Below are 274,027 nucleotides of genomic sequence, written 5' to 3'. Positions count from 1 at the left end.
AAAGAGTTAACCAGTAATTGTCAGGTAACCAGTTCTCACCAATCCAGAGCTTTTCTACCCACCAAGACCGGAATTCCCGCCCAAGGTCAAGCGATATTTCCATTGTCGGCTCCGATTCTGTGGTGGGCGGGATGGTAGAGTTCCAGCAAATGACTACTAACTTCAGAGTTACTGACTACTAACTATAGAGTTACTAACTAGTAACAATCGAGTTACTGGGTGGGATTTTATGGCCTTGCTCGAGCGAGACCGGAAATTCCTGCCCAAGGTCAAGCGATATTTCCATTGTCTGCTCCGATTCCGTGGTTTGCGGGACGGTAGAATTCCAGCAAATGACTACTAACTTCAGAGTTACTGACTACTGACTATCGCCACCAACTAGACTAACCTCTAAATAGTCAAAAAGGAACTCTTACCTTTCAGCTGTAGTCAGATTCCCAGTCCTGTAGAACTAAGGGACTGCTTCCCAGACTGCTTCAGAGTGACGGTGACTGTAGAGTACACTCTTCCCCAATATCTACCCTTGTCCTTCTAGGGTAGAGGTCGTGCGTTTGGAAGGTGCTGCCTAAGGAGCCTTGGTGATTTCCTGACTTGTGCCTTGTAGATGGTGGACAGGCTTTAGGGAGTCAGGAGATGAGTTACTCGCCAGAGTATTCCTAGCCTCTAACCTGCTCTGGTAGACACAATATTTATATTATTAAGGCCCAGGCCAGAAACGCCAAGGTGTTTTGTGAAGTTGGCCTAGACCCTAAGTTTACATTTGTTTTGGCGTGGGTGGGCATAAGGTGTTTCACTCCAGGTATGATTCAAGTGACCCATTAGGAAGCTTTTATCAAAGTTTATTTAAGAACACAGTTAAAATATAACAAAAATAATTAACATAGCTTTTACCAATTACAGGACTTCAACATGACACAGTATAGCTCCTAACAGCTAGCTATCTCTGTTGTTCCAGGTTAAGCACCATCCCACAGACATAAACTCTTCTTCAGACTTAGCACAAAACAAGGATACTCACATGAGGCTGGATTTTCAGCTTTGTAACATCTATGGACATCTATGGACAGGGCGGCACGGTAGCACAGTGGTTAGCACTGCTGCTTCACAGCTCCAGGGACCTGGGTTCGATTTCCGGCTGTGTGGAGTTTGCACATTCTCCTCGTGTCTGCGTGGGTTTCCTCCAGTCCGGTTTCCTCCCACAGTCCAAAGATGTGCGGGTTAGGTTGATTGGCCATGCTAAAATTTCCCCTTAGTGTCCTGAGATGCATAGGTTAGAGGGATTAGTGGGTAAAATATGTAGGGATATGGGGGTAGGGTGGGATTGTGGTCGGTGCAGACTCGATGGGCTGAATGGCCTCTTTCTGCACTGTAGGGTTTCTATGATTTCTATGATGATTTCTATGAAATCCAGGCCAGCTGTTTACAGAGAAGGATATATCCTCAAAACAGCCAAACTTCAGCAAGGTAAATGTAATCTCTGGCGACTTCCAGTCTTCACACTCCAGAGAGTGAAAAAAAACTGCTGTTGCTTCTCTGCTTCAAGCTGCTTCTGAAAATGAAACTAAAGCCTGGAATGCTCTGTGAAAAATAAATGTCCCCGGGCATATCACCTGACCTGTCAATTACCCCCAAATCCAGCTCCATTCAGAAATTCCAGGGCACCATTAAAAACCACAGAACACTGCATTAGTTCAGATTAAAAGCAACTTGGTATCAATTATCCAGCTTCAGTAATAATAAAGGATACTGGCTACTGGCCGACTAAACATCCTGCAGAGAAACATATTAAAATACATTTCTTAAAGGCACGGTATCGTCACAGTATGACTAGTCCAGCTCAGCTTCTGGTCAATGATAACCCCCAGGATGTTGACAGTGGCAAATTCAGCCATGGTAATGCAATTGAATGTCAAGAGACAATGGTTAGATTTTGCTTGGCCCTTGTGTGGCACGACTGTTACTTGTCTCTGGCCAGCCCAAGTCTGGATATTGTCCAGATCTGGTGGCATTTGGACATGGACTACTGCAGTATCTGAGGAGTCGTGAATGGTGCTGAACATTGTGCAATCATCGGCGAACATCCCCACTCCTGACCTTATGATGGAGGGAAGGTCAATGATGAAGCCATTGACGGTTGGACCGAGGACACTCCCCTGAGGAACTCCTGCAAAGATGCCCTGTAGTGAGATCATTGACCTCAACTTTCCTTATATTGAGTGGGGACCAGATGGACAGGTGGATCTTTCCCCTTTGACACTGTGGAATGGGCAAACCTACAGACACGGACAGCTGCAGTTTGTGACTCTCTGTTTTATACATCATTCACTGCGTTATTCATAACAGCTCAGGAAAGGCCAGCAGCAGCTCCTATGGGTCTTCCAGAATGAAGGATGGTAACTCATTGAGTATGCGAGGTGCTGCGGGGTTGAGGGAGGCCATTTACATCTCGAGTACTGAAATGGGATTCCCTCCAGCAAGTACAACGCTGGGCAGATAGGGGACAGCTTCACATGTCTCTTCTGTTATTTGAGGCCAAATGTAATAAATCAAGGGCAACTTGATGTGGCTCAAAGTAACAAGGGATTTATTGCCAATGATAAATAAGCCTTTACAACACAAGGTCAGACTCAAGCTTCTATGCAATTCTACAATTCTCCTCCCAGACTCCAACTGTGGGATCTCCTCGACCCGGGAAATGCACCCTCGCTCCCGATTGGCTTAGCTTCCCTCCTTGAAAGCCCTTAAGGTCCGGTCCAAACGCACAGCCCTCAGGGAACGCCCCCTTAAAGGGGTCACACGACCACATTCTTCCCCCCGCCACACCCCAACTCCTGAACTCACCTATGGAGGAAACAAATAACATCATTTGCAAAGACAAACAAATTTTAAAGGCAACATGAGTAACCCAGGGAAAATTTCAGCATGAGTTTAGTTGTTCCGGTGACTTCCTGGTAGAATGCCTCAGTTCTGTGGCAGGCTCCTTAGGATTTGAAGAATCAGGCCGGGTGGCTGCAAAAGGCATCAATCCGAGGTCTAGTTCCTCCTCGATAGCGGCTGGTTCCTCAGTTACCAATACTGCTAGCTGCTCATACCCTTCATTTCCAACCAGGATTCCAGTAACCAATCCTGACATCTTCGAATATACAGCAGGGGTCGCCTGTGGACCCCTTGTGTCCGTCACTATTCTCCTCCTCAGATAGTCTACGTATTTCTTGAGACAACAAACTTGACATCGGAGATCAATCCTGTTCCAACCACGATCTTGCCAACCACTCATGCCGGTCCTGCTGCAAAGTATCTGACCACGACTGAATCCTCAACTTGGAAACTCTGTCATTTTTCCTAGAATCATGATTGCCCTTCTGAGAGGCTAGCGTAACCTCCACATTCCCTGCCAAATGTGGAAATACCTCCACCCATGTTCTTAAGCAGTGTCCCATCGGTAGCGCGGCTGGTGTGACCCCCCTCTTGGTGTGGTGTTATAAGACAGCAAAAAGCTGGCTGTAGGTAGAGGAAGAGGCCAATTGATGGGTTTCTTCATTGACGACTTGACTGCCTGTCCAGCACATTCTGCTTGCCAATTGGAGGCTGGGTGGTAAGGTGCTGACCTCAAATGGCCAATCCCATTTGATTCGACTCATTTTTGAAACTCCTTTGCGGTGAATGATGTGCCAATGTCCAACACGATAACTTCTGGAATTTTCCTTAATTTGTCAATGGTGGCCATGACTGTTGTGAACTCCATTAACTACACATCTAACAACTTAGATTGCGCATCGACTAATATAAGAAACATGATCCATGAACTGTCCAGCAAAGTCGATATGATTCTTACCCAGGGTCTACCTGGCCGCTCCCAAGGATGCATGCTCGCCGGTGGTGGCAAGGCCTGTTAAGCTTCACAATTGGGGCACTGACTGACCATTCTTTCAATTTCTTTCTCAATGCCCAGCCACCAAACGTGATTCACAGCTCGGGCCTTCATTCTGCTTTGCCCGGGATGGGAGTCATGCAATTCCTGTAATAAAAGTGGTCTCCCCCGGGATTATAACTCTAGCCCCCACACAATAACACCCCGTTTTCACAGGTTATCTCCGTCCTTCTGTGCTGGTAAGATTTCAGCAACTCTGACTTCTCACATCGCCACCCTTGCATTACCATCTTCTTAACTTTTGAGAATACAGTTTCTCTTTCTGTCCACATCTTTATTTGTTTAGCTGAGACTGGCAAGGTCGCTGCCAGATTCAGTGTCAATACAACCTCTTGAGGCACCGATGATGATGGGTGGCAAAGGCAACCAGTTGAGTGCAACTGCATTTGATATCCATGTCCAGGGTGATGCTGAAACGTATAACTGTGATGCACCATCAATCGAGCAAAGACTAGTTTGAACGGAAGAACAAATAGGCTTTTATTAGCAAAAGACTTGGAGCACACCCATGCCGATGAACTGGTCCAGACTGAGGCGGGGGGGGGGGGGGGGGGTGGGGAGCAGTCACCTTTATATCTGGACCGGGGGGGGAGGAGTCTCGGGCAGGGCCGGCAGGGGATGTGTCCAGGCATGTCACATATACAGGTAATAAGCTAACAGTGGTTTACCACAAACTGTACGCTGATAATGAAAGAGCCATCTCTGCACCCTTACAGAGGCGATTTGGCAGCATGGACTTATCTTTTCTCAATAGACCGAACAATGGCTTGTGGTCTGAAACTATTGTGAAGTGCCAACTGTAAATATATTGATGAATGGACGGATGAATGAACACCGCTCGACAATCACCAGGCAGGAGCGTTCTCTTCCTGTCGGGGAACACTTCAGCAGTCACGGGCATTCAGCCTCTGATCTTCGGGTAAGCGTTCTCCAAGGCGGCCTTCATGACACATGACAATGCAGAATCGCCGAGCAAAAACTGATAGCCAAGTTCCGTACACATGAGGACGGCCTCAACCGGGATATTGGGTTCATGTCACACTATCTGTAACCCCCATGACTTAGCTGGGCTTGCAAAATCTCACTAACTGTCCTGGCTTGAGACAATTTACACCTCTTTAACCTGTGCTTAACCCTCTCTCCACTCGCATTGTCTGTATCTTTAAAGACTTACATTCCAAACATTATCTTGTAAATTGAGTCTGTATCTATGTGTGCCCTGTCTGTGAACACAACTCTTCACACACCTGATGAAGGAGCAACGCTCCGAAAGCTTGTGCTACCAAATAAACCTGGTGGACTTTAATCTGGTGCTGTGAGACTTCTTACATTGCCAGCGATAGCCGCACCTCATGAATGAATAAACAGAGAATGGTCATACCTGAAGTGGATTACAATCCTCTGTCCTTTTTGGGACTATTGTGGATCAGGGATACTCCTCAGATGATCAGTCTCACTCATGATTGAGAAAGATGGGCCCCACAGATACTTCAGTGGGTCTGAAGAACTGATCCAACTCTCCCTGAAGGAAAGGAACCAGCAGAAAATAGCAGTGTTCTCCAGATAGCCTTTCTAACACAAACACAAATGAAGAATTCTGGAAAGACTCTGCAGCTTTGGCCCACAGGTAGTGCCAGACCAACTGGGTTTTACCAGAATTCTCTGGTTTTGTTTCAGACGCCAACCCCCTTTGACAAGGTACCGCATGGTAGGTTGTTGCATAAGGTTAGATCTCACGGGATCCAGGGTGAGGTAGCCAATTGGAAACAAAATTGGCTTGATGACAGGAGACAGAGGGTGGTTGTTTTTCAAACTGGGGGCCTGTGACCAGCGGTGTGCCTCAGGGATCGGTGCTGGGTCCACCGTTATTTGTCATTTATATTAATGATTTGGATGAGAATTTAGGAGGCATGGTTAGTAAGTTTGCAGATGGCACCAAGATTGGTGGTATAATGGACAGTGAAGAAAGTTATCGAGGATTGCAGCAGGATCTTGATCAATTGGGCCAGTGGGCCGACGAATGGCAGATGGTGCTTAATTTAGATAAATGCGAGGTGATGCATTTTGGTAGGTTGAACCAGGGCAGGACTTACTCAGTTAATGGTAGGGCGTTGCGGAGAGTTGCAGAACAAAGAGATTTAGGGGTACTGATGCGCTATCAATAAGGCGAAAGACTACCGATATGCCAATATAAGTGTAGGCTTTTATTCACAACAGAATCAGGAGCAGATCCCAACAAATAACCAACCTGGACTGAACAAGGGGGAGGAGACAGCCACCTTTATACTAGGTGCCGAGGGGAGGAACCAAACTGGAAGGGGATGTGTCCAGGTATGACAAACACACACAATGGTGGTCCATATAGGACAAAGGCACAACTGAGGTCCACCACATTCACCCCTTCCTTTTAAAAAAACAACACGGGGTGAAGCAGAAACAATATTACAAGTTCAGACGAACCGGTGGCTTGATCCGCCGTCGCGATCGTCGTAGTACAGGTCGCAGAGTCGTCGGAGCAGGGTGCGATGTCGGCCCAGGCTCTGTACAGTGAGCGCGAGAGAAGGCGCCAGGTGGTGTGAAGCGGACCGATCCGTCGTCCCGTCCAGTCGTCGGGTACTGCGTGGCGACGGCTCCGGCGACTCAAGCGAGCTGTACACAGGGGCGAGAGGAGTGAGCAGTGGCCCTGGTGGCGTATGGGGAACAGTGGAAACAGGAGCTGGGGGGTAGGGGGCCACAACAAGCTCTGGGCACACTACATTGGGAACAGGGACTGAGGGAGGAAGAGGCGTAGCAGTCTCCGAATGGACGACACCAGGGACCGTGGGGCGGAAGGACGTGGTGACCTCAGGGGCACCCGCGGGTGCCAAGTCACGGACAGAAACCGTGTCCTCCCGCCCATCAGGGTACGCTACGTAAGCATATTGAGGATTAGCGTGGAGCAGTTGGACCTCCTCGACCAAGGGATCTGCCTTATGGGTCCGGACATGCTTCCGAAGCAGGACGGGTCCCGGGGACATCAGCCAATCCGGGAGCGAAGTACCCGAGGAGGACTTCCTGGGAAACGAAAACATCCGCTCGTGAGGGGTCGTATTGGTCGCTGTGCACAAGAGTGACCTAATGGAATGTAGTGCGTCCGGAAGGACGTCTTGCCAACGGCTGACTGGAAGGCCCCTAGACCGTAACGCTAATAGAACGGCCTTCCAGATGGTTGCGTTCTCCCGCTCTACTTGACCATTGCCCCTGGGGTTATAGCTAGTGGTGCGGCTGGAGGCAACGCCTTTGGCAAGCAGGTACTGCCTCAGCTCGTCACTCATGAAAGAGGACCCACGATCGCTATGGACATAGGCTGGGAAGCCGAACAGGGTGAAGAGCTTGTTCAGGGTCCGAATCACTGTAGCCGTGGTCATGTCCGAGCAGGGGAAGGCAAAAGGGAAATGTGAGTATTCGTCAATGATATTCAGGAAATAAACATTGCGGTTAGAGGAGGGGAGGGGGCCTTTAAAATCAATGCTAAGGCGCTCGAACGCGCGAGTGGCCTTTACAAGGTGCGCCCTACCTGGCCGGTAGAACTGCGGTTTGCACTCAGCGCAGACCCTGCATTGCCTGGTAATCGTCCGGACTTCCTCAAGGGAGAAGGGCAGGTTACGGGACTTGACAAAATGGAAAAATCTGGTGACACCCGGGTGACAGAGGTCGTTATGGAGGGACTGTAGCTGGTCTAGTTGGGCGCTGGCACATGATCCACGGGACAGGGCATCTGGGGGCTCATTGAGCTTTCCGGGCCGGTACATGATGTCATATCTGTAGGTGGAGAGTTCAATCCTCCACTGCAAGATCTTGTCATTCTTAATCTTGCCCTTTTGCCTGGTGTTAAACAGGAAGGCAACTGACCGCTGGTCTGTAATTAAGGTGAATCGTTGGCCCGCGAGATAATGGCGCCAGTGCCGGACGGCTTCCACGATGGCCTGGGCCTCCTTCTCGACCGAGGAGTGTCGAATCTCAGGGCCTTGTAAGGTCCGGGAAAAGAAGGCCACCGGACGGCCCCTCTGGTTAAGGGTGGCAGCTAGGGCAAAGTCAGACGCATCACTTTCCACTTGGAATGGGATGGATTCGTCCACAGCGTGCATCGCGGCCTTCGCGATGTCCGCTTTGATGTCGTCGAAGGCCCGACGGGCCTCCTCCGCCAGGGGAAAAGAGGTTGATTTTAGGAGCGGACGGGCTTTATCTGCGTAACGGGGAACCCACTGGGCATAATAGGAGAAGAAGCCCAGGCATCTCCTCAGTGCTTTGAGGGTAGTAGGGAGGGGAAGCTGCATAAGGGGACGCATACGGGCTGGGTCGGGGCCAAGGACACCATTTTCGATCACGTACCCAAGTATGGCGAGGCGGCATGTCCGAAAAACACACTTCGCCTCATTATATGTGAGGTTCAGGAAAGTGGCCGTACGAAGGAATTTTTGTAGGTTGGCATCATGATCCTGCAGGTCATGGCCGCAGATGGTGACGTTATCCAGATATGGGAAAGTGGCCCGTAGCCCGTGCTGGTCTACCATTTGATCCATGGCCCGTTGGAAGACTGAGACCCCATTGGTGACACCAAAGGGGACTCGGAGGAACTGGTAGAGGCGGCCATCCGCCTCAAAGACAGTATATGGGCGATCCTCCGAGCGGATAGGGAGCTGGTGGTAAGCCAATTTCAAATCGATCGTCGGGAAAACCCTATAGTGCGCGATGCGGTTGACTATGTCCACGATACGGGGAAGAGGATACGCATCCAGTTGAGTATACCTATTTATGGTCTGGCTGTCGTCAATCACCATGCGGTGTTTCTCCCCCGATTTAACTACGACCACTTGCGCCCTCCAGGGGCTGGTGCTGGCCCGGATAATCCCTTCCCGGAGCAGCCGTTGTACCTCGGACCGAATGAAGGCCCGGTCATCCGCACTATAGCGCCTACTCTTGGTGGCTATAGGCCTACATCCGGGGTGAGGTTATCAAATAACGGGGGGGGGCGGTGATCTTGAGGATCGAGAGACTGCAGGTGGTGCGCGAGGGGCGCTGCCGTGACGGCGCCTGGCAGACGGAGAGCGGGGGATAAGGGCCATCATACTGCAGGGTGACGCTCCTATGATGGCTGAGGAAATCTAACCCCAGCAGTACAGCTGCGCAGAGTCGCGGCAGCACGAGGAGCCGAAAACGCTCGTAGACTGTGCCCTGTACCGTCAGCGTCACCAAACAGCACCCGAGGACCTCCACTGAGTGGGAATTCGAGGCCATGGAGATGGTCTGGCTCCAGGGTCACAAGGGAAGGGCATATTGACGCACTGTGCGAGGGTGTATAAAACTTTCTGTGCTCCCGCAGTCGAACAGGCAGATTGCTGCATGGTCATTTACCTTGATCTCCATTATGGACTTGGAGAGTTGATGAGGCTGCGACTGGTCCAGGCAAATCGATGCCACTGTTGAATTAAAGAAGAATCGATCTTCGTCGCCGTCTGATGACGTCACGGATGAAGCTTCCTGCTCAGATCGCCTTGATGCCAGTCGCAAAGATGGCGACTCCCGCACTTCCGGTGACCGCATCAAAGATGGCGATTCCCGCACTTCCGGTGACCGCATCAAAGATGGCGATTCGCGTGCAGCCGCCGCCTGCATCAAAGATGGCTGCACCCTCGGAGCACACATGGCTCCACGAGGCTTCGGAAGCGGCTTTGCTCGGCAGACTTTAACGAAGTGGCCTAGCTTACCGCATCCGGAGCAAATCGCGTCCTTTGCCGGGCAGCAACGCCGAGGGTGCTTAGGTAGGCCACAAAAGTAACATTTGGGCCCCGCCGGAACAGCCGTCGCGGTGGAGCCGTCGGTGGAACGGGATGCAAGGTAAGACCTGAGATTATGGGAGGCCGCTTCTAACGTTTCAGCCATTGTGGCTGTTCTTCGGAGATCTAGGTCATCTTGTTCCAGCAGACGCTGCTGGATGTATGTAGACTCAATGCCCGCAACGTAGGCGTCGCGGATCAGGTCCTCCATGTTCTGAGCTGCTGTAACAGCCTTACAGTCATAAGCTCGAGCTAGGACCCGCAGGGCGCGCAGAAATTGGGCGTACGATTCTCCTGGCTGCTGCTTGCGGGTAGTTAGGAGGTGTCTGGCGTAAACCACGTTAGGGTTCTTTCGGAACTGCCCTTTTAGGAGTTCGATAGCGTCCGCGTAAGTAGCAGCGTCCCGGAAGATTCCATAGACAGCTTCGCTTACCCGGGCGCGGAGCACGTGGAGTTTAGCGGCGTCGGTGTCGATGGCCGTAGTGGTGTCGACGAATGCTTCGAAGCAGTCCAACCAATGATCAAATTTATCAGAGGTTCCAACCTCTTGAGGGTCTAATGCTAACTTGTCGGGTTTTAGAAACTGCTCCATACTGGTAGCTGTTGTGAATAAAATTGATGCGCTATCAATAAGGCGAAAGACTACCGATATGCCAATATAAGTGTAGGCTTTTATTCACAACAGAATCAGGAGCAGATCCCAACAAATAACCAACCTGGACTGAACAAGGGGGAGGAGACAGCCACCTTTATACTAGGTGCCGAGGGGAGGAACCAAACTGGAAGGGGATGTGTCCAGGTATAACAAACACACACAACGGTGGTCCATATAGGACAAAGGCACAACTGAGGTCCACCACAGGTACAGGTTCATAGCTCCTTGAAAGTGGAGTCACAGGTGGACAGAGTGGTGAAGAAGATATTCGGCATGCTTGGTTTCATTGGTCAGAACATTGAATACTGGAGTTGGGACGTCTTGTTGAAGTTGTACAAGACATTGGTAAGGTCACACTTGGAATACTGTGTACAGTTCTGGTCACCCTATTATAGAAAGGATATTATTAAACTAGACAAAAAAGATTTACGAGGATGCTACCAGGACTTGATAGTTTGAGTTATAAGGAAAGGTTGGAGAGACTGGGACGTTTTTCCTGGAGCATAAGTGGCTTAGGGGTGATCTTATGGAGGTTTATAAAATAATGAGGGACATAGATAAGGTAGATAGTCAACATCTTTCCCAACAGTAGGGGAGTCTAAAACTACAGGGCATAGGTTTAAGGTGAGAGGGGAGAGATGCAAAAGGGTCCAGAGGGGCATTTTTTCCACACAGAGGGCGATGAGTGTCTGGAACAAGCTGCCAGAGGTAGTAGTAGAGGCGGGTACAATTTTGTCTTTTAAAAAGCATTTAGACAGTTCCATGGATAAGATGGGTATAGAGGGATACGGGCCAAAAGCTGGCAATTGGGACTAGCTTAATGGTAAAAGCTGGGCGGTATGGACAAGTTGGGCCAAAGGGCCTGTTTCCATGCTGTAAACCTCTATGACTCTATCTATCCCCAGCGTTTTGCTTTTATTTTAGCCTTTTTAACATGTTTTTGCCAGATTTTAACAAGCCGGATGTTATGAGGGTCCGGGCACCTTTCCTCAACAATGCTCCTCTCCACTGAAGAGTGTACAGAGATGGGTTCATGAGATTGGGTATAACAGGTTATATGAGGCAATATACTTTCTAAATTATATAAAAGTTTATTAAAGAATCTAACGTGTAATTCACTTTTGATGATAAGTATAACATTGATGGATCTCGGAAGAATAAATTTAATTTTATTCCTATTGGAGAATCTCGTCCTATCAACGTTACAGACAATAGTTAAGATATCTATCAATATTTAAAGTAATATTCATCCTAAATCCCCAAGTAGAAAGCTATCGAGTCAGGCAAAGTGCCTCTATTCCAATTAAGGGAATAACTACCATCGCCACACTACAGTAGTTATGCCTTTACCTTTTGAGACATTGAAATGAATGTAATAAGTCCTACTGTGTGGTTCTGATATTCCTACTATAAAAGAACAGAACCAGCATATTGGCCACATGTGCTGGAAAACAGTCTTTGCTTTTGTCAACATCTTTCGGTTTAGTCAACATCCTTGAAGCAAACGATACCGTGCAGATAGTGTTCAATACACGCAGTTTCGAGGATTCAATTGACAAGTTATTTAGGGTCATCCATTAGGTTATCCATTGGCAGATGAAGTTTAGTCTGGACAAATGTGAGGTAATGCATTTTGGAAGGTCTAATACAGATGGGAAATATACAGTGAATGGCAGAACCTTAAGAGTATTGGTAGACAGAGGGATCTGGGTGTACAGGTACACAAGTCACTGAAAGTGGCAACGCAGGTGGATAAGGTAGTCAAGAAGGCCTACTGCATACTTGCCTTCATCGGCTGGGGTATTGAGTTTAAAAATTGGCAAGTCATGTTGCTGCTGTACAGAACCTTAGTTAGGCCACACTTGGAATATAGTGTTCAATTCTGGTCACCGCACTAGCAGAAGGATGTAGAGGCTTTGGAGAAGGGACGGAAAAGATTTACCAGGATGTTGCCTGGTATGGAGGGCATTAGCTATGAGGAGAGGTTGGAGAAACTTGGTTTGTTCTCACTGGAACGATGGAGGTTGAGGGGGGTGACCTGATAGAAGTCTACAAGATTACGAGGGGCATGGGACAGAGTAAATAGTCAGAAGCTTTTTCCCAAGGTGGAAGAGTCAATTACGAGGGGGCATAGGTTTAAGGTGCGAGAGACAAGGTTTAAAGGAGATAGATGAGGCAAGTTTTTACACAGAGGGTGGTGGGTGCCTGGAACTCACTGCCAGGGGGAGGTAGTGGAAGCGGATACGGTAGTGACTTTTAAGGGGCGCCTTGACAAATACATGAATAGGATGGGAATAGAGGGATATGGTCCCCGGAAGGGGAGGGGGTTTTAGTTCAGTCGGGCAGCATGGTCGGTGCAGGCCTGGAGGGACGAAGGGCCTGTCCTTTTGCTGTAATTTTCTTTGTTCTTTGACTGCATAGACCACCTCCAAACTTCCCTTGCTTATCTGCGAATACTCGTTTTCTGCATCTGGCAGGGTTCTAGAAGCAAAGGCAAGGGGCCTCTCTGCCCTGTGGGATAAATCAGCTCCCACTCTGTATGGTGATGAGGCCTTGCATGGGATTGTTAGAGTCAAAGTATTGAAAAGAGTTAAAAAAATAATTTGCAAAGATGAGTCAGGAACATTTGACACGTTCAGCAATATTGATAATTGAAAGTGCGTTGTCACAAGATTTTACCTACGATGATGTAATTGATAATTATTTGAAGAAAGAGTGAAGAAAAGCTATCTAAATTGCCATGCCAACAAGGGATGAAGCAAGAAAATCTTAAAAATCAGTCCCGCTTCCATATTCTCCTGTTTAAATTCTGTTTTTCAAAGCGGGGAATATTGCTGCTCTGATACAGTGGCTGCAGCTGGTCACATGTTGATAGCTCTAACCATCATCACTCTCAAGACTTCCTCTTCAGAAAGTCTCTACAGGACAAGGAACGGAATCCTCCTGCAGACGGAGCCGCTGATATGGATTCACCAGACATTTCACTCACATGAATTTATGGCAATAACTTCTTTGATTTTGTAAGAGGAAGTGGGGAAGTTAACTTCTGAACCTGAATGATACTCTGGAATGTACGGAATGATGGCGTATTGGAGTATTTGCTCTGGATTGGCTCATGACCATCTGCACTGGCCTGTGCTGCAGTGATGTCATTGGTTGCAATTATACAGGGCCTCGGTGAGGCCACACCTAGAGTATTGTGCGCAGTTTTGGTCTCCTTTTCTGAGGAAGGATGTTCTTGCTCTCCAGGGAGTGCAGCAAAAGTTTACCAGGCTGATTCCGGGATAGCGGGACTGATGTGTGAGGAGAGATTGACTAGGTTAGGATTGTTTTCGCTGGAGTTCAGACGAATGAGGGGGGATCTCATAGAGACTTATAAAATTCTAACAGGACTCGACAGGGTAGATGCAGGGAGGATGTTCCCGATGGTGGGGGGAGTCCAGAACCAGGGGTCACAGTCTGAGGATTCTGGGTAGACCGTTTAGGACGGAGGTGAGGAGACATTTCCTCACCAAAAGAGTGGTGAGCCTGTGGAATTCATTACCACAGGAAGTAGTTGATCGCAAAACATTGAATGTATCCAAGAGGCGGCTGGATAGAGCACTTGGGGTGAATGGGATCAAAGGTTATGGGGAGAAAGCAGCATTGGGCTATTGAGTTGGATGATCAGCCATGATCGTGATGAATGGCAGAGCAGGTTCGAAGGGCCGAATGACCTCCTGACCTATTTCTAGATCTATGTTGATTTATCCATCTCGTTGCTCATCAGCAAGTTCCACATCTGCTCGTCTCAAAACTCACATTGCATTCTTGACCATCTTTACCGTCATCCTGACAAGACGGAAGCTTGGATTTCAGAGTCATAGGCTGGAATTCTCCAGACCTTCACGCCGGCGGGATTCTCCGGTCCTGCTGACAGCGCATCCCCTGCCCGTGGGATTGCCGCCGGTCTGGGGTGACGTCGATGGGAATTCCCATTGACAGCGGCAGGACCACGGAATCCCGCTGCTCGCAAGCAACACGCCACCTCCTGCAGGCGGGAAGCATGCGGCTGGGAGGCCAAACAATCCTGCCCATAGAGCCAAACAGCACAGAAAAGGCCCTTCCGTCCATCGAGTCTGCACTGACAATTACTACCACTAAAGTTGCGCGAATCGCATTTTCCAGCATGTGTCCCATATCCTTGAATGTTCTGATATTTCAAGTGCTCATCCAAATATTTTTTAAAGGTTGTAAGGTTTCCGGTCTCCACTACCTTCCCAGGCAGCGCATCCCAGATTCCCATCACCCTCTGAGTGAGAAAAAGTTTTCGCAAATCCCCTCTGAATCTTCTGCACCTCACCCTAAAACTGTGCCCCCTTGTGACTGACCCCTCAACCAAGGGGAACATCTGCTCCCTATTCACCCTGTCCACACCCCTCATAATCGTAGACACCTCAATCATGTCCCCCCTCAGCCTTCTCTGCTCCAGAGAAAACAATCCAAGCCTATCCAGTCTCTCCTTATCGCTCAAACGCTCTGTCCCAGGCAGCATCCTGGTGAATCTCCTCTGTACCCCCTCGAGTGCTATCACATCCTTCCTATAGTGAGGTGACCAGAACTGCACACAGTGCTCCAGCTGTGGCCTCACCAACGCTCTGTACAGCTCCAACATCACCTCCTCGCTCTTATACTCTATACCACGATTGATAAAAGCAAAAGTACCATATTCAGCAATTATTCACACACACATGTTTTCACAAGTGAAAAAGCAGTGATCGATGTGTGTATTTATGTGGCTTCCTTTCAGTTCTGTGGGGCGAGGGAGGGTCGGGAGGGACACGAAGTTGTGCCCTGACTGTAAGTGCGGTGGAGACAGGTTCAACTGAGGCATTCGGGGGGGCATTGAACAAACAAAGAACAAAGAACAATACAGCACAGGAACAGGCCCTTCGGCCCTCCAAGCCCACGCCGCTCCCTGGTCCAAACTAGACCATTCTTTTGTATCCCTCCATTCCCACTCCATTCATGTGGCTACCTAGATAAGTCTTAAACATTCCCAGTGTGCCCGCCTCCACCACCTTGCCTGGCAGCGCATTCCAGGCCCCCACCACCCTCTGTGTAAAATATGTCCTTCTGATATCCATGTTAAACCTCCCCCCCCTCACCTTGAACCTATGACCCCTCGTGAACGTCACCACTGACCTGGGAAAAAGCTTCCCACCGTTCACCCTATCTATGCCTTTCATAATTTTATACACCTCTATTAGGTCTCCACTCATCCTCCGTCTTTCCAGTGAGAACAACCCCAGTTTACCCAATCTCTCCTCATAACTAAGCCCCTCCATACCAGGCAACATCCTGGTAAACCTCTTCTGCACTCTCTCTAAAGCCTCCACGTCTTTCTGGTAGTGTGGCGACTAGAACTGGATGCAGTATTCCAAATGCAGCCGAACCAACGTTCTATACATCAGACCCCAACTTTTATACTCTATGCCCCGTCCTATAAAGGCAAGCATGCCATATGCCTTCTTCACCACTTTCTCCACCTGTGACGTCACCCTCAAGGATCTGTGGACTTGCAAACCCAGGTCCCTCTGCGTATCTACACCCTTTATGGTTCTGCCATTTATCGTATAGCTCCCCCCTACATTAGCTCTACCAAAATGCATCACTTCGCCTTTATCTGGATTGAATTCCATCTGCCATTTTTTGCCCAAATTTCCAGCCTATCTATATCCATCTGTAGCCTCTGACAATGTTCCTCACTATCTGCAAGACCAGCCAATTTTGTGTCGTCCGCAAACTTGCTGATCACCCCAGTTACACCTTCTTCCAGATCGTTTATATAAATCACAAACAGCAGAGGTCCCAATACAGAGCCCTGCGGAACACCACTAGTCACAGGCCTCCAGCTGGAAAAAGACCCTTCCACTACCACCCTCTGTCTTCTGTGACCAAGCCAGTTCTCCACCCATCTAGCCACCTCCCCCTTTATCCCATGAAATCCAACCTTTTGCACAAACCTCCAACCTTTTGCACCAACCATGGATGATTATTTGAATAGAAACATTGTGTAAGGGTACGGGGAAAAGCCAGGGAAATGGCACAAAGTCATGAAGCAGACATGGTGGGCCAAATGGTCTCCTTCTGTGCTGTGATTGTGAACGTCACTCCGACTTCCCGCTCCCATCAATGGACTTTTGTCCAGAGTGGAAAATTCTGCTCAGATGTGGGCGTAACCGTACCCACACAGTGAATGGCCAATCAGGTGAGGTAGCTAGCTGCTGATCGGGGAGATATTTAGTACCACATGCGAGAGCCTTGAGGAGAGGAAGAGAGAAAAACGGGCTGGAGGGGAGGTGCTTCACTGCAACATATCACCATGGATGAAGCCTTCATGCTCCGCTTCAATGGAGCTGTTAACAGAGTCTTGGAGCAAAGTCAAACGACACTTTGAATCATCATTAATCAACTGGAGGTCTCTCTATTCTCCTTTATGGTCTATTAATCACTGCAGAAAATTACACAAATGCACTTTGATCCTTCCTTCCCTTTCTGCTTCTGGATCTCAATGTTTTACAATCGCTTCATCAAAGGCCATGCTGTTTCAAAGAAACCTGGGCGTTCTCAGTGGCCCGTTCTCTCAGACTCCTGTTCCCAGTGTTCACCCTGCGGGCCTGTTCGATGAGGTTTGACCCCCATTAACCCCGACAGGAATGAAGATTGTGGGAGGGTAATCACCGCCTGCCCCCGCACTAACTCACCCGCAATACCACTCTTCCTTAAGGAGCAGGGCTACTTATCTCCTGGAGGACCCAATTCCCTTCCTATCCACCATCCTCAGGGAAACACGGGCTGGCGATGTGGGGGGTGGGGAGAGGCAATGGGGGGAGGGGACGGTGGGGGGAGGGGGGACAGGGCTGGACCCAGACAGATTTTCCTTCTCTCAGTCAGGAACAGTAGTCTTGTTAGAATCATAGAATCCTACAGTGCAGAAGGAGCCATTCAGCCCATCGAATCTGCACCGACCACAATCCTAACGACGCCCTATCCCCATAACCCCCATTTATTTACCCAGCTAATCCACCTGACACTAGGGGGAAATTTAGCATGGCCAATCCACCGAACCCGCACATCTTTGGACTGTGGGAGGAAACCGGAGCACCCGGAGGAAACCCACGCAGACACGGGGAGAACGTGCAAACTCCACACAGGCAGTGACCCAAGCCGGGAATCGAACCCGGGTCCCTGGCGCTGTGTAGCAGCAGTGTTAACCACTGTGTCACCGTGCCACCTGCTGCTGATGTTGGCTGACTCCTGCAGAGCTGAAGGATTGGGCCTGGATCCCCTGGACTGTGTCAGCCGTGTCTCAGAGACTAAAACAATCGTCACAGGGCTGTGGAGAGAGAATAGAGCCAATGATTCGAGTCAGGAGAGGGTCATCCAGACACGAAACATTGGCTCTATCCTCTCTCCACAGATGCTGTCAGACCTGTTGAGATCTTCCAGCATTTTCTGTTTTTGTTTCAGATTCCAGCATCCGCAGTATATTGCGTTTGCCACAGGGCTCTGGTGGTCTAATCCAAGAAGAGAGTCTTGGTGCTGCCTTTTGGATGAAACATTAAACCGAGGCCCCGTTCGCCCTCAGATAATCGCTAAAGATCCCTTTTCAAGGAGGAACAGTCGAGCTGTCCTCATGTCTGGTTAATAGTTATCCCTCAATAAACATCTCTAAAACAGATGAACAAGTCACTGATGGTGGGAGCTTGCTGTGTACAAATTGGCTGCTGTGATTCCTACTTCACAACTCTTCGAAAGAGAATTGGATAATTATCTGAAGAGAAATAATTTTGCAGGACTACAGGGTCAAGGGGGAGGGGAAGGGGAGTAGAGAGTTTGCTCTTGCATATTTGACACCTCGACAATGATTGAGAGCTTCAAGTTTTTAGGTGTCCAGATCACCAACAACCTGTCCTGGTCCCTTCACACCGACGCTATAGTTAAGAAAGCCCACCAACGCCTCTACTTTCTCAGAAGACTAGGGAAATTTGGCATGTCCACTATTCATCAACTTCTATAGATGCACCATAGAAAGCACTCTTTCTGGTTGTATCACAGCTTGGTATGGCTCCTACTCTGTCCAAGACCGCAAGAAACTACAAATGGTCGTGAATGAAGCCCAGTCCATCACTCAAACCAGCCTCTCATCCACTGACTCTGTCTACACTTCTGGCTGCCTCGGAAATGCAGCCAGCATAATCAAGGACCCCACACACCCAGGACATTCTCTCTTCCACCTTCTTCCATCGGGAAAAAGATACAAACCAACTCAAGAACAGCTTCTTCCCTGCTGCCATCAGACTTTTGAATGGACCTACCTTATATTAAGTTAATCTTTCTCTACACCCCAGCTATGACTGTAACACTACATTCTGCACTCTCTCCTTTCCTTCTCTATGTACGGTATGCTTTGTCTGTATAGCACGAAGTGTAGACTGAGTCAGCAGGAAGTGTAGACAGAGTCAGCAGGAAGTGTAGACAGAGTCAATGGATGGGAGGCTGGTTTGCGTGATGGACTGGGCTACGTTCATGACCTTTTGGAGTTTCTTGTGGTCTTGGGCAGAGCAGGAGCCATACCAAGTTGTGATACAACCAGAAAGAATGCTTTCTATGGTGTATCTGTAAAAGTTGGTGAGAGTCGTAATCAAGCGGCACTTACTCAGCAGGAACCTGCTCAGTGACGCCCAGTTTGGGTTCCACTCAGTTCCTGACCTTATTACAGCCTTGGTTCAAACATGGACAAAAGAGCTGAATTCCAGAGGGTGAGGTGAGAGTTATTGCCCTTGGCATCAAGGGTGCACTTGACTGAGTGTGGCATCAAGGAGCCCCCGCAAAACTGGAATCAATGGGAATCAGGAGGGAATTCTACGTTGGTTAGAGTCATAGCTGGCACAAAGGAAAATGGTGGTGGTGATTGAAGAGCAATCATTTCAATCCAGGGACATCTCTGCAGGAGTCCCTCAAGGTAGTGTCCTCGGCCCAACAATCTTCAGCTGCTTCATCAATGACCTTCCCTCCATCATAAGGTCAGAAGTGGGGATGTTCGCCGATGATTGCACAATGTTCAGCACCATTCACAACTCCTCAGATACTGAAGCAGTCCATGTTCAAATGCAGCAAGATCTGGACAATATCCAGGCTTGGACTGACAAGTGGCAAGTAATATTCATAGAATCATAGAATCCCTACAGTGCAGAAGGAGGCATTTCGGCCCATCGAATCTGCACCGACTCTTACCCATGCCCTATCCCCTCAATCCTATCCTGGTAATCACACGTATTTTACCCCGTTAATCCCCCTAACCTATCTTTGGATGCTAAGAAGCAATTTAGCAAGACCAGTCCACCTAACTGGCATATCGTTGGACTGTGGGTTGAAACCGGAGCACCCAGAGGAAACCCACGCAGACACAGGGAGAACGTGCAAACTCCACACAGACAATGACCTAAGGCCAGAATTGAACCCGGGTCCCTGGCGCTTTGAGGCAGCAGTGCTAACCACTGTGCCACCGCGTTGCCCAAGAGCCAGACAATGACCATCTCCAACAAGAGAGGATCTAACCATCGCCACTTGACAGGTCCAAGACTAAGCCAGTTTCTGATCCATCTCACCAAGTTTCCCTGAATTCCATGTGCTTCAACCTTCTCAATCAGTCTCTCATGTGGGACCTTGTCAAAGGCTTTGCTAAAATCCATATAAACTACATCAACTGCACTTCCCTCATCCACACACTCGATCACATTTTTAAATAATTCTATCAAAGGTGGGAGGCTCTTTGCCAGAAACTGGCTGAAGGAGAGAGTGGTAAACAGGACAGGCCACCACTGATGTTGTTGAGGTTGGATTCAGATGAAGAGCTTCAAAATTTATTCTATGGAGGCAACGTGTTCCAGTCACTCAGGGGATGAAATTCTCCCAACAGCCTCCACCACCCCCCCCCCCCCCCCCCGCCCCCCCCGCCACAGGAATCGTAGCGGGCGGGACATGGACCATGCAAAGATCTATTGACCTCGGGCAGGGTTTTCCAGCCTTGGGGAGAGCACGGCCAGAAAATCCCACTCAGGGAGTGCAAGTCACTGCACTTTTACATACATTTTGTCAGCGAGATCTATGGTAGAAGCTGCAAAGTTCTAACATGAGGGAAAGGTGGGCTGTCTAATGAGGTTAGGCTGGTATCTGCCGGAGTTTAAAAGAATAAAAGGTGACTTGATCAGAACATTTATGATCCTGAGGGGTATTGACAGGGTGGATGTGGAGAGGATGTTTCCTCTTCTGGGAGAATCTAGAATGAGGGGTCACTGTTTAAAAATAAGGGGTCGCTCATTTAAGACAGAGATGAAGTGAATTATTCTCTTCTCAGGGAGTGCTCTCTTCTTCAAAAGGCAGTGGAAGCAGAGTCTTTCAATGTTTTTAAGGCAGAGCTGGATAGATTCTTGATTAATAAGGGGGTGAAAGGTTATCGGGGGTCGGCAGGAATGTGAGTTTGAGGTTACAATCAGATCCGTCAGGGTCTTATTGAATGGTGGCGCAGGCTCGTGGCATCTTTTGTTATGATCCCAATTGGTGTTACTACTGAACAGGGAGATCCCAGAATGGAAGCCCAGCTCAATAGACCCTAACTCTTACTTTTGTTTTAGAATATGTAGTAATAACGAATCTCAGGACAACTTTGAAAATTTGATAATAATGCAATATTTCTTCACTCCCCTCTTATTTTCACAAATGTACTCAGATTTCAAGAATAGCACAGGTCACACAACATAACTCATACTACAATGCTCTCAATAACCACACAGTCCCTGTAACTCAAGAGGCTAACTGTGGTCAGACAACACCCCTCTCTGAATCCCAGTGGCAGATGCCACTCAATCGATCTTCCATCTATTTCGCCTCAAATTCCCCCTCCTCAGATGATTGTCACATGAATGATTCTGAATTCCACTCTCAAAACAAATGCTTTAAAATCTTCTTTCAACCAATTATTTCCATCAGGTGTTTTCATCAAGGATCCACCTCCAGGTTTTCCAATTATCCTTTCAAACAAGGCTTTCTCTCAGCTGTTTTAGCAAGGACCCACATCCAGGTTTTCCAACTCTCCTTTCAGTATTCCTTTGTTTTTAATTGCAACATGCATCCAAACCTCTACACAAAAACTCCCGGGTACTGAGTCCCCAACAGAATACTATTGTTTCAAAAGGCTGGAAGTAAGGCTACCAAGCTTATGATTGCTTCAGATGTCTGGCTTTTCCCTCACTGACTTCACACAGGTCTGCACTTCCAGCTTTTCAGGGGCCAGTATCTTGTTCCAATGGCATTCCTCTTTCATCCTTTCACTTCAGTCTTCCGGGAAACTTGGGAGTTTCCAGAATTAACCGCCCTTGAGCTTCTTGGGAGCTTGCTTTCATGCCTATTACTCCAATGTACAGCTTTCCAGTTTCTAGCAGAGCTGGGAGTTGTCCCCTCTCTAGCATCCTATCTCCAACTACCTGGATTCAGTGAATCATTAAGACGCAAAAGGTTTTCTCCCGAAAAGTGCCCCTTTAGCTGCTAAGCAACATCTCATTCTTTCCACCAGCTTGTGTTTACTTTCCTCATCGTAAACTCACTCAGCACAACGCAGAAAACAGTTTCCCCCACATATACAAACAGCTTTGTTTAACATGAATCTAACCTGGGTTGTGCCCTTTCCGGGACAAACACTAAATTAATCCGACCTAAATCTGTACCATGTTTCTAATATTTAACAAAAAATGTATAGATCACTTAAACTACCTCTGTTTCCTGACACTTCTCCTGTTTCTAATTGCTACGTGCCAAAAAAATGCCTAACCAGGTATCTCTCCCACTCTTACCGCCTGCCGCTGGCATGTTTGGAAGGATTTGCAGGTTGATGGTTAACCTGTTTGACCACGTTTAGAATGTGTCGTCCTTGGCCGTCAAGTCCTGGATTGGGATTACGAACCTGGACCTTCTGGCTCAGGGGCAGGGACACTAACCCACCGCGCCACAAGTAAACAGGGTTCGTTTAATATCTTCTCCACCCAAAATCAAAAGCATATTGGAATTCGAGTGAGACTCACCAAGGACTTCCTGGGGGAGAGTGAGTTTGGGGTGGGGGGGAGGGGGGGGTGTGATCAGAGTTTGAACAGTGTGGGTTTAGAGTGGGATAAGGCATCCTGAGCTGGAAAACGAGTTTCATTTTATTTGTGGCAATGTTAGGCCATTAATCATTCATCTGATCTCAGACATTTCAGTCCAGTAAAGAACAAGAGGTGGCAATGATAACCTTTTGAAAGAAAGCAAAGTTAAAATAAGGAGCCTCTCTGAACTAATACATCCGACCAAAATTATTCATCTATTCTTTTCTAAAACAAAGTCCTGGAACAAAGTTTGCTGATGAAATCAGCAGCAGTTTGAGAAGCTGGGAGGAATGACTGTACAACTCCGTCAGAGATTGTGAAGTAACAATCCTGTCACAAGAAATGTGATGTTTCATTAATTTGACTTCATTATGAGGACAGGCACAGTTAGATCTGCCGTGTTCATTATGCACTGGGTTTATTATTCACGTACAGTCTCCCACTCTCTGCCCAAAGCAATAATCCCACCAACGTGAGTGCTTATAGGTAATCCAACCATGAAAGGCATTACAACTGAGTGTTCGAGACAACGGCCACAGCTTCAAGGCACAACTAAATGCCTCCTTCTCAGCACAAAGTACTCTTCCGCGCAGGAAGTGAGGGATTTGCTGTGGTTTCGACAAGAAGCTGTCAGCTCAGAGTCACTCCAGCAGCACTGTCTTACTCTCTCTCAAAGCTGTCCCTGTCCCCAGTTTCGTTTCATCCTCCGCATCATTCGGTGTCTTAACAAAAAACTTTTCCTGTTTCTTGCCGATGTTAAGGAACACAGGCTTCAACAACTCATCAACACCACTGCCCATCCTCGGCTCTCCGCCAGTCCCAAATCCCTCAAACTCCATCTCTTCTAGCGCCAGCCCTTGCCGTGTGTTCACCATATCCTCCGACCCTCCCCTCTGAGGCTGAGCGTGCTGTTCTCAGCAAAGCACTCAGCTTTGTACCCTTACGTCCCCACCTCAATGAATTCCGGGCTCAACATGATGTGAACTCTTCTTCTGCCGCCTTCGACTCCGTGCCCACTTCTTTGGGCAAGAGTCCTCCCCCTGTTCCACAGATCCTTTCATGTGCCTCCAACATTCTGCCTCCAATTGGACACCCCCACCGAGACAATTACCTGCCCTCAATCTTTTCACTGGGAACAGTCAACAGGACATTGGTCATCTTAATTTTTCTGCCTCCCCCTCACCCATTCCAACCTCTCTCCTTCTGAACTTTCCGCTCTTCACTCCCTCAGGTCCAACCCCGACTTTGTCATCAAACCTGTCGACAAAGGGGCGCTGTTGCCGTCTGGTGTACTGACCGCTTCCTCGCAGAGGCTGTGTGCCAGCTCTCAGGTACTCTCAGATGTCACAAGTAGGCTTACATTAACACTGCAATGAAGTTAGTGTGAAAATCCCCTGGTCGCCACACTCCGGCGCCTGTTCGGGTACACTGAGGGAGAATTTAGCACGGGCAATGCACCTAACCAGCACGTTTTTTGGACTGTGGGAGGAAACTGGAACACCCGGAGGAAACCCACGCAGACACGGGGAGAACATGCAAACTCCACACAGACAGTGACCCAAGCTGGGAATCGAATCGAGGTCCCTGGCGCGGTGAGGCAATAGTGCTAACCACTGTGCCACCATGCCGCCTGTGGTGAACCATAGATGGTTACCACTATGGGTACTGAACCATAGATGGTTAGTACTATGGGTACTTGTACATATGTTACTGTTGTCACTGTTGGGGTTAGGGTTGGGGTGTTCTACCTGTTGGTATTGTTCTGTGGTACACTCCGGTTGGCTCCGCCTACCTGTAGGAGTATAAAGGTCACTGCACTGCCTGGTGACCCTTTAGTCTGGGATTGTATTGTTATATAGTATGCTCCATTCTTGTTACTAATAAAAGCCTTTATTTCCCGGGTACGATCCAGCCTCCCGAGTGATTTAATCGCACATCACCGCCCTAATCAGGACCACATCAACCATTCAACCCCTCCAATTCTCCAAGTTGCTGCACTTTCCCACGCGTGTTGTAGTCTGGAGCTATGGTCAGTGATGGTCGAGGCTCCAACATTCTTTCCATCACATGTCTGACCAGGAATCTTTCCCACTCTCACCGCCTGACATTGGCTTGTGTTTGGAAGGATTTTACAGGCTGATTCTCAACCTGTTTGGCCGCGTTATGAACTTCCTTGGGCATCAAGTCCTGGGGTGGGACTCGAACCCAGAGCTCCTGGCTCAGAGGCAGGGACAATAACCCACTGCGCCACAAGATCGCCAAATCACAGCGATCAATCTCTTATCAATTTGTCTCCAACAGCCTCAGACATGAGGTGAGGAAAACCCCCAGCGAGGGTAATCCTTGGGAACCAGAGATCGAAAAAACACCTGTTTCTTCCATACACTACACACACCAGACATCAAATCCAAAATTATTCATAGAGTATTCAAAAATATTATTTTCTGAAATCAATCCAATTTTGATTTGAATTAATTAATGCTCACCGCTCTCACCACCTCAAGAAGGTGGGGCGCTGCTCTATAAATCAACCAATCATCTCCTTGGAATATTGAGCTAAATTTGTGTCAAACTCCCTGGGCCAGGTTGGAAGGCAAGGTGCTGTTAAAATGGGGAGGGTAGTCAGGGGCTGGAGAATGGGGTGCTCGATTCTTTCTGACCATTTTACCAGCGGCAGAGAATGGAGTAGAAAGACCTCCTCCATCCAGAGGCTAATTAAACCACATACAGAGCCAATCAATCGTCTCTTCCCACATCTCACTGTGGGGGGCGGTGGGGGTCTGCCACCCTGTGGGGAGACCACTCAGTACCAATAGGCTCAGGCAGGTATGTAATCTCCTACCGAAAGAGGAAACGCTGGAAAATCTCAGCAGGTCCGGCAGCATCTGTAAGGAGAGAAAAGAGCTGATGTTTCGAGTCCAGACGACCCTTCGTCATGTGTGGTCTCCTATTTTGTCACTCTTTACTCAATGGGAGGGGGGCTCCCGGGAGCATTATCCAATTCCGTGACTAAAGATACAGCCTGCTGACACCATTCCCCCACCCCAGCCCAAGCATTGGAGCCTCTGTGACTGCCCCTGCCACCAATAGATTCCTCTCATCCACCTTCTGTGCCATCCTCTTCTTCCAGGTGCAGTCCCAGCAGTGGCCAGCACAGCCGATGAAGAAATCATAGAATCCCTACAGTGCAGAAGGAGGCCATTCGGCCCATCGTGTCTGCACCGACCACAATCCCACCGAGGCCCTATCTCCGTAACCCTACATATTTACCTTGCTAATCCCCCTTTAGCAAGGTAATTTAGCATGGCCAAGCGACCTAACCCGCACATCTTTGGAGTGTGGGAGAAAATTGGAGCATCTGGAGGAAACCCACGCAGACAAGGGGAGAATGTGCAGACTCCACACAGACAGTGACCCAAGCCGGGAATCGAACCCAAGTCTCTGTGAGGCAGAAGTGCTAACCACTGTGTCACCGTGGCGCCCATACGAGAGTGTCTTGAATGATGATTTAGGCAAAATAAAAGGCCTGCAAGTGAAGGTCTACGTGGACCCAGAGGTGGACCCAGGGTCTGACTCGTACCATGTGCTTTACAAGAGAATGTAGATACTGAATTGCAGTGATTGGAAGGACTGAGCATTATCCAGCCAGTTCAGTTCACGGAATGAGCAACACCTACAGTCTCCGTATTGAAACCGGAGAAGACTTTCCACACTTATGGTGATTACAAGTTAACAGCTCATTGTGCTGCCAAGTTGGATAAATATCCAATCCCAAAGATTGAAGACCTGTATGCAAAGCTGGCTGGAGGTCAGTCTTATACAAAGCTGGATATGAGTCATGGATATCAGCAACTCGAATTAGATGATGCTTCCCGAGGTTATGTCACGGTAAACACACACGTGTTCCAGTACACACGCCTGCCTTTTGGTGTGCCTTCAGCATGTGCGATTTTCCACAGGACAATGGAGAGTCTGCTGCAGGGGCTGTCACGAGTTGTGTGGACCTTGATGATGTTCTCATAACTGGATCGACAGAAGCCGAGCATTTAGCAAACTTAGAGGAGGCGCTAGAGAGATTTCAAGAGGCTGGAATCCACCTCAAGAAGGAGAAATGTACTTTTCAAGTCACTGAGGTCGCCTATCTGGGGTATTGTGTAGATGTCCAAGGATTACACCTCATGGAAGACAAGGTCAGAGCCACAAAGGAGGCACCTGCCCCCAGAAACACATCCGAGCTCGAGTCACTCTTAGGAATGGTGAATTACTGTGGGCATTTTTACTGAATTTGTTGACATTATTTTGCCCCCTTATATATTCCGCTGAAGAAACACCAGCGTTGGTTTTGGAAGATTCCCCAGGAAGAAGCTTTCAACAGAGTAAAGCAATTGCTGCATTCTTCAATCCGACTAGAGAGGGGGCTATACTGGACCTAGTTCTGGGAAATGAGCCCGGTCAGGTCGTCAAAGTTTCGGTAGGGGAACATGTGGCAAATAGTGACCACAACTCTGTTAGCTTTAGGATAGTAATGGACAAGGATGAGTGCTGTCCTACGGGCAGGGAGCTAAATTGGGGGAAGGCTAACTATAACCGGATTAGGCAGGAATTGGTGGATGTTGATTGGGAGAGGATGTTCGAGGGTAAGTCCGCGTCTGGCATGTGGGAGTCTTTTAAGGAACTATTGATAAGGCTGCAGGATAGGCATGTGCCTGTAAAAAGGAAAGATAGGAAAGGTAGGATTCGAGAGCCGTGGATAACCAGGGAAATTGAGGATCTGATTAAAATGAAAAGGGAGGCGTACGTTAAGTCCAGGCAACTGAAAACAGATGGAGCTCTGGAGGAATACAGAGAGAGTAGGAAAGAACTCAAACGGGGAGTTAGAAGGGCAAAAAGAGGTCACGAGATGTTCTTGGCAGGCAGGATTAAGGAGAATCCTAAGGCATTCTATTCATACGTTAGGAACAAAAGAGTTGTCAGGGAGAAAATCGGACCTCTCAGGGACAAAGGAGGGGAATTATGCTTAGAACCCAAGGGAATAGGGGAGATCCTAAATGAATACTTTGCATCAGTATTCACGAAGGAGAGGGGCGTGTTAACCGGGAGTGTCTCGGAGGGAGGTGTTGACCCGTTAGAGAAAATCTCCATTACAAGAGAGGAAGTGTTAGGTTTTTTAGGGAACATTAAAACTGACAAAGCCCCAGGGCCTGATGGCATCTATCCTCGACTGCTCAGGGAGACGAGAGATGAAATTTCTGGGCCTCTGATGGAAATCTTTGTCGCTTCTTTGGACACGGGTGAGGTCCCTGAGGATTGGAGGATAGCGAATGGGGTCCCGTTGTTTAAGAAGGGTCGCAGGGATAACCCAGGAAATTATAGGCCGGTGAGCTTGACGTCCGTGGTAGGGAAGTTGTTGGAGAGGATTCTTAGAGACAGGATGTATGTGCATTTAGAACGGAACAATCTCATTAGTGACAGACAGCATGGTTTTGTAAGAGGGAGGTCGTGCCTTACAAATTTGGTGGAGTGTTTTGAGGAAGTGACAAAAACGGTTGATGAAGGAAGGGCCGTGGATGTCATCTATATGGATTTCAGTAAGGCATTTGACAAAGTCCCACATGGCAGGTTGGTTCAGAAGGTTCAGGCTCATGGGATACAAGGAGAAGTGGCTAGATGGGTGGAGAATTGGCTTGGCCATAGGAGACAGAGGGTAGTGGTCGAAGGGTCTTTTTCCGGCTGGAGGTCTGTGACCAGTTGTGTTCCGCAGGGCTCTGTACTGGGACCTCTGCTATTTGTGATATATATAAATGATTTGGAAGAAGGTGTAACTGGTGTAATCAGCAAGTTTGCGGATGACACGAAGATGGCTGGACTTGCAGATAGCGAAGAGCATTGTCGGGCAATACAGCAGGATATAGATAGGCTGGAAAATTGGGCGGAGAGGTGGCAGATGGAGTTTAAATGCGAAGTGATGCATTTTGGAAGAAATAATGTAGGGAGGAGTTATACAATAAATGGCAGAGTCATCAGGAGTATAGAAACACAAAGGGACCTAGGTGTGCAAGTCCACAAATCCTTGAAGGTGGCAACACAGATGGAGAAGGTGGTGAAGAAGGCATATGGTATGCTTGCCTTTATAGGATGGGGTATAGAGTATAAAAGCTGGAGTCTGATGATGCAGCTGTATAGAACGCTGGTTAGGCCACATTTGGAGTACTGCGTCCAGTTTTGGTCGCCGCACTACCAGAAGGACGTGGAGGTGTTAGAGAGAGTGCAGAGAAGGTTTACCAGGATGTTGCCTGGTATGGAGGGTCTTAGCTATGAGGAGAGATTGAGTAAACTGGGGTTGTTCTCCCTGGAAAGACGGAGAATGAGGGGAGATTTAATAGAGGTGTACAAGATTATGAAGGGGATAGATAGGGTGAACGGTGGGAAGCTTTTTCCCAGATCAGAAGTGACGTTCACGAGGGGTCACGGGCCCAAGGTGAGAGGAGCGAAGTATAACTCAGATATTAGAGGGATGTTTTTTACACAGAGGGTGGTGGGGGCCTGGAATGCGCTGCCAAGTAGGGTGGTGGAGGCAGGCACACTGACATCGTTTAAGACTTACCTGGATAGTCACATGAGCAGCCTGGGAATGGAGGGATACAAACGATTGGTCTAGTTGGACCAAGGAGCGGCACAGGCTTGGAGGGCCGAAGGGCCTGTTTCCTGTGCTGTACTGTTCTTTGTTCTTTGATAAACTGCGGTGTTGAGTTAATAGTGCTTGCTTTGTTTAACTCTAAAATACAATAAAGTTTGTTTTTATTTGAAAAAGTTGAAATCTAGTGACGTAGTTCTGTCAGGTAATTATGGTCAGTTAATTCTCTATAAATGTTCCTAACAGGGTTGTAATAAATTACAGCGGCCACTACACTTCACTGACTGTAGTGTTTTACAATGTCCTGAGGAAAGGCGCTGAAGAAATGCAATTCTTTGTTTCTTTTGGCGACCAGCTGGTTCAGTTCTGAGAGAATTGAGCAGAGATTTCCGTGTCCGTGTGGCTCACTTGTATCCCACGCGGAGCATTTACTGACACAACATTTAATTTGCTCCCCTTGCCGCAGTACTCACTGAGCTTCCTCTTCTGTTGGCTCTTTGCACCTGGGTTATAGCCGGGGGGGATAAACCAGCTCCAGGAACTCCTCTGCCAGCTGTCCGATTCTCCTGTCCATAACATCATTCTTTGGCACTGTGTGGGGAAAAGACGATTTCCCCTATTACGCTCCTCTATCAAAGTCATTTATTTGCACCTCTCCAGCTTCCTCTCCCCCCCCTACCCCCAGCATCCCCCCCTCTCCCCCATTTCCCCTCCCGCGGCTTTCCCTCTCCAGCCCACCTTCTCCACCTCTCTACCTTTCCTCCTCCCCCACAGCACCCCATCGGCTCCCCATCTCCCCCCGGTTCCCTCTCTCTCCCCCAGCTCCCCCTCTCTGCCCCCCAGCTCCCCCTCTCTGCCCCCCAGCTCCCCCTCTCTGCCCCTCAGCACAGATTCACAGAATCCTACAATGCAGAAGAGGCCCATCGGCCCACCAAATCTGCACTGATGCATGAAAGGCCCTGACCTGCCCACCTAATCCCACTTGCCAGCACTTGGCCCATAGCCTTGAATGTTATGACGTGCCAAGTGCTCATCCAGGTACTTTTTAAAGGATGTGAGGCGTCCCGCCTCCACCACCCCCCCAGGCAGCGCATTCCAGACCCTCACCACCCTCTGGGTAAAAACCTTTTTCCTCAAATCCCTCTTAAACCTCCCACCCCTCACTTTTAACTTGTGTCCCCTCGTAACTGACCCTTCAACTAAGGGGAACAGCTGCTCCCTATCCACCCTGTCCATGTCCCTCATAATCTTGAACACCTCAATCAGGGCACCCCTCAGTCTTCTCCGCTCCAGAGAAAACAACGCAAGCTTATCCAACCTTTCTTCATAACTTAAATGTTCCGTCCCAGGCAGCATCCTGGTGAATCTCCTCTGCACCCCCTCCAGTGCAATCACGTCCTTCCTATAAGGTGGCGACCAGAACTGCACACAGTGCTCCAGCTGTGGCCTCACCAAAGTTCTATACAACTCCATCATGACCTCTCTGCTTTGTGATCTATACCCCGATTGATAAAGGCGAGTGTGCCATATGCCTTTTTCACCACCCTATTAACCTGCCTTTCCACCTTCAGAGATCTATGGACAAACACGCCAAGGTCCCTTTGTTCTTCGGAACTTCCCAGTGTCAGACCTTTCACAGTATACCTCCACCCTCTCCCCACCCCCACTCCCCATCTCCACCCCCACCTCTCCACCCCAATTCTCCCTCCCCCCAGCTCCCCCTCTCCAACCCTAGGTCACCCCCTCTCCCCCCCCTCCCCCCACCCCCAGCTCCCCCTCGCTCCCCCCCCCAGGTCCCCCTCTTCCCCCCCCAGCTCCCCCTCTTCCCCCCCCCAGCTCCCCCTCTTCCCCCCCCCAGCTCCCCCTCTCCCCCCCCAGCTCTCCCCGCCCCAGCTCCCCCTCTCCCCCCCGCCAAGCTCCCCCTCTACCCCCCCCAGCTCCCCCTCTCCTCTCCCCCCCAAGCTAACCCTCTCTTCCCCAGCACCCCCTCTCTCTTCCCCAGCACCCCCTCTCTCTTCCCCAGCACCCCCTCTCTCCTCCCCAGCACCCCCTCTCTCTCTTCCCCAGCACCCCCTCTCTCTTCCCCAGCACCCCCTCTCTCTTCCCCAGCACCCCCTCTCTCTCTTCCCCAGCACCCCCTCTCTCTTCCCCAGCACCCCCTCTCTCTTCCCCAGCACCCCCTCTCTCTTCCCCAGCACCCCCTCTCTCTTCCCCAGCACCCCCTCTCTCTTCCCCAGCACCCCCTCTCTCTTCCCCAGCACCCCCTCTCTCTTCCCCAGCACCCCCTCTCTCTTCCCCAGCACCCCCTCTCTCTTCCCCAGCACCCCCTCTCTCTTCCCCAGCACCCCCACTCTCTTCCCCAGCATCCCCTCTCTCTTCCCCAGCACCCCCTCTCTCTTCCCTAGCACCCCCTCTCTCTTCCCCAGCACCCCCTCTCTCTTCCCTAGCACCCCCTCTCTCTTCCCCAGCACCCCCTCTCTCTCGCCCCCAGCATCCCCTCTCTCTTCCCCAGCACCCCCTCTCTCTCGCCCCCACTCCCCTCAGCTGCCCTTCTCCAACACGGTAAGAAGTTTAACAACACCAGGTTAAAGTCCAACAAGTTGATTTGGTAGCAAATGCCACTCGCTTTCGGAGCGCTGCCCCTTCATCAGCTGGAGCTCAACACCCCCAGCTCCCCCTCCCCGCCAGCTCCCCCTTTCCCTGCCAGCTCCCCCTCTCCCCCCAGCTCCCCCTCTCTCCCCCCTGTCTGCTCCTCCCCCCAGCTCTGCCCCCACCTCCCCTGAGCTCTGCACCGCCCCCCCCCCCACCCCGAGCTCCCTCTTATTAACAGTGGAGGAATAATACAGCAGCTGGTCTTTTTCCTTCAGCAAGTTTATTCTACATACAGCTCAGTACAGATACAAGCTCCTCTGATTCCCCCACAGTATCTGTTCCTGCTGTGTCCATTTATACTCTTTCAGAGGTTGAGTCAATAACCATCGCCTGTCTTCAATAAGGCAATTACTGTAATTGCCACAATATGCATTTGCTGATACACTGACTCTCCTCTCCGCATCCCCCAGCTCCCCCACCCTAACCCCCCCCACTTTGCCATATTTCTCCCCTCTTCATGCCCCCAGCAACCCCTCTCTGCCCCCCAGGGAGCATTACAACTGGATTCAACAATTACCCAATATTCATACCTGCCCCGGGGCCCTGAATCCAATGGGAAATATTCCCGATATACTGCTCTGTTACAGACTACGTGTGAAAGCTGGGCTTTTTTCGTCTTTACAATCACTATCTTATCATAATCACTATCATTCCTTATCATCATCAAGGACCCCACGCACCTCGGACATTCTCTCTTCCACCTTCTTCTGTCGGGAAAAGGTCTGAGGTCACGTACCAACCGACTCAAGAACAGCTTCTTCCCTGCTGCTGTCAGACTTTTGAATGGACCGACCTCGCATTAAGTTGATCTTTCTCTCCACCCTAGCTATGACTGTAACACTACATTCTGCACTCTCTCCTTTCCTTCTCTATGAACGGTATGCTTTGTCTGTATAGTGCGCAAGAAACAATACTTTTCACTGTATGTTAATACATGTGACAATAATAAATCAAATCAAATTAATTCCTTTTGCTGCTGGGCAGTGGGTACGAGCTGTACAGCAGGATACTCACGTGTCAAATCTTCAACTTCTTCCGGTTCCTTCAAATCGAGGGCCAGTGCCTCCAGATTACGGAAATGCCGCTGAATAACCGGATTCTCAAAGCTCTCAGGCCTAATCCAGAGGGATAGAAATGGTCACCATTTTATTTTAAGGAGAATTTGCAGAAATTTCCTGTTCATCTGCACAGGGGAAATCATAGAAATCCTACAGTGCAGGAGGAGGCCATTCAGCCCATCGAGTCTGCACCGACAACAATCCCACCCCAGGTCCTATCCCCGTAACCCAATGTATTTACCCCGCTAGTCCCTCTAATCTACACATCTGGGTCACTGAGGGGCAATTTAGCACGGCCAATCCCGCACACCTTTCAGACTGTGGGAGGAACCCGGAGGAAACCCATGCAGACACGGGGAGAACGTGCAGACTCTCCGCACAGACAGTGATCCCCTAAAGGCGCAGAAAGTATCGCTGGAACCTCCGACTGACCTGTATTTAAACCGGAGCTTCTGCACCACTGATTTCATCTTCTTGATCTGATCCTCGCTGGCCACTCGCTTCTCCGTAAAGCCGATCTTCCTGACATCGTCGGCATAATGCAAAAAAATCAGGTGGAATCCTGATGGGAAAACAATACTTTTTGTTTTGTTTGTACCAGGAATCGGTGAGCATTTCACACGTCCACTCTGCCCGACTCAGGAGTTGCGTTTGATGGGATGACCTGGGATGAACATTCGCGTTTTTGCAGAAATCAGGTCAAAGCTACGACTAGTAAAGTTTTAAAGTTTAAAGTTTCAAAGTTTATTTTATTAGTGTCACAAGTAGGTTTACATTAACACTGCAATGAAGTTACTGTGAAAATCCCCTAGTCGCCACACTCCTGTTCGGGTACACTGAGGGAGAATTTAGCACGGCCAATCCACCCTAACCCGCACGTCTTTCAGACTGTGGGAGGAAACCGGAGCACCCGGAGGAAACCCACGCAGACACGGGGAGAACGTGCAAACTCCGCACAGAGAGTGACCCAAGCTGGGAATTGACCCAGGTCCCTGGGTGCGTGTGTGAGTGGGGATTGCAGCTCTGTGGGGTGTTTGGATTCTTTGCGTACTTCAATGCTTTTCAGACGTGACAGAAAACTGCGGTCCCCACATCCCTCGGAGGTGGATGTTAACGACCCTGTTTTGAAGAGCAGCAGGGGAGTTTTCCTTGGTGTCTCGGCCAGTATTCATCCCTCAATCAACATCGCTTAAAAAACTCTGCCTATCGTCAGGTTACTGTTCCCAGGGAGGAAACCACAAGTGAAGACCCACGTCTAAAATCACTGCACTGCCAATGTAATGCAGGACTACAGCGATGGTAAATGATTCATTGAATGACACTGCATAGAAGCCATTCAGCCCATCATGGCTATACTGGCTCTTTGAAAGAGCTTATCCAATGCGTCTCAAGAGCCTTCTCTTTCCCCCAGCCCTGCAATCTTTTCCCCTTTATAGATTGGATCAATTTCCTCTCAGCAGTTATTATGTAATCTTCAATTTTCATCCACCCACTGTAACATGTATCCGCTGTAACTCTGAACTATAGAAATCTGAAGTTAGTTCATCTGAGTCCAAGCCCAGGCTGTGGTGCTATCTTTCTCTTACGTTGATCTTTCTCTACACCCGAGCTGTGACTGTAACACTACATTCTGCACTCTCTCCTTTCCTTCTCTATGAACGGTATGTTTTGTCTGTATAGCACGCAAGAAACAATACTTTTTACTGTATACTAATAAATGTGACAATAATAAATCAAATCAAATATCTGGTTTCAGTTCCTCTCTGCATTGGAGCTGCACACAATCAGCCAGGCTCCACTGTGTGTATATATGTGTGTACGTGCGGTGTGCGCGTACGTGTGGTGCGCGCGTGTACGTGTGGTGCGCTTGCACGTGTGGTGTGCGCGCGCACGTGTGGTGTGCGCACACGTGTGGTGCGCGCGTACATGTGGTGTGCGCACATGTGTGGTGCCGCTTGTACGTGTGGTGTGCGCTTGTACGTGTGGTGCGCGCTTGTACGTGTGGTGCACGCTTGTACGTGTGGTGTGCGCGCGTACGTGTGGTGTGCGCACATACGTGTGGTGCGCGCGTACGTGTGGTGCGCGTGTATGTGTGGTGCGTGCGCGTACGTGTGGTCGTGCGTGTACGTGGGTGCGTGCATGTACGTGTGGTGCGTGCATGTACGTGTGGTGCGTGCATACGTATGGTGCGCGCATACGTGTGGTGTGTGCATATACGTGTGGTGCGTGTGTACGTGTGGTGTGTGCGTGTATGTGTGGTGCGCGTGTACATGTGCTGTGTGCGTGTACGTGTGGTGTGTGTGTGTACGTGTGGTGCACGCGTACGTGTGGTGTGTGCGTGTACGTGTGGTGTGTGCGTGTACGTGTGGTGTGTGTATACGTGTGGTGCACGCGTACGTGTGGTGTGCGCGTATGTGGTGCGCGCTTGTACGTGTGGTGTGTGCTTGTACGTGTGGTGTGCGCACGTATGTATGGTGCGCGCGCGTACGTGTGGTGTGCGCGTGTACGTGTGGTGCGTGTGTATACGTGTGGTGTGTGCGTGTACGTGTGGTGTGTCTGTGTACATGTGGTGCGTGTGTGTATCTGAGATGTGTGTAAATGTGTGCTGTGTGTGTACGTGTGGTGTGTGTACGTGTGGTGTGTGAACATGTGATGTGTGTACATGTGATGTGTGTACGTGTGGTGTCTGTACGTGTGGTGTGTGTACATGTGATGTGTGTACATGTGATGTGTGTACGTGTGGTGTGTACGTGTGGTGTGTGTACGTGTGGTGTGTGTACATGAGATGTGTGTACATGATGTGTGTACGTGTGGTGTGTGTACATGTGATGTGTGTACATGTGATGTGTGTACGTGTGATGTACGTACGTGTGGTGTGTATACGTGTGGTGTGTATACGTGTGGTGTGTATATGTGTGGTATGTGGTGTGTGTGTGCGGGTGTGTGTGTGTGTGTGGGGAAGGTGAGTGGGGGTAGGATAGGCAACAGCTACGATGCCCTCCATAGACAAATAGTGTGTGAATAATTATCATCTGTGGCCAGGCAGAAAAGGTGCCAGAGATTCTGTGGCACTGGTGTGACCATACCTCAGTCAGAAAGGAGAGACAAATCAAGTGTACTCACCCAGTCAGTGAGCGATCCGAGAGAGACAGTGTCACTGACCTGGAGGGATGGTCTGCACTTTCTGATCATCCAGCGCCTCCTCCTGTGGGACCAACGCCACAAATCGGGGTGGGGTGTTCCTCCGGGGAGTGTAGCGGCAAACAGCATACACGTCCTTCTCCAGGCACTTGGTGAGCAGTGCGCTGAATAAAGTGGTGCTTCCTGTTGGGAATGTGAAACATAAACACAGCTCAGAACAATAAGCACCTGGCACCAGGGCTGGCCCAAAGGCTGCTGGAAAGGACCAGGGGGGCTGACCTCTCTGAGCTGCTTAGCAAGTGGCGACGATAAAGTCAAATTGTTACTTCATCCCCTATAACACGATAGAATTCTTCATCAAGGTGGACAGTGAGGGAGTTGATTTTGAGACTAGGGTCCTGAATCTTAATAAAGGAAACTACGATGAATATGAGGCACAAGTTGGCTTTGATAGATTGGGAAATGTTATTTAAGGGGACGATGGTGGATCGGCAACGGCAAACATTCAAAGAATGATTATTTAATCCAGTCTGGCACAAAAATAAAACTGGAAAGGTGGCCAAACCAAGGCTTACAAGGGAAATTAGAGATAGTTAAAGGTCCAAGGGAGAGGCATACAAATGATCCAGAAAAACTATAGACCTGAGGATTGGGACAGTTTATAATTCAGCAAAGGGACTAATTAATAAGGGGAAAATGAAGTACGAGAGTAAGCTCGCGGGAAACATAAACATTGACCGTAAAAGTTTAGAAACATAGAATCCTACAGTACAGAAAGAGGCCATTCGGCCCATCGAGTCTGCACCGACCACAATCCCACCCAGGCCCTACCCCCATATCCCTACATATATACCCACTTATCCCTCTAACCGACACATCTCACGACACTAAGGGGCAATTTTTAGCATGGCCAATCAACCTAACCGGCACATCTTTGGACTGTGGGAGGAAACCGGAGCACCCGGAGGAAACCCACGCAGACACGAGGAGAATGTGCAGACTCCACACAGACAGTGACCCAAGCCGGGAATCGAATCCAGGCCCCTGGAGCTATGAAGCAGCAGTGTTAACCACTGTGCTACCGTGCCATCCAACTTCTATTCGGTGTGTGAGGTGAAAAAGATTGTTAACGACAAACTAGGTCCTTTACAGTCAGAAACAGGGGAATTTATAATGGGGAACAAAGAAATGGCTGACCAACTAAATACATACTCTGGTTCTGTCTTCACAAAGGAGGACACAAATAACGTACCAGAAAAGTTGGGGAACACAGGGTCTAGGGAGAGGGAGGAACTGAAGGAAATTAATATTAGTAGAGAAATGGTGTTGGGGAAATTGAGATTGAAGGTTGATAAATCCCCAGGGCCCGATAATCTACACCCCGGAGTACTTAAGGAAATGGTCTGAGAAAAAGTGGGTATATTGGTATTCATCTTCCAAGGTTCTATAGCCTTTGGGACAGTTCCTATGGATTGGAGGGTAGCTAATGTAACCCCACTATTTAAAAAGGGAGGCAGAGAGAGAACAGGGAATTATAGACCAGTCAGCCTGACGTCGGTAGTGGGGGAGGATTTAATAGCAGAGCACTTGGTAAACAGCGGCTGGACAGGACAGAGTCAGATGGATTTACACGAGGGGAATCATGCTTGACAAATCTACTGGAATTCTTCAAGGATGTAACTCGTAGAGTTGATGAGGGGCAGCCAGTGGATGTGGTTTATTTGGACTTTCAGATAAGGTCCCACATAAGAGATCAGTGTGTAAAATTAAAGTGCATGGGATTGGGTAGTGTATTGAGATGGATAGAAAACTGGTTGGCAGGCAGGAAACAAAGAGTAGGAAATAAACAGGTATTTTTCCAAATGGCAGGCAGTGATTAGTGGGGTACCGCTGGGATCAGTGCTGGGGCCCCAGCTATTCACTACATATAAATTAATGATTAAGACGCGGGAACTAAATGTAATATCTCCAAATCTGCAGATGACACAAAGCTGGGTGAGCTGTGAGGAAGATGGAGAGATGCTTCAGTGTGATGTGGACAAGTTGAGTGAGTGGGCAAATGAACAGCAGATGCAGTATAATTTGGAGAAATGTGAGATTATCCACTTTGGTAGCAAAAACAGAAGGCAGATTACTCTCTGAAAGGCCATAAATTAGGAGAAAGGAATGTGAAATGAGACCTGGGTGTCCTCATGCACCAGTCGCTGAAGTTAAGCATTCAGGTGCAGCAGGCGGTGAAAAAGGCAAATGGAATGTTGGCCTTCATAGCGAGAGGATTTGAGTACGGGGCAGGGGTGTCTGGTTGCATATATATGGGGCCTTGGTGGGACCACACCTGGAATATTGTGTGCAGCTTTTGTCTCCTTTTCTGAGGAAGGACGTTCTTGCTGTAGAGCGGAGGTTTACCAGGCTGATTCCTTGGATGGCGGGACTGACTCCCAAGGTGAGATTGAGTCGGTTAGGATTATATTCACCAGAGTTCAGAAGAATGAGGGGTGGGGGAGAATCTCATAGAAACCCGTGTCTACGTGGGTTTCCTCCGGGTGCTCCGGTTTCCTCCCATAATCTGAAAGACGTGCTGGGTCGGTGCATTGGCCATGCTAAATTCTCCCTCGGTGTACCCAAACAGGCGCCAGAGTGTGGCAACTCAGGGATTTTCACAGTAACTTCATTGCAGTGTTAATGTAATTGTGACACAAATAAATAAACTTGAATTTCTAACAAGACGAGACAATGTAAATGCAGGAAGGATGTTCCCCAATGGCGGGGGGTTGGGGCGGCGTACAGAACCAGGGATCACAATTTAAGAATACAGGCTAAACCATTTAGGACAGAGATGAGGAAAAATGTCTTCACCCAGAGGGTGGTGAATATGTGGAATTTGCTACCACAGAAAGTAATTGAGGCCAAAATATTGAATGTATTCAAGAAGCAGTTAGATATAGCACTTGGTTGGGGCGAAGAGGATCAAAAGATATGGGGGGGAAGATGGGAACAGAATATCGAGTTGGATGATCAGCCATGATCATAATGAATGATGGAGCAGACTCGAAGGGCTGAATGGCCTCCTCCTGCTCCTATTTTCTATGTTTCTAACCAGGGTAATAGGATTCAGCACCTGACTCCTCGATTCAAAGTGTGAGAAATCTTTGGCGTGATCTATGATCCAGAGCAGTGGAGAGAACACATTAACGCCATTCAGTATGTAACCGCATGCTGTAATGAGAGGAAGTGGACCAGGTACAATGAGCTCAAATTCATCTTCTCATCTCTTAAGATATAATAATGCTCAGGTAGCATCAAACAATCAGTGATACAGCTCCCAAGGATAGGGGATACTCTTCAGGGTATTCTAGGCTAGTTATATTCTATGCAGGGTTTTCTAGCGTAATTATATTCTATACAGGGTATTCTAGGGTAGGGGGATTCTAGAGGAGGGGTATTCTATCCGATAACATATTTGCATCTGCTCTGTATTACGGCTGCATTGTAAATATATAAAATGTCACTCTCTCTCTCTCCAGTAGGATTCCTTCATGCTGGAGCATTAGCTCCTAACGTTTTAACACTTCTCGCTGCCACTGCAGGGTTTCCCATCATTATCTGCATGAATCTGTCTTGTGAACCATCAGCTAACTGAGGAGAAGGGGGATGAAGTTTGGACCCTGTGCTCTATAAATACCCTGGGTAGAGCCATGCCCACTTGGCCAAAGGGCAGCAGTAACAGCGGCTGAGGGTTACCTGTGACCAGCGTCTCATCTGGGTAAATGAACTGTGGGGGTCTGATGTGGTGGTGCTTCTTTAAGAGTGACAATGGCTTGAAACCAATGAGAACCAAGCCTGGGCCATCAAATCTCTTCAATTCCTCGGTTTCCTCTTTCTCCAGAACAATCTGCCTCTGTCCATAAACCTGGGAACCAAAAAGAACAAGAACAGGCTTAAATTATATGAAAGAGCAACATCTTTCGAGGTACTCGCCCGCTGACCCTCCCAAAGCCTGTCCACCATCTACAAGGCACAAGTCAGGAGTGATGGAGTACTCTCCACTTGCAGCTCCAGCAACACTCATGAAGCTTGACACCATCCAGGACAAAACAGCCGCTTGACTGGCACTCCTTCTACAAGCATTCACTTCCTCCACCACGGACACATTGGCAGCCGTGTGTACCATCGATAAGATGCACTGCAGGAACTGACCAAGGTTCCTTCAATAGCTCCTTCCAAACCCACAACTACTTCCAACTAGAAGGGCCAGGGCAGCAGATACCTGGGAAGACCATCACCTACAAGTTCCCCTCCAAGCCACTCACTATCCTGACTTGGAAATATATTGGCTGTTCCTTCACGGTCGCTGGGTCAAAATCCCTGAACTCCCTCCCTAACAGCACAGTGGGTGTACCTACACCACATGCACTGTCGCGTTTCAAGAAGGAAGCTCACCACCACCTTCTCAAGGGCAACTCGGGATGGGCAATCATAGAATCCCTGCAGTGCAGGAGGAGGCCATTCAGCCCATTGAGTTTGTACCGACCACAATCCCACCCAGCCCCTATCCCTGTAGTCCCATGTATCTATCCTGATAGTGCCCCTGACACTAAGGAGCAATTTATCATGGCCAATCAACCTAACCCGCACATCTTTGGAGTGTGGGAGGAAACCGGAGCACCCGGAGGAAACCCACGCAGACACCGGGAGAACGTGCAGACTCCACACAGACAGCGACCCAAGCCGGGAATCGAACCCGGGTCCCTGGCGCTGTGAGGCACCAGTGCTAACCGCCGTGCCGCCCTAACGGTCCTCTTCTGGATTAGGTCACACTGTGTGATATGAGCAATCACCGTCATGAGTAACACAGCCTCTGTGTTATTTTGTTAAATAACACAGAGGCTCAAGCACGCTCTGTTCATTAGGCTGGACATATTTTGTGGAATAATCCATCAATATAGATGGTCATGTAACCACATCAAGCAGATAAACTCAATGAAGCCAAAGCAAAATACTATGGACGCTGGAAATCTGAAATAAAAACAGAGAATGCTGGAAAAGCTCAGCAGGTGCACGGAGAGAGAAGCAGAGTTAACATTTCGGGTCCGTATGCCTCTTCTTCAAAGAGCTAATCCAGTGAAGGTCTGACTGAAAAATGGAAAGTTAATCTCGGTATAAAAACAGCAAAGGGATGGAAGCCTCTTCCCACTGGATGTCTGGATTACGATGGTACAAAATATTCAGGACATTGGAAGAAGGGTGATGCGTATCCCAGAAACGGGGCGGCACGGTGGCACAGTGGTTAGCACTGCTGCTTCACAGCGCCAGGGACCCGAGTTCGATTCCCGGCTTGGGTCACTGTCTGTGTGGAGTCTGCACGTTCTCCCTGTGTCTGCGTGGGTTTCCTCCGGGTGCTCCAGTTTCCTTGCACAGTCCGAATGACGTGCTGGTTAGGGTGCATTGGCCGTGCTAAATTCTCCCTCAGTGTTACCCGAACAGGCGCCGGAGTGTGGCGACTAGGGGATTTTCACAGTAACTTCACTGCAGTGTTAATGTAAGCCTTACTTGTGACACTAATAAATAAACTTTTAACTTTAAACAGGTAACCAGTTAAAGACAGAGCACAAAATAAAAATGATACCTCGTACTGATCCTTATTTTAAAATAAAAAAGCAAGTTACAGGGAGGGAATCAGTTTGTGAAAGGGATGGAGAGAGTCAAATGTAAGTAGAAAGATTCCTACATTACAGCAGTGGCTAAACTTCGAAACCAATGCTGAACAAGGAGACAGGTTGTCGAAGTTTTTTGTCTTGCACTCATCAGGACAAACCCCAGAAGGTCAAATTTCAAACAATTGTGACAATTTATACCACAGGAGAAAAGGGTGTTGATTGGTTGACAAGTCGACTCTGATTGGCCGAGGTCTTGCCATGGAGAAAGCAATGGGGAGCTATAGGCTCCTCAAGCTGCCAGATAATTCAAAACAGGTGCAAGGCTTGGGCATATTCCTTTTGTCTGCAGAAAAGTTCAGAAGTACTTCATTGGCTGTGAAGTGCTTTGGGCCATCTTGAAGTTGTGGAAGGCGCTATTTTAATGAATACAAGTTCTTTTTCTCTTTATTTACTCATCTCATTACCATTCTATCTTTGCCTTGCACCATTGTCTCTTCTGTTATTTAATCTCTGCTGCCTCCCCTTTCACTCTTTCCAGCCCTCCGTGCATACCTTCCTTCTGTACCTGTTTGAACCCTGTGGCATGTCTAACGCGGGCTAGTTGTAAAGAAAAGTCATCGACCTAAAACATTAACTCTTGTTTCTCTCTGTACAGTACGCACAAGGGATACAATAACAGGGGAGTTCTGTTACTGGATGAGTAATTCAGAGGTTTTGACTAATGATAGAATCATTAGAATCCCTACAGTGCAGAAGGAGGCCGTTCAGCCCATCAAGTCTGCACCGACCACAATCCCACCCAGGCCCTGTCCTCATAAACCTATGCATCTACCCGAGCTAGTCCCCCTGATACTAAAGGGGCAATTTAGCATGGCCAATCCACCTAAACCGCACATCTTTGGACTGTGGGAGGAAACCGGAGCACCCGGAGGAAACCCACGCAGACACGGGGAGAACGTGCAAACTCCAGATAGACAGTGACCCAAACCAGGAATCGAACCCGGGTCCCTGGCGCTGTGAGTCAGCAGTGCTAACCTACTGTGCCACCGTGCCGTCGATCTAGAGGCACGAGTTCAAACCACACCACAGCAACTGGGGGAGAAAAAGAGAAGATGCTGGAAAATCTCAGCAGGTTTGGCAGCATCTGTGAATAGAGAAAAGAGCCAACGTTTCGAGTCTGGATGACCCTTCACCAGAGCTGTATAATAAAGGGGAAATTAGTCTGTGATCATGAAATTACCCGATTGTTGTAAAAACCCATCTGGTTCATTAATGCTCTTTAGAGAAGGAAATCTGCCGTCCTTACCCGGTCTGGCCCGTCTGAGGATCCAGAACCGCATGGCTGACTCTCAACTACCCTCTGATTGACTTAGAAAGCCACTCAGTTGTGTCAAAAGTCATGATGAAACTGCACTGTGGATGTGCCTTCACATCGCAGAGTGCAGCAGGTTTAGAAAACGCCCCATCATCGCCTTCTCGAGGGCAATTAGGGATGCACAATAACTCACATCTCGTTCATGAATTAAGAAAGAGCATTTTCTGTTTGTATTTCAGATTACCAGCATCCGCAGTGTTTTGCCTTTGGTCAGGCAGGAGTTGACGTTTTAATTCAGCACGGTATAGGTTCACCGTCCTTTACCTGGGCCTTCTTGGTGTCGCTGGGCAGGAGCAGACTGCCCGTCTCCCCGTTAAACCAGCGGGTTTTGGTTTTGACGGGCTCGTTGCTTTCTCGGTACAGGCGGACGGCACTGGGTTTCCTGGCACTCCGCACGAGATTGTAAACTCCGACTGAAAGTTCCACGCCTTCTCCCAGCTTCAGGTTCAGCCTGGCCAAAACAAAACACAAAAAAAACAGGACATCAAATACAAGCGGCACCGGAACAGAGAGTTTAACAGGGGCTGAAACTCAAAGACATTCTGATGCACATTAAGCGGTTGAAGAAGGCGGCAGTTTAGGGATGGGGGGCGGTGGGGTTTAAGCCAAGGTCCTGACGACTTGGTCAGTTGGATGTAAAAGATCCCACAGCACCACATGGAGGATGGCACGGTGGCACAGTGGTTAGCACTGCTGCTTCACAGCGCCAGGGACCCGGGTTCGATTCCCAGCTCGGGTCACTGTGTGGTGTTTACACATTCTCCCCGTGTCTGCGTGGGTTTCCTCCGGGTGCTCCAGTTTCCTCCCACATTCTGAAAGATGTGCTGGTTAGGGTGCATTGACCCGAACAGGCGCCGGACTGTGGCAAATAGGGGAATTTCACAGTAACTTCATTGCAGTGTTAATGTAAGCCTTACTTGTGACTAATAAATAAACTTTACTTTGGAGAGCAGGGAAGCTCTGTCCTGTCAAATTAACCTCCAAAAAACAGATCTGGTCATTATCTCACTGTTCAAGTGTGTGTGGAAAATAGTTGCTATGTTTACCAATGTTTGTGAGGAGGATTGTCAGAGGATGCAGCAGAATATCGATAGACTGGATAGACTTGGGCGGAGAAATGGCAGATGGAATTTAATCCAGACAAATGCGCCTCTGTTTTCTCAGAAGACTAAGGAAATTTGGCATGTCCACTATGACTCTCACCAACTTCTACAGATGCACCATAGAAAGCATTCTTTCTGGTTGTATCACAGCTTGGTATGGCTCCTGCTCTGCCCAAGACCGCAAGAAACTACAAAAGGTTGTGAATGTAGCCCAATCCATCACGTAAACCAGCCTCCCATCCATTGACTCTGTCTACACTTCCCGCTGCCTCAGCAAAGCAGCCAGCATAATTAAGGACCCCACACACCCCGGACATTCTCTCTTCCACCAAAAGATACGGTCACGTACCAACTGACTCGAGAACAGCTTCTTCCCTGCTGCCATCAGACTTTTGAATGGACCTACCTTGCATTAAGTTGATATTTCTCTACATCCTAGCTATGGCTGAAACATTTTTCACTCTCTCCTTTCCTTCTCTATGAATGGTATGCGTTGTCGGTATAGTGCGCAAGAAACAATACTTTTCACTGTATACCAATACATGTGACAATAATAAATCAAATCAAATCAAAGATGATGCATTTTGAAAGGTCCAATGCTGTAGGGAAATACACAGTAAATGGCAGGACCCTGAGAAGCATTAACATGCAGAGGGATCTGGGCGTACAGGTCCACAGTTCCCTGAAAGTGGCAACACAAGTGGATAAGGTGGTCAAGATGGCGTATGGCATGCTTGCCTTCATCGGTTGGGCCATAGGGTGCAAAATTTGGCAGGTCAAGTTGCAGCTGTATAGAGCTTTAGTTAGGGCATGTTTGGAATATTGCATACAGTTCTGGTCGCCACATTAAAAGTTTACCAGGATGTTACCTGGTTTGGAGGGTATCAGCTATGAGAAGAGATTGGACAAACTTGATTTGTTTTCATTTGAACGTCAGAGGCTGAGGGGCGACCTGATAGAAGTCTACAAGATTATGAGAGGCGTGGATAGAATGGATAGTCAGAGTCTTTTTCCCAGGGTAGAAATGCCAATTACTAGGGGACAGAGGTTTAAGGCAAAAAGGGGGAAAGTTTAAAGGAGATGTGAGAGGCAAGTTTTTTTACACAGAGGGTGGTAAGTGCCTGGGACGCGCTGCCCGAGGAGGTGGTAGAAGCAGATACAATAGCAACATTTAAGAGGCATCTGGATAGATACATGAAAAGGCTGGGAATGGAGGAATTTGCTATGTAGAGACGACAGGTCTTTAGTTTAGAAAGGCGTCCTGTGTCGACGCAGGCTTGGAGGGCTGAAGGGCCTGTTCCTGTGCTGTACTATATTCTTTGTATGGCCGATTCCTGTCAAAGTAACATGATGCACTTTATGATGTTTCAACACAAGAGACGCAGCAGAGAAACAGGCCATTCAGCCCAACAGCTGCATGCCAGTATTTCCGCTTCCCATGAACTTTCTCCCTCCCCTCTCCCTTTTAGCGTTATCAGCGTAACCGGCCAATGATTTTCTCTCTCATGCTCATCCAGCTTCTCCGTAAACGCAGCTACACCATTCATTACAACCCTGTGGTAGCCAAGTTCCACATTCCCATCACTCTCTGGGTAAAGAAATTTCTCCTGCATTCCTGGCCTGGTCACTACCTGGTGTTGACGGTTTGTGGTTTCGCTCTTCCCTGCGAGTGGAAACATGCCCTGAGTGCCTAATCTATGAAGATCGTCTGTACATTTGAGCAGATTGTGTGCATGAACACGGACGTTCTGTCTGCCAAGGTCCGCAGGGAGTACAATAGAAACTCTCCGAGGACCCAGGAGACACGGTGCTACTCTGAGTGACTGCTGACCTGGTGACGGTCCTCTTCTTGTAGTCCTTGGCCCACACTTTCCGAAGCAGATCGTCCAACCTGGCTGACCCCTCGCCTTGCACAGCTGCATCCCCATCCTCTGATACACTGACAATGTCGCAGTAAAAGAGAGACATGTCAAACCCACCAGGCTTCTTCAGATGCATCAGGTCAAGGATGATCCCTGTACACAGACAAGGGCAGAGACAAAGACACGACATTCACAGCATAGCAGCAAAAGGCAAAGCTTCTGTTATTATTGCTCGCGAGATGATGGGCGGGATTTTCCAGCCACGCTCACCCCCAAGGGTCCATGTCCCGCTCGCTACGATTCCCGTGGTGGGCGGGACGGGAAAATTCCGCCCAGTCTTTTGACAAAAATGATCAGCAATTTTCCCTGCAACGTTTCTCAGATTCCTTAAGTTGGAGCTGGACCCAGTTCTTGACGAGGGTAAAGATTGTGAAGTACAGAAAATCAGATTTGATCTGTGATCTCCTAGACTGGTTTTGGTTGCCTGACGGGTTTGACTTTGGGCCTGTTTATTTGCCTTGATTAGCAGACTATGTCGGTGACTGTGGGGGAAGGGGCGGGGGGGAGGGGGAGGGGGGTGGGGGGCGGGGGGGGTGGAGGGATAGAATGAGGAAAGAGAGGAAGAAGTGTTTAGTTCCGGTCTTCGTACCATCACGTCACAGGGCAAGCTGGCGTGGACTGCAGGTCTTACCCTTCCCTTTAGTTACCCTTTCCCTTTAGATGCTGGCTGGCAGGACACCAACCCATGTTGGAAACAGCCTTCTGGCCATCCCTACAGAACCACGCTTCAGGTGACAATCAGGACAGTGGAAGCAGTGAAGGGGTTGTTCGATGAAGCTCCAATGCACAGTACAACACTGGTCTGGCCACTACACTGTCTAACCCTGCTTCAACACGACTGAATAGTTTGAAAGGGAGAAGAGTGGGCCTAAGGCTAGTATTTTAAACTTAAATAAAGGCAACTATGTGGGCATGAAAGTTGTGCTAGCTAAGTGAACTGGGAGATTAGGCTAGGGGACAGATCAATAGACAAGCAGTGGCAGACATTTAAGGGGCTATTTCAGAATATTCTGAATAAGCAAATTTCTACTATTAAAAAGATTTGGAGGGGGAGGACCCACTTCTGTGGTTAACTAAAGAAGTTAAGGAAACTGTCAAACTTAAGCATATAACTGCAGGCCAGATGATTGGTTAGAATGTGAAGAACAGCAGAGAATGACCAAAGGTTAATCAGGAGAAAGAAATTAGAGTATGAGAGGAAGATGGCTAGAAATGTGAAAACTTATAGCATGTGTTTCTACAGGTGTTTAAACAGGAAAATAGCAAGTTACGTGGGCCCTCTAGAGAGTGAGAATGAACCATAGAATCCCTACAGTGCAGAAGGAGACCATTCAGCCCATTGAGTCTGCACCAGCTCTCCGAAAAAACATCTTACTCAGATCCACCCAATCGATTTATCCCTGTAACCCCATGCATTGACCATGGCTAATCCACCTAACCTACAGTATCAGGAGAATTAGCTGGGTAAATACATAAGGTTATGGGGATAGGGCCTGGGTGGGATTGTCAGTGAAGACTCAATGGGCCGAATGGTCTCCTCCTGCACTATAGGGATTCTATGATTCTACACATTTTTGCTCACTAAGGGGCAATTTAGCATGGCCAATCCATCTAACCTGCACATCTTTGGACTGTGGGAGGAAACCGGAGCACCCGAAGGAAACCCACGCAGACACGAGGAGAACGTGCAAACTCCACACAGGCTGTCACCCAAGCCGGGAATCAAACCGGGTCTCTGGTGCTGTGAGGCAGCAGTGCTAACCACTGTGCCACCACGTCCCCCAATGGGTAGACAATCGTAGATAATAGGAAGATGGCCAACAAAATGAACACATATTTGGATTTTGTCTTCACTGGAGAGGATACATAAACATTCCAGAAATATCTGTAAATCTGGAGGTGGAAAGGGGAGAGGAACTTGGTGAAATTACAATCATTAGAGAAGTGGTTTGAGCAAACTGATGGAGCTAAGGCTGGCAAGTCTCCGGGTCCTGATAGACTTCATCCTAGGGTCTTGAACAAATGAGGTGGTAGATACATTGGTGTTAATTTTGCAAAATTCTCTAGATTCTGGAAAGTTTCCATCAAATTGGAAAGTGGCAAATATAACCCCTCTATTCAAGAAGGGAGGGAGGCCAAAAACAGGAAATTATAGGCCAGTTAGCTTGACATCTGCCGTGGGAAAATTGTTAGAATTGATTGTTAAGTCCAAAGATGCGCGGGTTAGGTTGATTGGCCATGCTAAAATTGCCCTTAGTGTCCTGAGATGCGTAGGTTGGAGGGATTAGTGGGTAAATATGTAGGGATGTGGGGTAGGGCCTGGGTGGGATTGTGGTCGGTGCAGACTCGATGGGCCGAATGGCTTCTTTTTGTGTTGTAGGGTTTCTATGATTCTATGAAGGAGGCTATAGCTGGACACTTATAAAATCCCAAGGTAATTGGGAAAAGTCAGCATGATTTTGTGAAAGGGAAATTATGTTTAACCAACTTAATGGCATTCTTTGAAGGAGTACCATATACTGTGGATAAAGGGGAACCTGTAGATGTGCTGTACTTCAATTTCCAGAAAGCAAAGCAAGAAGAACAAAGAAAAGTACAGCACAGGAACAGGCTCTTCGGCCCTCCAAGCTTGCGCCGATCATGATGCCTGTCTAAACTAAAACCGTATGCACTTACGGAGCCCGTATCCTTCCATTCCCATCCTATTCATGTATTCGTCTAGTTGCCCCTTAAATGCCGCAATCGTACCCGCTCCCACCACCTCCCCGGGCAGCGCGTTCCAGACATTCATCACCTTCTGTGTAAAAAAATTGCCTCGGCACATCTCCTCTCAACCTTTCCCCCACGCACCTTAAACCTATGTCTCCTAGTACCTGACTTTCCTACCCTAGAAAAGAGCATCTGACTATCCACTCCGCCCATGCCTCTCATAAGCATTTGATAAGCATCAAAGATTATTGTGAAAAATAAAAGCTCACGATGTAGGGGGTAACATTTGAGCCTAGATAGAAGACTGGCTGGCTGGCAGAAAACAGAGAGTATGTATAAATGGGTCTTTGTCTGATTGGCAGGGCAGGAGGTGATGAGCAGAGTCCTGTCGAGGTCTGTGCTGGGGCCTCAACCTTTTACATCAATGGCTTAGATGAGGGAAGCAAAGGCATGGGAGATACATTTGCAGACAGTACAATGATAGATAGGAAAGTATGTTGTGAAGGGGACGTGAGTTTGCAGATGAATACAGATAGGTTGAGTGGGCAAAAATCTGGCAGATGGAGTATAATGTGGGAAAATGTGAAGTTGTTCACTTTAGCAGGAAGAATAAAAAAATCAGCATTACTTAAATGGAGAATAATTGCAGAATGCCGAGGTGCAGAGGGATCTAGGTGTTCCTGTGCTTGAATCACGAAAAGTTAGTATGCAGGTACAGCATGTAAATGAGAAGGCTAATAGAATGTTATTCCTTATTACAAAAGGAATTGAACATAAAAGTAAGGATGGTATGCTTCAGTTACACAGGGCATTGGTGAGACCGCATCTCAAATACTGTGTGCAGTTTTTGTCTTATTGAAGGTATGGTGGCACAGCGGTTAGCACTGCTACCTCACAGCGCCACGAACCCCCGGGTTCCATTCCAGCTTTGGGTCACTGTCTGTGGAGTTTGCACTTTCTCCCCGTGTCTGCGTGGGTTTCCTCCGGGTGCTCCGGTTTCCTCCCACACTCCAAAGACGTGCAGGTTAGGTTGATTGGCTATGCTAAATTGTCCCTAATGTCAGGCGCATTAGCAGGGTAAATATGTGGGGTTACAGGAATAGGGCCTGTGTGGGATTGTGGTTGGTGCAGACTCGATGGCCTCCTTCTGCACTGTAGGGATTCCATGGGATTCTAAGGAAGTGTGTAAATGAGTTGGAGACGTTTCAGAGGGGGTTTGCTGGATCGATAGCTGGAACGAGCGGTTTATCTTATGGGGAAAGGTTGGGCAGACTGGGCTTGTTTCCACTGAAGTTTAGAAGGGTGAGGGGTGACTTGATTGAAGTAACTAAGATCCTGAACGGTCTGGACAAGGTGGGCATGGAAAGGATGTTTCTTCTTGTGGGAGAGTTCAGACCGAGCGGGCACAGTTTTAAAATTAGTGGTCGCCCTTTTAGGACAGAGGTGGTGAGAATTTTTTTCTTTCAGAGGGTTGCATGACTTTGGAACTCTCTGGCCGGAATTTACTGGCACGTCCGCTCGAGGTTCGTACGATCCCGCCCGAGACTAACGGAGAATGCCGTTCTCCGAGCCTCACCCATCCCTGGAATCAGGGCAGGCGTGCCGGTAAAATTCCGGCCTCTGTCTCAGAAGGCAATGGGGGGGGGTCACTGAATATCTTTAAGGCAGAGGTAGAGAGATTCTTGTTCGGCGAGGGAATCAAAGATTATTGTGGGTAGATAGGAATGTGGAATTTGAAACACAAACGTACAAGGCATGATCTCATTGAACGGCACAGCAGGCGGGAGGGGCCGAATGGCCTACTTACGCTCCAATTTTGTGCGAAGCACTATTTTCAATCTTGTCAAATCCATCCATTGCCTCAGCCCTCCCCGTCTCTGCGACCTGCACCCCAGTCCGATAACCCTCTGAAATCTCTGCTCTCAGGTGACAAGCTGAGGAAGAGGGTCTGCAGTGACCCAGAGGGTCAAGGATCGGGGGGGGGGGGGGGCGGCAGCCATAAGCCAGAGGGCTGGTAGCAAGAGGAAAGGTGAGGGAGTGGAAGAGGCGGGGAGCTGGAGGGGCAACGACAGGGAGGGTCAGCGAGTGGAATGTGTGGCACGTGGGAGATTCGGCAAGCATGATGGGCAGAAAACCGGAGCAAAGTATATTTATATCTTTAAATTGATTTCATTTCAAAAGTTGTTCCATCGACCGCTATAGTAATTCAGCAACGTTAAATATTTTCACTCGCAGGTTATCATGTTGAGAAATGTCCTACAGACTCTAAAGACAGCTTTCACATTGGTTTTAATGGGAAAACCTGATTTGTTTAAAGTTGTTTCACATGAAGTTGCACTTCATGGCAATGCAACTGCAATCTTAAGTGAGGACTTTGTGATTCAACATCTTTGAACCAGTCGCTGACAAAGGCTTGATGGTAACAGTGGTTTGCCGACCTGTCTCTCGCAGGTCATTGGCCTTTGTTCTGGTCAGTCGTGCTTTGGAGCTGTCTTTAGCATGTGGGTTGTCATTGTTGGTGAACAGCATGATGCGCTTGTGGCTCAGTTTCAGCGTGACGTCACTGAAGAGATTGGAGCAGACCCAGAGAGCATCGCTCAACGAGTCATCGGTACTGTGGCCTATGTTCTTCTTGAAGGACTTGTTCCCCTTCTCCCCCTCATACTGGTCCAACTCCAGTACTCGCTTAGCACCTGAGCCCAGACAGAGAGAGTCAGATTCGAACATCAATCTATTAAACACACCAGGGGAGGCGATGGCCCAGTGGTATTATCGCTAGACTATTAACCCAGAAACTCAGCTAATGTTCCGGGGACCCGGGTTCGAATGGCGCCACAGCAGACGGTGGAATTTGAATTCAATTTTTAAAAAATCTGCAATTAAGAATCCACTGATGACCATGAACCATGGTCGATTGTCAGAAAAACCCATCTGGTTCACTAATGTCCTTTAGGGAAGGAAATTTGCCTTCCTTACCTGGTCTGGCCTACATGTGACTCCAGATCCACAGCAATGTGGTTGACTCTCAACTGCCCTCCAAGGGCAACTAGGGATGGGCAATAAATGCTGGCCAGCCAGCGACGCCCGTGTCCCACAAATGAATAAAAAACAGGAAATGGCCCATGTTCTTTTTACATCGATACAGGATGATGACCTATTAGGGACAGAGGCCTCAGAAACCTGCTCTTACACTTTCAAACTTAAGGATCCTGGGGTTAGAACTCTCCTCCTCTTGGCTTTTTAATTTTTCTTTTATAGGATGTGGGCGTTGCTGGCTAGACCATCTCTTATTGCCCTCGAGAAAGTAGGTGGTGAGCCGCCATCTTGAACCGCTGCAGTCCCTGTGGTGTAGGCACACCCACAGTGCTGTTAGGGAGGGACTTCCAGGATTTTGACCCAGTGACAGTGAAGGAACAGCTGATATATTTCCAAGTCAGGATGGTGAGTGGCTTGGAGAGGAACTTGCAGGTGGCGGAGTGCCAAGATATGTGCTGCCTTTTTCCTTCTAGATGGTAGAAGTCATGGGTTTGGAAGGTGCTGTTCATAAGTTGATAAGATATAGGAGCAGAATTAGGCCATTTGGCCCATCGGGTCTGCTCCGCCATTCAATCATGGCTGATATGCTCCTCATCCCCATTTTCCTGCCTTCTCCCCATAACCTTTCAACCCATTACCAATTAAAAAATCAGTCTAACTCCTCCTTAATTTTACTCACTGTTCCAGCATCCGCTGCACTTTGGGGCAGCGAATTCCAGAGTTTCACAAGCCTTTGGGAGAAGTAGTTTCTCCTCAACTCTGTTTTAAATTTGCTTCCCCTTATCCTAAGACTATGACCTCTCGTCCTCGAATGCCCCACCAGCAGAAGCATCCGCTCCACGTCTACTTTATCCTGTTGAAGGAGCCTTAGGTGAGTTGCTGCAGAGCATCTTACAGATGGTACACACGGCTGCCACTCGGTGGAGGAGAGTGAGAGTGTTGAAGGTGGTAGATGTGATGCCAATCAAGTGGACCGCTTTGTCCTGGATGGTGTCGAGTTTCTTGCGTGAAGTTGGAGCCGCACTCATCCGGGCAAGTGGGGAGTATTCCATTACACTCCTGACTTGTGCCCTGTAGATGGTGGACAGATATTGGGGGAGTCAGAAGGTGAGTTACTCCCCGCAGAGTTCCCAGCATCTGACCTGCATTTGTGATGCGCTATTCAGACACGAGGCTTGAAGCTCAGTAAATGAAAGGCTTTTATTTACTGTTAATGAAACTACCAGAACTTATATACACTATCCCAGACTGAAGGGGTCCCGGCCAGAGCAGGGACTCTTATACCTCTCCCAGGAGGCAGAGCCCGACTGGGATGTGCCACAACACTACAATACAAAGGTGTAACAACCCCACCCTAACCCAACAGCAACAATAGCACAATCCAACAGTAACATATGTACATCCTTGTAGTCCTGGCCAGCCCCTGGCTCAGCACTATCCAGTGGGAACCAACGATCGTTCACCACATTCACCCCTCCTTTGAAAACAAAGGCCGGCGGGGTACAAAAAACCCAGAATAAAATGTCAGCAGTCCATAAGTTCAGACGGTCAGGGGGACCGCACCGTTGTTGTGACCTCCTCAATACCGGCGGTGACACCGGAGTAGGCACTTGCGGTGGCGTTCTCCCCAAAACGGCGTCCAGCTGTTCTTCCACGGACTCACAGGCCGGTTGACCCTGAGGTGACGGTAGTCCAGGGGATCCTGACACGCCCTGCGGTGGCGACCAACCTCTGGGCACAGGCAAGCTGTACATGGGAGTAAAATGGTTAAGCAATGGTCCCGATGCTGCCCGCGCCGTGCCCGGGGAAGAAATAAGAGATAATGGGTTTGTTACTGGGGGTATGGGAGCGACAGGGGTTGCTACGTCCCCTGCTGGCGCCAGGTCTCGGATCGAGACCGTGTCCTCTCGCCCGTCAGGGTATGCCACATAGGCATACTGAGGGTTGGCGTGGAGGAGATGGACCTGTTCGACCAACGGGTCAGACTTGCGGGCCCTTACATGTCGCCGCAGGAGGACGGGTCCTGAGTACGTCAACCAAGACGGTAATGAGGTCCCCGAGGAAGACTTCCGAGGGAATGAGAACATCCTCTCGTGGGGAGTAGCATTGGTTGCCGTACACAGGAGGGAGCGAATAGAATGGAGCGCATCAGGGAGCACCTCTTGCCAACGGGAGACTGGAAGACCTTTGCACTTCAACGCCAGTAAGACAGCCTTCCAGACTGTAGCATTCTCACGTTCCACCTGTCCGTTACCCCTAGGGTTGTAACTCGTGGTCCTCCTAGAGGCAATCCCGTATGAGAGCAGGAATTGCCTCAAGTCATCGCTCATGAACGACGTGCCCCTGTCGCTATGGATGTAGCTGGGGTACCCGAACAGGGTAAAAAGATCACGGAATGCCTTGATCACCGTGGCAGCGGATGTATCCGAGCAGGGAACAACAAAAGGGAACCGAGAGTACTCATCGATGATATTGAGAAAGTACACGTTCCGATCTGTTGAGGGAAGGGGGCCCTTAAAATCAACACTCAGTCTCTCGAAGGGACGAGTGGCCTTGACTAAATGTGCCCGGTCAGGTCGGTAAAAGTGCGGTTTGCATTCCGCGCAAATCCGACAGCTCCTTGTTACCGACCTGACGTCCTCCACTGAGTAAGGCAGGTTGCGGGCTTTTACAAAGTGGTAGAGCCGAGTGACCCCAGGATGGCACAGATCATTATGGAGGGCGTGCAAACGGTCCTCCTGAATACTAGCACATGTTCCACGCGAGAGGGCATCCGAGAGCTCATTGAGTTTCCCTGGACGATACATGATATCGTAGTTATAGGTGGAGAGTTCAATTCTCCACCGCAAGATCTTTTCATTTTTGATCGTGCTCCTCTGCGTGTTGTTAAACATGAACGCCACGGACCGCTGGTCCGTGATCAGGGTGAACTGTTTTCCCGCCAAGTAATGGCGCCAGTGTCTGACGGCCTCCACAATGGCCTGGGCCTCCTTTTCCACCGCTGAATGCCGAATTTCGGGGCCTTGGAGGGTGCGGGAAAAAAATGCGACGGGCCTGCCCGCCTGGTTATGTGTGGCGGCCAGGGCGAAATCAGATGCATCGCTTTCCACCTGAAAGGGGATGGACTCGTCTACCGCGTGCATCGTAGCTTTCGCGATGTCGGCTTTCAATTTATCGAAGGCCAATCGGGCCTCTGGCGTTAGGGGAAAAGTCGTGGACTTAATGAGCAGACGGGCTTTGTCCGCGTAGTTGGGAACCCAATGCGCATAATAAGAGAAGAAGCCTAAGCATCTTCTCAGTGCTTTTGCACTAGTAGGTAAGGGAAGTTCAGCAAGGGGGCGCATACGGTCTGGATCAGGGCCAATGACCCCGTTTTCCACCACGTATCCTAGGATGGCTAAACGGCGCGTACGAAACACACACTTCTCCCCGTTGTAGGTCAAGTTCAGGCGAGATGCAGTGCGTAAGAAGTTCAGGAGGTTTGTGTCGTGGTCCTGCTGGTCATGGCCGCAGATGGTGACATTATCCAGGTACGGGAAGGTAGCCCGCAGCCTGTTCTGGTCCACCATTCGGTCCATAGCACGCTGGAAGACGGAGACCCCATTGGTGACACCAAAGGGAACCCTGAGAAAATGATACAAGCGACCATCCGCCTCAAAAGCCGTGTATTGTCGGTCCTCTGGGCGAATGGGGAGTTGGTGGTAGGCAGACTTGAGGTCTATGGTGGAGAACACCCGGTACTGCGCAATCTGATTGACCATATCAGATATGCGCGGAGGGGGATACGCATCCAGCTGCGAATATCGGTTAATGGTCTGACTGTAGTCAATGACCATCCGGGGTTTGTTCCCGCTCTTGACCACCACGACCTGTGCTCACCACGGACTAACACTGGGTTGTATGATCCTTTCTTTGAGGAGCCGCTGAACCTCAGATCTAATGAAGATCCGATCCTCAGTGCTGTCACGCCTACTTTTAGTCGCGATGGGCTTGCAGCCTGGCACAAGATTCTGAAACAAGGAGGGTGTGGTGATCTTCAGCGTCGAGAGGCTACAGGCGGGGCGCGTTGGGCAATTTGGAGGCTGCTGCTGTTTTCCCACTGCCAGTGAAGGGAGTGGCCCACCGTACTGTAGGATTACACTCCTCAAGTGGACCATGAAGTTTAGTCCGAGAAGTATTGGCGCGCAAAGATACGGCAACACAAGGAGCTTGAAGCGCTCGTAAACTGTGCCTTGTACTTTCAAGGTTACCACGCAACTCCCTAGCACGGCAACAGACCGGGACCTCGATGCCATAGAGATTGTCTGTTTGGCAGGTTGAATCTGGAGTCCACACCGCTTCACAGTGTCTGGGTGGATAAGGCTCTCAGTGCTCCTGCTGTCAAACAGACAATAAATCACATGATTATTTACCTGGATATTCATCATAGAACGGTCGAGTCTATGAGGCTTGGCCTGGTCCAGGATGATCGACGCCACCGTTGGTTCATGAACGCCACTGCAGGCAGCTGAAATCGATGCGGAGGACCCCTGCTGGTCGTTCGTGGTCAGTGTCGACCAACATGGCTGCTCCCATGAATCGCACGTGGGTGAGGGCGCCAAACTCAGCGACCCCTGGTGGTCATACTCCTCCGACTCCGTCGACCGTAATGGCGTCGTCCTGGTCTCGCACGTGGACGAACCCCGCGACAACTTCGACGATGATGACCCAAGCTCTGAAGAATCGCAGGCCGCACTGCCGTTCCTGGGTTTAGATTGGCACACTTTTGCATAATGCCCTTTTTTACCGCATGCGGTACACAATACAGCTTTAGCGGGACACTTTTGCCGGATATGCTTCGCTCCTCCACAGAAGTAGCACCGCGGGCCGCACGGGGCTGCAGCCGTCGTCTGGCCCGAATGGGAGCACGCCATTACACAGCATTTCGAACCCGAGGGACGAGGAGGGATTTGCGACTGCTCCTGCCACGTTGTCTCCACGTGGTCCTCCGGATATAAAACTAAGCTCTTTGAAGCCGACTCGAGCATCTCTGCTAACTCGATGGCCTGGGTAAGATTAAGGTTACCCTTCTCCAACAGTTTAAGTCGAATGTACGACGATCCGACCCCGGCCACAAACGCATCTCGGGTGAGGTCGTTCATGCTCTGCTCAGCCGACACAGCTTTGCAGTCACAGCCCCTGGCTAGCTGTAGGAGCTCATTGGCATAGTCCTCCATCGTTTCGCCAGACTGCCGTCGTCGAGTGGGTAGGAGGTAACGAGCGTGTATCTCGTTAGGTGGTTTGGTATCGCGCTTCTTTAGAAGCTCGAGGGCCTTAGGGTAATTAGTGGCCGCACGGATCGCGAGGTAGACAGTGTCGCTTACCCTCGCATGGAGGACCCGGAGTCTGTCATCATCTGTGGTGACCGCTGCGGAGGCTGCCAAGTAGTCTTCGAAACACTTCAGCCAGTGGTCGAAGGTGTTAGAAGCGCCCACCGCACGTGGATCTAGCGTAAGGCGTTCCGGCTTGAGAATTTGCTCCATACTCTCTCTCTTTTTTTTTCGACGAGAGTTTAACGACAGTAAATAAAATTGATGCGCTATTCAGACACGAGGCTTGAAGCTCAGTAAATGAAAGGCTTTTATTTACTGTTAATGAAGCTACCAGAACTTATATACACTATCCCAGACTGAAGGGGTCCCGGCCAGAGCAGGGACTCTTATACCTCTCCCAGGAGGCGGAGCCCAACTGGGATGTGCCACAACACTACAATACAAAGGTGTAACAACCCCACCCTAACCCAACAGCAACAATAGCACAATCCAACAGTAACATATGTACATCCTTGTAGTCCTGGCCAGCCCCGGCTCAGCAGTATCCAATGGGAACCAACGATGGTTCACCACAATTTGTAACCACAATATTTCTATTCCACCAGGACCTCAAAACAGTGCATCCAAGGACTTGTGCGTTTTGAACCTCAGTCTGAGCTGTCCTGCAAAATGGTGCCTCATGCCACAGATATCAGACGGACATATTTTACACAGAGGGTGGTGGGGGCCTGGAATGCGCTGCCAGGCAAGGTGGTGGAGGCGGACACACTGGGAACGTTTAAGACTTATCTAGACAGCCATATGAACGGAGTGGGAATGGAGGGATACAAAAGAATGGTCTAGTTTGGACCAGGGAGCGGCGCGGGCTTGGAGGGCCGAAGGGCCTGTTCCTGTGCTGTATTGTTCTTTGTTCTTTATGCCAGCCAGAGTTCCCCACACCTCCAGTGGAAGTGGGCTCGAGGAGACACATGTTCTGCTCCATGGAAACAGAATCTCATCTGGACTTGAGCTGTCCGCTTAGCGGCTCTGGACGGGCTGAGATTGCGGTAAATATAGCAATTAGGTCCAAGAATGGGCGTTAAATCTGGAGTTTCAAATAGACTATTCTTATTAGCAGAATGTTCATTCTGTTCCTGTGGTCCAGACAAGTCCTGGAGAATTGTGAGTTGTAAACATGTGAAATTTATTTTCAAGTTTTGTGGTTGAGGCAGAAAGGATGTTAACCCAACTGGACAGAGGGACAAAGGAAATGGGATCAAGGAAATATAGAATTTTACATACATGGTGGCACGGGTGGCACAGTGGTTAGCACTGCCGTCTCACTGCGCCAGGGGCCCGGGTTCAATTCCGACCTCAGGTCATTGTCTGCGTGGAGTCTGCACATTCTCCCCGTGGGTTTCTTCTGGGTGCTCTGGTTTCCTCCCACAGTCTGAAAGACGTACAGTTAGGTGGAATGGCCATGCTAAATTAACCCTTAGTGTCAGGGGATTAGCAGGGTAAAGACATGGGGTTGCGGGGATAGGGCCTGGGATTGTTGTCAGTACTGGCTCAAATGGCCTCTTTCTGCACTGTAGGATTCTATGATGAGGAGGCCATTCAGTCCATCATGCCTGTTGCCTGCTCTTCATATCAGTGATCCCATGAGAAGACGGTGGGTAAATGTGAAAAGTGCAACCGAAAGGCACCAATTGCATTGATATAGCGCCTTTCCCAATCCCAGATGTCCCAAAACGCTTTACAGTCAATACTTCTGAAGTGTATTCCCAGTATTCCGGCCAATCGTTACTTCTCAATCAACATCACTGAATCAGATTGCCTGGTTATTGTCACTTTACTGCTCCCAGCTGCGTACCTACACCACAACTTGCACAGAGCAGAGTCCCAAGGGAGGGACATACCCCACACCGAGTTTAAACGGACTTGCTCCAGATCTGGGGGATAAACTTGCCTGGTGTGTCCAAGTCGTGGAGGACATAAACATGCTTGAAGTCAACAGAGTTCTTGTGCTTCTGAGTCCCGAAGAACACGACAGCCAGAAGGTCACGGTCGCTGCTAATAATCTTACTGGTGTAAACCCTGTGGACACACTGCAAGTAGAGAGAGTCTAATCAGTCAGCAGCACTATCAACCGACCTTTGCGGAAGGATGTATTGGCCTTGGAGGGAGTACAGAGAAGGTTGACCAGGTTGATACCGGAGATGAGGGGGTTAGCTTATGAGGAGAGATTGAGTAGATTGGGCCTGTACTCGTTGGAGTTTAGAAGGCTGAGGGGAGATCTTATAGAGTCATATAAGATAATGAAGGGGCTAGAGAGGGTAGAGGCAGAGAGATTCTTTCCACTTAGAAAGGAAACAAGAACTAGAGGACACAGCCTCAAAATAAGGGGGAGTCAGTTTAGGACAGAGTTGAGGAGGAACTTCTTCTCTCAGAGGGTAGGGAATCTCTGCCCATTGAAGCAGTGGAGGCTACCTCATTAAATATGTTTAAGTCACAGGTAGATAGATTTCTGATCAATAAGGGAATTAAGGGTTATGGGGAGTGGGCGGGTCAGTGGAACTAAACTACTATCAGATCAGCCATGATCTTACTGAATGGCGGGGCAGGCTTGAGGGGCTAGATGGCCTTCTCCTGCTCCTATTTCTTATGTTCTTAAAACACTCAGCACACGCAGACACAGGGAGAACATGCAAACTCCACACAGACAGTGACCCAAGCCAGGAATCAAACCTGGGTCCCTGGCACTGTGAAGCAGCAGTGCTAACCACTGTGCCACCGTGCTGTCCCTTTTGCACGGTAGATTTTCTTCACAGTATTTTTGAAAAACATCAGGACAAATTTCAAAAACCTTTTTTGAGGTAAAAATGTGCCTTGAATGTTTTCAAGAAGAGGGACTGTGTGTGTGTGTCTCTCAGAGATGTGAGGGAGAGACAGACGTCTGGTTTTATAGGACCATTAGAGTATCAGGCATAGGAACAGAAGGAGGCCATTCAGCCCATTGAGTCTGTTCCACCATTCAATGAGATCATGACTGATGTGATAATCCTCAACTCCACTTTCCCGCCTTATCCCCAAGACCCTCGATTCCCTGACTGATTAAAAATCTGTCTACCTCAGCCCTGAACATACTTAACGACTGTCACCTACAGCACTGTCACTGGTCGCCTCTTACCTGAATAGTCATGTCGAATGCTGAAGTGGCCTCACCATTCATTTCAAACATGGCCTCCGAGGCATCGATGAGGAAGACTAAGCTATCCCTGCCTGCGTATCGAATGTCCTCTGAAACATAAATCAACACGTCACAACCTTAACTGATAGAAAAGAGCGGCCGGTGACAAAACCGAGTAATCGCAGCTTGTGATCATTCTCCAACCACTACACGCTTCTTTGTATTAGGAGGGATTTATGGTGTTTGTAACAGCTGGACATCTCTGTGAGTGGATGTAATACATTCTCTTTTGTAAAAAAAAATCGATAGCTGTGGCTCAACGACCTTCTAACTGCTAGAACCGCAGTGACATCACTCAGAGAAGGCCCCGGAAAGACTGCAGGGGTTGGTGGGGGGGGGTGTCACCCTGGTTTGATTTGATTTATTGTCACGTGGATTAGTATACAGTGAAAAGTATAGTTTCTTGCACGCTATATAGACAAAATATACCATTCACAGAGAAGGAAAGGAGAGAGTGCAGAATGTAGTGTTCGTCAGAGCTCGGGTGTAGAGAAAGATCAACTTAATGCGAGGTAGGTCCATTCAAAAGTCTGATGGTAGCAGGGGTGCACGGTGGCACAGTGATTAGCACTGCTGCCTCACAGCGCCAGGGACCCGGGTTCAATTCCCGGCTTGGGTGAAAGTCTGTGTGGAGTCTGCACATTTTCCCCCTGTCTGCGTGGGTTTCCTCCCACAGTCCAATGATGTGCAGGTTAGGTTAATTGGCTATACTAAATTGTCCCTTAGTGTCAGGGGGATTAGCAGGGTAAATATGTGGGGTTACGCGGATAGGGACTGGGTGGGATAGTTGGCGGTGCGGGCTCGATGGGCCAAATGGCCTCCTCCTGCACTGTAGGATTCTATGATTCTAAGAAACTGTTTTTGAGTCGGTTGGTACTATGATCTCAGACTTTTGCATCTTTTTCCCGATGGGAGAAGGTGGAAGAGAGAATGTCCGGGGTGCGTGGGGTCCTTAATTATGCTGGCTGCTTTGCCAAGGCAGCGGGAAGTGTAGACAGAGTCAATGGATGGGAGGCTGGTTTGTGTGATGGATTGGGCTACCTTCACGACCTTTTGTAGTTCCTTGCGGTTTTGGGCAGAGCAGGAGCCCATACCAAGCTGTGATACAACCAGAAAGGATGCTTTCTATCTGCGGACATACGACTCTCACCAACACCTACAGATGCATCATCGAAAGCATTCTTCCAGTTGTATTTCCTTAGTCTCCTCAGAAAATAGAGGCGTTGGTGGGTTTCTTAATGATAGCGTTTTACTCATCTAATAAAATCAAATAACTGGGGATGCTGGAAATCTGAAATAAAAATGGAAAATGCTGGAAAAAATCAGCAGGTCTGGCAGTGTCTGTGGAGAGAGAAAGGATTCAGATCTTTCTGAAGTTGTGGCTGAGTCACATGGGAGGAATACCTTCACTGTGCCACCTGTCATGAAGCTGGAAATGTGTTTGCAAAAATTGAATTAAGAAAGACTTGGAAGGACTGTGAACTGTCAGAGAGATAGTGTTAAACTTGAAGAGGACAAAGACGGGGCTGATGGAATGGACAAGTATCAGATTAAATGTAATGCTGAGAAACGCAAAATGATTCGGCACGCTAGCACAGTGGTTAGCACTGTTGCTTCACAGCTCCAGGGACCTGGGTTCGATTCCCGGCTTGGGTCACGGTCTGTGTGGAGTTTGCACATTCTCCTCGTGTCTGCGTGGGTTTCCTCCGGGTGCTCCGGTTTCCTCCCACAGTCCAAAGATGTGCGGGTTAGGTTGATTGGCCATGCTAAAAATTGCCCTTAGTGTCCTGAGATGCGTAGGTTAGAACATAAGAAATAGGAGCAGGAGTAGGCCATCTAGCCCCTCGAGCCTGCCCCGCCATTCAATAAGATCATGGCTGATCTGACGTGGATCAGTACCACTTACCCGCCTGATCCCCATAACCCTTAATTCCCTTACCGATCAGGAATCCATCCATCCGCGCTTTAAACATATTCAGCGAGGTAGCCTCCACCACCTCAGTGGGCAGAGAATTCCAGAGATTCACCACCCTCTGGGAGAAGAAGTTCCTCCTCAACTCTGTCTTAAACCGACCCCCCTTTATTTTGAGGCTGTGACCTCTAGTTTTAACTTCCTTACTAAGTGGAAAGAATCTCTCCGCCTCCACCCTATCCAGCCCCCGCATTATCTTATAAGTCTCCATAAGATCCCCCCTCATCCTTCTAAACTCCAACGAGTACAAACCCAATCTCCTCAGCCTCTCCTCATAATCCAAACCCCTCATCTCCGGTATCAACCTGGTGAACCTTCTCTGCACTCCCTCCAATGCCAATATATCCTTCCTCATATAAGGGGACCAATACTGCACACAGTATTCCAGCTGCGGCCTCACCAATGCCCTGTACAGGTGCATCAAGACATCCCTGCTTTTATATTCTATCCCCCTCGCAATATAGGCCAACATCCCATTTGCCTTCTTGATCACCTGTTGTACCTGCAGACTGGGCTTTTGCGTCTCATGCACAAGGACCCCCAGGTCCCTTTGCACGGTAGCATGTTTTAATTTGTTTCCATTGAGATAGTAATCCCATTTGTTATTATTTCCTCCAAAGTGTATAACCTCGCATTTCTCAACGTTATACTCCATTTGCCATATCCTCGCCCACTCACTCAGCCTGTCCAAATCTCTCTGCAGATCTTCTCCGTCCTCCACACGATTCACTTTTCCACTTATCTTTGTGTCGTCTGCAAACTTTGTTACCCTACACTCCGTCCCCTCCTCCAGATCATCTATATAAATGGTAAACAGTTGCGGCCCGAGTACCGATCCCTGCGGCACGCCACTAGTTACCTTCCTCCAACCGGAAAAACACCCATTTATTCCGACTCTTTGCTTCCTGTCGGATAGCCAGTCCCCAATCCACTTTAACACACTACCCCCAACTCCGTGTGCCCTAATCTTCTTCAGCAGCCTTTTATGGGGCACCTTATCAAACGCCTTTTGGAAATCCAAAAACACCGCATCCACCGGTTCTCCTCCATCAACCGCCCTAGTCACATCTTCATAAAAATCCAACATGTTCGTCAAGCACGACTTTCCCCTCATGAATCCATGCTGCGTCTGATTGATCGAACCATTTCTATCCAGATGCCCTGCTATCTCCTCTTTAATAATGGATTCCAGCATTTTCCCTACTACAGACGTTAAGCTGACCGGCCTATAGTTACCCGCCTTTTGTCTCCTTCCTTTTTTAAACAGCGGCGTAACATTAGCCGTTTTCCAATCAACCGGCACTACCCCAGAATGCAACGAGTTTTGATAAATAATCACTAACGCATCCACTATTACCTCTGACATTTCTTTCAATACCCTGGGATGCATTCCATCCGGACCCGGGGACATGTCCACCTTCAGTCCCATTAGTCTACCCAGCACTGCCTCTCTGGTAACATTAATTGTATTAAGTATTTCTCCTGCTGCCAACCCTCTATCGTTAGTATTTGGCAAACTAGAGGGGTTAGAGGGATTAGAGGGTAAATATGTAGGGATATGGGGGTAGGGCCTGGGTGGGATTGTGGTCGGTGCAGACTCGATGGGCCGAATAGCCTCTTTCTGATTCATTTTGGTTGGAAGAATGCATAGGACACAATATAAAATAAAACAAACAATTCTAAAGTGGGTGCTGGAGCAGAGAGACCTGGGTGTATATGTGCATAAATCACTGAAGGTGGCAGGACAAGTTGAGAAAGTGGATAAAAAGGCACATGGGATCTTGGTCTTTATAAATAACAGCACAGAGTACAACAGCAAGGGAGTGAAAATGAATTTTTACAAAACACTGGTCCAGCATCAACTGGAGTATTGCGTCCAATTCTGGAGATTGCAATTTAGGAAAGATATGACGGCTTCAGAAAAGGTCCAGGTGGTTCCAGGGATGAGGGACTTCAGTTATGTGGATAGATTGGAGAAGTTGGAACTGTTTTCCTTGGAAAAGTTCAAAATCACGAGGGATCTGGACAGAGTCAAGAGGGAGAAACTGTTCCCATTGGTGGAAGGATCAAGAACCAGAGGACCAATGCACCTAACCAGCACATCTTTCCGGAGGAAACTGGAGCACCTGGAGGAAACCCACACAGACACGGGGAGAATGTGCAGACTCCGCACAGTCACCCAAGCCGAGAGTCAAACATGGATCCCTGGCGCTGTAAGGCAGTAGTGCTAACCACTGTGCCACCCTATATAACATCTGGGGGAAGCACTGGTGAGTACTGTTCTGTCACTCATTGAGGCTATGGTTTCAGGTCAGGGTTAGAATTATCAAAACGTGCGCAGTGTGTTGTACTTAAACATAATAAATAGGAACAGGAATGCTCCACCATTCAATGAGATCACGGCTGATATGATTGTGGCCTTAACTCCACTTCCCTGCCTGTTTCCCTCTCCTATCAAAAACCCGTCTCATCAGCCTCGAATGTTCTTATTATCTAGAGGTGTACAGCATGTTAGAATCGTAGAATCCTACAGTGCAGAAGGAGGCCATTTGGCCCATCAGGTCAAAGGTAGGGTTCTGAAGACTGTGGAGGAACAGAGGGATCTTGGGGTTCATATCCACAGATCTCTGAAGGTTGCCTCTCAAGTGGATAGAGCTGTGAAGAAGGCCTATAGTGTGTTAGCGTTTATTAACAGGGGGTTGGAGTTTAAGAGCCGTGGGGTTATGCTGCAACTGTACAGGACCTTGGTGAGACCACATTTGGAATATTGTGTGCAGTTCTGGTCACCTCACGATAAGAAGAATGTGGAAGAGCTGGAAAGAGTGCAAAGGAGATTTACCAGGAAGCTGCCTGATTTGGAGGGTAGGTCTTATGAGGAAAGGTTGAGGGAGCTAGGGCTGTTCTCTCTGGCGCGGAGGAGGTTGAGGGGAGACCTCCCTTCGTTTTCCTCTGCTTCCTCTGGATCCTCCTCATCTTCATTCCGAAAGTGTGACTGCCAATCCGCCATATCTGCTGTGGAGGAAGTGCCAACTCCCCTGTCAGGTAGAAGTACAAGGGACAACATTAACCAAAGGAGACATTCCTGGATCATGGGATTAGCCCAGAGAAGTGACAGAGACAAGGTGGCAGAATAATTCAGTCACTTTGGACTCAAAAAGATTTAAAAACAAAACAGTGCCTTGATTGGTTTCACTTCTTCAAGGGCATACAGCTCTCTCAATCGGAGCTAGTGTAGACCATTCGGCCCCTCAAGCCTGTCCTGCCATTCAATAAGATCATGACTAATCATCTACCTCAACTCCACCTCCCTGCATTCTCCCCACCTCCTTTGGCACCCAAAGTCCTATTGATTTCTGCCTGGACTATGCTCATCGAGTGAGCATCCACAGTCCACAGTGGGGTGGAGCGTTCCAAAGGGAGATGTACGGCTCCCAGCCTCATCCAGTGCTGGCCTCACTGTGGCTGATTAATTTTCTCCAGGCAAAGGGTATTAACAGATTCAAGGTAGGTGACCCAGATCAGTCATGAATTAGCTGAATGATGGAACAGACTCGAGGGACCGAATGGCCTCCTCCTCGGTGGAAAGTGAGACTTGGTGTTGGGAAATGTGCCCAATATAAGTCTCTTTTAAATTACACATCTGGATTTTAAATGTTTGGAATGATATACAACAGAGAAGAGCAATGGGAGAAGAAATATAAGTTAGTATTAAAGCAGCAGTTATTGAAATGTGTTCCCCTGGAGGGAGCTGTCCCTTTAAGAGGAGAATATGGCGCTTTAAGAGTGCAGTAAGAAGTCTCACAACACCAGGTTAAAGTCCAACAGGTTTATTTGGTCGCAAAAGCCACTAGCTTTCGGAGCGCTGCTCCTTCATCAGGTGAGTGGGAGTTCTGTTCATAAACAGGGTATATAAAGACACAAACTCAATTTACAAAATAATGGTTGGAATGCGAGTCTTTACAGGTAATCAAGTCTCAAAGATACAGACAATGTGAGTGGAGAGAGGGTTAAGCACAGGTTAAAGAGATTTGTATTGTCTCCAGCCAGGACAGTTAGTGAGATTTTGCAAGCCCAGGCAAGTCGTGGATTACAGATAGAATGACATGAACCCAAGATCCTGGTTGAGGCCATCCTCATGTGTGCAGAACTTGGCTATCAGTCTCTGCTCAGCGACTCTGCGCTGTCGCATGTCGTGAAGGCTGCCTTGGAGAACGTTTACCCGAAGATCAGAGGCCGAATGCCTGTGACTGCTGAAGTGTTCCCCAACAGGAAGAGAACACTCTTGCCTGGTGATTGTCGAGCGGTGTTCATTCATCTGTTGTCGTAGCATCTGCATGGTCTCCCCAATGTACCATGTCTCGGGGCATCCTTTCCTGCAGTGTATGGAGGTAGACAACGTTGGTCGAGTTGCAAGTGTATGTACCGTGAACCTGGTAGATGGTGTTCTCACGTGAGATGATGGCATCCATGTCGATGATCCGGCACGTCTTGCAGAGGTTGCTGTGGCAGGGTTGTGTGGTGTCGTGGTCACTGTTCTCCTGAAGGCTGGGTAGTTTGCTGCGGACAATGGTCTGTTTGTGGTTGTGCGGTTGTTTGAAGGCAAGAAGTAGGAGTGTGGGGATGGCCTTGGTGAGATGTTTGTCTTCATCAATGACATGTTGAAGGCTCTGGAGAAGATGTGATAGCTTCTCCGCTCCGGGGAAGTACTGGACGATGTAGGGTATTTTGTCTGCCGTGTCCTGTGTTTGTCTTCTGAGGAGGTTGGTGCGATTTTTCGCTGTGGCGCGTTGGAACTATCGATCGATGAGTCGAGCGCCATATCCTGTTCTTATGAGGGCATCTTTCAGCGTCTGGCGGTGTCTGTTGCGATCCTCCTCATCTGAGCAGATCCTGTGTATACGGAGGGCTTGTCCATAGGGGATGGCTTCGTTAACGTGTTTAGGGTGGAAGCTGGAGAAGTGGAGCATCGTGAGGTTATCTGTGGGCTTGCGGTACAGTGAGGTGCTGAGGTGACCGTCCTTGATGGAGATGCGTATGTCCAAGAATGCAACCGATTCTGGAGAGTAGTCCATGGTGAGTCTGATGGTGGGATGGAACTTGTTGATGTCATCATATAGCTGTTTCAGTGATTGTTCACCATGAGTCTAAAGGAAGAAAATGTCATCGATGTATCTAGTGTATAGCATCAGTTGAAGGTCCTGTGCGGTGAAGAGGTCCACTTCACCAGGCAAGAGTGTTCTCTTCCTGTTGGGGAACACTTCAGCGGTCACGGGCATTCAGCCTCTGATCTTCGGGTAAACGCTCTCCAAGATGGCCTTCACAACGCAGAGTCACTGAGCAGAGTGATAGCCACGTTCCACACACATGAGGACGGCCTCAACCGGGATCTTGGGTTCATGTCACACTACCTGTAAACCCCATGACTTGCAAAATCTCACTAACTGTCCTGTCTGGAGACAATACACATCTCTTTAACCTGTGCTTAACGCTCTCTCCACTCACAATGTAACCTTTAAGATTACCTGCAAGGACTCACATTCCAACCATTATTCTGTAAATTGAGTTTGTGTCTTTATGTGCCCTGTTTGTGAACACAACTCACACTCACCTGATGAAGGAGCAGCGCTCCGAAAGCTAGTGGCTTGTGCTACCAAATAAACCTGTTGGACTTTAACCTGGTGTTGTGAGACTTCTTACTGTGTTCACCCCAGTCCAACACCAGCACCTCCACAACATGTCTTTAGGAAGCCCAGGGGCAATGACTCACTGAGTTTGATTGACAGCCGAACAGGAGCTATCAACCAATCGGAACCCGGAGAGAGCAAAGGCAAGAGGCCAATCAACCGAAACGTGGGCGGTTCCCAGGGTCACAATGATTGATCGCCGATTAGGCCAATCAGATACGGTGTAGAGGAGAGCTAAGGAGCCAATCAGCAGCAAGATGGGCCTATCGGATTACCCAATCGGAGGCAGGAGACAAGGCAACAAAGCCAATCACAAGCGAGGAAGGCGGACCTTGGGGGGGGCTATGAATCACACGTGACATAGCCAATCAGAAGCAGGAGCGAAGGGAACAGGCCAATCAGCCACAAGATGGGTGGATCTAAGGGACAATGATTGACAGGCATGACAACCAATCGAAACCCTTGGTGCCTCTGATTGACAGCCGCGTTAACCAATCAGAAACGAGACGAGTGAAGCCTCGAGGAGGCGGACAGCCGGTTCGGACGCGAATGTGTTGCTGGCCCCGCGGGTAAAAGTTTGAGTCTGGCCAGGGAGGGTAAATCAGCGGTAAAACCCAGTTAGAATTCCCGACGGGAGCGGAAAATAATAATAATTAAAAACTCCGGCCTCAGGCGCGCGGGGCGGGGGGGTGCGTTTAATCGCCAGAACGTGAAGAGAGATTGAGAAACGGCTGCCGGCTGCTCGCGCCTGCTCACTTCCGGTCTCGCGAGGGGTCGGGGCCGCGGCCGGGGCCGCGGCCGCGCAGGCGCAGTGCCACTCCCTGTGGGGACAATGGGTTATGGCACCAATAGAGACCAATGGGTAAGGTTTGGTGGGGATTCCAGAGACATGGTTAAGGAGGAGCAGGACTGGGAGTTGAATGTCCAAGGGTGCTTACTCAGTATTGTGGAACGATGGACAGGATAGGGAGTTGCTTTATGGGTTAACGATGACACCAAGGCTGTATTAAAGTTTATTAGTCACAAGTAAGGCTTACATTAACATAATGTGATGTCCAGTTGGCAATCAGTTTGTCCCTGCAATGATGTTACTGTGAAATTCCCCGAGTCGCCACATTCCGGCTTCTCTTCGGGTACTCCGAGGGAGAATTTAGCACGGCCAATGCACCCTAACCAGCACGTCTTTCAGACTGTGGGAGGAAACCGGAGCACCCGGAGGAAACCCACGTAGACATGGGGAGAACGTGTAGACTCCACACAGACAGCGAGCCAAGCCGGGAGTCGAACCTCGGTCCCTGGCGCTGCGAGGCAGCAGTGTTAGCCACCGTGTCGCCACATCAGAAGCAGGAAAGAAGTGAACAGGCATTATTATTTCCCTGGCCCTGCACTCAACCCTGGAACACCGAGATAACAAAGACACCTATGTCAGACTCCTATTTATTGACTCCAGTTCAGCCTCCAACACCATTATTCTAACGGACCGCAAGAAACTACAAAGAGTCATGAATGTAGCCCAGTCCCATCCATTGATTCTATCTGCACTTCCCGTTGCGTCGGAAAAGCAGCCGGCAAAATTAAGGACCCCATGCACCCCGGACATTCTCTCTTCCACCTTCTTCCATTGGGGAAAAAGATAGAAAAGTTGAGGTCATGTACCAACCGACTCGAGAACAGTTTTTTCCCTGCTGCCATCAAACATTTGAATGGACCAACCTTGCATTAAAGTTGACCTTTCTCTACACTCTAGCTATGACTGTAACACATTCTGCACTCCTTCTCTATGAACGGTATGCTTCGTCTGTATAGTGTGCAACAACCTATACATTTCACCGTACAAAGAACAAAGAAAATTACAGTACAGGAACAGGCCCTTTGGCCCTCCGAGCCTGCACCGACTATGCTGCCCGACTGATCGTCTAACTCAATAACTTAATCCTGCTTTTTCCCCATAACCTTTGATCCCATTCGTCCCAAGTGCTATATCCAGCCACCTCTTGAATACATTCAATGTTTTGGCATCAACTACTTCCTGTGGTAACGAATTCCACAGGCTCACCATTCTTCGAGTGAAGAAATGTCTCCTCACCTCCGTCCTAAACGGTCTACCCTGGTTCTGGACTCCCCCACCATCGGGAATATCCTCTCTGCATCTACCCTGTCTAGTCTTGTTAGAAGTTCCTAAGTCTCTATGAGATCCCCTCTCATTCATCTGAACTCCAGCAAAAACAATCTTAACCTAGTCAATCTTTCCTCATACATCAGTCCCGCCATTCCCTGAATCAGCCTGGTAAGACTTCGCTGCACTCCCTTGACAGCAAGAACATCCTTCCTCAGAAAAGGAGACCAAAACTGCACACAATACTCTAGGTGTGGCCTCACCAAGGCCCTGTATAATTGCAACAACACATCCCTGCTCCTGTACTCGAAACCTCTCGCAATGAAGGCCAACATACCATTTGCCTTCTTTACCGCCTGCTGCACCTGTGTGCTTACCTTCAGTGACTGGTGCACAAGGACACCCAGGTACCGCTGCACACTCCCCTCTCCCAATTTACAGCCGTTCAGGTAGTAATCTGCCTTCTTGTTTTTACTTCCAAAGTGAATAACCTCTCATTTATCCAAATTATACTGCATCTATCATTGATTTGCCCACTCACCCAATCTGTCCAGATCATTCTGTAGGATCTCTGCATCCTCATCACAGTTCACCCTCCCACCCAACTTGGTATCATCTGCAAACTTTGAGATGTTACATTTTGTTCCCTCATCCAAATTATTAATATATATTGTGAATATCTGGGGTCCCAGCACCAATCCCTGTGGCACCCCACTAGTTACTGCCTGCCAATTTGAAAAGCAACCATTAATTTTTACTCTTTGTTTCCTCTCTGCCAACCAGTTTTCTATCCATCTCAATACACTTCCCCCAATCACATGCGCTTTCATCTTGCACGATATTCTCTTATGCGAGACTTTGTCAAACGCTTTCTGAAAGTCCAAATATACCACATTGATTGGCTCCCCCTTGTCAACTCTACTAGTTACATCTTCAAAGAATTCCAACAGATTTGTCAAGCATGATTTCCCCTTCATAAATCCATGCTGACTCTGTCTGATCCTGCCACGCTTTCTAAATACTCTGCTATAAGGTCCTTGATGATGGATTTGAGAATTTTCCCCACTTCCGATGTTAAGCTTACTGATCTATAATTCCCTGTTTTCTCTCTACCTCCCTTTTTGAATATTGGAGTGACATTCGTTACCCTCCAACCTGCAGGGACTGTTCCAGAATCTATAGAATCCTGGAAGATGACCACCAATACATCCACTATTTCTGGAGCCACTTTTTTAAGTACTCTGGGATATAGATTATCAGGCCCTGGGAAATTATCCGCCTTCAATCCCATCAATGTTTCCAGCACCATTTCTCTACTAATATTGATCTCCCTCAGCTCTTCTTCCCTCTCACTAAATCTTGCATTCTCCAACATTTCTGGCATCTGATTTGTGTCCTCTTTTATGAAGACAGAACCAAAGTATATTCAGTTGCTTGGCCATTTCTTTGTCCCCTATTATACATTCCCCCATTTCTGTCTGTAGGGGACCTACATTTGTCTTCACCAACCTCTTTCTCTTCACATATCTATAGAAACCCTCAGTGTCAGTCTTTATGTTCCCTGCAAGCTTACTTTTGCACTGTATTTCCCCCTTAATCAATCACTTGGTCCTTCTTTGTTTGAATTCTAAACTGCTCCCAAATTTCAGACCTATTATTTTTCTTGACCAATCTATATGCTTCTTCCTTAGATCGGATACTCTCTCTAATTTCCTTTGTAAGCCATGGATTGGCCCTCTTACCCATTTTGCTTTTGTGCCAGACAGGAATAAAGAGTTGCTGCAGTTCCCCCATTTGTTCCTTGAATGTTTGCCATTGCCTATCCACTGTCATCCCTTTAAGTAATTCTCCCCAATCTATCAAGGCCAACTCACACCTTATATCCTCATAGTTTCCTTTATTAAGATTAAGCACCCTAGTCTCTGAATCAACTATTTCACTCTCCACCTTGATAAAAAAATTCCTGATGTTATGGTCGCTCATCCCCAAGGGGTCTCGTACAGCTAGACTGGGAATGATTGGGGCGGCACGGTAGCACAGTGGTTAGCACTGCTGCTTCACAGCTCCAGAGACCTGGGTTCGATTCCCGGCTTGGGTCACTGTCTGTGTGGAGTTTGCAAATTCTCCTCGTGTCTGCGTGGGTTTCCTCCGGGTGCTCCGGTTTCCTCCCACAGTCCAAAGATGTGTGGGTTAGGTGGATTGGCCATGCTAAAATTGCCCCTTAGTGTCCTGAGATGCGTAGGTTAGAGGGATTAGCGGGTAAATATGTAGGGATATGGGGGTAGGGCCTGGGTGGGATTGTGGTCGGTGCAGACTCGATGGGTGGCCTCCCAGTCCAGGTGGCCTCTTTCTGCACTATAGGGTTTCTATGATTCCCTTCTCATTACACAGTACCCAGTCTAAGATGGCCGGCTCTCTAGTTGGTTCCTCCACATATTGGTCAAGAAAACCATCCCATACGCACTCCAGGAATTCTTTCTCTACGGCATTGTTGCTAATTTGATTTGCCCAATCTATGTGCAGATTAAAATCACCCATGATCACCGATATTCCCTTACCACATGCATCTCTAATTTCGTGTTTAATGCCGTTCCCAACATGACCACTGCAGTTTGGGGGTCTACATATGACATCCACCAATGTTTTTTGCCCCTTGGTATTTCTCAACTCTACCCATACAGACTTCATGTTGTCAGAGCTAATATCCTTTCTCACTATTGTGTTAATTTCCTCTTTAACCAGCAGTGCCACTCCACCACCTTTCCCTTTATGGCTGTCCTTCTTAAATATTGAATACCCTGGGACATTCAATTCCCACCCCTGGTCATCCTGCAGCCATGTCTCTGTAATCCCAATTATATCATACCCGTTTAGATCTATGTTGAATCAATATGGTGGGAATAAAAAAAAGAGGATGTGTTGGTGCAGACTCGATGGGCCGAAGGGCCTCTTCTGCGCTGTATGGTTCTATGAAAAAACATCTTGGTCGGAGCAATTTACAGGCCCCCAAGCAATACTTCCAAAGTGGGGCATAGTATAAACCAATATAAACTAATGTGGGCTTATGAGAAGGGCATAAGGTAATCGTGGGTCATTTTAACATGGATATAGATGGGATCAATCAAATTGGCAAAGGTAGCCTCGAGGGAGATTTCATAGAGTATATGAGGGATTGTTTCTTAGAGCAATATGTTATGGAACCAACCAGGGAACAGGCTATTTTAGATTTAGTAACGAAGAAGTGTTGATAAATAGTCTTGTTGTTAAAGATCCTCTTGGATCTGCTAGAATTTCGGATTCCGATTGAGTGAGAGAAGCCAGAGTGCCATACTAGAGTTTTAGCGTTGGGCAGAGGTAATTATACAGGTCTGAGGAAAGAGTTGGCCCAAGTAAATTGGACACAAATACTTGAGGGCAGGACCGTTAAGGAACAATGGCGGATGTTGACGGAGATATTGAATATCTCTCGATTAAAGTATATTCCTGAGAGGAAGAGGAATTATTAAAGGAAGGAAAACGTTCCATGGCAAGACAAGGAAGTCAAAGAGGACATAGAATCTACAGCATGGAGACAGGCCCTTCGGCCCAAACTGGTCCATGCTGACCAAAATGCCCATCTAAGCTAACCCCATTTGCCTGCTTTTGGCCCATATCCCTCAAAACCTTTCCTATCCATGTATCTGTCCAAATGCCTTTTAAATGTTGTCAATGTCCCTGCCTCAACCACTTCCTCTGACAACTCATTCCACACACGTACCACCCTCTGTGTAAAAAGAAAAGGTTGCTCCTCAGGTTCCCATTAATTAATTCTTTCCCCTCTTAACTTAAACCAATGCCCTCTAGTTCTCGATTCCCCAACCCTGGGAAAAAGACTGAGTGCATTCACCCTATCATATTCACCCTACATAGAGGCAAAAACTAGGGAAACTACTGCAAAGCTAGTGGCAAGCTGGAGGATTGGGAGAACTTTAAGGTTCAGTTAAAGGCTGTTAAAAATAGAATCAAAGGAGCTAAGTGAACTACGACAGGAAGCTAGCAGAAAACATAAACACAGAAACCAAAAGCTTCTACAAGTATATAAGGAGGAAGAGAATAGCGAAACTAAATGTTGGCCCTTTAGAGGACGATACTGGTGAGGTATTATTGGGGAACATCGAGATGGCGGAGGCACTAAACCAATATTCTGCCTCTTTAGAACATAGAACATTACAGCGCAGTACAGGCCCTTCGGCCCTCGATGTTGCGCCGACCAGTGAAACCAATCTAAAGCCCCTCTAATCTACACTATTCCAATATCATCCATATGTTTATCCAATAACCATTTGAATGCTCTTAATGCTCTTTCTTCATGGTGGAGAAAAATGAAGATTTTTCAAAAACTGTCTTTAATGCAGAGCAGCTTGGTGCAATAAATATCACTAAGGAGAAGGTATTGAATAAACTAATGGGATTAAAGGCAGATAAGTCCCTGGGGCCTGATGGTCTGCACTCGAGGGTATTAAAGGAGGTGGCCGCAGAGATAGTGGATGCATTGGTTGTGATATTTCAAAATTCCCTGGATTCCGGTGAGGTCCTGATGGATTGGAAACACGCTAATGTGACGCCCTTATTCAAAAAGGGACAGAGGCAAAAAGTAGGAAATTATAGGCCAGTTAGCTTGACCTCTGTGCTGGGGAAGTTGCTGGAATCAATCATTAAGGAGGAGATGGCTGAGCATTTGGAAGGACAAAGCTCATTGTCAGTATGGTTTTACGAAGGGTGAGTTGTGCTTGAAAAACTTGCATGAGTTCTTTGATCTGCAAGAAGGGGACAGAGTGTAACACAGCAAAATTTGTGGATGAGACTAAAATAATGGGGAAGCAGGCAGTGAAGAGGATATAAAGACTCTACAGGTGGATATAGGTAGGCTAAGAGAATGGGCCAAAATTTGGCAGATGGAGCTTAATGTGGATAAGTGTGAGGTTGTCCATTTTGGCAGAAAAAATAGAAAGGCAGATTATTACCTAAATGGGAAGCAGATTCAAAATGTGTCCGGGCAGAGGGATCTGGGTGTCTTTGTTCATGAATCGTGGAAAGTTGGTATGCAGGTGCAGCAGGTAATAAAAAAGGCAAATAGAGTGTTGCCATTTATTGCAAAGGGACTGGAGTATAAAAGTAGAGGAGTGTTGCTGCAATTGTATAGGGTGTTGGTGAGACCACGGCTGGAGTCATGTCCAGGTTTGGTCTCCTTATTTGAGCAAGGACGTGGTGGCATTGGAGGCAGTTCAGAGGAGGTTCACCAGATTGATTCCGGGAATGAAGGGGTTGATGTATGAGGAGAGATTAAATAGTTTGGGCTTGTCCTCACTGGAGTTGACAAGGGTGAGGGGGGATCTGATCGAGGTATATAAAATTTTAACCAAATGTTTCTTCTTATGGGGCAATCTCGAACAAGAGGTCACAGAGTATAGGTTGAGAGGCGGTAGATTTAAAACTGAGATGAGGAGGAACTACTTCTTGCAGAGGGTGGTGAATTTGTGGAACTCGCTGCCCCATTGCGTGGTGGAGTCTGAATCATTGAATGATTTCAAGAAGGGAATAGATATATTTCCAATAAAAAAAAGGGAAAGAGGGAGATGGGGAGCAGGTGAGGAGGTGGATTTGAGACCAGATCTGATTGAATGGCGGAGCAGGCTCGAAGGGCTGAATTTGCTTACTTCTGCTCCTAATTCCTATGTTCCTATGGCAACTCCCATCCCTGGGTCAGCGCATCCCACTCCCAATAGGGACTCCTCCCATCCCTGGGTCAGTGTGTCCTACTCCCAATGGGGACCCCTCCCATCCCTGCGTCAGTGTGTCCCACTCCCAGTGGGGACCCCTCCCATTCCTCCATCAGTGTGTCCACTCCCAGTGGAGACCATTCCCATCCTTGGGTTAGTGTGTCCCACTCCCAATGGGGACCACTCACATCCCATTGTCAGTGTGTCCTACTCCCAGTGGGGACCCCTCCCATCCCTCCATCAGTGTGTCCCACTCCCAATGGAGACTGTTCCCATCCCTGGGTCAGTGTGTCTCACTCCCAGTGGGGACCCCTCCCATCCCTCCATCAGTGTGTCCCACTCCCAATGGAGACTGTTCCCATCCCTGGGTCAGTGTGTCTCACTCCCAGTGGGGACCCCTCTCATCCCTCCGTCAGTGTGTCCCACTCCCAATGGGGACCATTCCCATCCCTGTGTTAGTGTGTCCCACTCCCAATGGGGACCATTCCCATCCCTCCGTCAGTGTGTCCCACTCCCAATGGGGACCACTCCCATCCCTGCGTCAGTGTATCCACTCCCAGTGGGGAGTACCCCCAATGGAGACTACCCCTAATGGAGATCACTCCCATTTGAGAACTCCCCCAATGGAGACCATCCCCAATGGAGACCACTTCCAATGGAGACCAGTCCCATCCCTGCGTCACTGTGTCCCACTTCCAATGAAGGCAACTCCCATCTCTGGGTCAGAGTGTCCCACATCCAATAGGGACCTTTCCAAGTTGGAACCCAATGGAGACCACTCCCATCCATGCGTCAGTTTCTTCCAGTCCCAATGGTGACCACCCCCTATGGGGGCCAGGTGGAGACCACTCCCAATGGAGATCACTCTCATCCCTGGCTCAGTGTGTCCCACTCCCAGTGGAGACCACTCTCATCCCTGGCTCAGTGTGTCCAACTCCCAGTGGAGACCACCGCCAATGGGGACCCAATGAAGACCACTCCCATCCCTGGGTCAGTGTGTCCCACTCCTAATATGGACCCCTCCCAATGGGGACTACCCCCATGGAGACCACTTCTAATGGAGACCACTCCTAATGGAGACTACTTCCATCCCTGGGTCAATGTGTCCCACCCCCAATGGGGACCACCCCCAACGGGGACCATTCCCAATGGGGACCACCCCCAACGGGAACTGCTCCCATCCCTGGGTCACTATGCCCTGACTTCAAGCTCCATTTCAGAAATTATAAGCACAAAATCCAAAATTGGTGCAGTATAGTGAGAGTGCTGCACTGCCATAGGTGCTGTCTTTTGGGTGGGATGTTAAACCTTCTTGGGTGGGCATGGTCGATAGAGGTGAGGAAAATTTGTTTCTATCAGAGGGTTGTGTGATTTTGGAACTCTCTGCCTCAGAAGGTGGTGGAGGCTGGGTCACTGAATATTTTTATGGCAGAGGTAGATAGATTCTTGTTAGGTGAGGAAATCAGAGGTTATCGTGGGTAGGCGGGAATGTTGAACTCGAAACAGAAATAGATTAGCCTGATCTTGTTGAATGGTGGAGCAGGCCCGAGGGGCAGAATGGCCTGCTGCTACTCCTATTTTGTATGTTTGTTTGATCACGTTGCGCTCTTTGGAAGAAGAGCAGAGGGTGTATTTTTCCTGGTGTTCTGGCCAATATTTATCCCACAATCCACGTCGGATCACAAAAACTGACTATCGGGTAATAATCACATTGTGGGAGCTTGCTTTCCCCAATTGCCTACATTACAACAATGATTACACCTCAAAAGTGCTTGATCAACTGGACAATATTTGGCAACATGAGGCAACATTTTTTAATGACACAGTGTATTATCCAGAGGGCGGCGAAAGCAGATTCAGTATGTAGCAACTTTCAAAAGCAAATAAGAACATTATCTGAAGGGAAATTATTACAGAGCAATGGGGAGAGAGCAGCTGAACAAGAGCACAATGAGATTGCTCTGAAAAGCCAATGTAGACACGATGGAGTGTACAAGAAAGAACAAGGAAAAGTACAGCACAGGAACAGGCCCTTTGACCCTCCAAACCTGTGCCGATCATGATGCCCTAAATTAAGTAAAAAAAACCTTCTGCCCTTACTCGGCTGATGAAAGCAAGCATGCCATATGCCTTCTTAATAACCTTGGCCACCAGCGTTGCCACTTTTAGGGAACTATGGACCTGTATGCCCAGATCCCTCTGTATGTTAATGTTGCTCAGAGTTCTGTCACATCATATTATTCACACCTAAATTTGATCGTCTAAAATGCATCACCTCGCATTTGTCTGGATTAAACTCCATCTGCCATTTCTGTGCCCAAGTCTCTGATCTATCTATATTCTGTTGTATTCTCTGACAATCCCCCGCATTATCAGCAACTCCACCAATCTTCGTGTCATCCGCAAATTTACTAATCAGGCCACCCACATTTTCTTCCAGATTATTTCTTTTGCTACCCTCTTGCTCCTAATATATGCATATAAAAGCCTTGGGATTTTCCTTGACCTGTTTGCTAAAGACATTTCATGGCCCCTTTTAGCCCTCCTAATTCTACGTTTAAGTTCCTTCCTACTTTCACTAAGCTTACAATTTCACTCGTCACCTATTGTTCCCGAATCCTGCCATTTCTATCCTTCATTTTTGCGGAGACATGCCTGTCCTGCACGTCAATCAACTGGCCTTTAAAAGCCCCCCGCATGCCAGTCATGGATTTGCCCTCAAATAGCCGCTCCCAATCCACATTCCCCAGTTCCTGTCTAATTTGCATGTATTTAGCCCTTGCCCAATTAATCACCCTCACTCGAGGGCCACTCTTGTCCTTATCCAAGACTACCCGAAATCTTATGGAGTTACGGTCGCTAAGTCCAAAGTGCTCCCCTATTGAAACATCGATCACCTGGCCTGGCTCATTCCCCAATATCAAGTCTAGTATGGCCCCCTTCCTGGTTGGATTGTCAACATACTGTATCAAAAAACCCTCCGAGACACAACTAACAAGTTGCCCTCCATCCGAGCCCCTGTCTGTAAGGGAGTCCCAGTCAATGTGGGGGAAAGTTAAAGTTGCCCACCACAACGACCCTGCTTTTTTCACACCTTTCTAGTATCTGACTACACAACTGCTCCTCTGTCTCCTACGGGCTGATGGGAGGTCTACAGTACATTCCCAACATTGTGATTTCACCCTTCCTATTTCTGAGCTCCACCCATAATGCCTCACTAGAAGATCCCTCCAATGTGTCCTCCCTCAACACAGCTGTGATGTGCTGCCTGATCAGCAATGCGACTCCCCCGTGCCCCCTCCCCCCCACAACGCTCCTTCTGTTTCCCCCTCTGTCCCATCTAAAACAATGATATCCCGGAATGTTAAGCTGCCAGTCCTGTCCCTCCTTTAACCAGGTCCCCGTAATTGCAATAACATCATAATTCCATGCAGTAATCCAGGCTCTCTGTTCATCTGTCTTACCTGTTATACTTCTTGCATTGAAGCAAATGCACTCCAAACCTCCAGTCTCGCTGAGCCCCTCTGCCTGCTCTTACTCTGCGATACGTTTATCTCAGTCTCACTTTTTTCCCCAGTCCCTACACTTACTGGCTTGCTGTTCCGGTTCCCACCCCTCTGCCACACCAGTTTAAATCCTCCCGAACAGCACCAACAAACTTCCCACCCAGGATATTGGTGCCCCTCCAGTTCAGGTGGAACCCGTCCTTCTTGTACAGATCCCACCTTCCCCAGAAGAGATCCCAATGATTCATGTATCTAAAGCCCTCCCTCCTACACCAGCTCTTTAACCATGTGTTCAATTGTACTGTCTCTCTGTTCCAAGCCTCACTGGTAGCATGTAGCGTGAACCCTTTATTGTATATATGTACCTGGTTCTTGTAGTTAATCAATACATACAGTTAACCTACTTAAGATGATGAAGGCTTTATTAAGACCTACCGAGCAGTATCCAACACCCGACAGAAGAGGGGTCAATAACCAGGAGGCATAGCTTTAATGTAAGGGGTGGGAGATTTATAGGGGATTTGAGGAAAAACCTTTTCACTCAGATGGTGGTGGGAAACTGGAACTCACTGCCTGAAAGGGTGGTAGAGGTGGGAACCCTCACAATATTTAAGAAGCATTTAGATCGGCACTTGAAATGCCATAGCACACATGGTTACGGACCAAGTGCTGGAAAATGTGTTGAGACCATAAGACGTGGGAGCAGTAGTAGACCATTCAGCCCACCGAATATGCGCCCCCATTCAATGAGATCATGGCTGCTCTGATATAAAGCTCAACTCCACTTTCCCACCTTGTCCCAAGAACAAAGAAAAGTACAGCACAGGAACAGGCCCTTTGGCCCTCCAAGTTGTGCCAATCATGTCATAACTAAACTAAAACAAACCTGCCCTTACTCAGTCCGTATCCCTCTATTCCCTTCCTATTCATGTACCCATCCAAATGCCTCTTAAATATTGCTAATGTGCCTGCTTCCACCACCTCCTCTGGCAGCGCGTTCCAGACACCCACCACTCACTGCGTGAAAAACTTCCCCCCCCCGCATCTCCCTTAAACTTTCCCCCTCTCACCTTGAACATGTGCCTCCTTGTAATTGACACTTCCACCCTTGGAGAAATCCTCTGACTATCCACCCTGTCTATGCCTCTCATCATTTTGTAGACTTCGATCAGGCCACCCCTCAGCCTCCATCTTTCTAGTGAAAACATTCCAAGTTTATTCAACCTCTCCTCATGGCCAACACCTTCGAGACCAGGTAACATCCTGGTGAACCTTTGCACTCTCTCCAAAGATTCCATGTCTTTCTGGTAGTGTGGCAACGTGAACTGCACGCGATCCACCATAACTCTTGATTCCCTTACTGATTAAAAATCTGTCTATCTCAGCCTTGGCTAGGTGCTGGATGGCCAATGCAGACATGATGGGCTGAAGGGCCTCTTTCTGTGCTGTAAAACTCTATAATTCTACAATAACAAGATTCTGTAGTAGTTTCTCCACATCTACCCTATCACTGATCTGATCGCCTCTCACTGTCCTGTTTTCCAGGGAAGAGCTTGCTAAATCGTTCCTGAGAGTTGGATCCTCTCAGTCCCACTAGCACTCTTGTTAATCTTTTCTGTAATTTTCCTGCTCCTTTTTATAAGAAAGGGACCAGAAATGTACACACAACTGCCAAGCATAGTTGAATCAGAGTTCCGTGGTAAGTTCCACATTATCTCCTTGCTTTGGTATTGAGGTGGTCAGCCTTGGCTCAGTGTGGTCCTCTCATCTCTGAGACAGAGGGTTGTGAGTTCCAGTCCTACTGCAGGGATCTGAGTTATTACATAACCCGAACTTACCTTAATGTTGAGCTTGGAAGTCTGGAACCTCAACTCCTGACAGACCTTGGAATTTCGGCACGTGAGCAGACCTGGGAGTGGGCTTCCCGCACTCAGTTCAGCATAAGTTGTCCCGGCCCACGACAGGCCCAAACTGACTACACATAAAGAGAAAGAATATAAATGGCATGAGAATCCGGGTGCGGATTGCCAGAACCAAACAGTGTCCCAGACAGGGGGGAGAGCACAGAGAGAGGTCCCACAAGGAAGTCCCAAGTAAGAGACCTCAGACAGGGGCAGTTAAGTTCAGTTAAAAGAGAAACAGGTTCCAAGTTATAGAAAGGGCTGTGAGGAGCAGGCTTTAGGTCTGGAGGGCTCAGAAGAACCCTTGGGCCATTGGGGCAAAGCTGTTCTGCTTGGTGTGGCCGAAGGTCTGAAATTCTGCCTGTAGTTTGGTGTTTGAGAGTATACTCGGGGATTCCAGGGGAACGGGATCTTGGAAGGTGAGACTGAAACCCAATAAGATGGGCTACCATTGATGCTGCCTGAGGGTTCAAGAGAAGCCCTGAAGATCCAAGAAGACAGCCAAATGTTGGTAACTGTGCTGTGGGCCGTTGGGACAAAGGTACCACTTTTGAATAGTTATGTTCTGCTCAGCATGGCCGAAGAACTGAAATCATGCTGTTGAGTAGCTGTTTGAGTGTACTTGGGAATCCAGGGGCACGTGATCTCAGGAGACGAGATTAAAATCCTGCGAGGTGGGGCGTCATTGAAGCCGTCTGAGTTGGAGCGAGTTTTTGAGATAATTCCAAGGTAAGATCTTCTAAGATGAAAATTGGAAACTTTTGTGAGTGAGAGAGTTACAGTGAGATTGGTTGACTCACAGTGTTACTGATGTCTGGGTGTGATGTTGAGAAATCGTGGACTCTGTTTTGGTCACGCCTGTCATTATGCAATACTCCATAACCCTTGATTCCCTTACTGGTTAAAAATCTGTCTATCTCAGCCTTGGCTAGGTGCTGGATGGCCGTTGCAGATATGATGGGCTGGAGGGCCTCTTTCTGTGCTGTAAAACTCTATGATTCTACAATAACAAGAAGATTGTGTCGTTGGCATGTCTGACCACAATTTGCCTGTTAATTTAAATATACCTCTTGAAACCTGAATGCTAACGTTTAGGATACATGTTGTAAATAGTTTTATCTTTCTGATCTTGCATAGTAAAGTTAATTTCTCTTTCTTCAAACTCTGTGGAATTTTGTGACTTTATTCAGTGAACAAGTGTCTCAAATCTCAAGCTTTGTCTATGTTAAATAAAATGTCATTGGTCACTAACCGGATCTCGCCAACACTTGGAGCTCTGGCCAATGATCATAACAAAGTAGATGATTCAAACTGATGTTGCCAGTGCAGTACTGAGGGAGTGCTGCAGTACTGTCCTTTGGGATGAGATGTTTTCCCTCTCAGGTGGATGTAAGAGATCCCATGGCACTGTTTTGAAGAAGGTGTACAAGATTATGAGAGGTGTGGACAGGGTGGATCGGAAGCAGCTGTTACCCTTAGTTGAAGGGTCAGTAATGAGGGGGCATAATTTTAAGGTGATTTAGAGGGGATTTGAGGAAAAGATTTTTCACCCAGAGGGTGGTGGGAGTCTGGAATGCGCTATCTGGGAGGGTAGTAGAGGCGGGAAACCTCACAACCTTTAAAAAGTATGTGGATGAGCACTTGAAATGTCAGAACATTCAAGGCCATGGGCCAAGTGCTGGAAAGTGGGATTAGTGTAGATTTAGTGTAGTTTTGTTGGTACAGGCTCAATGGGCTGAAGGACCTCTTCTGTACTGTATGACTCGATGACTCTAAGAACCAGGAGGGTTCCCCTGGACAATATTTATCTCCTAACAGTTGCGAAGTTGGGTTGAGTAATTGTAGATTGGGAAGTAGGAAGTTAAAATTTTGGTGTTTGGAAAACCGTAAAATGCTATGGGGGAGGGAGGGGGGGGGGAGGGGGGAGGAGAGGGGGGGGGGAAGCATTGCATAGTCCCGGTAAAAGGTGGTGCTTTTTCCGTGCTTAGAGATTAAAAGTGCAAGTACACAGAGAGCCCAAACTGAAACATTTGTATTGAAAGGCCGAGCAGCAGTTTTTCCAAAACAACAGGCTTTTGAATTTAGCCAATTTGAATCAAGCACTTAGATACCAAGAACCTATTAAATTTAAGTCTGATGGTTTTGACAATCTAGGACCAATCCTATTGTGGAAAATACTGATATGCCATCAGGGGTATAAATGAAGGGGCAGTGGAACAAAGAGAGAGAGAGAGCAACTGCCGCCTTCTAGAGTTAACAGCTCTTAGTTCAGCTCTCCATTCTAGAGAGAGAGAGAGCGAATTGCTGGCTCTCATAGCTTCACCTATGTCTTAAGAGAAAGCACTATCGAAATAGCAAAGATACTAAAGAAGAAAGAAGTTCCAGACAGAAGATTCAACAGAGAAGGCCCAGAACATTCCAGAAGATGCCAAACGTGATTGTAATTTTGAGAGTGACTAAATTCTATTTTGTTAAGGAGTGGAAATTGTATTTATCTGAACAGCATTCCATTAGAATCGTGTTTTATCCGGTTCGTTACTAGTTTAGTTAATTTGTTCACTGTTAGTTAGATAAATTAATTGTTACGTGTTGATTTTAGAGTGAGTGTCAGGGATTTATTTTGTATTTAACCACTAGGAGTTGCCGAAGAGCGGGTCACACCACTTCACACACACTTTTTACAGATTATAAGGTGAGGTATTCCTCTTTGAGTGGTTAGGTGTTAGTTCTCAGAGGGGGGCATCAACCTCTGCTTTATAACAGATTGGGGGCTCGGGTTCGGGCTATGACTAGTCCTCGATCTTTACTTGTTGTCGCTTAAATCAAAAGTGGGGAAATGGTTCTTAAAATTGCTAAAGAGATTCTGGGGGTCGAAGATGCTTCCCAAATTTGCCAAGGAAGCTTAGAAAGACAGAAAAAGACGACACTTGTAGAATTAGCAAACAGGCTAAAAGTGGGTTTAACCAGGGATAATAAGAAAGCTGAAATTGTAACGGAGTTATCCAATCATTTAGGCATATCAGAGAAACAGTCAAGTGCAGTGGAGTTAGAAAAAAAATAAATTGCAAATGAGACAATTGGAGCTAGAAAGTGAACTGAAAAGGCTGGAGTCAGAGAAAGAAGAAAGAGAAAGATTGTTCGAGTTGGAAAAGATGACGTTGGAACTTGAAGCAAAAAGACTTCAAATGACTGAAGTAAAAGTGCAAGATAGAAGTGATGATGGGCAAACTCATCGTGGCCAACCGCCTGGTGGGGATACATACAAATATGTCCAAACATTAGCAAAATTTGATGAAAAAGATGCAGAAGTCTTTTTCATTTCCTTTGAGAAATTGGCTACACAGATGAAATGGCCAGAAGAGGTGTGGGTAACGTTAATTCAGACCAAAGTTGGTAAGCAGGGCTACTGAGGTGTTTGCAGCGCTGTCAGAGGAGGTGTCAGGAAAATATGAAGAAGTAAAGAAGGTTGTTTTGAGTGCCTATGAATTAGCATCGAGACAACGGTTCAGAAATGTAAGAAAGGAACCAGGTCAGACTTATATCGAGTTTGAAAGAATTAAACAGAGCAACTTCAATAGATGGGTGGGAGCATTAAAGATAGAAAAGATATATGAGGTTATTAGAGATATTATTCTGCTGGAGGGGTTTAGAAACTCATTTCCAGAAGTGATAAGAACACATGTTGAGGAACAGAAAGTTAAAACAGTGAGAAGAGCTGCAGAGATGGCAGATGAATACACATTACTGCATAAATTGACATCTAGCTTCCAACAGCAATTTCATTCCATGAGGGATAGAAATTGGGAAAGAGGGAGATCCTTCAATGAAAAACAAAAATGTAGATCACATTGGGAACAGTTTACCACCTGTGATAAAAGAAACCCAAGAAGGTGGAAAAGAGGTGAAAGACCTCGGGTGTTTTCACTGTAATAAGGTCGGACACACTAAGTCACAGTGCTGATGGCTTAAGAAAGGCACTGGGAAAAAGGATGTGGTAAAAGAGGCTCAACCAGTGGGATTAGCTAAGGCAGTGAGGGAAATTCCAGAGAGGTCGAGGAGCTAAAGGAGAGTGCACAGCCTCGGCACAGGCTGGATAGTAAGATAGCGTCTGATCTTTTCAAAGACTTTACCTGTGTGGGTAAGATTTACTCAGGTAGAACAGGAGGAGTAGGTAAAGAAGTTAAAATATTGAGAGATATGGGAGCTAGTCTGTCTCCAATAGTAAGAGGTGAAAATATTTGCACTCCTGAAATATTGCCCGAGAGAGTGGTAATCTGTGGAATAAATGGAGAGAGGAGTATGTCCCCTGTGTAAGATAAGGCTAGAAAGTCCAATCAAGACTGGGTAAGTGATAGTGGGAGTGATGGAAAACTTGGCTATTCCAGGAATACAGGTTATCCTTGGAAATGATATCGCTGGTTCACAGGAGGAACTGATGCTCATTGTAGTGGAAAAGCCAAAAGAAAACCAGGGAACTGAGGAGTTAAAAGAAAAATACCCTGGAATTTTTCCAGATCGTGTGGTGACAAGATCCCACAGCCATTAGTTAAAACAGGAGTGGGAGAACAAAAGAGAAAGATGAAGGAATTGAGGTCCAGCTAGCTGACACTCTGATGAGATGGTAAAGGAAAGACCTAAGCAGGTAGAGGATCAAGCAGAGGTATTATAAGGGATAGGATTTATAGTTATTTGGAGAGTAATGAATTGATAGGTGATAGTCAGCATGGTTTTGTGGCAGGTAGGTCGTGCCTTACTAACCTTATTGAGTTTTTTGAGAAAGTGACCAAGGAGGTGGATGGGGGCAAGGCAGTGGACGTGGTATATATGGATTTTAGTAAGGCGTTTGATAAGGTTCACCATGGTAGGCTTCTGCAGAAAATGCAGATGTATGGGATTGGGGGTGATCTAGGAAATTGGATCAGGAATTGGCTAGCGGATAGGAAACAGAGGGTGGTGGTTGATAGTAAATATTCATCATGGAGTGCGGTTACAAGTGGTGTACCTCAGGGATCTGTTTTGGGGCCACTGCTGTTTGTAATATTTATTAATGATCTGGATGAGGGTATAGTTGGGTGGATTAGCAAATTTGCTGATGACACCAAAGTCGGTGGTGTGGTAGACAGTGAGGAAGGGTGTCGTAGTTTGCAGGAAGACTTAGACAGGTTGCAAAGTTGGGCCGAGAGGTGGCGGATGGAGTTTAATGCGGAGAAGTGTGAGGTAATTCACTTTGGTAGGAATAACAGATGTGTTGAGTATAGGGCTAACGGGAGGACTTTGAATAGTGTGGAGGAGCAGAGGGATCTAGGTGTATGTGTGCATAGATCCCTGAAAGTTGGGAATCAAGTAGATAAGGTTGTTAAGAAGGCATATGGTGTCTTGGCGTTTATTGGTAGGGGGATTGAATTTAGGAGTCGTAGCGTTATGTTGCAACTGTACACAACTCTGGTGCGGCCGCACTTGGAGTACTGTGTGCAGTTCTGGTCCCCACATTACAGGAAGGATGTGGAGGCTTTGGAGAGGGTGCAGAGGAGGTTTACCAGGATGTTGCCTGGTATGGAGGGGAGATCCTATGAGGAGAGGCTGAGGGATTTGGGATTGTTTTCGCTGGAAAGGCGGCGGCTAAGAGGGGATCTTATTGAAACATATAAGATGATTAGAGGTTTAGATAGGGTGGATAGTGATAGCCTTTTTCCTCTGATGGAGAAATCCAGCACGAGAGGGCATGGCTTTAAATTGAGGGGGGGTAGTTATAGAACCGATGTCAGGGGTAGGTTCTTTACCCAGAGGGTGGTGAGGGATTGGAATGCCCTGCCAGCATCAGTAGTAAATGCGCCTAGTTTGGGGGCGTTTAAGAGATCCGTAGATAGGTTCATGGACGAAAAGAAATTGGTTTAGGTTGGAGGGTCACAGTTTTTTTTTAACTGGTCGGTGCAACATCGTGGGCCGAAGGGCCTGTTCTGCGCTGTAATGTTCTATGTTCTATGTTCTATGTTCTAGGTGTCTAGCTCTAAAAGATTAATGGAGTTATAACAAAAAAATGAGGTGATAAAGGATTTATATCATAAAGCCGACTCGGAAAAGGAATCAGAGTGTATTCCAGAATGCTATTACCTTAATAGTAAAATCTTAAGGTGAAAATAGAGACCTTGGCAAGTTAGTGCAGATGAGAAATAGGCAGAAGTTCATCAGACTGTGTTGCTGGTAGAATACAGACAGGAAGTATTGTGGGTAGCACAAGAGTTACCTGTAGGAGGTCATCTAGGGGTGAAGAAGATTCAGGCTAAGATACAGAAGCATTTCTATTGGCCTGGACTACATAAAGATGTGATTGAATCTTGCCGCACCTGTCATATGTATCAGATGGTAGGAAAGCCACAGGCAGTGATAAAACCAGCACCTTTGATGCCACTTCTCGCATTTGAAGAACCTTTTACACGGGTTATCATTGATTGTGTAGGTCCCCTCTCTAAAACCAGAAGTGGGAACCAGTATTTTTTTAACCATAATGAAAGTGTCTACCAGGTTTCCAGACGCAATTCCATTATGGAATGTCAAGGCAAAAAAGGTTGTGGGGGATTTGCTTGCTTTCTTTACCCGTTATGGATTTCCCAGGGAGATTCAGTCAAACGAAGGGTCCAATTTTACTGCTAAATTATTTAAGAGAGGCAAGGACTGATTAGGGACAGTCAGCATGGCTTTGTGAGTGGAAAATCATGTCTCACAGATTTGATTGAGTGTTTTTGAAGGGGTAACCAAGAAGGTAGATGAGGGCAGTGCAGTTGATGTTGTCTACATGGACTTTAGCAAGGCCTTTGACAAGGTATCGCACGGTAGGTTGTTGCATAAAGTTAAATCTCACAGGATCCGGGGTGAGGTAGCTAAATGGATACAACATTGGCTTGATGACAGAAGCCAACGGGTGGTTGTAGAGGTTGTGGTTGTTTTTCAAACTGGAGACCTGTGGCCAGCGGTGTGCCTCAGGGATCAGTGCTGGGTCCACTGTTATTTGTCATTTATATTAATGGTTTGGATGAGAATATAGGAGGCATGGTTAGTAAGTTTGCAGATGACACCAAGATTGGTGGCATAGTGGACAGTGAAGAAGGTAATCTCGGATTGCAATGGAATCTTGATCAATTGGGCCAATGGGCTGACGAATGGCAGATGGAGTTTAATTTTGATAAATGCGAGGTAATGCATTTTGGTTGATCGAACCAGGGCAGGACTTACTCAGTTAATGGTAGGGCGTTGGGGAGAGTTACAGAACAAAGATCTACGTCCTTGAAAGTGGAGTCACAGGTGGACAGAGTGGTGAAGAAGGCATTCAGCATGCTTGGTTTCATTGGTCAGAACATTGAATATAGGAGTTGGGATGTCTTGTTGAAGTTGTACAAGACATTTGTAAGGCCACACTTGGAATACTGTGTACAGTTCTGGTCACCCTATTATAGAAAGGATATTATTAGACTAGAAAGAGTGCAGGAGAGATTTACTAGGATGCTACCGGGACTTGATGGTTTGAGTTATAAGGAGAGGCTGGATAGACTGGGACTTTTTTCTCTGGAGCGTAGAAGGCTGAGGGATGATCTTATAGCGGTCTATAAAATAATGAGGGGCATAGATCAGCTAGATAGTGTGGTAAACCACTGTTATCTGTGGTGGTTAACCACTGTTAGTATTTATTATTACCTGCGTATGTGGCACATCCCTGTTGGTTCCGCCCAAGACTCCTCCCCCTGGTCCGGGTATAAAGGCGGTGGCTCCTCCCCCTAGCCTTCAGTACAGACCAGATCACCAACAGGGATGGCTCCAAGTTCTTGCTAATAAAAGCCTATTTGACTTGCTCACAACTAGTCTTGACTCGATTGATAGTGCATCAGAAAGTCAGTATCTTTTCCCAAAGATAGGGGAGTCTAAAACTAGAGGGAATAGGTCTAAGGGGAGAGATACATAAGGGTCCAGAGGGGCAATTTTTTCACACAGAAGGTGGTGAGTGTCTGGAACAAGTTGCCAGAGGTAGTAATAGAGGCGGGTACAATTTTGTCTTTTAAAAAGCATTTAGTAAGCTACATGGGTAAGATGGGTATAGAGGGATATGGGCCAAACATGGGCAATTGGGATTAGCTTAGGGGTTTAAAATAGCATGAATTCAAAAACTCTGCTTCCACCACCATTTCAAGAGAGACTTCCAAAGACACTGAACCCCCAGAGAGAAAATGTTTCACCTTATCTCCATTTTAAACGGGTGACCACTTACTTTTTAACAGTGAGTCTCTAGTTCTACGTTCTCCCACAAGAGGAAACATCCTCTCCACATCCACCCTGTCAACACCCCCTCAGGATCTTATCTGTTTCAATCAAGTCGCCTCTTATTCTTCGAAACTCCAGCGGATACAAGGTTCACCTCTCCAAACCTTGCTCAAAACACCACCCACCCATTCCTGGTATGAGTCCAGTAAACATTCTCCGAACTGTTTCCAATGCATTTACACCCTTCCTGAAATAAATAAACAAGAGGAAACATTCTCCCACTATCAAAAACTTTTCATAATTTTAAAGATCCTATTAGTGATGGTATGGATCATCGCTTATCCCGCCACCAGCGTCACAGATTGTTGGTTCGCTTATCTCATTGCCATTTATGGGAGCTTGCTGTGCACATGACACGTTCCTCCCTGTTTCAGAACAGTGAGCATGCCTTCCCTGGCTGTGAGGTTGGTAGGGACGGCCTGAGGTCCTCAGTAATCAGGAGTTATGTTGAGCCGAGAGTGAGACTGCGGGTGGCAATGCAACTGAATACCAGGAGATGGCAGAGGCGGACAAGGCTAGTTTGAGGATGGAATTGCAAGGCCAGGAGCTGGGGGGAGACACAATCCTGACAGTAAAATGCTTCAGCGGAACTGAAGAAAGAAAGAGGACCTTTTAAGTATTAACATATTTGCTCACTTAAACAACTCTCCATTTCTGACATAATCTCTCTCTAACCCACTTTGAATCATAGAATCCCTACAGTGCAGAAGGCGGCCATTCAACCCATCGAGTCTGCACTGACAACAATCCCACCCAGGCCCTATCCCCGTAACCCCATGTATTTACCCTAGCTAATCCCCCTGACACTAAGGGGCAATTTAACATGCTTAATCCACCTTACTCGCACATCTTTGGGCTGTGGGAGGAAACCGGAGCACCCGGAGGAAACCCATGCCGACATGGGGAGAACCTACAAACTCCACACAGACAGTGACCCAAGGCCAGAATTGAACCCAGGTCTCTGGAACTATGAGGCAGCAGTGCTAACCACTGTGCCACCGTGCCACCCACGGTACGGTGAGGTTGGGAGTGTGTTAATCTTATTTGAATGGCAGCTTCAATACAGCTTGTCTTTCATTCTCAATAAACACATGTACCATTTCCTGGAATCCTTTGCAGTGTAATTAAGAATGTGCATTTTGTTGCGTTAAATCCTGTTTCCATTTGTTCATTCTGCTCCAGATAGTTTTGAGTGCAGTTGCTAACTGTGGTGATTAACACTCAGTAAGCTTGCAATTATTGGTGCTGGGGAAATGGGAAACTTTCCCCGTTTCAAATACCCAGAGTACTGACTGGGGGGAATGGAGGGGCAATCTCACTCACTCGATTTGGGGGTGCTTCAGGGGGCTCACACTCTTAACTCCATTTCGGTCGGCTGTGGTTTCAGTCCCACTCCAGAGGCTTGGGTGCAAAAGGCGAGATTGGAGCTGCTGCATCTTGGACGAGACAGTAAAGGGAGGCCATGTATCTGCCCTCTCAGGTGGCATTCTCTTTGGAAGAGTCATCCGGGGAACTTCTAGCCAAGCCCTGAACCAACATCGCAAAAACCTGGTCATCTGCTGGCTGTTTTGTGGGATCTTGCCATGCCCAAATGAGTGACTGTCTTCCTTACATGATAATAGTGGCGACACTTCAAAAGTACGTTGCTGATGGTGGGTGTCCTGATGTTATGAAAGGTGTTGTGTAAAGAGACACCTGACAGTGTTATTCCAACCCTGTCTTGGGTCAGGGAGAAGCGAGGTGAGGATGTTCTAAAGATATTGATGACCCACCATTCTTCCCCACTGAGATATTCAATCGGGTGGCACAGTGGTTAGCACTGCTGCCTCACAGTGCCAGGGACCCGAGTTCGATTCTCGGCTTGGGTGACTGTCTGTGTGGAGTCTGCATGTTCTCCCCGTGTCTGCGTGGGTTTCCTCTGGATGCTCTGGTTTTCTCCCACATCTGAAAGATGTGCTGCTTCGGTGCATTGGCCGTGCTAAATTCTCCCTCAGTGTACCCGAACGGGTGCCAGAGTGTGGCGACTCGGGGATTTTCACAGTAACTTCATTGCAGTGTTAATGTAAGCACGCTTGTGACACTAATAAATAAACATTAAACAGATTTTAGGACAACAGACCGATGCTCTTTCTCTCCTCTTAGAGGTGCTGACCTGTGCTCCGGTCACAAGTGTTGGCAACAATTGGTTCCTTGCTGAAAGTGTGGTTTTTATGAGTGAGGTCAGACAGCGGGCCCTATTTTACCATTTTGATTCTCAGTGCTGGACGGGGGGGACTTGAAACTGGGAGTGTTTCAGATCCGACTTTTAGACCCATTCTCAGGCGCCTCCATACACACTCTGCCTGCAAAAATATCAGCGATTCCGAATTGCGCTGAAGAAGTCTGTGGGTGGGGCTTAATGCGCCTGAAACCCTGCAACTCCGATCAGTGCTTCCAACTGCGCCTGCGCAGTAAAAAAAACCTGATAGAATGCCCCTCCCCACCACATCCCTCCCGAGCCGGGTAATGCCTGCCCTGGCGGTCCTAATCGTGGCCATTGCCGGGCCTTGGTAAAGGGGGAACCGGCACAAAGGCAGGCGTGGTTTGCGCTACTCGCCTGACTTTACCAAGTTTTCGCAACAGGCGAAAACGGGCGCAACGCGATGGTAGAATCGGGCCCAGCATGTATTGCCAGGCAATTTGACTGTGAGAGGTATCGCAGTCTGGCCCTGTGCATACCCAACACACACTCTCGCTGTTAGTTAGATACTGCTGGCTGATTTTATTTACTGCTCCCTGAGCCAGAGGTTCCTGAGGGTAGATGTGTGTAACTGAGCGAGTTAGAATCGTCACGACACAGAAAGGGACCATTGAGTTAGTGCCAGCTCTCTGTCGAACAATCCAGTCAGTCCCACTCCCCCGCTCTATCCCCGTCTCCCCACAAGTTTATCTTCCCCCAAGTGCCCATCCAATTTCCTTTTGAAATCTTTCATTATATCTGATTTCACCCCGTTCCTCATTTTACTCCCTGCACACCTTGCCCGAAACCTCATCTCTGTCTCCTTCAGTCCTTGTACCCTCAGCTAACGGCAATAGCTTTTCTTTGTCCACTTGATCTAAACCTTGTACACCCTTGGCAAATCTCCTCTCAATCTCCTTCACTCCAACGAGAACAACCCCAACTTCTCCAACCTAACCCTGTAGCTAAAATCCTCCCCATCCCTGGCACCATTCTGATAAATCTCCCTCTTCACTGTCACAAGGACCCTCACACCCTTCCTAAAGCGACCAGAACTCAGTGCAGTCTTCTAATTGGTGCTTAACCCAAGCTTTATACAGGTTCAGCATAACTTCCCTACTTTTGTCCTCAGTGCCTCGAATAATGAAGCCCAAGATGCTTTGCGAACCGCTCTCAATCTGTCCAGCCACCTTGAAAGATGCACACGAACCCACAAGTGTCTCTGTCCCTGCTCACTCTCCGGATTTCTGCCATTAAGGAATATCCAAAAAATCTCTTCTTTCCAATACAACTTCTATTTGTTCCTTCCACCTTCCTCCCTGGTTCTGTACGTGCTTAAAAACAGTTCATCATCAACAACTTCTTGTTCTATTATATAGAATTACATCAAATGTACGAGATCCTGTGGCACAGTGGGTTGGTGTCCCTGCCTCTGATCCAGAAGCTCCGGGTTCGAGTCCCACCCCAGGACTTGATGTCCAAGGAAGGTGAGTTCATAATGCGGCCATTTGGTAGTAAAAGCCACTAGCTTTCGGAGCGCTGCTCCTTCGTCAGGTGAGTGGGAGATCTCCTCAGAAACAGGGCACATAAAGACTCAAACTCAATTTACAGAATAATGGTAATCTTAAAGGTACAGACATTGTGAGTGGAGAGAGCGTTAAGCACAGGTTAAAGAGATGTGTATTGTCTCCAGACAGGACAGTTAGTGAGATTTTGCAAGTCATGGGGGTTACAGGTAGTGTGACATGAACCCAAGATCCCGGTTGAGGCCGTCCGCATGTGTGTGGAACATGGCGATCACTCTCTGCTCAGCGACTCTGCGTTGTCGTGAAGACCACCTTGGAGAGCGCTTACCCGAAGATCAGAGGCTGAATGCCCGTGACCGCTGAAGTGTTCCCCAACAGGAAGAGAACACTCTTGCCTGGTGAAGTGGACCTCTTCACCGCACAGGACCTTCAACTGATGCTATACACTAGATACATCGATGACATTTTCTTCCTTTAGACTCATGGTGAACAATCACTGAAACAACTATATGATGACATCAACAAGTTCCATCCCACCATCAGACTCACCATGGACTACTCTCCAGAATCGGTTGCATTCTTGGACATACGCATCTCCATCAAGGATGGTCACCTCAGCACCTCACTGTACCGCAAGCCCACAGATAACCTCACGATGCTCCACTTCTCCAGCTTCCACCCTAAACACGTTAACGAAGCCATCCCCTATGGACAAGCCCTCCGTATACACAGGATCTGCTCAGATGAGGAGGATCGCAACAGACACCTCCAGACGCTGAAAGATGCCCTCATAAGAACAGGATATGGCGCTCGACTCATCGATCGATAGTTCCAACGCGCCACAGCGAAAAATCGCACCAACCTCCTCAGAAGACAAACACGAGACACGGCAGACAAAGTACCCTTCATCGTCCAGTACTTCCCCGGAGCGGAGAAGCTATGACATCTTCTCCAGAGCCTTCAACATGTCATTGATGAAGACAAACATCTCACCAAGGCCATCCCCACACCCCTACTTCTTGCCTTCAAACAACCGCACAACCACAAACAGACCATTGTCCGCAGCAAACTACCCAGCCTTCAGGAGAACAGTGACCACGGCACCACACAACCCTGCCACAGCAACCTCTGCAAGACGTGCCGGATCATCGACATGGATGCCATCATCTCACGTGAGAGCACCATCCACCAGGTACACGGTAAATACACTTGCAACTCGACCAACGTTGTCTACCTCCATACACTGCAGGAAAGGATGCCCCGAGACATGGTACATTGGGGAGACCATGCAGACGCTACGACAACAGATGAATGAACACCGCTCGACAATCACCAGGCAAGAGTGTTCTCTTCCTGTTGGGGAACACTTCAGCAGTCACGGGCATTCGGCCTCTGATCTTCGAGTAAGCGTTCTCCAAGGCAGCCTTCACGACATGCGACAGCGCAGAGTCTCTGAGCAGAGACTGATAGCCAAGTTCCGCACACATGAGGACGGCCTCAACCAGGATCTTGGGTTCATGTCACACTATCTGTAATCCACGACTTGCCTGTGCTTGCAAAATCTCACTAACTGTCCTGTCTGGAGACAATATACATCTCTTTAACCTGTGCTTAACCCTCCCTCCACTCACATTGTCTGTATCTTTGAGACTTGATTACCTGTAAAGACTCGCATTCCAACCATTATTTTGTAAATTGAGTTTGTGTCTTTATATGCCCTGTTTGTGAACAGAACTCCCACTCACCTGATGCAGGAGCAGCGCTCCGAAAGCTAGTGGCTTTTGCTACCAAATAAACCTGTTGGACTTTAACCTGGTGTTGTGAGACTTCTTGCTGCACTCTTAAAGTGCCATATTCTCCTCTTAAAGGGACAGCTCCCTCCAGGGGAACACATTTCAATAACTGCTGCTTTAATACTAACTTATATTTCTTCTCCCATTGCTCTTCTCTGTTGTATATCATTCCAAACATTTAAAATCCAGATGTGTAATTTAAAAGAGACTTATATTGGGCACATTTCCCAACACCAAGTCTCACTTTCCACCTAGGAGGAGGCCATTCGGTCCCTCGAGTCTGTTCCATCATTCAGCTAATTCATGACTGATCTGGGTCACCTACCTTGAATCTGTTAATACCCTTTGCCTGGAGAAAATTAATCAACCACAGTGAGGCCAGCACTGGATGAGGCTGGGAGCCATATGTCTCCCTTTGGAACGCTCCACCCCACTGTGGACTGTGGATGCTCACTCGATGAGCATAGTCCAGGCAGAAATCAATAGGACTTTGGGTGCCAAAGGAGATGGGGATAATGCAGGGAGGTGGAGTTGAGGTAGATGATTAGTCATGATCTTATTGAATGGCAGGACAGGCTTGAGGGGCCGAATGGTCTACACTAGCTCCGATTGAGAGAGCTGTATGCCCTTGAAGAAGTGAAACCAATCAAGGCACTGTTTTGTTTTTAAATCTGTTTGAGTCCAAAGTGACTGAATTATTCTGCCACCTTGTCTCTGTCACTTCTCTGGGCTAATCCCATGATCCAGGAATGTCTCCTTTGGTTAATGTTGTCCCTTGTACTTCTACCTGACAGGGGAGTTGGCACTTCCTCCACAGCAGATATGGCGGATTGGCAGTCACACTTTCGGAATGAAGATGAGGAGGATCCAGAGGAGGCAGAGGAAAACGAAGGTAGGTCAAATGTGAACCCGAGGTTTACAACGGCACGGTGGCACAGTGGTTAGCACTGCTGCCTCACAGCGCCAGGGACCCGGGTTCAATTCCCGGCTTTGGTCACTGTGTAGAGTTTGCACATTCCCCCCGTGTCTGTGTAGGTTTCCTCTGGGTCCTCTGGTTTCCTCCCACAGTCCAAAGATGTGCGAGTTAGATGTATTGTCCATGCTAAATTGCACCTCAGTGTCAGGGGGGCTAGCTAGGGTAAATGCATGGGGATAGGGCCTGGTGGGATTGTGGTCAGAGCAGACTTGATAGAACATAGAACAGTACAGCACAGAACAGGCCCTTCAGCCCACGATGTTGTGCCGAGCTTTATCTGAAACCAAGATCAAGCTATCCCACTCCCTATCATCCTGGTGTGCTCCATGTGCCTATCCAATAACTGTTTAAATGTTCCTAAAGTGTCTGACTCCACTATCACTGCAGGCAGTCCATTCCACACCCCAACCACTCTCTGCGTAAAGAACCTACCTCGGACATCCTTCCTATATCTCCCACCATGAACCCTATCGTTATGCCCCCTTGTAATAGCTCCATCCACCCGAGGAAATAGTCTTTGAACGTTCACTCTATCTATCCCCTTCATCATTTTATAAACCTCTATTAAGTCTCCCCTCAACCTCCTCCGCTCCAGAGAGAACAACCCTAGATCCCTCAACCTTTCCTCATAAGACCTACCCCCCAAACCAGGCAGCATCCTGGTAAATCTCCTTTGCACTCTTTCCAGCGCTTCCACATCCTTCTTATAGTGAGGTGATCAGAACTGCACACAATATTCCAAATGTGGTCTCACCAAGGTCCTGTACAGTTGCAGCATAACCCCACGGCTCTTAAACTCCAACCCCCTGTTAATAAACGCTAACACACTATAGGCCTTCTTCACAGCTCTATCCACTTGAGTGGCAACCTTCAGAGATCTGTGGATATGGACCCCAAGATCTCTCTGTTCCTCCACAGTCTTCAGAACCCTACCTTTGACCTGATGGGCCAAATGGCCTCCTTCTGCACTGTAGGATTCTACGATTCTAACATGCTGTACACCTCTAGATAATAAGAACATTCGAGGCTGATGAGACGGGTTTTTGATAGGAGAGAGAAACAGGCAGGGAAGTGGAGTTAAGGCCACAATCAAATCAGCCTTGATCTCATTGAATGGTGGAGCATTCCTGTTCCTATTTATTATGTTTAAGTACAACACACTGCGCACGTTTTGATAATTCTAATCCTGACCTGAAACCATAGCCTCGCCAGTGCTTCACCCAGATGTTATATAGGGTGGCACAGTGGTTAGCACTACTGCTTCACAGCGCCAGGGATCCGTGTTTGACTCTCGGCTTGGGTGACTGTGCGGAGTCTGCACATTCTCCCCGTGTCTGTGTGGGTTTCCTCCAGGTGCTCCAGTTTCCTCCGGAAAGATGTGCTGGTTAGGTGCATTGGTCCTCTGGTTCTTGATCCTTCCACCAATGGGAACAGTTTCTCCCTCTTGACTCTGTCCAGATCCCTCGTGATTTTGAACTTTTCCAAGGAAAACAGTTCCAACTTCTCCAATCTATCCACATAACTGAAGTCCCTCATCCCTGGAACCACCTGGACCTTTTCTGAAGCCGTCATATCTTTCCTAAATTGCAATCTCCAGAATTGGACGCAATACTCCAGTTGATGCTGGACCAGTGTTTTGTAAAAATTCATTTTCACTCCCTTGCTGTTGTACTCTGTGCTGTTATTTATAAAGACCAAGATCCCATGTGCCTTTTTATCCACTTTCTCAACTTGTCCTGCCACCTTCAGTGATTTATGCACATATACACCCAGGTCTCTCTGCTCCAGCACCCACTTTAGAATTGTTTGTTTTATTTTATATTGTGTCCTATGCATTCTTCCAACCAAAATGAATCAGAAAGAGGCTATTCGGCCCATCGAGTCTGCACCGACCACAATCCCACCCAGGCCCTACCCCCACATCCCTACATATTTACCCACTACTCCCTCTAACCTACGCATCTCAGGACACTAAGGGCAATTTTTAGCATGGCCAATCAACCTAACCCGCACATCTTTGGACTATGGGAGGAAACCGGAGCACCCGGAGGAAACCCACGCAGACACGAGGAGAATGTGCAAACTCCACACAGATAGTGACCCAAGCCGGGAATCGAACCCAGGTCCCTGGAGCTGTGAAGCAGCAGTGCTAACCACTGTGCTACCGTGCCGAATCATTTTGCGTTTCTCAGCATTACATTTAATCTGATACTTGTCCATTCCATCAGCCCCGTCTTTGTCCTCTTCAAGTTTAACACTATCTCCCTGACAGTTCACAGTACTTCCAAGTCTTTCTTAATTCAATTTTTGCAAACACATTTCCAGCTTCATGACAGGTGGCACAGTGAAGGTATTCCTCCCATGTGACTCAGCCACAACTTCAGAAAGATCTGAATCCTTTCTCTCTCCACAGACACTGCCAGACCTGCTGATTTTTTCCAGCATTTTCCATTTTTATTTCAGATTTCCAGCATCCCCAGTTATTTGATTTTATTAGATGAGTAAAACGCTATCATTAAGAAACCCACCAACGCCTCTATTTTCTGAGGAGACTAAGGAAATACAACTGGAAGAATGCTTTCGATGATGCATCTGTAGGTGTTGGTGAGAGTCGTATGTCCGCAGATAGAAAGCATCCTTTCTGGTTGTATCACAGCTTGGTATGGGCTCCTGCTCTGCCCAAAACCGCAAGGAACTACAAAAGGTCGTGAAGGTAGCCCAATCCATCACACAAACCAGCCTCCCATCCATTGACTCTGTCTACACTTCCCGCTGCCTTGGCAAAGCAGCCAGCATAATTAAGGACCCCACGCACCCCGGACATTCTCTCTTCCACCTTCTCCCATCGGGAAAAAGATGCAAAAGTCTGAGATCATAGTACCAACCGACTCAAAAACAGTTTCTTAGGATCATAGAATCCTACAGTGCAGGAGGAGGCCATTTGGCCCATCGAGCCCGCACCGCCAACTATCCCACCCAGGCCCTATCCCCGTAACCCCACATATTTACCCTGCTAATCCCCCTGACACTAAGGGACAATTTAGTATAGCCAATCAACCTAACCCGCACATCATTGGACTGTGGGAGGAAACCCACGCAGACACGGGGAAAATGTGCAGACTCCACACAGACTTTCACCCAAGCCGGGAATTGAACCCGGGTCCCTGGCGCTGTGAGGCAGCAGTGCTAATCACTGTGCCACCGTGCACCCCTGCTACCATCAGACTTTTGAATGGACCTACCTCGCATTAAGTTGATATTTCTCTTCACCCGAGCTCTGACTAACACTACATTCTGCACTCTCTCCTTTCCTTCTCTATGAATGGTATATTTTGTCTATATAGCGTGCAAGAAACTATACTTTTCACTGTATACTAATCCACGTGACAATAAATCAAATCAAACCAGGGTGACACCCTCCCCCCCAACCCCTGCAGTCTTTCCGGGGCCTTCTCTGAGTGATGTCACTGCGGTTCTAGCGGTTAGAAGGTGTTGAGCCACAGCTATCGATTTTTTTTTACAAAAGAGAATGTATTACATCCACTCACAGAGATGCCCAGCTGTTACAAACACCATAAATCCCTCCTAATACAAAGAAGCGTGTAGTGGTTGGAGAATGATCACAACCTGCGATTACTCAGTTTTGTCACTGGCCGCTCTTTTCTATCAGTTAAGGTTGTGACGTGTTGATTTATGTTTCAGAGGACGTTCGATACGCAGGCAGGGACAGCTTAGTCTTCCTCATTGATGCTTCGGAGGCCATGTTTGAAATGAATGGTGAGGCCACTTCAGCATTCGACATGACTATTCAGGTAAGAGGAGACCAGTGACAGTGCTGTAGGTGACAGTCGTTAAGTATGTTCAGGGCTGAGGTAGACAGATTTTTAATCAGTCAGGGAATCGAGGGTCTTGGGGATAAGGCGGGAAAGTGGAGTTGAGGATTATCACATCAGATCAGTCATGATCTCATTGAATGGTGGAACAGACTCGATGGGCTGAATGGCCTCCTTCTGTTCCTATGCCTGATACTCTAATGGTCCTATAAAACCTGTCTCTCCCTCACATCTCTGAGAGACACACACACAGTCCCTCTTCTTGAAAATATTCAAGGCACATTTTTACCTCAAAAAAGGTTTTTGAAATTTGTCCTGATGTTTTTCAAAAATACTGCGAAGAAAATCTACCGTGCAAAAGGGACAGCACGGTGGCACAGTGGTTAGCACTGCTGCTTCACAGTGCCAGGGACCCAGGTTCGATTCCCGGCTTGGGTCACTGTCTGTGTGGAGTTTGCATGTTATCCCTGTGTCTGTGTGTGCGTGTGCTGAGTGTTTTAAGAACATAAGAACAAAAGAAATAGGAGCAGGAGTAGGCCATCTAGCCCCTCAAGCCGGCCCCGCCATTCAGTAAGATCATGGCTGATCTGATAGTGGTTTAGTTCCACTGACCCGCCCATTCCCCATAACCCTTAATTCCCTTATTGATCAGAAATCTATCTACCTGTGACTTAAACATATTTAATGAGGTAGCCTCCACTGCTTCAATGGGCAGAGATTCCCTACCCTCTGAGAGAAGAAGTTCCTCCTCAACTCTGTCCTAAACTGACTCCCCCTTATTTTGAGGCTGTGTCCTCTAGTTCTTGTTTCCTTTCTAAGTGGAAAGAATCTCTCTGCCTCTACCCTCTCTAGCCCCTTCATTATCTTATATGTCTCTATAAGATCTCCCCTCAGCCTTCTAAACTCCCAACGAGTACAGGCCCAATCTACTCAATCTCTCCTCATAAGCTAACCCCCTCATCTCCGGTATCAACCTGGTCAACCTTCTCTGTACTCCCTCCAAGGCCAATACATCCTTCCGCAAAGGTCGGTTGATAGTGCTGCTGACTGATTAGACTCTCTCTACTTGCAGTGTGTCCACAGGGTTTACACCAGTAAGATTATTAGCAGCGACCGTGACCTTCTGGCTGTCGTGTTCTTCGGGACTCAGAAGCACAAGAACTCTGTTGACTTCAAGCATGTTTATGTCCTCCACGACTTGGACACACCAGGCAAGTTTATCCCCCAGATCTGGAGCAAGTCCGTTTAAACTCGGTGTGGGGTATGTCCCTCCCTTGGGACTCTGCTCTGTGCACGTTGTGGTGTAGGTACGCAGCTGGGAGCAGTAAAGTGACAATAACCAGGCAATCTGATTCAGTGATGTTGATTGAGAAGTAACTATTGGCCGGAATACTGGGAATACACTTCAGAAGTATTGACTGTAAAGCGTTTTGGGACATCTGGGATTGGGAAAGGCCCTATATCAATGCAATTGGTGCTTTTTGGTTGCACTTTTCACATTTACCCACCGTCTTCTCATTGGATCACTGATATGAAGAGCAGGCAACAGGCATGATGGACTGAATCCTCATCATAGAATCCTACAGTGCAGAAAGAGGCCATTTGAGCCAGTACTGACAACAATCCCAGGCCCTATCCCCGCAACCCCATGTCTTTACCCTGCTAATCCCCTGACACTAAGGGTTAATTTAGCATGGCCATTCCACCTAACTGTACGTCTTTCAGACTGTGGGAGGAAACCAGAGCACCCAGAAGAAACCCACGGGGAGAATGTGCAGACTCCACGCAGACAATGACCTGAGGCCGGAATTGAACCCGGGCCCCTGGCGCAGTGAGATGGCAGTGCTATCCACTGTGCCACCCGTGGCACCATGTATGTAAAATTCGATATTTCCTTGATCCCATTTCCTTTGTACCTCTGTCCAGTTGGATTAACATCCTTTCTGCCTCAACCACAAAACTTGAAAATAAATTTCACATGTTTACAACTCACAATTCTCCAGGACTTGTCTGAACCACAGGAACGGAATGAACATTCTGCTAATAAGAATAGTCTCTATGAAACTCCAGATTAAATGCCCATTCTTGGACCTAATTGCTAATTACCGCAATCTCAGCCCGTCCAGAGCCGCTAAGCGGACGGCTCAAGTCCAGATGAGATTCTGTTTCCATGGAGCAGAACATGTGTCTCCTCGAGCCCACTTCCACTGGAGGTGTGGGGAACTCTGGCTGGCATGAGGCACCATTTTGCAGGACAGCTCAGACTGAGGTTCAAAACGCACAAGTTCTTGGATGCATTGTTTTGAGGTCCTGGTGGAATAGAAATATTGTGGTTACAAATGCAGGTCAGATGCTGGGAACTCTGCGGGGAGTAACTCACCTTCTGACTCCCCCAATATCTGTCCACCATCTACAGGGCACAAGTCAGGAGTGTAATGGAATACTCCCCACTTGCCCGGATGAGTGCGGCTCCAACAACACGCAAGAAACTCGACACCATCCAGGACAAAGCGGTCCACTTGATTGGCATCACATCTACCACCTTCAACACTCTCACTCTCCTCCACCGAGTGGCAGCCGTGTGTACCATCTGTAAGATGCTCTGCAGCAACTCACCTAAGGCTCCTTCAACAGGATAAAGTAGACGTGGAGCGGATGCTTCTGCCGGTGGGGCATTCTAGGACGAGAGGTCATAGTCTTAGGATAAGGGGCAGCAAATTTAAAACAGAGTTGAGGAGAAACTACTTCTCCCAAAGGCTTGTGAAACTCTGGAATTCGCTGCCCCAAAGTGCGGCAGATGCTGGGACAGTGAGTAAAATTAAGGAGGAGTTAGACAGATTTTTAATTGGGAATGGGTTGAAAGGTTATGGGGAGAAGGCAGGAAAATGGGGATGAGGAGCATATCAGCCATGATTGAATGGCGGAGCAGACCCGATGGGCCAAATGGCCTAATTCTGCTCCTATATCTTATCAACTTATGAACAGCACCTTCCAAACCCATGACTTCTACCATCTAGAAGGAAAAAGGCAGCACATATCTTGGAACTCCGCCACCTGCAAGTTCCCCTTCAAGCCACTCACCATCCTGACTTGGAAATATATCAGCTGTTCCTTCACTGTCACTGGGTCAAAATCCTGGAAGTCCCTCCCTAACAGCACTGTGGGTGTGCCTACACAACAGGGACTGCAGCGGTTCAAGATGGCGGCTCACCACCTACTTTCTCGAGGGCAATAAGAGATGGTCTAGCCAGCAACGCCCACATCCTATAAAAGAAAAATTAAAAAGCCAAGAGGAGGAGGAGAGTTCTAGCCCCAGGATCCTTAAGTTTGAAAGTGTAAGAGCAGGTTTCTGAGGCCTCTGTCCCTAATAGGTCATCATCCTGTATCTATGTAAAAAGAACATGGGCCATTTCCTGTTTTTTATTCATTTGTGGGACACGGGCGTCGCTGGCTGGCCAGCATTTATTGCCCATCCCTAGTTGCCCTTGGAGGGCAGTTGAGAGTCAACCACATTGCTGTGGATCTGGAGTCACATGTAGGCCAGACCAGGTAAGGACGGCAGATTTCCTTCCCTAAAGGACATTAGTGAACCAGATAGGTTTTTCTGACAATCGACCATGGTTCATGGTCATCAGTGGATTCTTAATTCCAGATTTAAAAAAAATTGAATTCAAATTCCACCGTCTGCCGTGGCGCCATTCGAACCCGGGTCCCCGGAACATTAGCTGAGTTTCTGGGTTAAGAGTCTAGCGATAATACCACTGGACCATCGCCTCCCCTGGTGTGTTTAATAGATTGATGTTCTAATCTGACTCTCTCTGTCTGGGCTCAGGTGCTAAGCGAGTACTGGAGTTGGACCAGTATGAGGGAGAGAAGGGGAACAAGTCCTTCAAGAAGAACATAGGCCACAGTGCCGATGACTCGTTGAGTGATGCTCTCTGGGTCTGCTCCAATCTCTTCAGTGACGTCACGCTGAAACTGAGCCACAAGCGCATCATGCTGTTCACCAACAATGACAACCCACATGCTAAAGACAGCTCCAAAGCACGACTGACCAGAACAAAGGCCAATGACCTGCGAGAGACAGGTAGGCAAACCACTGTTACCATCAAGCATTTGTCAGCGACTGGTTCAAAGATGTTGAATCACAAAGTCCTCACTTAAGATTGCAGTTGCATTGCCGTGAAGTGCAACTTTATGTGAAACAACTTTAAACAAATCAGGTTTTCCCATTAAAACCAATGTAAAAGCTGTCTTTAGAGTCTAGGACATTTCTCAATATGATAACCTGTGAGTGAAAATATTTAACGTTGCTGAATTACTATAGCGGTCGATGAAATAACTTTTGAAATGAAATCAATTTAAAGATATAAATATACTTCGCTCCGGTTTTCTGCCCATCATGCTTGCCGAATCTCCCACGTGCCAGACATTTCACTCGCTGACCCTCCCTGTCGTTGCCCCTCCAGCTCCCCGCCTCTTCCACTCCCTCACCTTTCCTCTTGCTACCAGCCCTCTGGCTTATGGCCGCCGCCCCCCCCTCCGATCCTTGACCCTCTGGGTCACTGCAGACCCTCTTCCTCAGCTTGTCACCTGAGAGCAGAGATTTCAGAGGGTTATCGGACTGGGGTGCAGGTCGCAGAGACGGGGAGGGCTGAGGCAATGGATGGATTTGACAAGATTGAAAATAGTGCTTCGCACAAAATTGGAGCGTAAGTAGGCCATTTGGCCCCTCCCGCCTGCTGTGCCGTTCAATGAGATCATGCCTTCATAGAAATCATAGAAACCCTACAGTGCAGAAGGAGGCCATTTGGCCCATCGAGTCTGCACCGACCACAATCCCACCCAGGTCCTACCCCCACATATTTACCCGCAAATCCCTCTAACCTACGCATCTTAGGACTCTAAGGGGCAATTTTAGCATGGCCAATCAACCTAACCCGCACATCTTTGGACTGTGGGAGGAAACCGGAGCACCCGGAGGAAACCCACGCAGACACGAGGAGAATGTGCAAACTCCACGCAGACAGTGACCCGAGCCGGGAATCGAACCCGGGACCCTGGATCTGTGAAGCTGCAGTGCTGACCACTGCGCTACCGTGCCGCCCTTGTACGTTTGTATTTCAAATTCCACATTCCTATCTACCCACAATAATCTTTGATTCCCTCGCCTAACAAGAATCTCTCTACCTCTGCCTTAAAGATTTTCAGTGACCCCCCATTGTCTTCTGAGACAGAGGCCGGAATTTTACCGGCACGCCTGCCCTGATTCCAGGGGTGGGTGAGGCTCGGAGAACGGCATACTCCGTTAGCCTCGGGCGGGATCGTGCGAACCTCGAGCGGACGTGCCAGTAAATTCCGGCCAGAGAGTTCCAAAGTCATGCAACCCTCTGAAAGAAAACAATTCTCTCCATCTCTGTCCTAAAAGGGCAACCACTAATTTCAAAACAGAGCCCACTCGTTCTGGACTCTCCCACAAGAAGAAACATCCTTTCCATGCCCACCTTGTCCAGACCGTTCAGGATCTCAGTTACTTCAATCAAGTCACCCCTCACCCTTCTAAACTCCAGTGGAAACAAGCCCAGTCTGCCCAACCTTTTCCCATAAGATAAACCGCTCGTTCCAGCTACCGATCCAGCAAACCCCCTCTGAAACGTCTCCAACTCATTTACACACTTCCTTAGAATCCCATGGAATCCCTACAGTGCAGAAGGAGGCCATTTGGTCCATCAAGCCTGCACCAACCACAATTGCACACGGGCCCTATTCCTGTAACCCCACATATTTACCCTGCTAATGCGCCTGACATTAGGGACAATTTAGCATAGCCAATCAACCTAACCTGCACGTCTTTGGAGTGTGGGAGGAAACCGGAGCACCCGGAGGAAACCCACGCAGACACGGGGAGAAAGTGCAAACTCCACAGACAGTGACCCAAAGCTGGAATTGAACCCGGGGGTTCGTGGCGCTGTGAGGTAGCAGTGCTAACCGCTGTGCCACCATACCTTCAATAAGACAAAAACTGCACACAGTATTTGAGATGCGGTCTCACCAATGCCCTGTGTAACTGAAGCATACCATCCTTACTTTTGTGTTCAATTCCTTTTGTAATAAGGAATAACATTCTATTAGCCTTCTCATTTACATGCTGTACCTGCATACTAACTTTTCGTGATTCAAGCACAGGAACACCTAGATCCCTCTGCACCTCGGCATTCTGCAATTATTCTCCATTTAAGTAATGCTGATTTTTTTATTCTTCCTGCTAAAGTGAACAACTTCACATTTTCCCACATTATACTCCATCTGCCAGATTTTTGCCCACTCAACCTATCTGTATTCATCTGCAAACTCACGTCCCCTTCACAACATACTTTCCTATCTATCATTGTACTGTCTGCAAATGTATCTCCCATGTCTTTGCTTCCCTCATCTAAGCCATTGATGTAAAAGGTTGAGGCCCCAGCACAGACCTCTACAAGACTCTGCTCATGACCTCCTGCCCTGCCAATCAGACAAAGACCCATTTATACATACTCTCTGTTTTCTGCCAGCCAGCCAGTCTTCTATCTAGGCTCAAATGTTACCCCCTACATCGTGAGCTTTTATTTTTCACAATAATCTTTGATGCTTATCAAATGCTTATGAGAGGCATGGACGGTGTGGATAGTCAGATGCTCTTTTCTAGGGTAGGAAAGTCAGGTACTAGGAGACATAGGTTTAAAGTGCATGGGGGAAAAGTTTAGAGGAGATGTGCCGAGGCAATTTTTTTTACACAGAAGGTGATGAATGTCTGGAACGCGCTGCCCGGGGAGGTGGTGGGAGCGGGTACGATTGCGGCATTTACGGGGCAACTAGACGAATACATGAATAGGATGGGAATGGAAGGATACGGGCTCCGTAAGTGCATACGGTTTTAGTTTAGACAGGCATCATGATCGGCGCAAGCTTGGAGGGCCGAAGAGCCTGTTCCTGTGCTGTACTTTTCTTTGTTCTTCTTGCTTTGCTTTCTGGAAATTGAAGTACAGCACATCTACAGGTTCCCCTTTATCCACAGTATATGGTACTCCTTCAAAGAATGCCATTAAGTTGGCTAAACATAATTTCCCTTTCACAAAATCATGCTGACTTTTCCCAATTACCTTGGGATTTTATAAGTGTCCAGCTATAGCCTCCTTCATAGAATCATAGAAACCCTACAACACAAAAAGAAGCCATTCGGCCCATCGAGTCTGCACCGACCACAATCCCACCCAGGCCCTACCCCCACATCCCTACATATTTACCCACTAATCCCTCTAACCTACGCATCTCAGGACACTAAGGGCAATTTTAGCATGGCCAATCAACCTAACCCGCGCATCTTTGGACTTAACAATCAATTCTAACAATTTTCCCACGGCAGATGTCAAGCTAACTGGCCTATAATTTCCTGTTTTTGGCCTCCCTCCCTTCTTGAATAGAGGGGTTATATTTGCCACTTTCCAATTTGATGGAAACTTTCCAGAATCTAGAGAATTTTGCAAAATTAACACCAATGTATCTACCACCTCATTTGTTCAAGACCCTAGGATGAAGTCTATCAGGACCCGGAGACTTGCCAGCCTTAGCTCCATCAGTTTGCTCAAACCACTTCTCTAATGATTGTAATTTCACCAAGTTCCTCTCCCCTTTCCACCTCCAGATTTACAGATATTTCTGGAATGTTTATGTATCCTCTCCAGTGAAGACAAAATCCAAATATGTGTTCATTTTGTTGGCCATCTTCATATTATCTACGATTGTCTACCCATTGGGGGACATGGTGGCACAGTGGTTAGCACTGCTGCCTCACAGCACCAGAGACCCGGTTTGATTCCCGGCTTGGGTGACAGCCTGTGTGGAGTCTGCATGTTCTCCTCATGTCTGCGTGGGTTTCCTCCGGGTGCTCCGGTTTCCTCCCACAGTCCAAAGATGTGCAGGTTAGATGGATTGGCCATGCTAAATTGCCCCTTAGTGTCCAAAAATGTGTAGAATCATAGAATCCCTATAGTGCAGGAGGAGACCATTCGGCCCATTGAGTCTTCACTGACAATCCCACCCAGGCCCTATCCCCATAACCTTATGTATTTACCCAGCTAATTCCCCTGATACTGTAGGTTAGGTGGATTAGCCATGGTCAATGCATGGGGTTACAGGGATAAATCGATTGGGTGGACCTGAGTAAGATGTTTTTTCGGAGAGTCGGTGCAGACTCAATGGGCTGAATGGTCTCCTCCTGCACTGTAGGGATTCTATGGTTCATTCTCACTCTCTAGAGGACTCACTTAACTTGCTAATTTCCTGTTTAAACACCTGTAGAAACACATGCTATAAGTTTTCACATTTCTAGCCATCTTCCTCTCATACTCTAATTTCTTTCTCCTGATTAACCTTTGGTCATTCTCTGCTGTTCTTCACATTCTAACCAATCCTCTGGCCTGCAGTTATATGCTTAAGTTTGACAGTTTCCTTAACTTCTTTAGTTAACCACAGAAGTGGGTCCTCCCCCTCCAAATCTTTTTAATAGTAGAAATTTGCTTATTCAGAATATTCTGAAATAGCCCCTTAAATGTCTGCCACTGCTTGTCTATTGATCTGTCCCCTAGCCTAATCTCCCAGTTCACTTAGCTAGCACAACTTTCATGCCCACATAGTTGCCTTTATTTAAGTTTAAAATACTAGCCTTAGGCCCACTCTTCTCCCTTTCAAACTATTCAGTCGTGTTGAAGCAGGGTTAGACAGTGTAGTGGCCAGACCAGTGTTGTACTGTGCATTGGAGCTTCATCGAACAACCCCTTCACTGCTTCCACTGTCCTGATTGTCACCTGAAGCGTGGTTCTGTAGGGATGGCCAGAAGGCTGTTTCCAACATGGGTTGGTGTCCTGCCAGCCAGCATCTAAAGGGAAAGGGTAACTAAAGGGAAGGGTAAGACCTGCAGTCCACGCCAGCTTGCCCTGTGACGTGATGGTACGAAGACCGGAACTAAACACTTCTTCCTCTCTTTCCTCATTCTATCCCTCCACCCCCCCCGCCCCCCACCCCCCTCCCCCTCCCCCCCGCCCCTTCCCCCACAGTCACCGACATAGTCTGCTAATCAAGGCAAATAAACAGGCCCAAAGTCAAACCCGTCAGGCAACCAAAACCAGTCTAGGAGATCACAGATCAAATCTGATTTTTTGTACTTCACAATCTTTACCCTCGTCAAGAACTGGGTCTAGCTCCAACTTAAAGAATCTGAGAAACGTTGCAGGGAAAATTGCTGATCATTTTTGTCAAAAGACTGGGCGGAATTTTCCCGTCCCGCCCACCACGGGAATCGTAGCGAGCGGGACATGGACCCTGGGGGGTGAGCGTGGCTTTAAAATCCCGCCCATTATCTCGCGAGCAATAATAACAGAAGCTTTGCCTATTGCTGCTATGCTGTGAATGGCGTGTCTTTGTCTCTGCCCTTGTCTGTGTACAGGTATCATCCTTGACCTGATGCATCTGAAGAAGCCTGGTGGGTTTGACATGTCTCTCTTTTACTGCGACATTGTCAGTGTATCAGAGGATGGGGATGCAGCTGTGCAAGGCGAGGGGTCAGCCAGGTTGGACGATCTGCTTCGGAAAGTGTGGGCCAAGGACTACAAGAAGAGGACCGTCACCAGGTCAGCAGTCACTCAGAGTAGCACCGCGTCTCCTGGGTCCTCGGAGAGTTACTAATGTACTCCCTGCGGACCTTGGCAGACAGAACGTCCGTGTTCATGCACACAATCTGCTCAAATGTACGGACGATCTTCATTGATTAGGCACTCAGGGCATGTTTCCACTCGCAGGGAAGAGCGAAACCAGAAACTGTCAACACCAGGTAGTGACCAGGCCAGGAATGCAGGAGAAATTTCTTTACCCAGAGAATGATGGGAATGTGGAACTTGGCTACCACAGGGTTGTAATGAATGGTGTAGCTGCGTTTAGGGAGAAGCTGGATGAGCATGAGAGAGAAAATCATTGGCCGGTTACGCTGATAACGCGAAAGGGAGAGGGGAGGGAGAAAGTTCATAGGAAGCGGAAATACTGGCATGCAGCTGTTGGGCTGAATGGCCTGTTTCTCTGCTGCATCTCTTATGTTGAAACATCATAAAGTGCATCATGTTACTTTGACAGGAATCGGCCATACAAAGAATTGAGTACAGCACAGGAACAGGCCCTTCAGCCCTCCAAGTCTGCGTCTGGACACAGGATGCCTTTCTAAACTAAAGACCTTTTGTCTCTACGCGGTCCGTATCCCTCCATTCCCGGCCTATTCATGTATCTGTTAAACGTTGCTATTGTATCTGCTTCTACCACCTCCTCTGGCAGTGAGTTCCAGGCACTTACCACCCTCTGTGTAAAAAAACTTGCCTCTCACATCTCCTTTAAACTTTCCCCCTTTTGCCTTAAACCTCTGTCCCCTAGTAATTGACATTTCTACCCTGGGAAAAAGACTCTGACTATCCATTCTATCCACGCCTCTCATAATCTTGTAGACTTCTATCAGGTCGCCCCTCAGCCTCTGACGTTCAAATGAAAACAAATCAAGTTTGTCCAATCTCTCCTCATAGCTGATACCCTCCAAACCAGGTAACATCCTGGTAAACTTTTAATGTGGCGATCAGAACTGTATGCAATATTCCAAACATGCCCTAACTAAAGCTCTATACAGCTGCAACTTGACCTGCCAATTTTTGCACCCTATGGCCCAACCGATGAAGGCAAGCATGCCATACGCCATCTTGACCACCTTATCCACTTGTGTTGCCACTTTCAGGGAACTGTGGACCTGTACGCCCAGATCCCTCTGCATGTTAATGCTTCTAAGGGTCCTGCCATTTACTGTGTATTTCCCTACTGCATTGGACCTTTCAAAATGCATCATCTTTGATTTGATTTGATTTATTATTGTCACATGTATTGGTATACAGTGAAAAGTATTGTTTCTTGCGCACTATACCGACAACGCATACCATTCATAGAGAAGGAAAGGAGAGAGTGAAAAATGTTTCAGCCATAGCTAGGATGTAGAGAAATATCAACTTAATGCAAGGTAGGTCCATTCAAAAGTCTGATGGCAGCAGGGAAGAAGCTGTTCTCGAGTCAGTTGGTACGTGACCGTATCTTTTGGTGGAAGAGAGAATGTCCGGGGTGTGTGGGGTCCTTGATTATGCTGACTGCTTTGCTGAGGCAGCGGGAAGTATAGACAGAGTCAATGGATGGGAGGCTGGTTTGCGTGATGGATTGGGCTACATTCACAACCTTTTGTAGTTTCTTGTGGTCTTGGGCAGAGCAGGATCCATACCAAGCTGTGATACAACCAGAAAGAATGCTTTCTATGGTGTATCTGTAAAAGTTGGTGAGAGTCGTAGTGGACATAGCAAATTTCCTTTGTCTTCTGAGAAAACAGAGGCGCATTCGTCTGGATTAAATTCCATCTTAGTCATGATGTGGAGATGCCGGTGTTGGACTGGGGTGAACACAGTAAGAGTTTTAACAACACCAGGTTAAAGTCCAACAGGTTTATTTGGTAGCAAACACCATTAGCTTTCGGAGCGCTGCTCCTTCGTCAGATGGAGTGGAAATGTGCTCTCAACCAGGGCACAGAGACACAAAATCAAGTTACAGAATACTGATTAGAATGCGATTCCCTACAACCAACCAGATCTTAAAGATACCGACAATGTGAGTGGAGGGAGCATTAAGCACAGGTTAAAGAGATGTGTATTGTCTCCAGACAGGACAGCCAGTGAGATTCTGCAAGTCCAGGAGGCAAACTGTGGGGGTTACTGATAATGTGACATAAATCCAACATCCCGGTTTAGGCCGTCCTCATGTGTGCGGAACTTGGCTATCAGTTTCTGCTCAGCGACTCTGCGCTGTCGTGTGTCATGAAGGCCGCCTTGGGGAACGCTTACCTGAAGATCAGAGGCTGAATGCCCCTGACTGCTGAAGTGCTCCCCCACAGGAAGAGAACAGTCTTGCCTGGTGATTGTCGAGCGGTGTTCATTCATCCGTTGTCGTAGCGTCTGCTAAGGCTTTCCCAATGTACCATGCCTCGGGACATCCTTTCCTGCAGCGTATCAGGGAGACAACGTTGGCCGAGTTGCAAGAGTAGGTACCGTGTACCTGGAGACTGTCTGTATACAATACACATCTCTTTAACCTGTGCTTAATGCTCCCTCCACCCACATTGTCTGTATCTTTAAGATCTGGTTGGTTGTAGGGATTCGCATTCTAATCAGTATTCTGTAACTTGATCTTTGTGTCTCTGTGCCCTGTTTGAGAGCACATTTCCACTCCATCTGATGAAGGAGCAGCGCTCCGAAAGCTAATGGTGTTTGCGACCAAATAAACCTGTTGGACTTTAACCTGGTGTTGTTAAAACTCTTATTAAATTCCATCTGCCATTTCTCCGCCCAAGTCTATCCAGACTATCTATATCCTGCTGCATCCTCTGACAATCCTCCTCACAAACATTGGTAAACATAGCAACTATTTTCCACACACACTTGAACAGTGAGATAATGACCAGATCTGTTTTTTGGAGGTTAATTTGACAGGACAGAGCTTCCCTGCTCTCCAAAGTAAAGTTTATTTATTAGTCACAAGTAAGGCTTACATTAACACTGCAATGAAGTTACTGTGAAATTCCCCTTGTTGCCACAGCCTGTTCGGGTCAATGCACCCTAACCAGCCCATCTTTCAGAACGTGGGAGGAAACCGGAGCACCCGGAGGAAACCCACGCAGACACAAGGAGAATGTGTAAACTCTACACAGACAGTGCCCCGAGCCGGGAATCGAACCCGGGTCCCAGGCGCTGTGAAGCAGCAGTGCTAACCACTGTGCCACCGTGCCATCCTCCATGTGGTGCTGTGGGATCTTTTACATCCAACTGACCAAGTCGTCAGGACCTTGGCTTAAACCCCACCGCCCCCCATCCCTAAACTGCCGCCTTCTTCAACCGCTTAATGTGCATCAGAATGTCTTTGAGTTTCAGCCCCTGTTAAACTCTCTGTTCCGGTGCCGCTTGTATTTGATGTCCTGTTTTTTTTTTGTTTTGTTTTGGCCAGGCTGAACCTGAAGCTGGGAGAAGGCGTGGAACTTTCAATCGGAGTTTACAATCTCGTGCGGTGTGCCAGGAAACCCAGTGCCGTCCGCCTGTACCGAGAAAGCAACGAGCCCGTCAAAACCAAAACCCGCTGGTTTAACGGGGCGACGGGCAGTCTGCTCCTGCCCAGCGACACCAAGAAGGCCCAGGTAAAGGACGGTGAACCTATACCGTGCTGAATTAAAACGTCAACTCCTGCCTGACCAAAGGCAAAACACTGCGGATGCTGGTAATCTGAAATACAAACAGAAAATGCTCTTTCTTAATTCATGAACGAGATGTGAGTTATTGTGCATCCCTAATTGCCCTCGAGAAGGCGATGATGAGGCGTTTTCTACACCTGCTGCACTCTGCGATGTGAAGGCACATCCACAGTGCAGTTTCATCATGACTTTTGACACAACTGAGTGGCTTTCTAAGTCAATCAGAGGGTAGTTGAGAGTCAGCCATGCGGTTCTGGATCCTCGGACAGGCCAGACCGGGTAAGGACGGCAGATTTCCTTCTCTAAAGAGCATTAATGAACCAGATGGGTTTTTAACAACAATCGGGTAATTTCATGATCACAGACTAATTTCCCCTTTATTATACAGCTCTGGCGAAGGGTCATCCAGACTCGAAACATTGGCTCTTTTCTCTATTCACAGATGCTGCCAAACCTGCTGAGATTTTCCAGCATCTTCTCTTTTTCTCCCCCAGTTGCTGTGGTGTGGTTTGAACTCGTGCCTCTAGATCGATGGCATGGTGGCACAGTAGGTTAGCACTGCTGACTCACAGCACCAGGGACCCGGGTTCGATTCCTGGTTTGGGTCACTGTCTATCTGGAGTTTGCACGTTCTCCCCGTGTCTGCGTGGGTTTCCTCCGGGTGCTCCGGTTTCCTGCCACAGTCCAAAGATGTGCGGTTTAGGTGGATTGGCCATGCTAAATTGCCCCTTTAGTATCAGGTGGACTAGCTAGGGTAGATGCATAGGTTTATGAGGACAGGGCCTGGGTGGGATTGTGGTCGGTGCAGACTTGATGGAATGAATGGCCTCCTTCTGCACTGTAGGGATTCTCTGTTTCTATCATTAGTCAAAACCTCTGAATTACTCATCTAGTAACAGAACTCCCCTTTTATTGTATCCCTTGTGCGTACTGTACAGAGAGAAACAAGAGTTAATGTTTCAGGTCGATGACTTTTCTTTACAACTAGCCCACGTTAGACATGCCACAGGGTTCAAACAGGTACAGAAGGAAGGTATGCACGGAGGGCTGGAAAGAGTGAAAGGGGAGGCAGCAGAGATTAAATAACAGAAGAGATAATGGTGCAAGGCAAAGATAGAATGGTAATGAGATGAGTAAATAAAGAAAAAAAGAACTTGTATTAATTAAAATAGCGCCTTCCACAACTTCAAGATGGCCCAAAGCACTTCACAGCCAATGAAGTACTTCTGAACTTTCCTGCAGACAAAAGGAATATGCCCAAGCCTTGCACCTGTTTTGAATTATCTGACAGCTTGATAAGCCTATAGCTCCTCATTGCTTTCTCCATGGCAAGACCTCGGCCAATCAGAGTCGACTTGTCAACCAATCAACACCCTTTTCTCCTGTGGTATAAATTGTCACAATTGTTTGAAATTTGACCTTCTGGGGTTTGTCCTGATGAGTGCAAGACAAAATACTTCGACAACCTGTCTCCTTGTTCAGCATTGGTTTCGAAGTTTAGCCACTGCTGTAATGTAGGAATCTTTCTACTTACATTTGACTCTCTTCATCCCTTTCACAAATTGATTCCCTCCCTGTAACTTGCTTTTTTATTTTAAAATAAGGATCAGTACGAGGTATCATTTTTATTTTCTGCTCTGTCTGTAACTGATTACCTGTTTAAAGTTAAAAGTTTATTTATTAGTGTCACAAGTAAGGCTTACATTAACACTGCAGTGAAGTTACTGTGAAAATCCCCTCGTCGCCACACTCCGGCGCCTGTTCGGGTAACACTTAGGGAGAATTTAGCACGGCCAATGCACCCTGACCAGCACGTCTTTCGGACTGTGGAAGGAAACTGGAAGGCCCGGAGGAAACCCACGCAGACACGGGGGAGAACGTGCAGAGACTCCACACAGACAGTGACCCAAGCCGGGAATCGAACTCGCGTCCCTGGCGCTGTGAAGCAGCAGTGCTAACCACTGTGTCACCGTGCTGTCCCGTTTCTGGGATACGCATCACCCTTCTTCCAATGTCCTGAATATTTTGTACCATCGTAATCCAGACAGCCAGTGGGAAGAGTCTTCCATCCCTTTGCTCTTTTTATACCGAGATTAACTTTCCATTTTTCAGTCAGACCTTCACTGGATTAGCTCTTTGAAGAAGAGGCATACGGACCCGAAATGTTAACTCTGCTTCTCTCTCCGTGCACCTGCTGAGCTTTTCCAGCATTCTCTGTTTTTATTTCAGATTTCCAGCGTCCATAGTATTTTGCTTTCACTTCATTGAGTTTATCTGCTTGATGTGGTTACATGACCATCTATATTGATGGATTATTCCACAAAATATGTCCAGCCTAATGAACAGAGCGTGCTTGAGCCTCTGTGTTCTTTAACAAAATAACACAGAGGCTGTGTTACTCATGACGGTGATCGCTCATAACACACAGTGTGACCTAATCCAGAAGAGGACCGTTAGGGCGGCACGGCGGTTAGCACTGGTGCCTCACAGCGCCAGGGACGTGAGTTCGATTCCCGGCTTGGGTCACTGTCTGTGTGGAATCTGCACGTTCTCCCCGTGTCTGCGTGGGTTTCCTCCGGGTGCTCCGGTTTCCTCCCACACTCCAAAGATGTGCGGGTTAGGTTGATTGGCCATGATAAATTGCTCCTTAGTGTCAGGGGCACTATCAGGATAGATACATGGGGCTACAGGGATAGGGGCTGGGTGGGATTGTGGTCGGTACAAACTCAATGGACTGAATGGTCTCCTTCTGCACTGCAGGGATTCTATGATTGCCCATCCCGAGTTGCCCTTGAGAAGGTGGTGGTGAGCTTCCTTCTTGAAACGCTACAGTGCATGTGGTGTAGGTACACCCACTGTGCTGTTAGGGAGGGAGTTCAGGGATTTTGACCCAGCGACCGTGAAGGAACAGCCAATATATTTCCAAGTCAGGATAGTGAGTGGCTTGGAGGGGAACTTGTCGGTGATGGTGTTCCCAGGTACCTGCTGCCCTGGCCCTTCTAGATGGAAGTAGTTGTGGGTTTGGAAGGAGCTATTGAAGGAACCTTGGTCAGTTCCTGCAGTGCATCTTATCGATGGTACACACGGCAGCCAATGTGTCCGTGGTGGAGGAAGTGAATGCTTGTAGAAGGAGTGCCAGTCAAGCGGGCTGTTTTGTCCTGGATGGTGTCAAGCTTCATGAGTGTTGCTGGAGCTGCAAGTGGAGAGTACTCTATCACTCCTGACTTGTGCCTTGTAGATGGTGGACAGGCTTTGGGAGGGTCAGCGGGTGAGTACCTCGAAAGATGTTGCTCTTTCATATAATTTAAGCCTGTTCTTGTTCTTTTTGGTTCCCAGGTTTATGGACAGAGGCAGATTGTTCTGGAGAAAGAGGAAACCGAGGAATTGAAGAGATTTGATGGCCCAGGCTTGGTTCTCATTGGTTTCAAGCCATTGTCACTCTTAAAGAAGCACCACCACATCAGACCCCCACAGTTCATTTACCCAGATGAGATGCTGATAACAGGTAACCCTCAGCCGCTGTTACTGCTGCCCTTTGGCCAAGTGGGCATGGCTCTACCCAGGGTATTTATAGAGCACAGGGTCCAAACTTCATCCCCCTTCTCCTCAGATAGCTGATGGTTCACAAGACAGATTCATGCAGATAATGATGGGAAACCCTGCAGTGGCAGCGAGAAGTGTTAAAACGTTAGGAGCTAATGTTCCAGCATGAAGGAATCCTACTGGAGAGAGAGAGAGTGACATTTTATATATTTACAATGTAATATAGAGCAGATGCAAATATGTTATCGGATAGAATACCCCTCCTCTAGAATCCCTCTACCCTAGAATACCCTGTATAGAATACCACTATCCTAAAATACCCTGTAGAGAATACCCCTACTCTCGAATCCCTCTCTCCTAGAATACCCTGTCTAGAATCCCTCTACCCTAAATACCTTGTCTAGAATATCTCTATCCTGGAATACCCCATATAGAATACCTCTACCCTAGACTACCCCATATAGAATCCCTCTATCCTAGAATACCCCGTATAGAATCCCTCTATCCTAGAATACCCCGTATAGAATACCTCTACCCTAGAATATCCCGTATAGAATACTTCTATCCTAAAATACCCTGAATAGAATACCTCTATCCTAGAATACCATGTATAGAATACCTCTATCCTAAATACCCTGAATAGAATCCCTCTACCCCAGAATACCTCGTAGAGAATACCTCTACCCTAGAATACCCCATATAAAATACCTCTATCCTTAAATACCCCATATAGAATACCTCTACCCTAGAATACCCCGTAGAGAATACCTCTACCCTAGAATACCCCGTCTAGAATACCCGGTATAGAATACCGCTACCCTAGAATACCCTGTATAGAATGCCCCTGCCCTAGAATACCCTGAATAGAATACCTCTACCCTAGAATACCCTGTAGAGAATACCACTACCCCAAAATACCCTGTATAGAATACCACTAGCCTAGAATACCCTGAAGAGTATACCCCTATCCTTGGGAGCTGTATCACTGATTGTTTGATGCTACCTGAGCATTATTATATCTTAAGAGATGAGAAGATGAATTTGAGCTCATTGTACCTGGTCCACTTCCTCTCATTACAGCATGCGGTTACATACTGAATGGCGTTAATGTGTTCTCTCCACTGCTCTGGATCATAGATCACGCCAAAGATTTCTCACATTTTGAATCGAGGAGTCAGGTGCTGAATCCTATTACCCTGGTTAGAAACATAGAAAATAGGAGCAGGAGGAGGCCATTCAGCCCTTCGAGTCTGCTCCATCATTCATTATGATCATGGCTGATCATCCAACTCGATATTCTGTTCCCATCTTCTCCCCCATATCTTTTGATCCTCTTCGCCCCAACCAAGTGCTATATCTAACTGCTTCTTGAATACATTCAATATTTTGGCCTCAATTACTTTCTGTGGTAGCAAATTCCACACATTCACCACTCTCTGGGTGAAGACATTTTTCCTCATCTCTGTCCTAAATGGTTTAGCCTGTATTCTTAAATTGTGATCCCTGGTTCTGTACGCCGCCCCAACCCCCCCGCCATTGGGGAACATCCTTCCTGCATTTACATTGTCTCGTCTTGTTAGAATTTCAAGTTTATTTATTTGTGTCACAATTACATTAACACTGCAATGAAGTTACTGTGAAAATCCCTGAGTTGCCACACCCTGGCGCCTGTTTGGGTACACCGAGGGAGAATTTAGCATGGCCAATGCACCTAACCAGCACGTCTTTCAGATTATGGGAGGAAACCGGAGCACCCGGAGGAAACCCACGCTGACACGGGTTTCTATGAGATTCCCCCCGCCTCATTCTTCTGAACTCTGGTGAATATAATCCTAACCGACTCAATCTCACCTTGGGAGTCAGTCCCGCCATCCAAGGAATCAGCCTGGTAAACCTCCGCTCTACAGCAAGAACGTCCTTCCTCAGATAAGGAGACAAAAGCTGCACACAATATTCCAGGTGTGGTCCCACCAAGGCCCCATATATATGCAACCAGACACCCCTGCCCCGTACTCAAATCCTCTCGCTATGAAGGCCAACATTCCATTTGCCTTTTTCACCGCCTGCTGCACCTGCATGCTTAACTTCAGCGACTGGTGCATGAGGACACCCAGGTCTCATTTCACATTCCTTTTTCCTAATTTATGGCCTTTCAGATAGTAATCTGCCTTCCGTTTTTGCTACCAAAGTGGATAACCAAAGTGTTGTCAGGGAAAAAATCGGACCTCTCAGGGACAAAAGTGGGGAATTATGCTTGGAACCCAAAGAAGTAGGGGAGATCCTAAATGAATACTTTGCATCAGTATTCACAAAGGAGAGGGATGTGTTGACTGGGAGTGTCTCGGAGGGGAGTGTTGAACCGTTGGAGAAAATCTCCATTACAAAGGAGGAAGTGTTAGGTTTGTTAGAGAATTTAAAGACTGACAAATCCCCAGGGCCTGATGGAATCTATCCAAGGCTGCTCAGGGAGACGAGAGATGAAATCGCTGGGCCTCTGACGCAAATCTTTGTCTCGTCACTGGACGCAGGTGAGGTCCCAGAGGATTGGAGGATAGCTAATGTGGTCCCGTTATTTAAGAAGGGTAGGAAGGATTACCCGGGTAATTATAGGCCGGTGAGCTTGACGTCCGTGGTGGGGAAGTTGTTGGAGAAGATTCTTAGAGATAGGATGTATGCGCATTTAGAAAGGAATAAACTCATTAACGATAGTCAACATGGTTTTGTGAGAGGGAGGTCATGCCTCACTAACCTGGTGGAGTTTTTTGAAGAAGTGACCAAAATGGTTGACGAGGGAAGGGCAGTGGATGTCGTCTATATGGACTTTAGTAAAGCGTTTGACAAAGTCCCTCATGGTAGGCTGGTGAAAAAGGTTGGATCTCATGGGATAAAGCGGGAGGTGGCGAGATGGCTGGAGAACTGGCTTGGTCACAGAAGACAGAGGGTGGTAGTGGAAGGGTCTTTTTCCGGCTGGAGGCCTGTGACTAGTGGTGTTCCGCAGGGCTCTGTATTGGGACCTCTGCTGTTTGTGATTTATATAAACGATCTGGAAGAAGGTGTAACTGGGGTGATCAGTAAGTTTGCGGACGACACAAAATTGGCAGGACTTGCAGATAGTGAGGAGCATTGTCAGAAGCTACAGATGGATATAGATAGGCTGGAAATTTGGGCAAAGAAATGGCAGATGGAGTTCAATCCTGATGAATGCGAAGTGATGCATTTTGGTAGAAATAATGTAGGGAGGAGCTATATGATAAATGGCAGAACCATAAAGGGTGTAGATACGCAGAGGGACCTGGGTGTGCAAGTCCACAGATCCTTGAAAGTGACGTCACAGGTGGAGAAGGTGGTGAAGAAGGCACATGGCATGCTTGCCTTTATAGGACGGGGCATAGAGTATAAAAGTTGGGGTCTGATGTTGCAGATGTATAGAACGTTGGTTCGACCGCATCTGGAATACTGCGTCCAGTTCTGGTCGCCACACTACCAGAAGGACATGGAGGCTTTGGAGAGAGTACAGAGGAGGTTTACCAGGATGTTACCTGGTATGGAGGGGCTTAGTTATGAGGAGAGATTGGGTAAACTGGGGTTGTTCTCCCTGGAAAGACGGAGGATGAGGGGAGACTTAATAGAGGTGTATAAAATTATGAAAGGCATAGATAGGGTGAACGGTGGGAAGCTTTTCCCCAGGTCGGTGGTGACGTTCACGAGGGGTCATAGGTTCAAGGTGAAGGGGGGGAGGTTTAACACGGATATCAGACGGACATATTTTACACAGAGGGTGGTGGGGGCCTGGAATGCGCTGCCAGGCAAGGTGGTGGAGGCGGACACACTGGGAACGTTTAAGACTTATCTAGACAGCCATATGAACGGAGTGGGAATGGAGGGATACAAAAGAATGGTCTAGTTTGGACCAGGGAGCGGCACGGGCTTGGAGGGCCGAAGGGCCTGTTCCTGTGCTGTATTGTTCTTTGTTCTTTGTAACCTCACATTTCTCCAAATCATACTGCATCTGCTGTTCATTTGCCCACTCACTCAACTTGTTGACATCACACTGAAGCATCTCTCCATCTTCCTCACAGCTCACCCAGCTTTGTGTCATAATGAACAAAGAACAGTACAGCACAGGAAACAGGCCCTTCGGCCCTCCAAGCCTGCGCCGCTCCTTGGTCCAACTAGACCAATCGTTTGTATCCCTCCATTCCCAGGCTGCTCATGTGACTATCCAGGTAAGTCTTAAACGATGTCAGCGTGCCTGCCTCCACCACCCTACTTGGCAGCGCATTCCAGGCCCCCACCACCCTCTGTGTAAAAAACGTCCCTCTGATATCCGAGTTATACTTCGCCCCTCTCAGCTTGAGCCCGTGACCCCTTGTGATCGTCACCTCCGACCTGGGAAAAAGCTTCCCACTGTTCACCCTATCTATACCCTTCATAATCTTGTACACCTCTATTAGGTCTCCCCTCATTCTCCGTCTTTCCAAGGAGTACAACCCCAGTCTACCCAATCTCTCCTCATAGCTAAGACCCTCCATACCAGGCAACATCCTGGTAAACCTTCTCTGCACTCTCTCTAACGCCTCCACGTCCTTCTGGTAGTGCGGCGACCAGAACTGGACGCAGTACTCCAAATGTGGCCTAACCAGCGTTCTATACAGCTGCATCATCAGACTCCAGCTTTTATACTCTCTACCCCGTCCTATAAAGGCAAGCATACCATATGCCTTCTTCACCACCTTCTCCACCTGTGTTGCTACCTTCAAGGATTTGTGGACTTGCACACCTAGGTCCCTCTGTGTTTCTATACTCCTGATGACTCTGCCATTTATTGTATAACTCCTCCCTACATTATTTCTTCCAAAATGCATCACTTCGCATTCATCCGGATTAAACTCCATCTGCCACCTCTCCGCCCAATTTTCCAGCCTATCTATATCCTGCTGTATTGCCCGACAATGCTCTTCGCTATCCGCAAGTCCAGCCATCTTCGTGTCATCCGCAAACCTGCTGATTACACCAGTTACACCTTCTTCCAAATCATTTATATATATCACAAATAGCAGAGGTCCCAGTACAGAGCCCTGCGGAACACCACTGGTCACAGACCTCCAGCCAGAAAAAGACCCTTCGACCACTACCCTCTGTCTCCTATGGCCAAGCCAGTTCTCCACCCATCTAGCCACTTCTCCTTGTATCCCATGAGCCTTAACCTTCTTAACCAACCTGCCATGTGGGACTTTGTCAAATGCCTTACTGAAATCCATATAGACGACATCCACGGCCCTTCCTTCATCAACCGTTTTTGTCACTTCCTCAAAAAACTCCACCAAATTTGTAAGGCACGACCTCCCTCTTACAAAACCATGCTGTCTGTCACGAATGAGATTGTTCCGTTCTAAATGCACATACATCCTGTCTCTAAGAATCCTCTCCAACAACTTCCCTACCACGGACGTCAAGCTCACCGGCCTATAATTTCCTGGGTTATCCCTGCTACCCTTCTTAAACAACGGGACCACATTCACTATCCTCCAATCCTCAGGGACCTCACCCGTGTCCAAAGAAGCGACAAAGATTTCCATCAGAGGCCCAGCAATTTCATCTCTCGTCTCCCTGAGCAGTCGAGGATAGATGCCATCAGGCCCTGGGGCTTTGTCAGTTTTAATGTTCCCTAAAAAACCTAACACTTCCTCTCTTGTAATGGAGATTTTCTCTAACGGGTCAACACCTCCCTCCGAGACACTCCCGGTTAACACGCCCCTCTCCTTCGTGAATACCGATGCAAAGTATTCATTTAGGATCTCCCCTATTCCCTTGGGTTCTAAGCATAATTCCCCTCCTTTGTCCCTGAGTGGTCCGATTTTCTCCCTGACAACTCTTTTGTTCCTAACGTATGAATAGAATGCCTTAGGATTCTCCTTAATCCTGCCTGCCAAGAACATCTCGTGACCTCTTTTTGCCCTTCTAACTCCCCGTTTGAGTTCTTTCCTACTCTCTCTGTATTCCTCCAGAGCTCCATCTGTTTTCAGTTGCCTGGACTTAACGTACGCCTCCCTTTTCATTTTAATCAGATCCTCAATTTCCCTGGTTATCCACGGCTCTCGAATCCTACCTTTCCTATCTTTCCTTTTTAGATCTGCAGATTTGGAGATATTACATTTTGTTCTCTTGTCTAAATCATTAATTTATATGTAGTGAATAGCTGGGGCCCCAGCACTGATCCCAGCGGTACCCCACTAATCACTGCCTGCCATTTGGAAAAAGACCTTGTTTATTTCCTACTCTTTGTTTCCTGCCTGCCAACCAGTTTTCTATCCATCTCAATACACTACCCAATCCCATGCACTTTAATTTTACACACTGATCTCTTATGTGGGACCTTATCTGAAAGTCCAAATAAACCACATCCACTGGCTGCCCCTCATCAACTCTACTAGTTACATCCTTGAAGAATTCCAGTAGATTTGTCAAGCATGATTCCCCTCGTGTAAATCCATCTGACTCTGTCCTGTCCAGCCGCTGTTTACCAAGTGCTCTGCTATTAAATCCTCCCCCACTACTGACGTCAGGCCGACTAGTCTATAATTCCCTGTTCTCTCTCTGCCTCCCTTTTTAAATAGTGGGGTTACATTAGCTACCCTCCAATCCATAGGAACTGTCCCAAAGGCTATAGAACCTTGGAAGATGAATACCAATATACCCACTATTTCTCAGACCATTTCCTTAAGTACTCCGGGGTGTAGATTATCGGGCCCTGGGGATTTATCAGCCTTCAATCTCAATTTCCCCAACACCATTTCTCTACTAATATTAATTTCCTTCAGTTCCTCCCTCTCCCTGGACCCTGTGTTCCCCAACTTTTCTGGTACGTTATTTGTGTCCTCCTTTGTGAAGACAGAACCAGAGTATGTATTTAGCTGGTCAGCCATTTCTTTGTTCCCCATTATAAATTCCCCTGTTTCTGACTGTAAAGGACCTAGTTTGCCGTTAACAATCTTTTTCACCTCACACACCTAATAGAAGTTGGATGGCACGGTAGCACAGTGGTTAACACTGCTGCTTCACAGCTCCAGGGGCCTGGATTTTATTCCCGGCTTGGGTCACTGTCTGTGTGGAGTCTGCACATTCTCCTCGTGTCTGCGTGGGTTTCCTCCGGGTGCTCCGGTTTCCTCCCACAGTCCAAAGATGTGCGGGTTAGGTTGATTGGCCATGCTAAAAATTGCCCCTTAGTGTCGTGAGATGTGTCGGTTAGAGGGATTAGTGGGTATATATGTAGGGATATGGGGGTAGGGCCTGGGTGGGATTGTGGTCGGTGCAGACCCGATGGGCCGAATGGCCTCTTTCTGTACTGTAGGGATTCTATGTTTCGAAACTTTTACGGTCAAAGTTTATGTTCCCCGCAAGCTTACTCTCGTACTCCATTTTCCCCTTATTAATTAGTCCCTTTGCTGAATTATAAACTGTCCCAATCCTCAGGTCTATAGTTTTTCTGGATCATTTGTATGCCTCTCCCTTGGACCTTTAACTATCTCTAATTTCCCTTGTAAGCCTTGGTTTGGCCACCTTTCCAGTTTTATTTTTGTGCCAGACTGGATTAAATAATCATTCTTTGAATGTTTGCCGTTGCCGATCCACCATCGTCCCCTTAAATAACATTTCCCAATCTATCAAAGCCAACTTGTGCCTCATATTCATCGTAGTTTCCTTTATTAAGATTCAGGACCCTAGTCTCAAAATCAACTCCCTCACTGTCCACCTTGATGAAGAATTCTATCGTGTTATAGGGGATGAAGTAACAATTTGACTTTATCGTCACCACTTGCTAAGCAGCTCAGAGAGGTCAGCCCCCCTGGTCCTTTCCAGCAGCCTTTGGGCCAGCCCTGGTGCCAGGTGCTTATTGTTCTGAGCTGTGTTTATGTTTCACATTCCCAACAGGAAGCACCACTTTATTCAGCGCACTGCTCACCAAGTGCCTGGAGAAGGACGTGTATGCTGTTTGCCGCTACACTCCCCGGAGGAACACCGCACCCCGATTTGTGGCGTTGGTCCCACAGGAGGAGGCGCTGGATGATCAGAAAGTGCAGACCATCCCTCCAGGTCAGTGACACTGTCTCTCTCGGATTGCTCACTGACTGGGTGAGTACACTTGATTTGTCTCTCCTTTCTGACTGAGTTATGGTCACACCAGTGCCACAGAATCTCCGGCACCTTTTCTGCCTGGAAAGACGGAGGATGAGGGGAGACTTAATAGAGGTGTATAAAATTATGAAAGGCATAGATAGGGTGAACGGTGGGAAGCTTTTCCCCAGGTCGGTGGTGACGTTCACGAGGGGTCATAGTTTCAAGGTGAAGGGGGGGAGGTTTAACACAGATGTCAGAAGGACATATTTTACACAGAGGGTGGTGGGGGCCTGGAATGCGCTGCCAGGCAAGGTGGTGGAGGCGGACACACTGGGAACGTTTAAGACTTATCTAGATAGCCAGATGAACGGAGTGGGAATGGAGGGATACAAAAGAATGGTCTAGTTTGGACCAGGGAGCGGCACGGGCTTGGAGGGCCGAAGGGCCTGTTCCCGTGCTGTATTGTTCTTTGTTCTGCGTGGCCACATATGATAATTATTCACACACTATTTGTCTATGGAGGGCATCATAGCTGTTGCCTATCCTACCCCCACTCACCTTCCCCACACACACACACACACACACCACATACCACGTGTATACACACACCACATGTGCACACACACCACACGTACACACACCACACGTACACACATAGCACACGTACACACATAGCACACATTTACACACATCTCAGGTACACACACGCACCACATGTGCACAGACACCACATGTACATGCACGCACCACATGTACACACGTAGACGCACGCACCACACGTACGCACGCACCACACGTACACGCACGCACCACACGTACGCACGCACCACACGTACGCACGCACTACACGTACACGCACGCACCACACGTACACGCACGCACCACACGTACGCGCGCACCACACGTACGCGCGCGCACCGCACGTACGCGCGCTCAACGCACGTACGCGCCCGCACCGCACGTACACGCGCACACCACACGTACGCGCGCACACCGCATGTATGCGCGCGCACCGCACGTACGCGCGCACCACACGTACACGCGCGCACCGCACGTACACGCGCACACCACACGTACGCACGCACACCACACGTACACGCGCGCACCGCACGTACACACACATATATGCACACAGTGGAGCCTGGCTGATTGTGTGCAGCTCCAATGCAGAGAGGAACTGATACCAGATATTTGATTTGATTTATTATTGTCATGTTTATTAGTATACAGTAAAAAGTATTGTTTCTTGCGTGCTATGCAGACAAAACATACCGTTCATAGAGAAGGAAAGGAGAGAGTGCAGAACGTAGTGTTACAGTCATAGCTAGGGGTGTAGGGAAAGATCAACGTAAGAGAAAGATAGCACCACAGCCTGGGCTTGGACTCAGATGAACTAACTTCAGATTTCTATAGTTCAGAGTTACAGCGGATACATGTTACAGTGGGTGGATGAAAATTGAAGATTACATAATAACTGCTGAGAGGAAATTGATCCAATCTATAAAGGAGAAAAGATTGCAGGGCTGGGGGAAAGAGAAGGCTCTTGAGACGCATTGGATAAGCTCTTTCAAAGAGCCAGTATAGCCATTACATATTAACGATCTAGATGACGGGACTGGGGGCATTCTGGCCAAGTTTGCCGATGATACAAAGATAGGTGGAGGGGCAGGTAGTATTGAGGAGGTGGGGAGGCTGCAGAAAGATTTAGACAGTTTAGGAGAGTGGTCCAAGAAGTGGCTGATGAAATTCAACGTGGGCAAGTGCGAGGTCGTGCACTTTGGAAAAAAGAATAGAGGCATGGACTATTTTCTAAACGGTGACAAAATTCATAATGCTAAAGTGCAAAGGGACTTGGGAGTCCTAGTCCAGGATTCTCTAAAGGTAAACTTGCAGGTTGAGTCCGTAATTAAGAAAGCAAATGTAATGTTGTCATTTATCTCAAGAGGCTTGGAATACAAAAGCAGGGATGTACTTCTGAGGCTTTATAAAGCACTGGTTAGGCCCCATTTGGAGTACTGTGAGCAATTTTGGGCCCCACACCTCAGGAAGGACATACTGGCACTGGAGCGGGTCCAGCGGAGATTCACACGGATGATCCCAGGAATGGTAGGCCTGACATACGATGAACGTCTGAGGATCGTGGGATTATATTCATTGGAGTTTAGGAGGTTGAGGGGAGATCTGATAGAAACTTACAAGATAATGAACGGCTTAGATAGGATGGACGTAGGGAAGTTGTTTCCATTAACAGGGGAGACTAGGACGCGGGGGCACAGCCTTAGAATAAAAGGGAGTCACTTTAGAACAGAGATGAGGAGAAATTTCTTCAGCCAGAGAGTGGTGGGTCTGTGGAATTCATTGCCACAGAGGGCTGTGGAGGCCGAGACGTTGAGCGTCTTCAAGACAGAAATTGATAAATTCTTGATTTCTCGAGGAATTAAGGGCTATGGGGAGAGAGCGGGTAAATGGAGTGGACTCGATGGGCCGAATGGCCTTACTTCCGCTCCTATGTCTTATGGTCTTATGGTCTTATGATGGGCTGAATGGATTCTATGCAGTGTCATTCAATGAATCATTTACCATCGCTGTAGCCCTGCATTACATTGGCAGTGCAGTGATTTTAGACGTGGGTCTTCACTTGTGGTTTCCTCCCTGGGAACAGTAACCTGACGATAGGCAGAGTTTTTTAAGCGATGTTGATTGAGGGATGAATACTGGCCGAGACACCAAGGAAAACTCCCCTGCTGCTCTTCAAAACAGGGTCGTTAACATCCACCTCCGTGGGATGTGGGGACCGCAGTTTTCTGTCACGTCTGAAAAGCATTAAATTACACAAAGAATCCACCCCACGGAGCTGCAATCCCCACTCACACACGCACCCAGGGACCTGGGTCAATTCCCAGCTTGGGTCACTGTCTGTGTGGAGTCTGCACGTTCTCCCCGTGTCTGCGTGGGTTTCCTCCGGGTGCTCCGGTTTCCTCCCACAGTCTGAAAGACGTGTGGGTTAGGGTGGATTGGCCGCGCTAAATTCTCCCTCAGTGTACCCGAACAGGAGTGTGGCGACTCGGGGATTTACACAGTAACTTCATTGCAGTGTTAATGTAAACCTACTTGTGACACTAATAAAATAAACTTTGAAACTTTAAAACTTTACTAGTCGTAGCTTTGACCTGATTTCTGCAAAAACGCGAATGTTCATCCCAGGTCATCCCATCAAACGCAACTCCTGAGTCGGGCAGAGTGGACGTGTGAAATGCTCACCGATTCCTGGTACAAACAAAACCTTTCCGTCGTTTTCCCATCAGGATTCCACCTGATTTATTTGCCTTACGCCGACGATGTCAGGAAGATCGGCTTTACGGAGAAGCGAGTGGCCAGCGAGGATCAGATCGAGAAGATGAAATCAGTGGTGCAGAAGCTCCGGTTTAAATACAGGTCAGTCGGAGGTTCCAGCGATACTTTCTGCGCCATTAGAGGATCACTGTCTGTGCGGAGAGTCTGCACGTTCTCCCCGTGTCTGCATGGGTTTCCTCCGGGTTCCTCCCACAGTCTGAAAGGTGTGCAGGATTGGCCGTGCTAAATTGCCCCTCAGTGACCCAGATGTGTAGATTAGAGGGACTAGCGGGGTAAATACATTGGGTTACGGGGATAGGACCTGGGGTGGGATTGTTGTCGGTGCAGACTCGATGGGCTGAATGGCCTCCTCCTGCACTGTAGGATTTCTATGATTTCCCCAGTGCAGATGAACAGGAAATTTCTGCAAATTCTCCTTAAAATAAAATGGTGACCATTTCTATCCCTCTGGATTAGGCCTGAGAGCTTTGAGAATCCGGTTCTTCAGCGGCATTTCCGTAATCTGGAGGCACTGGCCCTCGATTTGAAGGAACCGGAAGAAGTTGAAGATTTGACACGTGAGTATCCTGCTGTACAGCTCGTACCCACTGCCCAGCAGCAAAAGGAATTAATTTGATTTGATTTGATTTATTATTGTCACATGTATTAACATACAGTGAAAAGTATTGTTTCTTGCGCACTATACAGACAAGGCATACCGTTCATAGAGAAGGAAAGGAGAGAGTGCAGAATGTAGTGTTACAGTCATAGCTCGGGTGTCGAGAAAGATCAACTTAATGCGAGGTCGGTCCGTTCAAAAGTCTGACAGCAGCAGGGAAGAAGCTGTTCTTGAGTCGGTTGGTACGTGACCTCAGACCTTTTCCCCGACAGAAGAAGGTGGAAGAGAGAATGTCCGAGGTGTGTGGGGTCCTTGATTATGATAAGGAATGATAGTGATTATGAAAAGATAGTGATTGTAAAGACTAAAAAAGCCCAGCTTTCACACGTAGTCTGTAACAGAGCAGTATATCGGGAATATTTCCCATTGGATTCAGGGCCCCGGGGCAGGTATGAATATTGGGTAATTGTTGAATCCAGTTGTAATGCCCCCTGGGGGGCAGAGAGGGGTTGCTGGGGGCATGAAGAGGGGAGAAATATGGCAATGTGGGGGGGGGTTAGGGTGGGGGAGCTGGGGGATGCAGAGAGGAGAGTCAGTGTATCAGCAAATGCATACTGTGGCAATTACAGTAATTGCCTTATTAAAGACAGGCGATGGTTATTGACTCAACCTCTGAAAGAGTATAAATGGACACAGGGGGAACAGATACTGTGGGGGAATCAGAGGAGCTTGTATCTGTACTGAGCTGTATGTAGAATAAACTTGCTGAAGGAAAAAGACCAGCTAATGTATTATTCCTCCACTGTTAATAAGAGCGAGCTCGGACGGGGTGGGATGGGAGGGGTGCAGAGCTCAGGGGAAGAGGAGGCAGAGCAGGGGGGAGAGGGGACAGAGCTCAGGGGAGGGGGGGCAGAGCTGGGGGGAGAGGGGACAGAGCTGGGGAAAGGAGCAGATAGTGGGGAGAGAGGGGGAGCTGGGGGGAGGGAGGGGCAGCTGGCGGGAGGGAGGGGGAGCTGGCGGGGAAAGGGAGAGCTGGCGGGGAGGGGGAGCTGGGGGTGTTGGAGAAGGGCAGCTGGGGGGAGTAGGGGAGCTGAGGGGGAGCTGGGGAGAGAGAGGGAGCTGCGGGTGAGGGGAAGCTGGGGGGGAAGAGGGGGAGCTGGGGGGGACGAGGGGGAGCTGGGGGGGAAGAGGGGGAGCTGAGGGGGAGCTGCGGGGGAGAGAGGGGAGCTGGGGGGGAGAGAGGGGAGCTGAGGGGAGAGAGAGGAGCTGGGGGGAGAGGGGGAGCTGGGGGGGAGAGAGGGGAGCTGGGGGGAGCTGGGGGGAGAGGGGGAGCTGGGGGGGAGAGAGGGGGAGCTGGGGGGCGAGGGGGAGCTGGGGGGGAGAGAAGGGAAAGAGGGGGAGCTGGGGGAAGAGGGGAGCTGGGGGGGGAGCTGGGGGGAGAGAGGGGAGCTGGGGGGAGAGAGGGGGAGCTGGGGGGAGAGGGGGAGCTGGGGGGAGAAAGGGGGAGCTGGGGGAGAGAGGGGGAGCTTGGGGGGAGGGAGAATTGGGGGTGGGGAGAGGGTGGAAGTATACTGTGAAAGGTCTGACACTGGGAAGTTCCGAAGAACAAAGGGACCTTGGCGTGTTTGTCCATAGATCTCTGAAGGCGGAAAGGCAGGTTAATAGGGTGGTGAAAAAGGCATATGGCACACTCGCCTTTATCAATCGGGGTATAGATTACAAAGCAGAGAGGTCATGATGGAGTTGTATAGAACTTTGGTGAGGTCACAGCTGGAGCACTGTGTGCAGTTCTGGTCACCACATTATAGGAAGGATGTGATCGCACTGGAGGGGGTGCAGAGGAGATTCACCAGGATGCTGCCTGGGACGGAGTGTTTAAGTTATGAAGAGAGGTTGGATTGGCTTGCGTTGTTTTCTCTGGAGCGGAGAAGACTGAGGGGCGACCTGATCGAGGTGTTCAAGATTATGAGGGACATGGACAGGGTGGATAGGGAGCAGCTGTTGCCCTGAGTTGAAGGGTCAGTTACGAGGGGACACAAGTTAAAAGTGAGGGGTGGGAGGTTTAGGGGGGATTTGAGGAAAAGGTTTTTTCCCCAGAGGGTGGTGAGGGTCTGGAATGCGCTGCCTGGGGGGGTGGTGGAGGCGGGATGCCTCACATCCTTTAAAAAGTACCTGGATGAGTACTTGGCACGTCATAACATTCAGGGCTATGGGCCAAGTGCTGGTAAATGGGATTAGGTGGGCAGGTCAGGGCATTTCATGCATCAGTGCAGATTTGGTGGGCCGAAGAGGATTCTGTGATTCTGAGCTGGGGGGGCAGAGAGGGGGAGCTGGGGGGCAGAGAGGGGGAGCTGGGGGGCAGAGAGGGGGAGCTGGGGGGCAGAGATGGGGAGCTGGGGGGCAGAGAGGGGGAGCTGGGGGGCAGAGAGGGGGAGCTGGGGGGCAGAGAAGGGGAGCTGGGGGGCAGAGAGGGGGAGCTGGGGGGCAGAGAGGGGGAGCTGGGGGGCAGAGAGGGAGAGCTGGGGGGCAGAGAGGGGGAGCTGGGGGGCAGAGAGGGGGAACCGGGGGGAGAAGGGGAGCCAGAGGGGAGATGGGTGCTGGGGGGGAGGAGGAAAGGTAGAGAGGTGGAGAAGGGGGGTTGGAGAGGGAGAGCCGTGGCAGTGGGTGGGGGGGGGGGGGGGGGGGCTGGAGTGAACGTGGGGTGAGAAGCTGGGGGGGAGAGAGGAAGCTGGAGAGGTGCAAATAAATGACTTTGATAGAGGAGCGTAATAGGGGCCTGGAGCTGGTTTATCCCCCGGGCTATAACCTAGGTGAAAAGAGCCAACAGAAGAGGAAGCTCAGTGAGTACTGCGGCAAGGGGAGCAAATTAAATGTTGTGTCAGTAAATGCACCGCGTGGGATACAAGTGAGCCACACAGACACGGAAATCTCTGCTCAATTCTCTCAGAACTGAACCAGCTGGTCGCCAAAAGAAACAAAGAATTGCGTTTCTTTAGTGCCTTTCCTCAGGACATTGTAAAACACTACAGTCAGTGAAGTGTAGTGGCCGCTGTAATTTATTACAACCCTGTTAGGAACATTTATAGAGAATTAACTGACCATAATTACCTGACAGAACTACGTCACTAGATTTCAACTTTTTCAAATAAAAACAAACTTTATTGTATTTTAGAGTTAAACAAAGCAAGCACTATTAACTCAACACCGCAGTTTATCATTCCTCATGCCTGTGAACTCAGTTCATCTTTGTGCTCCCTGCCCAAGAATTCCCCTTTACGTGGCAAGAATATTGAAGGTGCATTCACTTCTGTAGAAACCAGCCCGTGAGGTATGCCACAGCCCTCCAGAATTCACTTTATCGTTCCTCCCTGTTAGTTATTTCCTGAGGAAAGGTTTTATGGGGATCCTGCCCATTGATTTTTGGCAAAGCAACCTTCCAACCTTTATTTAACATCACACAACTGTGGAGGTTCAGCTCCTTGTTCTGGTGGCTGGTAGGTACCCAACTTGCTCCTCAGAGTTTCCAAACAATTCTGTTGACTGCTTTCGGCCTCAGGGTTCTGGGGTGGACCACTGTAGATAATCCAGGGAACAAATAGCTGTTTTATTATACAGGACAGATGCAAGAATATCAAATTTCAAAGAGCAGCAATTAAAGATTATCAGTCGGGCTCGCAATGTGGCCCATTTACGCCTGCTAGAAATTACGTGTATTCATATGGAGGGACCTGTCCTCTACAGGCAAAAGGAACATGTCCAGGCACTGCCTTTTTTAATTAAATGGAAGCATGGGGAGGGGGGGTCAATAGTTCCCTGGCGCACCCACCATGGCAATACCTCAACCAATCAAAATCGATATGCTGACCAATCTGCACCCTTTTTTTCGTGGAGTATAAATTGTTACTCCCTTTGAAATTTGGCATTCTTGTGTCTGTCCTGATGAGTGCAAGATGAAAAGCTTTGACAGCACGCCTCTGTTTTTGCAGCGGTATTCAAATCCAGAGGGAAAATGTGGGTTCAAATGCCCACCATGACTGTCTGAGAATTCTAAGCGAGTGTTTGTTTTTTAAAAACTTGATCAATATCAAGTAGCTCCCGATAAAGGTGACCCCAAAACCTGTCAGATTGTCAGAAAAATCCAATGGAAGGGGGTGGCACGGCGGCACAGTGGTTAGCACTGCTGCCTCACAGCGCCAGGGACCCGGGTTCGATTCCCGACTTGGGTCACTCTCTGTGCAGAGTCTGCACGTTTCTCCCCGTGTCTGTGTGGGTTTCCTCCGGGTGCTCCGGTTTCCTCCCACCATCCCAAAAGACGTGCTGGTTAGGGTGCATTGGCCGTGCTAAATTCTCCCTCAGTGTTACCCGAACAGGCGCCAGAGTGTGGTGACTGGGGGATTTTCACAGTAACTTCATTGCAATGTTAATGTAAGCCCACTTGTGACTAATAAATAAACTTTAAACTTGCTGTCTTTACCAGCCTGTCCTCCTGGTGATTCCAGTCCCAATGAGGCTGACAGCTGAACGTTCTCTGAATTAACTTGGCAAGTCCCACACAAAACTGCCCTATTCATGGCAACTAAAGAAGGGCAATAAATGCTAGCGATGCCCGCTCCTCCAGAATGATTATTGTTTTACTGTCCCTTATAGAACATAGAACAGTACAGCACAGAACAGGCCCTTCGGCCCACGATGTTGTGCCGAGCTTTATCTGAAACCAAGATCAAGCTATCCCACTCCCGATCATCCTGGTGTGCTCCATGTGCCTATCCAATAACCGCTGAAATGTTCCTAAAGTGTCTGACCCCACTATCACTGCAGGCAGTCCATTCCACACCCCAACCACTCTCTGAGTAAAGAACCTACCTCAGACATCCTTCCTATATCTCCCACCATGAACCCTATAGTTATGCCCCCTTATAATAGCTCCATCCACCCGAGGAAATAGTCTTTGAACGTTCACTCTATCTATCCCCTTCATCATTTTATAAACCTCTATTAAGTCTCCCCTCAGCCTCCTCCGCTCCAGAGAGAACAGCCCTAGCTCCCTCAACCTTTCCTCATAAGACCTACCCTCCAAACCAGGCAGCATCCTGGTAAATCTCCTCTGCACTCTTTCCAGCGCTTCCACATCCTTCTTATAGTGAGGTGACCAGAACTGCACACAATATTCCAAATGTAATTCCAAATTATAAACAATGAACAGGTGTAAAGTAAATTTAAAAGTAAAGTTTATTTATTAGTGTCGCAAGTAAGACTTACATTGACACTGCAATGAAGTTACTGTGAAATTCCCCTAGTTGCCACACTCCGGCGCCTGTTCAGGTACACTGAGGGAGAATTTAGCACGGCCAATGCATCCTAACCAGCATGTCTTTCGGACTGTGGGAGGAAACCGGAGCACCCGGAGGAAACCCACGCAGACACGGGGAGAACATGCAGACTCCACACAGACAGTGACCCGAGCCATAATTAACTGAAGTGGAATTGCACGGTGCTGTTTCTTATTAGCCGAATATTCAAGAGTGGGGCCATTGTTTGTCTTCGGTACTTCGGAGATTTGTCACGGTGACTGTCTGAAGAATGAACTGCTGTTCTCTGTGATCAGGCGACGCAGCCGGGGGAGCCGAGAAGAAGCCAAACGTGGAGGTGTCGCTGGGGAAGGAGGAGGTCAGGCAGTACCTGCGGAGCGGGACGCTGGGCAAGCTGACCGTGCCGGTGCTCAAGGAGGTCTGTAAACAGTACGGGCTGAGGGGCAGCAAGAAGCAGGAGCTGATCGACGCCATCACCGGTCACTTCGCTGAGAACTGACCGCGGTGGAATTCAGGCCATGGCCTGGGGGGGAGCGGGGGGAGGGCGGGGGCTGCGGGTCGTGTACGAGCAGCGGAGACTGTCGGGTTTAGCTGGGGAAAAGACCCAACTGGCCTTCCCAAATGAATCAAAACATCACAGGAACCTTCAAACTGTGACCGCCCCCCCCCCAACCGCCCCCGCCCCCAACCCCCCCCCCCCCCCCCCCGCCCCACCGCAGCGAGCAGCCAGTATCCAAATCAGCTCTGATCCAAATATAACAGAACCAGGACTTGCTCTGACTCCGTGATTCCGACCATCTGCGTAATGAGGAGAGCCCAGACTCTCCTTCCGAGGCCTCCAGGATATACAGGCCACCTCGCTGACAAGGAACTCAGAAATCTGCCCCCGGGATATTTTTGTACCTGTTGAATTTGTCACAAGTTTATTTTATACTTTGTGTTTTCCAGGCCACCTGTAACCTACTCACCTCCAACAAAACCCAGTCCTGGGAAAGTCACTGCCATGTCTGAATATTATTTTCCTCCCTGTTATTTTTACCGGGGGGTTGGTGAGGAAGCCCCGGACTTGGTTATGGCAGAAAGGTACCTGTTAACAACCAGCTGGCACCGCCCAAGGGTAGTATACTGACCCTTGGCTGCGCTCTTTACACTTGTAGTTCTAGTGAGTGGAGAGAGAAATAGGCAGCACGGAGCTGCAAAGGTTAACCTAAACATGCAAGATCCATGTGCGGGCTGGGTGCATTGGCCATACTAAATAGCGCCTTAGTGTCAGGGGGATTAGCAGGGTAAATATGTGGGGTAACGGGGATAGGGCTTGGGTGGGATTGTAGTCAGTGCAGACTCGATGGGCCGAATGGCCTCTTTCTGCCCTGAAGGGATTCTATGATTTCTTTTAACAACGGTACAAAGTAATAACGAGGTTTTGGGACCTCGCTTTGATGGGAACAGTTACCGTATCAGATCAGTAATCTCTCGCTGGAAACAGAGGCAGGCCATTCAGCCCCTCGAGCCTGTTCTGGGTGAAGGCAGTTAGGGTTGCTCTGAGGTGAAAAGTTCAAATTAAATACAAACCATCTCTTCTCGCATTTCCCTCGCACGCTAACCAACCTGCAATCCTGATTTTGGCTGTCTGTATTTTAATATAAGTGACAAGATTAAAGAGTTTACTGGGGATGATTTTTTTTGGGTACTTCCTGCCTGTTTTGTTGCCGCTCCTGTGTGTTTTTCTTCTCGAAACTCTATGGTCAGAATTTTCCCGTTCCGCCCGGCACGGGAATCGGAGCGGGCGAGGGGCGGAACGCGAAAAGGTGCGTTGACCTCGGGTGGGATTTTACGGTTTCAGGACGAGTGAGTCTGTAAAATCCCACCCTTTCTTATTTACTTCCTCTCTCGGACCTCAGAGTCCTGAGATTCCACATCACCATCTCCAGACCACCACCATTGCTCACTCAGTGTTTAATTGAACCAGACTCTAAACATCTTTTTGTAGCTTCCTCAGAGCTCCATCATAGTTGCCTTGAGTTCCACAGCATCACTCTCAGAGCCCCATCGCAGCTGCTTCACAGCATCACTGCAACTCCCTCGCAGCACCCCTGCAGCTCCCTCGCAGCACCCCTGCAGCTCCCTCGCAGCACCCCTGCAGCTCCCTCGCAGCACCACTGCAGCTCCCTCGCAGCACCACTGCAGCTCCCTCGCAGCACCCCTGCAGCTCCCTCACAGCATCCCTGCAGCTCCCTCACAGCACCGCCTGCAGCTTCCTCGCAGCACCGCCTGCAGCTCCCTCGCAGCACCACTGCAGCTTCCTCGCAGCACCGCCTGCAGCTCCCTCGCAGCACCACTGCAGCTCCCTCACAGCACCGCCTGCAGCTTCCTCGCAGCACCGCCTGCAGCTCCCTCGCAGCACCACTGCAGCTCCCTCACAGCACCCCTGCAGCTCCCTCACGGCATCCCTGCCGCTCCCTCGCGGCACCACTGCAGCTCCCTCGCAGCACCACTGCAGCTCCCTTGCAGCACCCCTGCAGCTTCCTCCTTCTAGTTCCATAGTAATGATATTCACCTCCTATATTGAGGACAAGACATGCAGCCGCTGGTGATTATACCCGAGCAACGAGTATGGCTCCCAGGAGGAAATCTTCCATTTATATGTTTCTAAGATAACTGTTTAAAGAAGCGGTTGTGTACGGGTCAGGACTTCATAATATCGAGAAGTTAAAATAATTCACTGTTTTGTTGAAGTAAAATATTTGAGAATCTGTTTCTGTTTTTCTGATATGGCTATTGTTGGGAAATTGGGATTACCCAGCGGCAGCTGGATTCAGTGTCACGACAGTGAGGGGCAAACTCCGCCCAGTGTGATTCTGAAGCTCCATTATCATGAGAATCATAGAATCCCTACAGTGCAGAAGGAGGCCATTCGGCCCATCGAGTCTGCACCGACAACAATCCCACCCAGGTCCTATCACCATAACCCCACATATTTACCCTGCTAGTCCCCCTGACACTAAGGGGCAATTTAGCACGGCCAATCCACCTACCCCATACATCTTTGGAGTGTGGGAGGAAACCGGAGCACCCGGAGGAAGCCCACGCAGACACGGGGAGAATGTGCAAACTCCACACAGACAATGACCCAAGCCAGGAATCAAACTCAGATCCCTGGCGTTGTGAGGCAGCAGTGCCAACCACTGTGCCATCCTGGCATTTATCAGGCATATCTGAGGGAGGGGGTGATTCTCTCCAGGCTCAGCCAGTATTAATTTATCGCACTCTCACTTTGGGACTGGAGTCTGCTGACAGAACCCTGCTCCAGGGTTTGGGCACATTAGGCTGGCACTGCAGGGCGATACCAGGCGGATGCTGCATTGTCAATGGTGCCATTCCCCCAATGGAACATCAATTCTGACCATTGTCTGGTTTCAGGGCAGTATCGAGATCTATGATTCAAACACAGTCACCCAGTGGCACACTGGTTGGCACTGCTGCCCCACAGCGCCAGGGACCCGGGTTCAATTCCCAGCCAGGGTTACTGTGTGGAGTTTGCACATTCTCACCATGTCTGCGTGGATTTCCTCCCACAGTCCAAAGGTCTGCGGGTTAGGTGGATTGGCCATGCTAAATTGTCCCTTAGTTAAGGGGGATTGGCTAGGGTAAATACATGGGGTTACGGGGATAGGGCCTGGATGGGATTGTGGTTGACTCAATGGGCCAAATGGCCTCCTTCTGCATTGTAGGGTTTCTATGATTCATACCCACTGCTGTAAGGAACTTTGAGTGCGACAAAGATGTTAACAGCAGGGGACAAATTGTAGAAAAATGGAGATTTATTAAGCATCAAGGATGTTAAATAAGATGGGCAGTAATTGACACAGGTTTATGTGCCCCTGTTTTAGCTTTGGACAACAGCACACACAAAAACCTGGACTGCTTTTCATGGAGTCGTAGAATCCCAACAGTGCTGAGGGAGGCCATTCCGCCCCCGCCCCCGAGCTTGGACCACAGTGTTTAAACTTATACAGACGTGCTCTCTGACAACGCATAATTAATTGTCAGGCGTGATATTCTCAGTGTCCTACCCAACAGTCCGCCCTCTGCCGACTCCAAAATAAAACCGATTGGTCACTGATACATCTGTGCACAAAATAACGACCATATTCATTTTTATTTATTGATGGGATGTGGGTGTCGCTGGCTAGACTAGCATTTATTGCCCATCCCTAGTTGCCCTTGAGAAGGTGGTGGTGAGCTGCCTTCTTGAATCGCTGCAGTCCCTGTAATGTAGGTACACCTAAAGTGCTGTTAGGGAGGGAGTTTCAGGGTTTGACCCAATGACAGTTAAGGAATGGTGATAGAGTGCAAGTTTGGATGGTGTGTGGTTTGAAGGGGAACTTGCAGGTGGTGATGTTCCCGGGTATCTGCTGTTATCCTAGCTGATTTTGATTTAATTTATTATTGTCACATTATTAGTATAGAGTGAAAAGTATTGTTTTTTGCACGCTATACAGACAAAGCATACTGTTGGTGTCTCAGTGAGGGAGTGCTGCTCGGGCTGCAGTGGAGAGTGACAGTTGGTGTCTCAGTGAGGGAGTGCTGCTCGGGCTGCAGTGGAGAGTGACAGTTGGTGTCTCAGTGAGGGAGTGCTGCTCGGGCTGCAGTGGAGAGTGACAGTTGGTGTCTCAGTGAGGGAGTGCTGCTCGGGCTGCAGTGGAGAGTGACAGTTGGTGTCTCAGTGAGGGAGTGCTGCTCGGGCTGCAGTGGAGAGTGACAGTTGGTGTCTCAGTGAGGGAGTGCTGCTCGGGCTGCAGTGGAGAGTGACAGTTGGTGTCTCAGTGAGGGAGTGCTGCTCGGGCTGCAGTGGAGAGTGACAGTTGGTGTCTCAGTGAGGGAGTGCTGCTCGGGCTGCAGTGGAGAGTGACAGTTGGTGTCTCACTGTGGGAGTGCTGCTCGGGCTGCAGTAGAGTGTGACAGTTGGTGTCTCACTGTGGGAGTGCTGCTCGGGCTGCAGTGGAGAGTGACAGTTGGTGTCTCACTGTGGGAGTGCTGCTCGGGCTGCAGTAGAGAGTGACAGTTGGTGTCTCACTGTGGGAGTGCTGCTCGGGCTGCAGTGGAGAGTGACAGTTGGTGTCTCACTGTGGGAGTGCTGCTCGGGCTGCAGTAGAGAGTGACAGTTGGTGTCTCACTGTGGGAGTGCTGCTCGGGCTGCAGTGGAGAGTGACAGTTGGTGTCTCACTGTGGGAGTGCTGCTCGGGCTGCAGTAGAGAGTGACAGTTGGTGTCTCAGTGAGGGAGTGCTGCTCGGGCTGCAGTGGAGAGTGACAGTTGGTGTCTCACTGTGGGAGTGCTGCTCGGGCTGCAGTAGAGTGTGACAGTTGGTGTCTCACTGTGGGAGTGCTGCTCGAGCTGCAGTAGAGTAATTAATTTATTTAATTATTTTTCAGTTCAATTAGTGAAAAAAATCGGAGGTTTTTTTTTCTAAACAGGAAATAGGCCCAGCAGCAGCCTGGGAAGATTTTGGAGGGTTTAAAAGTAGGCCGCACCTTTGAGCGGGCAGCGTCGTTAGCGGGCAGTGGAGTGAGCAGGGGACAGAGTGAGAGCTAAAAGGGCTTTGGCTCACAGGGCTTCGGCGAGGAAGGTTGTTTGTTTGTTTTTCTTCGGTTACACCCCCTTTTTGTTTTATCCCCAAAACTAAAAAGGACATGGCTGGTATGAGTGGGAGGCCAGTATACTGCATTCGGTGTGGGATGTGGGAGTTCCTGGAGACAACTTGCCTCCCGGAAGTCCATATCTGTGCCAGATGTGTGGAACTGCATCTCCTGAAGGATCGTGTAAGGGAGCTGGAGCTGAGGCTCGATGAACTCAGTTTAGTTAGGGAAAATGAGAGAGTCATAGATAAAAGTTATAGTCAGGTAGTGACACCAGGGTCTCGGAAGGAAGACACGTGGGTCACGGTTAGGAGGGGTAATAGTCAGAAGGGTGATGTGCCAGAAAGCACCCCAGTGGCAGTCTCCCATAAGAGAAAGGGATGGGCAACAGATGGGAGAAGGGAAGGGAGTGAGCAGTCTGTGGAGGGATCCCCTGTGGTTGTCCCCCTCCACAATAGGTATATTGTTTTGGATTCTGTGGAGGGGGATGACCCTCCAGGGGTAAGCCACGAGGACCAGATCGCCTCCACGGGGACAGGCTCAGGGGTCCGGAAGGGAAAGAAGGGGTTTAGGAGAGCGATAGTTGTGGGGGACGCAATAGTTAGAGACACGGACAGGCGCTTCTGTGGGACTGAACGAGAATCCAGGATGGTAGTCTGCCTCCCTGGTGCCGGGGTACTGGATGTCTCCGAGAGGGTAGGAAGCATATTTAAAAAGGAAGGTAGTCAAACGGATGTGATTGTACACATTGGGGGAAATGATGTAGGTAGGAAGAGCAGGGGGGTCATACGAGAGAAATTCAGGGAGTTGGGTGCTAGGCTAAAAAGTAAGACCTCCAGTGTAGCAATCTCTGGACTGCTCCCGGTGCCTAGTGCAAGTGAGGCTCGGAACAGGGAGATTCTACAGTTGAACGCGTGGCTAAAGGACTGGTGCAAGAGGGAGGGTTTTAAATTCATAGATAACTGGGAAATCTTCAAGTCAGGATGGCAACTGTACAGAAAGGATGGGTTACACCTTAACTGGAAGGGAGCAAATATCCTGGCTGGGAGTTTTGCGAGAGTGTTTCGGCAGGATTTAAACTAGTGTGGCAGGGGGGTGGGGAACAAAACAGGAGGTCAGTAAATACTGAGGCTGGGGTCGAGCTGGGGGCCAGGGCAAGGCTAGCTAAGAAGAGGAGCACTCTGGAGGAGGAGGACCTGACTGGGCCTGGAGGTCTGGAGTGCATCTGCTTCAATGCGAGGAGTGTAACGGGTAAAACAGACGAACTTAGGGCCTTAATGCTTGTGCGGAATTTGGATGTGGTTGCGGTGACGGAAACTTGGTTAAAAGAAGGACAGGACTGGCAGCTGAATATTCCGGGGTATCAGTGTTTTAGGCGAGACAGAGGAGGGGCTAAAAAAGGTGGGGGAGTAGCGATATTAGTTAAGGAGCATATTACCGCGGTGCAGAGGGTAGACAACTTAGAGGAGTCATGTACTGAGTCGCTGTGGGTGGAACTCAGAAACAGGAAGGGTGCAGTCACTATGCTGGGGGTGTACTACAGACCACCCAACAGCCCACGGGAAGTGGAGGAAAGGATATGTCAGGAGATTCTGGATAGGTGCAGAAAACATAGAGTTGTTGTAGTGGGGGACTTTAATTTCCCTGGCACAGACTGGAAAGTGCTTAGAGCTGGGGGACCGGACGGGGAGGAATTTGTAAAATGCGTACTGGAAGGTTCTTTGGAACAGTATGTAGATAGCCCGACTAGAGAGGGGGCAATACTGGACCTAGTTCTGGGAAATGAGCCCGGTCAGGTCGTCAAAGTTTCGGTAGGGGAACATGTGGCAAATAGTGACCACAACTCTGTTAACTTTAGGATAGTAATGGACAAGGATGAGTGCTGTCCTACGGGCAGGGTGCTAAATTGGGGGAAGGCTGACTATAGCCGGATTAGGCAGGAATTGGTGGATGTTGATTGGGAGAGGATGTTCGAGGGTAAGTCCGCGTCTGGCATGTGGGAGTCTTTTAAGGAACTATTGATAAGGCTGCAGGATAGGCATGTGCCTGTAAAAAGGAAAGATAGGAAAGGTAGGATTCGAGAGCCGTGGATAACCAGGGAAATTGAGGATCTGATTAAAATGAAAAGGGAGGCGTACGTTAAGTCCAGGCAACTGAAAACAGATGGAGCTCTGGAGGAATACAGAGAGAGTAGGAAAGATCTCAAATGGGGAGTTAGAAGGGCAAAAAGAGGGCACGAGATGTTCTTGGCAGGCAGGATTAAGGAGAATCCTAAGGCATTCTATTCATACGTTAGGAACAAAAGAGTTGTCAGGGAGAAAATCGGACCTCTCAGGGACAAAGGAGGGGAATTATGCTTAGAACCCAAGGGAATAGGGGAGATCCTAAATGAATACTTTGCATCGGTATTCACGAAGGAGAGGGGCGTGTTAACCGGGAGTGTCTCGGAGGGAGGTGTTGACCCGTTAGAGAAAATCTCCATTACGAGAGAGGAAGTGTTAGGTTTTTTAGGGAACATTAAAACTGACAAAGCCCCAGGGCCTGATGGCATCTGTCCTCGACTGCTCAGGGAGACGAGAGAGGAAATTGCTGGGCCTCTGACGGAAATCTTTGTCGCTTCTTTGGACACGGGTGAGGTCCCTGAGGATTGGAGGATAGCGAATGTGGTCCCGTTGTTTAAGAAGGGTAGCAGGGATAACCCAGGAAATTATAGGCCGGTGAGCTTGACGTCCGTGGTAGGGAAGTTGTTGGAGAGGATTCTTAGAGACAGGATGTATGTGCATTTAGAACGGAACAATCTCATTAGTGACAGACAGCATGGTTTTGTAAGAGGGAGGTCGTGCCTTACAAATTTGGTGGAGTTTTTTGAGGAAGTGACAAAAACGGTTGATGAAGGAAGGGCCGTGGATGTCGTCTATATGGATTTCAGTAAGGCATTTGACAAAGTCCCACATGGCAGGTTGGTTAAGAAGGTTAAGGCTCATGGGATACAAGGAGAAGTGGCTCGATGGGTGGAGAACTGGCTTGGCCATAGGAGACAGAGGGTAGTGGTCGAAGGGTCTTTTTCCGGCTGGAGGTCTGTGACCAGTGGTGTTCCGCAGGGCTCTGTACTGGGACCTCTGCTATTTGTGATATATATAAATGATTTGGAAGAAGGTGTAACTGGTGTAATCAGCAAGTTTGCGGATGACACAAAGATGGCTGGAATTGCGGATAGCGAAGAGCATTGTCGGGCAATACAGCAGGATATAGATAGGCTGGAAAATTGGGCGGAGAGGTGGCAGATGGAATTTAATCCGGATAAATGCGAAGTGATGCATTTTGGAAGAAATAATGTAGGGAGGAGTTATACAATAAATGGCAGAGTCATCAGGAGTATAGAAACACAGAGGGACCGAGGTGTGCAAGTCCACAAATCCTTGAAGGTGGCAACACAGGTGGAGAAGGTGGTGAAGAAGGCATATGGTATGCTTGCCTTTATAGGACGGGGTATAGAGTATAAAAGCTGGAGTCTGATGATGCAGCTGTATAGAACGCTGGTTAGGCCGCATTTGGAGTACTGCGTCCAGTTCTGGTCGCCGCACTACCAGAAGGACGTGGAGGCATTGGAGAGAGTGCAGAGAAGGTTTACCAGGATGTTGCCTGGTATGGAGGGTCTTAGCTATGAGGAGAGATTGGGTAGACTGGGGTTGTTCTCCTTGGAAAGACGGAGAATGAGGGGAGATCTAATAGAGGTATACAAGATTATGAAGGGTATAGATAGGGTGAACAGTGGGAAGCTTTTTCCCAGGTCGGAGGTGACGATCACGAGGGGTCACGGGCTCAAGCTGAGAGGGGCGAAGTATAACTCAGACATCAGAGGGACGTTTTTTACACAGAGGGTGGTGGGGGCCTGGAATGCGCTGCCAAGTAGGGTGGTGGAGGCAGGCACGCTGACATCGTTTAAGACTTACCTGGATAGTCACATGAGCAGCCTGGGAATGGAGGGATACAAACGATTGGTCTAGTTGGACCAAGGAGCGGCACAGGCTTGGAGGGCCGAAGGCCTGTTTCCTGTGCTGTACTGTTCTTTGTTCTTTGAAGGGGGGGAGGTTTAACACAGATATCAGAAGGACATATTTCACACAGAGGGTCGTGGGGGCCTGGAATGTGTTGCCGGGCAAGGTGGTGGAGGCGGACACACTGGGAACGTTTAAGACTTATCTAGACAGCGATATGACCGGAGTGGGAATGGAGGGATACAAAAGAGTGGTCTAGTTTGGACCAGGGAGCGGCGCGAGCTAATTGTTCCTTGTTTCTCGTTTCAAGGCTTCATTCTATGATCATCTTGCTGGTGCCAGTACAGAGCGAGACTGCGGATAGTTGGGAACCTGTCTCGGGGGCAGGGAATTCATATGGTGTTCATGGAAGTGGAAATGACTAGGGTTGGGAAGCATTTTCCGATCAGGGCCATTGTGATCTCCTGGACTCGTTTCGATCGCCTCAGGGGGTCGGAGAGGAATTTCCCAGATTTTTTTTTTCCCCATATTGGCCCTGGGGTTTTTCACTCTGGGTTTTCGCCTCTCCCTGGGGATCACATGGTCTGGAATAGGGGGGTGGGGGTGAGTTAATAGGTTGTAATGAACAAAGCATCGTAGCTGTGAGGGACAGCTCGGTGGATAGGATATTGGTATGTAGATAGGCTGGAAAATTGGGCGGGGATCCTGGATTCAGGATTCAATCCTGGACCGGGGAGCGGCGCGGGCTTGGAGGGCCGAAGGGCCTGTTCCTGTGCTGTATTGTTCTTTGTTCTTTGTTCTTTTGTTCTGTTCATAGAGAAGGAAAGGAGAAAGTGCAGAATGTAGTGTTACAGTCATAGCTAGGGTGTAGAGAAAGATCAACTTAATGCAAGGTAGGTCCATTCAAAAGTCTGATGGCAGCAGGGAAGAAGCTGTTCTTGAGTCGGTTGGAACGTGACCTCAGACTTTTGTATCATTTTCCCGAAGGAAGAAGGTGGCAGAGAGAATGTCTGGGGCGTCTGGAGTCCTTAATTATGCTGGCTGCTTTTCCAAGGCAGCGGGAAATGAAGACGGAGTCAATGGATGGGAGGCTGGTTTGCATGATGGACTGGGCTACATTCACAACCCTTTGTAGTTTCTTGCGGTCTTGGACAGAGCAGGAGCCAAACCAAGCTGTGATACAACCAGAAAGAATGCTTTCTGTGGTGCATCTGTAAAAGTTGGTGAGAGTCGTAGCTGACATGCCAAATTTCCTTAGTTTTCTGAGAAAGTAGAGGCGTTGGTGGGGCTTTCTTAACTATAGTGTCGGCATGGGGGGACCAGGACAGGTTGTTGGTGATCTGGACAACTAAAAACTTGAAGCTCTCAACCCTTTCTACTTCATCCCTATTGATGTAGACAGGGGCATGTTCTCCTTTATGCTTCCTGAAGTCGATGACAATCTCCTTCGTTTTGTTGACTTTGAGGGAGAGATTATTGTTGCCGCACCAGTTCACCAGATTCTCTATCTCATTCCTGTACTCTGTCTCGTCATTGTTTGAGATCCGACCCACTATGGTGGTTTCATCAGCAAATTTGAAAATCGAGTTGGAGAGGAATTTGGCCGCACAGTCATAGGTGCATAAGGAGTATAGTAGGGGGCTGAGAACACAGTCTTGTGGGGCACCGGTGTTGAGGATGATCGTGGAGGAGGTGTTATTGCCTATCCTCACTGATTGTGGGCTGTAGGAAGTTCAGGATCCAGTCACAGAGGGAGAAGCTGAGGCCCAGGCCACGGAGTTTGGAGATGTGTGTTGTGGGAATAATGGTGTTGGAGGCTGAGCTGTAGTCGATAAATAGGAGTCTGACATAGGTGTCCATGTTATCTAGGTGTTTCAGGGTTGAGTGCAGGGCCAGGGAGATGGCGTCTGCTGTGGACCTGTTGCAGCGATAGGCAAACTGTAGTGGATCCAGTCAATGGAGTGTCAGTCAAGCGGCTTGCTTTGAGTCCTGAATGGTGACAGGCTTTGAGGAATCGGGAGCTGAGTTCATCGCCACAGCGACTGACCTGCTTTTGTAGATGCAGAACGTGGCTGGTCCAGTTAGGTTTCTAGTCATTAGTGACCCCCTCATGATAATAATGGAGCATTCAGCAATGGTAATATTTGAATGTCAAGGGAAGCAGCTGAGATTCTCTCTCATTGGGAATGGTCACTGGTGCTGGTGATGCAAGTGTTACTGTTAGATTTGCCCCCATGTCCCTTTTCCAGTCTTGTCCGTTACTTGGTGCCCCTCAGTGACACCATCTGAAGACATGATGCCAGGCTCCACAATATGCTGATGACATCCAAGTCTACCTCATCACCCCCTCTCGTGACCCCTCCATGGTGTTATCGGACTGAACAACAAAGAACAGTACAGCAAAGGAACAGGCCCTTCAGCCCTCCAAGCCTTCGCCAATCACTTTTACCTATCTAACCAACCGCTTATATCCCTCTATTCCCCGTTTGTTAATGTGTCTATCAAGATAAGTTCAATAAAAAAAATCTGGAATTAAGAATCTACTGATGACCATGAAACTAGAGTCATAGAGGTTTACAGCATGGAAACAGGCCCTTCGGCCCAACTTGTCCATGCCGGGCCACACTTGGAATACTGTGTGCAATTCTGGTCACCCTATTATAGAAAGGATATTATTAAACTAGAAAGAGTGCGGAAAAGATTGACGAGGATGCTACCGGGACTTGATGGATTGAGTTATAAGGAGAGGCTGGATAGACTGGGACTTTTTTCTCTGGGGCGAAGGAGGCTGAGAGGTGATCTTATTAGAGGTCTATAAAATAATGAGGAGCATAGATCAGCTAGTTCGTCAATATCTTTTCCCAAAGGTAGGGGAGTCTAAAACTAGAGGACATAGGTTTAAGGTGAGAGGGGAGAGATACAAAAGTGCCCAGAGGGGCAATTTTTTCACACAGAGGGTGGTGAGTGTCTGGAGCAAGCTGCCAGAGGTAGTAGTTGAGGCAGGTACAATTTTATCTTTTAAAAAGCATTTAGACAGTTACATAGGTACGATGGGTATAGAGGGATATGGGCCAAATGCAGGCAATTGGGATTAGCTTCGGGGTTTTTTAAAAAAAAGGGCAGCATGGACAAATTGTAGGGGTAGGGCCTGGGTGGGATTGTGGTCGGTGCAGACTTGATGGGCCGAATGGCCTCCTTCTGCACTGTAGGGTTTCTATGATTTCTATGATTTCTATGAAATTGGGCCGAAGGGCCTGTTTCCATGCTGTAAACCTCTATGACTCTAGTCCCAATTGCTTGCATTTGGCCCATATCCCTCTAGACCCATCTTACCCATGTAACTGTCTAAATGCTTTTTAAAAGACAAAATTGTACCCGCCTCTACTACTACCTCTGGCAGCTTGTTCCAGACACTCACCACCCTCTTGTGAAAAAATTGCCCCTCTGGACACTTTTGTATCTCTCCCCTCTCACCTTAAACCAGTGGTTCCCAAACTTTTTTCACTGGGCCGCACTTTCGGAATAAAAATTTGCTCGCGCCACACCGGATTTTTTATTGATAAGAAATACATCCAAAAACAAAAAAAAACAACTCCTAGCAGTGCTTGATTCATAACATAGAACACAACTACTTTATAATATGATCATGGGGCATCCAGAAAGTATAAAACAATGCTTGTTCAAACCATGTTTAACTGTTTCTTTGATTGTCCTTGAATCTTCCCACCACTCTTGCCATCCTCTCTCGCCGCACCAGTGTGGCGCGCCGCACCCTTTGGGAACCACTGCCTTAAACCTATGCCCTATAGTTTTAGACCCCCCTACCTTTGGGAAAAGATTTTGACTATCTAGCTGATCTGTGCCCCTCATTATTTTATAGACCTCTATAAGATCACCCCTAAGTCACCTACGCTCCAGAGAAAAAAGTCCCAGTCTATCCAGCCTCTCCTTGTAACTCGTCAATTGTTGGAAAAACCCATCTGGTTCACTAATGTCCCTTTAGGGAAGGAAATCTGTCGCCCTTACCCGGTCTGGCCTACATGTGACTCCAGAGCCGCAGCAATGTGGTTGACTCTCAACTGCCCTCCAAAGGGCAGCGAGGGACGGGCAATAAATGCTGGCAGCCAGTGACGCCCGGGTCCCACAAAGTAATGAAAAAAAAAGCACAACCTTGTGTGATTTATTTTGTTGTGATGTGTTGGTACAAAGGCCCCAAATAAGCCCCAGTGTCAGGGTTGAAAAGGGCTCCCTCCAATCCTTTATTATTGTCACAAGTAGGCTTACATTAACACTGGAATGGAGTTACTGTGAAAATCCCCTCGTCGCCTGATGCGCATCAATTGGACACGAGGCACGAAGCTTCGGTAAAAGAAGGCTTTTATTAACTAACAATGGAACTAACAGAACTTTAACACACTATCCCAGACTGAAGAGGTCCCGCCCAAGCAGGGGGTCTTATACCTCTCCCAGGAGGCGGAGTCCGACTGGGATGTGCCACAACAGTAACAACCACAGGTGTATCAATCCCACCCTAGCCCAACAACAACATTAGAACAACCCAACAACAACATTAGAACAATCCCACAGTGGGAACCAACGATGGTTCACCACATTCACCCCTCCTTTGAGAACAAAGGCCGGCGGGGTACGAAAACAGACTCAAATGTCAACAGATTATAAGTTCAGACGGTCTGGAGGACCGCACCATCATTGTGACCTCCTCAATACCGGCGGTGACACCGGAGTAGGTGCATGCGGTGGCGTTCTCCCCAAAACAGCGTCCAGCTGTTCTCCCACGGACTCACAGGCCGGTTGACCCTGATGAAGCGGTAGTGCAGGGGATCCCGATACATTCTGCGATGGCGCCGATCTTCGGGGCTCAGGCAAGCTGTGCATTGGAGTAAAACTGTTAAGCACTGGTCCCGGTGCTGTCCGCGCCACGTCCGGGGGAGAAATAAGGGATAAGGGATTCGTCACTGGGGGTATGGGAGCGACAGGAGTTGCTACGTCCCCTGCGGGCGCCAGGTCTCGGATCGAGACTGTGTCCTCTCGCCCGTCAGGAAATGCCACATAGGCATACTGAGCGTTGGCGTGGAGGAGGTGGACCTGTTCGACCAAGGGGTCGGACTTGCGGGCCCTTACATGTCGCCGCAGAAGGACGGGTCCTGGGTACGTCAACCAGGCTGGTAAAGATATCCCCGAGGACGACTTCCGAGGGAATGAGAACATCCTCTCATGGGGAGTAGCATTGGTTGCCGTACACAGGAGGGAGCGAATGGAGTGAAGCGCATCAGGGAGGACCTCCTGCCAACGGGAGATTGGAAGGCCTTTGGACTTCAGCGCCAATAGGACAGCCTTCCAGACAGTAGCATTCTCTCTTTCCACCTGTCCATTACCCCTAGGGTTGTAACTCGTGGTCCTACTAGAGGCAATCCTGTATGAGAGCAGGAATTGCCTCAAGTCATCACTCATGAACGACGAGCCCCTGTCGCTATGGATATAGCTGGGGTACCCGAACAGGGTAAAAAGATCACGGAATGCCTTGATCACCGTGGCAGTCGACGTGTCCGCGCAGGGGACAACAAACGGGAACCGGGAGTACTCATCTATTATGTTCAGAAAGTACACGTTCCGATCTGTTGAGGGAAGGGGGCCCTTAAAATCTACACTCAGCCTCTCGAAGGGGCGAGTGGCCTTGACCAAATGTGCCCGGTCAGGTCGGTAAAAGTGCGGTTTGCATTCCGCGCAAATCCGACAGCTCCTTGTCACCGACCTGACGTCCTCCACCGAGTAAGGCAGGTTGCGGGCTTTGACAAAGTGGTAGAGCCGAGTGACCCCAGGATGGCACAGGTCATTATGGAGGGTGTTCAAGCGATCCTCCTGCGTAGTAGCGCATGTTCCGCGCGTGAGGGCATCCGAGGGCTCATTGAGTTTCCCGGGACTATACATGATATCGTAGTTATAGGTGGAGAGTTCAATTCTCCACCGCAAGATCTTATCATTCTTGATCTTGTCCCTCTCCGTGTTGTTGAACATGAACGCCACGGACCGCTGGTCCGTGATCAGGGTGAACCGCTTTCCCGCCAGGTAATGGCGCCAGTGTCTGATGGCCTCCACAATGGCCTGGGCCTCCTTTTCCACCGCTGAATGCCGAATTTCGGGGCCTTGGAGGGTGCGGGAAAAAAACGCGACGGGCCTGCCCGCCTGGTTTAGTGTGGCGGCCAGGGCGAAATCAGATGCATCGCTTTCCACCTGAAAAGGGATGGATTCGTCTACCGCATGCATCGTGGCTTTCGCGATGTCGTGTTTCAATTCCTTGAAGGCCAATTGGGCCTCTGGCGTGAGTGGAAAAGTCGTGGACTTAATAAGCGGACGGGCTTTGTCCGCGTAGTTGGGGACCCACTGCGCATAATAGGAGAAGAAGCCTAGGCATCTTCTCAGTGCTTTTGCGCTAGCGGGCAAGGGAAGTTCAGCAAGGGGGCGCGTACGGTCTGGATCAGGGCCAATGACCCCGTTTTCCACCACGTATCCCAGGATGGCTAACCGGCGCGTACGGAATACACACTTCTCCCTGTTGTAGGTCAAATTCAGGCGAGATGCAGTGCGTAAAAAGTTCTGGAGATTTGTGTCATGGTCCTGCTGATCACGGCCACAGATGGTGACATTATCCAGGTACGGGAAGGTAGCCCGCAGCCTGTTCTGGTCCACCATTCGGTCCATAGCACGCTGGAAGACCGAGACCCCATTGGTGACACCAAATGGAACCCTACGAAACTGATACAGACGACCATCCGCCTCAAAGGCCGTGTAGTGTCGGTCCTCTGGGCGAATGGGGAGTTGGTGGTAGGCGGACTTAAGGTCTATGGTGGAGAACACCCGGTACTGCGCAATCTGATTGACCATATCAGATATGCGCGGGAGGGGATACGCATCCAGCTGCGTATATCGATTAATGGTCTGACTGTAATCAATGACCATCCGGGGTTTGTTCCCGCTCTTGACCACCACAATCTGTGCTCTCCACGGACTAACACTGGGCTGTATGATCCCTTCTTTGAGGAGTCGCTGAACCTCAGATCTGATGAAGATCCGATCTTCAGTGTTGTAACGCCTACTTTTAGTAGCGATGGGCTTGCAGCCTGGTACCAGATTCTTGAATAAAGAGGGTGTGGTGATCTTTAATGTAGAAAGATTGCAGGCGGGGCGCTTTGGACAATTTGGAGACTGCAGCTGTTCCCCTACTGTCAGCGAAGGGAGTGGCCCACCATACTGTAGGATCACACTCTTCATGTGGACCATAAAGTTTAGTCCGAGGAGAATTGGTGCGCAAAGATACGGCAACACAAGGAGCCTGAATCGCTCGTAAATTGTACCTTGCACTTTCAAAGTTACCACACAACGTCCTAGCACAGGGACAGACCGGGACCTTGATGCCATAGTGATTGTCTGTTTGGCAGGTTGAATCTGGAGTCCACACCTCTTTACAGTGTCAGGGTGAATAAAGCTCTCAGTTCTCCCGCTGTCAAACAGACAATAAATTGCACGACCATTTACCTGTATATCCATCATCGAACAATCAAGCCTGTGAGGCTTAGCCTGGTCCAGGGTGATCGACGCCACCGTTGGTCCGTGAACGTCACTGCAGGCAGCTGAGGTCGATGCTGAGGACCCCTGCTGGTCGCTCATGGTCATCATCGACCAAAATGGCCAGCCCCATGAATCGCACATGGGTGAGGGCACCAAACGTAGCGACTCCTGGTGGTCATCCTCCTCTGACTCCGTCGACCGCAATGGCGTCGTCCTGGACTCGCATATGGACGAACCCCGTGAGTACTTCGACGACGATGGTGATGATCCCCGTTCCGAAGGGTCACAGGCCGCACTGCCGTTCTTGGGCTTCGATCTGCACACCTTCGCATAATGTCCCTTTTTACCGCATAAGTTACAGACTACCGCTTTAGCGGGACACTTTTGTCGTGGATGCTTGGCTCCTCCGCAGAAGTAGCACCGCGGGCCGCATGGGGCTGCAGCCGTCGTCTGGTCCACATGGGAGCACGCCATAACACTGCACTTTGAGCCCGTGGGGCGAGGAGGGATTTGCGACTGCTCCTGCCACGTTGTCTCCACGTGGTCCTCCGGATACAGGACCAAGCTCTTCGAAGCCGCCTCAAGCATTTCAGCTAATTCCATAGCTTGGGTCAGGTTGAGATTTCCCTTTTCTAGCAGCTTGAGATGGATGTATGAAGACCCGACCCCGGCCACAAACGCATCTCGGGCGAGGTCATACATGTACTGCTCAGCCGACACGGCTTTGCAGTCACAGCCCCTGGCTAGCTGCAAGAGCTCATTGGCGTAATCCTCCATGGTTTCGCCCGACTGCCGACGTCGTGTAGCGAGGAGGTAACGAGCGTGGATCTCATTAGGAGGTTTCGTATAGCGCTTTTTTAAAAGCTCGAGGGCCCTCGGGTAAGTGGTGGCCGCACGGATCGCGAGGTAGACTGTGTCGCTTACCCTCGCATGGAGGACCCGGAGTCTGTCATCATCTGTGGTGACCGCTGCGGAGGCTGCCAGGTAATCTTCAAAACACTTCAGCCAGTGGTCGAAGGTGTTAGAAGCGCCCACCGCACGTGGATCTAGCGTCAGACGTTCTGGCTTTAGGATTTGCTCCATACTCTCCTTTTTTTTTTCTTCCGTCGAGAGTTTTATGTGAGTTAATAAAATTGATGCGCATCAATTGGACACGAGGCACGAAGCTTCGGTAAAAGAAGGCTTTTATTAACTAACAATGGAACTAACAGAACTTTAACACACTATCCCAGACTGAAGAGGTCCCGCCCGAGCAGGGGGTCTTATACCTCTCCCAGGAGGCGGAGCCCGACTGGGATGTGCCACACCAGTAACAACCACAGGTGTATCAATCCCACCGTAGCCCAACAACAACATTAGAACAACCCAACAACAACATTAGAACAATCCCACAGTGGGAACCAACGATGGTTCACCACATCGCCACACTCCGGTGCCTGTTCGGGTACACTGAGGGAGAATTTAGCACGGCCAATGCACCCTAACCAGCATGTCTTTCGGTCTGTGGGAGGAAACCGGAGCACCCAGAGGAAACCCACACAGACACGGGGAGAATGTGCAAACTCCACACAGACAGTGGCCCAAGCCGGGAATCGAACCTGGGTCCCGGGTGCTGTGAGGTAGCAGTGCTAACCACTGTGCCACCGTGCCGCCCCCAAAAATAAGCCAAATTTCAAAAGTCAATCCCCTCATGGTCTGTATCATCCTGGGGAATTGCCCTGGACTAACGCCATAACCTGGTGTTCTGTCTGTGGGAGGGTGCCTGGAACTGAACTCCATGAGGTGTGGCCAGCGTTCTGTGTGAGCGCTGTCGTAATTTCGTGCCCCGGATGGCGCACTCCAAATCCATGAACTTGACCCTGACAACTGCGGATACACACCTCACCATGGTTCAGTTACTGCTCCTGCTAAACATTAGGCTGTATGATTGACTGAAGAATTAAATCCTTTTACAGGAGTCAGTGCCTTCAAGCTGAGTCGTGCTATCGAGGCTGTCGGCGGAAACTTACGGTAATCATTTCTCTTCCCAAAACTGCACTTTGATACATTTTGAAATGACCAATTGGGTTCTGCTCCTGGTGCAGTTGCTGAATGCACCACGTGTTGTGTTGTTAAACTATAAACACGAGTGGGGTGGCTCTGGGGAGGGTGGTTAAAACTGATCTCTGTGCTGCCCATTATTCAGCCTTTACGAGGCCTCTTAAACTCCCAAGATGGTGTCAGTGACATGTGTACACTTGCAATGGAAAGAATGCAGGACACCATATTTGTAAAGGTATTAGTATCTAGGGGCAGCGAGGTGGCACAGTGGTTAGCCCTGCCACCTCACAGTGCCAGGGACCCGGGTTCAATTCCCAGCTTGGGTCACTATCTGTGTGGAGTCTGCACGTTCTCCCCGTGACTGTGTGGGTTTCCTCCGGGTGCTCTGGTTTCCTCCCACAGTCCAAAAGATGTACTGGTTAGGGTGCATTGGCCGTGCTAAATTCTCCCTCAGGTAAAGAAGTTAAAATATTGAGAGATATGGGAGCTAGTCTGTCTCCAATAGTAAGAGATGAAAATATTTGCACTCCTGAAATATTGCCCGAGAGAGTGGTAATCTGTGGAATAAATGGAGAGAGGAGTATGTCCCCTGTGTAAGATAAGGCTAGAAAGTCCAATCAAGACTGGGTAAGTGATAGTGGGAGTGATGGAAAACTTGGCTATTCCAGGAATACAGTTTATTCTTGGAAATGATATCGCTGGTTCACAGGAGGGACTGATGCTCACTGTAGTGGAAAAGCCAAAAGAAAACCAGGGAACTGAGGAGTTAAAAGAAAAATACCCTGGAATTTTTCCAGATCGTGTGGTGACAAGATCCCACAGCCATTAGTTAAAACAGGAGTGGGAGAACAAAAGAGAAAGATGAAGGAATTGAGGTCCAGCTAGCTGACACTCTGATGAGATGGTAAAGGAAAGACCTAAGCAGGTAGAGGATCAGGCAGAGGTGTCTAGCTCTAAAAGATTAATGGAGTTATAACAAAGAAATGAGGTGATAAAGGATTTATATCATAAAGCCGACTCGGAAAAGGAATCAGAGTGTATTCCAGAATGCTATTACCTTAATAGTAAAATCTTAAGGTGAAAATAGAGACCTTGGCAAGTTAGTGCAGATGAGAAATAGGCAGAAGTTCACCAGATTGTGTTGCTGGTAGAATACAGACAGGAAGTATTGCGGGTAGCACAAGAGTTACCTGTAGGAGGTCATCTAGGGGTGAGGAAGACTCAGGCTAAGATACAGAAGCATTTCTATTGGTCTGGACTACATAAAGATGTGATTGAATCTTGCCGTACCTGTCATACGTATCAGATGGTAGGAAAGCCACAGGCAGTGATAAAACCAGCACCTTTGATGCCACTTCTCGCATTTGAAGAACCTTTTACACGGGTTATCATTGATTGTGTAGGTCCCCTCTCTAAAACCAGAAGTGGGAACCAGTATTTTTTTAACCGTAATGAATGTGTCTACCAGGTTTCCAGACGCAATTCCATTATGGAATGTCAAGGCAAAAAAGGTTGTGGGGGATTTGCTTGCTTTCTTTACCCGTTATGGATTTCCCAGGGAGATTCAGTCAAACGAAGGGTCCAATTTTACTGCTAAATTATTTAAGAGAGGCAAGGACTGATTAGGGACAGTCAGCATGGCTTTGTGAGTGGAAAATCATGTCTCACAGATTTGATTGAGTGTTTTTGAAGGGGTAACCAAGAAGGTAGATGAGGGCAGTGCAGTTGATGTTGTCTACATGGACTTTAGCAAGGCCTTTGACAAGGTATCGCACGGTAGGTTGTTGCATAAGGTTAAATCTCACGGGATCCAGGGTGAGGTAGCTAAATGGATACAAAATTGGCTTGATGACAGAAGCGAGAGGGTGGTTGTCGAGGGTTGTTTTTCAAACTGGAGACCTGTGACCAGCGGTGTGCCTCAGGGATCGGTGTTGGGTCCACTGTTATTTGTCATTAATAAACGTGGGCAATTGGGATTAGCTTAGGGGTTTAAAATAGCATTAATTCAAAAACTCTGCTTCCACCACCATTTCAAGAGAGACTTCCAAAGACACTGAACCCCCAGAGAGAAAATGTTTCACCTTTTCTCCATTTTAAACGGGTGACCAATTACTTTTTAACAGTGAGTCTCTAGTTCTACGTTCTCCCACAAGAGGAAACATCCTCTCCACATCCACCCTGTCAACACCCCCTCAGGATCTTATCTGTTTCAATCAAGTCGCCTCTTATTCTTCGAAACTCCAGCGGATACAAGGTTCACCTCTCCAAACCTTGCTCAAAACACCACCCACCCATTCCTGGTATTAGTCCAGTAGACATTCTCCGAACTGTTTCCAATGCATTTACATCCTTCCTTAAACAAATAAACAAGAGGAAACATTCTCCCACTATCAAAAACTTTTCATAATTTTAAAGATCCTATTAGTGATGGTATGGATCATCGCTTATCCCGCCACCAGCGTCACAGATTGTTGGTTCGTTTATCTCATTGCCATTTATGGGAGCTTGCTGTGCACATGACACGTTCCTCCCTGTTTCAGAACAGTGAGCATGCCTTCCCTGGCTGTGAGGTTGGTCGGGACGGCCTGAGGTCCTCAGTAATCAGGAGTTATGTTGAGCCGAGAGTGAGACTGCGGGCGGCAATGCAACTGAATACCAGGAGATGGCAGAGGCGGACAAGGCGAGTTTGAGGATGGAATTGCAAGGCCAGGAGCTGGGGGGAGATACAATCCTGACAGTAAAATGCTTCAGCGGAACTGAAGAAAGAAAGAGGACCTTTTAACTGTTAACATATTTGCTCACTTAACTCTCCATTTCTGATATAATCTCTCTCTAACCCACTTTGAATCATAGAATCCCTACAGTGCAGAAGGCGGCCATTCAACCCATCGAGTCTTCACTGACAACAATCCCACCCAGGCCCTATCCCCGTAACCCCATGTATTTACCCGAGCTAATCCCCCTGACACTAAGGGTCAATTTAGCATGCTTAATCCACCTTACTTGTACATCTAGTGGCTTTTGCGCCCAAATAAACCTGTTGGACTTTAACCTGGTGTTGTGAGACTTCTGACTGCACTCTTAAAGCGCCATATTCTCCTCTTAAAGGGACAGCTCCCTCCAGGGGAACACATTTCAATAACTGCTGCTTTAATGCTAACTTATATTTCTTCTCCCATTGCTCTTCTCTGTTGTATATCATTCCAAACATTTAAAATCCAGATGTGTAATTTAAAAGAGACTTATATTGGGCACATTTCCCAACACCAAGTCTCACTTTCCACCGAGGAGGCGGCCATTCGGTCCCTCAAGTCTGTTCCATCATTCAGCTAATTCATGACTGATCTGGGTCACCTCCCTTGAATCTGTTAATACCCTTTGCCTGGAGAAAATTAATCAGCCACAGTGAGGCCAGCACTGGATGAGGCTGGGAGCCGTACATCTCCCTTTGGAACGCTCCACTCCACTGTGGACTGTGGATGCTCACTCGATGAGCATAGTCCAGGCAGAAATCAATAGGACTTTGGGTGCCAAAGGAGATTGGGATAATGCAGGGAGGTGGAGTTGAGGTAGATGATTAGTCATGATCTTATTGAATGGCAGGACAGGCTTGAGGGGCCGAATGGTCTACACTAGCTCCGATTGAGAGAGCTGTATGCCCTTGAAGAAGTGAAACCAATCAAGGCACTGTTTTGTTTTTAAATCGTTTTGAGTCCAAAGTGACTGAATTATTCTGCCACCTTGTCTCTGTCACTTCTCTGGGCTAATCCCATGATCCAGGAATGTCTCCTTTGGTTAATGTTGTCCCTTGTACTTCTACCTGACAGGGGAGTTGGCACTTCCTCCACAGCAGATATGGCGGATTGGCAGTCACACTTTCGGAATGAAGATGAGGAGGATCCAGAGGAGGCAGAGGAAAACGAAGGTAGGTCAAATGTGAACCCTAGGTTTACAACGGCACGGTGGCACAGTGGTTAGCACTGCTGCCTCACAGCGCCAGGGACCCGGGTTCAATTCCCGGCTTTGGTCACTGTCTGTGTAGAGTTTGCACATTCCCCCCGTGTCTGTGTAGGTTTCCTCTGGGTCCTCTGGTTTCCTCCCACAGTCCAAAGATGTGCGAGTTAGATGTATTGTCCATGCTAAATTGCACCTCAGTGTCAGGGGGGCTAGCTAGGGTAAATGCATGGGGATAGGGCCTGGTAGGATTGTGGTCAGAGCAGACTTGATAGAACATAGAACAGTACAGCACAGAACAGGCCCTTTGGCCCACGATGTTGTGCCGAGCTTTATCTGAAACCAAGATCAAGCTATCCCACTCCCTATCATCCTGGTGTGCTCCATGTACCTATCCAATAACCGTTTAAATGTTCCTAAAGTGTCTGACTCCACTATCACTGCAGGCAGTCCATTCCACACCCCAACCACTCTCTGCGTAAAGAACCTACCTCGGACATCCTTCCTATATCTCCCACCATGAACCCTATAGTTATGCCCCCTTGTAATAGCTCCATCCACCCGAGGAAATAGTCTTTGAACGTTCACTCTATCTATCCCCTTCATCATTTTATAAACCTCTATTAAGTCTCCCCTCAACCTCCTCCGCTCCAGAGAGAACAACCCTAGCTCCCTCAACCTTTCCTCATAAGACCTACCCCCCAAACCAGGCAGCATCCTGGTAAATCTCCTCTGCACTCTTTCCAGCGCTTCCACATCCTTCTTATAGTGAGGTGACCAGAACTGCACACAATATTCCAAATGTGGTCTCACCAAGGTCCTGTACAGTTGCAGCATAACCCCACAGCTCTTAAACTCCAACCCCCTGTTAATAAACGCTAACACACTATAGGCCTTCTTCACAGCTCTATCCACTTGAGAGGCAACCTTCAGAGATCTGTGGATATGGACCCCAAGATCTCTCTGTTCCTCCACAGTCTTCAGAACCCTACCTTTGACCTGATGGGCCAAATGGCCTCCTTCTGCACTGTAGGATTCTACGATTCTAACATGCTGTACACCTCTCGATAATAAGAACATTCGAGGCTGATGAGACGGGTTTTTGATAGGAGAGGGAAACAGGCAGGGAAGTGGAGTTAAGGCCACAATCAAATCAGCCGTGATCTCATTGAATGGTGGAGCATTCCTGTTCCTATTTATTATGTTTAAGTACAACACACTGCGCACGTTTTGATAATTCTAATCCTGACCTGAAACCATAGCCTCGCCAGTGCTTCACCCAGATGTTATACAGGGTGGCACAGTGGTTAGCACTACTGCCTCACAGCGCCAGGGATCCGTGTTTGACTCTCGGCTTGGGTGACTGTGCGGAGTCTGCACATTCTCCCCGTGTCTGTGTGGGTTTCCTCCAGGTGCTCCAGTTTTCTCCGGAAAGATGTGCTGGTTAGGTGCATTGGTCCTCTGGTTCTTGATCCTTCCACCAATGGGAACAGTTTCTCCCTCTTGACTCTGTCCAGATTCCTCGTGATTTTGAACTTTTCCAAGGAAAACAGTTCCAACTTCTCCAATCTATCCACATAACTGAAGTCCCTCATCCCTGGAACCACCTGGACCTTTTCTGAAACCGTCATATCTTTCCTAAATTGCAATCTCCAGAATTGGACGCAATACTCCAGTTGATGCTGGACCAGTGTTTTGTAAAAATTCATTTTCACTCCCTTGCTGTTGTACTCTGTGCTGTTATTTATAAAGACCAAGATCCCATGTGCCTTTTTATCCACTTTCTCAACTTGTCCTGCCACCTTCAGTGATTTATGCACATATACACCCAGGTCTCTCTGCTCCAGCACCCACTTTAGAATTGTTTGTTTTATTTTATATTGTGTCCTTTGCATTCTTCCTACCAAAATGAATCAGAAAGAGGCTATTCGGCCCATCGGGTCTGCACCGACCACAATGCCACCCAGGCCCTACCCCCATATCCCAACATATTTACCCACTACTCCCTCTAACCTACGCATCTCAGGACACTAAGGGCAATTTTTAGCATGGCCAATCAACCTAACCCGCACATCTTTGGACTGTGGGAAGAAACTGGAGCACCTGGAGGAAACCCACGCAGACACGAGGAGAATGTGCAAACTCCACACAGATAGTGACCCAAGCCGGGAATCGAACCCAGGTCCCTGGAGCTGTGAAGCAGCAGTGCTAACCACTGTGCTAGCGTGCCGAATCATTTTGCGTTTCTCAGCATTACATTTAATCTGATACTTGTCCATTCCATCAGCCCCGTCTTTGTCCTCTTCAAGTTTAACACTATCTCCCTGACAGTTCACAGTACTTCCAAGTCTTTCTTAATTCAATTTTTGCAAACACATTTCCAGCTTCATGACAGGTGGCACAGTGAAGGTATTCCTCCCATGTGACTCAGCCACAACTTCAGAAAGATCTGAATCCTTTCTCTCTCCACAGACACTGCCAGACCTGCTGAATTTTTCCAGCCTTTTCCATTTTTATTTCAGATTTCCAGCATCCCCAGTTATTTGATTTTATTAGATGAGTAAAACGCGATCATTAAGAAACCCACCAACGCCTCTATTTTCTGAGGAGACTAAGGAAATACAACTGGAAGAATGCTTTCGATGATGCATCTGTAGGTGTTGGTGAGAGTCGTATGTCCGCAGATAGAAAGCATCCTTTCTGGTTGTATCACAGCTTGGTATGGGCTCCTGCTCTGCCCAAAACCGCAAGGAACTACAAAAGGTCGTGACGGTAGCCCAATCCATCACACAAACCAGCCTCCCATCCATTGACTCTGTCTACACTTCCCGCTGCCTTGGCAAAGCAGCCAGCATAATTAAGGACCCCACGTACCCCGGACATTCTCTCTTCCACATTCTCCCATCGGGATTTAGATGCAAAAGTCTGAGATCATAGTACCAACCGACTCAAAAACAGTTTCTTAGAATCATAGAATCCTACAGTGCAGGAGGAGGCCATTTGTCCCATCGAGCCCGCACCGCCAACTATCCCACCCAGGCCCTATCCCCGTAACCCCACATATTTACCCTGCTAATCCCCCTGACACTAAGGGACAATTTAGTATAGCCAATCAACCTAACCCGCACATCATTGGACTGTGGGAGGAAACCCACGCAGACACGGGGAAAATGTGCAGACTCCACACAGACTTTCACCCAAGCCGGGAATTGAACCCGGGTCCCTGGCGCTGTGAGGCAGCAGTGCTAATCACTGTGCCACCGTGCACCCCTGCTACTATCAGACTTTTGAATGGACCTACCTCGCATTAAGTTGATCTTTCTCTACACCCGAGCTTTGACTAACACTACATTCTGCACTCTCTCCTTTCCTTCTCTATGAATGGTATATTTTGTCTATATAGCGCGCAAGAAACTATACTTTTCACTGTATACTAATCCACGTGACAATAAATCAAATCAAACCAGGGTGACACCCTCCCCCCCAACCCCTGCAGTCTTTCCGGGGCCTTCTCTGAGTGATGTCACTGCGGTTCTAGCAGTTAGAAGGTTGTTGAGGCACAGCTATCGATTTTTTTTTACAAAAGAGAGTGTATTACATCCACTCACAGAGATGTCCAGCTGTTACAAACACCATAAATCCCTCCTAATACAAAGAATCGTGTAGTGGTTGGAGAATGATCACAAGCTGCGATTCCTCGGTTTTGTCACCAGCCGCTCTTTTCTATCAGTTAAGGTTGTGACGTGTTGATTTATGTTTCAGAGGACGTTCGATACGCAGGCAGGGATAGCTTAGTCTTCCTCATCGATGCCTCGGAGGCCATGTTTGAAATGAATGATGAGGCCACTTCAGCATTCGACATGACTATTCAGGTAAGAGGAGACCAGTGACAGTGCTGTAGGTGACAGTCGTTAAGTATGTTCAGGGCTGAGGTAGACAGATTTTTAATCAGTCAGGGAATCGAGGGTCTTGGGGATAAGGCGGGAAAGTGGAGTTGAGGATTATCAAATCAGTCATGATCTCATTGAATGGTGGAACAGACTCGATGGGCTGAATGGCCTCCTTCTGTTCCTATGCCTGATACTCTAATGGTCCTATAAAACCAGATGTCTGTCTCTCCCTCACATCTCTGAGAGACACACACACACAGTCCCTCTTCTTGAAAACATTCAAGGCACATTTTTACCTCAAAAAAGGTTTTTGAAATTTGTCCTGATGTTTTTCAAAAATACTGTGAAGAAAATCTACCGTGCAAAAGGGACAGCACGGTGGCACAGTGGTTAGCACTGCTGCTTCACAGTGCCAGGGACCCAGGTTTGATTCCTGGCTTGGGTCACTGTCTGTGTGGAGTTTGCATGTTCTCCCTGTGTCTGCGTGTGCTGAGTGTTTTAAGAATATAAGAACATAAGAAATAGGAGCAGGAGTAGGCCATCTAGCCCCTCAAGCCTGCCCCGCCATTCAATAAGATCATGGCCGATCTGATCGTGGTTTTGTTCCACTTACCCGCCCGCTCCCCATAACCCTTAATTCCCTTCTTGATCAGAAATCTATCTACCTGTGACTTAAACATTTTTAATGAGGTAGCCTCCACTGCTTCAATGGGCAGAGATTCCCTACCCTCTGAGAGAAGAAGTTCCTCCTCAACTCTGTCCTAAACTGACTCCCCCTTATTTTGAGGCTGTGTCCTCGAGTTCTTGTTTCCTTTCTAAGTGGAAAGAATCTCTCTGCCTCTCCCCTCTCTAGCCCCTTCATTATCTTATATGTCTCTATAAGATCTCCCCTCAGCCTTCTAAACTCCAACGAGTACAGGCCCAATCTACTCAATCTCTCCTCATAAGCTAACCCCCTCATCTCCGGTATCAACCTGGTCAACCTTCTCTGTACTCCCTCCAAGGCCAATACATCCTTCCGCAAAGGTCGGTTGATAGTGCTGCTGACAGATTAGACTCTCTCTACTTGCAGTGTGTCCACAGGGTTTACACCAGTAAGATTATTAGCAGCGACCGTGACCTTCTGGCTGTCGTGTTCTTCGGGACTCAGAAGCACAAGAACTCTGTTGACTTCAAGCATGTTTATGTCCTCCACGACTTGGACACACCAGGCAAGTTTATCCCCCAGATCTGGAGCAAGTCCATTTAAACTCGGTGTGGGGTATGTCCTTCCCTTGGGACTCTGCTCTGTGCAAGTTGTGGTGTAGGTACGCAGCTGGGAGCAGTAAAGTGACAATAACCAGGCAATCTGATTCAGTGATGTTGATTGAGAAGTAACGATTGGCCGGAATACTGGGAATACACTTCAGAAGTATTGACTGTAAGGCGTTTTGGGACATCTGGGATTGGGAAAGGCGCTATATCAATGCAATTGGTGCCTTTCGGTTGCACTTTTCACATTTACCCACCGTCTTCTCATTGGATCACTGATATGAAGAGCAGGGAACAGGCATGATGGACTGAATGGCCTCCTCATCATAGAATACTACAGTGCAGAAAGAGGCCATTCGAGTCAACACTGATAACAATCCCAGCCCTATCCCTGCAACCCCATGTCTTTACCCTGCTAATCCCCTGACACTAAGGGTTAATTTAGCATGGCCATTCCACCTAACTGTACGTCTTTCAGACTGTGGGAGGAAACCAGAGCACCCAGAAGAAACCCACGGGGAGAATGTGCAGACTCCACGCAGACAATGACCTGAGGCCGGAATTGAACCCGGGCCCCTGGCGCAGTGAGACGGCAGTGCTAACCACTGTGCCACCCGTGCCACCATGTATGTAAAATTCGATATTTCCTTGATCCCATTTCCTTTGTCCCTCTGTCCAGTTGGGTTAACATCCTTTCTGCCTCAACCACAAAACTTGAAAATAAATTTCACATGTTTACAACTCACAATTCTCCAAGACTTGTCTGGACCCCAGGAACGGAATGAATATTCTGCTAATAAGAATAGTCTATTTGAAACTCCAGATTTAATGCCCATTCTTGGACCTAATTGCTAATAACCGCAATCTCAGCCCGTCCAGAGCCACTCAGCGGACGGCTCAAGTCCAGATGAGATTCTGTTTCCATGGAGCAGAACATGTGTCTCCTCGAGCCCACTTCCACTGGAGGTGTGGGGAACTCTGGCTGGCATAAAGAACAAAGAACAATACAGCACAGGAACAGGCCCTTCGGCCCTCCAAGCCCACGCCGCTCCCTGGTCCAAACTAGACCATTCTTTTGTATCCCTCCATTCCCACTCCGTTCATATGGCTGTCTAGATAAGTCTTAAACGTTCCCAGTGTGTCCGCCTCCACCACCTTGCCTGGCAGCGCATTCCAGGCCCCCACCACCCTCTGTGTAAAATATGTCCGTCTGATATCTGTGGCATGAGGCACCATTTTGCAGGACAGCTCAGACTGAGGTTCAAAACGCACAAGTTCTTGGATGCATTGTTTTGAGGTCCTGGTGGAATAGAAATATTGTGGTTACAAATGCAGGTCAGATGCTGGGAACTCTGCGGGGAGTAACTCACCTTCTGACTCCCCCAATATCTGTCCACCATCTACAGGGCACAAGTCAGGAGTGTAATGGAATACTCCCCACTTGCCCGGATGAGTGCGGCTCCAACTTCACGCAAGAAACTCGACTCCATCCAGGACAAAGTGGTCCACTTGATTGGCATCACATCTACCACCTTCAACACTCTCACTCTCCTCCACCGAGTGGCAGCCGTGTGTACCATCTGTAAGATGCTCTGCAGCAACTCACCTAAGGCTCCTTCAACAGGATAAAGTAGACATGGAGCGGATGCTTCTGCTGGTGGGGCATTCTAGGACGAGAGGTCGTAGTCTTAGGATAAGGGGCAGCAAATTTAAAACAGAGTTGAGGAGAAACTACTTCTCCCAAAGGCTTGTGAAACTCTGGAATTCGCTCCCCCAAAGTGCAGCGGATGCTGGAACAGTGAGTAAAATTAAGGAGGAGTTAGACTGATTTTTTAATTGGGAATGGGTTGAAAGGTTATGGGGAGAAGGCAGGAAAATGGGGATGAGGAGCATATCAGCCATGATTGAATGGCGGAGCAGACCCGATGGGCCAAATGGCCTAATTCTGCTCCTATATCTTATCAACTTATGAACAGCACCTTCCAAACCCATGACTTCTACCATCTAGAAGGAAAAAGGCAGCACATATCTTGGAACTCCGCCACCTGCAAGTTCCCCTCCAAGCCACTCACCATCCTGACTTGGAAATATATCAGCTGTTCCTTCACTGTCGCTGGGGCAAAATCCTGGAAGTCCCTCCCTAACAGCACTGTGGGTGTGCCTACACCACAGGGACTGTAGCGGTTCAAGATGGCGGCTCACCACCTACTTTCTCGAGGGCAATAACAGATGGTCGAGCCAGCAACACCCACATCCTATAAAAGAAAAATTAAAAAGCCAAGAGGAGGAGGAGAGTTCTAGCCCCAGGATCCTTAAGTTTGAAAGTGTAAGAGCAGGTTTCTGAGGCCTCTGTCCCTAATAGGTCATCATCCTGTATCTATGTAAAAAGAACATGGGCCATTTCCTGTTTTTTATTCATTTGTGGGACACGGGCGTCGCTGGCTGGCCAGCATTTATTGCCCATCCCTAGTTGCCCGAGGGCAGTTGAGAGCCAACCACATTGCTGTGGCTCTGGAGTCACATGTAGGCCAGACCAGGTAAGGACGGCAGATTTCCTTCCCTAAAGGACATTAGTGGCCCAGATGGGTTTTTCTGACAATCGACCATGGTTCATGGTCATCAGTGGATTCTTAATTCCAGATTTTTTCTTTATTGAATTCAAATTCCACCGTCTGCCGTGGCGACATTCGAACCCGGGTCCCCGGAACATTAGCTGAGTTTCTGGGTTAATAGTCTAGCGATAATACCACTGGGCCATCGCCTCCCCTGGTGTGTTTAATAGATTGATGTTCTAATCTGACTCTCTCTGTCTGGGCTCAGGTGCTAAGCGAGTACTGGAGTTGGACCAGTCTGAGGGGGAGAAGGGGAACAAGTCCTTCAAGAAGAACATAGGCCACAGTGCCGATGACTCGTTGAGTGATGCTCTCTGGGTCTGCTCCAATCTCTTCAGTGACGTCACGCTGAAACTGAGCCACAAGCGCATCATGCTGTTCACCAACAATGACAACCCACATGCTAAAGACAGCTCCAAAGCACGACTGACCAGAACAAAGGCCAATGACCTGCGAGAGACAGGTCGGCAAACCACTGTTACCATCAAGCATTTGTCAGCGACTGGTTCAAAGATGTTGAATCACAAAGTCCTCACTTAAGATTGCAGTTGCATTGCCGTGAAGTGCAACTTTATGTGAAACAACTTTAAACAAATCAGGTTTTCCCATTAAAACCAATGTGAAAGCTGTCTTTAGAGTCTGTAGGACATTTCTCAACATGATAACCTGTGAGTGAAAATATTTAATGTTGCTGAATTACTATAGCGGTCGATGAAATAACTTTTGAAATGAAATCAATTTAAAGATATAAATATACTTCGCTCCGGTTTTCTGCCCATCATGCTTGCCGAATCTCCCACGTGCCACGCATTCCACTCGCTGACCCTCCCTCTGGGAAACTGCAGACCCTCTTCCTCAGCTTGTCACCTGAGAGCAGAGATTTCAGAGGGTTATTGGACTGGGGTGCAGGTCGCAGAGACGGGGAGGGCTGAGGCAATGGATGGATTTGACAAGATTGAAAATAGTGCTTCGCACAAAATTGGAGCGTAAGTAGGCCATTCGGCCCCTCCCGCCTGCTGTGCCGTTCAATGAGATCATGCCTTGTACGTTTGTGTTTCAAATTCCACATTCCTATCTACCCACAATAATCTTTGATTCCCTCACCGAACAAGAATCTCTCTACCTCTGCCTTAAAGATATTCAGTGACCCCCCCATTGCCTTCTGAGACAGAGGCCGGAATTTTACCGGCACGCCTGCCCTGATTCCAGGGATGGATGAGGCTCGGAGAACGGCATTCTCCGTTAGCCTCGGGCGGGATCGTGCGAACCTCAAGCGGACATGCCAGTAAATTCCGGCCAGAGAGTTCCAAAGTCATGCAACCCTCTGAAAGAAAAGAATTCTCTCCATCTCTGTCCTAAAAGGGCAACCACTAATTTCAAAACAGAGCCCGCTCGTTCTGGACTCTCCCACAAGAAGAAACATCCTTTCCATGCCCACCTTGTCCAGACCGTTCAGGATCTTAGTTACTTCAATCAAGTCACCCCTCACCCTTCTAAACTCCAGTGGAAACAAGCCCAGTCTGCCCAACCTTTCCCCATAAGATAACCCGCTCGTTCCAGCTATCGATCCAGCAAACCCCCTCTGAAATGTCTCCAACTCATTTACACACTTCCTTAGAATCCCATGGAATCCCTACAGTGCAGAAGGAGGCCATTCGGCCCATCAAGCCTGCACCAACCACAATCCCACACAGGCCCTATTCCTGTAACCCCACATATTTACCCTGCTCATCCGACTGACACTTACAATCACTTCACTGACAATCCCACCCAGGCCCTATCCCCAAAACCTTATGTATTTACCCAGCTAATTCCCCTGATGCTGTAGGTTAGGTGGATTAGCCATGGTAAATGCATGCGGTTACAGGGATAAATCGATTGGGTGGACCTGAGTAAGATGTTTTTTCGGAGAGTCGGTGCAGACTCAATGGGCTGAATGGTCTCCTTCTGCACTGTAGGGATTCTATGGTTCATTCTCACTCTCTAGAGGACTCACTTAACTTGCTAATTTCCTGTTTAAACACCTGTAGAAACACATGCTATAAGTTTTCACATTTCTAGCCATCTTCCTCTCATACTCTAATTTCTTTCTCCTGATTAACCTTTGGTCATTCTCTGCTGTTCTTCACATTCTAACCAATCATCTGGCCTGCAGTTATATGCTTTTTCCTTAAGTTTGACAGTTTCCTTAACTTCTTTAGTTAACCACGGAAGTGGGTCCTCCCCCTTCAAATATTTTTAATAGTAGAAATTTACTTATTCAGAATATTCTGAAATAGCCCCTTAAATGTCTGCCACTGCTTGTCTATTGATCTGTCCCCTAGCCTAATCTCCCAGTTCACTTAGCTAGCACAACTTTCATGCCCACATAGTTGCCTTTATTTAAGTTTAAAATACTAGCCTTAGGCCCACTCTTCTCCCTTTCAAACTATTCAGTCGTGTTGAAGCAGGGTTAGACAGTGTAGTGGCCAGACCAGTGTTGTACTGTGCATTGGAGCTTCATCGAACAATCCCTTCACTGCTTCCACTGTCCTGATTGTCACCTGAAGCGTGGTTCTGTAGGGATGGCCAGAAGGCTGTTTCCCAACATGGGTTGGTGTCCTGCCAGCCAGCATCCAAAACTAAAGGAAGGGTAAGACCTGCAGCCCACGCCAGCCTGCCCTGTGACGTGATGGTACGAAGACCGGAACTAAACACTTCTTCCTCTCTTTCCTCATTCTATCCCCCCCGCTCCCCCCAGTCACCGACATAGTCTGCTAATCAAGGCAAATAAACAGGCCCAAAGTCAAACACGTCAGGCAACCAAAACCAGTCTAGGAGATCACAGATCAAATCTGATTTTCTGTACTTCACAATCTTTACCCTCGTCAAGAACTGGGTCCAGCTCCAACTTAAAGAATCTGAGAAACGTTGCAGGGAAAATTGCCGATCATTTTTGTCAAAAGACTGGGCGGAATTTTCCCGTCCCGCCCACCACGGGAATCGTAGCGAGCGGGACATGGACCCTGGGGGGTGAGCGTGGCTTTAAAATCCCGCCCATCATCTCGCGAGCAATAATAACAGAAGCTTTGCCTTTTGCTGCTATGCTGTGAATGGCGTGTCTTTGTCTCTGCCCTTGTCTGTGTACAGGTATCATCCTTGACCTGATGCATCTGAAGAAGCCTGGTGGGTTTGACATGTCTCTCTTTTACTGCGACCTTGTCAGTGTATCGGAGGATGGGGATGCAGCTGTGCAAGGCGAGGGGTCAGCCAGGTTGGGCGATCTGCTTCGGAAAGTGTGGGCCAAGGACTACAAGAAGAGGACCGTCACCAGGTCAGCAGTCACTCAGAGTAGCACCGCGTCTCCTGGGTCCTCGGAGAGTTTCTAATGTATTCCCTGCGGACCTTGGCAGACAGAACGTCCGTGTTCATGCACACAATCTGCTCAAATGTACGGACGATCTTCATAGATTAGGCACTCAGGGCATGTTTCCACTCGCTGGGAAGAGCGAAACCAGAAGCCGTCAACACCAGGTAGTGACCAGGCCAGGAATGCAGGAGAAATTTCTTTACCCAGAGAGTGATGGGAATGTGGAACTTGGCTACCACAGGGTTGTAATGAATGGTGTAGCTGCGTTTACGGAGAAGCTGGATGAGCATGAGAGAGAAAATCATTGGCCGGTTACGCTGATAACGCTAAAGGGAGAGGGGAGGGAGAAAGTTCATGGGAAGCGGAAATACTGGCATGCAGCTGTTGGGCTGAATGGCCTGTTTCTCTGCTGCGTCTCTTATTTTGAAACATCATAAGGTGCATCATGTTACTTTGACAGGAATCGGCCATACAAAGAATATAGTACAGCACAGGAACAGGCCCTTCAGCCCTCCAAGTCTGCGTCTGGACACAGGACGCCTTTCTAAACTAAAGACCTTTCGTCTCTACATAGCAAATTCCTCCATTCCCAGCCTTTTCATGTATCTATCCAGATGCCTCTTAAATGTTGCTATTGTATCTGCTTCTACCACCTCCTCTGGCAGCGCGTCCCAGGCACTTACCACCCTCTGTGTAAAAAAACTTGCCTCTCACATCTCCTTTAAACTTTCCCCCTTTTTGCCTTAAACCTCTGTCCCCTAGTAATTGGCATTTCTACCCTGGGAAAAAGACTCTGACTATCCATTCTATCCACGCCTCTCATAATCTTGTAGACTTCTATCAGGTCGCCCCTCAGCCTCTGACGTTCAAATGAAAACAAATCAAGTTTGTCCAATCTCTTCTCATAGCTAATACCCTCCAAACCAGGTAACATCCTGGTAAACTTTTAATGTGGCGACCAGAACTGTATGCAATATTCCAAACATGCCCTAACTAAAGCTCTATACAGCTGCAACTTGACCTGCCAAATTTTGCACCCTATGGCCCAACCGATGAAGGCAAGCATGCCATACGCCATCTTGACCACCTTATCCACTTGTGTTGCCACTTTCAGGGAACTGTGGACCTGTACGCCCAGATCCCTCTGCATGTTAATGCTTCTAAGGGTCCTGCCATTTACTGTGTATTTCCCTACTGCATTGGACCTTTCAAAATGCATCATCTTTGATTTGATTTGATTTATTATTGTCACATGTATTGGTATACAGTGAAAAGTATTGTTTCTTGTGCACTATACCGACAACGCATACCATTCATAGAGAAGAAAAGGAGAGAGCGCAGAATGTTACAGTCATAGCTAGGATGGAGAGAAATATCAACTTAATGCAAGGTAGGTCCATTCGAAAGTCTGATAGCAGCAGGGAAGAAGCTGTTCTCGAGTCAGTTGGTACGTGACCGTATCTTTTGGTGGAAGAGAGAATGTCCGGGGTGTGTGGGGTCCTTAATTATGCTGAGTGCTTTGCTGAGGCAGCGGGAAGTGTAGACAGAGTCAATGGATGGGAGGCTGGTTTACGTGATGGATTGGGCTACATTCACAACCTTTTGTAGTTTATTGCGGTCTTGGGCAGAGCAGGATCCATACCAAGCTGTGATACAACCAGAAAGAATGCTTTCTATGATGTATCTGTAGAGGTTGGTGAGAGTCATAGTGGACATGCCAAATTTCCTTCGTCTTCTGAGAAAAAAGAGGCGCATTTGTCTGGATTAAATTCCATCTGCCATTTCTCCGCCCAAGTCTATCCAGACTATCGATATCCTGCTGCATCCTCTGACAATCCTCCTCACAAACATTGGTAAACGTAGCAACTATTTTCCACACACACTTGAACAGTGAGATAATGACCAGATCTGTTTTTTGGAGGTTAATTTGACAGGACAGAGCTTCCCTGCTCTCCAAAGTAAAGTTTATTTATTAGTCACAAGTAAGGCTTACATTAACACTGCAATAAAGTTACTGTGAAATTCCCCTAGTTACCACAGTCCGGCACCTGTTCGGGTCAATGCACCCTAACCAGCACATCTTTCAGAATGTGGGAGGAAACCGGAGCACCCGGAGGAAACCCACGCAGACACGGGGAGAATGTGTAAACTCTACACAGACAGTGACCCGAGCCGGGAATCGAACCCGGGTCCCTGGCGCTGTGAAGCAGCAGTGCTAACCACTGTGCCACCGTGCCATCCTCCATGTGGTGCTGTGGGATCTTTTACATCCAACTGACCAAGTCGTCAGGACCTTGGCTTAAACCCCACCGCCCCCCATCCCTAAACTGCCGCCTTCTTCAACCGCTTAATGTGCATCAGAATGTCTTTGAGTTTCAGCCCCTGTTAAACTCTCTGTTCCGGTGTCGGTTGTATTTGATGTCCTGTTTTTGTTTTGTTTTGTTTTGGCCAGGCTGAACCTGAAGCTGGGAGAAGGCGTGGAACTTTCAGTCGGAGTTTACAATCTCGTGCGGAGTGCCAGGAAACCCAGTGCCGTCCGCCTGTAACGAGAAAGCAACGAGCCCGTCAAAACCAAAACCCGCTGGTTTAACGGGGAGATGGGCAGTCCGCTCCTGCCCAGCGACACCAAGAAGGCCCAGGTAAAGGACGGTGAACCTATACCGTGCTGAATTAAAACGTCAACTCCTGCCTGACCAAAGGCAAAACACTGCGGATGCTGGTAATCTGAAATACAAACAGAAAATGCTCTTTCTTAATTCATGAACGAGATGTGAGTTATTGTGCATCCCTAATTGCCCTCGAGCAGGCGATGATGAGGCGTTTTCTAAAACTGCTGCACTCTGCGATGTGAAGGCACATCCACAGTGCTGTTTCATCATGACTTTTGACACAACTGAGTGGCTTTCTAAGTCAATCAGAGGGTAGTTGAGAGTCAGCCATGCGGTTCTGGATCCTCGGACAGGCCAGACCGGGTAAGGACGGCAGATTTCCTTCTCTAAAGAGCATTAATGAACCAGATGGGTTTTTACAACAATCGGGTAATTTCATGATCACAGACTAATTTCCCCTTTATTATACAGCTCTGGCGAAGGGTCATCCAGACTCGAAACGTTGGCTCTTTTCTCTATTCACAGATGCTGCCAAACCTGCTGAGATTTTCCAGCATCTTCTCTTTTTCTCCCCCAGTTGCTGTGGTGTGGTTTGAACTCGTGCCTCTAGATCGACGGCACGGTGGCACAGTAGGTTAGCACTGCTGACTCACAGCACCAGGGACCCAGGTTCAATTCCTGGTTTGGGTCACTGTCTATCTGGAGTTTGCACGTTCTCCCCGTGTCTGCGTGGGTTTCCTCCGGGTGCTCCGGTTTCCTGCCACAGTCCAAAGATGTGCGGTTTAGGTGGATTGGCCATGCTAAATTGCCCCTTGAGTATCAGGGGGACTAGCTAGGGTAGATGCATAGGTTTATGAGGACAGGCCTGGGTGGGATTGTGGTCGGTGCAGACTTGATGGGCTGAACGGCCTCCTTCTGCACTGTAGGGATTCTATGATTCTATCATTCGTCAAAACCTCTGAATTACTCATCCAGTAATATAACTCCCCTGTTATTGTATCCCTTGTGCGTACTGTACAGAGAGAAACAAGAGTTAATCTTTCAGGTCAATGACTTTTCTTTACAACTAGCCCACGTTAGACATGCCACAGGGTTCAAACAGGTACAGAAGGAAGGTATGCATGGAGGGCTGGAAAGAGTGAAAGGGGAGGCAGCAGAGATTAAATAACAGAAGAGACAATGGTGCAAGGCAAAGATAGAATGGTAATGAGATGAGTAAATAAAGAAAAAAAGAACTTGTATTAATTAAAATAGCGCCTTCCACAACTTCAAGATGGCCCAAAGCACTTCACAGCCAATGAAGTACTTCTGAACTTTCCTGCAGACAAAAGGAATATGCCCAAGCCTTGCACCTGTTTTGAATTATCTGGCAGCTTGAGGAGCCTATAGCTCCCCATTGCTTTGTCCATGGCAAGACCTCGGCCAATCAGAGTCGACTTGTCAACCAATCAACACCCTTTTCTCCTGTGGTATAAATTGTCACAATTGTTTGAAATTTGACCTTCTGGGGTTTGTCCTGATGAGTGCAAGACAAAAAACTTCGACAACCTGTCTCCTTGTTCAGCATTGGTTTCGAAGTTTAGCCACTGCTGTAATGTAGGAATCTTTCTACTTACGTTTGACTCTCTCCATCCCTTTCTTCCACAAACTGATTCCCTCCCTGTAACTTGCTTTTTTATTTTAAAATAAGGATCAGTACGAGGTCTGTGTGGAGTTTGCACATTCTCCTCGTGTCTGCGTGGGTTTCCTCCGGGTGCTCCGGTTTCCTCCCACAGTCCAAAGATGTGCAGGTTAGGTTGATTGGCTAGGTTAAAAAAATTGCCCCTTAGAGTCCTGGGATGCGTAGGTTAGAGGGATTAGCGGGTAAAATATGTGGGGGTAGGGCCTGGGTGGGATTGTGGTCAGTGCAGACTCGATGGGCCGAATGGTCTCCTTCTGCACTGTAGGGTTTCTATGATTCTATGATTTCTATGTATCATTTTTATTTTCTGCTCTGTCTTTAACTGGTTACCTGTTTAAAGTTAAAAGTTTATTTATTAGTGTCACAAGTAAGGTTACATTAACACTGCGGTGAAGTTACTGTGAAAATCCCCTAGTCGCCACACTCCGGCGCCTGTTCGGGTAACGCTGAGGGAGAATTTAGCACGGCCAATGCACCCTAACCAGCACATCTTTCGGACTGTGGAAGGAAACCGGAGCACCCGGAGGAAACCCACGCAGACACGGGGGAGAACGTGCTGACTCCACACAGACAATGACCCAAGCCGGGAAACGAACTCGCGTCCCTGGCGCTGTGAAGCAGCAGTGCTAACCACTGTGTCACCGTGCCGCCCCGTTTCTGGGGTACGCATCACCCTTCTTCCAATGTCCTGAATATTTTGTACCATCGTAATCCAGACAGCCAGTGGGAAGAGGCTTCCATCCCTTTGCTCTTTTTATACCGAGATTAACTTTCCATTTTTCAGTCAGACCTTCACTGGATTAGCTCTTTGAAGAAGAGGCATACGGACCGGAAATGTTAACTCTGCTTCTCTCTCCGTGCACCTGCTGAGCTTTTCCAGCATTCTCTGTTTTTATTTCAGATTTCCAGCGTCCATAGTATTTTGCTTTCACTTCATTGAGTTTATCTGCTTGATGTGGTTACATGACCATCTATATTGATGGAATATTCCACAAAATATGTCCAGCCTAATGAACAGAGCGTGCTTGAGCCTCTGTGTTATTTAACAAAATAACACAGAGGCTGTGTTACTCATGACGGTGATTGCTCATATCACACAGTGTGACCTAATCCAGAAGAGGACCGTTAGGGCGGCACGGCGGTTAGCACTGGTGCCTCACAGCGCCAGGGACCCGGGTTTGATTCCCGGCTTGGGTCACTGTCTGTGTGGAGTCTGCACGTTCTCCCTGTGTCTGCGTGGGTTTCCTCCGGGTGCTCCGGTTTCCTCCCACACTCCAAAGATGTGCAGGTTAGTTGATTGGCCATGATAAATTGCTCCTTAGTGTCAGGGGCACTATCAGGATAGATACATGGGGCTACAGGGATAGGGGCTGGGTGGGATTGTGGTCGGTACAAACTCAATGGGCTGAATGGCCTCCTTCTGCACTGCAGGGTTTCTATGATTACCCATCCCCAGTTGCCCTTGAGAAGGTGGTGGTGAGCTTCCTTCTTGAAACGCTACAGTGCATGTGGTGTAGGTACACCCACTGTGCTGTTAGGGAGTGAGTTCAGGGATTTTGACTCAGCGACAGTGAAGGAACAGCCAATATATTTCCAAGTCAGGATCGTGAGTGGCTTGGAGGGGAACTTGTAGGTGATGGTCTTCCCAGGTATCTGCTGCCCTGGCCCTTCTAGATGGAAGTAGTTGTGGGTTTGGAAGGAGCTATTGAAGGAACCTTGGTCAGTTCCTGCAGTGCATCTTATCGATGGTACACACGGCTGCCAATGTGTCCGTGGTGGAGGAAGTGAATGCTTGTAGAAGGAGTGCCAGTCAAGCGGGCTGTTTTGTCCTGGATGGTGTCAAGCTTCATGAGTGTTGCTGGAGCTGCAAGTGGAGAGTACTCCATCACTCCTGACTTGTGCCTTGTAGATGGTGGACAGGCTTTGGGAGGGTCAGCGGGTGAGTACCTCGAAAGATGTTGCTCTTTCATATAATTTAAGCCTGTTCTTGTTCTTTTTGGTTCCCAGGTTTATGGACAGAGGCAGATTGTTCTGGAGAAAGAGGAAACCGAGGAATTGAAGAGATTTGATGGCCCAGGCTTGGTTCTCATTGGTTTCAAGCTATTGTCACTCTTAAAGAAGCACCACCACATCAGACCCCCACAGTTCATTTACCCAGATGAGACGCTGATAACAGGTAACCCTCAGCCGCTGTTACTGCTGCCCTTTGGCCAAGTGGGCATGGCTCTACCCAGGGTATTTATAGAGCACAGGGTCCAAACTTCATCCCCCTTCTCCTCAGTTAGCTGATGGTTCACAAGACAGATTCATGCAGATAATGATGGGAAACCCTGCACTGGCAGCTAGAAGTGTTAAAACGTTAGGAGCTAATGTTCCAGCATGAGGGAATCCTACTGGAGAGAGAGAGAGTGTCTCGGAGGGAGGTGTTGACCCGTTAGAGAAAATCTCCATTACACGAGAGGAAGTGTTAGGTTTTTTAGGGAACATTAAAACTGACAAAGCCCCAGGGCCTGATGGCATCTATCCTCGACTGCTCTGGGAGACGAGAGATGAAATTGCTGGGCCTCTGACGGAAATCTTTGTCGCTTCTTTGGACACGGGTGAGGTCCCTGAGGATTGGGGGATAGCGAATGTGGTCCCGTTGTTTAAGAAGGGTAGCAGGGATAACCCAGGAAATTATAGGCCGGTGAGCTTGACGTCCGTGGTAGGGAAGTTGTTGGAGAGGATTCTTAGAGACAGGATGTATGTGCATTTAGAACGGAACAATCGCATTCGTGACAGACAGCATGGTTTTGTAAGAGGGAGGTCGTGCCTTACAAATTTGGTGGAGTTTTTTGAGGAAGTGACAAAAACGGTTGATGAAGGAAGGGCCGTGGATGTCGTCTATATGGATTTCAGTGAGGCATTTGACAAAGTCCCACATGGCAGGTTGGTTAAGAAGGTTAAGGCTCATGGGATACAAGGAGAAGTGGCTAGATGGGTGGAGAACTGGCTTGGCCATAGGAGACAGAGGGTAGTGGTCGAAGGGTCTTTTTCCGGCTGGAGGTCTGTGACCAGTGGTGTTCCGCAGGGCTCTGTACTGGGACCTCTGCTATTTGTGATATATACAAATGATTTGGAAGAAGGTGTAACTGGTGTAATCAGCAAGTTTGCGGATGACACGAAGATGGCTGGACTTGCGGATAGCGAAGAGTATTGTCGGGCAATACAGCAGGATATAGATAGGCTGGAAAATTGGGCGGAGAGGTGGCAGATGGAGTTTAATCCGGATAAATGCGAAGTGATGCATTTTGGAAGAAATAATGTAGGGAGGAGTTATACAATAAATGGCAGAATCATCAGGAGTATAGAAACACAGAGGGACCTAGGTGTGCAAGTCTACAAATCCTTGAAGGTGGCAACACAGGTGGAGAAGGTGGTGAAGAAGGCATATGGTATGCTTGCCTTTATAGGACGGGGTATAGAGTATAAAAGCTGGAGTCTGATGATGCAGCTGTATAGAACGCTGGTTAGGCCACATTTGGAGTACTGCGTCCAGTTCTGGTCGCCGCACTACCAGAAGGACGTGGAGGCGTTAGAGAGAGTGCAGAGAAGGTTTACCAGGATGTTGCCTGGTACGGAGGGTCTTAGCTATGAGGAGAGATTGGGTAGACTGGGGTTGTTCTCCTTGGAAAGACGGAGAATGAGGGGAGATCTAATAGAGGTGTACAAGATTATGAATGGTATAGATAGGGTGAACAGTGGGAAGCTTTTTCCCAGGTCGGAGGTGACGATCACGAGGGGTCACGGGCTCAAGGTGAGAGGGGCGAAGTATAACTCAGATATCAGAGGGATGTTTTTTACACAGAGGGTGGTGGGGGCCTGGAATGCGCTGCCAAGTAGGGTGGTGGAGGCAGGCACGCTGACATCGTCTAAGTCTTACCTGGATAGTCACATGAGCAGCCTGGGAATGGAGGGATACAAACGATTGGTCCAGTTGGACCAAGGAGCGGCACAGGCTTGGAGGGCCGAAGGGCCTGTTTCCTGTGCTCTACTGTTCTTTGTTCTTTGTTCTTTTATATATTTACAATGCAGCCGTAATATAGAGCAGATGCAAATATGTTATCAGATAGAATACCCCTCCTCTAGAATCCCTCTACCCTAGAATACCCTGTATAGAATACCACTATCCTAAAATACCCTGTTTAGAATACCCCTACTCTCGAATCTCTCTACCCTAGAATACCCTGAATAGAATCCCTCTATCCTAGAATACCCTGTCTAGAATCCCTCTATCCTAAAATACCCTGAATAGAATACCTCTATCCTAGAATACCCTGTCCAGAATCCCTCTATCCTAAAATACCCTGAATAGAATACCTCTATCCTAGAATATCCTGTCCAGAATCCCACTATCCTAAAATACCCTGAATAGAATACGTCTATCCTAGAATACCCTGTCTAGAATCCCTCTATCCTAAAATACCCTGAATAGAATACCTCTATCCTAGAATACCCCATATAAAATACCTCTATCCTAGAATACGCCGTATAGAATACCTCTACCCTAGGATACGCCGTATAGAATACCTCTACCCTAAAATACCCTGTCTAGAATATCTCTATCCTAGAATACCCCATATAGAATACCTCTACCCTAGAATACCTCGTATAGAATACCTCTATCCTAGAATACCCCGTATAGAATACTTCTATCCTAGAATACCCCGTATAGAATCCCTCTATCCTAGAATACCCCATATAGAATACCTCTACCCTAGAATATCCTGTATAGAATCCTTCTATCCTAAAATACCCTGAATAGAATACCTCTATCCTAGAATACCATGTATAGGATACCACTATCCTAAAATATCCTGAATAGAATCCCTCTACCTTAGAATACCCCGTATAGAATACCTCTACCCTTGAATACCCCGTATAGAATACCTCTATCCTAGAATACCCCATATAGAATACCTCTACCCTAGAATATCCTGTATAGAATCCTTCTATCCTAAAATATCCTGAATAGAATCCCTCTACCTTAGAATACCCCGTATAGAATACCTCTACCCTTGAATACCCCGTATAGAATACCTCTACCCTAGAATAACCCGTACAGAATACCTCTACCCTAGAATACCCCGTATAGAATACTTCTATCCTAGAATACCCCATATAAAATACCTCTATCCTAGAATACCCCGTATAGAATACCTCTACCCTAGAATACCCCGTATAGAATACCTCTATCCTAGAATACCCCGTATAGAGTACCTCTATCCTAGAATACCCAATATAGAATACCTCTACCCTAGAATACCCTATATGGAATACCTCTAGCCTAGAATACCCCGTATAGAATACCTCTACCCGAGAATACCCCGTATAGAATACCTCTATCCTAGAATACCCCGTATAGAATCCCTCTATCCTAGAATACCCAATATAGAATACCTCTACCCTAGAATATTCCGTATAGAATACTTCTATCCTAAAATACCCTGAATAGAATACCTCTATCCTAGAATACCATGTACAGAATGCCTCTGTCCTAAAATACCCTGAATAGAATCCCTCTACCCTAGAATACCCCTTATAGAATACCTCTACCCTAGGATACCCCGTATGGAATACCTCTACTCTAGAATACCCCATATGGAATACCTCTACCCTAGAATACACCATATAAAATACCTCTATCCTAAAATACCCCGTATAGAATACTTCTACTCTAGATTACCCTGTATAGAATATCTCTACGCTAGAATACCCGGTATAGAATATCTCTACGCTAGAATACCCGGTATAGAATGCCTCTACCCTAGAATACCCCGTATAGAATACCTCTACCCTAGAATACCCTGTGTAGAATACCACTACCCTAGAATACCCTGTATAGAATACCACTACCCCAACACACCCTGTATAGAATATAACTATCCTAGAATACCATGTATAGAATACCTCTATCCTAGAATACCATGTATAGAATACCTCTACCCTAGAATACCCTGAATAGAATACCACTACCCCAAAATACCCTGTATAGAATATAACTATCCTAGAATACCCTGAAGAGTATACCCCTATCCTTGGGAGCTGTATCACTGATTTTTTGATGCTACCTGAGCATTATTATATCTTAAGAGATGAGAAGATGAATTTGAGCTCATTGTACCTGGTCCACTTCCTCTCATTACAGCATGCGGTTACATACTGAATGGCGTTAATATGTTCTCTCCACTGCTCTGGATCATAGATCACGCCAAAGATTTCTCACACTTTGAATCGAGGAGTCAGATGCTGAATCGTGGGCAGCACGGTAGCACAGTGGTTAGCACTGCTGCTTCACAGCTCCAGGGACCTGGGTTCGATTCCCGGCTTGGGTCAATGTCTGTGTGGAGTTTGCACATTCTCCTCGTGTCTGCGTGGGTTTCCTCCGGGTGCTCCGGTTTCCTCCCACAGTCCAAAGATGTGCGGGTTAGGTTGATTGGCCATGCTAAAATTTCCCTTAGTGTCCTGAGATGTGTCGGTTAGAGGGATTAGCGGGTAAATATGTAGGGATATGGGGGTAGGGCCTGGGTGGGATTGTGGTCGGTGCAGACTCGATGGGCCGAATGGCCTCTTTCTGTACTGTAGGGTTTCTATTCTATTCTATTCTATTCTATGAATCCTATTACCCTGGTTAGAAACATAGAAAATAGGAGCAGGAGGAGGCCATTCAGCCCTTCGAGTCTGCTCCATCATTCATTATAATCATGGCTGATCATCCAACTCAATATTCTGTTCCCATCTTCCCCCCCATATCCTTTGATCCTCTTCGCCCCAACCAAGTGCTATATCTAACTGATTCTTGAAAACATTCAATATTTTGGCCTCGATTACTTTCTGTGGTAGCGAATTCCACATATTCACCACCCTCTGGGTGAAGACATTTTTCCTCATCTCTGTCCTAAATGGTTTAGCCTGTATTCTTAAATTGTGATCCCTGGTTCTGTACGCCACCCCAACCCCCCGCCATTGGGGAACATCCTTCCTGCAATCTCACCTTGGGAGTCAGTCCCGCAATCCAAGGAATCAACCTGGTAAACCTCCGCTCTACAGCAAGAACGTCCTTCCTCAGATAAGGAGACAAAAGCTGCACGCAATATTCCAGGTGTGGTCCCACCAAGGCCCCATATATTAATGCAACCAGACACCCCTGCCCCGTACTCAAATCCTCTCGCTATGAAGGCCAACATTCCATTTGCCTTTTTCACCGCCTGCTGCACCTGCATGCTTCACTTCAGCGACTGGTGCATGAGGACACCCAGGTCTCATTTCACATTCCTTTCTCCTAATTTATGGCCTTTCAGATAGTAATCTGCCTTCCGTTTTTGCTACCAAAGTGGATAACCTCACATTTCTCCAAATTATACTGCATCTGCTGTTCATTTGCCCACTCACTCAACTTGTCCACATCACACTGAAGCATCTCTCCATCTTCCTCACAGCTCACCCAGCTTTGTGTCATCTGCAGATTTGGAGATATTACATTTAGTTCCCGCGTCTTAATCATTAATTTATATGTAGTGAATAGCTGGGGCCCCAGCACTGATCCCAGCGGTACCCCACTAATCACTGCCTGCCATTTGGAAAAAGACCTGTTTATTTCCTACTCTTTGTTTCCTGCCTGCCAACCAGTTTTCTATCCATCTCAATACACTACCCAATCCCATGCACTTTAATTTCACACACTGATCTCTTCTGTGGGACCTTATCTGAAAATCCAAATAAACCACATCCACTGGCTGCCCCTCATCAACTCTACTAGTTACATCCTTGAAGAATTCCAGTAGATTTGTCAAGCATGATTCCCCTCGTGTAAATCCATCTGACTCTGTCCTGTCCAGCCGCTGTTTACCAAGTGCTCTGCTATTAAATCCTCCCCCACTACCGACGTCAGGCTGACTGGTCTATAATTCCCTGTTCTCTCTCTGCCTCCCTTTTTAAATAGTGGGGTTACATTAGCTACCCTCCAATCCATAGGAACTGTCCCAAAGGCTATAGAACCTTGGAAGATGAATACCAATATACCCACTATTTCTCAGACCACTTCCTTAAGTACTCCGGGGTGTAGATTATCGGGCCCTGGGGATTTATCAGCCTTCAACCTCAATTTCCCCAACACCATTTCTCTACTAATATTAATTTCCTTCAGTTCCTCCCTCTCCCTAGACCCTGTGTTCCCCAACTTTTCTGGTACGTTATTCGTGTCCTCCTTTGTGAAGACAGAACTAGAGTATGTATTTAGTTGGTCAGCCATTTCTTTGTTCCCCATTATAAATTCCCCTGTTTCTGACTGTAAAGGACCTAGTTTGTCGTTAACAATCTTTTTCACCTCACACACCTAATAGAAACTTTTACAGTCAATGTTTATGTTTCCCGCGAGCTTACTCTCGTACTCTATTTTCCCCTTATTAATTAGTCCCTTTGCTGAATTATAAACTGTCCCAATCCTCAGGTCTACAGTTTTTCTGGATCATTTGTATGCCTCTCCCTTGGACCTTTAACTATCTCTAATTTCCCTTGTAAGCCTTGGTTTGGCCACCTTTCCAGTTTTATTTTTGTGCCAGACTGGATTAAATAATCATTCTTTGAATGTTTGCCGTTGCCGATCCACCATCGTCCCCTTAAATAACATTTCCCAATCTATCAAAGCCAACTTGTGCCTCATAGTCATCGTAGTTTCCTTTATTAAGATTCAGGACCCTAATCTCAAAATCAACTACCTCACTGTCCACCTTGATGAAGAATTCTATCGTGTTATAGGGGATGAAGTAACAATTTGACTTTATCGTCGCCGCTTGCTAAGCAGCTCAGAGAGTGTGGTGAACCATCGTTGGTTACCACTGTGGGTTGTTCCTATGTTACTGTTGGGTTAGGGTGTTGCCACTGTGGGGGTTGTATAATGTTGTTGGGTTAGGGTGTTTACCTGTGGTAAGTGTTGTTATGGCACATCCCGGTCAGGCCCCGCCTCCTGGGGAGAGGTATAAGACCCTCTGCTCCGGCGGGACCCCTCCAGTCTGAACTGGTGTACTCGTGTTAGTTAGTTCCATTGTTTGCTAATAAAAGCCTTCAATAGCTGAAGCCTTGTTCCACGTGCTTGATTGTCGCGCATCAATTTTATTAGCAAACTTAAAACTCTCAACAGTAAAAGGGAGTATGGAACAAATATTAAAACCAGAGCGTCTGGCGCTGGACCCACGTGCGGTCGGTGCCGCTAACACCTTCGACCACTGGTGGAAGTGTTTCGAAGACTACCTGGCAGCCTCTGCAGCTGTTACTACAGACGACGACAAACTCCAGGTCCTCCACGCGAGGGTAAGCGACACGATTTATCTTGCGATTCGTGCGGCCACCACTTACCCGAGGGCCATCGAGCTCTTGAAGAAACGATACACGAGACCACCCAACGAGATTCACGCTCGTTACCTCCTCGCTACACGACGTCGGCAGTCGGGCGAAACCATGGAGGACTACGCCAATGAGCTCTTGCAGCTTGCCAGGGGTTGCGACTGTAAAGATGTGTCAGCAGAGCAATATATGTACGACCTCGCCCGAGATGCATTCGTAGCAGGGGTAGGGTCCTCGTACATCCGGCTTAAGCTATTAGAGAAAGGGAACCTCAACTTGACCCAAGCGATGGAGATGGCTGAGATGCTGGAGGCAGCGTCGAAAAGCTTGGCTCTGTACCCCGAAGACCACGTGGAGACAACGTGGCAAGAGCAAGCACAAATCCCTCCTCGCCCCACGGGCTCGCGCTCCCATATTGACCCGACGACGGCGGCAGCTCCAGGCGGCCAGTGATGCTATTTTTGCGGCGGAGCCAAGCATTCACGGCAGCAGTGTCCTGCAAAAACGGCGATCTGCAGCCAGTGTGGTAAAAAGGGGCACTATGCTAAAGTTTGCAGGTCGAAGCCCAAAAACGGCAGTGCAGCCTGTGACCCTCCAGAGCGGAGACAATCTCCTTCGGCGTCGCAGTACCCACGAGGTCCAACCACGTGCGAACCCAGGACAACGCCATTGTGGCTGACGGAGGAGGAGGAAGACCACCAGGAGTCGCTACGTTTGGCGCCCTCACCCACGTGCGATTCATGGGGGCGGCCATCATGGTCAACGACGACTAGGAGCGACCAGCAGGGGTCCTCAGTATCAACCTCGGCTGCATGCAGTGACGCCCAGGGGCCAACGGTGGCGTCGATCTCTCTGGACCAGACAAAGCATCACAGGCTTGATAATTCCATGATGAACATCAAGGTAAATGGTCGTACTGTGTATTGTCTGTTTGACAGTGGGAGCACCGAGAGTTTTATTCACCCTGACACTGCTAAAAGGTGTGGGCTCCGGGTTCTACCTGCCAAACAGACAATTTCCATGGCATCACGGTCCCGGTCGGTACCGATCCAAGGACGTTGTATGGTAACCCTAGAGGTACAGGGCACAATTTACGAGCGATACAGGCTCCTTGTGTTACCGCACCTTTGTGCGCCAATTCTCCTCGGACTAAATTTTATGGTCCACATGAAGAGTGTGATCCTACAGTACGGTGGGCCACTCCCTTCACTGGCAGTAGGGAATCAGCCGCAGCCTCCAAATTGCCCAAAGCGCCCCGCATGCAATCTCTCCACACTAAAAATCACCACACCTTCTTTATTTAAGAATCTGGTACCAGGCTGCAAGCCCATCGCTACTAAGAGTAGGCGTTACAGCGCTGAAGACCGGATCTTTATCAGATCTGAGGTTCAGCGGCTCCTCAAGGAAGGGATCATACAGGCCAGTGCTAGTCTGTGGAGAGCGCAGGTCGTGGTGGTTAAAAGCGGGAACAAACCTCGGATGGTCATCGACTACAGTCAGACCATTAACCGTTATACGCAGCTGGATGCGTATCCTCTCCCGCGCATTTCTGATATGGTCAATCAGATTGCGCAGTACCGGGTGTTCTCTACCATAGACCTTAAGTCCGCCTACCATCAACTCCCCATCCGCCCAGAGGACCGACAATACACGGCTTTTGAGGCGGATGGTCGTCTATACCAGTTTCTCAGGGTTCCATTTGGTGTCACCAATGGGGTCTCGGTCTTCCAGCGTGCTATGGACCGAATGGTGGACCAGAACGGGTTGCGGGCTACCTTCCCGTACCTGGATAACGTCACCATCTGCGGCCATGACCAGCAGGACCATGACACGAATCTCCAACACTTTCTGCGCACTGCATCTCGCCTGAATCTGATCTATAACAGGGAGAAGTGCGTATTCCGTACGCGCAGGTTAGCTATCCTTGGATACGTGGTGGAAAACGGGGTCATCGGCCCTGATCCAGACCGTATGCGCCCCCTTACGGAAATTCCTTTGCCCGCTAGCACAAAAGCACTGAGGAGATGCCTCGGCTTCTTTTCGTATTATGCGCAGTGGGTCCCCAACTACGCGGACAAAGCTCGTCCGCTCATCAAGTCCACGACCTTCCCACTCACGCCGGAGGCCCAAGTGGCCTTCAAGGCTTTGAAAAGTGACATTGCGAAAGCCACGATGCACGCGGTGGGTGAATCCATCCCTTTCCAGGTGGAAAGTGATGCATCTGATTTCGCCCTAGCCGCCACACTAAACCAGGCAGGCAGGCCCGTCGCGTTTTTTTCCCGCACCCTTCAAGGCCCCGAAATTCGGCACTCAGCGGTGGAGAAGGAGGCTCAGGCCATTGTGGAGGCCGTCAGACACTGGCCCCATTACCTGGCGGGGAAGCGGTTCACCCTGATCACGGATCAACGATCCGTGGCGTTTATGTTCAGTAACACGCAGAGGGGCAAGATCAAGAACGATAAGATCTTGCGGTGGAGAATTGAGCTCTCCACCTATAATTACGATATTATGTATCGTCCAGGGAAGCTCAATGAGCCCTCGGATGCCCTCTCGCGCGGAACATGCGCCATCATGCAGGAGGACCGCTTGAAGGCCCTCCACAATGACCTGTGCCATCCTGGAGTCACCCGACTCTACCACTTCGCAAAAGCCCGCAACCTGCCCTACTCGGTGGAGGATGTCAGGTCAGTGACAAGAAGCTGTCGGATTTGTGCGGAATGCAAACCGCACTTTTATCGACCGGACCGGGCACAATTGGTCAAGGCCACTCGCCCCTTCGAGAGGCTGAGTGTGGATTTTAAGGGCCCCCTTCCCTCAACGGACCGGAATGTCTATTTTCTCAATATAATAGATGAATACTCCCGGTTCCCGTTTGTTTTCCCCTGTGCGGACACGTCGACTGCCACTGTGATTAAGGCATTCAGTGATCTTTTTACCCTGTTCGGGTACCCCTGCTACATACATAGTGAGAGGGGCTCGTCGTTCATGAGTAACGACTTGAGGCAATTCCTGCTCTCATACGGGATTGCCTCTAGTAGAACCACGAGCTACAACCCTAGGGGTAACGGGCAGGTGGAGAGGGAGAATGCTACAGTCTGGAAGGCTGTCCTACTGGCGCTGAAATCCAGGGGCCTTCCAGTCTCCCGTTGGCAGGAGGTCCTTCCAAATGCGCTTCATTCCATTCGCTCCCTCCTGTGTACGGCAACCAATGCTACTCCCCACGAGAGGATGTTCTCATTCCCTCGGAAGTCGTCCTCGGGGATCTCCTTACCAGCCTGGTTGATGTACCCAGGACCCGTCCTTCTGCGGCGACATGTGAGGGCCCGCAGGTCCGATCCCTTGGTCGAACCGGTCCAACTCCTCCACGCCAACCCTCAGTATGCCTATGTGGCATATCCTGATGGGCGAGAGGACACAGTCTCCATTCGAGACCTGGCGCCCGCAGGGGACGTAGCAACTCCTGTCGCTCCCATACCCCCTGTCACGAATCCCCTATCACTTATTTCTTCCCCAGACGTGGCGCGGTCAGCACCGGGACCAGTGCATAACAGTTATACTCCCATGTACAGCTTGCCTGAGACTCGGAGATCGGCGCCACCACAGAAGGTTCCAGGATCCCCTGCACCATCGCCTCACCAGGGTCAACCGGCCCGGGAGTCCTCGAGGGGACAGCCGGACGCTGTTTTGGAGAGAACGCCACCGCAAGCACCTGCTCCGGTGTCGCAACCGGTGTTGAGGAGATCACAGCGACGGTGCGGTCCTCCAGACCGTCTGGACTTGTGAATTTTGTACATATATGACCTGTTTTCGCACCCCGCTGACCTTTGTTTTTAAAGGAGGGGTGAATGTGGTGAACCATCGTTGGTTACCACTGTGGGTTGTTCCTATGTTACTGTTGGGTTAGGGTGTTGCCACTGTGGGGGTTGTATAATGTTGTTGGGTTAGGGTGTTTACCTGTGGTAAATGTTGTTATGGCACATCCCGGTCGGGCCCCGCCTCCTGGGGAGAGGTATAAGACCCTCTGCTCCGGCGGGACCCCTCCAGTCTGAACTGGTGTACTCGTGTTAGTTAGTTACATTGTTTGCTAATAAAAGCCTTCAATAGCTGAAGCCTTGTTCCACGTGCTTGATTGTCGCGCATCAGAGAGGTCAGCCCCCCTGGTCCTTTCCAGCAGCCTTTGGGCCAGCCCTGGTGCCAGGTGCTGATTGTTCTGAGCTGTGTTTATGTTTCACATTCCCAACAGGAAGCACCACTTTATTCAGCGCACTGCTCACCAAGTGCCTGGAGAAGGACGTGTATGCTGTTTGCCGCTACACTCCCCGGAGGAACACCCCACCCCGATTTGTGGCGTTGGTCCCACAGGAGGAGGCGCTGGATGATCAGAAAGTGCAGACCATCCCTCCAGGTCAGTGACACTGTCTCTCTCGGATCGCTCACTGACTGGGTGAGTACACTTGATTTGTCTCTCCTTTCTGACTGAGTTATGGTCACACCAGTGCCACAGAATCTCCGGCACCTTTTCTGCGAGACCACATATGATAATTATTCACACACTATTTGTCTATGGAGGGCATCGTAGCTGTTGCCGATCCGACCCCCACTCACCTTCCCCACACACACACACCACATACCACGTGTATACACACACCACATGTGCACACACACACCACACACACACACCACACACACACACACACCACATACCACGTGTATGCACACATCACATGTACACACACCACACATACACACACCACACGTACACACATAGCACACATTTACACACATCTCACGTGCACACACGCACCACACGTACGCACGCACACCACACGTACGCACGCACACCACACGTACGCACGCACCACACGTACGCACGCACCGCACGTACACACACATATATACACACAGTGGAGCCTGGCTGATTGTGTGCAGCTCCAATGCAGAGAGGAACTGAAACCAGATATTTGATTTGATTTATTATTGTCACATTTATTAGTATACAGTAAAAAGTATTGTTTCTTGCGTGCTATGCAGACAAAACATACCGTTCATAGAGAAGGAAAGGAGAGAGTGCAGAACGTAGTGTTACAGTCACAGCTCGGGGTGTAGAGAAAGATCAACGTAAGAGAAAGATAGCACCACAGCCTGGGCTTGGACTCAGATGAACTAACTTCAGATTTCTATAGTTCAGAGTTACAGCGGATACATGTTACAGTGGGTGGATGAAAATTGAAGATTACATAATAACTGCTGAGAGGAAATTGATCCAATCTATAAAGGGGAAAAGATTGCAGGGCTGGGGGAAAGAGAAGGCTCTTGAGACGCATTGGATAAGCTCTTTCAAAGAGCCATGATGGGCTGAATGGCTTCTATGCAGTGTCATTCAATGAATCATTTACCATCGCTGTAGTCCTGCATTACATTGGCAGTGCAGTGATTTTAGACGTGGGTCTTCACTTGTGGTTTCCTCCCTGGGAACAGTAACCTGACGATAGGCAGAGTTTTTTAAGCGATGTTGATTGAGGGATGAATACTGGCCGAGACACCAAGGAAAACTCCCCTGCTGCTCTTCAAAACAGGGTCGTTAACATCCACCTCCGAGGGATGTGGGGACCGCAGTTTTCTGTCACGTCTGAAAAGCATTGAAGTACGCAAAGAATCCAAACACCCCACAGAGCTGCAATCCCCACTCACACACGCACCCAGGGACCTGGGTCAATTCCCAGCTTGGGTCATTGTCTGTGTGGAGTCTGCACGTTCTCCCCGTGTCTGCGTGGGTTCCTCCGGGTGCTCCGGTTTCCTCCCACAGTCTGAAAGACGTGCGGGTTAGGGTGGATTGGCCGTGCTAAATTCTCCCTCTGTGTACCCGAACAGGAGTGTGGCGACGAGGGGATTTTCACAGTAACTTCATTGCAGTGTTAATGTAAACCTACTTGTGACACTAATAAAATAAACTTTGAAACTTTAAACATTAAAACTTTACTAGTCGTAGCTTTGACCTGATTTCTGCAAAAACGCGAATGTTCATCCCAGGTCATCCCATCAAACGCAACTCCTGAGTCGGGCAGAGTGGACGTGTGAAATGCTCACCGATTCCTGGTACAAACAAAACCTTTCCGTCATTTTCCCATCAGGATTCCACCTGATTTTTTTGCATTATGCCGACGATGTCAGGAAGATCGGCTTTACGGAGAAGCGAGTGGCCAGCGAGGATCAGATCGAGAAGATGAAATCAGTGGTGCAGAAGCTCCGGTTTAAATACAGGTCAGTCAGAGGTTCCAGCGATACTTTCTGCGCCATTAGAGGATCACTGTCTGTGCGGAGAGTCTGCACGTTCTCCCCGTGTCTGCATGGGTTTCCTCCGGGTTCCTCCCACAGTCTGAAAGGTGTGCAGGATTGGCCGTGCTAAATTGCCCCTCAGTGACCCAGATGTGTAGATTAGAGGGACTAGCGGGGTAAATACATTGGATTACGGGGATAGGACCTGGGGTGGGATTGTTGTCGGTGCAGACTCGATGGGCTGAATGGCCTCCTCCTGCACTGTAGGATTTCTATGATTTCCCCAGTGCAGATGAACTGGAAATTTCTGCAAATTCTCCTTAAAATAAAATGGTGACCATTTCTATCCCTCTGGATTAGGCCTGAGAGCTTTGAGAATCCGGTTATTCAGCGGCATTTCCGTAATCTGGAGGCACTGGCCCTCGATTTGAAGGAACCGGAAGAAGTTGAAGATTTGACACGTGAGTATCCTGCTGTACAGCTCGTACCCACTGCCCAGCAGCAAAAGGAATTAATTTGATTTGATTTATTATTGTCACATGTATTAACATACAGTGAAAAGTATTGTTTCTTGCGCACTATACAGACAAAGCATACCATTCATAGAGAAGGAAAGGAGAGAGTGCAGAATGTAGTGTTACAGTCATAGCTAGGGTGTAGAGAAAGATCAACTTAATGCGAGGTCGGTCCATTCAAAAGTCTGACAGCAGCAGGGAAGAAGCTGTTCTTGAGTCGGTTGGTACGTGACCTCAGACCTTTTCCCGACAGAAGAAGGTGGAAGAGAGAATGTCCGAGGTGCGTGGGGTCCTTGATTATGATAAGGAATGATAGTGATTATGAAAAGATAGTGATTGTAAAGACTAAAAAAGCCCAGCTTTCACACGTAGTCTGTAACAGAGCAGTATATCGGGAATATTTCCCATTGGATTCAGGGCCCCGGGGCGGGTATGAATATTGGGTAATTGTTGAATCCAGTTGTAATGCTCCCTGGGGGGCAGAGAGGGGTTGCTGGGGGCATGAAGAGGGGAGAAATATGGCAAAGTGGGGGGGGTTAGGGTGGGGGAGCTGGGGGATGCGGAGAGGAGAGTCAGTGTATCAGCAAATGCATACTGTGGCAATTACAGTAATTGCCTTATTGAAGACAGGCGATGGTTATAGACTCAACCTCTGAAAGAGTATAAATGGACACAGCGGGAACAGATACTGTGGGGGAATCAGAGGAGCTTGTATCTGTACTGAGCTGTATGTAGAATAAACTTGCTGAAGGAAAAGGACCAGCTGCTGTATTATTCCTCCACTGTTAATAAGAGGGAGGGGCGGGGGGGGGGGGGGTGCAGAGCTCAGGGGAGGGGGGGGCAGAGCTGGGGGGAGGAGCAGATGGGGGGAGAGAGAGGGAGCTGGGGGGAGAGGGGGAGCTGGCAGGGAAAGGGAGAGCTGGCGGGGAGGGGGAGCTGGGGGTGTTGAGCTCCAGCTGACGAAGGGGCAGCGCTCCGAAAGCTAGTGGCATTTGCTACCAAATAAACTTGTTGGACTTTAACCTGGTGTTGTTAAACTTCTTACCGTGTTGGAGAAGGGCAGCTGAGGGGAGTGGGGGCGAGAGAGAGGGGGTGCTGGGGAAGAGAGAGAGGGTGCTGGGGGAAGAGAGAGGGGGTGCTTGGGAAGAGAGAGGGGGTGCTGGGGAAGAGAGAGGGGGTGCTGGGGAAGAGAGAGAGGGTGCTGGGGGAAGAGAGAGGGGGTGCTGGGGAAGAGAGAGAGGGGGTGCTGGGGAAGAGAGAGGGGCTGCTGGGGGAAGAGAGAGGGGGTGCTGGGGAAGAGAGAGAGGGGGTGCTGGGGGAAGAGAGAGGGGGTGCTGGGGGAGGGAGAGGGGGTGCTGGGGGAGGGAGAGAGGGGGTGCTGGGGGAGAGAGAGAGGGGGTGCTGGGGGAGAGAGAGAGGGGGTGCGCTGGGGAAGAGGGAGGGGGTGCTGGGGGAGGGAGAGGGGGTGCTGGGGGAGGGAGAGGGGGTGCTGGGGGAGGGAGAGGGGGTGCTGGGGGAGAGAGAGGGGGTGCTGGGGAAGAGAGAGGGGGTGCTGGGGAAGAGAGAGGGGGTGCTGAGGGAGGGAGAGCGAGTGCTGTGGGAGGGAGAGTGGGTGCGCTGGGGAAGAGAGAGAGGGTGCTGGGGAAGAGAGAGGGGGTGCTGGGGAAGAGAGAGAGGGGGTGCTGGGGAAGAGAGAGGGGGTGCTGGGGAAGAGAGAGAGGGGGTGCTGGGGAAGAGAGCAGGGGTGCTGGGGGAGGGAGAGAGGGGGTGCTGGGGGAGGGAGAGAGGGGGTGCTGGGGGAGGGAGAGAGGGGGTGCTGGGGGAGGTTGAGAGGGGGAGCTGTGGGGGGGAGAGAGGGGGAGCTGTGGGGGGGGAGAGAGGGGGTGCTGGGGGAGGGAGAGAGGGGGGAGCTGAGGGGGGGAGAGGGGGAGGAAGAGAGGGGAAGCTGCGGGGCGGGGGGGGGGGGAGAGAGGGGGAGCTGGGGGGGGGAGAGAGAGGGGGACCTAGGGTTGGAGAGGGGGAGCTGGGAGGGGGGAGCTTGGGGGGAGGGAGAATTGGGGTGGAGAGGGGGGAGTTGAGGGTGGAGATGGGGAGTGGGGGTGGGGAGAGGGTGGAAGTATACTGTGAAAGGTCTGACACTGGGAAGTTCCGAAGAACAAAGGGACCTTGGCGTGTTTGTCCATAGATCTCTGAAGGTGGAAAGGCAGGTTAATAGGGTGGTGAAAAAGGCATATGGCACACTCGCCTTTATCAATCGGGGTATAGATTACAAAGCAGAGAGGTCATGATGGAGTTGTATAGAACTTTGGTGAGGCCACAGCTGGAGCACTGTGTGCAGTTCTGGTCACCACATTATAGGAAGGATGTGATTGCACTGGAGGGGGTGCAGAGGAGATTCACCAGGATGCTGCCTGGGACGGAGCATTTAAGTTATGAAGTGAGGTTGGATTGGCTTGGGTTGTTTTCTCTAGAGCAGAGAAGACAGGGGCGACCTGATCGAGGTGTACAAGATTATGAGGGACATGGACAGGGTGGATAGGGAGCACCTGTTCCCCTGAGTTGAAGGGTCAGTCACGAGGGGACACAAGTTAAAAGTGAGGGGTGGGAGGTTTTGGGGGCATTTGAGGGAAAAGGTTTTTCCCCAGAGGGTGGTGAGGGTCTGGAATGCGCTGCCTGGGAGGGTGGTGGAGATGGGATGCCTCACATCCTTTAAAAAGTACCTGGATGAGCACTTGGCACGCCATAACATTCAAGGCTATGGGCCAAGTGCTGGCAAGTGGGATTAGGTGGGCAGGTCAGGGCCTTTCATGCATCAGTGCAGATTTGGTGGGCCGATGGGCCTCTTCTGCATTGTAGGATTCTGTGATTCTGAGCTGGGGGGCAGAGAGGGGGAGCTGGGGGGCAGAGAGGGGGAGCTGGGGGAGAGAGAGGGAACCAGGGGGAGAGGGGGAGCCGATGAGGTGCTGTGGGGAAGGAGGAAAGGTAGAGAGGTGGAGAAGGGGGGCTGGAGAGGGAGAGCCGCGGGAAGGGAACTGGGGGGAGAGGGGGGGATGGATGCTGCGGGGGGGTGGGGGGGGGGGGGGCATGGGGGCTGGAGGGAGCGTGGGGGGAGAAGCTGGGGGGGGGAGAGGAAGCTGGAGAGGTGCAAATAAATGACTTTGATAGAGGAGCGTAATAGGGGAAATCGTCTTTTCCCCACACAGTGCCAAAAAATGATGTTATGGACAGGAGAATCGGACAGCTGGCAGAGGAGTTCCTGGAGCTGGTTTATCCCCCGGGCTATAACCCAGGTGCAAAGAGCCAACAGAAGAGGAAGCTCAGTGAGTACTGCGGCAAGGGGAGCAAATTAAACGTTGTGTCAATAAATGCTCCGTGTGGGATACAAGTGAGCCACACGGACACGGAAATCTCTGCTCAATTCTCTCAGAACTGAACCAGCTGGTCGCCAAAAGAAACAAAGAATTGCATTTTTTTAGCGCCTTTCCTCAGGACATTGTAAAACACTACAGTCAGTGAAGTGTAGTGGCCGCTGTAATTTCTTACAACCCTGTTAGGAACATTTATAGAGAATTAACTGACCATAATTACCTGACAGAACTACGTCACTAGATTTCAACTTTTTCAAATAAAAACAAACTTTATTGTATTTTAGAGTTAAACAAAGCACTATTAACCAACACCGCAGTTTATCATTCCTCATGCCTGTGAACTCAGTTCAACTTTGTGCTCCCTGCCCATGAATTCCCCTATACGTGGCAAGAATATTGAAGGTGCATTCACTTCTGTAGAAACCAGCCCGTGAGGTATGCCACAGCCCTCCAGAATTCACTTTATCGTTCCTCCCTGTTAGTTATTTCCTGAGGAAAGATTTTATGGGGATCCTGCCCATTGCTTTTTGGCAAAGCAACCTTCCAACCTTTATTTAACATCACACGACTGTGGAGGTTCAGCTCCTTGTTCTGGTGGCTGGCAGGTACCCAACTTGCTCCTCAGAGTTTCCAAGCAATTCTGTTGACTGCTTTCGGCCTCAGGGTTCTGGGGTGGACCACTGTAGATAATCCAGGGAACAAATAGCTGTTTTATTATACAGGACAGATGCAAGAATATCAAATTTCAAAGAGCAGCAATTAAAGATTATCAGTCGGGCTCGCAATGTGGCCCATTTACGCCTGTTAGAAATTACGTGTATTCATATGGAGGGACCTGTCCTCTACAGGCAAAAGGAACATGTCCAGGCACTGCCTTTTTTAATTAAATGGAAGCATGGGAAGGGGGGGGTCAATAGTTCCCTGGCGCACCCACCATGGCAATACCTCAACCAATCAAAATCGATGTGCTGACCAATCAGCACCCTTTTTTTCGTGGAGTATAAATTGTTACTCCCTTTGAAATTTGGCATTCTTGTGTCTGTCCTGATGAGTGCAAGATGAAAAGCTTCGACACTGTCCTGATGAGTGCAAGATGAAAAGCTTTGACAGCACGCCTCTGTTTTTGCAGCGGTATTCAAATCCAGAGGGAAAATGTGGGTTCAAATGCCCACCATGACTGTCTGAGAATTCTAAGCGAGTGTTTGTTTTTTAAAAACTTGATCAATAAAAAGTAGCTCCCGGTAAAAGTGACCCCAAAACCTGTCAGATTGTCAGAAAAATCCAACGACCGAGCTCATGTCTATTATGGAAGGGGGTGGCACGGCGGCACAGTGGTTAGCACCGCTGCCTCACAGCGCCAGGGACCCGGGTTCGATTCCCGACTTGGGTCACTCTCTGTGCAGAGTCTGCACGTTTCTCCCCGTGTCTGTGTGGGTTTCCTCCGGGTGCTCCGGTTTCCTCCCACCATCCCGAAAGACGTGCTGGTTAGGGTGCATTGGCCGTGCTAAATTCTCCCTCAGTGTTACCCGAACAGGCGCCAGAGTGTGGTGACTGGGGGATTTTCACAGTAACTTCATTGCAGTGTTAATGTAAGCCCACTTGTGACGAATAAATAAACTTTAAACTTGCTGTCTTTACCAGCCTGTCCTCCTGGTGATTCCAGTCCCAATGAGGCTGACAGCTGAACGTTCTCTGAATTAACTTGGCAAGTCCCACACAAAACTGTTCTATTCATGGCAACTAAAGAAGGGCAATAAATGCCAGCGATGCCCGCTCCTCCAGAATGATTATTGTTTTACTGTCCCTTATAGAACATAGAACAGTACAGCACAGAACAGGCCCTTCGGCCCACGATGTTGTGCCGAGCTTTATCTGAAACCAAGATCAAGCTATCCCACTCCCTATCATCCTGGTGTGCTCCATGTGCCTATCCAATAACCGCTGAAATGTTCCTAAAGTGTCTGACCCCACTATCACTGCAGGCAGTCCATTCCACACCCCAACCACTCTCTGAGTAAAGAACCTACCTCAGACATCCTTCCTATATCTCCCACCATGAACCCTATAGTTATTCCCCCGTATAATAGCTCCATCCACCCGAGGAAATAGTCTTTGAACGTTCACTCTATCTATCCCCTTCATCATTTTATAAACCTCTATTAAGTCTCCCCTCAGCCTCCTCCGCTCCAGAGAGAACAGCCCTAGCTCCCTCAACCTTTCCTCATAAGACCTACCCTCCAAACCAGGCAGCATCCTGGTAAATCTCCTCTGCACTCTTTCCAGCGCTTCCACATCCTTCTTATAGTGAGGTGACCAGAACTGCACACAATATTCCAAATGTAATTCCAAATTATAAACAATGAACAGGTGTAAAGTAAATTTAAAAGTAAAGTTTATTTATTAGTGTCGCAAGTAAGACTTACATTGACACCGCAATGAAGTTACTGTGAAAATCCCCTAGTTGCCACACTCCGGCGCCTGTTCGGGTAACACTGAGGGAGAATTTAGCACGGCCAATGCACCCTAACCAGCGCGTCTTTCGGACTGTGGGTGGAAACCGGAGCACCCGGAGGAAACCCACGCAGACACGGGGAGAACATGCAGACTCCACACAGACAGTGACCCGAGCCATAATTAACTGAAGTGGAATTGCACGGTGCTGTTTCTTATTAGCCGAATATTCAAGAGTGGGGCCATTGTTTGTCTTCGGTACTTCGGAGATTTGTCACGGTGACTGTCTGAAGAATGAACTGCTGTTCTCTGTGATCAGGCGACGCAGCCGGGGGAGCCGAGAAGAGGCCAAACGTGGAGGTGTCGCTGGGGAAGGAGGAGGTCAGGCAGTACCTGCGGAGCGGGACGCTGGGCAAGCTGACCGTGCCGGTGCTCAAGGAGGTCTGTAAACAGTACGGGCTGAGGGGCAGCAAGAAGCAGGAGCTGATCGACGCCATCACCGGTCACTTCGCTGAGAACTGACCGCGGTGGAATTCAGGCCATGGCCTGGGGGGGAGCGGGGGGAGGGCGGGGGGGGTGGCTGCGGGTCGTGTACGAGCAGCGGAGACTGCCGGGTTTAGCTGGGGAAAAGACCCAACTGGCCTTCCCAACTGAATCAAAACATCACAGGAACCTTCAAACAGTGACCCCACCGCCCCCCCCCCTGCCAACCGCCCCCCGCCCCCCCCCCGCCAACCGCCCCCCGCCCCCAACCCCCAACCGCCCCCCCCCCCGGCCCCCAGCGAGCAGCCAGTATCCGAATCAGCTCTGATCCTAATATAACAGAACCAGGACTTGCTCTGACTCCATGATTCCGACCATCTGCGTAATGAGGAGAGCCCAGACTCTCCTTCCGAGGCCTCCAGGATATACAGGCCACCTCGCTGACAAGGAACTCAGAAATCTGCCCCCGGGATATTTTTGTACCTGTTGAATTTGTCACAAGTTTATTTTATACTTTGTGTTTTACAGGCCACCTGTAACCTACTCACCTCCAACAAAACCCAGTCCTGGGAAAGTCACTGCCACGTCTGAATATTATTTTCCTCCCTGTTATTTTTACCGGGGGGTTGGTGAGGAAGCCCCGGACTTGGTTATGGCAGAAAGGTACCTGTTAACAACCAGCTGGCACCGCCCAAGGGTAGTATACTGACCCTTGGCTGCGCTCTTTACACTTGTAGTTCTAGTGAGTGGAGAGAGAAATAGGCAGCACGGAGCTGCAAAGGTTAACCTAAACATGCAAGATCCATGTGCGGACTGGGTGGATTGGCCATACTAAATAGCGCCTTAGCGTCAGGGGGATTAGCAGGGTAAATATGTGGGGTAACGGGGATAGGGCTTGGGTGGGATTGTAGTCAGTGCAGACTCGATGGGTCGAATGGCCTCTTTCTGCCCTGAAGGGATTCTATGATTTTTTTTAACAACGGTACAAAGTAATAACGAGGTTTTGGGACCTCGCTTTGATGGGAACAGTTACCGTATCAGATCAATAATCTCTCGCTGGAAACAGAGGCAGGCCATTCAGCCCCTCGAGCCTGTTCTGGGTGAAGGCAGTCAGGGTTGCTCTGAGGTGAAAAGTTCAAATCAAATACAAACCATCTCTTCTCGCATTTCCCTCGCACGCTAACCAACCTCCAATCCTGATTTTGGCTGTCTGTATTTTTATATAAGTGACAAGATTAAAGAGTTTACTGGGGATGATTTTTTTTGGGTACTTCCTGCCTGTTTTGTTGCCGCTCCTGTGTGTTTTTCTTCTCGAAACTCTATGGCCGGAATTTTCCCGTTCCGCCCGGCACGGGAATCGGAGCGGGCGAGGGGCGGAATGCGAAAAGGTCCGTTGACCTCGGGTGGGATTTTACGGTTTCAGGATGAGTGAGTCTGTAAAATCCCGCCCTTTCTTATTTACTTCCTCTCTCGGACCTCAGAGTCCTGAGCTTCCACATCACCATCTCCAGACCACTACCATTGCTCACTCAGTGTTTAATTGAACCAGACTCTAAACATTTTTTTGTAGCTTCCTCAGAGCTCCATCATAGTTGCCTTGAGTTCCACAGCATCACTCTCAGAGCCCCACACAGCTGCTTCACAGCATCACTGCAACTCCCTCGCAGCACCCCTGCAGCTCCCTCGCAGCACCACTGCAGCTCCCTCACAGCACCGCCTGCAGCTTCCTCGCAGCACCGCCTGCAGCTCCCTCGCAGCACCACTGCAGCTCCCTCGCAGCACCTCTGCAGCTCCCTCACGGCACAGCCGGCAGCTCCATCTCAGCATCACTGCAGCTCCCTTGCGGCACCGCCTGCAGCTCCCTCGCAGCACCACTGCAGCTCTCTCGTGGCACCGCCTGCAGCTCCCTCGCAGCACCACTGCAGCTCCCTCGCAGCACCTCTGCAGCTTCCTCCTTCTAGTTCCATAGTAATGATGTTCACCTCCTATATTGAGGACAAGACATGCAGCCGCTGGTGATTATACCCGAGCAACGAGTCTGGCTCCCAGGAGGAAATCTTCCATTGATATGTTTCTAAGATAACTGTTTAAAGAAGCGGTTGTGTACGGGTCAGGACTTCATAATATCGAGAAGTTAAAATAATTCACTGTTTTGTTGAAGTAAAATATTTGAGAATCTGTTTCTGTTTTTCTGCTACGGCTATTGTTGGGAAATTGGGATTACCCAGCGGCAGCTGGATTCAGTGTCACGACAGTGAGGGGCAAACTCCGCCCAGTGTGATTCTGAAGCTCCATTATCGCGAGAATCATAGAATCCCTACAGTGCAGGAGGAGGCCATTTGGCCCATCCCAGGGCCGTGGATGTCGTATATATGGATTTCAGTAAGGCATTTGACAAAGTCCCACATGGCGGGTTGGTTAAGAAGGTTAAGGCTCATGGGATACAAGCAGAAGTGGCTAGATGGGTAGAGAACTGGCTTGGCCATAGGAGACAGAGGGTAGTGGTCAAAGGATCTTTTTCCGGCTGGAGGTCTGTGACCAGTGGTGTTCCGCAGGGCTCTGTACTGGGACCTCTGCTATTTGTGATATATATAAATGATTTGGAAGAAGGTGTAACTGGTGTAATCAGCAAGTTTGCGGATGACACGAAGATGGCTGGAATTGCGGATAGCGAAGAGCATTGTCGGGCAATACAGCAGGATATAGATAGGCTGGAAAATTGGGCGGAGAGGTGGCAGATGGAGTTTAATCCGGATGAATGCGAAGTGATGCATTTTGGAAGAAATAATGTCGGGAGGAGTTATACAATAAATGGCAGAGTCATCAGGAGTATAGAAACACAGAGGGACCGAGGTGTGCAAGTCCACAAATCCTTGAAGGTGGCAACACAGGTGGAGAAGGTGGTGAAGAAGGCATATGGTATGCTTGCCTTTATAGGACGGGGTAGAGAGTATAAACACTGGAGTCTGATGATGCAGCTGTATAGAACGCTGGTTAGGCCACATTTGGAGTACTGCGTCCAGTTCTGGTCGCCGCACTACCAGAAGGACGTGGAGGCATTGGAGAGAGTGCAGAGAAGGTTTACCAGGATGTTGCCTGGTATGGAGGGTCTTAGCTATGAGGAGAGATTGGGTAGATTGGGGTTGTTCTCCTTGGAAAGACGGAGAATGAGGGGAGATCTAATAGAGGTATACAAGATTATGAATGGTATAGATAGGGTGAACAGTGGGAAGCTTTTTCCCAGGTCGGAGGTGACGATCACGAGGGGTCACGGGCTCAAGCTGAGAGGGGCGAAGTATAACTCAGACATCAGAGGGACGTTTTTTACACAGAGGGTGGTGGGGGCCTGGAATGCGCTGCCAAGTAGGGTGGTGGAGGCAGGCACGCTGACATCGTTTAAGACTTACCTGGATAGTCACATGAGCAGCCTGGGAATGGAGGGATACAAACGATTGGTCTAGTTGGACCAAGGAGCGGCACAGGCTTGGAGGGCCGAAGGGCCTGTTTCCTGTGCTGTACTGTTCTTTGTTCTTTGTTCTTTGAGTCTGTACCGACAACAATCCCACCCAGGTCCTATCCCCATAGCCCCACATATTTACCCTGCTAGTCCCCCTGACACTAAGGGGCAATTTAGCACGGCCAATCCACCTACCCCATGCATCTTTGGAGTGTGGGAGGAAACCGGAGCACCCGGAGGAAGCCCACGCAGACACGGGGAGAATGTGCAAACTCCACACAGACAATGACCCAAGCCAGGAATCGAACTCAGGTCCCTGGCGTTGTGAGGCAGCAGTGCCAACCACTGTGCCATCCTGGCATTTATCTGGCATATCTGAGGGAGGGGGTGATTCTCTCCAGGCTCAGCCAGTATTAATTTATCGCACTCTCACTGTGGGACTGGAGTCTGCTGACAGAACCCTGCTCCAGGGTTTGGGCACATTAGGCTGGCACTGCAGGGCGATACCAAGGGGGATGCTGCATTGTCAATGGTGCCATTCCCCCAATGGAACATCAATTCTGACCATTGTCTGGTTTCAGGGCAGCATCGAGATCTATGATTCAAACACAGTCACCCAGTGGCACACTGGTTGGCACTGCTGCCCCACAGCGCCAGGGACCCGGGTTCAATTCCCGGCCAGGGTCACTGTGTGGAGTTTGCACATTCTCACCATGTCTGCGTGGATTTCCTCCCACAGTCCAAAGGTCTGTGGGTTAGGTGGATTGGCCATGCTAAATTGTCCCTTAGTTCAGGGGGATTGGCTAGGGTAAATACATGGGGTTACGGGGATAGGGCCTGGATGGGATTGTGGTTGACTCAATGGGCCAAATAGCCTCCTTCTGCATTGTAGGGTTTCTATGATTCATACCCACTGCTGTAAGGAACTTTGAGTGCGACAAAGATGTTAACAGCAGGGGACAAATTGTAGAAAAATGGAGATTTATTAAGCATCAAGGATGTTAAATAAGATGGGCAGTAATTGACACAGGTTTATGTGCCCCTGTTTTAGCTTTGGACAACAGCACACACAAAAACCTGGACTGCTTTTCATGGAGTCGTAGAATCCCTACAGTGCTGAGGGAGGCCATTCCGCCCCCGCCCCCGAGCTTGGACCACAGTGTTTAAACTTATACAGACGTGCTCTCTGACAACGCATAATTAATTGTCAGGCGTGATATTCTCAGTGTCCTACCCAACAGTCCGCCCTCTGCCAACTCCAAAATAAAACCGATTGGTCACTGATACATCTGTGCACAAAATAACGACCATATTCATTTTTATTTATTGATGGGATGTGGGTGTCGCTGGCTAGACTAGCATTTATTGCCCATCCCTTGAGAAGGTGGTGGTGAGCTGCCTTCTTGAATCGCTGCAGTCCTTGTAATGTAGGTTCACCTAAAGTGCTGTTAGGGAGGGAGTTTCAGGGTTTGACCCAATGACAGTTAAGGAATGGTGATAGAGTGCAAGTTTGGATGGTGTGTGGTTTGAAGGGGAACTTGCAGGTGGTGATGTTCCCGGGTATCTGCTGTTATCCGAGCTGATTTTGATTTAATTTATTATTGTCACATTATTAGTATAGAGTGAAAAGTATTGTTTTTTGCACGCTATACAGACAAAACATACTGTTCATAGAGAAGGAAAGGAGAAAGTGCAGAATGTAGTGTTACAGTCATAGCTAGGGTGTAGAGAAAGATCAACTTAATGCAAGGTAGGTCCATTCAAAAGTCTGATGGCAGCAGGGAAGAAGCTGTTCTTGAGTCGGTTGGAACGTGACCTCAGACTTTTGTATCATTTTCCCGAAGGAAGAAGGTGGCAGAGAGAATGTCTGGGGCGTCTGGAGTCCTTAATTATGCTGGCTGCTTTTCCAAGGCAGCGGGAAATGAAGACGGAGTCAATGGATGGGAGGCTGGTTTGCATGATGGACTGGGCTACATTCACAACCCTTTGTAGTTTCTTGCGGTCTTGGACAGAGCAGGAGCCATACCAAGCTGTGATACAACCAGAAAGAATGCTTTCTGTGGTGCATCTGTAAAAGTTGGTGAGAGTCGTAGCTGACATGCCAAATTTCCTTAGTTTTCTGAGAAAGTAGAGGCGTTGGTGGGGCTTTCTTAACTATAGTGTCGGCATGGGGGGACCAGGACAGGTTGTTGGTGATCTGGACACCTAAAAACTTGAAGCTCTCAACCCTTTCTACTTCATCCGCATTGATGTAGACAGGGGCATGTTCTCCTTTATGCTTCCTGAAGTCGATGACAACCTCCTTCGTTTTGTTGACTTTGAGGGAGAGATTATTGTTGCCGCACCAGTTCACCAGATTCTCTATCTCATTCCTGTACTCTGTCTCGTCATTGTTTGAGATCCGACCCACTATGGTGGTTTCATCAGCAAATTTGAAAATCGAGTTGGAGAGGAATTTGGCCGCACAGTCATAGGTGCATAAGGAGTATAGTAGGGGGCTGAGAACACAGTCTAGTGGGGCACCGGTGTTGAGGATGATCGTGGAGGAGGTGTTATTGCCTATCCTTACTGATTGTGGGCTGTAGGAAGTTCAGGATCCAGTCACAGAGGGAGAAGCTGAGGCCCAGACCACGGAGTTTGGAGATGAGTTTTGTGGGAATAATGGTGTTGGAGGCTGAGCTTTAGTCGATAAATAGGAGTCTGACACAGGTGTCCTTGTTATCTAGGTGTTTCAGGGTTGAGTGCAGGGCCAGGGAGATGGCGTCTGCTGTGGACCTGTTGCAGCGATAGGCAAACTGTAGTGGATCCAGTCAATGGAGTGTCAGTCAAGCGGCTTGCTTTGAGTCCTGAATGGTGACAGGCTTTGAGGAATCGGGAGCTGAGTTCATCGCCACAGCGACTGACCTGCTTTTGTAGATGCAGAACGTGGTTGGTCCAGTTAGGTTTCTAGTCATTAGTGACCCCCTCATGATAATAATGGAGCATTCAGCAATGGTAATATTTAAATGTCAAGGGAAGCAGCTGAGATTCTCTCTCATTGGGAATGGTCACTGGTGCTGGTGATGCAAGTGTTACTGTTAGATTTGCCTCCATGTCCCTTTTCCAGTCTTGTCCATTACTTGGTGCCCCTCAGTGACACCATCTGAAGACATGATGCCAGGCTCCACAATATGCTGATGACATCCAAGTCTACCTCATCACCCCCTCTCGTGACCCCTCCATGGTGTTATCGGACTGAACAACAAAGAACAGTACAGCAAAGGAACAGGCCCTTCAGCCCTCCAAGCCTTCGCCAATCACTTTTACCTGTCTAACCAACCGCTTATATCCCTCTATTCCCCGTTTGTTAATGTGTCTATCAAGATAAGTTCAATAAAAAAAATCTGGAATTAAGAATCTACTGATGACCATGAAACTAGAGTCATAGAGGTTTACAGCATGGAAACAGGCCCTTCGGCCCAACTTGTCCATGCCGGGCCACACTTGGAATACTGTGTGCAATTCTGGTCACCCTATTATAGAAAGGATATTATTAAACTAGAAAGAGAGCAGAAAAGATTGACTAGGATGCTACCGGGACTTGATGGATTGAGTTATAAGGAGAGGCTGGATAGACTGGGACTTTTTTCTCTGGGGCGAAGGAGGCTGAGAGGTGATCTTATTAGAGGTCTATAAAATAATGAGGAGCATAGATCAGCTAGTTAGTCAATATCTTTTCCCAAAGGTAGGGGAGTCTAAAACTAGAGGACATAGGTTTAAGGTGAGAGGGGAGAGATACAAAAGTGCCCAGAGGGGCAATTATTTCACACAGAGGGTGGTGAGTGTCTGGAGCAAGCTGCCAGAGGTAGTAGTAGAGGCAGGTACAATTTTATCTTTTAAAAAGCATTTAGACAGTTACATAGGTACGATGGGTATAGAGGGATATGGGCCAAATGCAGGCAATTGGGATTAGCTTTGGGTTTTTTTAAAAAAAGGGCAGCATGGACAAATTGGGCCGAAGGGCCTGTTTCCATGCTGTAAACCTCTATGACTCTAGTCCCAATTGCTTGCATTTGGCCCATATCCCTCGATACCCATCTTACCCATGTAACTATCTAAATGCTTATTAAAAGATAAAATTATACTCGCCTCTACTACTACCTCTGGCAGCTTGTTCCAGACACTCACCACCCTCTGTGAAAAAATTGCCCCTCTGGACACTTTTGTATCTCTCCCCTCTCACCTTAAACCAGTGGTTCCCAAACGTTTTTCACTGGGCCGCATTTTCGGAATAAAAATTTGCTCGCGCCACACCGAATTTGTTATTGATAAGAAATACATTTTAAAAAAAACAACTCCGAGCAGTGCTTGATTCATAACATAGAACACAACTACTTTATAATATGATCATGGGACATCCAGAAAGTATAAAACAATGCTTGTTCAAACCATGTTTAACTGTTTCTTTGATTGTCCTTGAATCTTCCCACCACTCTTGCCATCCTCTCTCGCTACACCCTTTGGGAACCACTGCCTTAAACCTATGCCCTATAGTTTTAGACCCCCCTACCTTTGGGAAAAGATATTGACTATCGAGCTGATCTGTGCCCCTCATTATTTTATAGACCTCTATAAGACCACCCCTAAGTCACCTACGCTCCAGAGAAAAAAGTCCCAGTCTATCCAGCCTCTCCTTATAACTCGTCATTTGTTGGAAAAACCCATCTGGTTCACTAATGTCCCTTTAGGGAAGGAAATCTGTCGCCCTTACCCGGTCTGGCCTACATGTGACTCCGGAGCCACAGCAATGTGGTTGACTCTCAACTGCCCTCCAAAGGGCAGCGAGGGACGGGCAATAAACGCTGGCAGCCAGTGACGCCCGGGTCCCACAAAGTAATGAAAAAAAAAGCACAACCTTGTGTGATTTATTTTGTTGTGATGTGTTGGTACAAAGGCCCCAAATAAGCCCCAGTGTCAGGGTTGAAAAGGGCTCCCTCCAATCCTTTATTATTGTCACAAGTAGGCTTACATTAATACTGGAATGGAGTTACTGTGAAAATCCCCAAGTCGCCACACTCCGGTGCCTGTTCGGGTACACTGAGGGAGAATTTAGCACGGCCAATGAACCCTAACCAGCATGTCTTTCGGTCTGTGGGAGGAAACCGGAGCACCCAGAGGAAACCCACACAGACACGGGGAGAATGTGCAAACTCCACACAGACAGTGGCCCAAGCCGGGAATCGAACCCGGGTCCCGGGTGCTGTGAGGTAGCAGTGCTAACCACTGTGCCACCATGCCGCCCCCAAAAATAAGCCAAATTTCAAAAGTCAATCCCCTCATGGTCTGTATCATCCTGGGGAATTGCCCTGGACTAACGCCATAACCTGGTGTTCTGTCTGTGGGAGGGTGCCTGGAACTGAACTCCATGAGGTGTGGCCAGCGTTCTGTGTGAGCGCTGTCGTAATTCCGTGCCCCGGATGGCGCACTCCAAATCCATGAACTTGACCCTGACAACTGCGGATACACACCTCACCATGGTTCAGTTACTGCTCCTGCTAAACATTAGGCTGTATGATTGACTGAAGAATTAAATCCTTTTACAGGAGTCAGTGCCTTCAAGCTGAGTCGTGCTATCGAGGCTGTCGGCGGAAACTTACGGTAATCATTTCTCTTCCCAAAACTGCACTTTGATACATTTTGAAATGACCAATTGGGTTCTGCTCCTGGTGCAGTTGCTGAATGTACCACGTGTTGTGTTTTTAAACTATAAACACGAGTGGGGTGGCTCTGGGGAGGGTGGTTAAAACTGATCTCTGTGCTGCCCATTATTCAGCCTTTACGAGGCCTCTTAAACTCCCAAGATGGTGTCAGTGACATGTGTACACTTGCAATGGAAAGAATGCAGGACACCATATTTGTAAAGGTATTAGTATCTAGGGGCAGCGAGGTGGCACAGTGGTTAGCCCTGCCACCTCACAGTGCCAGGGACCCGGGTTCAATTCCCAGCTTGGGTCACTATCTGTGTGGAGTCTGCACGTTCTCCCCGTGACTGTGTGGGTTTCCTCCGGGTGCTCTGGTTTCCTCCCACAGTCCAAAAGATGTACTGGTTAGGGTGCATTGGCCGTGCTAAATTCTCCCTCAGGTAAAGAAGTTAAAATATTGAGAGATATGGGAGCTAGTCTGTCTCCAATAGTAAGAGATGAAAATATTTGCACTCCTGAAATATTGCCCGAGAGAGTGGTAATCTGTGGAATAAATGGAGAGAGGAGTATGTCCCCTGTGTAAGATAAGGCTAGAAAGTCCAATCAAGACTGGGTAAGTGATAGTGGGAGTGATGGAAAACTTGGCTATTCCAGGAATACAGTTTATTCTTGGAAATGATATCGCTGGTTCACAGGAGGGACTGATGCTCATTGTAGTGGAAAAGCCAAAAGAAAACCAGGGAACTGAGGAGTTAAAAGAAAAATACCCTGGAATTTTTCCAGATCGTGTGGTGACAAGATCCCACAGCCATTAGTTAAAACAGGAATGGGAGAACAAAAGAGAAAGATGAAGGAATTGAGGTCCAGCTAGCTGACACTCTGATGAGATGGTAAAGGAAAGACCTAAGCAGGTAGAGGATCAGGCAGAGGTGTCTAGCTCTAAAAGATTAATGGAGTTATAACAAAAAAATGAGGTGATAAAGGATTTATATCATAAAGCCGACTCGGAAAAGGAATCAGAGTGTATTCTAGAATGCTATTACCTTAATAGTAAAATCTTAAGGTGAAAATAGAGACCTTGGCAAGTTAGTGCAGATGAGAAATAGGCAGAAGTTCACCAGATTGTGTTGCTGGTAGAATACAGACAGGAAGTATTGTGGGTAGCACAAGAGTTACCTGTAGGACGTCATTGAGGGGTGAGGAAGACTCAGGCTAAGATACAGAAGCATTTCTATTGGTCTGGACTACATAAAGATGTGATTGAATCTTGCTGTACCTGTCGTACGTATCAGATGGTAGGAAAACCACAGGCAGTGATAAAACCAGCCCCTTTGATGCCACTTCTCGCATTTGAAGAACCTTTTACACGGGTTATCATTGATTGTGTAGGTCCCCTCTCTAAAACCAGAAGTGGGAACCAGTATTTTTTTTAACCGTAATGAATGTGTCTACCAGGTTTCCAGATGCAATTCCATTATGGAATATCAAGGCAAAAAAGGTTGTGGGGGATTTGCTTGCTTTCTTTACCCGTTATGGATTTCCCAGGGAGATTCAGTCAAACGAAGGGTCCAATTTTACTGCTAAATTATTTAAGAGAGGCAAGGACTGATTAGGGACAGTCAGCATGGCTTTGTGAGTGGAAAATCATGTCTCACAAATTTGATTGAGTGTTTTTGAAGGGGTAACCAAGAAGGTCGATGAGGGCAGTGCAGTTGATGTTGTCTACATGTACTTTAGCAAGGACTTTGACAAGGTATCGCACGGTAGGTTGTTGCATAAGGTTAAATCTCACGGGATCCAGGGTGAGGTCGCTAAATGGATACAAAATTGGCTTGATGACAGACGCCAGAGGGTGGTTGTTGAGGGTTGTTTTTCAAACTGGAGACCTGTGACCAGCGGTGTGCCTCAGGGATCAGTGTTGGGTCCACTGTTATTTGTTATTAATATAAATGATTTGGATGAGAATATAGGAGGCATGGTCAGTAAGTTTGCAGATGACACCAAGATTGGTGGCATAGTGGACAGTGCAGAAGGTAATCTTGGATTGCAACGGAATCTTGATCAATTGGGCCTGTGGGCTGACGAATGGCAGATGGAGTTTAATTGAGATAAATGCGAGGCATAATGCATTTTGGTAGATCAAACCAGGGCAGGACTTATTCAGTTAATGGTACGGCGTTGGGGAGAGTTACAGAACAAAGAGATCCAAGGGTACATGTTCATAGCTCCTTGAAAGTGGAGTCACAAGTGGACTGAATGGTGAAGAAGGCATTCAGCATGCTTGGTTTCATTGGTCAGAACATTGAATACAGGAGTTGGGATGTTTGTTGAAGTTGTACAAGGCATTGCTAAGGCCACACTTGGAATACTGTGTACAGTTCTGGTCACCCTATTATAGAAAGGATGTTATTAAACTAGAAAGAGTACAGAAGAGATTTACTAGGATGCTACCGGGACTTGATGGTTTGAGTTATAAGGAGAGGCTGGATAGACTGGGACTTTTTTCTCTGGAGTATAGAAGGCTGAGCGGTGATCTTACAGAGGTCCATAAAATAATGAAGGGCATAGATCAGCTCGATAGTCAACATCTTTTCCCAAAGATAGGGGAATCTAAAACTAGAGGGAATAGGTTTAAGGTGAGAGGGGAGAGATACTTAAGGATCCAGAAGGACAATTTTTTCACACAGAGGGCGGTGAGTGTCTGGAACAATCTGCCAGAGGCAGTATTAGAGGCGGGTACAATTTTGTCTTTTAAAAAGCATTTAGACAGTTACATGGGTAAGATGGGTATAGACGGATATGGGCCAAACGTGGGCAATTGGGATTAGCTTAGGGGTTTAAAATAGCATTAATTCAAAAACTCTGCTTCCACCACCATTTCAAGAAGAGACTTCCAAAGACACTGAACCCCCAGAGAGAAAATGTTTCACCTTTTCTCCATTTTAAACGGGTGACCACTTACTTTTTAACAGTGAGTCTCTAGTTCTACGTTCTCCCACAAGAGGAAACATCCTCTCCACATCCACCCTGTCAACACCCCCTCAGGATCTTATCTGTTTCAATCAAGTCGCCTCTTATTCTTCGAAACTCAAGCGGATACAAGGTTCACCTCTCCAAACCTTGCTCAAAACACTACCCACCCATTCCTGGTATGAGTCCAGTAAACATTCTCCGAACTGTTTCCAATGCATTTACACCCTTCCTGAAATAAATAAACAAGAGGAAACATTCTCCCACTATCAAAAACTTTTCATAATTTTAAAGATCCTATTAGTGATGGTATGGATCATCGCTTATCCCGCCACCAGCGTCACAGATTGTTGGTTCGTTTATCTCATTGCCATTTATGGGAGCTTGCTGTGCACATGACACGTTCCTCCCTGTTTCAGAACAGTGAGCATGCCTTCCCTGGCTGTGAGGTTGGTCGGGACGGCCTGAGGTCCTCAGTAATCAGGAGTTATGTTGAGCCGAGAGTGAGACTGCGGGCGGCAATGCAACTGAATACCAGGAGATGGCAGAGGCGGACAAGGCTAGTTTGAGGATGAAATTGCAAGGCCAGGAGCTGGGGGGAGATACAATCCTGACAGTAAAATGCTTCAGCGGAACTGAAGAAAGAAAGAGGACCTTTTAAGCATTAACATATTTGCTCATTTAAACAACTCTCCATTTCTGACATAATCTCTCTCTAACCCACTTTGAATCATAGAATCCCTACAGTGCAGAAGGCGGCCATTCAACCCATCGAGTCTGCACTGACAACAATCCCACCCAGGCCCTATCCCCGTAACCCCATGTATTTACCCTAGCTAATCCCCCTGACACTAAGGGGCAATTTAGCATGCTTAATCCACCTTACTTGCGCATCTTTGGAGTGTGGGAGGAAACCGGAGCATCCGGAGGAAACCCATGCCGACATGGGGAGAATGAGCAAACTCCACACAGACAGTGACCCAAGGCCAGAATTGAACCCAGGTCTCTGGAACTATGAGGCAGCAGTGCTAACCACTGTGCCACCGTGCCACCCACGGTATGGTGAGGTTGGGAGTGTGTTAATCTTATTTGAATGGCAGCTTCAGTGCAGCTTGTCTTTCATTCTCAATAAACACATGTACCATTTCCTGGAATCCTTTGCAGTGTAATTAAGAATGTGCATTTTGTTGCGTTAAATCCTGTTTCCATTTGTTCATTCTGCCCCAGATAGTTTTGAGTGCAGTTGCTAACTGTGGTGATTAACACTCAGTAAGCTTGCAATTATTGGTGCTGGGGAAATGGGAAACTTTCCCCGTTTCAAATACCCAGAGTATTGACTGGGGGGAATGGAGGGGCAATCTCACTCACTCGATTTGGGGGTGCTTCAGGGGGCTCACACTCTTAACTCCATTTCGGTCGGCTGTGGTTTCAGTCCCACTCCAGAGGCTTGGGTGCAAAAGGCGAGATTGGAGCTGCTGCATCTTGGACGAGACAGTAAAGGGAGGCCATGTATCTGCCCTCTCAGGTGGCATTCTCTTTGGAAGAGTCATCCGGGGGACTTCTAGCCAAGCCCTGAACCAACATCGCTAAAACCTGGTCATCTGCTGGCTGTTTTGTGGGATCTTGCCATGCCCAAATGAGTGACTGTCTTCCCTACATGATAATAGTGGCGACACTTCAAAAGTACGTTGCTGATGGTGGGTGTCCTGATGTTATGAAAGGTGTTGTGTAAAGAGACACCTTACAGTGTTATCCCAAACCTGTCTTGGGTCAGGGAGAAGCGAGGTGAGGATGTTCTAAAGATATTGATGACCCATTCTTCCCCACTGAGATATTCAATCGGGCGGCACGGCAGCACAGTGGTTAGCACTGCTGCCTCACAGTGCCAGGGACCCGAGTTCGATTCTCGGCTTGGGTGACTGTCTGTGTGGAGTCTGCATGTTCTCCCCGTGTCTGCGTGGGTTTCCTCCGGGTGCTCTGGTTTTCTCCCACATCTGAAAGACGTGCTGCTTCGGTGCATTGGCCGTGCTAAATTCTCCCTCAGTGTACCCGAACGGGTGCCGGAGCGTGGCGACTAGGGGATTTTCACAGTAACTTCATTGCAGTGTTAATGTAAGCACGCTTGTGACACTAATAAATAAACATTAAACAGATTTTAGGACAACAGACCGATGCTCTTTCTCTCCTCTCAGAGGTGCTGACCTGTGCTCCGGTCACAAGTGTTGGCAACAATTGGTTCCTTGCTGAAAGTGTGGTTTTTATGAGTGAGGTCAGACAGCGGGCCCTATTTTACCATTTTGATTCTCAGTGCTGGACGGGGGGGACTTGAAACTGGGAGTGTTTCAGATCCGACTTTTAGACCCATTCTCAGGTGCCTCCATACACACTCTGCCTGCAAAAATATCAGCGATTCCGAATTGCGCTGTAGAAGTCTGTGGGTGGGGCTTAATGCGCCTGAAACCCTGCAACTCCGATCAGTGCTTCCAACTGCGCATGCGCAGTAAAAAAAACCTGATAGAATGCCCCTCCCCACCACATCCCTCCTGGGCCGGATAATGCCTCCCCTGGCGGTCCTAATCGTGGCCATTTTCGGGCCTTGGTGAAGGAGGAACCGGCACAAAGGCAGGCGTGGTTTGCGCTACTCGCCTCACGCCTGACTTTACCAAGTTTTTGCACCCGAAAACGGGCGCAACACGGTGGTAGAATCGGGCCCAGCATGTATTGACAGGCAATTTGACTGTGAGAGGTATCGCAGTCTGGCCCTGTGCATACCCAACACACACTCTCCCTGTTAGAGACTGCTGGCTGATTTTATTTACTGCTCCCTGAGCCAGAGGTTCCTGAGGGTAGATGTGTGTAACTGAGCGAGTCAGAATCGTCACGACACAGAAAGGGACCATTGAGTTAGTGCCAGCTCTCTGTTGAACAATCCAGTCAGTCCCACTCCCCCGCTCTATCCCCGTCTCCCCACAAGTTTATCTTCCCCCAAGTGCCCATCCAATTTCCTTTTGAAATCTTTCATCATATCTGATTTCACCCCCTTCCTCATTTTCCCCCCTGCACACCTTGCCCGAAACCTCATCTCTGTCTCCTTCAGTCCTTGTACCCTCAGCTAACGGCAATAGCTTTTCTTTGTCCACTTGATCTAAACCTTGTACACCCTTGGCAAATCTCCTCTCAATCTCCTTCACTCCAAGGAGAACAACCCCAACTTCTCCAACCGAACCCTGTAGCTAAAATCCCCCCCCCATCCCTGGCACCATTCTGATAAATCTCCCTCTTCACTGTCACAAGGACCCTCACACCCTTCCTAAAGCGACCAGAACTCAGTGCAGTCTTCTAATTGGTGCTTAACCCAAGCTTTATACAGGTTCAGCATAACTTCCCTACTTTTGTCCTCAGTGCCTCTAATAATGAAGCCCAAGATGCTTTGCTAACCGCTCTCAATATGTCCAGCCACCTTGAAAGATGCACATGAACCCACAAGTGTCTCTGTCCCTGCTCACTCTCCGGATTTCTGCCATTAAGGAATATCCCAAAAAATCTCTTCTTTCCAATACAACTTCTATTTGTTCCTTTCACCTTCCTCCCTGGTTCTGTACGTGCTTAAAAACAGTTCATCATCAACAACTTCTTGTTCTATGATATAGAATTACATCAAATATACGAGGTGCTGTGGCACAGTGGGTTGGTGTCCCTGCCTCTGATCCAGAAGCTCCAGGTTCGAGTCCCACCCCAGGACTTGATGTCCAAGGAAGGTGAGTTCATAATGCGGCCAAACAGGTTGAAAATCAGCCTGCAAAATCCTTCCAAACAGACGCCAATGTCAGGTGGTGAGAGTGGGAGAGATTCCTGGTCAGACATGTGATGGAAAGAATGTTGGAGCCTCGACCGTCACTGACCATAGCTCCAGACGACAACACGCATGGAAAAGTGCAGGTTACCAAGGCAACTCGGACTCTCTGAGTGAACTGTAACATGAAGTCTACAGCCATTCAGCCAAACGAGGTTGTGCTAGTTTGTAAGTTCCACACAAGTTACTGCCCACTCTGCTTCCTCTCCGCTTCTCAACGTACCCTTTCTCTCTCAGGTGGTTTATCCAGCTTCCCTGTTTTAAATGAATTTATGGAAGGCTCCTGATCTGGAACATTGGGCCGGAAATTCATCGTGCAGGCGAGAATTGGGAGTTGAGTATTTTCCCTCCGCGGGATATCCATCTGCCTGAGACAGAAATGGAGGTAGTGGATGCTAAGGTGGCATTCACAGAGACATTAGCCCAGTTCTGAAGACCATTGTAAAGCAGCCCCCCCCCTCACCCCTCTCACCACCCTGCACCACCTTGAGTGCCCTCACCCACACACTCAGTGATCACTTTACATACATACAGTCATAGAGACATAGAGTTTTACAGCACAGAAAGAGGCCCTTTGGCTCATTGTTTCCACGCTGGCCATCAAACACTTATCTATTCTAATCCTATTTTCCAGCACTTGATTTGTAGCCTTGCATTCTATGGTGTTTCGTGTGCTCATCTAAATGCTTCTTCTGAGGGTTCCTGCCTTTACCACCCTTTCAGGCAGTCAGCTCTAAATTCCCACCAGCCTCTGGGTGAAAAAGCTTTTCCTCACATCTCTTTTAAACAACCTGCCCCTTAACTTAAATCTATGCCCTGGTTATTGATGATGTGGAGATGCCGGCGTTGGACTGGGGTAAACACAGTAAGGAGTCTAACAACACCAGGTTAAAGTCCAACAAGTTTATTTGGTAGCAAACGCCACTAGCTTTCGGAGCGCTGCTCCTTCGTCAGGTGAGTGGGAGATCTCCTCACAAACAGGGCATATAAAGACTCAAACTCAATTTACAGAATAATGGTTGGGATGTGAGTCTTCACAGGTAATCTTAAAGGTACAGACATTGTGAGTGGAGAGAGCGTTAAGCACAGGTTAAAGAGATGTGTATTGTCTCCAGACAGGACAGTTAGTGAGATTTTGCAAGTCATGGGGGTTACAGGTAGTGTGACATGAACCCAGGATCCCGGTTGAGGTCGTCCTCATGTGTTTGGAACGTGGCTATCACTCTCTGCTCAGCGACTCTGCGTTGTCGTGAAGGCCATCTTGGAGAGCGCTTACCTGAAGATCAGAGGCTGAATGCCCGTGACCGCTGAAGTGTTCCCCAACAGGAAGAGAACACTCTTGCCTGGTGAAGTGGACCTCTTCACCGCACAGGACCTTCAACTGATGCTATACACTAGATACATCGATGACATTTTCTTCCTTTAGATTCATGGTGAACAATCACTGAAACAACTATATGATGACATCAACAAGTTCCATCCCACCATCAGGCTCACCATGGACTACTCTCCAGAATCGGTTGCATTCTTGGACATACGCATCTCCATCAAGGACGGTCACCTCAGCACCTCACTGTACCGCAAGCCCACAGATAACCTCACGATGCTCCACTTCTCCAGCTTCCACCCTAAACACGTTAACGAAGCCATCCCCTATGGACAAGCCCTCCGTATACACAGGATCTGCTCAGATGAGGAGGATCGCAACAGACACCTCCAGACGCTGAAAGATGCCCTCATAAGAACAGGATATGGCGCTCGACTCATCGATCGATAGTTCCAACGCGCCACCGCGACAAATCGCACCAACCTCCTCAGAAGACAAACACAGGACACGGCAGACAAAGTACCCTTCATCGTCCAGTACTTCCCCGGAGCGGAGAAGCTATGACATCTTCTCCAGAGCCTTCAACATGTCATTGATGAAGACAAACATCTCACCAAGGCCATCCCCACACCCCTACTTCTTGCCTTCAAACAACCGCACAACCACAAACAGACCATTGTCCGCAGCAAACTACCCAGCCTTCAGGAGAACAGTGACCACGACACCACACAACCCTGCCACAGCAACCTCTGCAAGACGTGCCGGATCATCGACATGGATGCCATCATCTCACGTGAGAGCACCATCCACCAGGTACACGGTACATACACTTGCAACTCGACCAACGTTGTCTACCTCCATACACTGCAGGAAAGGATGCCCCGAGACATGGTACATTGGGGAGACCATGCAGACGCTACGCCAACAGATGAATGAACACCGCTCGACAATCACCAGGCAAGCGTGTTCTCTTCCTGTTGGGGAACACTTCAGCAGTCACGGGCATTCGGCCTCTGATCTTCGAGTAAGCGTTCTCCAAGGCAGCCTTCACGACATGCGACAGCGCAGAGTCTCTGAGCAGAGACTGATAGCCAAGTTCCGCACACATGAGGACGGCCTCAACCAGGATCTTGGGTTCATGTCACACTATCTGTAATCCACGACTTGCCTGGGCTTGCAAAATCTCACTAACTGTCCTGTCTGGAGACAATACACATCTCTTTAACCTGTGCTTAACCCTCCCTCCACTCACATTGTCTGTATCTTTGAGACTTGATTACCTGTAAAGACTCGCATTCCAACCATTGTTTTGTAAATTGAGTTTGTGTCTTTATATGCCCTGTTTGTGAACTGAAATCCCACTCACCTGATGCAGGAGCAGCGCTCCGAAAGTTAGTGGCTTTTGCGACCAAATAAACCTGTTGGACTTTAACCTGGTGTTGTGAGACTTCTTACTGCACTCTTAAAGCGCCATATTCTCCTCTTAAAGGGACAGCTCCCTCCAGGGGAACACATTTCAATAACTGCTGCTTTAATACTAACTTATATTTCTTCTCCCATTGCTCTTCTCTGTTGTATATCATTCCAAACATTTAAAATCCAGATGTGTAATTTAAAAGAGACTTATATTGGGCACATTTCCCAACACCAAGTCTCACTTTCCACCTAGGAGGAGGCCATTCGGTCCCTCGAGTCTGTTCCATCATTCAGCTAATTCATGACTGATCTGGGTCACCTCCCTTGAATCTGTTAATACCCTTTGCCTGGAGAAAATTAATTAACCGCAGTGAGGCCAGCACTAGATGAGGCTGGGAGCCGTACATCTCCCTTTGGAACGCTCCACCCCACTGTGGACTGTGGATGCTCACTCGATGGGCATAGTCCAGGCAGAAATCAATAGGACTTTGGGTGCCAAAGGAGATGGGGATAATGCAGGGAGGTGGAGTTGAGGTAGATGATTAGTCATGATCTTATTGAATGGCAGGACAGGCTTGAGGGGCCGAATGGTCTACACTAGCTCCGATTGAGAGAGCTGTATGCCCTTGAAGAAGTGAAACCAATCAAGGCACTGTTTTGTTTTTAAATCTGTTTGAGTCCAAAGTGACTGAATTATTCTGCCACCTTGTCTCTGTCACTTCTCTGGGCTAATCCCATGATCCAGGAATGTCTCCTTTGGTTAATGTTGTCCCTTGTTTTTCTACCTGACAGGGGAGTTGGCACTTCCTCCCCAGCCGATATGGCGGATTGGCAGTCACACTTTCGGAATGAAGATGAGGAGGATCCAGAGGAAGCAGAGGAAAACGAAGGTAGGTCAAATGTGAACCCTAGGTTTACAACGGCACGGTGGCACAGTGGTTAGCACTGCTGCCTCACAGCGCCAGGGACCCGGGTTCAATTCCCGGCTTTGGTCACTGTCTGTGTAGAGTTTGCACATTCCCCCCGTGTCTGTGTGGGTTTCCTCTGGGTCCTCTGGTTTCCTCCCACAGTCCAAAGATGTGCGAGTTAGATGTATTGTCCATGCTCAATTGCACCTCAGTGTCAGGGGGGCTAGCTAGGGTAAATGCATGGGGATAGGGCCTGGTGGGATTGTGGTCAGAGCAGACTTGATAGAACATAGAACAGTACAGCACAGAACAGGCCCTTCGGCCCACGATGTTGTGCCGAGCTTTATCTGAAACCAAGATCAAGCTATCCCACTCCCTATCATCCTGGTGTGCTCCATGTGCCTATCCAATAACTGTTTAAATGTTCCTAAAGTGTCTGACTCCACTATCACTGCAGGCAGTCCATTCCACACCCCAACCACTCTCTGCGTAAAGAACCTACCTCGGACATCCTTCCTATATCTCCCACCATGAACCCTATAGTTATGCCCCCTTGTAATAGCTCCATCCACCCGAGGAAATAGTCTTTGAACGTTCACTCTATCTATCCCCTTCATCATTTTATAAACCTCTATTAAGTCTCCCCTCAACCTCTTCCGCTCCAGAGAGAACAACCCGAGCTCCCTCAACCTTTCCTCATAAGACCTACCCCCCAAACCAGGCAGCATCCTGGTAAATCTCCTTTGCACTCTTTCCAGCGCTTCCACATCCTTCTTATAGTGAGGTGACCAGAACTGCACACAATATTCCAAATGTGGTCTCACCAAGGTCCTGTACAGTTGCAGCATAACCCCACGGCTCTTAAACTCCAACCCCCTGTTAATAAACGCAAACACACTATAGGCCTTCTTCACAGCTCTATCCACTTGAGAGGCAACCTTTAGAGATCTGTGGATATGGACCCCAAGATCTCTCTGTTCCTCCACAGTCTTCAGAACCCTACCTTTGACCTGATGGGCCAAATGGCCTCCTTCTGCACTGTAGGATTCTACGATTCTAACATGCTGTACACCTCTAGATAATAAGAACATTCGATGCTGATGAGACGGGTTTTTGATAGGAGAGGGAAACAGGCAGGGCAGTGGAGTTAAGGCCACAATCAAATCAGCCTTGATCTCATTGAATGGTGGAGCATTCCTGTTCCTATTTATTATGTTTAAGTACAACACACTGCGCACGTTTTGATAATTCTAATCCTGACCCTGGGCGGCACGGTAGCACAGTGGTTAGCACTGCGGCTTCACAGCTCCAGGGACCTGGGTTCGATTCCCGCTCGGGTCACTGTCTGTGTGGAGTTTGCACATTCTCCTCGTGTCTGCGTGGGTTTCCTCCGGGTGCTCCGGTTTCCTCCCACAGTCCAAAGATGTGCGGGTTAGGTTGATTGGCTGTGCTAAAATTGCCCCTTAGTGTCCTGAGATGAGGAGGTTAGAGGGATGAGCGGGGAAAATATGGAGGGATATGGGGGTAGGGCCTGGGTGGGATTGTGGTCGGTGCAGACTCGATGGGCCGAATGGCCTCTTTCTGCACTGTCGGGTTCTATGATCTATGATCTTCTATGATCTATGACCTGAAACCATAGCCTCGCCAGTGCTTCACCCAGATGTTATAAAGGGTGGCACAGTGGTTAGCACTACTGCCTCACAGCGCCAGGGATCCGTGTTTGACTCTCGGCTTGGGTGACTGTGCGGAGTCTGCACATTCTCCCCGTGTCTGTGTGGGTTTCCTCCAGGTGCTCCAGTTTCCTCCGGAAAGATGTGCTGGTTAGGTGCATTGGTCCTCTGGTTCTTGATCCTTCCACCAATGGGAACAGTTTCTCCCTCTTGACTCTGTCCAGATCCCTCGTGATTTTGAACTTTTCCAAGGAAAACAGTTCCAACTTCTCCAATCTATCCACGTAACTGAAGTCTCTCATCCCTGGAACCACCTGGACCTTTTCTGAAGCCGTCATATCTTTCCTAAATTGCAATCTCCAGAATTGGACGCAATACTCCAGTTGATGCTGGACCAGTGTTTTGTAAAAATTCATTTTCACTCCCTTGCTGTTGTACTCTGTGCTGTTATTTATAAAGACCAAGATCCCATGTGCCTTTTTATCCACTTTCTCAACTTGTCCTGCCACCTTCAGTGATTTATGCACATATACACCCAGGTCTCTCTGCTCCAGCACCCACTTTAGAATTGTTTGTTTTATTTTATATTGTGTCCTATGCATTCTTCCTCCCAAAATGAATCAGAAAGAGGCTATTCGGCCCATCGAGTCTGCACCGGCCACAATCCCACCCAGGCCCTACCCCCATATCCCTACATATTTACCCACTAATCCCTCTAACCTACGCATCTCAGGACACTAAGGGCAATTTTTAGCATGGCCAATCAACCTAACCCGCACATCTTTGGACTGTGGGAGGAAACCGGAGCACCCGGAGGAAACCCACGCAGGCACGAGGAGAATGTGCAAACTCCACACAAACAGTGACCCAAGCCGGGAATCGAACCCAGGTCCCTGGAGCTGTGAAGCAGCAGTGCTAACGACTGTGCTAGCGTGCCGAATCATTTTGCGTTTCTCAGCATTACATTTAATCTGATACTTGTCCATTCCATCAGCCCCGTCTTTGTCCTCTTCAAGTTTAACACTATCTCCCTGACAGTTCACAGTACTTCCAAGTCTTTCTTAATTCAATTTTTGCAAACACATTTCCAGCTTCATGACAGGTGGCACAGTGAAGGTATTCCTCCCATGTGACTCAGCCACAACTTCAGAAAGATCTGAATCCTTTCTCTCTCCACAGACACTGCCAGACCTGCTGAATTTTTCCAGCCTTTTCCATTTTTATTTCAGATTTCCAGCATCCCCAGTTATTTGATTTTATTAGATGAGTAAAACGCGATCATTAAGAAACCCACCAACGCCTCTATTTTCTGAGGAGACTAAGGAAATACAACTGGAAGAATGCTTTCGATGATGCATCTGTAGGTGTTGGTGAGAGTCGTATGTCCCCAGATAGAAAGCATCCTTTCTGGTTGTATCACAGCTTGGTATGGCTCCTGCTCTGCCCAAAACCGCAAGGAACTACAAAAGGTCGTGAAGGTAGCTCAATCCATCACACAAACCAGCCTCCCATCCATTGACTCTGTCTACACTTCCCGCTGCCTTGGCAAAGCAGCCAGCATAATTAAGGACCCCACGCACCCCGGACATTCTCTCTTCCACCTTCTCCCATCGGGAAAAAGATGCAAAAGTCTGAGATCATGGTACCAACCGACTCAAAAACAGTTTCTTAGAATCATAGAATCCTACAGTGCAGGAGGAGGCACAAGAACTCTGTTGACTTCAAGCATGTTTATGTCCTCCATGACTTGGACACACCAGGCAAGTTTATCCCCCAGATCTGGAGCAAGTCTGTTTAAACTCGGTGTGGGGTATGTCCCTCCCTTGGGACTCTGCTCTGTGCACGTTGTGGTGTAGGTACGCAGCTGGGAGCAGTAAAGTGACAATAACCAGGCAATCTGATTCAGTGATGTTGATTGAGAAGTAACTATTGGCCGGAATACTGGGAATACACTTCAGAAGTATTGACTGTAAAGCGTTTTGGGACATCTGGGATTGGGAAAGGCGCTATATCAATGCAGTTGGTGCCTTTCGGTTGCACTTTTCACATTTACCCACCGTCTTCTCATTGGATCACTGATATGAAGAGCAGGCAACAGGCATGATGGACTGAATGGCCTCCTCATCATAGAATCCTACAGTGCAGAAAGAGGCCATTCGAGTCAACACTGACAACAATCCCAGGCCCTATCCCCGCAACCCCATGTCTTTACCCTGCTAATCCCCTGACACTAAGGGTTAATTTAGCATGGCCATTCCACCTAACTGTACGTCTTTCAGACTGTGGGAGGAAACCAGAGCACCCAGAAGAAACCCACGGGGAGAATGTGCAGACTCCACGCAGACAATGACCTGATGTCGGAATTGAACCCGGGCCCCTGGCGCAGTGAGACGGCAGTGCTATCCACTGTGCCACCCGTGCCACCATGTATGTAAAATTCTATATTTCCTTGATCCCATTTCCTTTGTCCCTCTGTCCAGTTGAGTTAACATCCTTTCTGCCTCAACCACAAAACTTGAAAATAAATTTCACATGTTTACAACCCACAATTCTCCAGGACTTGTCTGGACCACAGGAACGGAATGAATATTCTGCTAATAAGAATAGTCTATTTGAAACTCCAGATTTAATGCCCATTCTTGGACCTAATTGCTAATTACCGCAATCTCAGCCCGTCCAGAGCCACTAAGCGGACAGCTCAAGTCCAGATGAGATTCTGTTTCCATGGAGCAGAACATGTGTCTCCTCGAGCCCACTTCCACTGGAGGTGTGGGGAACTCTGGCTGGAATAAAGAACAAAGAACAATACAGCACAGGAACAGGCCCTTCGGCCCTCCAAGCCCGCGCCGCTCCCTGGTCCAAACTAGACCATTCTTTTGTATCCCTCCATTCCCACTCCGTTCATATGGCTGTCTAGATAAGTCTTAAACGTTCCCAGTGTGTCCGCCTCCACCACCTTGCCTGGCAGCGCATTCCAGGCCCCCACCACCCTCTGTGTAAAATATGTCCGTCTGATATCTGTGGCATGAGGCACCATTTTGCAGGACAGCTCAGACTGAGGTTCAAAACGCACAAGTCCTTGGATGCATTGTTTTGAGGTCCTGGTGGAATAGAAATATTGTGGTTACAAATTGTGGTGAACCATCGTTGGTTCCCACTGGATAGTGCTGAGCCGGGGCTGGCCAGGACTACAAGGATGTACATATGTTCCTGTTGGATTGTGCTATTGTTGCTGTTGGGTTAGGGTGGGGTTGTTACACCTTTGTATTGTAGTGTTGTGGCACATCCCAGTTGGGCTCCGCCTCCTGGGAGAGGTATAAGAGTCCCTGCTCTGGCCGGGACCCCTTCAGTCTGGGATAGTGTATATAAGTTCTGGTAGCTTCATTAACAGTAAATAAAAGCTTTTCATTTACTGAGCTTCAAGCCTCGTGTCTGAATAGCGCATCAATTTTATTTACTGTCGTTAAACTCTCGTCGAAAAAAAAAGAGAGAGAGTATGGAGCAAATTCTCAAGCCGGAACGCCTTACGCTAGATCCACGTGCGGTGGGCGCTTCTAACACCTTCGACCACTGGCTGAAGTGTTTCGAAGACTACTTGGCAGCCTCCGCAGCGGTCACCACAGATGATGACAGACTCCGGGTCCTCCATGCGAGGGTAAGCGACACTGTCTACCTCGCGATTCGTGCGGCCACTAATTACCCTAAGGCCCTCGAGCTTCTAAAGAAGCGCTATACCAAACAACCTAACGAGATACACGCTCGTTACCTCCTAGCCACTCGACGACGGCAGTCTGGCGAAATGATGGAGGACTATGCCAATGAGCTCCTACAGCTAGCCAGGGGCTGTGACTGCAAAGCTGTGTCGGCTGAGCTGAGCATGTACGACCTCGCCCGAGATGCGTTTGTGGCCGGGGTCGGATCGTCGTACATTCGACTTAAACTGTTGGAGAAGGGTAACCTTAATCTTACCCAGGCCATCGAGTTAGCAGAGATGCTCGAGTCGGCTTCAAAGAGCTTAGTTTTATATCCGGAGGACCACGTGGAGACAACGTGGCAGGAGCAGTCGCAAATCCCTCCTCGTCCCTCGGGTTCGAAATGCTGTGTAATGGCGTGCTCCCATTCGGGCCAGAGGACGGCTGCAGCCCCGTGCGGCCCGCGGTGCTACTTCTGTGGAGGAGCGAAGCATACCCGGCAAAAGTGTCCCGCTAAAGCTGTATTGTGCACCGCATGCGGTAAAAAAGGGCATTATGCAAAAGTGTGCCGATCTAAACCCAGGAATGGCAGTGCGGCCTGCGATTCTTCAGAGCTTGGGTCATCATCGTCGAAGTTGTCGCGGGGTTCGTCCACGTGCGAGACCAGGACGACGCCATTACGGTCGACGGAGTCGGAGGAGTATGACCACCAGGGGTCGCTGAGTTTGGCGCCCTCACCCACGTGCGATTCATGGGGGCAGCCATGTTGGTCGACACTGACCACGAACGACCAGCAGGGGTCCTCCGCATCGATTTCAGCTGCCTGCAGTGGCGTTCATGAACCAACGGTGGCGTCGATCATCCTGGACCAGGCCAAGCCTCAGAGACTCGACCGTTCTATGATGAATATCCAGGTAAATAATCATGTGATTTATTGTCTGTTTGACAGCGGGAGCACTGAGAGCTTTATCCACCCAGACACTGTGAAGCGGTGTGGACTCCAGATTCAACCTGCCAAACAGACAATCTCTATGGCATCGAGGTCCCGGTCTGTTGCCGTGCTAGGGAGTTGCGTGGTAACCTTGAAAGTACAAGGCACAGTTTACGAGCGCTTCAAGCTCCTTGTGTTGCCGTATCTTTGCGCGCCAATACTTCTCGGACTAAACTTCATGGTCCACTTGAGGAGTGTAATCCTACAGTATGGTGGGCCACTCCCTTCACTGGCAGTGGGAAAACAGCAGCAGCCTCCAAATTGCCCAACGCGCCCCGCCTGTAGCCTCTCGACGCTGAAGATCACCACACCCTCCTTGTTTCAGAATCTTGTGCCAGGCTGCAAGCCCATCGCGACTAAAAGTAGGCGTTACAGCACTGAGGATCGGATCTTCATTAGATCTGAGGTTCAGCGGCTCCTCAAAGAAAGGATCATACAACCCAGTGTTAGTCCGTGGAGAGCACAGGTCGTGGTGGTCAAGAGCGGGAACAAACCCCGGATGGTCATTGACTACAGTCAGACCATTAACCGATATACGCAGCTGGATGCGTATCCCCTCCCGTGCATATCTGATATGGTCAATCAGATTGTGCAGTACTGGGTGTTCTCCACCATAGATCTCAAGTCTGCCTACCACCAACTCCCCATTCGCCCAGAGGACCGACAATACACGGCTTTTGAGGCGGATGGTAGCTTGTATCATTTTCTCAGGGTTCCCTTTGGTGTCACCAATGGGGTCTCGGTCTTCCAGCGTGCTATGGACCGAATGGTGGACCAGAACGGGCTGCGGGCTACCTTCCCGTACCTGGATAATGTCACCATCTGCGGCCATGACCAGCAGGACCACGACACAAACCTCCTGAACTTCTTACGCACTGCATCTCACCTGAACTTGACCTACAACGGGGAGAAGTGTGTGTTTCGTACGCGCCGTTTAGCCATCCTAGGATACGTGGTGGAAAACGGGGTCATTGGCCCTGATCCAGACCGTATGCGCCCCCTTGCTGAACTTCCCTTACCTACTGGTGCAAAAGCACTGAGAAGATGCTTAGGCTTCTTCTCTTATTATGCGCATTGGGTTCCCAACTACGCGGACAAAGCCCGTCCGCTCATTAAGTCCACGACTTTTCCCCTAACGCCAGAGGCCCGATTGGCCTTCGATAAATTGAAAGCCGACATCGCGAAAGCTACGATGCACGCGGTAGACGAGTCCATCCCCTTTCAGGTGGAAACCGATGCATCTGATTTCGCCCTGGCCGCCACACATAACCAGGCGGGCAGGCCCGTCGCATTTTTTTCCCGCACCCTCCAAGGCCCCGGAATTCGGCATTCAGCGGTGGAAAAGGAGGCCCAGGCCATTGTGGAGGCCGGCGGCATTGGCGCCATTACTTGGCGGGAAAACGGTTCACCCTGATCACGGACCAGCGGTCCGTGGGGTTCATGTTTAACAACACGCAGAGGGGCAAGATCAAGAATGACAAGATCTTGCGGTGGAGAATTGAACTCTCCACCTATAACTACGATATCATGTTTCGTCCAGGGAAACTCAATGAGCCCTCGGATGCCCTCTCGCGTGGAACATGCGCTAGTATTCAGGAGGACCGTTTGCACGCCCTCCATAATGACCTGTGCCATCCTGGGGTCACTCGGCTCTACCACTTTGTAAAAGCCCGCAACCTGCCTTACTCGGTGGAGGACGTCAGGTCGGTAACAAGGAGCTGTCGGATTTGCGCAGAATGCAAACCGCACTTTTACCGACCTGACCGGGCACATTTAGTCAAGGCCACTCGTCCCTTCGAGAGACTGAGTGTTGATTTTAAGGGCCCCCTTCCCTCAACAGATCGGAACGTGTACTTTCTCAATATCATTGATGAGTACTCTCGGTTCCCTTTTGTTGTTCCCTGCTCGGATACATCCGCTGCCACGGTGATCAAGGCATTCCGTGATCTTTTTACCCTGTTCGGGTACCCCAGCTACATCCATAGCGACAGGGGCTCGTCGTTCATGAGCGATGACTTGAGGCAATTCCTGCTCTCATACGGGATTGCCTCTGGTAGGACCACGAGTTACAACCCTAGGGGTAATGGACAGGTGGAACGCGAGAATGCTACAGTCTGGAAGGCTGTCTTACTGGCGTTGAAGTCAAAAGGTCTTCCAGTCTCCCGTTGGCAAGAGGTGCTCCCTGATGCGCTCCATTCTATTCGCTCCCTCCTGTGCACGGCAACCAATGCTACTCCCCACGAGAGGATGTTCTCATTCCCTCGGAAGTCTTCCTCGGGGACCTCATTACCGTCTTGGTTGACGTACTCAGGACCCGTCCTCCTGCGGCGACATGTAAGGGCCCGCAAGTCCGACCCGTTGGTCGAACAGGTCCATCTCCTCCATGCCAACCCTCAGTATGCCTATGTGGCATACCCTGACGGGCGAGAGGACACGGTCTCGATCCGAGACCTGGCGCCAGCAGGGGACGTAGCAACCCCTGTCGCTCCCATACCCCCAGTAACAAACCCATTATCTCTTATTTCTTCCCCGGACATGGCGCGCGCAGCATCGGGACCATTGCCTAACCATTTTACTCCCATGTACAGCTTGCCTGAGCCCAGAAGATGGTCGCCACCGCAGGGCGTGTCAGGATCCCCTGGACTACCGTCACCGCGGGGTCAACCGGCCTGTGAGTCCGTGGAAGAACAGCTGGACGCCGTTTTGGGGAGAACGCCACTGCGAGTGCCTACTCCGGTGTCACCGCCGGTATTGAGGAGGTCACAACGACGGTGCGGTCCCCCTGACCGTCTGAACTTATAGACTGCTGACATTTTATTCTGGGTTTTTCGTACCCCGCCGGCCTTTGTTTTCAAAGGAGTGGTGAATGTGGTGAACCATCGTTGGTTCCCACTGGATAGTGCTGAGCCAGGGGCTGGCCAGGACTACAAGGATGTACATATGTTACTGTTGGACTGTGGTATTGTTGCTGTTGGGTTAGGGTGGGGTTGTTACACCTTTGTATTGTAGTGTTGTGGCACATCCCAGTCGGGCTCCGCCTCCTGGGAGAGGTATAAGAGTCCCTGCTCTGGCCGGGACCCCTTCAGTCTGGGATAGTGTATATAAGTTCTGGTAGTTTCATTAACAGTAAATAAAAGCCTTTCATTTACTGAGCTTCAAGCCTCGTGTCTGAATAGCGCATCACAAATGCAGGTCAGATGCTGGGAACTCTGCGGGGAGTAACTCACCTTCTGACTCCCCCAATATCTGTCCACCATCTACAGGGTACAAGTCAGGAGTGTAATGGAATACTCCCCACTTGCCCGGATGAGTGCGGCTCCAACAACACGCAAGAAACATGGCACCATCCAGGACAAAGCGGTCCACTTGATTGGCATCACATCTACCACCTTCAACACTCTCAGTCTCCTCCACCGAGTGGCAGCCGTGTGTACCATCTGTAAGATGCTCTGCAGCAACTCACCTAAGGCTCCTTCAACAGGATAAAGGAGACGTGGAGCGGATGCTTCTGCTGGTGGGGCATTCTAGGACGAGAGGTCGTAGTCTTAGGATAAGGGGCAGCAAATTTAAAACAGAGTTGAGGAGAAACTACTTCTCCCAAAGGCTTGTGAAACTCTGGAATTCGTTGCCCCAAAGTGCAGCGGATGCTGGAACAGTGAGTAAAATTAAGGAGGAGTTAGACAGATTTTTAATTGGTAATGGGTTGAAAGGTTATGGGGAGAAGGCAGGAAAATGGGGATGAGGAGCATATCAGCCATGATTGAATGGCGGAGCAGACCCGATGGGCCAAATGGCCTAATTCTGCTCCTATATCTTATCAACTTATGAACAGCACCTTCCAAACCCATGACTTCTACCATCTAGAAGGAAAAGGGCAGCACATATCTTGGAACTCCGCCACCTGCAAGTTCCCCTTCAAGCCACTCACCATCCTGACTTGGAAATATATCGGCTGTTCCTTCACTGTCACTGGGTCAAAATTCTGGAAGTCCCTCCCTAACAGCACTGTGGGTGTACCTACACCACAGAGACTGCAGCGGTTCAAGATGGCGGCTCACCACCTACTTTCTCGAGGGCAATAAGAGATGGTCTAGCCAGCAACACCCACATCCTATAAAAGAAAAATTAAAAAGCCAAGAGGAGGAGGAGAGTTCTAGCCCCAGGATCCTTAAGTTTGAAAGTGTAAGAGCAGGTTTCTGAGGCCTCTCTCCCTAATAGGTCATCATCCTGTATCTATGTAAAAAGAACATGGGCCATTTCCTGTTTTTTATTCATTTGTGGGACGCGGGCATCACTGGCTGGGCCAGCATTTATTGCCCATCCCTAGTTGCCCTTGGAGGGCAGTTGAGAGTCAACCACATTGCTGTGGATCTGGAGTCACATGTAGGCCAGACCAGGTAAGGAAGGCAGATTTCCTTCCCTAAAGGACATTAGTGGCCCAGATGGGTTTTTCTGACAATCGACCATGGTTCATGGTCATCAGTGGATTCTGAATTCCAGATTTTTAAAAAATTGAATTCAAATTCCACCGTCTGCCGTGGCGCCATTCGAACCCGGGTCCCCGGAACATGAGCTGAGTTTCTGGGTTAATAGTCTAGCGATAATACCACTGGACCATCGCCTCCCCTGGTGTGTTTAATAGATTGATGTTCTAATCTGACTCTCTCTGTCTGGGCTCAGGTGCTAAGCGAGTACTGGAGTTGGACCAGTATGAGGGGGAGAAGGGGAACAAGTCCTTCAAGAAGATCATAGGCCACAGTACCGAGGACTTGTTGAGCGATGCTCTCTGGGTCTGCTCCAATCTCTTCAGTGACGTCACGCTGAAACTGAGCCACAAGCGCATCATGCTGTTCACCAACAATGACAACCCACATGCTAAAGACAGCTCCAAAGCACGACTGACCAGAACAAAGGCCAATGACCTGCGAGAGACAGGTCGGCAAACCACTGTTACCATCAAGCATTTGTCAGCGACTGGTTCAAAGATGTTGAATCACAAAGTCCTCACTTAAGATTGCAGTTGCATTGCCGTGAAGTGCAACTTTATGTGAAACAACTTTAAACAAATCAGGTTTTCCCATTAAAACCAATGTGAAAGCTGTCTTTAGAGTCTGTAGGACATTTCTCAACATGATAACCTGTGAGTGAAAATATTTAATGTTGCTGAATTACTATAGCAGTCGATGAAATAACTTTTGAAATGAAATCAATTTAAAGATATAAATATACTTCGATCCGGTTTTCTGCCCATCATGCTTGCCGAATCTCCCACGTGCCACACATTCCACTCGCTGACCCTCCCTGTCGTTGCCCCTTCAGCTCCCCGCCTCTTCCACTCCCTCACCTTTCCTCTTGCTACCAGCCCTCTGGCTTATGGCTGCCGCCCCCCCCACACCGATCCTTGACCCTCTGGGTCACTGCAGACCCTCTTCCTCAGCTTGTCACCTGAGAGCAGAGATTTCAGAGGGTTATCGGACTGGGGTGCAGGTCGCAGAGACGGGGAGGGCTGAGGCAATGGATGGATTTGACAAGATTGAAAATAGTGCTTTGCACAAAATTGGAGCGTAAGTTGGCCATTCGGCCCCTCCCACCTGCTGTGCCGTTCAATGAGATCATGCTTTGTACGTTTGTGTTTCAAATTCCACATTCCCATCTACCCACAATAATCTTTGATTCCCTCGCCTAACAAGAATCTCTCTACCTCTGCCTTAAAGATATTCAGTGACCCCCCCATTGCCTTCTGAGACAGAGGCCGGAATTTTACCGGCACGCCTGCCCTGATTCCAGGGGTGGGTGAGGCTCGGAGAACGGCATTCTCCGTTAGTCTCGGGCGGGATCGTACGAACCTCGAGTGGACGTGCCAGTAAATTCCGGCCAGAGAGTTCCAAAGTCATGCAACCCTCTGAAAGAAAAAAATTCTCACCATCTCTGTCCTAAAAGGGCGACCACTAATTTTAAAACAGAGCCCGCTCGGTCTGGACTCTCCCACAAGAAGAAACATCCTTTCCATGCCCACCTTGTCCAGACCGTTCAGGATCTTAGTTACTTCAATCAAGTCACCCCTTACCATTCTAAACTCCAGTGGAAACAAGCCCAGTCTGCCCAACCTTTCCCCAGAAGATAACCCGCTCGTTCCAGCTATCGATCCAGCAAACCCCCTCTGAAACGTCTCCAACTCATTTACACACTTCCTTAAAGTCCCATGGAATCCCTACAGTGCAGAAGGAGGCCATCGAGTCTGCACCAACCACAATCCCACACAGGCCCTATTCCTGTAACCCCACATATTTACCCTGCTAATGCGCCTGACATTAGGGACAATTTAGCATAGCCAATTAACATAACCTACACGTCTTTGTAGTGTGGGAGGAAACCGGAGCACCCGAAGGAAACCCACGCAGACACGGGGAGAATGTGCAAACTCCACAGACAGTGACCCAAAGCTAGAATTGAACCCGGGGGTTCGTGGCGCTGTGAGGTAGCAGTGCTAACCGCTGTGCCACCATACCTTCAATAAGACAAAAACTGCACACAGTATTTGAGATGCGGTCTCACCAATGCCCTGTGTAACTGAAGCATACCATCCTTACTTTTATGTTCAATTCCTTTTGTAATAAGGAATAACATTCTATTAGCCTTCTCATTTACATGCTGTACCTGCATACTAACTTTTCGTGATTCAAGCACAGGAACACCTCGATCCCTCTGCACCTCGGCATTCTGCAATTATTCTCCATTTAATTAATGCTGATTTTTAAATTCTTCCTGCTAAAGTGAACAACTTCACATTTTCCCACATTATACTCCATCTGCCAGATTTTTGCCCACTCAACCTATCTGTATTCATCTGCAAACTCACGTCCCCTTCACAACATACTTTCCTATCTTTCATTGTACTGTCTGCAAATGTATCTCCCATGCCTTTGCTTCCCTCATCTAAGCCATTGATGTAAAAGGTTGAGGCCCCAGCACAGACTTCGACAGGACTCTGCTCGTCACCTCCTGCCCTGCCAGTCAGACAAAGACCCATTTATACATACTCTCTGTTTTCTGCCAGCCAGCCAGTCTTCGATCTAGGCTCAAATGTTACCCCCTACATCGTGAGCTTTTATTTTTCACAATAATCTTTGAGGCTTATCAAATGCTTATGAGAGGCATGGACGGAGTGGATAGTCAGATGCTCTTTTCTAGGGTAGGAAAGTCAGGTACTAGGAGACATAGGTTTAAGGTGCGTGGGGGAAAAGTTTCGAGGAGATGTGCCGAGGAAATTTTTTTACACAGAAGGTGATGAATGTCTGGAACGCGCTGCCCGGGGAGGTGGTGGGAGCGGGTACGATTGCGGCATTTAAGGGGCAACTAGACGAATACATGAATAGGATGGGAATGGAAGGATATGGGCTCCGTAAGTGCATACGGTTTTAGTTTAGACAGGCATCATGATCGGCGCAAGCTTGGAGGGCCGAAGAGCCTGTTCCTGTGCTGTACTTTTCTTTGTTCTTCTTGCTTTGCTTTCTGGAAATTGAAGTACAACACATCTACAGGTTCCCCTTTATCCACAGTATATGGTACTCCTTCAAAGAATGCCATTAAGTTGGTTAAACATAATTTCCCTTTCACAAAATCATGCTGACTTTTCCCAATTACCTTGGGATTTTATAAGTGTCCAGCTATAGCCTCCTTCATAGAATCATAGAAACCCTACAGCACAAAAGGAAGCCATTCGGCCCATCGAGTCTGCACCGACCACAATCCCACCCAGGCCCTACCCCCACATCCCTTCATATTTACCCACTAATCCCTCTAACCTACGCATCTCAGGACACTAAGGGCAATTTTAGCATGGCCAATCAACCTAACCCGCGCATCTTTGGACTTAACAATCAATTCTAACAATTTTCCCACGGCAGATGTCAAGCTAACTGGCCTATAATTTCCTGTTTTTGGCCTCCCTCCCTTCTTGAATAGAGGGGTTATATTTGCCACTTTCCAATTTGATGGAAACTTTCCAGAATCTAGAGAATTTTGCAAAATTAACACCAATGTATCTACCACCTCATTTGTTCAAGACCCTAGGATGAAGTCTTTCAGGACCCGGAGACTTGCCAGCCTTAGCTCCATCAGTTTGCTCAAACCACTTCTCTAATGATTGTAATTTCACCAAGTTCCTCTCCCCTTTCCACCTCCAGATTTACAGATATTTCTGGAATGTTTATGTATTCTCTCCAGTGAAGACAAAATCCAAATATGTGTTCATTTTGTTGGCCATCTTCCTATTATCTACTATTGTCTACCCATTGGGCGACGTGGTGGCACAGTGGTTAGCACTGCTGCCTCACAGCACCAGAGACCCAGTTTGATTCCCGGCTTGGGTGACAGCCTGTGTGGAGTTTGCACGTTCTCCTCGTGTCTGCGTGGGTTTCCTCCGGGTGCTCCGGTTTCCTCCCACAGTCCAAAGATGTGCAGGTTAGATGGATTGGCCATGCTAAATTGCCCCTTAGTGTCCAAAAATGTGTAGAATCATAGAATCCCTATAGTGCAGGAGGAGACCATTCGGCCCATTGAGTCTTCACTGACAATCCCACCCAGGCCCTATCCCCATAACCTTATGTATTTACCCAGCTAATTCCCCTGATACTGTAGGTTAGGTGGATTAGCCATGGTCAATGCATGGGGTTACAGGGATAAATCGATTGGGTGGACCTGAGTAAGATGTTTTTTCGGAGAGCTGGTGCAGACTCAATGGGCTGAATGGTCTCCTTCTGCACTGTAGGGATTCTATGGTTCATTCTCACTCTCTAGAGGACTCACTTAACTTGCTATTTTCCTGTTTAAACACCTGTAGAAACACATGCTATAAGTTTTCACAATTCTAGCCATCTTCCTCTCATAGTCTAATTTCTTTCTCCTGATTAACCTTTGGTCATTCTCTGCTGTTCTTCACATTCTAACCAATCATCTGGCCTGCAGTTATATGCTTCTTTTTCCTTAAGTTTGACAGTTTCCTTAACTTCTTTAGTTAACCACGGAAGTGGGTCCTCCCCCTCCAAATCTTTTTAATAGTAGACATTTTCTGATTCAGAATATTCTGAAACAGCCCCTGAAATGTCTGCCACTGCTTGTCTATTGATCTGTCCCCTAGCCTAATCTCCCAGTTCACTTAGCTAGCACAACTTTCATGCCCACATAGTTGCCTTTATTTCAGTTTAAAAAACTAGCCTTAGACCCACTCTTCTCCCTTTCAAACTAGTCAGTTGTGTTGAAGCAGGGTTAGACAGTGTAGTGGCCAGACCAGTGTTGTACTGTGCATTGGAGCTTCATCGAACAATCCCTTCACTGCTTCCACTGTCCTGATTGTCACCTGAAGCGTGGTTCTGTAGGGATGGCCAGAAGGCTGTTTCCCAACATGGGTTGGTGTCCTGCCAGCCAGCATCCAAAACTAAAGGAAGGGTAAGACCTGCAGTCCACGCCAGCCTGCCCTGTGACGTGATGGTACGAAGACCGGAACTGAACACTTCTTCCTCTCTTTCCTCATTCTATCCCCCCCACCCCCCCCAGTCACCGACATAGTCTGCTAATCAAGGCAAATAAAAAGGCCCAAAGTCAAACACGTCAGGCAACCAAAACCAGTCTAGGAGATCACAGATCAAAACTGATTTTCTGTACTTCACAATCTTTACCCTCGTCAAGAACTGGGTCCAGCTCCAACTTAAAGAATCTGAGAAACGTTGCAGGGAAAATTGCCGATCATTTTTTGTCAAAAGACTGGGCGGAATTTTCCCGTCCCGCCCACCACGGGAATCGTTGCGAGCGGGACATGGACCCTTGGGGGTGAGCGTGGCTGGAAAATCCCGCCCATCATCTCGCGAGCAATAATAACAGAAGCTTTGCCTTTTGCTGCTATGCTGTGAATGGCGTGTCTTTGTCTCTGCCCTTGTCTGTGTACAGGTATCATCCTTGACCTGATGCATCTGAAGAAGCCTGGTGGGTTTGACATGTCTCTCTTTTACTGCGACATTGTCAGTGTATCGGAGGATGGGGATGCAGCTGTGCAAGGCGAGGGGTCAGCCAGGTTGGACGATCTGCTTCGGAAAGTGTGGGCCAAGGACTACAAGAAGAGGACCGTCACCAGGTCAGCAGTCACTCAGAGTAGCACCGCGTCTCCTGGGTCCTCGGAGAGTTTCTAATGTACTCCCTGCGGACCTTGGCAGACAGAACGTCCGTGTTCATGTACACAATCTGCTCAAATGTACGGACGATCTTCATAGATTAGGCACTCGGGGCATGTTTCCACTCGCAGGGAAGAGCGAAACCAGAAGCCGTCAACACCAGGTAGTGACCAGGCCAGGAATGCAGGAGAAATTTCATTACCCAGAGAGTGATGGGAATGTGGAACTTGGCTACCACAGGGTTGTAATGAATGGTGTAGCTGCGTTTAGGGAGAAGCTGGATGAGCATGAGAGAGAAAATCATTGGCTGGTTACGCTGATAACGCTAAAGGGAGAGGGGAGGGAGAAAGTTCATGGGAAGCGGAAATACTGGCATGCAGCTGTTGGGCTGAATGGCCTGTTTCTCTGCTGCGTCTCTTATTTTGAAACATCATAAAGTGCATCATGTTACTTTGACAGGAATCGGCCATACAAAGAATATAGTACAGCACAGGAACAGGCCCTTCAGCCCTCCAAGCCTGCGTCGACACAGGACGCCTTTCTAAACTAAAGACCTGTCGTCTCTACATAGCAAATTCCTCCATTCCCAGCCTTTTCATGTATCTATCCAGATGCCTCTTAAATGTTGCTATTGTATCTGCTTCTACCACCTCCTCTGGCAGCGCGTCCCAGGCACTTACCACCCTCTGTGTAAAAAAACTTGCCTCTCACATCTCCTTTAAACTTTCCCCCTTTTTGCCTTAAACCTCTGTCCCCTAGTAATTGGCATTTCTACCCTGGGAAAAAGACTCTGACTATCCATTCTATCCACGCCTCTCATAATCTTGTAGACTTCTATCAGGTCGCCCCTCAGCCTCTGACGTTCAAATGAAAACAAATCAAGTTTGTCCAATCTCTTCTCATAGCTAATACCCTCCAAACCAGGTAACATCCTGGTAAACTTTTAATGTGGCGACCAGAACTGTATGCAATATTCCAAACATGCCCTAACTAAAGCTCTATACAGCTGCAACTTGACCTGCCAAATTTTGCACCCTATGGCCCAACCGATGAAGGCAAGCATGCCATACGCCATCTTGACCACCTTATCCACTTGTGTTGCCACTTTCAGGGAACTGTGGACCTGTACGCCCAGATCCCTCTGCATGTTAATGCTTCTAAGGGTCCTGCCATTTACTGTGTATTTCCCTACTGCATTGGACCTTTCAAAATGCATCATCTTTGATTTGATTTGATTTATTATTGTCACATGTATTGGTATACAGTGAAAAGTATTGTTTCTTGCGCACTATACCGACAACGCATACCATTCATAGAGAAGGAAAGGAGAGAGCGTAGAATGTTACAGTCATAGCTAGGATGGAGAGAAATATCAACTTAATGCAAGGTAGGTCCATTCAAAAGTCTGATGGCAGCAGGGAAGAAGCTGTTCTTGAGTCAGTTGGTACGTGACCGTATCTTTTGGTGGAAGAGAGAATGTCCGGGCTGTGTGCGGTCCTTAATTATGCTGACTGCTTTGCTGAGGCAGCGGGAAGTATAGACAGAGTCAATGGATGGGAGGCTGGTTTACGTGATGGATTGGGCTACATTCACAACCATTTGTAGTTTATTGCGGTCTTGGGCAGAGCAGGATCCATACCAAGCTGTGATACAACCAGAAAGAATGCTTTATATGGTGTATCTGTAGAAGTTGGTGGGAGTCATAGTGGACATGCCAAATTTCCTTAGTCTTCTGAGAAAACAGAGGCGCATTTGTCTGGATTAAATTCCATCTGCCATTTCTCCGCCCAAGTCTAACCAGACTATCTATATCCTGCTGCATCCTCTGACAATCCTCCTCACAAACATTGGTAAACATAGCAACTATTTTCCACACACACTTGAACAGTGAGATAATGACCAGATCTGTTTTTTGGAGGTTAATTTGACAGGACAGAGCTTCCCTGCTCTCCAAAGTAAAGTTTATTTATTAGTCACAAGTAAGGCTTACATTAACACTGCAATGAAGTTACTGTGAAATACCCCGAGTTGCCACAGTCCGGCGCCTGTTCGGGTCAATGCACCCTAACCAGCACATCTTTCAGAATGTGGGAGGAAACTGGAGCACCCGGAGGAAACCCACGCAGACACGGGGAGAATGTGTAAACGCCACACAGTGACCCGAGCCGGGAATCGAACCCGGGTCCCTGGCGCTGTGAAGCAGCAGTGCTAACCACTGTGCCACCGTGCCATCCTCCATGTGGTGCTGTGGGATATTTTACATCGAACTGACCAAATCGTCAGGACCTTGGCTTAAACCCCACCGCCCCCCATCCCTTAACTGCTGCCTTCTTCAACCGCTTAATGTGCATCAGAATGTCTTTGAGTTTCAGCCCCTGTTAAACTCTCTGTTCCGGTGCCGCTTGTATTTGATGTCCTGTTTTTTTTGTGTTTTGTTTTGGCCAGGCTGAACCTGAAGCTGGGAGAAGGCGTGGAACTTTCAGTCGGAGTTTACAATCTCGTGCGGTGTGCCAGGAAACCCAGTGTCGTCCGCCTGTACCGGGAAAGCAACGAGCCCGTCAAAACCAAAACCCGCTGGTTTAACGGGGAGACGGGCAGTCTGCTCCTGCCCAGCGACACCAAGAAGGCCCAGGTAAAGGACGGTGAACCTATACCGTGCTGAATTAAAACGTCAACTCCTGCCTGTCCAAAGGCAAAACACTGCGGATGCTGGTAATCTGAAATACAAACAGAAAATGCTCTTTCTTAATTCATGAACGAGATGTGAGTTATTGTGCATCCCTAATTGCCCTCGAGAAGGCGATGATGGGGCGTTTTCTACACCTGCTGCACTCTGCGGTGTGAAGGCACATCCACAGTGCAGTTTCATCATGACTTTTGACACAACTGAGTGGCTTTCTAAGTCAATCAGAGGGTAGTTGAGAGTCAGCCATGCGGTTCTGGATCCTCAGACAGGCCAGACCGGATAAGGACGGCAGATTTCCTTCTCTAAAGAGCATTAATGAACCAGATGGGTTTTTACAACAATCGGGTAATTTCATGATCACAGACTAATTTCCCCTTTATTATACAGCTCTGGCGAAGGGTCATCCAGACTCGAAACGTTGGCTCTTTTCTCTATTCACAGATGCTGCCAAACCTGCTGAGATTTTCCAGCATCTTCTCTTTTTCTCCCCCAGTTGCTGTGGTGTGGTTTGAACTCGTGCCTCTAGATCGACGGCACGGTGGCACAGTAGGTTAGCACTGCTGACTCACAGCACCAGGGACCCGGGTTCAATTCCTGGTTTGGGTCACTGTCTATCTGGAGTTTGCATGTTCTCCCCATGTCTGCATGGGTTTCCTCCGGGTGCTCCGGTTTCCTCCCACAGTCCAAAGATGTGCGGGTTAGGTGGATTGACCATGCTAAATTGCCCCTTTAGTATCAGGGGGACTAGCTAGAGTAAATGCATAGGGTTATGGGGATAGGGCCTGGGTGGGATTGTGGTCGGTGCAGACTTGATGGGCTGAACGGCCTCCTTCTGCACTGTAGGGATTCTCTGATTCTATCATTAGTCAAAACCTCTGAATTACTCATCCAGTAACAGAACTCCCCTGTTATTGTATCCCTTGTGCGTACTGTACAGAGAGAAACAAGAGTTAATGTTTTAGGTCGATGACTTTTCTTTACAACTAGCCCGCGTTAGACATGCCACAGGGTTCAAACAGGTACAGAAGGAAGGTATGCACGGAGGGCTGGAAAGAGTGAAAGGGGAGGCAGCAGAGATTAAATAACAGAAGAGACAATGGTGCAAGGCAAAGATAGAATGGTAATGAGATGAGTAAATAAAGAGAAAAAGAACTTGTATTAATTAAAATAGCGCCTTCCACAACTTCAAGATGGCCCAAAGCACTTCACAGCCAATGAAGTACTTCTGAACTTTCCTGCAGACAAAAGGAATATGCCCAAGCCTTGCACCTGTTTTGAATTATCTGGCAGCTTGAGGAGCCTATAGCTCCCCATTGCTTTCTCCATGGCAAGACCTCGGCCAATCAGAGTCGACTTGTCAACCAATCAACACCCTTTTCTCCTGTGGTATAAATTGTCACAATTGTTTGAAATTTGACCTTCTGGGGTTTGTCCTGATGAGTGCAAGACAAAAAACTTCGACAACCTGTCTCCTTGTTCAGCATTGGTTTCGAAGTTTAGCCACTGCTGTAATGTAGGAATCTTTCTACTTACATTTGACTCTCTCCATCCCTTTCTTCCACAAACTGATTCCCTCCCTGTAACTTGCTTTTTTATTTTAAAATAAGGATCAGTACGAGGTATCATTTTTATTTTCTGCTCTGTCTTTAACTTGTTACCTGTTTAAAGTTAAAAGTTTATTTATTAGTGTCACAAGTAAGGCTTACATTAACACTGCAGTGAAGTTACTGTGAAAATCCCCTAGTCGCCACACTCCGGCGCCTGTTCGGGTAACACTGAGGGAGAATTTAGCACGGCCAATGCACCCTAACCAGCACGTCATTCGGACTGTGGAAGGAAACCGGAGCACCCGGAGGAAACCCACGCAGACACGGGGGAGAACGTGCAGAGACTCCACACAGACAGTGACCCAAGCCGGGAATCGAACTCGCGTCCCTGGCGCTGTGAAGCAGCAGTGCTAACCACTGTGTCACCGTGCCGCCCCGTTTCTGGGATACGCATCACCCTTCTTCCAATGTCCTGAATATTTTGTACCATCGTAATCCAGACATCCAGTGGGAAGAGTCTTCCATCCCTTTGCTCTTTTTATACCGAGATTAACTTTCCATTTTTCAGTCAGACCTTCACTGGATTAGCTCTTTGAAGAAGAGGCATACGGACCCGAAATGTTAACTCTGCTTCTCTCTCCGTGCACCTGCTGAGCTTTTCCAGCATTCTCTGTTTTTATTTCAGATTTCCAGCGTCCATAGTATTTTGCTTTCACTTCATTGAGTTTATCTGCTTGATGTGGTTACATGACCATCTATATTGATGGAATATTCCACAAAATATGTCCAGCCTAATGAACAGAGCGTGCTTGAGCCTCTGTGTTATTTAACAAAATAACACAGAGGCTGTGTTACTCATGACGGTGATTGCTCATATCACACAGTGTGACCTAATCCAGAAGAGGACCGTTAGGGCGGCACGGCGGTTAGCACTGGTGCCTCACAGCGCCAGGGACCCGGGTTCGATTCCCGACTTGGGTCACTGTCTGTGTGGAGTCTGCACGTTCTCCCCGTGTCTGCGTGGGTTTCCTCCGGGTGCTCCGGTTTCCTCCCACACTCCAAAGATGTGCAGGTTAGTTGATTGGCCATGATAAATTGCTCCTTAGTGTCAGGGGCACTATCAGGATAGATACATGGGGCTACAGGGATAGGGGCTGGGTGGGATTGTGGTCGGTACAAACTCAATGGGCTGAATGGCCTCCTTCTGCACTGCAGGGATTCTATGATTGCCCATCCCTAATTGCCCTTGAGAAGGTGGTGGTGAGCTTCCTTCTTGAAACGCTACAGTGCATGTGGTGTAGGTACACCCACTGTGCTGTTAGGGAGGGAGTTCAGGGATTTTGACCCAGAGACAGTGAAGGAACAGCCAATATATTTCCAAGTCAGGATAGTGAGTGGCTTGGAGGGGAACTTGTAGGTGATGGTCTTCCCAGGTATCTGCTGCCCTGGCCCTTCTAGTTGGAAGTAGTTGTGGGTTTGGAAGGAGCTATTGAAGGAACCTTGGTCAGTTCCTGCAGTGCATCTTATCGATGGTACACACGGCTGCCAATGTGTCCGTGGTGGAGGAAGTGAATGCTTGTAGAAGGAGTGCCAGTCAAGCGGCTGTTTTGTCCTGGATGGTGTCAAGCTTCATGAGTGTTGCTGGAGCTGCAAGTGGAGAGTACTCCATCACTCCTGACTTGTGCCTTGTAGATGGTGGACAGGCTTTGGGAGGGTCAGCGGGCGAGTACCTCGAAAGATGTTGACCTTTCATATAATTTAAGCCTGTTCTTGTTCTTTTTGGTTCCCAGGTTTATGGACAGAGGCAGATTGTTCTGGAGAAAGAGGAAACCGAGGAATTGAAGAGATTTGATGGCCCAGGCTTGGTTCTCATTGGTTTCAAGCCATTGTCACTCTTAAAGAAGCACCACCACATCAGATCCCCACAGTTCATTTACCCAGATGAGATGCTGATAACAGGTAACCCTCAGCCGCTGTTACTGCTGCCCTTTGGCCAAGTGGGCATGGCTCTACCCAGGGTATTTATAGAGCACAGGGTCCAAACTTCATCCCCCTTCTCCTCAGTTAGCTGATGGTTCACAAGACAGATTCATGCAGATAATGATGGGAAACCCTGCAGTGGCAGCGAGAAGTGTTAAAACGTTAGGAGCTAATGTTCCAGCATGAAGGAATCCTACTGGAGAGAGAGAGAGTGACATTTTATATATTTACAATGCAGCCGTAATACAGAGCAGATGCAAATATGTTATCGGATAGAATACCCCTCCTCTAGAATCCCTCTACCCTAGAATACCCTGAATAGAATCCCTCTATCCTAAAATACCCTGAATAGAATACCTCTATCCTAGAATACCCTGTGTAGAATCCCTCTATCCTAAAATACCCTGTCTAGAATATCTCTATCCTAGAATACCCCATATAGAATACCTCTACCCTAGAATACCTCGTATAGAATCCTTCTATCCTAAAATACCCTGAATAGAATACCTCTATCCTAGAATACCATGAATAGGATACCACTATCCTAAAATACCCTGAATAGAATCCCTCTACCTTAGAATACCCCGTATAGAATACCTCTACCCTAGAATACCCCGTATAGAATCCCTCTATCCTAGAATACCCCATATGAAATACCTCTATCCTAAAATACCCCGTATAGAATACCTCTACCCTAGAATACCCTTTATGGAATACCTCTACCCTAGAATACCCCGTATGGAATACCTCTACCCTCGAATACCCCGTATAGAATACCTCTCTCCTAGAATACCCCGTATAGAATCCCTCTATCCTAGAATACCCAATATAGAATACCTCTACCCTAGAATATTCCGTATAGAATACTTCTATCCTAAAATACCCTGAATAGAATACCTCTATCCTAGAATACCATGTATAGAATACCTCTATCCTAAAATACCCTGAATAGAATCCCTCTACCCTAGAATATCCCTTATAGAATACCTCTACCCGAGAATACCCCGTATAGAATACCTCTACCCTAGAATACCCCATATGGAATACCTCTACCCTAGAATACACCATATAAAATACCTCTATCCTAAAATACCCCGTATAGAATACTTCTACTCTAGATTACCCTGTATAGAATATCTCTACGCAGAGTACCCGGTATAGAATGCCTCGACCCAAGAATACCTTGTATAGAATACCACTACCGCAACATACCCTGTATAGAATATAACTATCCTAGAATACCATGTATAGAATACCTCTATCCTAGAATACCATGTATAGAATACCTCTACCCTAGAATACCCTGTATAGAATACCACTACCCTAGAATACCCTGTATAGAATATCACTACCCTAGAATACCCTGTATAGAATACCACTACCCCAACATACCCTGTATAGAATATAACTATCCTCGAATACCATGTATAGAATACCTCTATCCTAGAATACCATGTACAGAATACCTCTACCCTAGAATACCCTGTATAGAATACCACTACCCCAACATACCCTGTATAGAATATAACTATCCTAGAATACCATGTATAGAATACCTCTATCCTAGAATACCATGTATAGAATACCTCTACCCTAGAATACCCTGAATAGAATACCACTACCCCAACATACCCTGTATAGAATATAACTATCCTAGAATACCATGTATAGAATACCTCTATCCTAGAATACCATGTATAGAATACCTCTACCCTAGAATACCCTGAAGAGTATACCCCTATCCTTGGGAGCTGTATCACTGATTGTTTGATGCTACCTGAGCATTATTATATCTTAAGAGATGAGAAGATGAATTTGAGCTCATTGTACCTGGTCCACTTTCTCTCATTACAGCATGCGGTTACATACTGAATGGCGTGAATGTGTTCTCTCCACTGCTCTGGATCATAGATCACGCCAAAGATTTCTCACACTTTGAATCGAGGAGTCAGATGCTGAATCGTGGGCAGCATGGTAGCACAGTGGTTAGCACTACTGCTTCACAGCTCCATGGACCTGGGTTCGATTCCCGGCTTGGGTCACTGTCTGTGTGGAGTTTGCACATTCTCCTCGTGTCTGCGTGGGTTTCCTCCGGGTGCTCCGGTTTCCTCCCACAGTCCAAAGATGTGCGGGTTAGGTTGATTGGCCATGCTAAAATTTCCCTTAGTGTCCTGAGATGCGTAGGTTGGAGGGATTAGCGCGTAAATATGTAGGGATATGGGGGTAGGGCCTGGGTGGGATTGTGGTCGGTGCAGACTCGATGGGCCGAATGGCCTCTTTCTGGACTGTAGGGTTTCTATTCTATTCTCTGAATCCTATTACCCTGGTTAGAAACATAGAAAATAGGAGCAGGAGGAGGCCATTCAGCCCTTCGAGTCTGCTCCATCATTCATTATGATCATGGCTGATCATCCAACTCAATATTCTGTTCCCATCTTCCCCCCCATAACCTTTGATCCTCTTCGCCCCAACCAAGTGCTATATCTAACTGCTTCTTGAAAACATTCAATATTTTGGCCTCGATTACTTTCTGTGGTAGCAAATTCCACATATTCACCACCCTCTGGGTGAAGACATTTTTCCTCATCTCTGTCCTAAATGATTTAGCCTGTATTCTTAAATTGTGATCCCTGGTTCTGTACGCCGCCCCAACCCCCCGCCATTGGGGAACATCCTTCCTGCATTTACATTGTCTCGTCTTGTTAGAATTTCAAGTTTATTTATTTGTGTCACAATTACATTAACACTGCAATGAAGTTACTGTGAATATCCCTGAGTTGCCACACTCTGGCGCCTGTTTAGATACACCGAGGGAGAATTTAGCATGGCCAATGCACGTCTTTTGGATTATGGGAGGAAACCGGAGCACCCGGAGGAAACCCACGCAGACACGGGTTTCTATGAGATTCCCCCCCCACCCTCATTCTTCTGAACTCTGGTGAATATAATCCTAACCGACACAATCTCACCTTGGGAGTCAGTCCCGCCATCCAAGGAATCAGCCTGGTAAACCTCCACTCTACAGCAAGAACGTCCTTCCTCAGATAAGGAGACAAAAGCTGCACGCAATATTCCAGGTGTGGTCCCACCAAGGCCCCATATATATGCAACCAGACACCCCTGCCCCGTACTCAAATCCTCTCGCTATGAAGGCCAACATTCCATTTGCCTTTTTCACCGCCTGCTGCACCTGAATGCTTCACTTCAGCGACTGGTGCATGAGGACACCCAGGTCTCATTTCACATTCCTTTCTCCTAATTTATGGCCTTTCAGAGAGTAATCTGCCTTCCGTTTTTGCTACCAAAGTGGATAACCTCACATTTCTCCAAATTATACTGCATCTGCTGTTCATTTGCCCACTCACTCAACTTGTCCACATCACACTGAAGCATCTCTCCATCTTCCTCACAGCTCACCCAGCTTTGTGTCATCTGCAGATTTGGAGATATTACATTTAGTTCCTTCGTCTAAATCATTAATTTATATGTAGTGAATAGCTGGGGCCCCAGCACTGATCCCAGCGGTACCCCACTAATCACTGCCTGCCATTTGGAAAAAGACCTGTTTATTTCCTACTCTTTGTTTCCTGCCTGCCAACCAGTTTTCTATCCATCTCAATACACTACCCAATCCCATGCACTTTAATTTTACACACTGATCTCTTATGTGGGACCTTATTTGAAAGTTCAAATAAACCACATCCACTGGCTGCCCCTCATCAACTCTACTAGTTACATCCTTGAAGAATTCCAGTAGATTTGTCAAGCATGATTCCCCTCGTGTAAATCCATCTGACTCTGTCCTGTCCAGCCGCTGTTTACCAAGTGCTCTGCTATTAAATCCTCCCCCACTACAGTCAGGCTGACTGGTCTATAATTCCCTGTTCTCTCTCTGCCTCCCTTTTTAAATAGTGGGGTTACATTAGCTACCCTCCAATCCATAGGAACTGTCCCAAAGGCTATAGAACCTTGGAAGATGAATACCAATATACCCACTATTTCTCAGACCATTTCCTTAAGTACTCCGGGGTGTAGATTATCGGGCCCTGGGGATTTATCAGCCTTCAATCTCAATTTCCCCAACACCATTTCTCTACTAATATTAATTTCCTTCAGTTCCTCCCTCTCCCTGGACCCTGTGTTCCCCAACTTTTCTGGTACGTTATTTGTGTCCTCCTTTGTGAAGACAGAACCAGAGTATGTATTTAGTTGGTCAGCCATTTCTTTGTTCCCCATTATAAATTCCCCTGTTTCTGACTGTAAAGGACCTAGTTTGTCGTTAACAATCTTTTTCACCTCACACACCGAATAGAAGTTGGATGGCACGGTAGCACAGTGGTTAACACTGCTGCTTCATAGCTCCAGGGGCCTGGATTCGATTCCCGGCTTGGGTCACTGTCTGTGTGGAGTCTGCACATTCTCCTCGTGTCTGCGTGGGTTTCCTCCGGGTGCTCCGGTTTCCTCCCACCGTCCAAAGATGTGCCGGTTAGGTTGATTGGCCATGCTAAAAATTGCCCCTTAGTGTCGTGAGATGTGTCGGTTAGAGGGATAAGTGGGTATATATGTAGGGATATGGGGGTAGGGCCTGGGTGGGATTGTGGTCGGTGCAGACTCGATGGGCCGAATGGCCTCTTTCTGTACTGTAGGATTCTATGTTTCTAAACTTTTACGGTCAATGTTTATGTTTCCCGCGAGCTTACTCTCGTACTCCATTTTCCCCTTATTAATTAGTCCCTTTGCTGAATTATAAACTGTCCCAATCCTCAGGTCTACAGTTTTTCTGGATCATTTGTATGCCTCTCCCTTGGACCTTTAACTATCTCTAATTTCCCTTGTAAGCCTTGGTTTGGCCACCTTTCCAGTTTTATTTTTGTGCCAGACTGGATTAAATAATCATTCTTTGAATGTTTGCCGTTGCCGATCCACCATCGTCCCCTTAAATAACATTTCCCAATCTATCAAAGCCAACTTGTGCCTCATATTCATCGTAGTTTCCTTTATTAAGATTCAGGACCCTCGTCTCAAAATCAACTCCCTCACTGTCCACCTTGATGAAGAATTCTATCGTGTTATAGGGGATGAAGTAACAATTTGACTTTATCGTCGCCACTTGCTAAGCAGCTCAGAGAGGTCAGCCCCCCTGGTCCTTTCCAGCAGCCTTTGGGCCAGCCCTGGTGCCAGGTGCTTATTGTTCTGAGCTGTGTTTATGTTTCACATTCCCAACAGGAAGCACCACTTTATTCAGCGCACTGCTCACCAAGTGCCTGGAGAAGGACGTGTATGCTGTTTGCCGCTACACTCCCCGGAGGAACACCCCACCCCGATTTGTGGCGTTGGTCCCACAGGAGGAGGCGCTGGATGATCAGAAAGTGCAGACCATCCCTCCAGGTCAGTGACACTGTCTCTCTCGGATCGCTCACTGACTGGGTGAGTACACTTGATTTGTCTCTCCTTTCTGACTGAGTTATGGTCACACCAGTACCACTGAATCTCCGGCACCTTTTCTGCCTGGCCACAGATGATAATTATTCACACACTATTTGTCTATGGAGGGCATCGTAGCTGTTGCCTATCCTACCCCCACTCACACACACACACCCGCACACACACACCACATACCACACATATACACACCACACGTATACACACCACACGTATACACACCACACGTACGTACATCACACGTACACACATCACATGTACACACATCACATGTACACACACCACACGTACACACATCATGTACACACATCTCATGTACACACACCACACGTACACACACCACACGTACACACCACACGTACACACATCACATGTACACACATCACATGTACACACACCACACGTACAGACACCACACGTACACACATCACATGTACACACATCACATGTCCACACACCACACGTACACACACCACACGTACACACATAGCACACATTTGCACACATCTCAGATACACACACGCACCACATGTACACAGACACACCACACGTACACGCACACACCACACGTATACACACGCACCACACGTACATGCGCACACCACACGTACGCGCGCACAACACATGTACGCGCGCGCACCATACATACGTGCGCACACCACACGTACAAGCACGCACCACACGTACAAGCGCGCACCACATACGCGCACACCACACGTACGCGTGCACCACACGTATACACACACCACACGTACACGCACACACCACACGTACACGCACACACCACACGTACGTGTGCACCACACGTACACACACACACCACACGTACACGCACACAGCACATGTACACGCGCACCACACATACACGCACACACCACACGTACACACGCACCACACGTATACGCACACACCACGTATGCGCGCACCATACGTATGCACGCACCACACGTACATGCACGCACCACACGTACATGCACGCACCACACGTACACGCACGACCACACGTACGCGCACGCACCACACATACACGCGCACCACATGTACGTGCGCACCACACGTATGTGCGCACACCACACGTACGCGCGCACACCACACGTACGCGCGCACACAACACGTACAAGCGTGCACCACACGTACAAGCGCGCACCACACGTACAAGCGCACACCACACGTACAAGCGCGCACCACACATGTGCGCACACCACACGTACGCGCGCACCACACGTGTGCGCACACCACACGTGCGCGCGCACACCACACGTGCAAGCGCACCACACGTACACGCGCGCACCACACGTACGCGCACACCGCACGTACACACACATATATACACACAGTGGAGCCTGGCTGATTGTGTGCAGCTCCAATGCAGAGAGGAACTGAAACCAGATATTTGATTTGATTTATTATTGTCATGTTTATTAGTATACAGTAAAAAGTATTGTTTCTTGCGTGCTATACAGACAAAACATACCGTTCATAGAGAAGGAAAGGAGAGAGTGCAGAATGTAGTGTTACAGTCACAGCTCGGGGTGTAGAGAAAGATCAACGTAAGAGAAAGATAGCACCACAGCCTGGGCTTGGACTCAGATGAACTAACTTCAGATTTCTATAGTTCAGAGTTACAGCGGATACATGTTACAGTGGATGGATGAAAATTGAAGATTACATAATAACTGCTGAGAGGAAATTGATCCAATCTATAAAGGGGAAAAGATTGCAGGGCTGGGGGAAAGAGAAGGCTCTTGAGACGCATTGGATAAGCTCTTTCAAAGAGCCAGTATAGCCATGATGGGCTGAATGGCTTCTATGCAGTGTCATTCAATGAATCATTTACCATCGCTGTAGTCCTGCATTACATTGGCAGTGCAGTGATTTTAGACGTGGGTCTTCACTTGTGGTTTCCTCCCTGGGAACAGTAACCTGACGATAGGCAGAGTTTTTTAAGCGATGTTGATTGAGGGATGAATACTGGCCGAGACACCAAGGAAAACTCCCCTGCTGCTCTTCAAAACAGGGTCGTTAACATCCACCTCCGAGGGATGTGGGGACCGCAGTTTTCTGTCACGTCTGAAAAGCATTGAAGTACGCAAAGAATCCAAACACCCCACAGAGCTGCAATCCCCACTCACACACGCACCCAGGGACCTGGGTCAATTCCCAGCTTGGGTCACTCTCTGTGCGGAGTTTGCACGTTCTCCCCGTGTCTGCGTGGGTTTCCTCCGGGTGCTCCGGTTTCCTCCCACAGTCTGAAAGACGTGCGGGTTAGGGTGGATTGGCCGTGCTAAATTCTCCCTCAGTGTACCCGAACAGGAGTGTGGCGACTAGGGGATTTTCACAGTAACTTCATTGCAGTGTTAATGTAAACCTACTTGTGACACTAATAAAATAAACTTTGAAACTTTAAACTTTAAAACTTTACTAGTCGTAGCTTTGACCTGATTTCTGCAAAAACGCGAATGTTCATCCCAGGTCATCCCATCAAACGCAACTCCTGAGTCGGGCAGAGTGGACGTGTGAAATGCTCACCGATTCCTGGTACAAACAAAACAAAAAGTATTGTTTTCCCATCAGGATTCCACCTGATTTTTTTGCATTATGCCGACGATGTCAGGAAGATCGGCTTTACGGAGAAGCGAGTGGCCAGCGAGGATCAGATCGAGAAGATGAAATCAGTGGTGCAGAAGCTCCGGTTTAAATACAGGTCAGTCGGAGGTTCCAGCGATACTTTCTGCGCCATTAGAGGATCACTGTCTGTGCGGAGAGTCTGCACGTTCTCCCCGTGTCTGCATGGGTTTCCTCCGGGTTCCTCCCACAGTCTGAAAGGTGTGCAGGATTGGCCGTGCTAAATTGCCCCTCAGTGACCCAGATGTGTAGATTAGAGGGACTAGCGGGGTAAATACATTGGGTTACGGGGATAGGACCTGGGGTGGGATTGTTGTCGGTGCAGACTCGATGGGCTGAATGGCCTCCTCCTGCACTGTAGGATTTCTATGATTTCCCCTGTGCAGATGAACAGGAAATTTCTGCAAATTCTCCTTAAAATAAAATGGTGACCATTTCTATCCCTCTGGATTAGGCCTGAGAGCTTTGAGAATCCGGTTATTCAGCGGCATTTCCGTAATCTGGAGGCACTGGCCCTCGATTTGAAGGAACCGGAAGAAGTTGAAGATTTGACACGTGAGTATCCTGCTGTACAGCTCGTACCCACTGCCCAGCAGCAAAAGGAATTAATTTGATTTGATTTATTATTGTCACATGTATTAACATACAGTGAAAAGTATTGTTTCTTGCGCACTATACAGACAAAGCATACCGTTCATAGAGAAGGAAAGGAGAGAGTGCAGAATGTAGTGTTACAGTCATAGCTCGGGTGGAGAGAAAGATCAACTTAATGCGAGGTCGGTCCGTTCAAAAGTCTGACAGCAGCAGGGAAGAAGCTGTTCTTGAGTCGGTTGGTACGTGACCTCAGACCTTTTCCCGACAGAAGAAGGTGGAAGAGAGAATGTCCGAGGTGCGTGGGGTCCTTGATTATGATAAGGAATGATAGTGATTATGATAAGATAGTGATTGTAAAGACGAAAAAAGCCCAGCTTTCACACGTAGTCTGTAACAGAGCAGTATATCGGGAATATTTCCCATTGGATTCAGGGCCCCGGGGCGGGTATGAATATTGGGTAATTGTTGAATCCAGTTGTAATGCTCCCTGGGGGGCAGAGAGGGGTTGCTGGGGGCATGAAGAGGGGAGAAATATGGCAAAGTGGGGGGGGTTAGGGTGGGGGAGCTGGGGGATGCGGAGAGGAGAGTCACTGTATCAGCAAATGCATATTGTGGCAATTACAGTAATTGCCTTATTGAAGACAGGCGATGGTTATTGACTCAACCTCTGAAAGAGTATAAATGGACACAGCGGGAACAGATACTGTGGGGGAATCAGAGGAGCTTGTATCTGTACTGAGCTGTATGTAGAATAAACTTGCTGAAGGAAAAAGACCAGCTGCTGTATTATTCCTCCACTGTTAATAAGAGGGAGCTCGGGGTGGGGGGGGGGGGGGCGGTGCAGAGCTCAGGGGAGGTGGGGGCAGAGCTGGGGGGAGGAGCAGACAGGGGGGAGAGAGGGGGAGCTGGGGGGAGAGGGGGAGCTGGCAGGGAAAGGGGGAGCTGGCGGGGAGGGGGAGCTGGGGGTGTTGAGCTCCAGCTGACGAAGGGGCAGCGCTCCGAAAGCGAGTGGCATTTGCTACCAAATCAACTTGTTGGACTTTAACCTGGTGTTGTTAAACTTCTTACCGTGTTGGAGAAGGGCAGCTGAGGGGAGTGGGGGCGAGAGAGAGGGGGTGCTGGGGAAGAGAGAGGGGATGCTGGGGGCGAGAGAGAGGGGGTGCTGGGGAAGAGAGAGGGGGTGCTAGGGAAGAGAGAGGGGGTGCTGGGGAAGAGAGAGGGGGTGCTAGGGAAGAGAGAGGGGGTGCTGGGGAAGAGAGAGGGGATGCTGGGGAAGAGAGTGGGGGTGCTGGGGAAGAGAGAGGGGGTGCTGGGGAAGAGAGAGGGGGTGCTGGGGAAGAGAGAGGGGGTGCTGGGGAAGAGAGAGAGGGGGTGCTGGGGAAGAGAGAGGGGGTGCTGGGGAAGAGAGAGGGGGTGCTGGGGAAGAGAGAGAGGGGGTGCTGGGGAGGAGAGAGGGGGTGCTGGGGAAGAGAGAGGGGGTGCTGGGGAAGAGAGAGGGGGTGCTGGGGAAGAGAGGGTTAGCTTGGGGGGGAGAGCAGAGGGGGAGCTGGGGGGGGTAGAGGGGGAGCTTGGCGGGGGGGAGAGGGGGAGCTGGGGCGGGGAGAGCTGGGGGGGGAGAGGGGGAGCTGGGGGGGGGAAGAGGGGGAGCTGGGGGGGGGAAGAGGGGGAGCTGGGGGGGGAAGAGGGGGAGCTGGGGGGGGGGGGAGAGAGGGGGAGCTGGGGGTGGGGGGAGGGGGGGGGAGAGGGGGTGACCTACGGTTGGATATGGGGGAGCTGGGGGGAGGGAGAATTGGGGTGGAGAGGTGGGGGTGGAGATGGGGAGTGGGGGTGGGGAGAGGGTGGAAGTATACTGTGAAAGGTCTGACACTGGGAAGTTCCGAAGAACAAAGGGACCTTGGCGTGTTTGTCCATAGATCTCTGAAGGTGGAAAGGCAGGTTAATAGGGTGGTGAAAAAGGCATATGGCACACTCGCCTTTATCAATCGGGGTATAGATCACAAAGCAGAGAGGTCATGATGGAGTTGTATAGAACTTTGGTGAGGCCACAGCTGGAGCACTGTGTGCAGTTCTGGTCGCCACCTTATAGGAAGGATGTGATTGCACTGGAGGGGGTGCAGAGGAGATTCACCAGGATGCTGCCTGGGACGGAACATTTATGTTATGAAGAAAGGTTGGATAAGCTTGCGTTGTTTTCTCTGGAGCGGAGAAGACTGAGGGGTGCCCTGATTGAGGTGTTCAAGATTATGAGGGACATGGACAGGGTGGATAGGGAGCAGCTGTTCCCCTTAGTTGAAGGGTCAGTTACGAGGGGACACAAGTTAAAAGTGAGGGGTGGGAGGTTTAAGAGGGATTTGAGGAAAAAGGTTTTTACCCAGAGGGTGGTGAGGGTCTGGAATGCGCTGCCTGGGGGGGTGGTGGAGGCGGGACGCCTCACATCCTTTAAAAAGTACCTGGATGAGCACTTGGCACGTCATAACATTCAAGGCTATGGGCCAAGTGCTGGCAAGTGGGATTAGGTGGGCAGGTCAGGGCCTTTCATGCATCAGTGCAGATTTGGTGGGCCGATGGGCCTCTTCTGCATTGTAGGATTCTGTGAATCTGTGCTGGGGGGCAGAGAGGGGGAGCTGGGGGGCAGAGAGGGGGAGCTGGGGGGCAGAGAGGGGGAGCTGGGGGAGAGAGAGGGAACCGGGGGGAGATGGGGAGCCGATGGGGTGCTGTGGGGGAGGAGGAAAGGTAGAGAGGTGGAGAAGGTGGGCTGGAGAGGGAAAGCCGCGGGAGGGGAAATGGGGGAGAGGGGGGGATGCTGGGGGTAGGGGGGGGAGAGGAAGCTGGAGAGGTGCAAATAAATGACTTTGATAGAGGAGCGTAATAGGGGAAATCGTCTTTTCCCCACACAGTGCCAAAGAATGATGTTATGGACAGGGGAATCGGACAGCTGGCAGAGGAGTTCCTGGAGCTGGTTTATCCCCCGGGCTATAACCCAGGTGCAAAGAGCCAACAGAAGAGGAAGCTCAGTGAGTACTGCGGCAAGGGGAGCAAATTAAACGTTGTGTCAGTAAATGCTTCGCGTGAGATACAAGTGAGCCACATGGACACGGAAATCTCTGCTCAATTCTCTCAGAACTGAACCAGCTGGTTGCCAAAAGAAACAAAGAATTGCATTTTTTTAGCGCCTTTCCTCAGGACATTGTAAAACACTACGGTCAGTGAAGTGTAGTGGCCGCTGCAATTTATTACAACCCTGTTAGGAACATTTATAGAGAATTAACTGACCATAATTACCTGACAGAACTACGCCACTAGATTTCAACTTTTTCAAATAAAAACAAACTTTATTGTATTTTAGAGTTAACCAAAGCACTATTAACTCAACACCGCAGTTTATCATTCCTCATGCCTGTGAACTCAGTTCAACTTTGTGCTCCCTGCCCAAGAATTCCCCTCTCCGTGGCAAGAATATTGAAGGTGCATTCACTTCTGTAGAAACCAGCCTGTGAGGTATGCCACAGCCCTCCAGAATTCACTTTATCGTTCCTCCCTGTTAGTTATTTCCTGAGGAAAGATTTTATGGGGATCCTGCCCATTGCTTTTTGGCAAAGCAACCTTCCAACCTTTATTTAACATCACACGACTGTGGAGGTTCAGCTCCTTGTTCTGGTGGCTGGCAGTTACCCAACTTGCTCCTCAGAGTTTCCAAACAATTCTGTTGACTGCTTTCGGCCTCAGGGTTCTGGGGTGGACCACTGTAGATAATCCAGGGAACAAATAGCGGTTTTATTATACAGGGCAGATGCAAGAATATCAAATTTCAAAGAGCAGCAATTAAAGATTATCAGTCGGGCTCGCAATGCGGCCCATTTACGCCTGCTAGAAATTACATGTATTCATATGGAGGGACCTGTCCTCTACAGGCAAAAGGAACATGTCCAGGCACTGCCTTTTTTAATTAAATGGAAGCATGGGAAGGGGGGTCAATAGTTCCCTGGCGCACCCACCATGGCAATACCTCAACCAATCAAAATCGATATGCTGACCAATCAGCACCCTTTTTTTCGTGGAGTATAAATTTTTACTCCCTTTGAAATTTGGCATTCTTGTGTCTGTCCTGATGAGTGCAAGATGAAAAGCTTCGACAGCACGCCTCTGTTTTTGCAGCGGTATTCAAATCCAGAGGGAAAATGTGGGTTCAAATGCCCACCATGACTGTCTGAGAATTCTAAGCTCGTGTTTGTTTTTTAAAAGCTTGATCAATAAAAAGTAGCTCCCGGTAAAAGTGACCCCAAAGCCTGTCAAATTGTCAGAAAAATCCAACGACCGAGCTCATGTCTATTATGGAAGGGGGTGGCACGGCGGCACAGTGGTTAGCACCGCTGCCTCACAGCGCCAGGGACCCGGGTTCGATTCCCGACTTGGGTCACTCTCTGTGCAGAGTCTGCACGTTCTCCCCGTGTCTGTGTGGGTTTCCTCCGGGTACTCCGGTTTCCTCCTACAGTCCCGAAAGACGTGCTGGTTAGGGTGCATTGGCCGTGCTAAATTCTCCCTCAGTGTTACCCGAACAGGCGCTGGAGTGTGGCGACTAGGGGATTTTCACAGTAACTTCATTGCAGTGTTCATGTCAGCCTACTTGTGACGAATAAATAAACTTTAAACTTGCTGTCTTTACCAGCCTGTCCTCCTGGTGATTCCAGTCCCAATGAGGCTGACAGCTGAACGTTCTCTGAATTAACTTGGCAAGTCCCACGCAAAACTGCCCTATTCATGGCAACTAAATGCCAGCGATGCCCGCTCCTCCAGAATGATTATTGTTTTACTGTCCCTTATAAACAATGAACAGGTGTAAAGTAAATTTAAAAGTAAAGTTTATTTATTAGTGTCGCAAGTAAGACTTACATTGACACCGCAATGAAGTTACTGTGAAATTCCCCTAGTTGCCACACTCCGGCGCCTGTTCGGGTACGCTGGGGGAGAATTTAGCACGGCCAATGCATCTAACCAGCATGTCTTTCTGACTGTGGGAGGAAACCGGAGCAACCCCGGAGGAAACCCACGCAGACACGGGGAGAACGTGCAGACTCCACACAGACAGTGACCCGAGCCATAATTAACTGAAGTGGAATTGCACGGTGCTGTTTCTTATTAGCCGAATATTCAAGAGTGGGGCCATTGTTTGTCTTCGGTACTTCGGAGATTTGTCACGGTGACTGTCTGAAGAATGAACTGCTGTTCTCTGTGATCAGGCGACGCAGCCGGGGGAGCCGAGAAGAGGCCAAACGTGGAGGTGTCGCTGGGGAAGGAGGAGGTCAGGCAGTACCTGCGGAGCGGGACGCTGGGCAAGCTGACCGTGCCGGTGCTCAAGGAGGTCTGTAAACAGTACGGGCTGAGGGGCAGCAAGAAGCAGGAGCTGATCGACGCCATCACCGGTCACTTCGCTGAGAACTGACCGCGGTGGAATTCAGGCCATGGCCTGGGGGGGAGCGGGGGGAGGGCGGGGGGGGGGGTGGGGTGCGGGTCGTGTACGAGCAGCGGAGACTGTCGGGTTTAGCTGGGGAAAAGACCCAACTGGCCTTCCCAACTGAATCAAAACATCACAGGAACCTTCAAACTGTGACCCCACCGCCCCCAACCCGCCCACCCCCCCTTCAGGGCAGAAAGAGGCCATTCCGCCCATCGAGTCTGCACCGACAACAATCCCACCCAGGTCCTATCCCCATAACCCCACATATTTACCCTGCTAGTCCCCCTGACACTAAGGGGCAATTTAGCACGGCCAATCCACCTACCCCATGCATCTTTGGAGTGTGGGAGGAAACCGGAGCACCCAGAGGAAACCCACGCAGACACGGGGAGAATGTGCAAACTCCACACAGACAGTGACCCAAGCCGGGAATCGAACTCGGGTCCCTGGCACTGTGAGGCAGCAGTGCTAACCACTGTGCCATCCTGGCATTTATCTGGCATATCTGAGGGAGGGGGTGATTCTCTCCAGGCTCAGCCAGTATTAATTTATTGCACTCTCACTGTGGGACTGGAGTCTGCTGACAGAACCCTGCTCCAGGGTTGGTGCACATTAGGCTGGCACTGCAGGGCGATACCAGGCGGATGCTGCATTGTCAATGGTGCCATTCCCCCAATGGAACATCAATTCTGACCATTGTCTGGTTTCAGGGCAGCATCGAGATCTATGATTCAAACACAGTCACCCAGTGGCACACTGGTTGGCACTGCTGCCCCACAGCGCCAGGGACCCGGGTTCGATTCCCGACTTGGGTCACTCTCTGTGCAGAGTCTGCACGTTCTCCCCGTGTCTGCGTGGGTTGCCTCCGGGTACTCCGGTTTCCTCCTACAGTCCCGAAAGACGTGCTGGTTAGGGTGCATTGGCCGTGCTAAATTCTCCCTCAGTGTTACCCGAACAGGCGCTGGAGTGTGGCGACTAGGGGATTTTCACAGTAACTTCATTGCAGTGTTAATGTCAGCCTACTTGTGACTAATAAATAAACTTTAAACTTGCTGTCTTTACCAGCCTGTCCTCCTGGTGATTCCAGTCCCAATGAGGCTGACAGCTGAACGTTCTCTGAATTAACTTGGCAAGTCCCACACAAAACTGCCCTATTCATGGCAACTAAAGAAGGGCAATAAATGCCAGCGATGCCCGCTCCTCCAGAATGATCATTGTTTTACTGTCCCTTATAGAACATAGAACAGTACAGCACAGAACAGGCCATTCGGCCCATGATGTTGTGCCGAGCTTTATCTGAAACCAAGATCAAGCTATCCCACTCCCTATCATCCTGGTGTGCTCCATGTGCCTATCCAATAACCGCTTAAATGTTCCTAAAGTGTCCGACTCTACTATCACTGCAGGCAGTCCATTCCACACCCCAACCACTCTCTGAGTAAAGAACCTACCTCGGACATCCTTCCTATATCTCCCACCATGAACCCTATAGTTATGCCCCCTTATAATAGCTCCATCCACCCGAGGAAATAGTCTTTGAACGTTCACTCTATCTATCCCCTTCATCATGTTATAAACCTCTATTAAGTCTCCCCTCAGCCTCCTCCGCTCCAGAGAGAACAGCCCTAGCTCCCTCAACCTTTCCTCATAAGACCTACCCTCCAAACCAGGCAGCATCCTGGTAAATCTCCTCTGCACTCTTTCCAGCGCTTCCACATCCTTCTTATAGTGAGGTGACCAGAACTGCACACAATATTCCAAATGTAATTCCAAATTATAAACAATGAACAGGTGTAAAGTAAATTTAAAAGTAAAGTTTATTTATTAGTGTCGCAAGTAAGACTTACATTGACACCGCAATGAAGTTACTGTGAAAATCCCCTAGTTGCCACACTCCGGCGCCTGTTCGGGTAACACTGAGGGGGAATTTAGCACGGCCAATGCATCCTAACCAGCACATCTTTCGGACTGTGGGTGGAAACCGGAGCACCCGGAGGAAACCCACGCAGACACGGGGAGAACATGCAGACTCCACACAGACAGTGACCCGAGCCATAATTAACTGAAGTGGAATTGCACGGTGCTGTTTCTTATTAGCCGAATATTCAAGAGTGGGGCCATTGTTTGTCTTCGGTACTTCGGAGATTTGTCACGGTGACTGTCTGAAGAATGAACTGCTGTTCTCTGTGATCAGGCGACGCAGCCGGGGGAGCCGAGAAGAGGCCAAACGTGGAGGTGTCGCTGGGGAAGGAGGAGGTCAGGCAGTACCTGCGGAGCGGGACGCTGGGCAAGCTGACCGTGCCGGTGCTCAAGGAGGTCTGTAAACAGTACGGGCTGAGGGGCAGCAAGAAGCAGGAGCTGATCGACGCCATCACCGGTCACTTCGCTGAGAACTGACCGCGGTGGAATTCAGGCCATGGCCTGGGGGGGAGCGGGGGGGTGGGGGGGGGTGGGGGGGGCTGCGGGTCGTGTACGAGCAGCGGAGACTGCCGGGTTTAGCTGGGGAAAAGACCCAACTGGCCTTCCCAACTGAATCAAAACATCACAGGAACCTTCAAACTGTGACTCCACCGCCCCCAACCACCCCCCCTCCCACCCCGCCCCCAACATCCCCCCCCCCAACCCCCACCCCCACCGCAGCGAGCAGCCAGTATCCAAATCAGCTCTGATCCTAATATAACAGAACCAGGACTTGCTCTGACTCCATGATTCCGACCATCTGCGTAATGAGGAGAGCCCAGACTCTCCTTCCGAGGCCTCCAGGATATACAGGCCACCTCGCTGACAAGGAACTCAGAAATCTGCCCCCGGGATATTTTTGTACCTGTTGAATTTGTCACAAGTTTATTTTGTACTTTGTGTTTTACAGGCCACCTGTAACCTACTCACCTCCAACAAAACCCAGTCCTGGGAAAGTCACTGCCACGTCTGAATATTATTTTCCTCCCTGTTATTTTTACCGGGGGGTTGGTGAGGAAGCCCCGGACTTGGTTATGGCAGAAAGGTACCTGTTAACAACCAGCTGGCACCGCCCAAGGGTAGTATACTGACCCTTGGCTGCGCTCTTTACACTTGTAGTTCTAGTGAGTGGAGAGAGAAATAGGCAGCACGGAGCTGCAAAGGTTAACCTAAACATGCAAGATCCATGTGCGGGCTGGGTGGATTGGCCATACTAAATAGCGCCTTAGTGTCAGGGGGATTAGCAGGGTAAATATGTGGGGTAACGGGGATAGGGCTTGGGTGGGATTGTAGTCAGTGCAGACTCGATGGGCCGAATGGCCTCTTTCTGCCCTGAAGGGATTCTATGATTTTTTTTAACAACGGTACAAAGTAATAACGAGGTTTTGGGACCTCGCTTTGATGGGAACAGTTACCGTATCAGATCAATAATCTCTCGCTGGAAACAGAGGCAGGCCATTCAGCCCCTCGAGCCTGTTCTGGGTGAAGGCAGTTAGGGTTGCTCTGAGGTGAAAAGTTCAAATCAAATACAAACCATCTCTTCTCGCATTTCCCTCGCACGCTAACCAACCTCCAATCCTGATTTTGGCTGTCTGTATTTTTATATAAGTGACAAGATTAAAGAGTTTACTGGGGATGATTTTTTGGGGGTACTTCCTGCCTGTTTTGTTGCCGCTCCTGTGTGTTTTTCTTCTCGAAACTCTATGGCTGGAATTTTCCCGTTCCGCCCGGCACGGGAATCGGAGCGGGCGAGGGGCGGAACGCGAAAAGGTGCGTTGACCTCGGGTGGGATTTTACGGTTTCAGGACGAGTGAGTCTGTAAAATCCCGCCCTTTCTTATTTACTTCCTCTCTCGGACCTCAGAGTCCTGAGATTCCACATCACCATCTCCAGACCACCACCATTGCTCACTCAGTGTTTAATTGAACCAGACTCTAAACATTTTTTTGTAGCTTCCCCAGAACTCCATCATAGTTGCCTTGAGTCCCACAGCATCACTCTCAGAGCCCCATCGCAGCTGCTTCACAGCATCACTGCAACTCCCTCGCAGCACCCCTGCAGCTCCCTCGCAGCACCCCTGCAGCTCCCTCACGGCACCGCCTGCAGCTTCCTCGCAGCACCGCCTGCAGCTCCCTCGCAGCACCGCCTGCAGCCTTCTCGCAGCACCGACTGCAGCTCCCTCGCAGCACCACTGCAGCTTCCTCACAGCAACACTGCAGCTCCCTCACAGCACCACTGCAGCTCCCTCACAGCATCACTGCAGCTCCCTCAGCACCACTGCAGCTCCCTCGCAGCACCTCTGCAGCTCCATGTCAGCACCACTGCAGCTCCCTCTCAGCACCACTGCAGCTCCCTCTCAGCACCACTGCAGCTCCCTCATGGCACTGCCTGCAGCTGATTCACAGCACCACTGCAGCTCCCTCACGGCACTGCCTGCAGCTGCTTCACAGCACCACTGCAGCTCCCTCGCAGCACATCTGCAGCTCCCTCATGGCACCACCTGCAGCTCCCTCGCAGCACCCCTGCAGCTCCCTCACGGCACCACCTGCAGCTCCCTCGCAGCACCTCTGCAGCTCCCTCACGGCACCACCTGCAGCTCCCTCGCAGCACCTCTGCAGCTTCCTCCTTCTAGTTCCATAGTAATGATGTTCACCTCCTATATTGAGGAAAGACATGCAGCCGCTGGTGATTATACCCGAGCAACGAGTCTGGCTCCCAGGAGGAAATCTTCCATTGATATGTTTCTAAGATAACTGTTTAAGGAAGCGGTTGTGTACGGGTCAGGACTTCATAATATCGAGAAGTTAAAATAATTCACTGTTTTGTTGAAGTAAAATATTTGAGAATCTGTTTCTGTTTTTCTGATACGGCTATTGTTGGGAAATTGGGATTTACCCAGCGGCAGCTGGATTCAGTGTCACGACAGTGAGGGGCAAACTCCGCCCAGTGTGATTCTGAAGCTCCATTATCACGAGAATCATAGAATCCCTACAGTGCAGAAGGCCATTCGGCCCATCGAGTCTGCACCGACAACAATCCCACCCAGGTCCTATCCCCGTAACCCCACATATTTACCCTGCTAGTCCCCCTGACACTAAGGGCAATTTAGCACGGCCAATCCACCTACCCCATACATCTTTGGAGTGTGGGAGGAAACCGGAGCACCCGGAGGAAGCCCACGCAGACACGGGGAGAATGTGCAAACTCCACACAGACAGTGACCCAAGCTGGGAATCGAACTCGGGTCCCTGTCGCTGTGAGGCAGCAGTGCCAACCACCATGCCATCGTGGCATTTATCTGGCATATCTGAGGGAGGGGGTGATTCTCTCCAGGCTCAGCCAGTATTAATTTATCGCACTCTCACTTTGGGACTGGAGTCTGCTGACAGAACCCTGCTCCAGGGTTTGGGCACATTAGGCTGGCACTGCAGGGCGATACCAAGGGGTATGCTGCATTGTCAATGGTGCCATTCCCCCAGTGGAACATCAATTCTGACCATTGTCTGGTTTCAGGGCAGCATCGAGATCTATGATTCAAACACAGTCACCCAGTGGCACACTGGTTGGCACTGCTGCCCCACAGCGCCAGGGACCCGGGTTCAATTCCCAGCCAGGGTTACTGTGTGGAGTTTGCACATTCTCACCATGTCTGCATGGGTTTCCTCCCACAGTCCAAAGGTCTGCGTGTTAGGTGGATTGGCCATGCTAAATTGTCCCTTAGTTCAGGGGGATTGGCTAGGGTAAATACATGGGGTTATGGGGATAGGGCCTGGATGGGATTGTGGTTGACTCAATGGGCCAAATGGCCTCCTTCTGCATTGTAGGGTTTCTATGATTCATACCCACTGCTGTAAGGAACTTTGAGTGCGACAAAGATGTTAACAGCAGGGGACAAATTGTAGAAAAATGGAGATTTATTAAGCATCAAGGATGTTAAATAAGATGGGCAGTAATTGACACAGGTTTATGTGCCCCTGTTTTAGCTTTGGACAACAGCACACACAAAAACCTGGACTGCTTTTCATGGAGTCGTAGAATCCCTACAGTGCTGAGGGAGGCCATTCCGCCCCCGCCCCCGAGCTTGGACCACAGTGTTTAAACTTATACAGACGTGCTCTCTGACAACGCATAATTAATTGTCAGGCGTGATATTCTCAGTGTCCTACCCAACAGTCCGCCCTCTGCCAACTCCAAAATAAAACCGATTGGTCACTGATACATCTGTGCACAAAATAACGACCATATTCATTTTTATTTATTGATGGGATGTGGGTGTCGCTGGCTAGACTAGCATTTATTGCCCATCCCTAGTTGCCCTTGAGAAGGTGGTGGTGAGCTGCCTTATTGAATCGCTGCAGTCCCTGTAATGTAGGTACACCTAAAGTGCTGTTAGGGAGGGAGTTTCAGGGTTTGACCCAATGACAGTTAAGGAATGGTGATAGAGTGCAAGTTTGGATGGTGTGTGGTTTGAAGGGGAACTTGCAGGTGGTGATGTTCCCGGGTATCTGCTGTTATCCTAGCTGATTTTGATTTAATTTATTATTGTCACATTATTAGTATACAGTGAAAAGTATTGTTTTTTGCACGCTATACAGACAAAGCATACTGTTCATAGAGAAGGAAAGGAGAAAGTGCAGAATGTAGTGTTACAGTCATAGCTAGGGTGTAGAGAAAGATCAACTTAATGCAAGGTAGGTCCATTCAAAAGTCTGATGGCAGCAGGGAAGAAGCTGTTCTTGAGTCGGTTGGAACGTGACCTCAGACTTTTGTATCTTTTTCCCGAAGGAGAAAGGTGGAAGAGAGAATGTCTGGGGCGTGTGGAGTCCTTAATTATGCTGGCTGCTTTTCCAAGGCAGCGGGAAATGTAGACGGAGTCAATGGATGGGAGGCTGGTTTGCATGATGGACTGGGCTACATTCACAACCCTTTGTAGTTACTTGCGGTCTTGGACAGAGCAGGAGCCATACCAAGATGTGATACAACCAGAAAGAATGCTTTCTATGGTGCATCTGTAAAAGTTGGTGAGAGTCGTAGCTGACATGCCAAATTTCCTTAGTTTTCTGAGAAAGTAGAGGCGTTGGTGGGGCTTTCTTAACTATAGTGTCGGCATGGGGGGACCAGGACAGGTTGTTGGTGATCTGGACACCTAAAAACTTGAAGCTCTCAACCCTTTCTACTTCATCCGCATTGATGTAGACAGGGGCATGTTCTCCTTTATGCTTCCTGAAGTCGATGACAACCTCCTTCGTTTTGTTGACTTTGAGGGAGAGATTATTGTTGCCGCACCAGTTCACCAGATTCTCTATCTCATTCCTGTACTCTGTCTCGTCATTGTTTGAGATCCGACCCACTATGGTGGTTTCATCAGCAAATTTGAAAATCGAGTTGGAGAGGAATTTGGCCGCACAGTCATAGGTGCATAAGGAGTATAGTAGGGGGCTGAGAACACAGTCTAGTGGGGCACCGGTGTTGAGGATGATCGTGGAGGAGGTGTTATTGCCTATCCTTACTGATTGTGGGCTGTAGGAAGTTCAGGATCCAGTCACAGAGGGAGAAGCTGAGGCCCAGACCACGGAGTTTGGAGATGAGTTTTGTGGGAATAATGGTGTTGGAGGCTGAGCTTTAGTCGATAAATAGGAGTCTGACACAGGTGTCCTTGTTATCTCGGTGTTTCAGGGTTGAGTGCAGGGCCAGGGAGATGGCGTCTGCTGTGGACCTGTTGCAGCGATAGGCAAACTGTAGTGGATCCAGTCAATGGAGTGTCAGTCAAGCGGCTTGCTTTGAGTCCTGAATGGTGACAGGCTTTGAGGAATCGGGAGCTGAGTTCAACGCCACAGCGACTGACCTGCTTTTGTAGATGCAGAACGTGGCTGGTCCAGTTAGGTTTCTAGTCATTAGTGACCCCCTCGTGATAATAATGGAGCATTCAGCAATGGTAATATTTGAATGTCAAGGGAAGCAGCTGAGATTCTCTCTCATTGGGAATGGTCACTGGTGCTGGTGATGCAAGTGTTACTGTTAGATTTGCCTCCATGTCCCTTTTCCAGTCTTGTCCATTACTTGGTGCCCCTCAGTGACACCATCTGAAGACATGATGCCAGGCTCCACAATATGCTGATGACATCCAAGTCTACCTCATCACCCCCTCTCGTAACCCCTCCATGGTGTTATCGGACTGAACAACAAAGAACAGTACAGCAAAGGAACAGGCCCTTCAGCCCTCCAAGCCTTCGCCAATCACTTTTACCGATCTAACCAACCGCTTATATCCCTCTATTCCCCGTTTGTTAATGTGTCTATCAAGATAAGTTCAATAAAAAAAATCTGGAATTAAGAATCTACTGATGACCATGAAACTAGAGTCATAGAGGTTTACAGCATGGAAACAGGCCCTTCGGCCCAACTTGTCCATGCCGGGCCACACTTGGAATACTGTGTGCAATTCTGGTCACCCTATTATAGAAAGGATATTATTAAACTAGAAAGAGTGCAGAAAAGATTGACTAGGATGCTACCGGGACTTGATGGATTGAGTTATAAGGAGAGGCTGGATAGACTGGGACTTTTTTCTCTGGGGCGAAGGAGGCTGAGAGGTGATCTTATTAGAGGTCTATAAAATAATGAGGAGCATAGATCAGCTAGTTAGTCAATATCTTTTCCCAAAGGTAGGGGAGTCTAAAACTGGAGGACATAGGTTTAAGGTGAGAGGGGAGAGATACAAAAGTGCCCAGAGGGGCAATTTTTTCACACAGAGGGTGGTGAGTGTCTGGAACGAGCTGCCAGAGGTAGTAGTAGAGGCAGGTACAATTTTATCTTTTAAAAAGCATTTGGACAGTTACATAAATTTTACGTTAGGAACAAAAGAGTTGTCAGGGAGAAAATCGGACCTCTCAGGGACAAAGGAGGGGAATTATGCTTAGAACCCAAGGGAATAGGGGAGATCCTAAATGAATACTTTGCATCGGTATTCACGAAGGAGAGGGGCGTGTTAACCGGGAGTGTCTCGGAGGGAGGTGTTGACCCGTTAGAGAAAATCTCCATTACGAGAGAGGAAGTGTTAGGTTTTTTAGGGAACATTAAAACTGACAAAGCCCCAGGGCCTGATGGCATCTATCCTCGACTGCTCAGGGAGACGAGAGAGGAAATTGCTGGGCCTCTGACGGAAATCTTTGTCGCTTCTTTGGACACGGGTGAGGTCCCTGAGGATTGGAGGATAGCGAATGTGGTCCCGTTGTTTAAGAAGGGTAGCAGGGATAACCCAGGAAATTATAGGCCGGTGAGCTTGACGTCCGTGGTAGGGAAGTTGTTGGAGAGGATTCTTAGAGACAGGATGTATGTGCATTTAGAACGGAACAATCTCATTAGTGACAGACAGCATGGTTTTGTAAGAGGGAGGTCGTGCCTTACAAATTTGGTGGAGTTTTTTGAGGAAGTGACAAAAACGGTTGATGAAGGAAGGGCCGTGGATGTCGTCTATATGGATTTCAGTAAGGCATTTGACAAAGTCCCACATGGCAGGTTGGTTAAGAAGGTTAAGGCTCATGGGATACAAGGAGAAGTGGCTAGATGGGTGGAGAACTGGCTTGGCCATAGGAGACAGAGGGTAGTGGTCGAAGGGTCTTTTTCCGGCTGGAGGTCTGTGACCAGTGGTGTTCCGCAGGGCTCTGTACTGGGACCTCTGCTATTTGTGATATATATAAATGATTTGGAAGAAGGTGTAACTGGTGTAATCAGCAAGTTTGCGGATGACACAAAGATGGCTGGAATTGCGGATAGCGAAGAGCATTGTCGGGCAATACAGCAGGATATAGATAGGCTGGAAAATTGGGCGGAGAGGTGGCAGATGGAATTTAATCCGGATAAATGCGAAGTGATGCATTTTGGAAGAAATAATGTAGGGAGGAGTTATGCAATAAATGGCAGAGTCATCAGGAGTATAGAAACACAGAGGGACCTAGGTGTGCAAGTCCACAAATCCTTGAAGGTGGCAACACAGGTGGAGAAGGTGGTGAAGAAGGCATATGGTATGCTTGCCTTTATAGGACGGGGTATAGAGTATAAAAGCTGGAGTCTGATGATGCAGCTGTATAGAACGCTGGTTAGGCCGCATTTGGAGTACTGCGTCCAGTTCTGGTCGCCGCACTACCAGAAGGACGTGGAGGCATTGGAGAGAGTGCAGAGAAGGTTTACCAGGATGTTGCCTGGTATGGAGGGTCTTAGCTATGAGGAGAGATTGGGTAGACTGGGGTTGTTCTCCTTGGAAAGACGGAGAATGAGGGGAGATCTAATAGAGGTATACAAGATTATGAAGGGTATAGATAGGGTGAACAGTGGGAAGCTTTTTCCCAGGTCGGAGGTGACGATCACGAGGGGTCACGGGCTCAAGCTGAGAGGGGCGAAGTATAACTCAGACATCAGAGGGACGTTTTTTACACAGAGGGTGGTGGGGGCCTGGAATGCGCTGCCAAGTAGGGTGGTGGAGGCAGGCACGCTGACATCGTTTAAGACTTACCTGGATAGTCACATGAGCAGCCTGGGAATGGAGGGATACAAACGATTGGTCTAGTTGGACCAAGGAGCGGCACAGGCTTGGAGGGCCGAAGGCCTGTTTCCTGTGCTGTACTGTTCTTTGTTCTTTGTTCTTTGAAGGGGGGGAGGTTTAACACAGATATCAGAAGGACATATTTCACACAGAGGGTCGTGGGGGCCTGGAATGTGTTGCCGGGCAAGGTGGTGGAGGTGGACACACTGGGAACGTTTAAGACTTATCTAGACAGCTATATGACCGGAGTGGGAATGGAGGGATACAAAAGAGTGGTCTAGTTTGGACCAGGGAGCGGCGCGGGCTAATTGTTCCTTGTTTCTCGTTTCAAGGCTTCATTCTCTGACTTTAACCTGGTGTTGTTAAACTTCTTACTATCTTGCTGGTGCCAGTACAGAGCGAGACTGCGGATAGTTGGGAACCTGTCTCGGGGGCAGGGAATTCATATGGTGTTCATGGAAGTGGAAATGACTAGGGTTGGGAAGCATTTTCCGATCAGGGCCATTGTGATCTCCTGGACTCGTTTCGATCGCCTCAGGGGGTCGGAGAGGAATTTCCCAGATTTTTTTTTTCCCCATATTGGCCCTGGGGTTTTTCACTCTGGGTTTTCGCCTCTCCCTGGGGATCACATGGTCTGGAATAGGGGGGTGGGGGTGAGTTAATAGGTTGTAATGAACAAAGCATCGTAGCTGTGAGGGACAGCTCGGTGGATAGGATATTGGTATGTAGATAGGCTGGAAAATTGGGCGGGGATCCTGGATTCAGGATTCAATCCTGGACCGGGGAGCGGCGCGGGCTTGGAGGGCCGAAGGGCCTGTTCCTGTGCTGTATTGTTCTTTGTTCTTTGTTCTTTATAGGTACGGTGGGTATAGAGGGATATGGGCCAAATGCAGGCAATTGGGATTAGCTTAGGGTTTTTTTTTAAAAAAGGGCAGCATGGACAAATTGGGCCGAAGGGCCTGTTTCCATGCTGTAAACCTCTATGACTCTAGTCCCAATTGCTTGCATTTGGCCCATATCCCTCTAGACCCATCTTACCCATGTAACTGTCTAAATGCTTTTTAAAAGACAAAATTGTACCCACGTCTACTACTATCTCTGGCAGCTTGTTCCAGACACTCACCACCCTCTGTGAAAAAATTGCCCCTCTGGACACTTTTGTATCTCTCCCCTCTCACCTTAAACCAGTGGTTCCCAAACGTTTTTCACTGGGCCGCATTTTCGGAATAAAAATTTGCTCGCGCCACACCGAATTTTTTATTGATAAGAAATACATCCAAAAACAAAAAAAAAACAACTCCGAGCAGTGCTTGATTCATAACATAGAACACAACTACTTTATAATATGATCATGGGACATCCAGAAAGTATAAAACAATGCTTGTTTAAACCATGTTTAACTGTTTCTTTGATTGTCCTTGAATCTTCCCACCACTCTTGCCATCCTCTCTCGCCACACCCTTTGGGAACCACTGCTTAAACCTATGCCCTATAGTTTTAGACCCCCCTACCTTTGGGAAAAGATATTGACTATCTAGCTGATCTGTGCCCCTCATTATTTTATAGACCTCTATAAGATCACACCTCAGTCACCTACGCTCCAGAGGAGAAAGTCCCAGTCGATCCAGCCTCTCCTTGTAACTCGCCAATTGTTGGAAAAACCCATCTGGTTCACTAATGTCCCTTTAGGGAAGGAAATCTGTCGCCCTTACCCGGTCTGGCCTACATGTGACTCCAGAGCCGCAGCTGGGGACGGGCAATAAATGCTGGCAGCCAGTGACACCCGGGTCCCACAAATTAATGAAAAAAAAAGCACAACCTTGTGTGATTTATTTTGTTGTGATGTGTTGGTACAAAGGCCCCAAATAAGCCCCAGTGTCAGGGTTGAAAAGGGCTCCCTCCAATCCTTTATTATTGTCACAAGTAGGCTGACATTAATACTGCAATGGAGTTACTGTGAAAATCCCCTAGTCGCCACACTCCGGTGCCTGTTCGGGTACACTGAGGGAGAATTTAGCACGGCCAATGCACCCTAACCAGCATGTCTTTCGGTCTGTGGGAGGAAACCGGAGCACCCAGAGGAAACCCACACAGACACGGGGAGAATGTGCAAACTCCACACAGACAGTGGCCCAAGCCGGGAATCGAACCCGGGTCCCGGGTGCTGTGAGGTAGCAGTGCTAACCACTGTGCCACCATGCCGCCCCCAAAAATAAGCCAAATTTCAAAAGTCAATCCCCTCATGGTCTGTATCATCCTGGGGAATTGCCCTGGACTAACGCCATAACCTGGTGTTCTGTCTGTGGGAGGGTGCCTGGAACTGAGGTGAGGCCAGCGTTCTGTGTGAGCGCTGTCGTAATTTCGTGCCCCGGATGGCGCACTCCAAATCCATGAACTTGACCCTGACAACTGCGGATACACACCTCACCATGGTTCAGTTACTGCTCCTGCTAAACATTAGGCTGTATGATTGACTGAAGAATTAAATCCTTTTACAGGAGTCAGTGCCTTCAAGCTGAGTCGTGCTATCGAGGCTGTCGGCGGAAACTTACGGTAATCATTTCTCTTCCCAAAACTGCACTTTGATACATTGTGAAATGACCAATTGGGTTCTGCTCCTGGTGCAGTTGCTGAATGTACCACGTGTTGTATTGTTAAACTATAAACACGAGTGGGGTGGCTCTGGGGAGGGTGGTTAAAACTGATCTCTGTGCTGCCCATTATTCAGCCTTTACGAGGCCTCTTAAACTCCCAAGATGGTGTCAGTGACATGTGTACACTTGCAATGGAAAGAATGCAGGACACCATATTTGTAAAGGTATTAGTATCTAGGGGCAGCGAGGTGGCACAGTGGTTAGCCCTGCCACCTCACAGTGCCAGGGACCCGGGTTCAATTCCCAGCTTGGGTCACTATCTGTGTGGAGTCTGCACGTTCTCCCCGTGACTGTGTGGGTTTCCTCCGGGTGCTCTGGTTTCCTCCCACAGTCCAAAAGATGTACTAGTTAGGGTGCATTGGCCGTGCTAAATTCTCCCTCAGGTAAAGAAGTTAAAATATTGAGAGATATGGGAGCTAGTCTGTCTCCAATAGTAAGAGATGAAAATATTTGCACTCCTGAAATATTGCCCGAGAGAGTGGTAATCTGTGGAATAAATGGAGACAGGAGTATGTCCCCTGTGTAAGATAAGGCTAGAAAGTCCAATCAAGACTGGGGAAGTGATAGTGGGAGTGATGGAAAACTTGGCTATTCCAGGAATACAGTTTATCCTTGGAAATGATATCGCTGGTTCACAGGAGGGACTGATGCTCACTGTAGTGGAAAAGCCAAAAGAAAACCAGGGAACTGAGGAGTTAAAAGAAAAATACCCTGGAATTTTTCCAGATCGTGTGTTGACAAGATCCCACAGCCATTAGTTAAAACTGGAGTGGGAGAACAAAAGAGGAAGATGAAGGAATTGAGGTCCAGCTAGCTGACACTCTGATGAGATGGTAAAGGAAAGACCTAAGCAGGTAGAGGATCAGGCAGAGGTGTCTAGCTCTAAAAGATTAATGGAGTTATAACAAAAAAATGAGGTGATAAAAATGAGGCTCATAAAGCCGACTCGGAAAAGGAATCAGAGTGTATTCTAGAATGCTATTACCTTAATAGTAAAATCTTAAGGTGAAAATAGAGACCTTGGCAAGTTAGTGCAGATGAGAAATAGGCAGAAGTTCACCAGATTGTGTTGCTGGTAGAATACAGACAGGAAGTATTGCGGGTAGCACAAGAGTTATCCGTAGGAGGTCATCTAGGGGTGAGGAAGACTCAGGCTAAGATACAGAAGCATTTCTATTGGTCTGGACTACATAAAGATGTGATTGAATCTTGCCGTACCTGTCATACGTATCAGATGGTAGGAAAACCACAGGCAGTGATAAAACCAGCACCTTTGATGCCACTTCTCGCATTTGAAGAACCTTTTACACGGGTTATCATTGATTGTTTAGGTCCCCTCTCTAAAACCAGAAGTGGGAACCAGTATTTTTTTAACCGTAATGAATGTGTCTACCAGGTTTCCAGACGCAATTCCATTATGGAATGTCAAGGCAAAAAAGGTTGTGGGGGATTTGCTTGCTTTCTTTACCCGTTATGGATTTCCCAGGGAGATTCAGTCAAACGAAGGGTCCAATTTTACTGCTAAATTATTTAAGAGAGGCAAGGACTGATTAGGGACAGTCAGCATGGCTTTGTGAGTGGAAAATCATGTCTCACAGATTTGATTGAGTGTTTTTGAAGGGGTAACCAGGAAGGTCGATGAGGGCAGTGCAGTTGATGTAGTCTACATGAACTTTAGCAAGGCCTTTGACAAGGTATCGCACGGTAGGTTGTTGCATAAGGTTAAATCTCACGGGATCCAGGGTGAGGTAGCTAAATGGATACAAAATTGGCTTGATGACAGAAGCGAGAGGGTGGTTGTAGAGGGTTGTTTTTCAAACTGGAGACCTGTGACCAGCGGTGTGCCTCAGGGATCGGTGTTGGGTCCACTGTTATTTGTCATTAATAAACGTGGGCAATTGGGATTAGCTTAGGGGTTTAAAATAGCATTAATTCAAAAACTCTGCTTCCACCACCATTTCAAGAGAGACTTCCAAAGACACTGAACCCCCAGAGAGAAAATGTTTCACCTTTTCTCCATTTTAAACGGGTGACCACTTACTTTTTAACAGTGAGTCTCTAGTTCTACGTTCTCCCACAAGAGGAAACATCCTCTCCACATCCACCCTGTCAACACCCCCTCAGGATCTTATCTGTTTCAATCAAGTCGCCTCTTATTCTTCGAAACTCCAGCGGATACAAGGTTCACCTCTCCAAACCTTGCTCAAAACACCACCCACCCATTCCTGGTATGAGTCCAGTAAACATTCTCCGAACTGTTTCCAATGCATTTACATCCTTCCTTAAATAAATAAACAAGAGTAAACATTCTCCCACTATCAAAAACTTTTCATAATTTTAAAGATCCTATTAGTGATGGTATGGATCATCGCTTATCCCGCCACCAGCGTCACAGATTGTTGGTTCGTTTATCTCATTGCCATTTATGGGAGCTTGCTGTGCACATGACACGTTCCTCCCTGTTTCAGAACAGTGAGCATGCCTTCCCTGGCTGTGAGGTTGGTAGGGACGGCCTGAGGTCCTCAGTAATCAGGAGTTATGTTGAGCCGAGAGTGAGACTGCGGGCGGCAATGCAACTGAATACCAGGAGATGGCAGAGGCGGACAAGGCTAGTTTGAGGATGGAATTGCAAGGCCAGGAGCTGGGGGGAGATACAATCCTGACAGTAAAATGCTTCAGCGGAACTGAAGAAAGAAAGAGGACCTTTTAACTGTTAACATATTTGCTCACTTAACTCTCCATTTCTGATATAATCTCTCTCTAACCCACTTTGAATCATAGAATCCCTACAGTGCAGAAGGCGGCCATTCATCCCATCGAGTCTTCACTGACAACAATCCCACCCAAGCCCTATCCCCGTAACCCCATGCATTTACCCTAGCTAATCCCCCTGACACTAAGGGTCAATTTAGCATGCTTAATCCACCTTACTTGCACTTCTTTGGAGTGTGGGAGGAAACCGGAGCATCCGGAGGAAACCCATGCCGACATGGGGAGAACGTGCAAACTCCACACAGACAGTGTCCCAAGGCCAGAATTGAACCCGGGTCTCTGGAACTATGAGGCAGCAGTGCTAACCACTGTGCCACCATGCCGCCCTTCGGTACGCTGAGGTTGGGAGTGTGTTAATCTTATTTGAATGGCAGCTTCAGTGCAGCTTGTCTTTCATTCTCAATAAACACATGTACCATTTCCTGGAATCCTTTGCAGTGTAATTAAGAATGTGCATTTTGTTGCGTTAAATCCTGTTTCCATTTGTTCATTCTGCTCCAGATAGTTTTGAGTGCAGTTGCTAACTGTGGTGATTAACACTCAGTAAGCTTGCAATTATTGGTGCTGGGGAAATGGGAAACTTTCCCCGTTTCAAATACCCAGAGTACTGACTGGGGGGAATGGAGGGGCAATCTCACTCACTCGATTTGGGGGTGCTTCAGGGGGCTCACACTCTTAACTCCATTTCGGTCGGCTGTGGTTTCAGTCCCACTCCAGAGGCTTGGGTGCAAAAGGCGAGATTGGAGCTGCTGCATCTTGGACGAGACAGTAAAGGGAGGCCATGTATCTGCCCTCTCAGGTGGCATTCTCTTTGGAAGAGTCATCCGGGGGACTTCCAGCCAAGCCCTGAACCAACATCGCTAAAACCTGGTCATCTGCTGGCTGTTTTGTGGGATCTTGCCATGCCCAAATGAGTGACTGTCTTCCCTACATTATAATAGTGGCTACACTTCAAAGGTACGTTGCTGATGGTGGGTGTCCTGATGTTATGAAAGGTGTTGTGTAAAGATACACCTTACAGTGTTATTCCAACCCTGTCTTGGGTCAGGGAGAAGCGAGGTGAAGATGTTCTAAAGATATTGATGACCCACCATTCTTCCCCACTGAGATATTCAATCGGGCGGCACGGCAGCACAGTGGTTAGCACTGCTGCCTCACAGTGCCAGGGACCCGAGTTCGATTCTCGGCTTGGGTGACTGTCTGTGTGGAGTCTGCATGTTCTCCCCGTGTCTGCGTGGGTTTCCTCCGGGTGCTCTGGTTTTCTCCCACATCTGAAAGACGTGCTGCTTCGGTGCATTGGCCGTGCTAAATTCTCCCTCAGTGTACCCGAACGGGTGCCAGAGTGTGGCGACTCGGGGATTTTCACAGTAACTTCATTGCAGTGTTAATGTAAGCACGCTTGTGACACTAATAAATAAACATTAAACAGATTTTAGGACAACAGACCGATGCTCTTTCTCTCCTCTTAGAGGTGCTGACCTGTGCTCCGGTCACAAGTGTTGGCAACAATTGGTTCCTTGCTGAAAGTGTGGTTTTTATGAGTGAGGTCAGACAGCGGGCCCTATTTTACCATTTTGATTCTCAGTGCTGGACGGGGGGGGACTTGAAACTGGGAGTGTTTCAGATCTGACTTTTAGACCCATTCTCAGGCGCCTCCATACACACTCTGCCTGCAAAAATATCAGCGATTCCGAATTGCGCTGTAGAAGTCTGTGGGTGGGGCTTAATGCGCCTGAAACCCTGCAACTCCGATCAGTGCTTCCAACTGCGCATGCGCAGTAAAAAAAACGTGATAGAATGCCCCTCCCCACCACACCCCTCCTGGGCCGGATAATGCCTCCCCTGGCGGTCCTAATCGTGGCCATTTTCGGGCCTTGGTAAAGGGGGAACCGGCACAAAGGCAGGCGTGGTTTGCGCTACTTGCCTCACGCCTGACTTTACCAAGTTTTCGCAACGGGCGAAAACGGGCGCAACGCGATGGTAGAATCGGGCCCAGCATGTATTGCCAGGCAATTTGACTGTGAGAGGTATCGCAGTCTGGCCCTGTGCATACCCAACACACACTCTCGCTGTTAGTTAGAGACTGCTGGCTGATTTTATTTACTGCTCCCTGAGCCAGAGGTTCCTGAGGGTAGATGTGTGTAACTGAGCGAGTTAGAATCGTCACGACACAGAAAGGGACCATTGAGTTAGTGCCAGCTCTCTGTCGAACAATCCAGTCAGTCCCACTCCCCCGCTCTATCCCCGTCTCCCCACAAGTTTATCTTCCCCCAAGTGCCCATCCAATTTCCTTTTGAAATCTTTCATTATATCTGATTTCACCCCGTTCCTCATTTTACTCCCTGCACACCTTGCCCGAAACCTCATCTCTGTCTCCTTCAGTCCTTGTACCCTCAGCTAACGGCAATAGCTTTTCTTTGTCCACTTGATCTAAACCTTGTACACCCTTGGCAAATCTCCTCTCAATCTCCTTCACTCCAACGAGAACAACCCCAACTTCTCCAACCTAACCCTGTAGCTAAAATCCTCCCCATCCCTGGCACCATTCTGATAAATCTCCCTCTTCACTGTCACAAGGACCCTCACACCCTTCCTAAAGCGACCAGAACTCAGTGCAGTCTTCTAATTGGTGCTTAACCCAAGCTTTATACAGGTTCAGCATAACTTCCCTACTTTTGTCCTCAGTGCCTCGAATAATGAAGCCCAAGATGCTTTGCGAACCGCTCTCAATCTGTCCAGCCACCTTGAAAGATGCATATGAACCCACAAGTGTCTCTGTCCCTGCTCACTCTCCGGATTTCTGCCATTAAGGAATATCCAAAAAATCTCTTCTTTCCAATACAACTTCTATTTGTTCCTTCCACCTTCCTCCCTGGTTCTGTATGTGCTTAAAAACAGTTCATCATCAACAACTTCTTGTTCTATATATAGAATTACATCAAATGTACGAGATCCTGTGGCACAGTGGGTTGGTGTCCCTGCCTCTGATCCAGAAGCTCCGGGTTCGAGTCCCACCCCAGGACTTGATGTCCAAGGAAGGTGAGTTCATAATGCGGCCAAACAGGTTGAGAATCAGCCTGCAAAATCCTTCCAAACGCACGCCAATGTCAGGTGGTGAGAGTGGGAGAGATTCCTGGTCAGACATGTGATGGAAAGAATGTTGGAGCCTCGACCGTCACTGACCATAGCTCCAGACTACAACACGCATGGAAAAGTGCAGGTTACCAAGGCAACTCGGACTCTCTGAGTGAACTGTAACATGAAGTCTACAGCCATTCAGCCAAACGAGGTTGTGCTAGTTTGTAAGTTCCACACAAGTTACTGCCCACTCTGCTTCCTCTCCGCTTCTCAACGTACCCTTTCTCTCTCAGGTGGTTTATCCAGCTTCCCTGTTTTAAATGAATTTATGGAAGGCTCCTGATCTGGAACATTGGGCCGGAAATTCATCGTGCAGGCGAGAATTGGGAGTTGAGTATTTTCTCTCCATCCCTGTAGTGCCCCTCCGCGGGATATCCATCTGCCTGAGACAGAAATGGAGGTAGTGGATGCTAAGGTGGCATTCACAGAGACATTAGCCCAGTTCTGAAGACCATTGTAAAGCAGCCCCCCCCCCTCACCCCTCTCACCACCCTGCACCACCTTGAGTGCCCTCACCCACACACTCAGTGATCACTTTACATACATACAGTCATAGAGACATAGAGTTTTACTGCACAGAAATAGGCCCTTTGGCTCATTGTTTCCACGCTGGCCATCAAACACTTATCTATTCTAATCCTATTTTCCAGCACTTGATTTGTAGCCTTGCATTCTATGGTGTTTCGTGTGCTCATCTAAATGCTTCTTCTGAGGGTTCCTGCCTTTACCACCCTTTCAGGCAGTCAGCTCTAAATTCCCACCAGCCTCTGGGTGAAAAAGCTTTTCCTCACATCTCTTTTAAACAACCTGCCCCTTAACTTAAATCTATGCCCTGGTTATTGATGATGTGGAGATGTCGGCGTTGGACTGGGGTAAACACAGTAAGGAGTCTAACAACACCAGGTTAAAGTCCAACAGGTTTATTTGGTAGCAAACGCCACTAGCTTTCGGAGCGCTGCTCCTTCGTCAGGTGAGTGGGAGATCTCCTCACAAACAGGGCATATAAAGACTCAAACTCAATTTACAGAATAATGGTTGGAATGTGAGTCTTTACAGGTAATCTTAAAGGTACAGACATTGTGAGTGGAGAGAGCGTTAAGCACAGGTTAAAGAGATGTGTATTGTCTCCAGACAGGACAGTTAGTGAGATTTTGCAAGTCATGGGGGTTACAGGTAGTGTGACATGAACCCAGGATCCCGGTTGAGGTCGTCCTCATGTGTGTGGAACGTGGCTATCACTCTCTGCTCAGCGACTCTGCGTTGTCGTGAAGGCCATCTTGGAGAGCGCTTACCCGAAGATCAGAGGCTGAATGCCCGTGACCGCTGAAGTGTTCCCCAACAGGAAGAGAACACTCTTGCCTGGTGAAGTGGACCTCTTCACCGCACAGGACCTTCAACTGATGCTTTACACTAGATACATCGATGACATTTTCTTCCTTTAGACTCATGGTGAACAATCACTGAAACAACTATATGATGACATCAACAAGTTCCATCCCACCATCAAACTCACCATAGACTACTCTCCAGAATCGGTTGCATTCTTGGACATACGCATCTCCATCAAGGATGGTCACCTCAGCACTTCACTGTACCGCAAGGCCACAGATAACCTCACGATGCTCCACTTCTCCAGCTTCCACCCTAAACACGTTAACGAAGCCATCCCCTATGGACAAGCCCTCCGTATACACAGGATCTGCTCAGATGAGGAGGATCGCAACAGACACCTCCAGACGCTGAAAGATGCCCTCATAAGAACAGGATATGGCGCTTGACTCATCGATCGATAGTTCCAACGCGCCACAGTGAAAAATCGCACCAACCTCCTCAGAAGACAAACACGGGACACGGCAGACAAAGTACCCTTCATCGTCCAGTACTTCCCCGGAGCGGAGAAGCTATGACATCTTCTTCAGAGCCTTCAACATGTCATTGATGAAGACAAACATCTCACCAAGGCCATCCCCACACCCCTACTTCTTGCCTTCAAACAACCGCACAACCACAAACAGACCATTGTCCGCAGCAAACTACCCAGCCTTCAGGAGAACAGTGACCACGACACCACACAACCCTGCCACAGCAACCTCTGCAAGACGTGCCGGATCATCGACATGGATGCCATCATCTCACGTGAGAGCACCATCCACCAGGTACACGGTACATACTCTTGCAACTCAGCCAACGTTGTCTTCCTGATACACTGCAGGAAAGGATGTCCCGAGGCATGGTACACTGGGGAGACCATGCAGACGCTACGACAACGGATGAATGAACACCGCTCAACAATCATCAGGCAAGAGTGTTCTCTTCCTGTTGGGGAACACTTCAGCAGTCACGGGCATTCGGCCTCTGATTTCCGGGTAAGCGTTCTCCAAGGCAGCCTTCACGACATGCGACAGCGCAGAGTCTCTGAGCAGAGACTGATAGCCAAGTTCCGCACACATGAGGACGGCCTCAACCGGGATCTTGGGTTCATGTCACACTATCTGTAATCCACGACTTGCCTGGGCTTGCAAAATCTCACTAACTGTCCTGTCTGGAGACAATACACATCTCTTTAACCTGTGCTTAACCCTCTCTCCACTCACATTGTCTGTATCTTTGAGACTTGATTACCTGTAAAGACTCGCATTCCAACCATTATTTTGTAAATTGAGTTTGTGCCTTTATATGCCCTGTTTGTGAACAGAACTCCCACTCACCTGATGAAGGAGCAGCGCTCCGAAAGCTAGTGGCTTTTGCTACCAAATAAACCTGTTGGACTTTAACCTGGTGTTGTGAGACTTCTTACTGCACTCTTAAAGCGCCATATTCTCCTCTTAAAGGGACAGCTCCCTCCAGGGGAACACATTTCAATAACTGCTGCTTTAATACTAACTTATATTTCTTCTCCCATTGCTCTTCTCTGTTGTATATCATTCCAAACATTTAAAATCCAGATGTGTAATTTAAAAGAGACTTATATTGGGCACATTTCCCAACACCAAGTCTCACTTTCCACCGAGGAGGAGCCATTCGGTCCCTCGAGTCTGTTCCATCATTCAGCTAATTCATGACTGATCTGGGTCACCTACCTTGAATCTGTTAATACCCTTTGCCTGGAGAAAATTAATCAGCCACAGTGAGGCCAGCACTGGATG

The 274,027-nt window shown here is 48.5% G+C and overlaps 3 protein-coding genes across 7 annotated transcripts; 2 read left to right on the top strand and 1 right to left on the bottom strand.

The window, feature by feature from the left end:
• Positions 1 to 33,049: 33,049 nt before the first annotated feature.
• On the bottom strand, positions 33,050 to 65,363 carry LOC144485845 (X-ray repair cross-complementing protein 5-like). Its single transcript, XM_078203918.1, has 10 exons — positions 65,318 to 65,363; positions 60,353 to 60,462; positions 59,132 to 59,270; positions 51,274 to 51,528; positions 46,036 to 46,219; positions 43,366 to 43,552; positions 39,811 to 39,979; positions 36,091 to 36,252; positions 33,361 to 33,490; positions 33,050 to 33,053 (listed from the first exon to the last, which is right to left on the bottom strand). Exons 1-10 carry the CDS (start codon positions 65,361 to 65,363, stop codon positions 33,050 to 33,052), a joined length of 1,386 nt encoding a protein of 461 aa, XP_078060044.1.
• A 3,208-nt stretch (positions 65,364 to 68,571) lies between these two features.
• LOC144485846 (X-ray repair cross-complementing protein 6-like) lies at positions 68,572 to 165,872 on the top strand. 5 transcript variants are annotated; one of them, XM_078203919.1, is made up of 18 exons: positions 68,573 to 68,637; positions 93,258 to 93,365; positions 95,992 to 96,089; positions 99,876 to 99,985; positions 101,079 to 101,217; positions 103,839 to 104,093; positions 109,491 to 109,674; positions 113,111 to 113,297; positions 116,688 to 116,856; positions 120,974 to 121,120; positions 124,827 to 124,988; positions 128,318 to 128,447; positions 128,823 to 128,923; positions 134,570 to 134,691; positions 156,077 to 156,216; positions 157,364 to 157,461; positions 161,253 to 161,362; positions 165,452 to 165,872. In XM_078203919.1, exons 1-18 carry the CDS (start codon positions 68,618 to 68,620, stop codon positions 165,521 to 165,523), a joined length of 2,352 nt encoding a protein of 783 aa, XP_078060045.1. In that variant the 5' UTR covers positions 68,573 to 68,617; the 3' UTR covers positions 165,524 to 165,872. The 5 variants fall into 5 exon arrangements, with proteins under 5 accessions (XP_078060046.1, XP_078060045.1, XP_078060047.1 ...); XM_078203920.1 differs by lacking the exon at positions 120,974 to 121,120 and having other exon boundaries at positions 68,572 to 68,637; XM_078203922.1 differs by lacking the exons at positions 68,573 to 68,637; positions 156,077 to 156,216; positions 157,364 to 157,461; positions 161,253 to 161,362; positions 165,452 to 165,872 and adding an exon at positions 78,687 to 82,079 and having other exon boundaries at positions 134,570 to 135,940.
• Positions 165,873 to 226,100: 60,228 nt separating this feature from the next.
• LOC144485842 (X-ray repair cross-complementing protein 5-like) lies at positions 226,101 to 251,825 on the top strand. The gene is made up of 9 exons (XM_078203916.1): positions 226,101 to 226,256; positions 231,267 to 231,450; positions 233,933 to 234,119; positions 237,511 to 237,679; positions 242,927 to 243,088; positions 245,717 to 245,846; positions 246,222 to 246,322; positions 249,259 to 249,375; positions 251,599 to 251,825. The coding sequence occupies exons 1-9, from the start codon at positions 226,166 to 226,168 to the stop codon at positions 251,799 to 251,801; spliced, it is 1,344 nt and encodes a 447-aa protein (XP_078060042.1). The 5' UTR covers positions 226,101 to 226,165; the 3' UTR covers positions 251,802 to 251,825.
• Positions 251,826 to 274,027: the final 22,202 nt, after the last annotated feature.

The sequence above is a fragment of the Mustelus asterias genome, unplaced genomic scaffold (assembly GCF_964213995.1).
Source record: "Mustelus asterias unplaced genomic scaffold, sMusAst1.hap1.1 HAP1_SCAFFOLD_240, whole genome shotgun sequence".
NCBI lineage: Eukaryota > Metazoa > Chordata > Chondrichthyes > Carcharhiniformes > Triakidae > Mustelus > Mustelus asterias.
The sequence above is the reverse complement of the archived record's forward strand: the minus strand, read 5'-3'. Positions and strand labels throughout refer to the sequence as shown.

Excerpts from the sequence above, each read along its gene's own strand:
- LOC144485845 (XM_078203918.1), bottom strand. The coding sequence starts at position 65,363 with ATGAAGATGAGGAGGATCCAGAGGAAGCAGAGGAAAACGAAGGGAG. Across the intron at positions 36,253-39,810 it reads AGATGAGACGCTGGTCACAG|GAAGCACCACTTTATTCAGC; the intron begins GTAACCCTCAGC and ends CATTCCCAACAG. Across the intron at positions 33,491-36,090 it reads AGTGCAGACCATCCCTCCAG|GATTCCACCTGATTTTTTTG; the intron begins GTCAGTGACACT and ends TTTTCCCATCAG.
- LOC144485846 (XM_078203919.1), top strand. The coding sequence starts at position 68,618 with ATGTGTTGCTGGCCCCGCGG. Across the intron at positions 113,298-116,687 it reads GCGACACCAAGAAGGCCCAG|GTTTATGGACAGAGGCAGAT; the intron begins GTAAAGGACGGT and ends TTTGGTTCCCAG. Across the intron at positions 128,924-134,569 it reads AGAAGTTGAAGATTTGACAC|GCGACGCAGCCGGGGGAGCC; the intron begins GTGAGTATCCTG and ends CTCTGTGATCAG.
- LOC144485842 (XM_078203916.1), top strand. The coding sequence starts at position 226,166 with ATGCTGTTCACCAACAATGACAACCCACATGCTAAAGACAGCTCCAAA. Across the intron at positions 243,089-245,716 it reads AGTGCAGACCATCCCTCCAG|GATTCCACCTGATTTTTTTG; the intron begins GTCAGTGACACT and ends TTTTCCCATCAG. Across the intron at positions 246,323-249,258 it reads AGAAGTTGAAGATTTGACAC|TGCCAAAGAATGATGTTATG; the intron begins GTGAGTATCCTG and ends TTCCCCACACAG.